This window comes from Candoia aspera, chromosome 3 (assembly GCF_035149785.1).
Source record: "Candoia aspera isolate rCanAsp1 chromosome 3, rCanAsp1.hap2, whole genome shotgun sequence".
In the NCBI taxonomy this organism is placed as follows: Eukaryota; Metazoa; Chordata; class Lepidosauria; order Squamata; family Boidae; genus Candoia; species Candoia aspera.
Genome location: NC_086155.1, coordinates 23,050,710 through 23,339,067, shown reverse-complemented (window position 1 = coordinate 23,339,067; position 288,358 = coordinate 23,050,710). Strand labels below are relative to the sequence as shown.

Sequence of the window (288,358 nt, the reverse complement as noted above, 5' to 3'; positions counted from 1 at the left end):
ATCCAAAGGTACACTTTTCAGAAATTTGGGTAGTGTCATGTGCGCCGTTTCAATGTATTTGATGCATCGTAACGTTTCGCATGTCATTAGTTGGATGCGTGTTGCATTTGTCTAGGGAGGATGGGAACGATTATATTTTGGCTTTGCTTTGGAATGTATTTGTGTTATCTACTGCGCTCAAGGTTACTTTCCCAGGCTAGCAGCTCTGACGATTGCTAGCACCTGTGCCGGGCGGGGCTGTTATGAGGGAGGCGGGATACGTTTGAAGCAAGGGTTTAAGTTTGTATTTGGCGCGCTTTTGCTCATTCTCAGCTTTCTCTGTATTTGCTGTTAGTACTCAAATAAATCAGATTTCATTTAGCATCCTCTTGTGAGTCTGAGTATTTGGGGCTGGGGCAATCATTACATAAAGCTGAGAATCTCAGTTCCTAACTCCGCTGGCCCCTGTCCAAGGAAGACAAGCGTCTAACTTGTGAGGGAGAGAGCCCGCGATGACCGAGCCCGAAATCGTGATGATGGAGGAAGGGGAACCGGACTCGACCGTGAGGCCGTCCGGCCGACCGTCCCAAGGAGGGGAGCTGTCCGCCATCAGAGAGGAGGCGAGCTCCGGGTCGGAGAGCGAAGCCGGGTGGCTGAAAACGGCCCCGGAGACCACCGTGAATTCTCCGGGTGAGCTGCTCACCTGGGATGAGACCCGAGGAGATGCCACAGCAGCGGGGGGCCCATCCTGGAGGCAGAGATACCCTTTATCCCCCAACGTGGTGCAGGTGCAGCCAACGGAGGGCTCACCCACTCCGGATCGAATCAGAGTGCTGGAGTCGAAAATGGACTCGTTGGAGGCTATTCTGAAACAGCTGAGCTTGGATGTAACCTCGATGCGAGAGCTCCGGGAAGAATCCAGCCAGAGGCATTCAACCCCTTCCTCCCAGGGGCTGACCCCGGAACGGCGACGGGTGGTGCGGAGGCGCGAAGGGGACCAGTCGGTCCAGATGGAAATCGCAGCAGCGCCCGGGCGATCGCCCCGGGGCCCCGTGGCGCTCCGAGTCAGGGAAGCACCAGCCGCTGCAGCCCCGGTGGTGGGGCGCAGCCCGGCGGGAGGCGGTATGCGAGACTTCCCTGTCAAGTTTGATGGGGACCCGACCAAACTCTCGTTCTTCCTGACTAATGCGAAAGCTTATATGGAAGAATGGGGGGGGGCTTTCCAATCGGAGAAGGCAAGAATCATCACCATTGCCACCAAACTGAAGGGGAGGGCGGCGGACTGGTATGTCCAGATGTGCCAGTCGGAAGCGCCTGAACTGGAAAATCTCGAGGAGTTCCTCTGGGCGTTGAAGCAGCACTTCGAGGACCCCTTAGCAAAGGAGAGAGCAAAGCGAGCCCTGAAGGAACTCAAGCAGGGGTTCCGATCAGTGGCCGATTATGCTTTGGAGTTTAAAGCGCTAGCTGGGAAGGTGGATGACTGGTCCCAAGCAACCATTATTGAGCTCTTCAAAGATGGCTTGAATACCGAGGTGCTGCGCTGGTCCCTGGGGAGGGACGACCCATACACGCTGTATGAGTGGATCCTGCTAGCAGGAAGGGCTGAACATGCCCAAGAGGTCTTTGCCCAGTGGAAGACCGTCAAGTCGGGGCGGGAGATGAAGCCCAGCCGCACATCGACCACCGGGGGAAAACCGGGACAGCGACCATGGGACGAGGAGCGTGAGAAGCGGTATGCCAAAGGATTGTGCCTGAGATGCGGTAAGGAGGGGCATCGAGTGGCAGCATGCCCGAAGGCAAAGGTGGAGGAACGGCCTGGAAAACCGCCGGCGAAGTCCCCTGCGTTGCCGAGGAAACAGAAAGCTGCGGTGGCTGAGACCGAGGGAGACGATGTGATGTTCTACGAAATTGAAGGGGAGACCGAAATCCCGCAACCGGCGGGAAACGCCAGCCACCTGCTCTAAAGGGCGCCGCTGGGCAGGTGGTAGAAGACGGGCGCGAGCCTCCAGCGGTGAGTGGCACTTACCGCATACTCATGGTGAAACTGAAATTGGGTTCACAAGTCAAGACGGTGGAAGTATGGGCCATGATTGATTCGGGGTGTTCCCGGTGTCTGATGCACCCCGACGTGGTGGCGGCTTTGGAGCTCCCCACTTTTCCCCTACAAAGACCCATCGCATTTACTCAATTGGATGGGTCCATGGCAGGGGGCAAACCGGTCACCCACTTTACAGGGCGGGTAGCCTTGCAACTGGGCAGTCACCAGGAAGGGTTGTCTTTTGTCGTGGCTCCCGTAGGGGGCCCATTGGTGGTGTTGGGGGTACCATGGTTGGTGCAGCAAAACCCCCAAATAAACTGGGTCTACCGGACCATCACATTTAGGGATGGGTTTTATCAAGCGGCAGAGGGGAAGGGTGCCCCAGAGGAGATGGTGGGGGTTGCGGCAGCTGCGACTCCGCCTTACCCGGCCTCTCCTCTGGAGGGCTTGCCGGCCGAGTACAGGATGTTTGCTGATGTATTCGGTGAAAAGGAAGCTGACCAGTTGCCCCCCCATCGAAAGACGGACTGTGCCATAGAACTGCTGCCCAACACTCAATTGCCTAAACCAAAAATTTATTCCATGACGCAAAAAGAACTGACTTTGTTGAGGGAATTTGTGGACAAAAATTTGGCGCGCGGATTCATTGAGCCGGCGAATTCACCCGTGGGGGCGCCGGTTCTTTTCCGCCCAAAAAAGGATGGGACATTGAGACTTTGTACGGATTTCCGCGGATTAAATGCCGTCTCAATTTCCAACAAATATCCCTTGCCATTGATAAAGGACATGTTGTCACATCTGGCCACGGGCAAGATTTTCTCTAAACTGGATTTAAGAGAAGCCTACTATCGTGTACGAATCAAGGAGGGTGATGAGTGGAAAACTGCATTCAATTGCCCGTTGGGAGCCTTCCAGTATAAGGTGTTGCCGTTTGGGTTGGCTGGGGCCCCTGGGGTATTTATGCAATTAATCAATGAAGTTTTGCATGAACATCTGTTTAAAGGTGTACTGGTGTATTTGGATGATGTATTGATTTATACGGAAACCATGAAAGAGCATGTAGCTCTGGTAAAGAAAGTCTTGTGTAAACTCAGATCTGCTGAATTGTATGCAAAGCTATCCAAATGTGCCTTTCATCAGACCCAAATTGACTACTTGGGGTATAGGATTTCTGATAAAGGTATAGAAATGGACCCTGCCAAGGTACAGGCTATCCTGGACTGGGAGAGTCCCCGTACCCGCAGGCAACTTCAAAGTTTCTTGGGGTTCAGCAACTATTACAGATTATTCATAAGGGGGTTCGCTGAGATTGCCTTGCCCCTAACGGACCTGCTTCGAACGAAAGGGGTGGGAGATACTAGGCGAGTCAAGAATCCCGGAGCGTTGTTGAGCTGGACGCCTGCTTGTCAAACGGCGTTTGAGCGGCTGAAAGCAGCTTTCGTCAAAGAGCCCATTTTACAACACCCTGATCCTTCAAAGCCTTTTGTTGTACAGGCTGATGCCTCCGATTATTCTATTGGCGCATTGTTGATGCAAAAAGACGAGGCAGGATGCCTCAAGCCCTGTGCGTATTTGTCCCGCAAGTTCTCCGAAACTGAGAGGCGTTGGCATGTTTGGGAAAAGGAGGCATTTGCAGTGAAAGCTGCATTAGAGGCTTGGCGGCATCTGTTGGAAGGGGCTAATCACCCCTTTGAGGTATGGACTGATCATAAAAACTTGGAGGCACTTAGTACCCCTCGAAAACTGAGCCCTAAACAGGTTCGTTGGGCTCAATTTTTCAACCGATTCAATTTTCAGTTCAAATTTATTCCAGGGAAAAAGAACTTCTTGGCTGATGCCTTGTCAAGGCAACCTCAAGACTCGGGGGCGGCGCCAGATGTGGTGAGCACCCTATGGTCGGCGCCCCAATTGGGCATGCAAGCTGTGACGCGTAGCCAAACGCGCGCGCAACAACCGCCCACCACAAGCGCTGCTCAGCCAAGCTCTTTGTCAATTCCCTCCCAATTGCAACAAAAGTTTTTAAAAGAATTAAAAACGGATACTTGGTTGCTTGCGAATAAAGACAATGTTACTTTTGACAGAGGCTTCGCTTGGAAGTCCGACCGCCTCTACGTTCCTGAAAGCCTCCGAAAAGACGTGTTAACACGTTCACACGATGACAAACTCGCGGGTCACTTCGGGTTTGTAAAAACCTTGCACCTCGTTCGGAGGCAATTCTGGTGGCCCACATTACGTAAAGATGTCAAAGACTACATTGCTTCCTGCACTGTTTGCGCAATGTCCAAGCGCAAGGTGGGCAAGCCCCAGGGGCTGTTGCAGCCGGTAGCAGCCCCCTCTTCCCCTTGGGAAGAAATCTCCATGGATTTTATTGTAGAGCTACCACCCAGCCAACGCAAAACGGTCATTTGGGTGGTCAAAGATTATTTCTCCAAACAAGCCCACTTTATTCCCTGCGTGTCCATTCCGTCAGCGCGTCAATTAGCCCGCCTATTCCTTGTACACGTGTACAGGCTACACGGATGTCCCTCCCGCTTAATTTCTGACAGAGGTACACAATTTACCTCTCAGTTTTGGCGGGCGTTTCTCAAGCTGTTAGGCACGAAGCAAGCCCTCTCCACGGCTTGGCATCCTCAAACGGACGGGGCCACTGAGGCGGTTAACTCCACTCTAGAGCAGTACCTGCGCGCTTTTGTGAATTATCAGCAGGACGATTGGGTAGACCTTCTACCATTTGCTGAAGTGGCTTACAACAATGCAGTGCATCAAAGCACTGGACAGACCCCGTTTCGGGTGGCTCTGGGTAAAGACTTTGTCCCTATCACTGATCTCCCACAACCTCCTGCAGGTGCGGTCACTACAGATGATTGGTCAACACAACTGGCTGACTCTTGGCCAATGATTCAAACTGCATTGGCTGATGCTCAAGCGGATTATAAATTGTATGCTGATCGGAAGCGGGCCCCCCAACCTGCATTCCAAGTGGGGGACTCAGTGTACCTTTCTACCAAGTTTATCAAGTCATCGCAACCTTCCAAGAAACTTGCACCTAAGTTTGTGGGTCCTTTCCCCATTGTAGCTCAGATCAACCCTGTGACTTTTAAACTTGATTTGCCTCATAACCTGAAACGCTTACACCCTGTTTTTCATTGCAGCTTACTCAAACCGACTATTCCTTCTGATCGCTGGCATCGGCAACCTCCACCTCCCACCCCCATCATGATTGATGGTCAACAACACTTTGAAGTTAAAGAAATTTTGGACTCTAGACGCCTTCGCAATACTTTGCAATATTTAGTTCGTTGGAAGCATTTCCCTCATCCTGAGTGGGTCGCTGCATCAGATGTAGCTTCCCCGGTCCTAGTGGCCCGTTTCCACTCCGCTTATCCCTCGAAACCAGGTCCCTAGGGGTATTTTTGGAGGGCGGTATGTCATGTGCGCCGTTTCAATGTATTTGATGCATCGTAACGTTTCGCATGTCATTAGTTGGATGCGTGTTGCATTTGTCTAGGGAGGATGGGAACGATTATATTTTGGCTTTGCTTTGGAATGTATTTGTGTTATCTACTGCGCTCAAGGTTACTTTCCCAGGCTAGCAGCTCTGACGATTGCTAGCACCTGTGCCGGGCGGGGCTGTTATGAGGGAGGCGGGATACGTTTGAAGCAAGGGTTTAAGTTTGTATTTGGCGCGCTTTTGCTCATTCTCAGCTTTCTCTGTATTTGCTGTTAGTACTCAAATAAATCAGATTTCATTTAGCATCCTCTTGTGAGTCTGAGTATTTGGGGCTGGGGCAATCATTACAGGTAGTTTGCTTATTGTACAAGCAAAGGGAATCAGAGAATGGAGTATGAGCTGTGCATCTTAGTATCCTACCAATTTTACAGCTCAGTTCATTTAAAACAAGCTTGCATGGCATATGGCTGAGAAAATGGCTTTTAAGGATGTGGTCAAAACCTACTGAAATGCTCAGGAGGAAGGTTCAATAGGATTTCCAGTTCTGTATGAGTTTCATTGCTTTCATGATTCTAGTGAAGGAAGATTATAAACAAGTATGCCAGCAAAGGGGAAATTAGTTCTCTGACAAGGACTGCAAAGAAATAACTTTTTTTTTTTGGATGAGCTTTGTTGAGACTAAATAGCTGGATAACCCTTTGGTAGAGACCATAAAGCTAAATAATTTGGCTAGAAAATGTAACTTTTGAAAAAAAAAAAAGAGCCTAAAGATATCTCCAATTTGATAATTCAAGGAAAATAACTCCACAAAGGCAAGGGGAGAGAGAGAGAGAGAGAGAGAAAGGAAGGAAGGAAGGAAGGAAGGAAGGAAGGAAGGAAGGAAGAAAGAAAGGAAGGAAGGAAAGGAAGGAGGAAAGGAAGGAGAAAAGGAAGGAGGAAAGGAAGAAACGAGGAAAGAAAGAAAGAAACAAGGAAAGAAAGAAAGAAAGAAAAAGAAAGAAAGAAAGAAAGAAAGAAAGAAAGAAAGAAAGAAAGAAAGAGAAAGAAAGAAACTAGATGGGCATTTAGAAGCAATTGAGTTCTTGGTTGGAGAACTTGAGAGCATTCCCCATCTTCTCAGCCAGAAAACTTTAAAAGCAGGGGTCATCTTTTTAAAAAGGCAGTTAATAAAGATACTGATACTTTAAAATGAATGACTCCAGGCTTTTAATGAGTTAAAGAAAGCTAAGAAAAAGGAAAATTATCCTTTCAAGTGACAGGAAGAAGTACTTAGAATGCCATGCTAATTTCAAAAAGTTCACGTCCTCTGATGAGAATGCTTCAACCATATTTTCCCTGAAAGCTTCAGATTACTCAATTAAAAGATAACTTTGTGGGCTGTCAAACTAGAGTGGCAACATGGTTTCAAGAAGGCACAGAAATGTTTCAGAATTTCTCAAACTTTTATACTTGAGCAAGGAGCATTTTGTCATCATGTTTCAGGAAAAAAACATCAGTAAACTACAAATTACAAAAAGGTCCAATAGCTGTGATCATCTTGTTCCAAGCTGCTAGATTTTTTTTCTGCCCGTGCAGTCTTCCCTAGAACAAAAGAAATGTTAGACAATGATGATGCCTCCAACACTAAAAAAATCACGCATGGAAAAGGCCATTGTGGCTCTTACTGAAGTTAGTGACTTTTAGGAATGCAAAAAGTGCAGCCACTCCTAATAGCTCCCTTTTTGTGGCCCCAGAGACCTTCCTAGAGGCCACTCCCGAGCTTATTTCATTCTTCTTGGGAGTCTAAGGGCAAAATGCTGGCCCTAAGCTTTGTAGAGACTTACAGCATCATTTCACCACTTAAGAACCTTTGAGTGAGATGGGCAGTGACTAAACTGGAAATATAAATAAATATCAATTAATTAATTAATTAAGATTGAGAGCACGGCTTCTAGTTTGGCACATAAAGCCTGGAGTGGCCCTTAGGCTGCTGGAGGTTGTACACTATCAGGTGTGCAAGAAAAACCCTATCGAGAGACACAAATGAAAGCAAACCACAAGGATTTTTTTTTTTAATGGAGTATTTGTGGGGGTTTGAATGTGGGATAATGCAGTGTAGCACCCCAGACCAGTCCACTTCCATTCATTCTGCTCTGGACCATGCAGAAATATGGGATCAGTATTCCATACTGGAATTACCTTAATGTGGTTTCACACAGCGCAAGGCACACTTTGAGAAGCAGCATTTTTTAGGTGTTTTGCACTCAGAGTCATTATTACATTCATACGGTGCATCAGTTAGACATTCTGTAACATCTTCAGGGCAGCTCTTTGGTTTTTCTGCAACAAAGAACAGTAGGAAAGAGCTGCATCCATACCATTCAATCCACCTTTTAAAGATACTTCATTTCCATAGAAGGGAGACAGCATATTTTAGAGAAAGGAAGAAGGATATTTGAGAACACAGGCAACTCCAGGGGAAGCCCAAGGGGCAGAGACAGAATGATGAAAAAAATATCATCATGCAAATAATGTGACTTATGGTCTTGCATCAGATGTCATGATATGTCAAGTCCTTTGTGGCAGGAACACTCAGGAAACAAAAACTACTTGGATTTCTGGAAAGATCTTTATTGCTAGTAGGGCTCTGTAACCAAATCTTGCCTATGAAAATATTTTTCCCCCACTACCTATACCTCGTGTAATTAAGGTGCTATTACTCTACATCTCATTCTCATGCTTCCCCTCTTCCTTATCTCTTCTCTAAGAGAAGGTACTGACTGATGATAAGGACAGGGCAAAACATCAGGCTTCTATCATACACTAGGCTATGGCTTCAGTTCAATTTTTCCAGCTGCAGAAATTGACCTCCGAGATCATGGGATGCAGAATAGATAGCTCTGGGATGGAATTCATAATTGTTGTTTGTGGATCCAACGTGTTTCTGGCATGCATCACCGGATATCCCCATTAAAAATATCCAAGTCTAAACAGATTTGGGAAGGCTATTTATAGACCATGTGAGAAAATGGATTAAATAGCACAATTATTGCTTGACAAACTATTAGGGATCAATTCAAGAGTGAGAAAAATAAAATGTTTACATAGGGCATCCCTGAAGTGGTGATCTTCCTACTTCCCACATTCACAAAAGGCAAAAATAATACTTGGACATCTGTTACAAGGTTTAGGTTTCCTAATTAGTTTTTTCCTTTTTATAAAGTATGTACAGAATCGTGAGGGGCATGCTTCTGGGCTGATCTTTCAAAGAACTTGGAGACGTCAAAGAAATATTTAAGCCTCATGAAGTACCTTGTTCTGGAGTGTGACACATTGTCCCACAACTACCCTCGCAGCATTTTTTTATTCCTGGACATTCATAATCCGTCTCACATGTATCAAAGGCTGCCCGGCAAATTGTGTATTGCACTGGACAGGCTCCAGGTTTCACTGTAACAGAAAAAAGTCCAGATATTACAGAAACAAACATGTGAAGCAGAAATGAGGTTCTTCTAGCAGCTTACAAAGAGAAATTCCTGCAGATTTTTTTTGGGGGGGGGACACATGCTTCCTTTGAAACATCCTCCTTCCCACCTGCACAAACGTTCTTGATTTTGAGATCTCAGTGACATGATTCTCCTGAAGCAATACTATATTGCATCAGGATGAAATGTGACTAATTCACATTAGTGGGTCACAAGAGCCTTACAATGGGTAAGCAGTTTTTAGAAGAGATAGACTAGTAGAAAAACCTCAAAGGTCAAACTATCCAAATATTGTCTGTATGATCTGTCGCATAACTCATTACGTTACTTGAGTACCCTAATGATTTCCCTTTTTGTTCTAGATTTCTAAAGAATACAGAATTCTTTTTTAAAACATTAAAATAGATTTGAAATGTAACTTCTCTGAGATGTTGCTTCACTGTTTTCTGAGTGAGCCAAATACATACCTAGGCCTCTACTTGTTATGTATATTGAAGAAACTGTGAGAAGATTCTCCCTGTAGAGAATTCAGGTGAACAGGGCTCTGATTCATACATATTATATCATGGTTTGCTTAATCATAGATAGTTAAGTAGACTACAATTGGCTGGATTCACAATAAACTAACCCAGAGGGTCTCAAGGAGAGAATTACAACTTGGGGGGGAGAGAGGGGCTGACCAGTTCGTTGCAGAAACATGCTGAATGGAATGCAGTGCCCTGTTACCAGAGCCCTGTCCGAAACTTGAGCATTTGGTTTGCCTTCAGAGGAGCAATAATCATGCCAGGAGGGACAAGGCTGCTATGCAAACCCTGACCTGACCTCCGCACTGCAGAAGGATGAGATGAGGAAATATGGCCAGACTGCAGAGAAAAGGGGATTTCCAAGCACTAAGCCTGAGGCTGCAAAGGCAAGATCTTTCTGTGCAGCTACTGGCTAGCCCACTTATCCATTTGCCCAGGGCCTTCCTTTTCCCTTAACTGTTGATGACACTGCTGATGCCCTTCCTTCAAGCACAGCATAACCAATCAGCCCACCTGCCCCATCTTCCAATCTCTCCAGTACCTTCCTTTCCCTACCCCAAGGACATTGGCGAAAGGGAGGTAGGGAAAGGAAGGCACAGAGAAGATTGGGGTCTGGACAGGTGGGTTGGATATGCCTTGCTTGAAAACAAATGAGCTGCCACCAGCAATGTCCTTTACTTCAAGCGTGGCACATCCAACAGTCCACCAACCCACCCTTCCCCATTATCTTCCCAGCACCTTCCTTTCCCTGCCTCTCCTTTGCTGAACATCACAGCTCATGTCCCAGGCCTTTCTTTCCTGCTTTCCTGTTGGAATACGTGAATACGCATGTTTTGATATGGACATGGATCACCCAAAACATTTTGCACAGCCCTATTCTGTATCTGCAAAAACAGTGTTCTCCCTTCTGGCTGCAATGAAAATGTAAGCAAGTGCATTGGTTACAATTCTGGGCAGAGGTTGTTTATTTCCTATGAAACAGGTTTAGTTTACAAAGTTTTAGGTTACATATTGTTTTATTTGGGATTACATTTTAATTATTAAACATAAGTGGTATTTATCTCTTGTCCAACTCTAACCCTGATGAAGTTATTAGTTTTATTCATGGGACCATCACATACATTCATTTATCATTTTAGGGGGTCACACTAAAGCTATATTCATAATTTACAAACTGCAATGGCTGGGTTTGCATGAAACCTTAAATTAAAACCAAACAACCCAGATTATGGCATGGCACAATGTATAAACCAAGGTTTCTCAACCAAGGTTCCATGGAGCCCTAGGGTTCCACGACAGGTCACTAGGGGTTCCCTGGGAGATCATGATTTATTTAAAAATTATTTCAAATTTGGGCAAATTCACATGAAAGAGGGAAGTTTCATTCTTTATTTTTAGTTTAAGAACATTGTTAATGCATATACTGTATACAGGCCTCCACATGAAACAAATATAATAATTTTGTAACTTCTGGCCTATATTTGAGCCAGAATGTGCAAGGGTCCCCCAAGTCCTGAAAAGGGTTCAAGGGTTCCTCCAGGATCAAAAGGTTGAGAAAGGCTGGTATAAACCATGAGATCTATCTGCTAGCAATTGCTATGACTTATTTCACTAATCAAAGTATAAATCCATCAAACTTGCCATCTCTGATGATGGCAGAGATGCCTCTAGTTCTCCTTGTCTGCTCCAAAATGACTAATATCACTTCTTCCAATTTTGCTGGGTATGTTTCACTTAATGACATATGTAGCAAAAGATTGTTGGGAAGCATTACAACACTCTTCTAATTCTGCAAGCTAGTTGCTGGTTCTTGGAGGGATCCGTTAAAGGCCTGTGATTTTTGTTGTTGTTGTAAAACTGGGATCTAATTATAAGAGGATTAATGAAAATGATAGGGCAGCAGGATAACCTTTCGTGACTTTTTCCTTATTATGGAGATTGCTTTCTCTAAATGAGACTTCTGAAAATGAAGAGCCTTGTGGCAATGCTGCTTACCTTCCCTTTCCCTAAGAAATTTGCTTGCTTGGTGTAGACAAAGATGCCGTTTTATTCAGTGACAGTGAGGATGGACATACACCCACAGAGCTGAGCTTTAGATTCTAGAAATTAAAAGCATGATGGAGGGAAGAAGGTGTAGCATCCTAAAAAGGCTACAGTTCAGGGTTTGAGGCTTTGTATGCAGAGCAATCCCCAGAATCTTCAAAAAGGGATGGAAAAGCTCCTATCTATAACCCTACAGAGCTGCTGCTTGTCAGTATAGTATTAGTAAACCTAAACTAGCTGGACCAATGGATTGAAAGTATGTAAGACAACTTGCAATGTTCAAAGCTCCTTGGTGAAGTTACTGGTAAGCTTTAGACATTGTGTGTGTGAAGGTGAAAAGGTCCCCTGTGCAAGCACCGAGTCATGTCTGACCCTTTGGGGGGATGCCGCTTTTGCGACGTTTTCTTGGCAGACTTTAGCGGGGTGGTTTGCCATTGCCTTCCCCAGTCGTCACCTTCCCCAGCAAGCTAACTTCTCTAGAATGCTTCCTTCCTGGCTTTGCCTTGACACTTCTCCAGATGACTGGTAGAAGTGACTGCAAGATAAACACTGGTTGAAAATTGTATTATCTATTTTTCAGGATGGCTTTCTACAGTAAGCGAGCAAGCCACCATCTCCCCATGAAGCAAGAGCTGAACTTAGTACCTTGTTCTGGCAGCAAGCAAGCTTGCCCACAAGAGCCAGGGCAGCATTTCCTTGCACCCGGACACTGGTCATCTTGCTTGCATTGATTTCCAATAGTTCTTCCATGACAGATGGCATCGGTGTATGGACAGACCCCAGGTTTCTCTTTGAAAAAATACAAGAAATGTTTTAAGGACATTTATAAGTACCCTGGAATAACTAGAAAAGCTGTGATGAGAATCTACCAGGGAACAAAGAAGGCATGAACAGAAAAAAATAAACATGTATAATCATATAACCCTAACCTGTCTAAAATTCCAAATCTTCTTGGAGAAAGTTTCATTCAAAGGATAAATATAACCCACATTTATTATCACCAAATTATACAGATATGTTTATATTGATCATAGCAGTCTAGAGCAGGGCTTCTCAACCAGGGTTCCATGGGACCCCAGGGTTCCACAAGAGGTCATTAGGGGTTCCCTGGGAGAGCACAATTTATCTGAAAAAAAATTTCAAATTTGGGCAACTTCACATTAAAGAGGTAAGTTTCATTCTTTTTAGTTTAAGAACACTGTTAATGCATATATTCAGGCCTACACATGAAACGAATATAATAATTTTGTAAGTTCTGGCCTATAACTGAGCCTGAATGTGCAGGGCTTTCCCGAGGCCTGAAAAATATTTCAAGGGTTCCTCCAGAGTTAAAAAGTTGAGAAAGGCTGGCCTGGATAAATCTTATTGCTCATACTTCAGTTCATTAAGAACACCGATGCTGCTTGTATAGTTAACACATTAAAAATTAAATGTATTAGAAGTATTAAAAGCGCATAAACCTTAAAAATAAAAACAGAAACATATAACAAATAATAAAAATTAGCCTGGAAAGTTAAAGGGCAGAATCTTCTGGCTTTGTTTATAGCCCAAAGAATCACCAGCCATTGGGAAACTGTAGCTTGTGTCCCAATAAAAAAACATGGAAGAGGGTGATTATCCACCTGACCTTTTCTATCAGCCAGAGATGGAATAGTTGAAGGAAGCTTACATTGCCCCTCCCTGACAAATAGAACTTCACTTCCTACTGACAGTTGCTTTGGGCTGGACAACTAAAGGCCATCTATCACTCATGGCAATTCTCCCCACCCCCCACTCCAATTAAGCAACAGCTTCAGGAAGACAATACGAGGCCAACCAGATCAAAAGTGAACACCACCTACATGTTCACCATGGCTTTCTGACTCTGAAGCACTGATCGCCCTTCTTTTTCTTTTTCTTCCAGTCCCCTTTGTGTGCCTTATCCTTCTCATTTTGAGCCTGGGGACAGGGGTTTTTCCCTATTCAACTGATGTGAGCCCTTTTGAAAGGCAAAATGTTCTCCGAAAAGCAGGATAAAAATGCAGCAAATCAATAAATCTCTATAACCAAAGCAGGAGAACAAAGCATTACTGTACTGTATTCTCAACTGCTAGAAAGGGAAGAGAAGAACATGATTCTTGAATCCTCATTTCTAGACAAAAATTCAGCAAAGGTCATTGGCAGAGGTTTTCTAGTCTGGCTGAAGCCCCCAAGTATTATTCCTTCACTTACCTTTGGCTGGATGTGGGACATCTGCAGTGGAGCAAGATAGTTCTACACAGAAGATTAAAAAGCCAGTGAGAAGGAAAGTGTCAGTTGATCTCATGGTGCTGTTAGAATTATGTCTTCTCTGATCTATTGCAGCTATCCAAGGTGGTTTATGATCTTTTACACATAACTTTTGGAGGAAGGAACACCAGCAGTGTCTTTCTGGAAAACCGTTAGGGTTCCTAGTGTACCAGTTTTTCGCTGGACTGGACACATGGGCCCTGATCAAGACCACAGTTAATTATTGATGTAACAGTCATTCCATCTCCCTGGGGAATCCTAGAAACTCCATTGGGGGCAATGAGGCTCTGGCAGAGAATTCTCAGAATCCTCACTAGACATTCAAAACGTTTTGGAGGAAGCCAGGATGGCAGTTTACTTTGTTTGTTTGTTTGTTTGTTTGTTCATTGTAGTTGCCCATCTCACTGCTGCAACTCTGGTTGACATACAGATATGTTATGGCCCCTTCAGAAGAGTTTTCATCCAAAGAGGATGGACCTGTTTACCCCCGTGATCCAGTAAAGCTGAATTAGGGCCAGCAAGCTCAGGTCTTAAGTCTGATCAGTATATGGAAATTAATTTATCACACTTGTGTGAGCAGAAATGACCTAATGTAGAGAATAAAAAAGCATCTGGGATGTCTTTCCCTGGAAGGAATGCCAGGTTCCAGGAAAGGCACCACAGAGGTAAAGATTTACCCCAAAGTAGTTGGTGCCCCTGAGTAGACATGTTTAAGGTTAATTGATGCTGGCTGCATTTGCACAGAGGCTTGGAGCTTGTTACATATAATCATACAATCATACTTGGCAGCAGAGTGGTGTTGAAACATTATCAGCCCTTGCCTGCTAGACCTTCTATTGACCTCCCTGTGTTAAACATTGCTACAGCTTCTGAAATATATTTTTTTGTTCCAAGTGTTTCATCTGATTGTTTTCATCACTTATGTCTTGCACATAGAATACTAGAAAGTTCCCTGCATTTAAAAAACTGAAAAATATAAAATATTAGAAGAAACACCAAGTTAAGAACTAAGCAGTAATTTTTTAAAGAAAACATAGCAAGCTATCAGCATTAATCCCAACCACTCAGAGATACATTGATCCCTCATCGTCACTCATATTTGAGTCTTGGCCCAACTGAGTGACAGAAGTCTTCTAGTCAGTCCTAGGTCAGAGTATTGTTTGCATTATTTAGTTTAATGCAGATGTGGAACACCTATAACATGGCAGGTCAAGGGCAGATCTACAAGGTAAAAAGTCGGTCAGGAAGAAAATACTGTCTGATATCATGATGCTGTTAGCAACTTACTTTCAGTTAGCCTGTTCAATCAAGAAAGGTATGTACTGTGTGTTTTTTGCACATAGCACAATGGACTAGCCCAGTAACATCTTCTTGGAAGAAAAGCAAAGCTCTGGGTTTTTACTATGCTGGGCAGGAAGGTCTTATCCAACAACACATTTAATAACTGATTTAATAATCATTCCATCTACCTGGGGAATCCTGGGCTCTGTGTAGAACTCCAAGATCTTCAGCATCCCCATAAAAATATGTTTATGACTCTTTATGATGAGAGTCAGTTTGGTGCAGTGCTTAAGGCATCAGGCTAGAAAGCGGGAGACTGTGAGTTCTAGTCCTGCCTTAGGCACAAAGGCAGCTGGGTGACCTTGGTCCAGTCACATTCTCTCAGCCCTAGGAAGGAGGCAATGGCAAACCACTTCTGAAACCTTGCCAAGAAAACTGCAGGGACTTGTCCAGGCCATCACCAGGAGTCAACACTGACTAGAAGGCACACAACCCCCACCAAAAAGACTATGAGTTCTGACCTTATATAATGCTGGACTAAATTTGTTAAGTTTATCAGAAAGGCAGGCTGCTTCCTACAGGTTACCATATAATCTACATTAAAATAACAAGATGCATTCATTTCAATTTCACTCTTCTACATACGATAGCATTCCTAAAATATTCCTTTCAGCATTTATTGATTTCAGTTTCATATGAAATCATTTCATCTCTTTTATTCTCAAATCCATTCATTCTACCAGGGTCTCTTTCCAAAACAGTTTTTTATTTGCATCAGAATTGCCCTGCATTTTCTCTTCTAACTGTTCGTTATTCTTTTTTTACTACATTATTTCCCCAACAGTATTTTTCTTTCATCCTCATTTTTGTAGCATTCTCTTCTATCCACTTTTCTTCATCCGCAGCCTCTTTCAAAGAGACATACATGCCCAAATATCCAGTTCCTTGCTCTAAAACACTCCTAAAAATAAGCAAGAGATGATCCAGAGGCAGGTTGAAAAAGTAAGATGGCAGACACAAATGCAACACTGAACCCTCCCCCACCTTTTTTTTTTTTTTTGCAACTGCCACCTTTACTTTTTTGATCCACCCCTGTGGACATCTTATATCTGACCCATTTTCGGATGGTCTGTCATCATACTGTTTGAGTGGTAATTCCATTCCAACTCCGCCCCCCAACACATTGCAGGACTCTGGATTTTGGTCCCTAGATCCAACTAATGCTGCATCAGTATTTGTAGCTGCATGCTGCAAGGCTCAGCCGAGATGACCATTGAAGTGTCATGTTCATCGTTTCAATGTTCTGTATACATCGTAACGTTTCGCATGTCACTTTTCTACCCCGTGTTTGCGGGGTGGAAATTTCCAGCCATGCCAGGCTGTAATCTTCTGACTGCAACTGTGGAATGTATGTTTGGGTTAGTGACTCTGTTCAAGGTTACTTTCTCAGGCCGATGTGGGTAACGGTTGCTAACACCTGGGAGGGGGTGGTTGCTAGGAGGGAGGGGGCGGGGCTGGTTTTGAAGCGAGGGTTTTTAGTTTGTATTTGGCGCGCTTTTGCTCATTCTCAGCTTTCTTCGTATTTGCATACTATTCTGTCAATAAATCAGTCTTCATAAAGAATCCCCTTGTGAGACTGAGTATGTCAGAATAGGCAATCATTACAGGAAGAGGTAAACCTAATAAAAGGTCTGTGCTATCGCTGCCTCTCTTTGTAGTAAGCCTCTTTCTTCCAGGGCTGAAAATGGACTTTCTTCTGGCCTGTGCTCAATTTAAGAGGGCTACATAAGTGAACATGAATTTCAATTCAGTGTAAAATTAAGCCATTACATGCACAGCTTTTCACTGAGGCTGTACTGCAAGGTCACCACAAGAGGTCAATATGTTGTTCTTCATAAAACCATTCCTTTTATAGGAACCCATTAAAGATTTCTGGATATCTGATACTGAATTTCCTAACCTTATTGGTTTGCTAACTCTGCCTTTAATATAGTACCGTATGTAGTTCATGAAATAAAATCAAAACCATTAAGACTCAATTTATTTCTGTGGATCCTTTTACATATATTTACATTGCATGACTTACTGATTTCATGCTGACTTCTAGGACCTTTGGTTATTATTTTCCCAAGACCAAATCATATAGTACTGATAAATTCTACAGCAGACATCCACATTCTGAGGCCCTGGAACATATGGAGATTTATCATGTTAGCTGCATTTAAACTGAATTAAACCAAAATTGAAACATAGTTCCTCTCTTGGCCCTGCCCACTTTGTTCTGGCTCTATGGACTTGTTGGAGTTAAGCCGGCACATTTTATTTATTTATTTATTCGATTTCTATTACTCTCAAGTCAGGTATAATCTTCAGATTGGAAAAGGGTGAGCACTTTCTTATGTTAAAGACCATGTTAACACAACACTCTTAATCAAGTCAGTTAAAGGCCAAGCATGTCATGTGAAACCTGCAACCCAACATTTCCATATCTGAATCATAGCTAAACTAAACCCAGAATGCTGCAGTAATTTACTCAGGACACCTTGTGTTATCTGAATGCAAAAGTGGAGTTTAATTTGTTATTAATGCTCCCTTCCTCTCTCTGAACATGGTGGAACCCAGAAACAAGAGTCTAGAGTGACCCTCATTTCATTTTGCTGCCCTTTATATGGAGAGGGAAGGGGCATGAAATGGCACAGAATAGGGCAAGACTCAGGTTTCTCCCATCCCATCTGCTGTGGCTCCAACTAAGGTTGAAGAACTCTGGATTTTTTGTTTGTTAAACCTAAAAAAAGAAATGTGGTGGCATGAGCAATTATGGGCATACCTTGCTACAGTGCAGGGCTTCTAGGTCCAATCCAAAGGGCTGGTTGTAACCTATAAAACCCTTCATGGTATGGGGCTGGGATGTTCAAGGAACCACCTATTTCTGATTGTTTCTACCTGCCCCATCAGATCTGGCAGTGTCAGCCCTACAAGGCAGACCAGATCAAGAATTAGATTCCACAGAAGACTAAAAACTACTTTTATTTAGACTGGTTACAGTAACATAATCTTGCAAGTCTGAATGTGCTTCCCCTCCTCCCTCTTTTATATTCATATGAATTGTGGGGATATCTGTCTGAGATGTTTTCATAATCATCTCCCATCATTTGGACTTAAGCAATGTTTCCCTTTTTGTTGCTTTGATAACTATCAGCCCTTCAAGGTAAATGCAACTTAGGAAACCAATACCATCTAAGTCAGTACTACTTTTATTGTAAAGCTATAGTAACAGAAGGGACGCGGTGGCGCTGCGGGTTAAACCGCTGAGCTGTCGATCGGAAGGTCGGCGGTTCGAAACCGCGCGGTGGGGTGAGCTCCCGTTGTTAATCCCAGCTCCTGCACACCAAGCAGTTCGAAAACATGCAAATGTGAGTAGATTAATTGGTACCGCTTCGGCGGGAAGGTAACGGCGTTCCGTGAGTCATGCTGGCCACATGACCCGGAAGTGTCCTATGGACAACGCCGGCTCCAAGGCTTAGAAACGGAGATGAGCACCGCCCCCTAGAGTCGGACTCGACTGGACTTTACGTCAAGGGAAACCTTTACCTTTACCTATAGTAACAGAATCTTGCAAGCCTGAATGCAGTTCCCCCCCGCCCCCACTTTATCTTTGTGTAAACTAGGGAGGGGTTTGTCTGAGATGTTTACTCACATTACTTTCTTGGCCTGGGCTCAGGCCCCTTTTATCTAACCATTGCCTTGGTACCAGTCTTCCTCCTGTCCTTCAAGGCCACTCCCTCTGCCCTCTACATTAATGGATTTTCCCTCTCCCCGTCAAAGTCATCCTCTTTACTCTCTACAGGCAGGTAGGCCATGCTCTGGGTCCTGTCAATTAAAGGGTGCCATCTGCTGGGGCGCAGGAAGCATACCTTCTCCAATGCAGGGTTCGCCCTTGGGAAGACCATTTCACCTGAGTGTCATGTTCACTGTTTCAATGTGCACTGTACATCGTAACATTTCACATGCCATGGCGCTGATGCACGTTTCTGTTTGGGAGGGAGCTGCTGGGAAACCTTGTGCCAAGCTCTGTATCTATGTTCATTTCAATGGAATGTGTTTGGGTTATGTGCTCTGTTCAAGGACTCTTTCGGGGGGGGTTCCGGTGAAGGAGTATGGCGGCTGGTCGAGCCTTGTAACAGCTCGGAAAAATTGATACCTACCATGTGGAGGTTGAGAGTTCTGTGGAGTTGGAGAGAGATGGGCAGACCTCGTAGGCAGCACGAGAAAAGGAGCGCTGCCGACGAAAGACTCCAGCGGCTTCGGAGCGGCAAGCGAAAGCTTTGTTTTCTATTTCAAAGTTTCACTTTTGCCGCAACAACAAAGCAGCCAGGAAGCCTGGAGGTACATCGGTAGAACCCACGTGAATAGCCTAGTCATCTAGGCAATTCTGCAGCCCCCTTCACCTCTAGTAAAAGAAACAACAACTTTTGACTACAAAAGTGAAAAGAAGAAACTTTCTAAGCGGAGGGGGGAAAAAAACTTTTCTATACTTTGGAGATCAAAAAACTTTACTGCCAGTCCTCACTCAAAAGGAACTGAATTAATTAATTAATTTCTAATGCCATATTGGACTATATTGCAGATGTTTATAAGACTATCTTAAATTGTATGCTCTGTATGTTTGGATATAAATATTATACACTGCTTTATATAGATAAATATAACATTAGGTGTAGTGATTAAGATAGGTAAACAAAGATTTTTATAAGGACAAATGAACACAAGGAGACAGAACAGGAGAGGTTCAGAAACCGGGGAAGGAGAATGGTTGAAAGCTATGTTTGAAGATTTTACACAAAAAACAATTCAAAATATTACTCAAAATTTAACGCAACTATTAGAGGAGAAAATAGATGGCTTTGAAAAATGGTTAGATCATAAGCTAGAGACTATGGACAAAAGAATAAAAGCAGATATTCAAGAGGTAAGAGAAAGAGTGGAGAAATTAGAAGTAGAGAATGATATAGAATTAGACCGATTAACTGTGTTAGAGTTAAAAGAAAAAGAACATTGTGTTAGACTTAGAGGTGTACCTGAAAAAAAGAGGCAGAAATAAAAGAAATAGTGGTTCAAATGCTTGCAAGTTTAATTGAATGGGAGGAAGAAAGGCTAGAAGAAGATATAGAAAAAATATTTAGAGTCAATTCAAAATAGGCAAAAAGCTGCTGTGAAACCTTGTACCAAGCTCTGTATCTGTGTTCATTACAATGGAATGTGTTTGGGTTATGTGCTCTGTTCAAGGACTTTTCCTGTGGACCATCAGAAGCCGTTAGGAGCACCTGGAATTGTGAACTTGAGAGAGAGAGAGAGAGAGAGAGAGAGAGAGAGAGAGAGAGAGAGAGAGAGAGAGAGAGAGACTTCCCATAGTATTATACTTCCATTTGGAAGACCTACATAAGAAGGAATATGTCTTATACTGTTTTGTATTAATGATTCAGAATTCAGGTTCCATAGGTAATAGACTATATTATGACATCCCTGTACAATCTTGTACTGCCCCCAAAGCAGTGCTCTAAGGCAAGGGTAGGAACCTGCTCTCTTCCAGTGTTATTCAACTCCCATGTGGCTATTCCTGACCAGGGATCAAATCCCTGACACCCCTGTAAGAGGTTTCAGCAAAGTTGGGATGGCTACAGGATTCACATTTCTGAGCTAACAGAAGGCTCCCAAGGATTCAAGTCTGGCTAAAAGAATGAATGGAATTAGTGCTTCCCCATGCCTCTTTTAAAAGCATTCCCCACCAATCTGAGCATCAAGCAAGCCTTGTACCTGTTTACATTTCATTCCAATGCAGAAAAAAATAGTCTTAGAAAAAGCAAGCAGGGGGGATGAGGTGAATTCAACAATTAAGAGATCAGATGATTCACTTCTTTATCAAGAGTAGTTATTATCACCTATTAAACTAGCATCTCTGTATTGCACTTGATTTGATAATGATGCAATTATCATGGCTTTTAACAAGATTAAACAGCTGGTTTATGTGTAAACCTCCAAGCTGAGCAATGTATCTTAACTAATAAAGAGTATGTTATTTGACAATTGGCAATTACTAAAAATGTTATGGAAAGGGAAAGACGCATGTGTCAGCTAGGGCAGCAAGCGTTTCCTCAAAAGATATCTTGTTGAGGCAACACATCAAAATCCATCTCACTTCTTTAAAATCATGACATCTTCATTTCCCTTATACCAAATCATGGGTCAGTGCATCTAGCCTGACATCGTCTATACTCGGGATAAGCAACTTTTTGGTGGTCAGAAGCCGCATATTTATTTATTTGTTTAAACAATTTATATAGCAACCCATCTTACAACAGTGACTCTAAGTGGCACATAGAGGGTTAAAACCAAAAACCAGTAACATAATTTACAAAAAAAATCCTTTTTATATATAATATAATGCCCATGCCCAGGGTCTAAAAATCATTCCATTTCCAGGCAGTGAAGACATGAACTGGACTAACAAGCCAAGAAGGATGGTTTAACCTTCCAACCCAAATGCCTGGGAGACCATCCAGGTCTTTAACAACTTACGGAAAGCCAACAGGGTTGGGGCCATTCGGATCTCCTGGGTGATGCTGTTCCATAGGACAGATACTGCACATAAACAGTGTAACTCCTAGGTCCCATAAGATGGCATTTCTTAAGAGAAAGGATCTAGAGCATGCCAATCCTGCAGGTTCTGGTGGGGCAAGCAAAGACAATCAAGGACTGGTAATTCTGCAAATAACCTGGCCTTATGCCATGTTGGGTTTTATAGGTAGTAAGCACCACCTTAAATTTCACCCAAAAGCCCACTAAGAGCCAGTGCAGCTCACAAAGCAGAGGGATTACTATGGTGTATTGTGGAGCACCAAAACTGCCTGTGCCACTGCACTCTAGACCAGTTGCAACTTCCAAATGCTCTTCAAGAGCAATCCCATTAGAGTGTGTTATAGTAATCCAACCAGGAGGTGACTAAGGCATGAGTTACAGTGAGTAGGGCCTTCTAGTCTAAAAAGAGGTACAACTGGTGCACGAGATGAACCTGCACAAAGGCTGCCACCTGTTCTTCAAGCAGGAGCTATAAATCCAGAAGGACCCACAGAATGTGCACCAACTTTGGGGAAGTTTATCCCCATTCAGAGATAAAGATGAAAAGTCCCTGAATCTGGGGGTGGCCCAGGGTGGACCTGTATAATTGGATACAATCAGCAGGCTGATGATATCTCACTCCGTATAATGGATGACCTCCCCCAGAGGCTTCATATAGATGTTAAATAAGAACAGGGAAAGCGGAGCCCTAAGGAACCACACAAGGCAGGGATTGAGCCTTGATCACTTCCTGCATACCAACACCGACCAGACCCACCCAAATGCTGTGTCTACCACTCCCAATCCCCTAAGCCAAAAAGTTACTATGATTGATGGTACTGAAAGCCTCAGAGAGATTAAGGAGGACCAGGATAGATGCAGTACCCCCATCCCAAGCCCATCAGAGTTCATGAACAAGTGTAATGCCATCTCAGTGCTATAACCAGGTCTGAATCCCACTGAAAGGGTCCAGATAATCTGCTTCCTCCAGGGCCCTCTGGAGTTGCAGCTTTCTCAACAACCTTCCCTAGAAAGGGAAAGTTGGAGACTGGACAAAAATTGTCTAGTTCCACTGAGTCCAGCAATGGCCTTTTGAAGACTAGGCAGATAATGCCCTCCTCAAAGAAGCATGAATTGCCACAGGTGTCCAACTACATATCACCTCCTGGAGGCCTTAACCGACCAGGAGGGACATGGATCTAAAACACTGGTACCCAAGCTCCCAGCTCCAAGGACTCTATCCACTTTGTAGGGACTACCAGGTTCAAACTCTTCTGTGGCAGATTCTGGCACTGCTGCTGGTTCCCAGGGGGAGAACGCATTCCAGACTGATAAGAGGCTTCACAGCCCGGACTCTGTTGCTGGACAGGTTAAGAGGTTCAAGGGAACTCCGCCCTAGAGCCCCTCAGGTTAGCTGAGTAGCTTTAGTCTGGCAAGATTCTATCTATAGAGTGAGAACAATAAAGACTAGAGTTGGAAATATTGGCTCAGCGTGGTTCTTGGCCTGGTTACTGACATCTTCCCAGATAATTGGGCAAGACTGCACCTCAGGCACCTCCACAGCACCTGTACGGGTAGAGTCCAACTCAAGCAACTCTATCTGACATATGCCTAGAATAATCCTTACAATGACCCTGCAAGTGCACTCCTGACCTCTTCTTATTCTGATATAGTGAACAGTGTTGGTATAAGCTCTTTCTTTTTCCTTTTCTTGTTCTTATCTCATTTCCTAATTTCTTTGATTTACCATTTCTTATTCCTTTTATATGTTTTGCATAACACCGCTTCCCCCAAAGAGGAATAGTATGGTGGGTATGCATGTATGTGTGTATAAGCCCCTGAGCTATATCCTTAAATCCATGTTTCTGGAAGGAACCTCTATGGAATTTAATGGCCCTGATGAACAAGCACTCATGCCTCATTAAATCTGTGTTTCAGCATAGCCCCAGTAGCATTCTAGGTTATTTATGTATTTCGTTCGGTGTCATTTATATGCTGCTCAGTCCCCCAAAGGAGGACAGCTCAGAGTGGGAATGAAATCATTCAAGATTACAGTGTTAAGACCATTTGCAAAGGCTGCCATCTCATCATGTTCTCCCTAGTTCTCCTGTGTCTCTTTTCCATAACCATTTTGCTGTCTGGGAGGACCCTCCAGAGCATTAGCTGAGTTAGCAGAAGAGCAATGCTGGGCAGTTCTGTGTACAACGGTTTAGGCTTTCATGCACCGTGAAATGGCATTTCATGCTTCCAAAGCCTTTAGAGGCCTCTGCTGTACATGGTAGGGGACGCTGTACCCAATTGGCACAAAAATAATTCAATGACACATAAAGGTTTAGATAGCATTTTTCTCCCTGGATGTTGAGTTTCTGAGCAATGCTGTTGTGTCATTACTTGATCTTTCTGTTTTTGTTGCTTTTTTTACAGTTGTAACTCTTAAGGTTTTATTGGTTGGTTTTGGTTTATCGTACCTCTCTTTGGGATTACTTGGAATGGAAAGTGGATGAATAATTTCTATAAATACAATAATAAATAAAAGCATTGTTTTCTAATATCAGGCTGAACATTTCTTCTAAGGTTTTTTCAACCACTTGCATTCAGCCTGACAGAAAGGCAATTGCTTTCAATCATTTTTCAAAGGAGAAGACTTTTTAGTTAAATTCTTTTGGCTAGGATGCAAGATTTACCCTACTCACCTTAGTTATAAGGTGGTTACGGGGTAGGCCTTGACTTTTATTGTTCAATCCTTTCTCCAGCAATCTGGAGCTTTCCAAGCCTCCATTACATCCCAAGGGGAGAAATTCTTCCACTGGCCTTTTTCAAATTGGGAAATGGAAGAATGCAAATCAGAAAATAACAACACCAGCACCAGGATTCCCTGCTGCTCCAAGAATGAAGTAAGCTGAAAAGGACTTCTCCAAAGATTCTGTAAAACAAAACTTCTAAAAGAATGTGAAAAGGAAATAAGAAAAGCAAACAAAAGAAGCCTACTTTTAAAGAGAAGAAAACTGTTGAGAAATTAGAAGGCAGGTTTCAGCACAATGTGAAAGCAAGGGCTGGTCTGGGTCCTCCCCACCAGAAAATCATGCATCTCAATTCTGCTTCTTAAAGGTCGCAGGCAAATTTTGCTCGAAATTAACACTGGAGCCAATTCATAATTCAGTAGAGTCAGGAGGTGGGGGTCTCCTGGGGGAGGGGGGTAAAAAAACAGTCAAGAGGGCAGATACAATTGTGCTGTAAAGCTCCACCTTTTTTTTACAGGTGTTGCACAAACAATGTATGTAGTGGTGGTTGCTGCCACTATCCTGATTTTTTTGTCCCCCTCCCCTGAAACCCCTGAGTAAAGTCCTTCACATCTTTTTAGCATGTTTCTACATTACTACATTGTTCAATAGCCAGGCCATATATTTGATTTCTCTACTACAAAAAAGCCAGGCAAATTTATGCCTCCTCTGAAAACTGTGATGTGGTCTTTCCCCACTCACATGCCCCAAAAGCAGCAGAACCCCTAGATCTGCATGTAACCTGAAAGAATGCACCTGCAGATGCAATAGTGAGATTAGCATTTATTGTGAGATTAGTATCTTAAATGCCTTACTCTGTGTACCACAATTCCCCAAGGAGAATGAAATGCCCTAAGTGCAGGACATACACAAGTTCCTTTGTCCTTCCACTGAACTATCACAAGATGTTTCACCGTTTAATAAGATTGCTATTTATTTAGAAATACAAAGATTGACCCGACTGCAAATTGCCACTGTTACAGAAGGTGATTACTGCCTTCACTGTAATCACCAGTAGTAGGTCACTGGCAGTATGCTCTTCCATCAATTTGAAAGTCATAGTTTTAAAAAGGGTAAGTAAATATAATATCTGGCATACATGCACATGGAGACTCATGGAAGCAGTATTAGGTCTCCAACTAGCTCCTATTCATAGCCATGAAACTCAAGGCTGGCCTTAGATAACCTGTTACCTCTGAAATTAAACTACCTTGCTGGATTGTTAGCATAGAAGAAAATGTCCTGATATATGCAATCCTGAGTTTTATAAATTTGCTCTTTTATAAACTTTGGGATTGATTTGGGATTGGGATTCATTTGATCTGATATTATGATTTCCAGATTCCACCCTATTATCTTGCCTACCTCCTCCTATTGCGATTCCTGCTGACCTCACCATGGCCCTCTGTCTATATAGGTTCATCTAGAGTACCATCTAGGTAGGATTGTAGGGCAGAAGTCCTAGGCTCTGTTAGGTACAGTGAGCAAAATTGCCCAAAATGTAAAGCGGAGGTGGCCTTTTTATCAACTGGCCTTGCCGAGGTGGCCTTTTTATCAACTGGCCTTGCCGGCAGCTACTTTGAAAGATGAAAGGTGTAATTTCATCACTTTTCACACCTATTTCCAATCACAAAACAGCCCTTCAGGAAAGCTGAATTGCTAAGCAGAGGGCACAATGCAAAACTGGCAGAAAACAGATTCCACAGCAAGGGATCCTCATTCCCAACACTACAGCATTTTGCCTACTCTTTTCTGCTTTATGCCTCATAAACATCTTGCAGAATGCTGTCCTCCAAACAGCATGTGCCTCACTAAATTGACTAGAAATGCAGCATATTCTGTCAAGGGCTTGCTCCAGACAGAACCACAGGGAAGTCTGCTATCACATTTGTCATCACGCTCAGCTCTGTCTCCTCTGTCTGTGCACGACTCACTTTCTCATTGCTATGCATTCCTGGAGCATCATGAAGGTAACTGACTGTGCAATTGGCTAGCACAGGAGAGGGAGAGAGACACACTCATCAAGAATGGAAATTCAGAAGGGATCCCAAGCTGTTCTCAAAGCACATTACCAAGATAGCTCCAAATCCATCTTTGCATTTTCATTGTCTTAATGAAAATCATTAAACTTTTTAGAATAATAGCTTCATCCCTTGATGTTGAACTGTCTTTGTTGTTTCTTATTCTTGTGCAGAAAAACTATCCTGCACTTTTATCCTATTAGTTCGCATTCAATCTGGAAAAAGAATTTGCTTTCCCATTTGGGTGAAATTGTCTCAGCTTGTGTTCTTGCACTTATTTTATTATGAAGTGGTCAAAAGAGTATATGAAATGTTGTTTCACTGCAATCATCTCCCCAAAACTTCTCATGCTTCAATTGAATTCCAGAGGAAGAGATTATGAGGCCATTCTTCCCATTGGGCTTCTACTAACTGACTGAAAAGTGGATAGTAACGGCAGGGGGAGGAGGGCTTCAAAGACACCCTGAAAAGATGTAAAACAGGAAAGGCACCAACAAAAGGACACTCTGCCACTTCCAACAATAAAGTCTGTCCAAAGGGAGAAATCTGAAATAAATTCTCAAGCATCTTGAGAGTATGACAAAAAACAGATCCCTCTTTTGCAGAGAGAGAAAATTTTGAGAAATTGCGATGTTGAGAAATTGCAAGGCACTTTTCAACACAGCTTTAGTTTAATTAGCTGCTGCTTAAAGAGCAGCATTTCACTAAATGTTCCAGAGGAAACACAGAAGGAAATATAGATTGGCACAACTCACATATTCCCCATCATCTGTGATTATGACTGAAATGGATAGATAAATCAGATAAAAAGCATAAAACAGAAAAGTCATCCCCATTCCTGAGAACTGACAAACAAGCACCAGCATCAATGGACATATTGAAGAAGAAATTTAAAAACTGTCAGAGGCAAAAGAAAAGAAAGTCGAAGCTAGTGATTTCTGGTTTCTGGAGATACCTGTGGTGAGGAGAAAGTGGAGTCTTCAAATAAATGATGCTAATTTCTATGGAAAAGCATGCAGCAGCATACATTAAGGAATGTATTGTTTTTCTCTTTAGGGAACCTGCTGAAAAATAAGACTGAGGGACAATAGGGTGACATCTTTCCTTTTTCTACTTTATATTTTCAGGTGCATGGGCAACAGTAAACTCATTTATTAGCCCTAAATAATGTACTTCTCCATTTGTCTTTCTTCTAATGTAGGAATTTGAAATTCATGATCAGAAGTTTGTACATGGTTCCTCAGCACCCCTTTTGCAACCACCTGAACATCCCTGGGTACAACTTCATGTAGCACAGAGTGGTAGGCGGCAGTATTGCAACCCAAACTCTCCCCACGACTCGAGTTCAATCCCAGTGGAAGCTGGATTTTCGGGTAGCTGGCTCAGGTCATCTCAGCCTTCCATCCTTCTGAGGTCAGTGAAATGAGTACCCAGCTTGCTGGGGAAGGTGACGACTGGGGGAGGCAATGGCAAACCACCCCGCTCTATAGTTTTCCATGAAAATGTCACGAAAGCGGCTTCCCCCCTAAAGGATCAGACATGACTCGGTGCTTGCACAGGGGACCTTTCACCTTTCACTAAACATCCCTGGAGTAAACCTAGGCACTTTTGTATTATCTGGAGGTTGCAAAATATATCCTAAGGGATTAAATAAACTCCTCATACCTTCCAGAAGCTTAAGACATTCATTGCACTCATTCAGAAAGCTTCCTCCCCATTGAATCAGTTTTTTGGTTGCTTGTATTGTTTTGAAGGTGTTAAGGGCCACCTCACCAGTTCTGATCATACCATGCAATCACTTATCACATCTCAAAGACTTTACTTTAAAAGAAAGCATATCTCATTAGCAATAAAATTAGCCTCCTTTGTTCTAATCAATGGACCAGTTGTTAGTGTTTCCCCTCCATTCTCAGAACTAGACTGTTGGCCACTCCTTCCTTCCATGGTATTACTAACCTTCAGATATCCACCACCATACCATCTCTGAAGGTGCTTGTTAGCACAAAGATCTGAATCTTCGTGGTTTCCTTGGAAGATCTGAGCCAGTTTGGTCTAGTGGTTAAGGCAACGGGCTAGAATCCAGGAGGCTGTGAGTTCTAGTCCCGCTTTAGGCATGAAAGCCAACTGGGTGACCTTGGGCCAGGCACTCTCTCTCAGCCCAACTCACCTGACGGGTTTGTTGTTGTGGGGAAAATAGGAGGAAGAAGGTATATTAGGTATTAGGATGTATGTTCGCTGCCTTGAGTTATTTATAAAAACATAATTAAGGTGGGATAGAAAATAAAATAGTCATGATTACCCACCTAGCTGGGGGATGGATAGATGGATGGATAAATGGATGGATAGACAGACAGACAGACAGACAGACAGATATGCCCCTTTGAGTCAGCGTTGACTCAGTGTTGATTCCTGGCAACTGCCTGGACTAGTCCCTGCAGTTTTCTTGGCAAGATTTTCAGTTCCTAGGGCTCAGAGAGAATGATCGGCCCAAGGTCACCCAGCTGGCTTTCTGCCTGAGTACAATTGGGGAAATCCTGAAAAAAGTTTTGGGATTGGAGTAACATTTCGATTACATATAATGAACGTAATGTGCATGAACATACATGTTTCTGCCTGCAGAAGGAGCTGCAGTACCTGTGTACATCAAGGATACTTTTAATTTGAGTATTTAGGTTGTAACTTTTCCAAGCAGCATGACAAAACAGGTTTCCCAGCTATAGGGACTCTTATGCAAGTTTACAGCAATCCTTTTTAGAACTTTGCACTGTATGTTCATAGATTCTGAAAGGCACCTGGACTCATAGGGACAATTGGAAATTATGTTTACGCACATACCATGTCTCCCCTATTATTTTTTAATATCCATTCCTTCTGTATGTATTAATCAATATAAGGCCATTTCACTCAATTTACACATTTATGCACAGCAAAAAACCAAAATCCACATGACCATTTATACCTGCTTCTTAAAATAATTTTTTCTCTCAAAACATACATATCAGCATGCATCTTTTTTATCTTTAAACTGCAAGAACTAGAAAAGAGAGGAAGAGATGGGCCATTATGTTTTAGAATGCACACTAGTGTGAGAGCTACAGATCAACTGAACACTTACTAGAATTAATAAATCACTTTAGAGTTGACCATGACTCTTAGTGACTTCATAGGATGTAATGGTACATGGGAATGACCTTGGGAGACAGGACGAAGAGCCACAAAGTAGATAATGGTCAGACAAGTGGCAACTGAGTCTGCAGAAGGAATGGGGGAATGGCAAATGTCTCAGAAGGCACCCTCCCTAGTTTCTTGGACTGTAAAGGTGAGGGGGGAGAGATGTACTTTCAGACTTGCAAGATTCTGTTAATGTAACCTTGCAATAAAGTTAGAACTTGTACTTCTGTGTGCACTTCTTATCTGGACTAACTTGCAAGGCTGGCATAGATATTTCCATGTAGGGATTTGGGGTGGGTGGGGCCGGAGGCATCAATTCCAGATTGATACTATTATTTTTCTCTAGTGGGTTTAGCATTTGGTTTGGTGGGGTCTAGGAAGTGGGCCTTCTCTGCAGCAGCTCCAGCCCTGTGGAACACGCTGCCCCAGGAGGTGAGGTTAGCCCCATCGCTCCTGGCCTTCCGGAGGAACCTGAAGACTTGGCTCTGCCGTCTTGCTTGGGGCGGAGAGGGGAGTAGCTCCACTTGGGGATGGCTGGCACTCTAGAGCACTCCTCACATACATGGGCTGTTTTGGATCTTGCCACTTGGACTTTATTTTTACTCTTATCTTTGTAGTTATTTATTAATGGTGTTTATATTTTTATACATTGCATTGTATTTTATATTTATTGTTTTTATTGATTCCTTTTGTTGTAAACCGCCCAGAGTCCCTCTGGTGGGAGGAATGGGTGGTGACAAATTTGATAAATAAAATAAAATAAAATAAATCTTTTAGCATTCCTTAGATCCGTGGTTGTTTGGAACAATGCTTTCATTCTTGGATGCCTCCTGAATGAGTTATCACATCTCTCCAATTAGTAACATAAGCTAATTTGATTTGTTTGCCCGATTTACAGAACAGATGCTCTTTTTATTGGTAGTAATCTAGATTAACTACATAAGAAATGAAAACACTCTACCCATAATTATTGGTATTGTTGGGTTTAAACACACAAAGATAAGACACATGACAGCTAATTAAAGTGCTGTGAGCAAATCTCACCGGAGGAGCTCTTGGAAAACACAGCCTCTTTCTCAGCGAGCCCACATCAAGCTACTGTTCCAAACCAGTGGTTTGTCAGAGACAATTATATTAAAGTCTTATCCTCAGATGCCTATTTAATATAACTGTTGTGATGAAATTAAGACCAATTACAGAGCTTCAGTCAATCACGATGCAGTAGGAGATTAGCAGCCTTTGAAACAAAGAAAATATTTCTCAGTTAATCAATCCAATTTCTGGACCAACCAGCTCTCTATCAGCTTGCATAATGTATACAATCAATCAATGTGTAAATCAGTCCCATTACTTCCAGAGTTCAGGAATCCAGGATCCCTAATATAATGTCCACAGATAGCTCCCTTGGGTTTATTGGATTCTTTACCCTCTTGATTTTTAAGGTGCATTAATTTGTTAATTAGTATCTGCTACAGAATCTATCTAAAATCTCTCTTCAATAGTGGGACCATTTCTATTACCAAGGAAAGTTACAGCAAAGGAAAAAAAAACAGTTTTAGTTCAACTCAGGGCATTCCAAATGGACTATAGTTCCCAATTAGGGAAATATGCCCTAGCCCATAAATATTTATTAAACTGCTAAAACTAAACTCCTAAATGCAGTCATTGCATTTTAAAAGATGTTGTATGTGAATGAGAGATTACTCACAAAGACCTTTTGAAATGAGGGATTTAGGGCATGCCTATGCCAAGATGTTCACAGGGGAGTGGGAAGGGGTGTGGTACCAATTACTATAAACAGTCTTTCCTTCTCTTCAGGGAATCCTGGGAACTGAAGTCATTTGAAAGGAACCAGGCATCTCTATTGAGTCACCCAGCACTTTCCATTATTGATTTTTCTGTGCCAAGCAGACCTTTTCATCTTTGCAAGCCTACTGCTGACAAATTTTTTAAAGTTATATCCTAGAGCTATTTATTTTGTCATAGTTTCTGAGGTGTTTTATATTTTAACCATTGCTATTTCAAATTGGATTTGTGAATGTTCCTAAGGTTTTATTATATTTAACTGAATTATATTGTGTTATCTTTTGCATTTATGGATACATCGTGCTGAACGCTCTGCTGTGACTCTAGGGCAATTTGTCAATTGAAAAAAATAAACTAAAATTCCTTTGGGGAGTCTACAAAAAATTAAGTATACCAGTTTGTAGTGCAAACATCCCTATTTAATTGTTAGGTATTTACTGTCATGTTGATCTTGATTCCTGGTGATTGCATGGACAAGTGGTCACCATACCCACGCCTCTCCAGTAACAATGTACAACTCTTCCAAGAACATTCCAGTAATCTCTTTGATTCAATCCAACCACCTTCTACATTTATTCACTTGTTCCCATTTGGAATGAGAGGAAATTGAATATGCACACATAACACCCCAAGCCCCTATTAACATCCCCATATTGCCAGCTCTTTAGAAAGTTAATCAAATATCCATATATTAAGACATTTTGCAAGGGAATTAATAAGGCAGATTCTCCTGGCAGTATTATAAATATATTTAGCTAAATACATTTATAAGAGCCAGTTTGGTGTAGTGGTTAAGGCATCAGGCTAGAAACTGGGAGACCAGGAGTTCCAGTCCCACTTTAGGCACAAAGCCAGCTGGGTGACCTTGGGCCTGTCACCTTCTCAGCCCTAGGAAGGAGGCAATGGCAAACCACTTCTGAAAAACCTTGTCAAGAAACTGCAGGGACTTGTCCAGGTAGTTGCCAGGAGTTAAAAACTGACTTGAAGATGCACGCGCATGCGCACACGCACACACACACTTATAACCCTCCTTCCAGGTCTTCATGCTGAAACCATGAATATCTTTTAAAGCAACTCGCACTGTTCATCTTACTTTAACTCATGAGCATTAAAGTAATGTCCGTTACTGGACCAACTTGTTAGCAGAAATGCCACATACAAAGCATTTTTCAAGATCACAAAACTGTCCACAATTCCAAGACTTGAACCTGAAACACCCACATGTTGGTTTTTGTTTGATTTTTATAAATACTTCAAGGCAGTGAACATACCATACTCTATAAAAATTTAGTTTTCTTTGCTCATATGCACTGTTTGTGATCATGTGCTGCTGGAACTGCCCAGAATTGTTTAAGATGGGCAGCCATACAAATCTTTTAAATAAAATAAATAAAAACCTACAAAAGGGAGGCAGAATTGGCCCTGAATTGATCCTGTTTACTATAAAATAATTCCAGAAAACTGATTTCCTGTACTTAATTGCACAACATATTTTTTTTTTACCCCTGTTGGATTTTAACTCCTTAATGTGCTTGAGCTCCAAGTATTATATGGGGGACATTCAAGGAGAAAACACAGTTTGCAAACCAAGATTCAATTCCAGCTACCAACAAATTCAGCAGAGCCCAGACTACGAAAAAAGAAGGAAGGAGAGAAAACGGGGAATGTGTACGGTCCTTAATTATTTAAAGGCTCAAATATACAGTATATGATGTTATTGATTAGCAAAGGTTAATGGAAGGTATAACTGAGTTGTTATTTGTATTCAACAGTATAACTTGGTTAAATCTGGAATTCTTCAGAGGAATTTAAAATCATCCTAAATTTATAGCAGACAGGCAAATTATCTGCAATCAGAGCCAGATGTATTCAACCGTGGACAAGGCGTACTCCATCATCCAAATGACTTTCCAAGTCAATAGTAGCATGGGCTCAAGCCCATTAATAACGAACAGGCAGCTTGTGTCATCCTAACAAATAAACTCAAAGATATATTGCTGCTTGCTTATTGCACTGTGTGTGCGGTCAGCAAACTTTAAGGATTGTTGCTATACGACACAAACTGAGGAGTCAGTGACCATCCGTTTTGTAAGACTTTCTCCCCCAAATTGATCTATATGAGACTATAGAATGACAAGGTGGTCTATGCCAGGGAGTCCCAAAGTCATTCAAGACTGAATGGCATTTAGGATTTTTTTAAAAAAATCATTTCACAGATAATTAAGGATGAAGCATTCTTATTGTTTCTTATTAATGGTGAGTTTGCATTCTGTTCCAGGGCTAGTTTACTTTAAATGTTTAAAACTCTAATTTGCAAACTCCGTATTAAAACATAAATATATTTCTGCATGTAGTCTTTTCTGCTGCACAAAGAATTATTTCTGACTTACGAGATGAGCACTAATGAGAAGAGTGACCTCCAAATCCGGCAAGAGTTCTCTCAGTAAAAAGGCTTATCTAGTTTTGTGCAAGCCACTCAGACCTATTTATGGCCCTCTATAGAGTATACATTCTAGCTGCCTACACATTTCCCTGAAAAATCTCCTTTCCACAGTTGCAAAAATTCAGCTAATAAAAACCAAGACACATATCCACTTGTATCTAGAGGACAAGTTGGTTGGCCACTTTTTGGTGGCTTCTCTAGGACAGGAGCAGCAGTTTGCTGGTATCGGTCACCTTCATGACTATCTCTTTTGGCAGTTGTACCCAGGGGTGCCATTCTCCTGCTTCAGCTGGAATGCCAACTGTCAGGCTATCTGCAAAGAATGGATCTTGTTTTAGTTACCTGTACTGTACTGGATACGCAGACTGGATTTCAGTGGGACTACCTTTAAAGATCATTTGGAAACTTCAGCTTACCAAATGCATCTCTCTCATTTCAAATGTCCACAGTATCAATTACATTGTACGAGTTGCATTAGTGAGAGATAGTTTAGTGTAGTGGTTAAGGCATCAGGCTAGAAACCAGGAGACTGGGAGTTCTAGTCCTGCCTTAGGCACAAAGCCAGCTGGGTGACCTTGGGCCAGTCCCTCTCTCTCAGCCCTAGGAAGGAGGCAATGGCAAAACCACTTCTGAAAAACCTTGCCAAGAAAACTGCAGTGACTTGTCCAGGCAGTCTCTGAGAATTGGACACGATTGAACAGATTAAAAAAAAAAATTGCATTAGTACATATGTATTTTCAATACCTTTCAAAGTGCTGCTATTGTTCTTTAATGTGCCTAACTAGATTGGGGTGCATAATTTGCAGGAATGTCTGCCCTTATATCAAATTTTCTGTGCTTTGAGGTCATCACTGGAAACTGCCAGTAACTTTAACTACAGTTCTATGCTTGTTGTGAGACATGAGGCCTTTTCAGATGTAGACTAATTGGGAAATACTGTTCCCATTGATGTTCTCCAGACATCATCAAACTCATGTTCAGCAGTCCCTAAAGACTAATCCATTTTCCTTGTCCTTTAATCAAGTTAGGATACTCCTGAGACCATTGTAGATGTGTACCTTGTTTTATCTAATAATTTCTAATAATTTTTGTTATTGTTCTTATTTTAGGCCTTTTAAATTGTTGCATATATTTAATAAATTAATTTTAAAAAATATATAAATAGAAAACTTTTACCAAAAGGGAAAAAAAGAAACTGTCCAAAAAGAAATTCTGAAATGTTTGGAACAGATCACAAGTTGAATATTTTACTTTAAATTAGTCTCATTAATATTAGCAACTGAAGATTTTATAAAATTTAAAAAATAGATTATTTCTTTTATGTATTATTTATGTTTGATTAAAACATTTAAATCTATCTTCAGGTATGTTTTTTTTTAACACCAAAAGGCTAATTAACATTTTTACAAAATAATTCGAAATAAAACATATCCTGTGCTACACAGAAGGTTTCCAAGAGTAACTTGGAAAAATAAGTTTCTGTATATAGACAGATAAGTTACCTAATTATCTTTAAAGAATATTGGAAATATTTCCATATTCCATTCATGGTAGCTCCTGTACTATTTGCAGTTGACTTTGCCTCTACCATGGGTTTTGGACAAGATTGGAGGAGACTGGTGCTTATAACACTTTCCATATGATGATGTAATTTCTTACCAGTTTTACAGATAGGTGTGTATAGCCTCCCTTTGTTCAATTCAATACAGATAGGCAAATTCCTTCCGCTAGATACACCTTCTTCCTTCATCCAAGTTTCATCACATGAAGCACTCCATCCAATCAGGGATGCTACTGCTATACTATCTCAAGGTTTAGCATGACTCCTCTTCATGATGTCATGTCACATTAGCACACAAAACCATCTGAGCCAGTTTGTGTATCAGTAATGACATCAGCAAATGATATTACTGATTGAAAAGTACTTTAAATGAAAACTATTAAAGAGTACTTTAAATGAAAGAGAGAGAGAGAGAGAGAATAGTCTCAACAGAGGCATGGCAAATTACAATAGATGAAAATTATTTATCTATTTAACGTATTTGTTCAGTAAGCTAGAATCTTTTGGGACTGATCTCTGTGAAAATGAGCCCTAGGGAAGGATATTTTTATTTCAAAGAAAGGAAGGTAACAATAAAGGAGGGGGAAAAATAGATTGATTGCTTAATATAAAACCAACAACGATTCCAAACAACAAAAGGTCCCAATAAGCAGGAAAGCAATGAATTTACATTTGGGTTGCATGCAAAATTGCCATGCTAAAATGTATTTTATTATAATATTCTGTTTGTATTTCTTTCCCTGCACCCTAGTTTTCAAACTAATGAATTTAACCTTGCTGTTGTTACTATTATTTTTTTAGAATAGATTGAAACTGACAGCTTATATAAATTTGGCAGGGCTGAAATGCAACTTTCAGTTTCAGTAAAGAAACTCCCTGAAAGAAATCTAACTGGAATGTCAGTCAATGCTGCCACTTTTCTCTGCTGTTCTGAATAGCGGAACTGCGTGACTACAGTTGAATTGGCTTTTATTTTAAGGTGCTGTAACATGGAACCTTGGAAGAGATCAGGAGACTGAATATCAGGAAGGTAATGTGGCACTGACTTTCCCCAAGCATATCTACTTCACTGGCAGCCAAGTCTTATGGCCTTGCCTGCTTTTCTTTCAGCTGTTAAGCATTATATATTTATTTAGAATGTACTTCTCAAGTGTCAAAATAAAGTCATTCTTTTCTGGAAGACAGCCACAAGCATTCAAGAAAAAGCATCAATGGTTCACTGTTAAAAAAATAAACAGCATGAACAAATTGAAAACATTGTACATTTAAAATGGGTGGGAAGCACACTGTTTCAGCAAACACCAACAATAAATTCTAACTTAGTCATGTGCAAGAGTTATGCAAAGCAAATGTAGTTAATTCTCTTTTCAGTTGAGCTCCACCCCTTCACAAATAAATGCTTCTGGAGTCACATGGCTGAATCGGTAATTAAATGCAATATAAATATTACCAGTTGAGCTCAGGAACACATTCTCCATTTTATCTCATGCTGTCTCAAATTAGCCCTACCTCTCTGGAACTCATCATCCAAGAAGGGGTAAAAAAAGTTTTTTAAAAATTAATTATTTTTTAAATTTATATATAATTCTATCTCAGATTACTATATCGGAGCTGCCAAATATCTGGACTACTACTAGATTATTTCCCTCCACACAGACAACCTCAGTTGTAACTTAACTGGGAAACAGTTGAAATCTTAGAACAAGGCAAATCAAAACGTATTGGAAAATCCTTAGAAGCACAGCATTCTGACCAAGCTGCTGTCAGCAGGCCTATAGACTTAAGTCTTCTCTATGGTCTTATCAAAAGACATAACCAAAGATGCAACGTCACTGCATCAGTTTAACATGTAAAACATTCCTCTCCATAACCAACATCTAGATGAAATCCTTATCAACCTAACAACCCAAAACCAACTACTAAGAAAAGAACAATAGTCCTGTCCCAGCACACAGCTATCAACCTTATTGATCACATAGGTAATATCCAACAAAGAGACACAACTTGGCCATTATCAGCCAAGTAAATAGTCTACCAACAAGGCATCAATCATGTGCAAAGCAACATCTACCAACAGGATCATCTTGTCCAAGCATGCAAAAAGCAGGAATAAAAAGGATATATAATAGCTACCAACCACCCAACCTTACATCCCCAAAACTCCTTCAATAATGTTGTTACCTAGTATAGTAACAAAATATCTGTAATAAAAAACCAATTTCCAGAAACTCCAACAATCTCAAACACATAACTATCCCAAATGTTCCTTCTACTGCTCACAATTTCATTGCCCTGGGGATGGAAGTCTAGCACAGGGATTCTCATCCTTTCTTAACTTACGTAAATCCCACACTTCCCTGTGTACCAAAATGAAAAAGTTAAATACTGTCTGCCATTGTGTCATGTGATCTCCCAGCTACTGTACTTGTAGCTAATAATCTGAGGATGGGAAAGAGCTGAGAGAAAACAGATATGGTTTTTTCACACATACAGAATCTCTCACAAGGAGAGAAAGGAAGTTGAATACAGGCTAAGGAGCTGACAGGAAGAGACTTGTGGCTACTGGGTTCAGAGAAGGAGGAAAATGTGGCTAGCAAGCAAAAATGGGATTAGGTAGTTTCAGGCTGCTGAAGAGAAAAGAGATGTAGGTTACTGGTTGATTTAAGGCAACAAATATGGGTCTGTATAGAGGGAAGAAAATGGTGCAACATGAGATCAGCCTACCCAGTGCAGATGCCCAGAAAAGGAGAAGATGATCTGAAGACCCAAGGAGAAGATTCAAGTTCTGCTAGCTGTAAGAGATTGCCAGCTAATTAAAGCCCTTGATTAACTCTATTGGGAATTTAATAATAATTAGACACTTAGCAATATCTTAAGACAGGCACGCTGATGCAGGAGCAGAAGCATTGTAATTGCAGGTAGAGAGATAAATAATCTCTGAACAGTAGATGCATTGGGTCATGAATCAATTTGCTGGATTCTATTCTCTTTGGAAAGCAGAAGGGAGAAGCAGGAGGGAGACAGAATCAAGTTTGTATGCTTAGTTGAGTGAAGCTTGCACAATTAATCTTGCATGGCTGAAAAAGAAACCACACCTTTTTCATCTTTGAAATGTTATGAATAAAAGAAAAAAATGGTCTAATCTACAAGAAGATATTATGTGCTGTGTTTTGTCTGTCTGATTCTAAGGAACCTCTCACAGCTCAAGAGGAAACAATTTGGTTCAGCTGCCCAATGGAGATGCTGACATGGGTTTTACTATTAAACATATACTGTACCTCCCAACTCCTTCATGACCATACATTTCTCCCATTCCAAGGCTGTCCAAGGAATTAGCAGGACCAAATGAAGATACCAGCAAAGCCATCCTTGCAGCCTGGTGGCTCTCAGGCCACACACATTTTGGTCTCCAGGACCATGCATCTGGTAAGACTTTTTTACAGTCTTTTTCTGTGGACACTCAATCTTCCTTCACATTATTCAAGGTAAGGTAAAGGTTTCCCTTGACGTAAAGTCCAGTCGAGTCCGACTCTAGGGGGCGGTGCTCATCTCCGTTTCTAAGCCTTGGAGCCGGCGTTGTCATAGACACTTCCGGGTCATGTGGCCAGCATGACGACTCGGAACGCCGTTACCTTCCCGCCGAAGCGGTACCTATTGATCTACTCACATTTGCATGTTTTCGAACTGCTAGGTGGGCAGGAGCTGGGATTAACAACAGGAGCTCACCCCGCTGCGCGGTTTCGAACCGCCGACCTTCCGATCAACAGCTCAGCGGTTTAACCTGCAGCGCCACCGTGTCCCTGTCACATTATTCAAAATCATTCACAAACTCCAAACCTCACAACTCATCTCAGCTAAGCTCTGGACCTCCACAGATACAACAGCTTTTCTGGATTCCACCTTTAGGGAAGACCATGGAGGTGTGAAACTGATCTGTCGTGTAAATCCATGTGTGCAAATGCCCAGAATTCAGTGTTTTCAACCTGTTGATTTGTATTAGACTATAATTCCCACAATTCCCAATCAACATAGCCAAATTTTTGGAATTGTTCAGAAAGAATTATTGAGGTGTGGACGAAGAACATAAGTACATTGTCCTCCTCTCCTAACTTCTTGCCAACCAATTCCCCACACACAGAGACCCAAAGAAATCAATGTCACTATTTTCCCTAATTACATTTTTAATATAAACCAATTGTTTCCCAAGATCAAAGTCCAAATGTGCCTCAGCTCCTGTTCTGGTATGTAGATATCACTTGCCTGATATGCCAAAAGTGAAGGCAGACTCTGAATAACCAAGCAGCAGTGTCAAGCCAATATGCCTTTCCTCTTGGGTCTCCTTTTTCTAGTATACAGCCTACTTTGCATAGCCACAAATGTTCAGACTCTAATTGATTCTGTACTCAAAACATATTGTCAAGGCACAAAGTTAATTGAAGGCAAACTGAAAGTCAAAGCTGAAGCTTATTGAAAAATGTTAAAACCACTGAAGCATTTTACACTTTCCAAATATCAAAATCAGAGTCATTTAATTAGCAGTTATTTCTTACGGGCTGATCTTTAAAGCTTTGTAAGATTTGAAGATTTAACCTCATATTCATTTTCTCTCTAGCAATTCCCAGTGGGGATAATAGAGAAAGGAGAAACAGTCCTTTAATGTCTGGGCAGAAGCATTGTTATTTCTAAGTGCAGAGATTCAGCAGTCTCCTGCCAAGCCAGGAATATGGGCAAAAAACAAAAACAAGGAGGCATAATGTGGTGTGAGAAAAACCCAGATCAAAAATATAACAAGACAGATGAAGTGGCTCCAAATTCATCCCTGTCTATATGGAGCATTAGTGGCTTTCTATGAGATCCTAAATGACGATAGGGAAACCATAAAGCACATAAATTCAGAGTCTGATTTTTTGAAAAATTATTTATTGCTTCTACTTATATCCTGACATTCTTCCAAGGATGTAGATGATATATGTGCTCCTCTCTTCTTTCTATTGTCATCCTTCCAATTTCCCTGTGAAATAGCTTGAGAATTGATGACTGGTCCAAATTCACCCAGTGACTTTTCTAAGTAGGCATCTTGGTGTCTTCCTGGCTCCAGTAATAGAACTGCAGAGTTCCTATTCTAGTCGTAGAATAAATAACTGGATATTGCAGCTTCCTGAGGGAGGTCTTTGCACATCATGGTAAAAAACCAAGGTTCAGTCATGCCTGAGTTAATGTTTTGCATAAGGCAGCCAAAATAAAGCAGGGCAAGACTTTATCCTCCAATCCAAAGGCTAGCTGATTCAGGTGGTAGAGTCCAGTGATCAATAGTGAATATTACCAAATCTTTCTTGTTCAGGTCCAGGTGGCATGGGACTAGTCCCTTATCTGGTGCATGTATGTATGTATGTATGTATATTAAATCAAACAACAATCATGGTAGGATAGATCAGCTCAGGATGTGAGATAGGAAGTTTTAACCTTTTCCACACATATGTTTCAACTGGAAATTGCTGCCAGCCTAGCTCAGAAGCCACTATACACTTCAAGAGGTTATTTATTAATATTTTATTTATTTATGTATTAATCAAATTTATCACCGCCCATCTCCCAAAAGGGACTCTGGGCGGTTCATATAGCAGAAGATTTCTGCCCAATACAAACAATGGTTGCAAGGAGGGGCACCTTTTCAAAATTAATACGTAGAATGTGAAAGGTGGAAGGTCTCCTGTGCAAGCACCGAGTCATGTCTGACCCTTTGGGGGGGACGCCACTTTCGCGACGTTTTCTTGGCAGACTGTAGCGGGGTGTTTGCCATTGCCAAGGTTACTGCTTTATTTCATTCTTCTACTCTGTGCCTAAATAAGCTTGAAATGTTAATTGTGTTACAGTTGCCAACAGTGGTGCAACTAAGAAACTTTAGATCATGGACTTAATTACCTTAATGGAGCCCCAGTGTAGATGCCAATTTTTTTTTATTTACAATGGCTTCCATATCCAGATGTGTTAGAACAAACAAAACAACAAAACAAAACACCAAATAACATCCCACTACTCTGCACAGTGATAGGATTGCTCATACAGAATACTTGAACTACATGTACTCAATCAGATATAGCATCAATCAGATATATTCAGATCAGTTTAGTCTTACTGATCTCATAATGTTCTGTCATCTTTATTGAATATATAATATCACAATCACTTACACACAACACTTTGTCTTGCTGAGCAGGGATTCATGTTGTAAATATACGTGTTATTTTAATTGAATGCTGCTAATGCAGCAATGACTATACAGTTTTAGATTTTTAAAAAAGAAGAGATGAATAGATAGCCCATAACAAGTTTTCACAAATCTAAAGAATTGGAATTTGGTGAATACTGGTGAATTTATGTCACCAGATTATTGTATGGTTGTATCATGAGCCTTTCCCAGAAGTCCTCATCTAAAAAAAAAAGTTCAAATCTGGAGAAGCTACAAATCTGGACAAATTCCCCATTGACCCTGATCTTGAGAAATTCAGCCTAGCAAAAAGGCCTTAGGAGGACAGGCTTCTTCTGTCCCTGACCTCTTCATATGACCTCCACGTCAGTTAAAACACTGTTTCCACTGCATTGAGAATCAAACAGTGGAGTATGGAAGAGTACAAAGTTGCTTGGAAGAATTTATGTGGAGTAATGGTCTACTTGGAAATTCTGGCACCTATCATCAGGTGTTACTAGTGCTGGCTGTGCTTGGATGGAGGTCAGGAACTTCAGAGACAAAAATCTCTGTTTCCGAGCACTTGGTTCTGAAGCAATATAGGTGATAATTTGCCTTAACTGCACTGTTCCTTGAACCCAGCACTTGCTACGGCTGTTTGAAGAATTTCACTCCTGTCACAAGTTTGACCTCACTTATTTATTTATTATTCACATTTCTATCACTGCCCATCTCCCCCCAAAAGGGGGACTCTGGGCAGTTTACAATAAAATTCATTTTAGCTGCCTAACGCTCCATGCCTTGCTGCAGATGATGAAACCCTTTGCATTACATCTTGACCAGGACTTCATTGTGGTCCTTGTTGTGGGACACCTGGAGCAGGGCACATTGCAGCTCCATCCTCTTGGAGCAGTATTTTCTAATTTGGAATCCCTAGGCTAGAGCAGGAGTAGGCAGTATGGTGTTTGCATACATCAATGTGCTTTCAGGTATTTCTTGTTGCCCACCAGTCTTTCTCCCCCACCCAACTTTAAAAAAGCGAATGAATAGGAAGTTAACATGCTGCAAAACACCAGTTTTTAGCGCCGTATTTATTTACAGTAATATCTCTGGGCCTCATCAAAGTTCCACTTGGATAGTACAGAGCATCCTGGTGGGGGGGTAGTCTGCCTTTTGGTGAGTGTTTTGTCATTGGCCATGCTCACAACAGTGGCCCTTTTGTGAAACTATCCATCACATGTTCTCAAAACTCCATATATCTCCCTGCTCCAAAAATTCTGGGCTAGAACCTGTGATGGAATGTGTCCATGAAGGGGGTGTGATGTGGTGGATTTCAAAGCTGCCGCTGGTTCTCAGGAAGGAGGGAGCACATTCCAAGGAGATAAGAGGACTTGCAGTCTGGAGAGCCTTGGCAGGGAGACCAAGAGACTTAGAGTAGCCCCGCCCTAGAGTCTCCTAGGTTATTTCCCCTTAGGTTAGTTAGGATAGCTGGCAAGATTCCGTCTGTATGGTGAGAGCAAATAAAGAACTGGAGTTTGGAATACACTGACTCGTCATTGTTCTTCAGCTGGCCATGACACAACCAGAGAATTCTCATTATTAAAAAAAAATAATCACAACTCTTATATAATATCAGGAAGGGAAAGAGGTAGACATCTTAATTTAGCTGGCCTTGTGGGCCTTTTGTGTTTCCCTTGGATCAGTGTCATAAGGTTTCTTACAACCATCAAAGCTGTGAAGAAAGCAGATTTTTAAAAAGGACAAGACAGACTTAATACTAGTGTACGGTTTGCACTTAAATCATTTCAGCATAGCTTTTGTTTTAAAAAAATAGAATTGAGTATGAGGAGAAAAGTTTGGAGAAAGGATTCTAATGAGTGAGTTGAGTACTTCTCAAATCAAGATTGAAATTAAATATCTGAAAGAAGATATTGAGTATTATTAGGGGCTATTCAGTAGGAAATGAAAAAGAGGAGAAAAATCAATCTTTATTATGAAAGAAAGAATTATGAGTCAGAGAAAGGAAATTACTTTATTGATGAATATTGGGAAATCAAAGCTAGGATAAATCATATAAAATACTAGTTATGATGGAGAGGACAGAAAAGGATGAATGTCCACTATATTTATAGGAATAACTAACAAAAATAACTGATATATAAATACGGTTGCACTGAGATAGTGACCAGTGTGAAGATTCCTTCCAAATAAGTAAAGGCCTCTTAATTACTATATTATGACAAAAGTTTGCAGCATTTCTATAACAGTTCAAGTGATTTTATTTTTAAAGGAAGGACATTTATAGATGATTCTGCAGTCTAACCAATGATTGATTTGGATTTCATTTGATTGCTAGTTTTTCACTCCAGCCATTTTGATTCTTAGTATTGTTCATATATATGGGGTCCATGAAGGGTTTGGGTTGATACACCAGGTGATTGAAACTGTAGAGTTTCAAGTGTCACCATTTCCAAATCAGCCCTTGGTTACTCTAGTCCAGGAGCTGCCTTAGATAATTCCTTCTCACTGACTGCAGAAGGGGAATGGAAGGAAAGAATCAGACGAAGAGATCACAAAAACCACATTGTTGCATGGCTGTAATGAGCTGCTAATAATTTCAAGTGATATCCACAGAATCAAAAGTTTTTGTCAAAATGTCCAAAAGCAGTTTCCACCATTGCAGTGCAAGCTCTGCCCCTTTTGTAAGGTAAAGGTAAAGGTTTCCCTTGACATTAAGTCCAGTCGTGTCCGACTCTAGGGGGCGGTGCTCATCTCCCTTTCAAAGCCGAAGAGCCAGCGTTTGTCCGTAGACAGTTCCATGGTCATGTGGCCGGCATGACTACACGGAATGCCGTTACCTGCCCGCCGAAGCGGTACCTATTAATCTACTCACATTTGCATGTTTTCAAACTGCTAGGTTGGCAGGAGCTGGGACTAGCAACGGAAGCTCACCCCATCACGCGGATTCGAACCGCCGACCTTCCGATCGGCAAGCTCAGCAGTTTGTGCAATACCATAGGGATGGAGTGTGTGTCATACCAGTACAATGCTGCTTTCATCATCCCCTTCCCTGATCCACCCATGGATGCCTCTAGTTCTAAGAATATCTCTCTCTCATATAAACACAGAAGATTCACACAAATGCTTCCATAGGCCAGGTAAAGACCTGGTGTTTGCAGTTCCACCATGTGCTGTTTGACTACTTTAGACTGTTTTTTGTGGCTTGATGAGTTGTGCAAGCCTAGCCCATTCATTTAATCTACTGTTCAGTGTGTTGTGTAAATCCAGAAAAAGGGTTAATTTGGTACCTTCAGAATGTTATATGAATGCAGCTGCTCTATTGTATTACAGTCTTGCGGTACAGCATTTGGTTTACTTAGAAATTAATCTCAGAGGCCGGATTGATCCCATCATGAATCATACAATTGAGGCTTACTAAAAAAAAACCCTGTTTAAACAAATCATGGCTTACCACAATGTGTAAACCAACTATTCAGTTCCAAGTGGCTTTATCTCAGGTAAGTATTTGCTCAATTGCATGTACTGGCTGTATTTCTACATATATGTACCCTAAAGCTGCAATTAACTGAGAATAATTCCCACCAAATCAATCTCTACTCCATCATTATGAGAGATACATAAGCATTTTTAGAATGGATTGTAAATAAATTTATTTTTTGACAGATTTTCTGAATAAGAGGCAATTCAATGTGATTGTGACAAACTTATGGAGGTGTCAGTTTGAAATCAAGAAATGTTATTAATTGTAAATAATACAAGAGAACTTTGCAAAGAGTTGCAGAAGAATAAAGTACTGTATCAATGGTTTATTTAACTATTTCAATACTTTCCTGCTGAACTAAGCAGTTTTTTCAGGATAATGCCCAAAATAAAAATGAGCACAAAACAATTAACAAAGTCACAAAATGTACACCAATAACCACATAAAAGCAATTCATTCCAACCAGCTATAAAACAATAGCAACAGTTACCACTATAGTTAAAAAGCACAACTATAAGTCCATTACAACCGTTTGTTTGTTTGTTAAAGAACACTCTGAAAAAAATTGACTACGTCACATTCTGATACTACTACAGTTTTGGAAATCATTCTTGTGTAAATAGAAAAGGTTGTATATATTCCTCTTTGCTATTTCTTGTGGACCATTCCCATGACTTTTTGATGAATAAAAATGGGAGGAACATGGGCCATAAGATACTGATTTTGAACTACATCAAATTAGTCTCTCCCCCAATGAAATGGCTTTTGTTGGGCAGGAGCACCCCTCCCTCTGTATATCTGATTTACTCTCAACATTACAAAATTAAGGAACTCTCCAGAACTGAATTTGAGGAGGACGTAGGAACAAATAGAAAGGTAAGAGCAAAGCTCCACTGTGAGGTATCATCATTTTTTTTGAAACTATGAACTAAATATAGGGAGCTTACAGGTCTCCAGATGTTGCTGAACTACAATGGCAAACCTCTTTCATATGAAGTCATACATGATGGGGCTGTCAGGAGCTGTAGTTCAACAAATTTGGTGGCCCACAAGTTCGCTACCTCTAGTTTAAAACAAAATTGTAGCAAGAAGGAATTCTAACATTTTATTTACACAAGAAACACAGACTGTATTGGTTCAAAAGGAAGACCACCCTGAATTTAAGACGATGCCCTTCAGAAAGCAAGGGTGGATAGAAACCATAGATGCATGCATCACTTTTATGCAAATTTGTATGCAATAATAAAACATTGATAATTATGGAATCAGTGAAATAATATGATTAAATCTGGAAAGTTAAACAGCTCAATGAATTATCTAATAGATACAGCCAGAGGAAAGACACAATATAACTTCTCATACAGTGCCTGAGGTATTTATTTCTAGAACACAGAACTATTATCATTTTTCTTGGTAACTTTCTTATCACATTTACTTGCAATGTGATGTGAATTTTTTATGATACTATTCTTACCAGTACACTGTGAAAAGCTGACTGTTGTACTTATTTTCTACCTAATAAATTTATAGCCTGGTTCTCAAGATAAAAAGCCCTCCCAAGAAAACTTTAAAAAGTTAAAATGAGAATGTCCAATAATTTAAATACAATTAAAGTAATGTCCATTTCACATAAAAATTAGTATCCACTAGCCATTACAGTAGAATATATTAATAAAGGCCTGAAAAAACAAGGAAACTTGCAGAAGTTGATTAAAGGCATATAAAACTGTAATCAAACCACCCAGAGTCCCTCTTTTGGGGGAGATGGGTGGTAACAAAATTTGAATAATAAATAAATCATGCATATTTCCTGAAGGAGAGAATCCAGTAGGTGGAACATGCCTGAAAGAAGCCCAATTCCCTGATATCTGCCAAGGATGCCAGATCTGAGAGCAGATACTGAAAGGACAATTATGGGATCCAAGTGGGTTTGAAAGGATTCAGGCAGTCCTTCAGCTAAATTTGTTGCTAATCCTTTATGTTCAAGACTTTAAAGTTCATGATCAGCATGTAAGGTTCTGCAACAATTTGAATTCAAAGGGGAATCTACACTTTCCAGAAGCTATGTCTTTTCCCAAGCTTGTGTGGTGGGAATTAAGGAGGGGCCAAAAGGTGCAACATGTGTGCCCACCATGTTCTGAGTCCCCTTTAATACTAATCACTGCAACACATTTACCTCAGCCTATAAATAGGCAGTCAGCAGATGAAATTACTGTATCATTATACTGGTATAATATGGAGAAACGGATTTAGGGATAAATGGGGTTTAAGAAGAGGGGAAAGCCAATTGTGAGGTATTGTAATACTGCATAGTGCACTTGTTGAACTCTCCAAACTCACCTTCCTAAAGGCAGTAGTGTGTTTATAATGGAATGCACTCTGACTACAGAGAGAATTCCTCTCACGTCACTTACCAACAAAATAAATATGGAATTATGACGGAGTGCATTGATTGTCCAACCCTAAAAAGATTTGCCATAGGTAAATGCTACAGAATGTAATATATCTAACTTCCTTAGATGAAGCTGAAAGCTGCATCAGAATTTGGAGGCAGTACTCAAACAGTGTGAGGAAAAGCTTATTAAATGCTCTTAATTGAACAAATATTGCCTACTGCAAAGCTTGAACCAGACATTTTGGTAGTGTAGGATCTATAGAAATTTGGAAGGATGACTGAAAAATGACAATCAGAACATTGCCATGCATTTAGTGGAGATTCTGCCAAAATGATGTCCAAAGAATCAAAGATATGCATAGATCATATGCTAGATTTTGAAGCCTATGAAACTGATAAGACAAGTATGTTACATATACAATGGCCATGCTAAAATATATTTGTGAAGAAATGAAACAAGATGTAATTTTGTCCAGACAACAAAAATATGGATCCATTAGTTTTACTGCTGAGTTATATAGAAGGCAAAAAACCAAGCTGATTTTTAATCTACTAATGGCATAAGATATACTGATAGGGAAATATGGATTCTAAATACTCAGCTCCAATGCATTAAAGGATTCATAAAGCATGGGCAATTCAACCTTATTGAAATCACATACAGTGGAAAATTTGTACAAAAGTGAACTGACTCTATTGATATATTCTGCATTTCTAAAAGTGCCAGGAAAGAGTCCCCGGTGCCTCTCTTCAGCAGCAAATGATACTCCATGTAACTTCCCCAGCTAGGACCATAAGACTTTGTTACAAGTTCTATGACTTCATTAGGCTATGCAGAGCAAAATTTGGCCTCATCTCTGGTCTGCATATACTCATGACTTTGACTCTCTTTTGAACTATGGTCATTCACTGGCATTTTCCCCCCATACATCTGTTAGGTCAAACTGAGGGGGAAATCTGACAGTGCAATTATGTATGTATGTATGTATGTATGTATGTATAAATTTATAATCCTGACATTTCTTCACACACATATAGACATATACATACACAAACAATAAAAGCAATAAATATAAATATACAATCCTGACATTTCTTCACACACATAGAGACATACACATACACACACAAACAATAAAAGCAAAAAATATAAATATACTATACTGTTCGAATTGTACAGGACTGCACAACTGAAAGGACAGTTTTAAAAAATGGTATATAGTGCAGTTGGTTTGTTACTCTCTATTAATGCTACCCTGTGGTCACAAAGAGAACTTTCATCAGGTCTCAATGAATACGCTTGCCCATTCCTAATTACATCTACCCTCTAGCATTTCTCTTACTCTCATTCATGCCATTCCCATAATGTGTTTGAGGGCATGGCCAGATGACTGCTTTAAAATGCTTTCCCCCATTCCATGAGCCAGCAGAAAAGTATGTGGGCATAAACTGCACTGACTTCCTTACTAATCCCTATTCTATCACAGGAAGAAGGTGGGCAAATCATATTCTCCTTACAAATTTAATGTCAGACAAGATAAGGAAAGCAGTTGGTCAATTTCCCTGGCTTCATTATTCCACTGCCTGCCACTAAAAAAAACAACCACCAATCACTTTCCTTAATGGGAGGGGGGTGAGGCTGGATCAATATAAACAGGCATCTGGGTTGAGGGTTTCAAGTTCCCTGAGTGACAGGTGACAAGTGCAGATCCATGCTGTAATCTATCAATCAGGCTGATTCTGAACATGTGTCTTGTGCTCTTCTGAAAGAGCACTAAATCGTGTTCAAAGATGGCCTGGCCCATAGGATGCAGGCCAGAGGAGGATTTGCCCAGAACACAAGCATTGGGGGAAATCTCTCCCACTTCATCCTGTGTCCCTCCTTACATCTCTAGCCTCTCAGCCAGGCTACCTCTGAACAGGGATTTTGTGATCTTCAAGAAGACTGCTAGACCCATGTTTGGAAATAGCCTGTCAGATCCCAAGCACCAAAGACAGGATGCTCCCTCCAGATTTACCCAGAGTTCTCCTCTGTGCCTGTAACCTTTTGACCACAGGTCTGGGGCTCTTCAGAAAGCAGAGTAGGAGCATTGGAAAAGATCCCTCCTGCTTCATCCAGTGTTCCTCTGCTGTGGCTGCATCTGTCAACCAAGCTATTTATCACCCTTCACGGTAAACTTCCTCCTGCTTTTCCTCCTTCATCACTGATGAAGCTGCAACATAGTTGCAGCATGGCAAGGTTTCAGGTCCATGATCCACTCTCCTTCCTTCCACTGTGCTTCACTTATCAATTCTGCACCTGGCATGCTGCCAGAGAGGAGGAGGAGGAAACCACATCTGGTATCTGAGGCAGTCCTCCAGAATAGTAAGCCATCTTATGCCAGTTTTGGCATGTGGAAAAGGAACCTCAAAAGTAGAAGGGGAATAGTCCTCTGCCTTGAACTTGCCCCTCTAGAGTACTGAGAAATCAGAAGACAACAAGGAAGGGTGAAGGGAAATGAAAATCAGCTTGAGAATGGATGGGGTGATATGACAAACAAAAATGGCAGATACAACACATCAGAAGCACACCAGTTTGGGGAAGGCAGGCTTTTGCCAAATGCTGACATAACAGTACAAAGATACATCTTTAATTGGCAAGTCAGTATTTGGAGCACTCTGTTAAGTACACACATTGCAAGATGTAATGATTATGGTTTTATAGAGACTTAAAGGTTTCTATAAGGTTTCTATTAAGTTTTCACCCAGCAAGGTGGTGAAGACTCCAAGGTCACCTTCTGATCTTTTCAGCATTGGAATATGGGTTGGCACAAACGACATAGAGCGAAAACCTAAAGCTTACAGTAATAGACACAGAGGTCAAAATGAAATCGCTGCAACCTCCAGATTTTCAGGTTGTACCTACATTGCCATGCTTTAGAAAGGCACTGAAGTCATTCCACAGGGCATCTGGAGCCTAATGTTTATGAATGATTGATGTAGTGCCATTGTTTTCTGTATATACTTGTATTTATTCTTGTTTTTATTGCTGCGATTTTATATATATAAATTGCAGAGAGTTGGTCAAAACCAGCTCTATCCAAATGTAACAAATGCTTACAAAAGATATTACATTGATATATACTGTACATACAGTGACCTTTGGTGATGTAGCTTTTTCCTTTGTCTTTTTCTGACTGCTATCGGCCCTGAAAACAATGAACTGTGCACCCTGGAGAAGTGCAAGGTAGAGCTGGAGGAGGTCTAGAGGTTCAGCATACCTAATTCATTAAAGTTCTTCCCATCCTTCTCTTCCCCATGGTTTCAAAGTGTTTGATGTTCATTCATATATACACAGATACATACACATGCAGATGCTCACAAACTTTTGGAGGACAGAAAGCTACTTGTTGACTCCCTTTAGTTTATTTTACATTGTGAGAATTGTATCCTGCTCTTCTTCCATGAGCTCAAGGCCACATACATAGTGCTACTTCTTCCAATTTTTCCCACAACCACTAACCTGTGAGGTAAGTTAGGCTGAGAGAAAGAGTACTGGGTCCAAAGCACCCAGTGAACTTCCATGGCTGAGGATGGGTTTGAACCCGAATGCTTCATTTTCATCCAGCACTCCACTGATGGGCAATGGCATCCATGCCTCCATAGTTCCTCTGTAGTTTTCTCACAGATTGCAGTGGCTGACCTATGCTGCTGCTGGACCTTCACCTTATCTCAGATTTCCAGGAATGCAATTTGTATCAGCTGTTCTTCTTTGTGGGATCTAGCCTCAGCTAGCTCACGTTGAGGGAGGGATCTAGCCTCAGCTAGCTCACGTTGAGGGAGAAGAGATGTTTGCCTCCAGCTTACATATGAATATTGAATGATCTTTCAAGGAAAGATCAAGACAAAGGAAACAAGCAGGTTCCCTGACTTACTAGTGCTACAAAGGAATGCTGGTGCTGGCAGCAATGAGTCCAGTCCTGACCTTGTGGCTGGTAGCCAATCAACAAAACTTGGGCTAGAGCTTATAGAGCTGATCTATATCCAGAACTGTGCAATTGTGATTGGCCTATGTGTAATTACAACAGTGATCTTCACAGCAACCAGTGCTGCCAAAGCCAGAGTGGGAATTCTTGGCAGCAAGTGACCAAGGACTACAGTTTTGGCCTTCTGGATGAAAGTACCCAGAAGAAGCTGGAGGATGCAATTGCAACTGGCCCACGCATAGTAACAGCAGATGGCACCATGGCATCTAGTACTGCCAAAGATGGAACGGGGTAGACAAAACTGGGCCCCTCACAAAGAGTGACCTACGTAATTTCAAACAGCTATGAGGGTTGCAGCTGTGTGATTCTGGTCCCTGGAACATGGACTGTTCTAAGTGGCAGTTGTAGTCCTTGCACGTGAAACAATAAAATGGTATAAACAACAGAAAATGCAGCCGAAACCTCTTTTCAGCAGAAGCAGCAAAAACTGTAATGCACCTAATGGTGATTGAACTAGGAACAAGCAGCTGAGAACTCGGCTCTTTCCCAGTTTAAAATTACCTTCTGTGCAGCATAATGGTAGCACTCTCTAAACACCTATCTAGTGCTCTTTTAAACCTGTATTTTTTTTAAAAAGAATCCAATACTCTTTCAAAAGAGTGCAAACCTGTGTATATAGGAAGCCCACCTGCAACCTGACAAGCATTCCAGAAAGAGCCAGTCAGGTCTTGCATGGACAAATGCCTCTATGGAAGCCAGTGACCAGCCTTTCTTGCAGCCCAAGGCAAAATGGCCGTGGAGGGCAGTGCCCTGCCACTGGAAAGGATGGAGGTGCCCCCAGCAGCCTATGGTGGCCAGTAAGAGCTAAGCAGATCCCAACCCCTGGCCCTCTTGTCCACCACATGGTCAATGAAGCCTCCTAGATGGTATCCTCAGCCAAAATTGTGTAGAGAAATGGGAAAACACAGGTTTAAGCTCTTCAAATGTGAGCTTTGTGAGCATATGATAGACAGACAGAGAGATAGATAGGCAGGCACATTCATGGTATGGTTAGGAGGATGTGATGATGAGCCTCTAATGGGCTCAAAAAACTAGATCAGTGTTTCTCAACCTCAGGGACTTTAAGACATGTGGACTCCAACTCCCAGAATTCCTCAGCCAGCCATGTCCACACATCTTAAAGTTGCTGAGGTTGAGAAACACTGAACTGGAGGGATGCATATACGGTACCAATTGTTCTTTCCACTATACTGAACCTTTCAACATTCGGGATGAGAATATATTTCTCCCCAGTCCTTATGATAGAACACTATATATAAGAATGGAGAATATATTCTCAAGAAGAGTGGGCACTGTTCAGCTGTAACACATATTTACCTACACAGTCAAAATGGAGATTTTTCTGCATTCCAAATAAACAGATAAATGATCAGAAATACTTATTTCAGCAATACAGATGAGCTTACTATATAATCTTCATTTCTCATCACTGTGGATATTTAAATCATCTCCCATGAAACTGTAATCTCTGTTCTCACTCTACTGACCAGTACAAGTAACATACTTGTTAATTCACTACAAAGGGGTTTTCAATGGTTTTCTTTTAAAAGCCTTAATCTGAGATTGTTCATCTAAATGCCATTTAGCTGTTCTGCTTAGGACATCTTTTCCTCAGAAGAATGATTTCCTGGAAAAATATGCAGATAATGAAATCAAATCTTGGTGATCTATTTAGAAAAATTCATTTAAAAATATCCTTTTCTTGGAGCAGAGAAACCCTGAAATCTGTATCCATCATTTGTTCCATGTAACATATGCTTTTACTTCTTGGCTTCCCTGTTGCTGATCCATCCATTCCTAATTACCATAAACAATAAATAACTTTTGCTTCATCTCACACTCACAGCCAAATGGAATCTCCCCTCTCTTCTGAAATCTCCCTCCCTCCTTGATCTTCCTCCAAGAGAGCTACATCTAAGAAAGCTAAAACACTTATCATTATGCTTGACTGCCCCAGTGTTTCAAAGCCATCTCAACTGGCTCCCAATTAGATTTGCGGGCAGCAGTATTACAACAATGGGTGTGACATTAAACTGCTTGAGCTGCATTACCCAGCCCATAATACGCCAGTCCCTAAGGGCATTATGCTGACCACACTGTAAAGCAACAGAGCCACAAACCAAGGACTGTGAGAGCAAGGGCCAGATCCATTGCTCCCTGTGCCTCTGGCTTGCTTTCGTGCAGAGGGACACATTAGTCTCCATGTAGTGACCAGAGGCAGTTTTTAAAACTATTTTAAAATGTAAATTAATTTTAAATTTTAAAATAGATAGCACGCAGATGTATTTTTAAGTTGGCAGATGACCATTCTAACAGTCAACCTGCACAAAGGCTTGGTGAGGGCAGCAGGCTGGGTACTGTCAACACGCATCTACTCTTGGGCCTGACATCCTGACACAGGAAAGCACATGCTGCCTGTGAATGGCTTTTTAAAAAAGCACATTGTGAGCGGTTCTGCAAAAGCAGTGTATTATGCTAGAGAAACCGCCCCAGTTAATGCAGCACTAACTCTTTAGACAGCAAGCCTCTTTTTTGCATGGACTCCCAGTCCCAGGATCCCAAAAGGTCCCAGTAGAAGAGAATATCTGTGGCTCAGGTTGAACTCTGGAGTCCTTGGTGCTCTCTGAGCCTGGTTGTTTGCTTGCAGACGTTTCATTACCGGACTAGGTAACATCATCAGTGCGGGTGAGTGTGGGCTTTGCTCCCTGTTTATATACAGTAGCTTGTCCTGCCAGTTTTGGTGGGGGTGTGGTTTTCTTGACCAGGGCAAGCTACTGCATATAAGCAGTCAGCAAAGCCCACACTCACCCGCACTGATGATGTTACCTAGTCGGGAAATGAAATGTCTGCAAGCAAACAACCAGGCTCAGAGAGCACCAAGGACTCCATGATCCGAAAAGGTGTTGTGAGGCAAGTACTTGAGCAAGCTGGGTTCAAGCCCACCCTCAGCCAGGGAAACTTACCTAGTGGCGTTGGGCAAGTTGTTCTCTCTCAGCCCAACCTACATTGCAAGGTTGTGGTTATGAGGAGAAAATGAAGAGAGATCTCTGAACTGCTGGAGAAAAGGCAAGCTAGATGTCTAATAAATAAAAGAACTAATTCTACAGTCTCCGGTCAAATCCCACTTCTCCCTGGTGGTCTGGTTTTTTTGAATATTAATCGTCCTCTTTTAGAGACGGGTATTTCGGCTTCTTTCCTGCTTTTCACTTTGGGCTGATCTTTTTCGCCACTTTCTTTCAGAGGAAAAGGAGAAGCGGCGCTCTCTCTCCCCGCCTCCCTGTTTGATATCTCGCAAACTTTTCCCACGACTGACCTTTCTTTGCCTCGCAGTTACCCCGCGCCCAGAGAAACGGCTTTCTCTTCGCTTCGCTCTTTGATTTCCTAGCAAGACACAAACCCAGTCATGGTTTCCTCGGAGGCTTTCCCGTCTCCTCCTCCGTGTCTTGGCTTCGGCTCCGAGGCCAGGCGGCTCGCGTAATTAATTGCCTCCCGAGGGCCCTCCACGCGCGGGAGGAACCGGAGACCCGGGACGCGGAGTCGACGCGCTTCGTCCGCCATCCCTCGTGGTTCCAGAGAGAAAGTCGTCACCCGGCAACCTCCCCAATTTGGAAAGGACGAAAAGCTGCGCGCAGGGCTCACCCCTACCTCTTCCTCCCTCCCCCTTTCTGGCGAGTAACAAAGCGAAAATCTGTAGACGGTGCTTAGACGGGGTTGCGCGGGGGAGCTGTCTCTCCGGCGGCGTAGGACGGCGTGGCCATCACATCTTCGGAAGCGACAGAGAGCGGTGGCAACACTCGGTGCGGATCCCCCGGGGTGGCTGGAGGTGGCTGGGGAGCGGCGCGTTGCTGAGTGGCGGGCGCCTCCGGCATCAAGAAGAGGGCGCATCAAGAAGAGGGCGCTGGGCAGCTGCTGCGCTAACTTACTCCTCTTCCGATCTGGATCTCGGAGGAGAGCGAAAGACCGGGCGCCTCCCAGCCGAGCCGCACGTGTCTCAGGCGGAGCGCGGTGCTGGCGGGGTGAGTTGGTGGGTGTTGCTGCGGTCCGGCATGTACGCACTTCCCTGCGTCCGGAGTCCTTGGCCAGGGCGCAGCGGCTGAAGGCACCTGCCGTGCCTAGAGGTAGGTGGCATTCGCTGGCGATAGCCGCGAAACAGACGGGAAAGGGCCCGCGAAACTCGGCCCTTGCCAGGCGCTCAGGCGAAGTTCCTCCTCCAGAAATCCGGGCAACTTTTGCCCTCTAATTCAGGAGTGTCGAAACCTCGCTCCTATCCCCACCTTCCGCTAACCCCATTTTATCGGCAGGGCTTTTACTAAAGAAGAGTGTCCCTGAGCATGTGTAGAGTGTGTTTCGGATAGTCGTGGTAGTGGCTGGCCTCCACTTATATAACCGCAGGAGAGCACGAAGTTGGAGTTCTGGAGCAGTACTGGCAGGAGCAGCTGTGTCCTGACTGAGTTGCAGTTTGTGTCAGTGTTTTACTCCAGGACTTATTCTGGATAATAAAGACTTGGGATATTAGTAAGACAAGGTAAGACACTGCAGGAAATAAACATGTGCATATGCAGGGTGTTTATTAATCCCTATACAGCAGTATTTCTCAACCTCTGCTGGTTTAAGATGTGTGGACTTCAACTCCCAGAATTCCCCAGCCAGCAATGCTGGCTGGGGAATTCTGGGAGTTGAAGTCCACACATCTTAAACCTGCAGAAGTTGAGAAACACTGCTATACAGTATACCAAGTTACAATGAGCAGCCTTTCCAGGATGGGCCATTTGGGGTACGTTTGATTTTAGAAAGTATTTCATATTCAAACATACTACCCCAAACACACATGCACACTGTTTGCTGTGGCCAGCAGCAGGTTGGATGGGAGCTCTGACAAACTTTTCCAGCACGCCTGAGGAGGACGTGGGCAGGAAGTGCAGGCCTAGCTATCAAGTCAGGCATCACGGAGATTGAGGACAGCGGGAATGTGAGTGTGGGGTTGATCTCCAGAGAGCACAGACCAACATGCTTACTTGGCAGAAGATTTACTGTGCCAAAGAATAGACAGGCTGTCATGTTATGCATCCAGAAACTGGAAAATGATGCTCTGGCATGCTTTGGCTTTCCATTTTTTAAACAAAGCAGCAGTTCTGGGCTTTAACTGGTCATTAAGCGGCAGTGGCTGATTGCCAGTTGGGAAAAACAGGATTCCAAATGGTTTTATTTTATTTGCACAACATGTTTTTCTTTGCTATTAAATTAACCCATTTTCTCTGTTCACATAACATGGGCTGGATAGATACATATACATATGCAAACACAAATTCAGAGTTAAAAATAATAGGTTTCACACATTGCACAAATGGTAAGTTCTGGATAGATGGATCCAGTTTCTTATCTCTCTCAGCTGTACTGCTAGAGGTGATTGTGGGGTATTTTTCAGCGTTAATATAACCCATAAGGTTGTTGTGAAAGATAAACAATTTCTTGAGCTCTTAGGGAAAGGTAGCATATAAATATAAAATGACTGTTGCTGAGTTTCAGGCAATCTTATTCAAATGTCACTGAAAATGTCTGTAGGACTCAATTTTCCACAGGGGTAGATTATTTGGGAAGGAGGCACTCTTTTAGCCAATGTCCCCTACATGTCAGAATCAAAATTGATTTAGAGGAAATCTGGTGCTAATTAGCTGGGGGAAATGGCACACAAATGTCTTTTTCAAGACAGAGTTTGGAGAAGCAGTGCAATAAATGGAATTTTAATGTGGCCATAGCAAGTAGAAGTTCAAGTCTTAGCTCAACCATGACCTTCACTGCACAGCCTTCCCCACTCCAGTGCCCTCCAGATGACTTGGAAATGCAGCTCCACAGGAAATTGATGGCCATGCTGACTGGGAATCTTGGAGGTCAGAGGGTGCCAAATCGAGCCCTGTAGTTAGGGCAAGTGGAGACGATCTGTTGGACCAGCTATTGCATTGATCTAAATGAGGAGGAGACAGCATGATTTCTGGCTAGACCAAAGTGTCCAAGGATGTCACCTTTGTTCTTGCCGGGCTCCTTGCCTCCTCAACATTTTTAGATCATTTTAATGAGAGAGCCAGTATGGTATAGTGGTTAAGGCATTAGGCTAGAAACCAGGAAACTCTGAGTTCTAGTCCTGCCTTAGGCATGAAGCCACCTGGGTGACCTTGGGCCAGTCATTCTCTCTCAGCCCTAGGAAGGAGGCAATGGCAAACCACTTCTGAAAAACCTTTTTAAGAAAACTGCAGGGACTTCTCTAGGCAGGAGTCAACACTGACTTGAAGATACTATATATATATTTTAAAAAATCTCTTCTAACCCCTATGGGTGCTATGTGTCTTCCTCAACTTGGGTCCTCTACCAGAGGTGTTGGAGTTTGAGGGTTCTGTGTATCTTAGCTGTTCCTAACACTTTACTCTTCTGGACAAGAGCTCTGAAGTTGTTCCTGGGATCTGTTGGAGCCACTCTCCCAGCTTAGGAGTCACAACCCCAAGTGTTCCTACCACCACTGGGACCACTTTGGCCTTCACTTTTCACATTCTCTGTAGTTCTTCCTTCAGGCGCTGGTACTTCTCCAGTTTCTCATACTCCTTCCTGGTGTTGCTGTCACTTGGCACCGCTGTACCTATCACAACGTCTGGTTGGTTGGCCAGTACTGCCTGTCTATGTCTAGAAGTCCTACAGGATCTTAGCCCTGTCATTCTCCACAACCTTCTTTGGAATCTCCCATTTGGACTTGGGAGGGTCTAGCCCATACACTGTGCAGATGTTTCTGTACACAATGCCAGTTACTTGCTTGTTCCATTCAGTGTATGCTGTTCCTGGCTACATCTTACACCCTGCCACTAAGTGTCGGACTGTCTCTGAGTTCTCTCTACACAGTCTGTACTTTGGATCCTATCTAGTGTGGTAGACGCCTGTTTCTATGGATCTGGTTCTTAGTGCCTGTTCTTGTATGGCTATGATCAGTGCCTCAGTGCTGTCTTTTAGTCCAGTTCTTTCCAGCCACTGGTAGGATTTCCCAGTGTTAGCCACCTCAGCCATTTATCGATGGTACATCCCATGCAGGGTCTTGTCTTGCCATGGCACTTCCTCTGCTTGATCTTCCTTCCATGTCTGCTGCTGCCTCAGGCATTCTCTCAGCAGATCATCTTTGGGTGCCATCTTACTGATATACTCCTGTATGCTCTGGGTTTCATCCAGGACAGTGGTTTTGACACTCACCAACCCCTCCCACTCTCTTTCCAGCTGGTGTACAGTCTCTGGGTGTTGAACTTGGGGTTGAAACCTCCATATATTGTGAGAAGCTTCTGGGTCTTCACATCAGCAGCATCCATGTCTTCCTTTGGCTAGCTCACAGAGTATCTGATGACTGGCAGGGCGTACATGCTGATGGCATGGATCTTGTTCTTCCCACTGAGCTGGCTCTTCAGGACCTGTCTTATCCTTTGGTGGTGTTTGGATGTTGCTGTCTTCCTTGCCTCCTCATTGTGATTCCCACGTGGCTGTGGGATACCAAGGTACTTGTAGGTGGTCTGGATGTCTGCAGTGTGGCCCACTGGTAGTTCCACCCCATCAGTCTTGACTACCTTCCCTCTCTATAATACACAGAGAGAGAGAGAGATTTTAAAAAACCCATAAGCCTCTAGCATCATCCTTATTGACCAGAAATGCTTTTGTCTCTCACTGCCTCTTTGCAAGCAAGCTAGACACCTAAAGATAATTACACCTAAGGTTTAAAGGGCAGTCAGCTGAATTTTACCTTCTCATACAGCCTCTATTACTTTGTCACAAGTTTGAGATTTTGCTCCAAAGCCCTACAAAACTGTGACTGCCTTACGAACAAAAAACATTCAGCAGGGTTAGCAAGGCAAAATTCTACATTTCATCCTACTCTAATATTGTATGCCATAAAATTATTTACTTCCTCCACTTTTTCTTACTCTTCACATGTACCTAATCAGGGACTGAAAGCAATAAATAATATATACAAATTTCACACTTAATGGATTTTATACTTTTGTGTCTATTTTTATGCTATTTTTAATTTATCTACTTATTCATTTAGCTATATGGATATGGATATTTTGCTGTCTTTTTATTTCCTTTTTGTACTGGCAACTGACCATGATAACATTGTGTTCTGTTCTATTGTCTGTCAAATAAACCCCATAAACATTCTTTGAATTAAAAAAAAAAGTGGATTGCTGCAGCACAGGGTTATGTTTGGAAGTGCCCAAGAGACCCCCCCCCCCCCGAAGACAAGTTGTTAAGATAGAAACAATCCAAAGAAGGTAGAGGAAATGGTAGAAAGAAATTTACCACCTCATCTTCTGGTGAAAGGGATTTTCAGTGACTGGCTGTGATTACCATAGTAGTCATTTTGTGAGAGTGCCCGCAGCTGACTCTCAAAATTCCATATGGTCCACTGCCTTTCTTTGATCTAAATCAGCCTTTGCCAGCTTAGTTCTTTCTGGATCTGTGCAGTTGCACAGCCCCTTATCCACAGCCATCACACCAACATGTAGCTGGGGTGATGGAATTTGCCATGTAAAAGGGAAGCCTAGGGCTAGAGAAATCTCAGTCTTGTGCCTTCTGTCCTCACGTGGGTGCACTTGCACATCCACCCGCACCATTTTTCTAAACATTCTATGTAGCAGACAGTCATTTTTGTACATTCAACGCAGACCACTCCAGAGAAGGATGCATAATCAGCTTTCATACGGATTCAGCTAAGAGCTCCTGTGCTCAGTTTTGTGCTGTAGTGCTGAAAGAGAAGCAGGAGAATATCTTGTACAGTTTGACTTCTCGGAAGAATGGTGGTTGCTATGATAATGGTTGCAGACCATCCATAAAGGTTATAAGGCGCAGTCTAGAGAATGCTAATATATAGATGCCAGAGCGGTGAGAAGTGTTGCAAGTTGAGAGGCAGTTTATCTGTGGTGCTGAGAGGGAAGAAGCTGAATGGGTGATGGGTGCCCTTTAGTTTGTACTTTTTGTATGAATACCATATCTGAGCTGCGAAAATGAGGATGACCACAAGATGGGAACCAAGATAGATTTTTCTGTATTTCTGTATAACAATTTATTTATTCATTTATTTGACTGCAATTTATTTGTTTGATTGTTATGAGCCGTTCAGAGTCATTTAGAGCCGGGCACATACAAGCTTCATAGATTGTCAGAGTTATGTAGCCTAGGTGTGTGCATAACCTTTTGTGACTCAGTTGCTTGTACTTTCTGTTCTAAAGAAGAAGCTAGAATGTATTCTTTTCACATTCTTTTTTCAGTTGTGGGGTAAAAGCTACTGAAGGAGATTCAAATCCCTCCATCCCCAGGCATTTCCTTGTCAAGTGGCAAGTTTTGTGGTTGTATGTTTGAAAACCTTAAGTGAGTTATGGCAGTAGCTCCAATCCTTTGTAGCTGAGCAGTAGCTATGTTAGCCTTTAAGACTATTTTTTTCAATACACTGACATATTTAATACAACCTAAACTTTTGTGGGCAACAGTCTATTTTATTGGACATGAAGATTATTATCCCAACAGAGAAGTATCTCAGTACATCCACGTATTTGGAGACTAGTTCCAAATTTTTAAACCTCTGGTGTACAACAGGGATGTCAGTCTCCAGAGCTGTCTTTGGTGTAGAAATCTCTGGAGTACCAGATGGTGTCTGATTGCAGCCTAATCTGTCCTTGAGAATGAAATTAAAGTGCAAGGAGGAAATTTTCCAGTTTTGTCCTCCTGGCCTTCCTTAACCAGATGTAAAAACAGTGTGGCCCTTGGGCCACTTGCATCCTACTAGCACTATCTTGTACTATCAGAGTGGGCATGAGCAAAAACATTGAGCTTCATTTGCATTTTAGGGGATTGAGGACTTTTAAAGGGCAAAATCATTCTTTTAAGCCTCTACGGCATCTATATTTACCTCTTAAAAGTCCTGAACCTCTCTTGAAAATAAAAAACCCTCAGTGTGCTCTACAAAACCTGTTGTGGCCTTGATGTCATAGAAGTTGCACACTTTTATGGAGTGGAATCACTACTGAAATGAGAGTACAGAAATATAGTAATCTTAGCTGGGGTTAAAGGTCAGATTTTCACAGAGCACTAATCTGTATCCCAAGGTTTATTAACCATTGTTTACACAATAAATGCTGAATAAATTATGGTTTAGAATGATGTTTGCATCTAGCCATTATTTCTAATAGCTAGGGAGACTCAGTTTTTGCTATACAGAGGCACATAAGCATATTCCTCTGGTATCTGCTGGCCAGTGAAAATGGGGATTAATACTGGAAGGATTCGCATGTACTTGAAGCCAGCCATCATTATATGATGCACTATTTTGGAAGGAAAAAAAGCTCTGCCTTCCAGTGTTCTGGTTTTGGGGTTTTGGGGTAGTTGGGAGTTAAATTTACTAGAAGAGAATGTAGCAACAGTTCTTAAACTGTTCCTCTGAACATCTTGAAGATGTTCCATAAACTGATCCCAAGATCTGATAATTTTAGAACAATTTAATTTCATTTGCCAAACATGTATTCTATCCTTGAATGAAGAGGAGATGTTAGCAGATGTTTCCTCAGACATCACGTTAATCCAGTTGAAAAAATTATCACCTAAGGTGACTTTGGATGAAAGTTCAGAGAGTGTGATTGTTTAAATGAAAAGGCATAGATGGCCTGTTACTATTTTATGCAACCTGTCTTTGTGAAAGTCGATTCCCAGCTCTCCCTACAAGATAAAATGTCACAATAAGCCGCGTGTTAAGCAAACTTTGAGACTTTCGTTACCAAATCTCACTCCAGGCATCAATGAAACAGGCTGTCACATGCAGGTTTGTACATCTCGTTATACTGTAACGGACATGTTACATTCAATATGTAATTATTTGTAAGAATTGCATACTCAATATGCAACAGTGTCTGTGGGAAGTGACAGAAATTTGTGCTGCTCTATCCCTTGGCCTCTAACATATGGAATATTACCACCTACTGTATATCTCTTGGCTCTCCTTTCTCTCCCTTCTTGTCATCTTCTACTCCTAGAGAAGAAGTGGGTGTCCTAAAGCAGTGCCTATTGGCAGCTTTAGTTGCGCGAAGGAACTTGGGAGGCAAGGCGGATATACTGCTGTCTGAGGATTCTGTTGTTCTAAGATTAACTATTTATCACATTTCAGTTAGGTTTATATCCCATCCTCCAAAGCAGCAGATTCTCATATGAGAATTACTCCTGTGCCTAAATTTAGTTCCAGAGAGTTAACTGGAAGTTCTGGACAAACCCTTCATTTTTTTAGAAAACATCATCTTCATCTTGCATGGTTTCATGAACGAACTAGAGCCAACTCTTGTCTGAGCTGTAATCTTCTCCTCAGTAATTTACTGCAATGTACTCTATGTGGAACGGTTCTTGAAGACTGTCCTGATGCTTCAGTTTTCCCAGAATGCAGCTATCATTGCTTTGACCAGAGCCAGTTGGTTAAATCAAATTATTGTGATTGGTAACCAGAGTCAAGGATAGTTTAGTTTAGTTCCAGGCTCAATTTATAGAGCTGGATTTGACCTTTAAAGATCTAAGCAGCCTGGGGACTAGAACGTCAATCATCTCCCATACGATTAGCCTTCTGAAAAATTTGCTGGATCAAAAATCCTTCTTTGTACTCTCCAGTTGTTAAAAGTACAACAGATAAAAGGACACAAAAACATCAATAAATGTCAGGTACAAATCTAGCAAATAAAACAACCTCTCTTTCAATCTCATAGGTCAGAGGTAAAACTGTTGTTGCTTTCATTTTGCTTTTACTTACTTTTAAAACACTCTTTCCTAGTACTTTCTGTACAAGTCCTGAATGCTTTGTTAAAAGAATGGTAAGCCAATCAATAACTTATACTGTATCTTCTTTCTTGCTGGTTATTTGAACTTTGAAACAAAATGTGTAAAACAGCCAACTTCTGGAGATGCTGAAAGATTTTGTTTTATTTATGTGCATACACAGTATACATTTAAGAATTTCTGGATAAACCACAAATACAGAAGCGGTATATCAGGAAATTTGTAATTATTCGGCCCCAAGTGGTTTTTCCTGCCCTCTCTTCTTTTTCATGCAAGAAAAAAGGTTAGTCAGTTCCTTGAGCTTTTCCATTAAAAAAATCTTTTCCTGAAATGATCCTTTCCAAAGTTGAAGAATCTCTTTCAATTATCCTTTTTTCCAAATTCAAATCTTACTTTTCAATGACCACTAAGTAGAACAAGTTTTTCTTGCCCTTTTTGCCTTTCCCCCCCCTTTCCCCCCCTTTTGCCTGCCTGCCTGCCTGCCTGATGCAAACATAGATGTACACATGCACTCTCAAACACACTTTCATTGTAAACAATGGGAATAAATGAATTTAGGCCAATTCTCCAACTGTTCTATATTTACGTGATATTTGTAGTGGAGAAGTATAAGGTGGGGCAGACAGCTTAGGATCCAGGGGACTGTCAACTCCACACATTTTACCAGTGGGGGACTTTCCAAGATCAGATTCCCAATCATGCAAATAAGACTTGTGGAAGCCAGCATGAAAGAGAATTCAAAACTGGATTTTCCTTTTCAGGTCTGAAGAGTGAAATCCACCCTGTCTATAACCCTGGGATGTTGTCTGAGGGATGATAAGATGGTTCCATGAGCAAATATAATCACATGTCGTTTTTATTCTATCCTTTCTCTTCCCTCGTCATCTTTTCCCTTTCTGTGTCTGACATAACTCAGCCAATTCAGGCCCTAGAGATCCGGCTTTTGGTTGATCTTTAATGCAGAGATTCTGCACTGATGGATGGCAACGTATAAATACTTGTTGATCCTAAAAAGCAAGCAGAAATGGTCTTTTTTAACTATTACAGCTTAGATAACCAAGTTAAGTTCTGCTGGATTGTCAAGGAGGCTTAGGGATGGAGGAGGTAAAAGTATGTGATTTTGGATTTATCCCTGTGCTAGTCCTATAGACAAATTGCCGTGCTTATAAGCTTGACATTATAATTGTTCTTTCAAAGTGGCTAGATTAATGTTTGCTTAAATAAGAATCACATCTGCACGTACTGCAATTGAATAAGTACTTGTATTCCTCTTGCAGAAATGGTATTAGTTTGAGATGTTTTTAAAAACAACTATTTGAGAGTCTTGGAACTGAATTTCATTTGAGGGGATCTCTTTCTTCCCATTGCATGTATTTCAGTTTCATTTTTTCTTTCATCTTAATACCACAACTGCTCCTGTAATCCAAAGGTTTTTGAAAAATCAATCCCAAACATAACAGTCTTTCAGAGAAATTGCTGCAATACCTTTTGTTAGTGTGTGTTAGTAGGGAGGGAAAAACCTTAATAAAGATTTAAGAACAAAATCCTTCATGCACCGGGTCTGGATGCTGTGTTGATTTCTATTTTTAAATGTCTACGAAGACATTGTAGAGATCCTTTTTACTATTCCATCCTGATGTCCGTAATGAGAGAGGGGAAAAGATTGGTAAAATAGAAAATATGTTCCTAAATCTAACAAAATTATGAAAAGATCGATCCACTCCCATAGAGAACATTGAAAGCTATCTAGATGTGGCTTCTGGAGGAAGAAATGGCAGACTGAAGACATCCCCATGAAAATTAAGTAGTAGCCAGATTATTGACTACTAGTGTGGCTGCACTGATTATGGTGAGAAAGTCTTTGTTAAATTTCATAGGAAAATAATCTGAATCCATAGGCTTTCTTCTGACTGGAGGATAAGGATTTCCTCAGATGTTTAATAATTAATAATATGATTAAATATGGTTGGATCTCGGTTGACACACTTCACAGAGAATTGAAGCAAGCCCAGAGTATCAGTAGCTGTGGTTCAAAGGCCTTAAACTCTGCATTACCCCACTATATACATACATGCATACATGCATACACACACATACACACACACACACAAAGAAGTTCAGTGATGAATGAGTATTGTGTATGTTTAGAAGACAAAAGCAGAAAAAAGTGGGGTGGGGAATGGTTGGAATGGGCTGTTTAAATACTTTTCGTTTGTATTTGCCTGGCTGGAATCCTGAACAAGAGTAGTTTTGTTCAACATGATACCGGGATTCCAGCTCATGTTGAGCTATATTGTTATTTGGAGATTATTCTATACTCCTATTTAAAACAAACCATGGGTTAGCATGACATATGCACCCAGCTTGTGCTGTTAATCCTTATTTGTATATATGAACAAATTCTTGGCCTGAAAGAATGTTCAGGATCATTCAAGCTGGATTTCATAAGCATCTTCTGAAAAGATGTCTGGGGTCTGCTTGGAGTGCATTTTCCTAGCTAGGGAATGAGTACCAGTTTCAAGTAGCTCTTAAGTGCCACAGAAATATTCCACTTGCCTTTTCCAAATTAAGTGGCTGTAATGCGTAACTTTGTAAACAGAAGAGCTGCTTTGTGAAGCATGAAATCTGAGACAAGATCTCAGGATAGGATGCTGTGAGGTTATTTGTCACTCAGTCCAGTAATGTATTTAGTCTGGTCAGTTGTGGTTGTCCAAAGACTCCAGCTGACATCTTCCCTCATCACTAGCCACTTGATCCTTGTAGACAGGAGACACCAGGGTTAGAAATTTAGACCTTCTCAAAGACTTTATGCTTGACTGCTAAACTACCATTACTGCTAACAATCTACTGAAGGGATCCCACTTTTATGAAGTGGAATAGATAAGCATTCTGCAGAGTTTGAAACAAATAGATAAACTCTGGAACATGCTGAAGATAACATTGGGAGCATTTCCAACTCTAGAATTAGTGATTTCTTTTCAACAGTTGGGAACCCTAACCCTACATTTCAGTTTCAGTTGTGTTTAGATTTTGCCTTTCTTTCATGGATACTTTACTATCCAGCAAATAAAAGAGCTATTTATTTGGTGTAATACTTAAGAGACCTAAGATATCTGAAGGACTGGCTTTTCCTATATGAACCTGTCAAAAACATCAAGGTGTGTATCTAAGTGTTTTAGTCAGCTGCAGGCATCATACTTAAACAAAGTAACCAGTGCAGGTAAGGAGCTTGGAGAATGATGTAGCTCTACACACCATTTTTTGCCTATCTTTTTCTGTGTTTCTGGCATGAAGTCAGAAAGCCTGTTAAAACAAAGTTCCTGATTACATAGGTTTCCCCCCACACACACACACATACAAGCAGATTCATGTACAATCCCTATGTAGAGCTTCCCATTCAATGAGGGGAAGTTGGGGACTGGGCAGACAAATATGAATAAGGTAAATTGACCCTTGTGGGTATTGCTGTACCCTGTTCAGGCAAATACAGGTGCCAGGTTTTTGTGTGTTTCTTTTAATTTTTTCCAGACATCCTCATTAATTTTTAGCACCTGGTTAAGACTGATTTTATTTATTTACATGGGCAAGTTTTAAATTTTATTTTCTGACAAATAAATTTAGGAATAGCTTTTATTGGATCAGCTTGATTTTGTTTTTATGCCAGACAGATTCCCAATGAATTTATGCCCTTAACTGCAGCTTTTACAACCTTAGTATGTTTTATTCCCTAATTCTATTCTTTGATTATTCACTTATTATTGAAAACATTGTACCCTTTGGAAATCAGGCTAAAAATCTCCTATCGGGTACCTATCAATCAACTGAATTTCAAGTCATATAGTTCCCAACCAGCATGGAAATCCTCCAGCATGGTGCCATCTGGAAATACATAGTTTCTATTCCCATAATTTACCAATTGGCATGATTAACACAGAAGTTCAGCACATCTGGAGGTCATTGAGTTAGGCAAGGATGCCCTCTATGAAAGCATCTAGATATTTCATGTCCTCTTTTCTAATATAACCTGGATCTGATTAATTGATTGGCACTGAGATGCTTATAGGCATCATTAAAAATGTGCAAGATGGGTAGTATCACAGAAGGAAAAAAATCTTTCCCGACCACTACCAACTTGGCAGAGTGCCATTGGAAAGGATAATTGAGTGTAAGAAATGGTGTGGTGACTTTGGTTTAGTTTCCTTAAAAGGTGAATCATCCTTGGCCTGCTGTAGAAATTCTGCCACCTACTCTGCTGACAAAATTGGTATTTTGCTCCATTTAGGAGCTTCTATTTTGGATACAGAGTTAGAGCTTGTGGGATATAAAGCTCCATTTTGCTCTGTTTGTTTGGATTACTTTCATTTAGTTTCACCCACTGATGAAGGCAGCATGCTTGTTATCAGCTAAAATCTACATTCATCCAGGTGTAATGATTGCCTATTCTAAACCACTCTCAGACTCATGAGCAGGAATTCAAAGATATCTGATTTATTAAAGAATAGTATGCAGGATCACAAAGAAAGCTGAGAATGATAAAAGCATGCCAAACGCAAACTAAAAACCCTCGGTAGAATCTTCCCAAGTTCACAATCCCAGGTGCTCCTAACGGCTTCTGATAGTCTGCGGGAAAAGTCCTTGAACAGAGCACATAACCCAAACACATTCCATTGTAATGAACATAGATACAGAACTTGGTACAAGGTTTCACAGCAGCTCCCTCCCAAACAGAAACGCGCGTCAGCACCATGGCATGTGAAATGTTACGATGTACAGTGCACATTGAAACAGTGAACATGACATACCACCCCCCAAAAGAAAACAAACACTAAGTAGCAGGCTTCAAAGAGTAAGCCAAGTGGAAACGGCGAATTAAATCAGGAGCATTAACATGGTGAGCAGACACCCATTCAGGATGAGGAAAGTGTTTCCATCAGACCAGATACTGGAGGGTGCCACAAAGCTTGTGAAAATCAATGACCTCCTTGACCTCAAAGTGCTGTTGGCCGTCAGTCATGATCGGAGCAGGAGGAGGAGGTTGGAGATGCCAGCGGGAGGAGTGGTGGACAGGCTTGAGCAAGCTGCAATGGAAAACAGGGTGCAAGCGTTTCAAATTGTGAGGCAGGTCCAATTTAACAGTAACTGGATTGATAAGACCAACAATAGGGAAAGGACCAATGAACTTGGGAGCAAGCTTTTTAGAGGGTTGTGGTGACTTGATAAATTTGGTAGATAGATACACCTGATCCCCAATCTTGAAGTCATGTTGCAAAGAACGATGCTTATCGGCTTGAAACTTGTAAGCAGCCTGGGCATCAGCCAAAGCCTGTTGAATCACCGGCCAGGAATCAGCCAGCTTAACAGCCCAGTCAGAGGCGGAACATGTTTGGGAAGGGGGTTGTGGCAGTTCAGGGATGGGAACAAAGTCGTAACCAGAAACCACACGAAAAGGGGTTTGCCCGGTACTTTGATGGACAGCATTGTTGTAAGCCACTTCAGCAAAAGGCAGTAACTCCACCCAATCGTCCTGATGGTAGTTAATGTATGCTCTAAGAAATTGTTCAAGGGTGGAGTTTAAAATCTCAGTAGATCCGTCAGTCTCAGGATGGGACAAGGTGGACAGCGCCTGTTTGGTGCCAATCAATTTTTAAAATGATTTCCAAAACTGGGAAATAAACTGTGTCCCGCGGTCGCTGACCAAATGGGAGGGGCTACTGTGGGGACAGTAGATGTGGATGAGAAATAGGCACGCCAATTGCAGGGCAGACGGGATGGATGCACATGGAATTAAATGGGCCTGTTTGGAGAAAAAGTCTTTTACAACCCAAATGACAGTTTTCTTACTGGAAGATCCACAATAAAATCCATAGAAATCTCGTCCCAGGGATGGGACGAGCTGGCCACAGGCTGCATAAGCCCCTGTGGTTTCCCCCCCTTATGTTTTGACATTGCACAAACAGGACAGGAAGCCACATAGTCTTTTACATCACGTCTCAAGGTAGGCCACCAGAATTGACGACGAACCAAATGCAATGTTTTAACAAAACCAAAACGCCCAGCAAGTTTATCATCACGGGAACGCTGTAAAATGTCAGCTCTTAAAGTTTCGGGTACATAAAGGCGGTGTTGCACCCATGCCAGACCATTTTCAAAAGAAAGAGTGTCTTTATTAGCTAGCAACCAAGTGTCAGATTTCAGCGCGTGGAGAAAGTCTTTCTGTAACTGTCAAGGAACTTGCACTTTCCGCTTCCCAGACTGGGCTGGGGATGGGGCTGCCTGCGCACGGGTCTGGCTCCGAGTGACAGCAACCAAGCCCAGTTGTGGTTCAATGAGAACAGTCCCAACCACATCTGCCACCTGGTCAAGGTCCTGAGGTAAATGTGACAAAGCAATGGCCAGAAAGTTTTTCTTTCCTGGAATAAATTTTAACTGGAAGTTAAAGTGACTGAAAAATTGAGCCCAGTGAATTTGTTTAGGACTGAGACGCCAGGGGGTGCGGAAGGCTTCCAAATTCCTGTGATCAGTCCAAACCTCAAAAGGGCATTTAGCGTCTTCCAGGAGGTGACACCAGGCTTCCAAAGAGGCTTTTACAACAAAAGCCTCTTTTTCCCAAACATGCCACCGGTGTTCTGCCTAATCTACCTAGAAACACCAAATTCCTGCCTGGAATTCTGGAGAGCATCGGTTATTCAGTGGCAGCAATTATGGGCTAGATGACCTAGAGTCTGACTCTGAATAAGGCAGCTTCCTGTGGTCCTCAATATGAAAACCTTTGGGTGAACCTTTTCAGCATTTTGCATCTGAGCCACTACCAAACTTTCTGGCAAAAACAGATGGATGTGTATCACCACTCCCTATCCACCAGTTTTTTCTGCTGTAATTCCATAGAGAAAACATAGAGGCATACTTTTCATTCCCTGTGTGATTATAGACACGTATCTCCTCAAAGTGGAAGAAGTTGCAGCAGGCAGAGGAATTAAGCAATGCCTTCCATTTTTCCATTCAAAATCACCTTCCCCTTCTGTTTTTGTGTAGAAAAAAAGAACTGTTGGTGTTTCCATGCAAAACACACATTTCAAATGTCAGTTTTGCTCTGTATTAAAAAATTTTTTTTTTAATTTTTAAAAAAGTGTATCAGGGGTTCTTTCTAAATTATGTGGGTGAAAGCATATTTACACTCTTAGCTGTAGAACGAATTAACTTTGTTATAACAAAGCTTAGGTAGTCTAAACAGCTAGGTAACTCTCAGGCACAAAACTATCTTTAGATGTTTTGGATAATTGCTTTCTTTCAGCTAGCTTAAGCAAAGAATCTTCTCTTTTCTCTGTTTCAGTGTTGTCTGCAGGCCAGATTAGCCGCACCTCTAGTGATCATGGTCAACAGGACATTAAACTATTGGGATTCTGATTTTGAGGATGAGGTCATCAACATCAATGTTGGGGGCCTGAGAAGGAGACTCAGTTCAAGTGCCCTCTCCAAATTTCCTGACACTCGGCTTGGGCGTTTGCTTTCCTGTGACTCTGAAGAGTCCATCCTACAGCTGTGTGATGATTATGATGTGAGTGCCAGGGAATTCTACTTTGATCGGAATCCTGGCTTCTTCCTATATGTGCTCCATTTTTACCAGACTGGCAAGCTGCATGTTATGGAGGAACTGTGTGTCTTCTCCTTTTGCCAAGAGATAGAATACTGGGGCATTAATGAATTCTTTCTGGATTCCTGCTGCAGCTATCGCTATCATGAACGGAAACTGGAGAGCCATCATCACAACTGGGATGAAGAAAGTGAGGTCAGCAGTGTGGATACATCCCCAGATGAGATCTTAGATTTCAATCATGACCTGCTTCGCTATAGTACATTGCGCTGTGGCAATCTGCGCAAGCGCCTTTGGCTCACCATGGAAAATCCAGGATACTCCATCCCAAGCAAACTCTTCAGCTTTGTGTCTATCAGTGTTGTGCTGGTTTCCATAGCCACCATGTGCATTCACAGCATGCCAGAGTACCAGCAGTTTGATGAGGAGGGCAAATTGAAGGATGACTCTGTGTTGCAAAACTTGGAGTATTTCTGCATCTCCTGGTTCACATTTGAAGTTACTGCCCGCTTGTTGTTGGCTCCAAACCTGAGGAAATTTTTCAAGCATCCCCTCAATCTGATTGACATTGTCTCAGTGCTGCCTTTCTATTTCACCCTTTGGGTAGATGTGACCATGAAGAGAGACTCAGAACTGGGAAATTTGGGTAAGGTGGTGCAAGTGTTTCGTCTCATGAGAATATTCCGGGTGCTGAAGCTGGCAAGGCATTCAACAGGCCTGAGGTCTTTAGGAGCTACCTTGAAGGTAAATGAGCTTTAGCTCATTTATTTTTATTTCATATTTTTATGTTTCTAGAAAAAAATAATCAAAGGAGTAGTCAGAAGCACTGTCCTAACAGTCAGGAACCACGCTGAGACAAGGAATAGGTCTCTAGTGTTTTATTACTGCTACATTAGACAGAAAATCCTAACAAACTGAAGAAGCGTGGGAAAAACCCAGACAGATAAACCCCAAAAGTTAAGGCGGGTCTGTTCTGTGTCTCTTTGAATGGCTGCTTAACTCCTCAGTACTATGCATGCGTTTTCCCCCCTGGATAGGGGCCCCGTCCTGCTCACCATCAGTACTCATGACAAGCACTTTTGTCTTCTTCCAATCTTAAATTTGTGTCTGATTCTAATCTGGTGAAGTTTACTCGTGCTTTTGAACATTTTAAAACTCAGTTACAATAATTGATTACTGTGTGATTATGTCCCATCAAGTCATGTTGACTCTTAGTGACCACATCGATAGATTTTCTCCATGATGATCTGTCCCTAACCTGGTCTTTGAGGTCTTCCAATGCTGCAGTCATTGCCACTGTAACTGAGTCCATCCACCTTGCTGCTGGTCATCTTCTTCTTCTCTTTCCTTCTACCTTTCCCAGCATTTGAGCCTTCTCTAAAGAGCTAGGCCTTTGCTAATGTTTTCAAAGTATGACAATTTGAGCTAGTCATTTGTGCCTTGAGTGAGAACTGTGGGTTGATTTGTTTGATGATCCATTTGTTTGTTTTCTTGGCTGTCCATGACACTCTCAGGAGTCTTCTCCAACACCAAAGTTCAAAAGCATCAATACGCTTCCTGTCCTGCTTCTTCAAAATCCAACTTTCGCTTCTATAGAGTATCACAGGGAATATCATTGCCTGCCCTATTCTGATCTTCATAAGTATAGACTCATCACAGCATCTGAGTATCTTTTCCAAGGCCTTCATGGCTGCTCTACGGAGTGCTACTCTGTGGCATATTTCTTGACTGCTTATCCCTTAGGATGGTTGATCCTAAGAGATAGCAGCTCTCTATCACTTCAGTATCTTCATTCTCAGTTCTAAAGCTGGTTGTTGTACCGGTTGGTCTTCTTTGTATTTAATGTTAGTCACTTTTTTTTCACTTTGCTCTTCGACTTTTATTACTAGACCTTGCAGATCCTTTGCGTTTTCAGCTATTAGAGTAGTGTCATCACCATAGCACAAGTTATTGAAGTTACTCATCTTCTTTCATCCATCTTCCCTTAATATATATTCAGCATATAGTTGAATAAATATGGAGAGAGTATACAGCCTTGTCTCACTCCTTTGTCAACCTCGACCAGTCTGTTTCACCATATTTTGTCCATGCTGTAGCTTCCCAATCTGTATATAGATTTCTCATGAGGACAATGAAATATTCTGGGATTCCCATTTTTCTAAGCACATTCCACAGTCTGATATGATTGACACAACTGAAGCCTTTTCTATAATCAGTGAAGCACATAGCAATTTCTTTTTGGTATTATCTAATTATCCAGCATGCATCACCAACCATATGTCATATTCCTCAGCCTTTTCTAAAGCCAGCTTGAACACCTGGCATCTCTTTTTCCACGTAGGACTCTAATCTGTGTTGGATGATCCTAAGCATTATTTTGCTAGCATGTGAAATTAAGGTTATTGTATGATAAGTTACATACTCTGTAAGGTCTCCTGTTTTTGGTACGGGTACATAGACTGACCTCTTCCAAACTGTTTGCCATTGTGTCATTGTCCAAATTTGCTGGCGGTTACCAGCAGATTAACATACTGCGGACTGAGGGTTTCCTGATGCAGAGTTATAAAACCCAAATGAGTTGGAGATCTTACCAAATAGATAAAACCATCTTCTGTTTCAGTAGTAAACCTTATTCCTATCAATAATTCCCACATATTCTCAACACCTACATTCCCTTCAGCCTTGCTTTTATCTACCTAGCATCATCTCCTTTTCAAACCCTCCCACAACAAAAGAAAAAAATAAAATAAAGATCTGTAGAGTTGTGTCTGTCCTTGCCTCTATATCATTAGAGCCAGTTTGGTCTAGTGGTTAAGGCGCTGGGCTAGAAACCAGAAGTCTGTGAGTTCTAGTCCAGCCTTAGGCATGAAAGCCGGCTGGGTCACCTTGGGCCAGTCTCTCTCCCTCAACCCAACTCACCTCACAGGGTTGCTGTTGTGAGGAAAATAGGAGGAAGGAGTATTTTGTATGTTCACCGCCTTGAGTTATTTATAAAAACAAACAATAAAGGTAGGATAGAAAATAAATAAATAAATAAATATTTGGAATTAATGTGAAATGCTCCTGTGTCCTGTACGGCTTCCAAAGGGTATCTTTGTTTGATTTATGTAATGGCAAAATTAAGCTCTTGGCATGGAATATGGGTTAACTTGGCCTGTTTTAAATGCAGTAATTACACAGGTTGAGCTCCTGTATCCTGCAGAACTCAGCGAGGGGTTTCCATTGTGGTCCTCTGCAGTTGGCTCTCTGTTTATGTTCCTTACAATAATAAAAAAAAAGATTTGGGGGAGGAAAGAGGACAGTATTGAAAAAGAAAAAGTATTGAAAAAGAAAAAAATTCTTGCAAACCTTGAACTTAAATTCCTAAAACTTAAGTTATTTGTTCAGCTTGGTTGATTGTAGCTCATTTATTTATGGGCTTGCTGCCAGGCAGCCTAAGGCTACCCTGCAAGAGCACCATCTGGCACCAGGAGTTTCAGGGCCAGCTGGATCTATGCACATGACTGGTTATTGGAGCAAGTGACTGAGATGGGTGATCTCCTATGGCACAGAGGAAATTTGAGGGACTGAAGTTTTTCTGTCTTTATTTTTACTCTTTGCTTGTAAAGTTCAGTAAGTCTAGAAGTGTCACATCAGCTGCAGAGAAGTCTAATGAATTCTGAGAGAGACTCTAGCTAGCATAGAACCAAGATATTATGAGCTAGGTTAATACACTGTATCTGGCATTCCAGAAAGTCCCAAGGGATTACCATAGTCTGGGTCTGTAAGCATCGAACACCTGGACAAAATAGCTGAAGATATTAATTATGAATGTCTTCCTTCTCACTTCAACTCCACAAGCTCTCTCTCAGCCATCCGAGATGCTCCCAACCTTGATGAAGGAAAAAATTGGTTAGACTCTTCACGTTTACTTTGTGCAAACTGCTGAGTAATGCCCACTAAAGTCTCCCAGGTAGGCCACCTTGGGTCCCTGTGCTGCAACATCGTGAAATTTCTCCCTTCTCTTAAATGCTGCGCTGAAGACTATTCATGTGACCTCATTATTACTAAAATTGGCTCCCACTGGCCTGGCTATCTAGGGGTGTTATCGGAGTTAGGCAACAACCAATTCCAATGATCATTCTAACCTGCTTAGGTCTCCTCAGGAGAAGGACACCATGAAATATCATTGAATTTACTCCTGGGAGAAAAATAAGTAGGATAGTAGGATAAAGTGACTCTTCATGGAGGAAGGGTGCCCTATTCCTCCCTCATCAGATGTCCTGGCATCCAGATGTTTTCTGCCAACTATTCTCCTTTGTGTAACCTTTGATAACCTGAACTGCCGCTTCTCTCACCCAACCATATACCTGAAATTTTTATTTATTTATTTATGTTTATTAAGAATTTTACATACAGTAAAAGTCAATTCTAAAGAAAAAGATAAAAAAGGAAAAAAAGAAAGGAAAAGGTGCAAGAAAAGAAAAACTAAATTTTTGAAATATGACTTTCGACCTTTTCTTCAACAGATAATTACAATCTTATAATCCTCCCTCACACTTAAATGTTAAACAAATCCCTTCAACCCCACATTTAGTCTACATCTTTTTAATCCTCAAACCCAACAAAAAGTCAATATATGGTTTCCAGTCCTTCAGAAGTGTTTTTGTTATTTTTTCTCTCACCACGTATACCTGCAATTCTGATTGCCTCCCTGCCCAAGAAGCTGAATGGAACACAATTTCCAACATGCATCCAGAACATAGAAGCAGGGCATCAGGCGTCAGGCAGCATACACTTCTACTTCCCATCCAAATGCCAGTTGCAGCCCCATCACCATCTAGGAAGGGAAGCTGCTCTCTCCTTCTCTAGGAGACCTCAGAATTACAGTAAATGTTCACCAAAGTGTCACAGTCAATTGTGTTCCTCTCCCTTCCTGGAGGCGGAGGGCACTCAGGCCTGTCTTTCCCAACTCACTTCCCCCACTGCAGCTGTTAAATTTTCTTAGACTAACTTTTTTAACAGTTGGTTTTTACAAACCAGATGAAATCAGCAAGACAACATCCCCAAGCCTAGCGTCTGTTTGGTAGGCTATCTAGAGCATGATATAAATGGGAAAGGGAGCAGATGGGAAGCTATGCCATCTCTGTTTAAATCATGCATGATCCATGTGTGTTCATGGGAAGTGATTAGTGCTTCTGCTTCATTTGATTTGGAGGTGGGACCTTTATTGGGGATAGTTACAGTATGGAAATCTGAGTGTCTTTCCCTATCAATCTGCTTCTCAGCCATTATCCTCATACATCAATTGTTAACAATGCTGGCTAGATGAGAGAAAGTTTCACATACCTTTTAACCTTTTTTTTTTAATTGCAGCGTGCATCAATACTTACACATGTATGTTCTCTCCTTCCTTTAATCCTTCTTTTGAACAGAAGTAGAAGAAAAGCTTTCTGTCACTCAATTCAGGAAGAGGGGTGGGTTTCCCTTTATGCTATTTATTTAAGATAGCTTTAAGCTGCTTTACATGTTTTGTAGTAGAAAACCAGGACAAAAATATTTTAAATGAATAAGTATCTCACACTAATCATACTACGTAAACAATAATCTAATGAACACCAGTTTGAGGATTGGGATAAGGAAATCCTTGAGTCAAGCTTACCTCCTAGTGAATGCATCCATTCATTTTTCTTGCAGGGTTATGGAAGCAATTTGCCATTGCTTATTTTTATTTGACTTCTCAGTCTGACAGCTCTGGTTTTCCCAGTTGGTCCCCTATCCAGTCCTTCAGAGGCTAGACGAGATCAGTTAGGAGCTGACAAAGGTTGTGCAAAATTTATGGAATAACCACCCCCATATAACTAAAACAAAATAGAAATACATGCTATTATAGTTGAAATGCAGACTGACTTGCACACAAACTGGGTAGAGTATCCATTTTTAAAACAATGTCAAGTCCTTACTTCATTCAGGTTTAAAAACATACATACATACTGTGTGTGTGTGTGTGTGTGTGTTTATAGTGGCATATAGTTATTGTGAGACCTGCAGCAGCTCAGGGCAGAGTGGAGACTTTTGCTCTTTGGCCTCAGCATTGCAGATCAGTAGGTTTGAAGGTGATCACCAGTTGTATTCAGACTGCTCTTGGGAGACTAAGAAAGGGTGAATAGAAATGTCCCATGTGTAAATATGAGGTGGTCAAGCAATACTAAGTCAAGACTTCCTCAAGTTTTAACAAAGCCCTTTTTCTTTGTGTTTTTTAGTTTTCCTAAAAAGGATGGAACACTTAGTAAACAGTCTTATAAAAAAGGATGCCATAAAAGAGGGGTGCAACTCTAATCAGGGTACATTAATTACATAAGTAAAGTGCAAATCAATGTTGTACGGTTTCAATTTAAATTCAGATGTTGGGAGAAGAAAGATTACACAAGGGAAAAGTGCTAAGGATAATAGGATGCATGTCTTCTCTTGGTTGTAACATCCCAATTATGGAATTTCCTTCCCAGGAAGAACAAGTTGGAGTTACCTTGCTGTCTTTTCAGCACTAGGCAATGTTTACACTTTGGAAAATGCATTACAACTAGTTTGAGTCTATAGTTTTTGCAAATAAACATATATAGCTGTAGATGGATAAAGCTAAACGTCATCTCATTTGTTATTCACAACTAAAGTTCAGGTAAGCAACCAAGGGCTTGCCAGATGCTTTGGGCAACTTTTAGAATCACCTTTCATATTAACTAGGTCTGATGGGAGTTGTAGTCTCAAAGGACATTGTATTGCCTACCCCTGAATTATAGGATTTAAGTCAAAGGTTTTGTGGAATATGAGGCATTGGCTAAAAGAGCTGCTTATGAGAGGCAGTATGAGATATATGAGGAAGTAAGAGAAAATAGAGTTGGGTGTTTGACTAAGAATTTATTGCCCAAACCATTGCCACATACTTTTAAAGTACTAAAACAACAAAATGCTCTTTTTGCTTTTCTCTATTCTCTCCACACACAGTGCTAAGCAATATTATGGTGTATTTGATTATAACTTAGTTTTATGTATGAACCTGGCCATTGGTGCTGATAAATCAGTGTTGGTGATGTTGCCTATAATATGGACCTAATCAATTGTGTTATAATAAATTTTCATTGAACAGATTATAGGTTAGGAGAATGAACAAATCACAATGTCTCACTTGAGGAAGGCCTAGAGTATTTTATGTTAATTGCTGCTTCTGTGTCCCAACAACATCTACCCTTATTCTAGACCAGAATCCTATTCTTTGCAGAAATGTTGCAGAGTCGACAGCCAGCTCAGATGAAGGAAGAAATAAAGATCCCTTAGTTCACACATTATGTTTTGCAAATCATAGTTTACATGTGTGAACCAGGGCACTATAACATATCCAACAAACACAGTGAAACAAACCATACCTTAGCAGGATATGTGAATGAGGCTTTCCTTCCTGCAGCAAGTGAGACAGAATCTTGAATGGGCCTAGGCAATGGTCTTGGCCGGGTTGATTGCTTATGGTCCAGCTGTAGCAGGTGGCCAAGAGGGCAGCTTTGGTTTGCTGTTAGATTTGTTTTGACTATGCAGGGCTAGGATGAGCAGCCCGCCTCCTTCCCTTACTAACAAATGGCACCGTAAGGAAATAAAAGGAGATAAACTGCTGCCTTTAATGTATCATGCTTGGCTTCATCAAATAATCCAAACAGCTTCAGCAGAGACATCAGGGGTGCCAGAGATGTCACTGGAAAGTTACACTGAGAGCAAAGCACAGGCTTCTTACTAAGAAGGTAGAGAATATGCAGCCTGCGTAGAGCATCTGCTTCCTGGGCAGCGCATTTCTTATTGCTGCCTTATGCTGTAAGAATGCTTTGGTTTATCGCTTTCCCTTCCATTTAAGCAGTCAGTGAAGTGAGAGGACGAAAGTAAATGTAATGGCTGGTCTAAAAAGTGGGAGATGTATTATTAATCAAGAAGCCTGGGACCCATTCTGTTCCAGTGTAAACTGCACACTTCAATCTGTGCCTGGTTCCTTGTTCGCAGCACTGGAATTCCTAGCCCTTAACTAGTCATATTGTTTTCCCTTCCTGCTGCTTAGCCATGTTCTCTGTTTCCTTCTCATGTATATTTTAATGAATGCATTTTGAGTTCCACATTTCTGCCTAGGTTGTGTTTCTATAGGCTGTCATTTTCTTTAGCAGCTTCATTTTGTGTCTGACTGTACTGTGTTGTCTCTTTCTATTTGTCACTCTTGCCATGCCTATAAATAGCCAGCTCTGACAGCACTTGTTCTGCTCTAGATTGAGCCTCTCTACTGTATCTGCTGGACTCCTGTATACTTCTGAAAAGAAACTTCCTTTCCCCGCCTACCATACCTGCCTAACTTTGATTGATCATCTTGGCATCTTTTGTCAGTGGCATGGGTTATATTAGCACTTCCAGCAACAGCTTGTCTTGCTCTTCCTGCTGGGCCACAGAACAGTTATTGTTAGGGGTCTGTTTTGGACAAATAGCAGTCTTTTGTCCCACTAGGTTTTCCAAGTTACAAATCCAATCAACTCTGAGCCTGGATTACTTATACACACAGTATGCTGAAGGAAATGTCTGTGTGTTAATAAAAAGCTTCCTGTTAAGATTGAAGTCTGGAGCTGAAGGGCTCATGAGAGTGGTTTGCCAGGATAATTGCAGCTTTCATCTCAAAGTGTCTCCTAACTTCCCTAACCATGTGCTTTCATAGTGGTTGTGGTTGTTGTGCTACAGGGAAAGAAAGGAAGCAGAAGAGGGACCACTTATCATCAACAAGGGAAAGAATCTCCATCAATGACAGCAGAGTTATGACAAAATATTTTTTTGTTTGGGATCACAGCAACTAAAGGAGTGCAAGAAGCTTGGCTTCTTCTTAGCTCAGGAACTGGAAGGGCTCCATTCTCTGATCCCATGTCCTGAGAACTGGCTCTGGATATTCAATCATTTTGCATAAAAGGGGTAGACCATGAGAAAGATTGCCAGATTTAATCCAGGAAAAGGGGAAGCCTAGTGGAAGGGGACAACAGTATTAGAAGTACATTTGTTTCTCAGTTATTTATCTCTTGCAAAATTATAGGTGCTAAATCTGGAATCAGTACCTTTCTTGATCTTACTTGTAGCTGTGTAGGCATCACATTGCATTCTGAAGGCACTGGATAGGCATCCCCCTGTTTTATATGTCTGCTTTAAACCTATGAAAAAAAGGCGAATGAAGGATATTTATTTGCCACTAAAAAAATCTGTCCTCTCCCTGCCAGATATAGACACCAGACAGGTGTCTATCTTGGCTGAATACAAACTGAGGTATGACTGGTGGTGCCAGTCTAGAGTTCAGCAACAGCTTTTGCCCTGAGAAGCAAATGTTGGGGAGATTATTGCCATCTCCACATTCCGCCTTTCTCATTGGGAACCAGAGAAGCACCAAAGGCATCAATCAATATCTTATCTGGAGACTCAGTTTGCATTAGACCCAGCAATGTTGGTCAGCAATATATTTTGTTTTATATTCTGAGAGATGCTAAAAAGCTCATTGATCTCAAAAGTTGCCTGATTCCTTGAGAAGAAGATTTGACATTTATTGAAACTGTAAAAATCTAACCTACCCTCATGCACTACAAGTAATTTCAAATATTACAGTTATAAAACTTGCAACTGTGTGAAAAAGTCTGTATCACAAGCTCTTCAGGGCTGAAAATAATAGGAATGGATGGAGCTTAGAAAGTAACTTCTGTCTGGAGATTGCTTACTTTTGATTTGCTGAAGCTCCATTGCATACTTATGTTTACATGGGAAGTATACCAGGAAGAATTTAATAAATATTTTTAATCATGTATTTGGAGTCACATTATAAAGATGGAACTAGACATGCTAAGAGAAATGCTGATACGAGATGTGGTATGTACAGGTCAAACTTGGTGAGAGGGATTCTTAGTCCTTATTTTGTCTGCCATTCTTCCTTGCAAATGCAATTTGAGCCAATTATAATTTATGTGTTCCTCCCACCCCTCAATTTTGGCTCTGAAATGTTGGTGGTATTGACAGTGGAATTGATGATGTAGACAAGATGTCCTTGGTTCCATTTTGTTACTATATTGGAAAAAGTAATGCAACTCAGAGTCGCTCTCTGAGTGAGATGAGCGGGGAATAAATTTGATATATAAATAAATAAAGTAAAAAACTCACTGCAGGAGTATCTGCCCTTTTGAATGCTGAAGTTTTCAGGTCTACCTGCAAGTAATCTGTTCCTCAAACTGAAATACTGCTGCCTGCCAAAGTAAACAAACACCAACAATCTCCAATACAGATGTGCTGGACTACAAGCCCCATCATTTTCAGCATGGGTTATTCTGAGGATAATAGGAATTGCAGTCCAGGCATCTGGAGGGCACTGATCCAGATGTGCTTATGCACATACCACTGAAATAAAATTGGCAAATGATTTTGGTGTAAGATAGTTTCATGCTAATTGCTTAATGAAGAAATTATTGGAAATGTGCTAAGGCAAAATATTGTTCTGTCCTAGGTTTCATTCATGGCCTTAGTCAACTGTGGTCTGATATTATAGAAACAGGAAAGGATACAACTCAAAGGGTAGAAAAACCAGCGTTGGAAGAATGGGCTTTCCTTTCATACTAAGAATTACTTAGTTATTGATCCTAACTACCTACATCCATTTTTTTTTCTTTTTTATCTTCTTTTTCAGCATAGCTACAGAGAAGTGGGAATTCTTCTCCTATACTTGGCTGTTGGGGTGTCTGTTTTCTCTGGAATAGCCTACACTGCAGAAAAGGAGGAAGACGTTGGTTTTGACACTATTCCTGCTTGCTGGTGGTGGGGGACAGTTAGCATGACGACTGTAGGTTATGGGGACGTGGTACCAGTGACCGTCGCTGGCAAGCTGGCAGCTTCTGGTTGCATCCTGGGTGGGATTTTGGTTGTGGCACTGCCAATCACTATCATCTTCAATAAGTTCTCTCATTTCTATCGCCGGCAAAAGGCCCTTGAAGCTGCTGTGCGGAATAGTGACAAGAAGGAAACAGAGGACTCTGAGAATTACCCAAGTCAAGAATCTGATGCTTTCAGTGAAGTTTACCAGAGAGATGAAGATCTCACCAGGAACATCCTTCCAGTCTATTGAATGACTCAGAACTGAAGACTTATCTAGTGTCAGAAAAAAGGCAAATTGCTAGCAAGTTGATCAACAAAACTGTTACCTATGTCATCATGGATTCCTTCATTAAAAGTGACCTGTTCCAAAAGCACATACAAGGTACCTCTTCCTGAGCCACTGCAGAATACACACTGACCTTATGCATCTGGATTTTCAATGTTTTTCCAAGCCAGTATATGTTGTAACTAATGCAAACCTCAGTCTGCCAAGGGATGCCTGGAGCGGAATGGACAAAATAGTTCAAGATTCCATCTTTATCCCAAACCTTCAAAGCAACAACACAAGGTAGATTCATCAATACAAGGATTTCTGTGTGAGTATTGTACTGACAGTAATACTCCTAGCATCCCACAGGTGTAATTTACAGGCAGGCATCCAAGTACCTGGATTGGACTGGAAATTCAAGTTTGGAATCTAACAAATAGCAAATTATACTTTAAAAACATACAGCTTTATTGCAGCTGACATTCAGTAGCTGCAGCTAATCTTCTTCACCACATATCCTGCGTCTAAATGCAACCAAATATTTTCACATTGTCTGTTAACTTTTTCATACTCAATATTGTTTTTCCCCCAGACTTTTCAATGTCCTGATTCATAATTTATCTTCAAAGATTGCCAAAGAAATGAAATACTGATGACAAATGTTGTTTGTGGCTTCCATAGAACTGAGATTATCAAAGAACTTCTAACTTGCCTTATAAATGTCTGTCTGATGGAGACCGTGGAGGCTACCAGCATAACCTAGAAAGATTTTAAATTGATCCAAAGCTGATAGAAAATAAATAGGAGAGATTGTAATGGCTGATGTGCTGAAGAAGGGTTGGAGCACAAGTCATGTTCATGTTAATTTGTTTTCTATGGTTGGTTTTGCACTCCCAAATCTGAACAAGATTTTATATAAAATCTATGCATGGTGTATAGGAAGATATAAAGTTTTCCATCCCTTTCCTTGCTCCCCCATTTCCCCCTCCCCACCTTGTTCTCATTGCCATCCAATAAAATTCTTTGACTGTAAGCTCAGGGTACAGATTAAAAGGATGTACTTCTATTACAATGTGCTAACTGGGGGATGGGGTGCTACTAAAAGTGCAATCATAGCCATTGGAAAAGAAGCAAAGAGTTGACAAACCCATACAGCAGGGTATATTTATCAGTATTATGATTTGCTTTACTGTTGAGCTTCCTGGAAACATTTGGTTGTCCACTGTGAGAAAAAAATGCTGAACTACATGAACCTTTAGTTTGACCTAACTGGTCTTGTATCCATCATGATTATAATCATGTAGAGTAAGAGTTGTTGATACTGACCATCCCAACAATAAGGCCTCTTATGTTAGGAATGGAGAACTGGTGACCTTCCAGATGTTGCTGGATTCCAATTCATTCTACTCAATCAGTTTAATGTATCCAATGAATGCTGGCATTTGTAGCCCAACATCTAGAAGGACAATTTCTATACTCTTGTTATATATCATGTCCAGCAACATATGCTCCTGTTACTAATTTGAATATTATTCTACACTAAACAAGACAACAGGTGTACTTGGTAAGTCTCAGCAGGTGGCACCACTGTCTAGCTTGTCTGGGTTCAGAAGCTAGGCAGAATCAGGCCTGATTAGTACTTGGATGGGAGATATTACCAGGCATCCTGGGCTTCTAGACCAAGCTAGACAGCCCACACAGGCTAGATAGGGGAATACAAAGATATCCTGGAAGAAAGTAATGACAAACCCTTTCATTACTATTGCCAAGATAATTAGATGGACATGTCCCAGTAATCTCCAGGAACTGAGCTCAACTCAACAGTGCCTTTTATACTTAATAAAGCGTTTTGAATTAGCACATACATTTAGTTCATTACTGGAGATGCTTCATCTCCCAGTACTCATTACTCATACTAGACATTTCTGGCCCTGGATAGTGATTGCAGAAGAAGAGAAGGAACAAGACTACCATTAAACCCATATGCAAGTACCACTGGTAGCACAAAAACTCAAGAGATCTATCATTAACAGCCATCTTCAACCTGGGGTTCTAAAAATGCTGGACTAGATACTCCTTGTCTTCCCAGCCATCTTGGTCAAAGACCACAATGACTACAAATTCGGAGAATTATAGTCCAAATCTGCAGAGGTCCAGGGTGGGAAAGCCAGTCATTAGACCAATAACCTGCCTCATACAAACTAGCAAAAATAAGGTATTTTTATTAAGATGAATTGAAATGTCACAATACAGTGGACAAAGTTTGTGCTGACCAAGTTTTTGTTCAAGGTAAATATTACAGAAGGAGGGAGGGAGGGAGGGGAGCTGTTACTGAGAGTTATAAAGCCCTACAGTCTGCCATTTGCAATAATCTTAAAATAGATTAGAGAATATGTGCTGATTTAATGAGTTTAAACTATGCCTATATGATGGGTTGGGAAAACCTTTGAATTTCACTAAAGGCAATTAGATGAAAGAAGTTTAATTTCTCTCTCTTCACAAATATGAGTCCCAGAGTTATGTAATTGTTTACTGACCAAAATAGAAACAACTTTCTCCTTTCACTTCTGATTGCTACAGGCTCCAAAGAAGCGCACATTGTCCACTGAAAATAAGTGTTTTCATTTCTGTTCAGATACTTCATATTTTGCCTCTCTGACAAGAGGTTCAAATACCTACTCTGCACATTCCCTATCTCCTTTTTGTGGCCGTTGGAGTTATCATGGCCATGATTCCTGAAAACCAAAACCAGTTTCCTGCTATTCTGAGGTGGAAAATATGTAGATGGCAAAAGGAAGTCGAAGTCTTAAAATTGACATATCACAGATAAAAGTAAAAAAACACATTCACACACACACACACTTTCTCCAAATCACCACCATCTGCTTATATCACATGCTTATTTCCTGTGGCTTTCAGTCCTTTTGGCCACCGAAAGATGGCCTCCCCTACTCTAAAGCAACTAGAAATGGAAGAGGCATACAGTAGTCCCTTGCTTAATTTTTTTTCTTATCTGTTCAATCGTGTCCAATTCTCAGAGACTGCCTGGAAAAGCACCTGCAGTTTTCTTGGCAAGGTTTTTCAGAAGTGATTTGCCATTGCCTCCTTCCTAGGGCTGAGAGACAGTGACTGGCCCAAGGTCACCCAGCTGGCTTTGTGCCCAAGGCGGGACTAGAACTCCCAGTCTCCTGGTTTCTAGCCTGATGCCTTAACCACACCACCAAACTGGCTCTCTCCTGCTTAATAGCAGCTTATATTTGGACAGATTGCTCTGATACTTCATTGTGGACATGATTTGATTTGTCAGCTTGCCTTTAGTAGCTACAGTATGTGGCTGAGAGAAGTTAAAGAAGTGTAGTTGAGTATAGTAGCTTGACAGGAGAAACCCTGTCAGGAAATACATTCTCAGTTCAAAGACTCTAACAAGTCTTTGTTCAGGATGGAGTCATACAGAAAATAGAGGGCTTGGAATAGCCAGATATTCCTTGAACCTCTGAACAATTCCTGCAGAGTACATCTGGAGTTATTACTGAGGAGGCGCTGATGGTAATTGTAGCTTGAGGATGCCTTTCTATACCCAATGCAATTTTGCCCTTGGTGCCATATGGCTTAAAAATGGTGGTAGAAATGTTTGGAGTGTCTTAGGAAAAGGAATTCAGCAAGAAAATTAAGTCAGTCTGTTGGCAGGTAAGTTTCTGTTTTGGTCCCACTGCTTTGTAATATACCAGTTTTTGTTTTTGTTTTCATATTGGATCCTTCTGTCTCTCAGGCACAGTATTTGCAGTATAATCATCCTTCAACACATCTTTAATTTAGAATTAGTCATTAGTTCAACCTATTTCTACCCAGCCACTAAAGAAAAGCCATTGTTGAACAATGTAAGAAGAACAGATTAAACCAGCGTTTCTCAACCTTGGCAACTTTAAGATGTGTGGACTTCAACTCCCAGAATTCCCCAGCCAGCCATGCTGGCTGGAGAATTCTGGGAGTTGAAGTCCACACATCTTAAAGTAGCCAAGGTTGAGAAACACTGGACTGAACTATAGAAAAATGGCAGCAACAAAATCAATGAAATTTTTGTCAGGAAGCAAAGTCTTTAGTTAAAGGTACATGACAGTAGGCCAGGCAGAGTTGCCAAGGATAGGCACAAGTGAGGGATTACACTGAAAAGTATTCACCAATGATCAGTCTAAGAGCTTTTCCCCTTGCACCTAACCATGGTATGAATGTGCCACAGCAACCTCTTTTTTCTGCCACATCCATTTAATACTGTCTTCATCTTATCCACAACTCTCATCTGAGCAGCCTTAAGTCATCCTTAGGCACTGTTCTTCAGGGCCATTTTGATTTGGACAGTAGGAGAGTCTGGTTCTGTCAAACTGGACTTTTCCTCTGTACCTACCAGCTCTGCAAACCAATCCACAACTTGGAGACCTGGATCATCCTAAACACCAGCTGACCAGCCGTGGAGGGGCATGTAATGAAGCTGGGTGTGAGGGGAGAGGCGGTTCAGTTTCTGCTGCTCCATGGTGCGGCCCTCTTCATGTGTCTCAATTGTTCAAGCTGCTCTTGAACACAGGTCTAACACTCTTCTGGAATACTGCTAAATCTGCTCATATTTTAAACGGGTTTAGCATTCTTCTGCAGTAGCACTAAATCTATGTTTAGCTCCATTTGAACATGAAAATTGGTTGGTTCACTTTGCACCTGTCCAAAATACTTGTACAAAAACTGAATTTTGATAGTTCAGCAGTCAAGCCATCTGTCAAAACAGGCGTCCTCCTCCAGCCCCACATCCATCCCAATTAGGGAAGAGTGATTTGTGGATATACTTCTGCTGGCTCATGATATTTGGTGGATGGGGAAGAAAATAAAGCTGGGTGAATCCATCAGTCCCTTTCTCTAACATGTTCTGTACACTATAAATAAAGATAGCACCATTTGCTGGCATTGTGCCTAATGCAGGAGAGGGATTGCTAGTAGGAACAAAAAAGGTTATGGCAATATAATTTTCTGCTGGCTCAGTGATGGTGAATAGCACTTTAATTCAACTATAAGGAAGAGCACTTAGTGGTGGGCTAAGGAGTAGAGTTATCAAGACGAATAACATGGTCCAGGCAAATGCCACAAAGTCCTGGTTACTATAATCCTTTCATCTTTAAAAAATAAAATAAAAATGGTGGTGTCTGTAATGTGAACAGACTATATATACGTTGTTTTTTTTAATGTCTTGTATGCTTAGGTATTCTTTTTGGAGCTTCTAGTGTATTTTGGTTCTAAAAATAGGCATAAGGTCCCACCATGAAAATAACGGCCCTAGTATGTGTATGGACTGGGGCAGAATATTGGGACTGTGAGGGCGCAAAGAGTTCCAGGCCCAATATGTGGTAAAATAAAGAATTAGGTCCATCATCAATTTCAATTTCAGTGCATCTACTCTAATTATAACTAAATCTGGACCCAGTTCCATAATGTGACTGCTTTATGTTATGCTAAATTTGCAGCAGAACCATACTAATGATGCCACCATTCAAACTGCTTCTGGAAACTTTGCTATGATAAATAAAAAAATTACATGGCTGGTCAAAAGCATGCATTAGTTTCCTTGTGCAGATTGCTTCTTCAATCTCCCAAGTCCTTAACACACCAGATTTTTCTGGTAAACATGGCTGCTTTTTTCCCAGCCTGAATTGAAGTGGGAGGGGCAAGATAACCATGGTAACATGAGTAGTGCACCCCAAAATCACTCTAACCCAAATAGCACAGTCCTCATTACTCAAGTCACATGGGATGCAGTCACAGACAACTGCATTGTATCTGCAGTGTGTGAATAAACCTGTCGCACTTGGGTGTCAAAGGGAAGTTATATAAATATAATCCAACAGAACTGTAAGTCATAACATGGTCATTATAGGTTTCCCATCAGTGATTAGAACTCACCACCACCACCACAGCAAACAAAATTATCTGGACTACCTTGGACAATTAAAATTAGAATTGCTGTGCATTGTTAATTTCTACCATTAACTAATTCTGACTTGTGCATCTAAGAGCCACTTTGCACCTTAAATACAGAGTAACCTTTGAGTTGAACTTAGTTCCTACTGACTTACAGGGGTGCATCCCACGGCAGGCATGTGCCGTCAGCTTTTTCTGGAAAGTTTTTCAGCTTACAGCCATGGGATTTCCTAATAGCTTCCCATCCAAGTCAGGGCCAACTCAACCCTGCTTAGCTTTCTAGGTCAGGCAAGATAACAAGATGCTACAATTACACTTGTGTTTCATTTAAATGTAAGTGATGAACATGATCAATGTGGTTAAAATCCTACAACTCATTTTTGGTCAAACCTAGGTTTCTTGCTGTGTAACGTGCAAAATGATGTTTGTCTTTTTCAGCTATGACAACACAGAACATAGCCACATTATCACAATACAGTCCTCTTTCAGTTTACGGAATTAGACTCTGCTTCCTTTGTTACTCATGTTTGGGCTGTTATCCTATACATAGCTGAGATAAGCATGCATAGATTTCAATGCTAATTCCATGACCATTTGCATTTTTGTAAGTCAGTATAGAGTATCTCTTCCATTATCTCCACTTTATAAATGAAACATTAGAATTTATGGCTCAACCTAGAGGTAGGGATAATGAAAAATCCTTTCTACGCAGAATCTTTTCAAAGATATTAGGATCCTCTCTGCCCACTCGAGCAAGCTCTGTCCTGAATTAAGACCCGGTTAAGTGTTGTTAGCTCTTTGAGGTAGGCCAGGTCAGGCTATTGTATTGATACAGGCTATAGTAACAGTATCTTGAAAGACTGACGGCATTTTTCCTTCTTCCCTCTTATACCAAAAACAATTAAGGCAGAGTCAGTTTAAGTTTCTCTCCAATGTTCTCTTCTTTTCCCAGGCTTAAATCATGTTTTGCTAAACTGTTCCATTCCTCCTCTGAGGGCATCTCTGTGCTTTTCTACAAGTGTTTTGTCTGGTGAACTCAAATATATTAATTAGTTCCCTTCATCAGTGAACTCTGTGGGATTTTTCTGTCTGTCTGGTTTGCTGTTCACATGGCTATGTGGTGCTGCTGAAAAGTAACTGTAGAGCTCTAGACAAATTCCAGCCAAGAGAAAGTTCAGCATTCCCTGAATGTTCCCCTACTCCCTAATATTGGTTAGCCCACTCAGGCAATCTGTCTGGTTCCTCTATGCTAGAAGGAAGTTTATTTTGGTTTTCTTCTGCGAGACATTAACCTAAGAAGACAGACCTCTTCAGCCTGTGGCCAGAAAATGTATGTATCTGGTCCCCCAAAGAAGTTGCATCTGCCACAAGGTCCCTGACAGAAAAAGAAAAGGCACCCATTGTGCCAAATTGTGCTGTTTTCTGGAGAAACCAAATACTCCTTTGTGGGATTTCTCTATATGAATCTGAAGGCAAATGGGCATGTAATATATTCATAAATATACCCAGAAGGCTCTTCACATACTTTATTTAAGGAAGCCAGAATAACCTTTTGCTATGGTATGTAGTTCAGTAGAAGACCAGGGCATGCTCTGCAAAGAGAAGGTTTGAGGTTTCATTGCTGGGATCCCCAGAAAAATCTGGGAAAGATTCGGGCCTGAAATCCAGAAGACTTGATGCCAGCCAAGGGAAATGAGAGAGAATCAGAGAGACCAATGATATGACTCGTTATATTTTTCCATTAATTTTAAATTAGACATACAACAGATGTACACACATACATTTGATGGACAACTCTGATAAAACACACCCACACCCACACATATACATGCACACGTTTCAGATTCCTTTTTAATTTTAATATGCTTAGAAATATACAGCATTTTTAAAAAAAGTTCTTATTTTCATTAACTAAAGATGTAATCCTGTGAATTCCTTCACAGATCCAGTTGATATACGTTTGGGCATTTCATTCCAATGTCTTCACAAAGAAACAAACACTAGAAGGGACGAAATTCAACTAGCATTCATCTTCTCATTTGAGAAGTTTGACTTAAAAGTGGAAGAATGTTCAGAATCTGTGTGTGTATGTGTGTGTGTGTGTGTAAATTTAGTATAAAAATTTCTCCTCACACTTAAGAACAGTGTAGGTTCTTTGCTCAGAAACTGTTTCTCCCATAACATTTCCTGGAATTAAGTTGAGAGTGAGCTCCCTTGGTCTGTTCAGGGAGTGCCATAAGGGAGACTGTCTCTCAATACAGTCCTGTGCTGCTGTGAACATGCTGCATGTTTTAATAATACAAGAAATTAAACAGCTAAAATCTCCAGCCACTCCAATGCTTTTATCAAGGAAGTCTAACACACTCTGACCCTATCCTTTGCCTGAAACAGTCTGGCAATTTCTATCTAAATGTTTAATAACATTTTTAAAAATTGGTTAAAAATATCACTAAGAACTCTGCCTTGAAATTTAGGCAGATCAATAGAGCACATTTGCCTGTGGAGATTCATCTCTATAATTTACACTTTTTCTTCTGCTATTCTTTCTGAGTGTTTCAATTAATTTTTCAATTATTTGTTAGTGTTACTCTAGCAATAAAAGGAGAGGGATTTTTTTTTGCTTTGTATGAAATTATTGTTCCTAAATCTTTACGTAAAATAATTTTTCATCCCTACATCCTTTGGTATTCTCATGATGGAAGTTGAGTGCAATGATCAATTTCTAATGCCACCTTTTCTGACCTCCAAAAGGCAGGCAAAGCAATTATACTCATTTATTTAATGTATTATCTCCTGTCTACCTATAAAAACATGATTGAGAAAGCTATCAAAACCTAAATGAATAATAAAACCATTAGAACAAAGCCATTGCAATCAAGAGAAATAGCCATTAATTTACAAAGCCAGATGGATCTAAAGTTAAAAGCAAGACTAAGGAAAGAACTTTGCTGATTGCAGAAGGCAAGCAGTCATACAGAAGCCAAGCAAACCCCACCTGAGAAGCTGTTTCATATTGTGGGTGCTACCACCACAAAGCCAAGCAAACCCCACCTGAGAAGCTGTTTCATATTGTGGGTGCTACCACCACAAATCTCCTATTATTTAAAGTCACCTCCCACCAGGATCTGGTAGTAAGGATGTCAGACAAGCCCTTTAGAACCTGCTCAGGCAGGTTCATTTGGATGGGGGCCACTTAGAGCTGTAAAGGACACAACCAAAACTTTCAGTTGAACCATGAAATAATAAAACGATTAAGCAAGAGTCAAAAAAAGCAACTGCAGAACTATATAAGGGATTATTTCCAAGTGTGATTTATGCTACCCAACACTTTAGCACATGTCAGTAGGTTTCAGCAAGTTTGCTATAATATTACAAGCAGAGTTATCAGTTGTGTTAATGTTGATGTTTTGTTTTTTTTAATCTGTTCAGTCATGTCCAAGTCTTGGAGACTGCCTGGAGAAATCCCTGCAGTTTTCTTGGCAAGGTTTTTCAGAAGTGGTTTGCCCTTGCCTTCTTCCTAGGCTGAGAGAGTGACAAGCCCAAGGTTATCCAGCTGGCTTCATGCCTAAAGGCAGGACTAGAACTCACGGTCTCCCATTTCTAGCTTGATGTCTTAACCATTACACCAAACTATGTTGCAAATCACAGGCACAATGTCTAAAATCCCAAGTTCTGAGGAGCAACAATTGAAAAAGGCCATCACCTTCCTCTCCTGCTTATGAGCTTCCAGGGTGTGGGGTGCTGTGTGATACAGAATGCTGGAATAGATGGATCCTTGGCCTATATTATCAGGGCTCTTGTAAAGTTTTTATGAACTTTGTCTTTTCAAGGTTAAGCCTCAGATCTGTCTTCCCGTTATTAAACAAAGCACAGTTTTGGTTTTTATTTTGTGATGCCACTCTCTTCCATCTGCTTTCCACCTAGCAGTGCAGCTGCAGCCCCATCTTTTTTTGCTGACAAAAGCTTCAACATTTTTGTGCATGTGTAGATCAACACAATTCATTGATTGAAAGAAGTCCCTCTTGATATATCCCTGGGGGAGCCATATAGTTACTTCACCCCAGGCTTCTGCCTTGGATTGCTCTATCTCTGAAAGAAAGCAGACATATCCTTTGCCTGGGAGAGAAAAATATTTTTCTTTTCTTCCTCTCTGGCTCAAATGCTTGAGTAAACCTGCATGAACAATAGCCATATTATCATGATTCACCAAAGCCTTGGACTGTTGTTTATAAAAGAACAGTGTTGCATAATGGCTTCTGTGATCCACTTCTAATGCAAACGCTTCCTCTTTTCAGAACAAAATAGAACTATTTCTACTGGGGCAAATTTAGATGCTCACTTAGGATGTTTTCTTTTTGCTTGGTGCTGCCCTAATTTAGAGAAGCAATGCCCACCATTTCCCTCACCCCCAGGCACTACTGATGGTGCTTAGCTTAGTAAAACAACATATTTTGCAAGCAGACAACCCCAGGTACTAACTTTGGTAACTCCTTGCAGGGTGAGGAAAGATCCCAACAATACCAATAATATAACCTGGATCAACCAACAGTCGGCTTCAACATAAGGCAGCTTCTTCTGCTTCTAAAGAATCAAAATGAGGGAGAGCCCTAAAATTAGATGTTTTAGTGCTTATGGAGCCTCTGCTGATATTGAAGCAAACCATACAATCTTTCCTAATTACTCAAGTGATCATCCCAAATGCAAACCCTGTTCACTATCAGTTCACAGTAATAATTTGATACTCCATGGTACCTAGGTGCTGCCTCATTATGTTAGTACTAGATTCTCCTCAAAATAATTTGAGGAGACAGCTTTATACATGGACTTCACCAGATGGACAACACCGAAATCAGATTGACTACATCCTTTGCAGCCAAAGGTGGCGGACATCTCTACAGTGGGTAAAAACAAGACCTGGAGCTGACTGCAGTTCAGATCACGAACTTCTTCTTGCACAATTTAGGATCAGACTAAAGAGATTAGGGAAGACCCACAGATCAGCTAGATATGAGCTCACTAATATTCCTAAGGAATATGCAGTGGAGGTGAAGAATCAATTTAAGGGACTGGACTTAGTAGATAGGGTCCCGGAAGAACTATGGACAGAGGTCTGCAACATTGTTCAGGAGGCGGCAACAAAATACATCCCAAAGAAAGAGAAAACCAAGAAGGCAAACTGGCTGTCTGCTGAGACACTAGAAGTAGCCCAGGAAAGAAGGAAAGCAAAAGGCAACAGCGATAGGGGGAGATATGCCCAATTAAATGCAAAATTCCAGAGGTTAGCCAGAAGAGATAAGGAATTACTTTTAAACAAGCAATGCGCAGAAGTGGAAGAAGACAATAGAATAGGAAGGACAAGAGACCTCTTCCAGAAAATTAGAAACATTGGAGGTAAATTCCAGGCCAAAATGGGTATGATCAAAAAGAAAGATGGCAAGGACCTAACAGAAGAAGAAGAGATCAAGAAAAGGTGGCAAGAATATACAGAAGACCTGTATAGGAAGGATAACAATATCGGGGATAGCTTTGATGGTGTGGTCAGTGAGCTAGAGCCAGACATCCTGAAGAGTGAGGTTGAATGGGCCTTAAGAAGCATTGCTAATAACAAGGCAGCAGGAGACGATGGCATCCCAGCTGAACTGTTCAAAATCTTGCAAGATGATGCTGTCAAGGTAATGCATGCTATATGCCAGCAAATTTGGAAAACACAAGAATGGCCATCAGACTGGAAAAAATCAACTTATATCCCCGTACCAAAAAAGGGAAACACTAAAGAATGTTCAAACTATCGAACAGTGGCACTCATTTCACATGCCAGTAAGGTAATGCTCAAGATCCTGCAAGGTAGACTTCAGCAATTCATGGAGCGAGAATTGCCAGATGTACAAGCTGGGTTTAGAAAAGGCAGAGGAACTAGGGACCAAATTGCCAATATCCGCTGGATAATGGAAAAAGCCAGGGAGTTTCAGAAAAACATCTATTTGTTTTATTGACTATTCTAAAGCCTTTGACTGTGTGGACCATAACAAATTGTGGCAAGTTCTTAGTGGTATGGTGATACCAAGTCATCTTGTATGCCTCCTGAAGAATCTGTATAACGACCAAGTAGCAACAGTAAGAACAGACCACGGAACAACGGATTGGTTTAAGATTGGGAAAGGAGTACACCAGGGCTGTATACTCGCACCCTACCTATTCAACTTGTATGCAGAACACATCATGCGACATGCTGGGCTTGAGGAATCCAAGGCTGGAGTTAAAATCGCTGGAAGAAACATTAACAATCTCAGATATGCAGATGATACCACTTTGATGGCTGAAAGCGAAGAGGAACTGAGGAGCCTTATGATGAAGGTGAAAGAAGAAAGTGCAAAAGCTGGCTTGCAGCTAAACCTGAAAAAAACCAAGATTATGGCAACCAGCTTGATTGATAACTGGCAAATAGAGGGAGAAAATGTAGAAGCAGTGAAAGACTTTGTATTCCTAGGTGCGAAGATTACTGCAGATGCTGACTGCAGTCAGGAAATCAGAAGACGCTTAATCCTTGGGAGAAGAGCAATGACAAATCTCAATAAGTTAAGAGCAGAGACATCACACTAACAACAAAGGTCTGCATAGTTAAAGCAATGGTGTTCCCCGTAGTAACATATGGCTGCGAGAGCTGGACCATAAGGAAGGCTGAGAGAAGGAAGATAGATGCTTTTGAACTTTGGTGTTGGAGGAAAATTCTGAGAGTGCCTTGGACTGCAAGAAGATCAAACCAGTCCATCCTCCAGGAAATAAAGCCAGACTGCTCACTTGAGGGAATGATATTAAAGACAAAACTGAAATACTTTGGCCACATGAGAAGACAGGACAGCCTGGAGAAGATGCTGATGCTAGGGAGAGTGGAGGGCAAAAGGAAGAGGGGCCGACCAAGGGCAAGGTGGATGGATGATATTCTAGAGGTGACGGACTCGTCCCTGGGGGAGCTGGGGGTGTTGACGACCGACAGGAAGCTCTGGCGTGGGCTGGTCCATGAAGTCACGAAGAGTCGGAAGCAACTAAACAAATAAACAACAAAGATTCTCCTAGAAGTATATATACCATTGCTTCTCACCTTTGGGAACTTTAAGATGTGTGGACTTCAACTCCCAGAATTCTTTAGCCAGCATGGATGGCTGGAGAATTCTGGGAATTGAAGTCCATACATCTTAAATTTCCCAAGGGTGAGAAACACTGACCTATACTATCTCCAATGCAACAATGCTGACTGCTTTGAAATCATGTAAGAACACTTCTTAAAGAAAGTCCCAAATCAATTGCCTTTCAACTCCCCAAAAATAAATGACAATGGATGTGACTTTTAACTAGATTCTTGTGCCATTCCCCTGCAATTCAGCAACAAAGGTCTATGGCAAGAAAAATATTTTCCTGCTCATCACTCCTGTCCTCTACCTGCTCAAAAGCAGGTGTATTAAATAGCCTCTTGCCTTGTTGCCTATAGCAATTAAAAATTGTCTCCAGGCAACTGGGCAGAGATACTTTTATAAACTGGGAATGAGTTGGTTCTCATATATTGTTGTCTTTGTTTTCTTCTTTATGGCTGCTGACATGCTGCAAATGACAAAAAATAGGCATATTTTTCAGCATGGTAGTAACTGGAGAAAGGGCTAGTTAAGCTACCAGAAAAATGTTGAGTGGGAAGTGGGGATGTATGATTGTTGATCAGTATCAGGGAGAAGGTTGCTCCTTCCAAGCAAAGCAGTAAAAGTTTTCCTAAATTGAACTCTTTGGAAAGAAATTATTTTGAGGAGAATTCAATTGCCTTATTTTGAATGGTATGGATGGCATGTACCTGGCATTGCTTTCTGTTTTTACTGAGTTGTGAGAAAAGCAGGCAGCTTTCATTCCTTATGTTAAATATTTACAGGCATCTCTCTTAGAGCCCCCTTTAAGGCTCTGAGAAGCCCAGGAGCAGCATGTAGATCTGAGCATCTCTCAACCCTACATTTTTTCTCTGCTCACTGTGATTTACATCATCATCATCATCATCTGTAATGAAATCAATGGCCCAATAAATGGGACTGAATGAAAAATACTGGAATAACTACCAATAGAAGAGAATATCTGTAGCTCAGGAACTGTAGAGTCCTTGGTGCTCTCTGAGCTTGGTTGTTTGCTTGCAGATGTTTCGTTGCCTGACTAGGCAACATCTTCATTGCTAGAATGGACTGGGGTTTGCTGTTTATATACAGTAGCTTGCCCTGCCAGTGTTGGTGGAGGTGTTGTTCTTTCCTTGGTAGTTCCTTGATTAGGCTGTTGTTTACTGCTTGATTGTCAAGGAACTACCAATGCAGAAAAACAGCAAATTTCAAGGGGAGGAGCTGGAATTACAATGGATCTGGTTTCTGAGGGGGCGGCGGGTGCTGGCTGGGGAATTCTGGGAGTTGAAGTCCAGGCACCTTAAAGTTGCTAATGTTGAGAAACACTGCTATATATCAGGGAACTGGCTATTGCTTAGTAACCAGAAAACACTGGAGAAAGATCCAGGACTGAATTCATTCTGGACTTCCATTTTAACTGTAATATGTGCAGCTACAAGACCTACCTTGTTGGTTAAGCAAGGGCGGACACATCTTTTTTGCGCCAAAGGCCACAACCTGAACAGGGAGAAGCTGGGATTAAAAATGGATGGGAGAAGTGGGAGGAATAAATTCAGTAAAATTTCTGAGTTTTATGTTAAACGAGGATGTTGCTACTTGGGTGGTTCTCCAAATTCATATTGTAAATTGAGGGGATGGTTCTAAATTCCACTACTAATTTGAAGATCTGCTTTTAGCAGGAACTCATGCGGAAAAGTAATTTAGTGTCCTGTGCATGGATTCTCACTGTTGGAAATTGTTTGTAGCTATGTACTTTCTGGACTTGGAGTTGAGGAGGAGAGAAGTAGCAAATGGAAGGGGGAAGGAGAGTGGTGGTGGTAGATCTTGACCATGTTCCACCCTGCCATTTTTTCCTTGCAATGCAACCTTAATACAGTATATTCAGAATCCAGCTGCGAGCCAAAGAGACCAATGCAGCTGGAGGGCAATAAGTTGTGGAAGGATGATCTACTCCTTCATTTAATGGTGGGGAGGGTCCTTTTTTTAAAATCAACTGATAGCAAATATGGAAAACTAATGTATCTGTCTCCAAGAGCTGTGAATGCTAAATGGATGGAGAAGGTGAGAAAAGTCAAAAGGAATGTAAGCATTCTTGTTCTAAGTTGCCAAAGATTGCATTAGGCTACAGTATTGATGACCAAGAGTAGCTAATGATTCTAAAACCATCCCCAAACAGGAAAAGTAAGTTAGATGCGATCAGGGTGAGCACTGCAGTTCAGAATGGATAGCCATTCTTCTTCATTACAATGATGAAAATTGCTTTGGCTTTTCTCCTTCAGAGTAAAAGCTTTGAGCTCCAAGGCTGCATTTGTATAAACAAACACAAATAGTTGCATCCTACTGAAGTCTAGACAATGGAATTAATGTGTAGATGCACATGCACAGAAAATCATGGGTCCATTATCTGTTTATTGTGCATGAATGGAAGGAAATTCCACCTGCAAGACTGCTGTTCTATTTCATGCCTAGCTAGTTTTGGGGAGAAGGGAAGCTTTTTGGTCATAATATTTAACTAATTTTAGATTGTCTAATTTTCTTTCTGTAAGTGTCCCATGGTTAGGTGGCTCATCAGTATTTTTTTATGCCTACTTTTATCAGGGAAGATTTTATAGCTCCAAATTTATTTTTCAAGCAGGTCTAGGCTTTTTTAATCTGAGATCTGGCGTGGCATCCATTGTCCTTCTAATTGTGTTAGACATTGTGGTTATAAAAGATCTATTTTGAGTCATCCCATGTGTCAGCCAGCATTCCATGTTGCCCACACAACTGTCATCTAATTGCAGATGAACAGAGTAATCATCTGTAGAATTACCTGTTTACTGTGAGGTATCTTTTCCGCTAGTTATATGGATCTTATTGATATTATCATATGTGTTCAGCACACAGCTGTGGGAGCCCCAGGGTCTTTCATAAGGCCCATGTTTTCAGTCTGAAGATCTCAGTTTTAACCGTAGCAGCACTATTAAAGAGATAGCAAGAATGGAAAGACAAAGAGAAACCAAGCATCCCAGTATTGGGTTTGATTGAGGATAGATAATCTGGTATCTGTGGGGCACCAGTGGGCATGTCAGTACCTCTTCTGGTGCCCTCCAGTCTCTCTATTCTACCTGACTTTATTTGGGGGGGGGGACTCCTAATTAAATAATAATAATTAAATGGAAACATGGTATCCAGAAAAGCAAAACCCTAGCATTAGATATCATCTTCATTTACAGATATGGATCGACATAGGTAAATGTTTTGTTTTGTAACTGGTTGGCAGAACAACCATTTTGTGAGAATGCTTATGACATGCTCTCAAACTTCAGAGGTGCCTATTGATTCCAAAAAAGGGTGTTTGATAGACTAATGGTTGACTTAGTATAAAGCTATTCAGATGCTGAACTACTATCAGTGCAGATACAGGTTTGGGCAAACATGACCATCTATGTTGTGTTACACATCCAAGACATTCTGAATTGTCTGGATGAATCTTTTGATACAAATACCCAGCCACGACCAGAACTACTAGCTATTGTATATATAATATAAATCAGAGGCATCTAATTCATCACTTAGGTCAGAGGTAGGAAGCCTTTGGTGTTGTTGAACTACACCTCCCTATCCATCATCACTGGCCATGCTTCTCAGGCTGTTAAGAATTAAGATTCTTCATCCTTATTTATGTCAACTCTGCCTCCTTTCCAGTATAATCCATTTTTCCTTCCCTGCTTTTCCTCTACCAGTATCATTTTTACTTTAACATCTCATTGCTGGTTACATCAGCTGAATGCAATAAATTATTTGTGACACCTAGGAGTGAGACAAGTAGCTTTTAAGATTCTTAAAATGACACATTTCCTAGAATATTGGGAAAAATAGGCTTTTGGGAACTATCTCATTTACAAAGTCAAGAAGGAACGTAGCTTTGTATGCCATATCGGAGTGAACTCCTATCACAGTGATAAAAAGCAGTACATTAAATAAAAGGGCAGATGAATTTGTTAAAGAGATTTGTTCCTTCTTCCGAAAAAAAAAGTTTAAATAACTGATTAATTCCTTTAGCTAGGAATTATCTCTCTGAATTGGAAGTTCTCTTTTATTGCAACTTAAGTTGTCATGTTAGCACAGATGATTAACACTGGCTATGCCAAAACAATTTTATATAGTTTATTTATTTTATATCCCATCTTTCATTCAGGAGATCAAGGCAGCACACAGAACACTCCCTCCTCCATGTAATTAGTTGTATTGTATTCTTATTTCATGTGATGCTATGAGATGTTAATGAACAATTGTATTGTTTCAAGTTCTATTCATGTGAATGCACTCATTACCAACCCCAAAGAACTTCTAGCCTTAGATTGTAATCTGTCTGAAAGATTATGGAAGTAAAAGTACTGAAATTACTATTCTTGAGCTTGGAAGAAAGGCAACAGTCATATGAAAAAGTCTTTTTTTAAAAAAATAATTAAAAAGGTGAAGTATCCAATGATCTTTAGCCATTCCTGATATGAAGCTGCTGCTCATAATGTCAGCATCCCTAAATGCCCCAAATACTCCTCAGCCAACAATGATCAGGGAATGAAGGTTCTGTGGTTAGGCTATTCCTGTAGATTAGAGCTGTATCCTTCTAAAAAGGAAGCAGTGGAACATTTAGCACAAGAACTCAATGACAGTATCTCATCCAGAACAGAAAGTTTATTTGAAGAAGTTCAAACATATAAAGAAACAATGCATTTTGCCTTTCTGATAAAGAAGTTTGAAAAGTGACTGAGGAAAACTATCCAGATCTTCACATTAGACTCCAGTCTTTCTGGTTTTCATTTTCCTGGAATAATTTTCAGCATCTATTTGAGGATTGCCTTCCTCTCAATTTCTCCTCATCTCTTGACATTTTTCTTGAAACAGCTCTAGGAAAAGGTCATTTCTCTTTCCTTTTTCTGGTTGCTCTCAAGTTGTTAAATGAAACATTAAACATCACATCTAATTTGATTCTTATATTTTAAATTGTCAAAAACAGCCAGAAAAGACTTGATCACATAGTTTTAAGTTGATGGCTTAGGTCCAGGTTTCCTCAGATGTGCCTCACATGGTTTGCAAATCCATATATTTTTAAAATGTACAGTATATGTAAATTACCATTCTTGTGGGTATCCAGCCCCAATCGTATCAGCCCCTTAGGAATCTGGTCAAAACTAGGTGTGCTAATACTGCCCTTTTTCTTGCAGTTTGGTTTTGAAGAAACAGGTCTGAAAGCAGTTGTTATATTCCAGCCTGCTCGGTCTCAGAGACATGAGTCCAATCATACTATGCTAATTCCAAGAGATAATGATGGGCATAAAAATAATAACTAGTGACACGAGTCATCTGCTCTGGGTTTACTGGTGAGCTGCATCTTGTTCATCCCTGATACAGTTTAACCGCTGAAAAAGGATGTTACAGATCTGAATATAAGAGTGCCCCCTTTCTCCCAATATGTTCTGGAATCAAAATATACTTGACATAATATGCAAGTCAAACATGTGAATGAAAGTTGTTATGCAAATAGATAGCTTAAAGTATGTACAGTAATAATTTTATGCATGGGAGATATTAAAGATTAAACTGATCCATCATGGAATCTGTTTCTCTTATTGACTTTCATGCAGCCTGTCAAAACACATAGGACATTACAAACTTGAAGGTCAACCAAAATTCCATAAAACAATGAGGAAACATTTTAATTTTTCAGAACTCTTATCAAGCTGAATATAGTCAAAATTATGAGATTTGGGGAGAAATCTGGCATGGCATTGAAGCCACAGGATGTTTAATTCAATTTCATTCTGCTAAATGATATGCCTTGAGATCCATTGAGCACCTAGTAAAGCCTGGTCCAATTGAATACTATCTTCTACTTTATGTAAGTCAACCCCCTGCTCCCAAGCAGGCTACAAATGACAGAAGTTGGGATCATACACTAAATCATATTGCAGTTTGTTTAGTTTTGGTTTAGCATGTTGTGTGAATTCAGCCATTCTGTTTGTAACAATCATTTAGTATTAAGTGTGAAAGCAGGCTGCATGCCGACTTCATGTCTTTAGTAACATGCAAGATGCTTTCACCATCCTCTCCAATTTTGCTTAACATCCAGCCTCAGATATAGCTCTGGAGCACTCCAAAGCTTCCTCATTGTTTTGTGACATTTTGTTTGGCTGGACTATTTGCAATTACATTTCAAGCTTTCCTATTGACAAATGTTCTGTTGATATCAGTTAAAAACCATTATGCATAATGCTTAAGTGTTAGAAGGATGGGAAGGACAGCCTCCTGCACTTCTCAGATGCATCTGTACATGGCCATTCTTCATTTAGGCTGCAATTTTTGCCAGCAAGTGAGTGGAAAGGGGAAGGTTTGGTGTCATGGCACTTACAAACTTCTTTCTAATAGAAGAGAATATATGTAGTTCAGGACTGAATCGGTGGGTTACTGGTGCACTCTTCACGTCCATAAATCCAGAACTAGCAAAAGTATCCATTGCAGCATTACTACACAACACACCCAACCTAATAAAATATACTAAGTTTGAAATACCCAGACTCAAGAACTCACTGATCTTTGCCTCACTACCTACTTTCAGTTTAATGGACAATTATACCAGAAAATCAGAAGAACATCCATGGATCCACTATATACTGTAGATGACATCATCATCATCATCATCAAAAAGACACGAGACAACATCTTTGAAGGAAAGAAGTTCAAAAGAGAAGAAGAAAATAACAACACACTACTCTTCCTGGATATCCTGATCAGCAGAGGAAACTGGCAAATTAGAGACCCAAGTTTATCAAAAAAAACAACACACACTAAATAAATGATTCACTAACAAACCAACAACCCAACTGCCTACAAGAGGAACTGTATAAAAACATTATTTGGACAAGCACAAACACACTGCAGTAGCCAAAAAAGTGGAAATAGACTGCCTATACAGCATCTTCCAACATAATAGATACCCACACAACCTCATCAAAAAGTGCCTGACTGCACAATCCACCGCAACACAACCATTACAACCTACAGAAAGGATAATGTTCCCATACATCAGAAACATCTCTGAGACAACCAAAGGACTACTACAACTACTCAGCATCACTGGAGCATGCAAATCAGCAAAATCCCTCCAAAACATCTTAAGAAAACCAAAAGACCAGTGCTCAAAGAAAACAAGCTCAGAGAGCTCCAAGATGCCCAAACTTCTATCTAACCCATGGTTTAGCCTAGCGTTTCTCAACCTTGGCAACTTTAAGATACTATAGGTGGACTTCAACTCTGGCTGGGGAATTCTGGGAGTTGAAGTCCACCTATCTTAAAGTTGCCAAGGCTGAGAAATGCTGGTTTAGCCTAATGGATCCCAAAGCCCTGCTCCTGATGGAACTAAAGATCAATGTTTAGCACAGCACCACACTAGCCATGTTCCCACAATTTGTTTAATGAAGTCAATTAATGACATACCATGTTGAACAAGCCTTGTAGCCTGGTCATTTTAAAAGTAGGCTTATGCTCAAACTATCTTCAGGGTGTGTAGGGTTAGTTATTAGGCAACTCACCTAATACTATCCAAATCTGAGAGATTTGCTTGTGGTTCATCTCCCATTCCAGCCTCAAAGTACAGAGACAAGAGTCTAGAATGGTATTGCAATATGGAGCTGCTCCAAATGCAGTTTGTATAAGCTTTTTCTTTTATCCCTGTAGCAGGGAAAGACACAAGGGATTCCCCATCTTCACCCCCACTCACTGTGCCATAAGCAGTACAAAGGCACAATGCTTGGCAGGGAATGACTGTATTTCTAAGCATCTGCTAGGCTGATACACAAATTATAAAAAAGCTACAACTGAGGTCAGATAGGGGAATAGAATTGAGGGTCCATAAGAGAATAACTCCAGGAATGCATCAGACTTCACAAGGAGGAAAAAAAAAAACCTCGGTACTTACAAGGAAGGGAAAGCCGTAACAGGACTATCAGAATTGTGTACTGATGGAACAAGGAAACAAATATGAAAAACAGTCTTATTTCTCAGGAGCAGGTTGGTTCTTCCAGTTCAGTGTTGAAGTCTTAAAGTTGCCAAGTTTGAAAAACACTGCTCTGGTTTATAGAGGAAGACTGCCAACCAAGATGCCTTTCCTTGAGTACCTGAGCAGGAAAACAATTGAAACTGCTGTTTAAGGAATTCTCCTTCAGCCTAATGTTAAGATTTGTTCCCCCCTCTTTGACTTAGTATTATTTTTTGTTAATATAGCAGTACAATGTGAATAGAATGCTACTGCTGGATTTTTCAGTTTCCCCTTACAAGATAGTGGATTGCAAATTTTCATTAAAGTTCCAGCAGTGAAGATTTTAGCCTCTAAAGTAGTGTCCAGGACTGATACACATTCTTTTCTTTATCTGTGGAATAAAACTCCCAGCTCCTGGTACAAATAATTCCTCTGTTGCAGCTTCTTTGATAAAACCTCCCATGTGTATAGAATAGGTGATATAGGGCAGAAAGGGAATGGTTGAGGCTGAGCCTTCCCCACCTGTCCACAATCACATGGAACTTTAAACCAACCAACCAACCAACTGAATAAAATTTGTGGTAGCCAGAATATTGCTTAAGCTATTTCCTCTCAAGAACTCTGGAGCAACCATCCCTACCTTAGATTGTCTGTTATCAAATCACTGGGTAAGTCAGACTCTGTCAGCCATGTGATGCAATCATGACCATGAGAACAGGGAAAGCATATGAAAAATTACATTGAGGCTGAGTACAGAAGGTATCTTCCAACTGAGGATGATAATATCTGGCCTAAACAGCTTAATACTGAAAGCTTCCATGCATGCGCTAGAACTCCATACAGTGTTTTAGACAGACAGTAACAAATGTATTGTTCTGGCAGGTGGTTTGCTTTAAATATTGTTTTGAATTTGCAGAGGCATACTGGGGAAGAGGGGGGTAATAATGTCAAAATGGTGGGCAAACCTGGGCTATCAAAGCCTCACCAATTTTTACATGCATCCAATATGTACCACATGTGCTAAAAAAGGGATAGGACTTTGATCACCCATTTGCACCCATTATATCTGCATCACTGCCTTCTCCCTGTGAATTTGCCTCTACTTTGTTTTGATTTCATTACTGGTTTTAATTGTGTATCACTTGGGGGAACCAGGTGAACAGAAAAGGGATTTATAAACACAACCCAATCAATAACATCTGTTCAGACAATTGTGTTCCAGTATTCTCAGTACCAGTCCATACTCCAGGAAATAAAGCCAGACTGCTCACTTGAGGGAATGATATTAGAGGCAAAACTGAAATACTTTGGCCACATAATGAGAAGACAGGACAGCCTGGAGAAGATGCTGATGCTAGGGAAAGTGGAAGGCAAAAGGAAGAGGGGTGGACCAAGGGCAAGGTGGATGGATGATATTCTAGAGGTGATGGACTCGTCCCTGGGGGAGCTGGGGGAGTTGACCTACAGAAAGCTCTGGCATAGGCTGGTCCATGAAGTCACGAAGAGTCGGAAGCGACTAAACAAACAACAAAATCCTCAGTATAACATGGACAACACCTGGGGGTACTACTCTTAAATCACCTGTGATATCTCCCCATTATTAAGAAAGCAGTTATTCAAATGCCATTTATTTCAGTGAAGGAGAATTAGGTATTATAAAAGAGAAAGAGTACTGGCCTTGAATCTTGAATGATCCAATGTACAAATAATTTCCTACTGAAAGATGGAGTGTATAAATTATCTGAATAAATTTTCTTGAGTTGCTGCCTATAGTTCTGTGTGACATCTCTTCTGGACTTCAGGAAACGGCTGAAGACCTGATTTTGTCACCATGCCTGGAGTGGGGAGAGGAAAAGCCATTCTTGGGGCTGGTTGGTTCCCTAGTCCTGCTGGAACAGGTTCCGGTCCCCTTTGGGTGGAATTAGATCTGCCATCACTTGGATTTTATTATATTTTATATGTATATTTATTGATATTATTCTGATTTTACTGTATTTTATACTGTTTTATTGTGAACTGCCCAGGGTCCCCTGAGTGGGGGGGATGGGCAGTAATAAAAATATGACAAATAAATAAATAAGATAAAGGAAGTAACCATCCACAAAATCAAATAATCAGCTTCTCTTAGAAAATAACTGTTCTCTGTGGTATTACTGAATTGCTGATATACCCAGCCATCTGAGATAGCATGGAGCAGCTGGTTGATGGATCAGAAACTGACAGTGCAAACCTATAAAAATCTACTTGAGGGCCCATGTAATTATATATAGCATCACAGCCAGAGGAACTGTAAAAAATGGTTGCTAATTTATTAATTGAAGTGAATATTTGTAGCTCAGGGTTGAACTGTGGAGTCCTTGGTGCTCTCTGAGCCTTGTTGTTTTCTTGCAGACGTTTCATTGCCAGACTAGGCAACATCTTCAGTAAACTGAGAGCAACGCCCTCTCCCTCTTCACACTGAAGATGTTGCCTAGTCTGGCAATGAAACGTCTGCAAGAAAACAACAAGGCTCAGAGAGCACCAAGGACTCCACAATTAATTAATTGATGTACATGGGTATCAAGAATTTTGCAAGCAGAGTTGGGGAAGTTTAGAGCAGAGATTAAAAACTTGCATGCGTTTTCTGGAATAAAATAGTTAAACCTGCTTCAGTCTGATTCTTTTGTTTTGGTTAAGTGGTTTCCATAAATTCCAAGTAGGCCATCACAAGCTGCTGAAGATGAGGAGAATGCTTCATTTTTTTCCCCTCCCTTGTAATGTTTAAAAGAGAATCTAGGTTTTGGGATTTGTAATGCCAAAAAAGATTACACTGTTTAAAATTGCTGGCATCCTGGAAGAAAATATCCAGTAGTTTATGATCTGCCTTTCTGTTCAAGAAGCAACTTAACCAATTGTATTTAACTACAGCCTGTGGGAACCATTCTGCTCTAACTGTAGAAAAATTAAATTTAAAAAAAAAAGCAAGCAACTGGAACAGCTGACCATGGTGCACTTTTGGCCCAATTAAAGAAATGCCTCACACATTTGTTAATATTTTCAATCTTTACCTATAATTTTTATACAGTATTGCAATTCATATGCCTAATTATTTGTGAAACTAGTATTTTAGAAACACTTTTTAAAATGATATAAGAATTAATGCTGACTAAAAATAGATTTTTAAAAATCTGGACTAGATATTTTATCCATTGGGCTCATTGACAGATAGTCTATCTTTCCCAGCTTCTGGTAAAGAATCATTTTCAATTTGAGATCTTCACCACTGATCTATAGTCCTTTGCAAATATACTGCTTACTTATGTATACTAAGAAATCAATTGTCCAATGTAGGGTTGACATGGAACCAGGAAGTAAATTGTGCAGCCTGTTTCTGGAATCTTTTAGCATTTTTACCTGCAGAAATACACAGGTGATGCCTTTAAGGGCATAGAATCAGCATTTCACTTAATAATGTTTCAGATCAAGCTTCTTTTTGAAAGGTACAAGAAAATTACCTTTTTTTTATTGACAATCCTGGTCTAGTTCTGCAGGAGATGGACCTAGCAAGAATCATAGCTTATGCATATTCTCTAACAGGGTGTAAGCAAGACTGAGAAATCATGGTATGTTTAGTAACAGTCTAGGGCAATGGTTAAATAGAGGAATTTGCCCATTTTAAAAATCTAGAAAGCATTCTCACCTTTTGGCTGTGTTTGTACAAGGTACTTATTTATGGTTTATCCAATTAACTGATAAACAGACTGCTTTTGCACAAAACACTGGACTACAATGTAGTTACTTACTTGGTTAATTTTGTTTTCTTACTGAATAAAACACTGAAGGTTTTATCCACAAAATTCAAGAAATTATAAAAATAAAAAAATATAAATTGCTGTAAAACAAAAACACAATGTTATGGTTAGGTGTGTTGTGCAAACACAGCTATTGATTCAAAGAATTTACCTTTTAGCACGCAATCCACCACAACCTCCTTCATTCCACAATCTGCTTTTCAACCAGTCTTTGACAGAATAGGTTTTTTTTAAAAGTTTGATCTGTTTGGCTCCCTGCCATAAAAAGCATAAGAGGTCGATTTCAGCATCAAATTGGAATGAAAGCACCAGTATAGCAGCTGGGTGGAAAGTTCCTGGCTATTTTCTTCTATATTTGCCCTCCTGACAAGTGTTTATCAGATGTTCTAATCCACATTGTCATAAATTTCCTTGGAGAATATATAGAAAGGTTTAATTCTCTTGTGATTGCTTTTACAAAAGCTGGAAAGAAAAAAAGTGTATTTTATTCTGAAAACTAAAAGTGGTATGATCAAGAAAGGGAGAACAACAGTGCTTCCAGAGATGTGCAGAGTATCTTTGGAGGCTCAGCTGCTTCCAAAAGTTTATCCAGCCATGTACATTATAACAGAGCCACCAGTTCTGGGCTACAAAGAGCTGGATGACCACTAGATGGCAATGGGGAGGCACCACATGAAGACATCTCTTTGCTGCCACTTAGTGGCTATCTAAGATTTTGCACCCAGGTCTGGTAGCCTTACTTCATAAAGTCCTTCCTTCAAAAGTACAAGGCAAGGCAGATAGAGAAATTAGCTCAGCAAATCAACCAAGTGACCATCCCAGCCAAATGCATATTTGAGTCTAAATTAGTGCAGAGTATAACAATTATTTTGCATCTTTTTATATAAATTCTTATTCAATTTTGTGCAAGAATTTGCTCTGAAAACTATTTGAAAAGAAATAAGAATTTTGCAGACACTTTCATAGGTAGTGGGGTAGCATTCTTGCAATTATTTAATTACAGGGCAGCCAAGAGTTGGGTATGAATATCTTGACTTTCATCTCTCCAAGAGTGCAGCTTATCTCACTTCTGACATTTCTCCCACTTCCATTGAATGCCAAAGGAAGAAAGCAGAAAGAAACTCCTTCCTGGTTCCCTCCCCACCCCACCCCACCCCACCCATTAGCAGTGCTCAGTGCTAAAGGGAATCGTGCTCATAAGAAACCATTGGATTTCTTTTTCTTCTGGAAAAATGTGGAAAAATAAGTTCCCCAATATCTCTGCTCAAATATTTGGCGGAGAATTTCAAAGACCCATTTCTGCTCAGCTCTGAGTTTCTCTGCTCGTCATTTGGACACCCCAGAGATGGGGCATCTGGGGTTCTGCAAATATTGCTGGGTTACATCTCTAACTATCCCTGATCACTGGGGCTAGTAGAGCTTGCACAGTAGGCTAAACTGTCGTTTCATTGGTGGCTCATCAGATTATGCAAATCCTGCTAGTGTGAATTAAGCAATTATCTTAATGTTGTAAACTGGAGTGCCATTAACCATGGGTTAATGCAGATGTTCTCCACCTTTTTGGGCTAGTAGGTTGGATGAAGGGGGTTGCCCAAATACAAAATGGCCACCATAAAGATCTAAATGGTTACAAAACAGCAGTCTATCAGATGCAAGATCTCCCACATGATGTTTCCTGTTTCTCTGCTTATCTTTATACTTTTTCTGAGCAAGTGAGCACCCTCACAAATGAAGCACTCAGTTCCAGACACCCATTATTTTATTTGGTAAGAAAACTTTATGGGGTCATTAAGATCTATGCTTCCCACCCTGATTTAATTGCTATACTAGGAGTAGGGGGAAAAAGTGTCTCTGCATAGAAAGAAAAATACTTGGCTTCAAGGGCATCCACAGGGTGGTCAAAAAAGTCAGGATGTGGCTGCAAGTACACAATTGAAGCTCCTCCCCTTTTTTACATGCATCATGGCTGCTATCTTGAATTTTTTTTGCCACTCCAAACACCTCTCATTAGTTTTTAACTCCAGAAAAATTACAACCCAGCCTTCACCAACCTGCCACTGATGTTGGACTTCAACTGCCATCAAACTGTAGGCAATACAGTTATTGATTATACTGGCTAGGAATAATTCTCAGCTAAGTTAATCACTGTCTTCATATCTTGTGGCCACAGGACATGCATTATCCACTTCAGAGATGGCAGTGAGGATTTTCAAGTCAGATTTTTACACAACATCATGTAGAACAATGATCTATTCCTTCAAATCTTAATGAGGATAGAGGGCAAATTTTTTAGAGTTAGAATTATCTTTTTTAAAAAATATTTAAAATAGACACATTTCTAACTTTCACTGCAGCCCAATTTCATTATAAAGTGAAGTTCTGGGAAAGATTTTTCAATAATAATAGTGTAAATTTACAAATTATGTAAAATGGAACAATCCGTGCTTTTAAAATGATGTAAATGTGATGATTCCTTTAAATTGAGCTGATACATGTACTTTTATTGACAAAAATACACAAGTGGCTTGCCACTACATTCTTCCATGGTGTTTTTTGATTTTCCAGTCAAGGTAGAGCTCTGATGTTTGCCAGTAGTCTTCCATCCAAAATAGGCATACATACCTAAGCATGATGATATCAAATTGACAAAATATGCATTGTGACATCACAATGCAAGACCTATCACATCATGGTATCACACACACCCATGTGAGGAAGAAGTTGTTATTGCAATATGACGACTCAGGTTTGTCACTTGCCGCTGCCATCTCCTCATGCCTGCCTAAGCAATTCTATCTCTGCTTTTGCAAGATCAGCTAGGGATCAGCGGGTGCGATCACACAGAAGTGGGCTTTAAAATGATACTGTTCTCTAAAATGTTATTTGGTTCCTGTAACCAGGAGAGCTATAACCAAATAATAACCAGATTTGGATATGTTGATGTAGTTTATATATTTTCCTGCCATCTGCTGCAACTGTGCCTTAGACAAGACCTTTGATTTTCATGAATTAGCAAAATTTTGCACACAATTAAGATCAAGCTTCTTCTCTACCTCTAATGGCTACAGATTAAGGCACTTTTGAAAGCACAGCTGCTGTTGAAAACTAGGCATTCTGCTACAACTTTTTAGCAGCTCAAGAACTGGAATGGAGAGTTTCCCCTGTAATGAAATAATGTGTAAGATGGAAGAATAAGCTCTCTTTAGTTAAAGAGGAGGCAATTTCAACATCTATCATGAAAATCTCAACATTAAAAAAGAGAACTCAGAAATATATCCCCTCCAGCACTGGTTTCTTTGCCCTTCTGAAAAATGGATGCTCTGCAGGCATTGTGGGAATTAAAATCTAGGTCCAGGAAATTCTCACATGACATGATTCAATGACCAGTGCCAGCCTCTTCTTTGCCCCTCGTTGTGAGTCTTCAAAGTAAGATATGAGCTCCTCCCCACTAAAGGAACAGAAAATGTCACTGGTTCCAGAGGGTCTCACTTTACAAATACAACTACCCCCCCCATTTTTTTGGAACTCATTGAAGCTGGCTGATCTCATGAGTGTTTAAGGAACTCAGAGTTCTAGTCGATCAAACATGTTTATGTAAAAGAACTAAAAAGAGTCTGCTGTAGTTTTGGCCTATGGCCAGTTAGGGTTTCTTCCTATGACTTTCATTCATGGAAGATATTAGGTCTCCAAAACTGCATCCCTTTTCTCTTTTGTTACAAGAGGCAGATAAATTAAAGCAGTCCATATTTAAGCCTTAACTTATCATACTGCTTCTAAATCATCTTCATGATATGTGACCAGGAATTGCCCAAAGGAGAATGAATAAGCTGGTAGAGGAAAGGTAGCACCCATCATCCATCCTTTGCACCAATCACAGAAACAAGCGAGTTAACCCACTTTTTAATCTTGTGTTTGGTCATAAATGACTCAGCCTGGCCCCATTCACTTCTATATTCTCACCAGTTTATAAAATTGGGAAATTGAATCAAACATTAAAAGAAAATGTTATTACCTCATCTGAAGCAGTCTGTTGTATGACCTCAACCAGAGTGATTAGTTTGATTCGAGTGTGAATCCAGAAAATGCTGAAGAAGCTGAAGTAGAGCAGTTCTATGAGGATCTGCAGCACCTACTGGACAACACGCCTAAAAGAGATGTTATTTTCATCACAGGAGACTGGAATGCTAAGGTGGGCAGTCAAATGACACCTCGAATTACAGGTAAGTATGGCCTGGGAGAACAAAACGAAGCAGGACACAGGCTGATAGAATTTTGCCAAGACAATTCACTCTGCATAACAAACACTCTCTTCCAACAACCTAAGAGACGGCTTTATACATGGACTTCACCAGATGGACAACACCGAAATCAGATTGATTACATCCTTTGCAGCCAAAGGTGGCGGACATCTGTACAGTCGGTAAAAACTAGGCCTGGAGCTGACTGTAGTTCAGACCATGAACTTCTTCTTGCACAATTTAGGATCAGACTAAAGAGATTAGGGAAGACCCACAGATCAGCTAGATATGAGCTCACGAATATTCCTCAGGAATATGCAGTGGAGGTGAAGAATAGATTTAAGGGACTGGACTTAGTAGATAGGGTCCCGGAAGAACTCTGGACAGAAGTTGGCAGCATTGTTCAGGAGGCGGCAACAAAATACATCCCAAAGAAAGAGAAAACCAAGAAGGCAAAATGGCTGTCTGCTGAGACACTAGAAGTAGCCCAAGAAAGAAGGAAAGCAAAAGGCAACAGCGATAGGGGGAGATATGCCCAATTAAATGCAAAATTCCAGAGGTTAGCCAGAAGAGATAAGGAATTATTTTTAAACAAGCAATGCGCGGAAGTGGAAGAAGACAATAGAATAGGAAGGACAAGAGACCTCTTCCAGAAAATTAGAAACATTGGAGGTAAATTCCAGGCAAAAATGGGTATGATCAAAAACAAAGATGGCAAGGACCTAACAGAAGAAGAAGAGATCAAGAAAAGGTGGCAAGAATATACAGAAGACCTGTATAGGAAGGATAACAATATCGGGGATAGCTTTGACGGTGTGGTCAGTGAGCTAGAGCCAGACATCCTGAAGAGTGAGGTTGAGTGGGCCTTAAGAAGCATTGCTAATAACAAGGCAGCAGGAGAAGACGGCATCCCAGCTGAACTGTTCAAAATCTTGCAAGATGATGCTGTCAAGGTAATGCATGCTATATGCCAGCAAATTTGGAAAACACAAGAATGGCCATCAGATTGGAAAAAATCAACTTATATCCCCATACCAAAAAAGGGAAACACTAAAGAATGTTCAAACTATCGAACAGTGGCACTCATTTCACATGCCAGTAAGGTAATGCTCAAGATCCTGCAAGGTAGACTTCAGCAGTTCATGGAGCGAGAATTGCCAGATGTACAGGCTGGGTTTAGAAAAGGCAGAGGAACTAGAGACCAAATTGCCAATATCCGCTGGATAATGGAAAAAGCCAGGGAGTTTCAGAAAAACATCTATTTCTGTTTTATTGACTATTCTAAAGCCTTTGACTGTGTGGACCATAACAAATTGTGGCAAGTTCTTAGTGGTATGGGGATACCAAGTCATCTTGTATGCCTCCTGAAGAATCTGTATAACGACCAAGTAGCAACAGTAAGAACAGACCACGGAACAACGGACTGGTTTAAGATTGGGAAAGGAGTACGGCAGGGCTGTATACTCTCACCCTACCTATTCAACTTGTATGCAGAACACATCATGCGACAAGCTGGTCTTGAGGAATCCAAGGCTGGAGTTAAAATCTCTGGAAGAAACATTAACAATCTCAGATATGCAGATGATACCACTTTGATGGCTGAAAGTGAAGAGGAACTGAGGAGCCTTATGATGAAGGTGAAAGAAGAAAGTGCAAAAGCTGGCTTGCAGCTAAACCTCAAAAAAACCAAGATTATGGCAACCAGCTTGATTGATAACTGGCAAATAGAGGGAGAAAATGTAGAAGCAGTGAAAGACTTTGTATTCCTAGGTGCAAAGATTACTGCAGATGCTGACTGCAGTCAGGAAATCAGAAGACGCTTAATCCTTGGGAGAAGAGCAATGACAAATCTCGATAAAATAGTTAAGAGCAGAGACATCACACTGACAACAAAGGCCCACATAGTTAAAGCAATGGTGTTCCCTGTAGTAACATATGGCTGCGAGAGCTGGACCATAAGGAAGGCTGAGCGAAGGAAGATCGATGCTTTTGAACTGTGGTGTTGGAGGAAAATTCTGAGAGTGCCTTGGACTGCAAGAAGATCCAACCAGTCCATCCTCCAGGAAATAAAGCCAGACTGCTCACTTGAGGGAATGATATTAAAGGCAAAACCGAAATACTTTGGCCACATAATGAGAAGACAGGACACCCTGGAGAAGATGCTGATGCTAGGGAGAGTGGAAGGCAAAAGGAAGAGGGGCCGACCAAGGGCAAGATGGATGGATGATATTCTAGAGGTGACGGACTCGTCCCTGGGGGAGCTGGGGATGTTGACGACCGACAGGAAGCTCTGGCGTGGGCTGGTCCATGAAGTCACGAAGAGTCGGAAGCGACTAAACGAATAAACAACAAAATAGTTCAGTTAACTAGAGAAGGCATGTCTTGTGAACATAGCAAAAAGGATGGGCTGGATTCAAACAGTGTTTAACCAAAACTTGTTACAGGCTGGGTTCACAAATAACACAAAGCCATAAAGTATAGTTTATCATTCAAAACAGTTGGATTCAGACAACATTCAAAACCAAAAACAAACCCATCTCATTATATTGTAATGCAATGTGTGGATTCATCAACGCAGTATTTTTTATTTCCCTGGTTTTCCTTAATTTATGTCTCAAATATCCTGTTCCCAAGCTATCAAAAATAAGCCAGCTCAAAATCTGCATTTTCATGCTCTCTTCCTATGTGAAGAGCCTTGGATGTTTCAAGGAAAGTTTTTTTTTTCCCATTCTTCCTCCTGTTCCCTTCTTCCTCCTGTTCCCTTCATTTTCAAAGAAAAAGGGAAAGAAACTTTTCCTACTCTTTCTGGAATGCCTAATATGATCTTCCAGGGATGACCTATGGAAGGCATATTAAGAGAGAAGCCTTACAATTCAGCCTTCCCAGAACAGTGCTCAAAATATATACTGATTTGCTGGCTGAGGATTATGGATATTGTACTCCAACACAACTGGAAGGTTGGGAAGGATGCTGTGAATTGTAAACCAGTGACTACAGCATTCCCATCATGTTTCCTTACCTTGGCTTCAATAGGGACAGCCATTTTCAAGTTTTCTGCTGATTCAAGATAGCACTTCAGCTCAGCTGTGGACAAACTAATATACAGTTACATTAGTACTTTGTTTCCATGGCTACTCATTTCTTTCAGTCTCTTCTATAGATTGCCAATCTTTTAAATTGCAGTTCTGGAACAGATTCCTATATGTTGCTTCTAGAACAAGAGGTGCTCATGTTGTCTTCATTATTTCACTCATGCTTTTCAGGAGTGTTTCAAGGAACTATGTTAAAAATTAAGGACTGTCCTTTTGTCTTAATACATAGTACAACCTGAATTGATAGCATTTTCAAACTAAGGTATTAAAACCTGTACTGTATATACAAGTTGCTACAAGTTGTTGTAGAAATGTTAGACTTGCTAACAGTAGACATGGCTAATGCTGGCTATAAATTCTTTGAATTTTTATCTGTTTCAGCCATACAGGATGTATCCTGGAAATAACCATTGGGTGGAGTTATATATATTTTCTTTATAGATGCTGCAGATCAGCTTACTACTAGTTATGGCAAACTAAGAATTAAGGCACCTCCTCATTAGCAGCTTGTAGTATCTTCTAGCATAACTGAGCTATCATTACAATTGAAAGTCTGTCCTCACTGCTGTTACATCGGCATGATAGTTGGATGACTCTAGAAGGGGTTGTAAGTCACTAAGGCTCAAATGGCCATATAAAAACTTTAAAAAGTTCCTTCCCCCTACTGCCCCTTTGGTGGTTTTCTTGAAGAGCTTCTCTGCATTAATTGTAGTCTCTTTAAAATTATATACTTTGCTGCCAAAGCTTGGTGGTATTGACAGGGCAGGTGCTTCATGCGTTTTACATACTTGCCCTTCTACAGTACCATTAGCATGCCATATTCCAATCACAGAAGCTGTAATCCTAGCTGTTACATTTAATGCACAACCATTTGCTGTTTTAAGGTTTGCATTATGATATTGACTAGAGTTTAAGAAAGACTTAGATTTCAAAGACAAGGAGAGAAGGTTCTCTTTGTGCCAGTTGAAACCACTAGACAAATTTGTACGTCCCCAAAGCAATGTCTTCTGGTCCCCCGTTCTTCCTCTGCCTACATTTGGAGACACGGAATGTGTAGAAGAGCTCACTGTGATAACATAGCAGCTGGCTGGCCCTCCTTTCAGACCTTGCATCTGAAGAAGACCCAAGTAGCAGAAGCCACGAACACTTGCATAGTTTATAAACTAGATGCCTCAGTAAGACATTTCAGGAACAGTATGTGAGAATCTGGCAGATCCAGATCTTAGGAACAGACTCCAACCCGTTGATCTTCACAGGAGAAAATAAGGCAACACTTTCTAATAAGCCCCATAGCCAGACTAATCATTTCACAAGGAATGGGCCAACAAGTCACTAAGATCTTCAACAGAGGTAGCTTATTATGGTAATTTCAGTATTAGCTCAGGTCTGGGGCAATGCTGTTGGAACATATTGGGGAGCAAATACACTTGCCATTTGCAGAGAGCAGCTGTCAACTGCACAGCCCTCTTCATTTTTTGTCTGACCTAGCAGAGTTGCAGTTAGAGATCATTTCAGGGGTACATTTGGCTTAGAGTATCTTCTTTCTCACTTTCATTCTGGCACACCAGCAAGGCTCCCTCCCACCCCCACCCACTTTTCTTCAGAGATACTTAGTTTCTGGCTGGTTGGTTGACTGCTCAGAGGCTGATTGACAGTATTCTTGAAATTGCCTGGCTCAAATTACGAGGAGCTGGCCTTCTTTCCAGATGTCATTGAATCCACCTTGTAGAATAAAAGGCAGCCACTCATCAAAAGATTAATTAGGATAGAATGGTCAAAATACAAGTTTCTGAAAGGGCTACTGAGATTAATGTAGAAGGCTGTACTCTTTGACCAAGGCATGAGTTGATTATCTTAGAAATACCAGGATGTTTTTCTTATCACTCATATAGCCTTAATTATTCCTATACTATTTCTGTTTTCTACCAATGATCGTCCTTTGCCGCGTTATGTTCCCCTCTGATCACATGGCTGGGTATTTCCCTTTACCACAACCCTCTCTTTGTGTGCCAGTTTAGGATTGGTTGTTGGCTTCATGCCCCTGATGAAGTAGATTATGGCCCTTGAAGGTTGTGTCATGTTGGTTAATAAAATTACAAAACCTTTTGTAATTTCACTCCTACAGCAATGCTTTGGGAAAATAGTTTAATGGAGTGGGCTATAAAAAGCAGTGAACATAGTTTTCATGGTTGTTATTTTTAACTGTTAAGCTATTATTGTTTAAATTATATTGTTTATTGTTAGTTCTATTTTGATGCATGAGATTCCATGCTTCGTGGTTGTTTTTAATCACAAAAAAAACAACAGGACAAGCCTTATAATAAATAATCTTTCAGTGGTCAGGTCTTGTACTAACCATGAGTTCTTCTACCAATTGTGCAGCACAATTTCATCCCATACTTTGTATTCCAATGATTAATATAACAGCTCTACTCCCTGAAGTTTTTCTTAACTTTCATTGTCTTTGTGAATTTTGTCCTTTGATTCTGGTGAATTACTGATCATTAGACAGTAATCATTTCCCTATCTTGCCCAGAGATAAACTTCAAGAAGTCAACAATGAGGGTTGGAGAGATTCCAGCAATATCCAGCAGTCAAATCTTGTTCACTTCTGATCTAGCTTGCCAAATACTAGCAAAATTGATTCTGCTTCAGAATTAGCATTTCCTTTGCTTTGCACTGTATCCCGTTCCTTTTCAGTTTGTATGTTTGCAAATGTATGAATTTGGAGGAAGATGTAATTGATTTTCTAGCATCCTCTTTCTTGAAGAAGATTTTGAAAAGAGTATTTTCAACCTCCTAAAACTTGGAGAAAGAAACCAAGAATATTTTTAAAAAGGATCAGCTTTGCTGTGGAATGGAATTTTACCCATAAGCATCTCACGCTGGTGTTGAAGGATTAGTAATGAGTACCCCAGTAGTAACATATGGCTGTAAGAGCTGGACCATAAGGAAGGCTGAGAGAAGGAAGATAGATGCTTTGGAACTGTGGTGTTGGAGGAAAGTTCTGAGAGTGCCTTGGACTGCAAGAAGATCAAACCAGTCCATCCTCCAGGAAATCAAGCCAGACTGCTCACTTGAGGGAATGATATTAAAGGCAAAACTGAAATACTTTGGCCACATAATGAGAGGACAGGACACCCTGGAAAAGATGATGATGCTAGGGAAAGTGGAAGGCAAAAGGAAGAGGGGCCGACCAAGGGCAAGGTGGATGGATGATATTCCAGAGGTGATGGACTCGTCCCTGGGGGAGCTGGGGTTGTTGACGACCGACAGGAAGCTCTGGCGTGGGCTGGTCCATGAAGTCATGAAGAGTCGGAATCGACTGAATGAATAAACAACAACAAAACCACTATGTATTACTATGCAAGAAGAGTACAGGGACTCTGAATCTCAGTGCATCTCTTCAGCTAAAATCTGTAATAGAACGAGACTTTGGCTGTAGAAAGATGAGATTACAAAATTCTGTATGAAATGGAAACTACCAGCCATAACACATTTATTTATAATACTACAAAACAAGTCACTTTTCTATTAAATAATATCCAAACCCATGAACTATGATAAAATTTATATGAAAAAGACATTATTTATAGATCTTAGAACTGGTCCAGCACTGAAAACAACAAACTCAAGATTGTCAGTGAATGATGATGATAGATGGCATAACTCTTGGGAAATCAGTTCCAGAGAATGCCATCATATATTTTAGCAATTAGAAAGTTTTATGTACTTCCAAATGTGCCTGGGATGCCTTTTTATGTACTGTTTAAGCTTTCTTATTTAGGGTTTTAACGTATTTTAGGGATTCTTGATTTAAGAATCCCTAAATTTGGGATTTGATATTTATAGGTATTGTTCCCTTCCAACAATAAAAGGTAAGATAAGGTTTCCCTCGAGTTGAACTTCAGTGTAGTTCTTTTGTTTTTAACAAGATGGGTGTGATTTGTCATTGTCTTCTTTGAGAATGTTGTTGTCTTCAAGTCAATCTTACCTCCTGCCTGACTTGTCCAGGCAGTTTTCTTGGCAACATTTTCAGAAGTCGTTTGCCATTGCCTCCTTGTTGTGCTAGACATCATCTAAATCAGATTTTACCCAGGAAAACAGTTTTTATGGCAGATAAAGACGATATTGTAGAATAAGCAGAATAGTTTATTTTTTTCCTATGAAACAAATTACGTTTAATATCCAAAAAAAAAAGGTTTCCTGTATTTAGCTAAATAAGATAAAAAGTTACTTTCATTCATATACAAACTAAACAATTATATACAAAATAGCCAGATCTCTAAAAAAAAGAATTTCAAATTACAGTGGTATAACTTTTATTACAAAACATTAAAGCTACTGGCTTCACATTTAGTTTCTCACAGAACTGAAACTAGAGACTGGATTTAAGACTGAAAAAGGAAAAGGTGACAGCTTACTCAGAAAGCTTCAGTTGGTACATATGATCCATGTGAATGGAATGTATATATAGTTTGAAAATACAGCTTGGATGATAGATGAAGTAATATATTCCTGTAAAGGACTCCAGAATAGGAATCAGAATCTCTTGTTGCAGCTGAAATTACTGTAAAGCATAGGCATTCTGAACATAATTTTCAATTCTTGTAGCTTTGGAAGTTGAGGAAGGAACTCAACTGCTATGATTGTTGTACTCTTTCACTCCCTTGTTTTTTCTACATTTTACCCTGAAACAGACTAGAATCTAATTATATCAGGCACAGATCTTTTCCTACTATTGCTTGAAGTGAAGAATAATCACTGACTTCCCAGTAAAGGCAAATATTTCCAACCAAAGGATCATCTTTTCAATTTACTCATGATTTTACATGCAAGAGTAACATTTTGCAGAAGCATCATGACCAAAAACAAAATTTCTTCAATTCATAAGCTATTTATTTTAACAGATTACTAAAAGAGCTTCCCACTTTATTTGTGTAGATAGAATTATACAGGAATGAGAACTCTATAGGGGAAACTGTAAGGGTAAAGGTTAAAGAGATAGATGCAAAAAGCATTTAATCAGTAAACATGGTACAGGATTCAATGGCACAGAGAGCATTAGTAAGCTGAATAACAAATGACAATGTTTCTAGTCTTCATGGCAGATTACTATTTGCCAGATTGTTTAACTAAAAGAAACCAACAAGTTTAGCTTGTATGTAGAACCTGTCTAACATGGCTTTATATAAAACATAATTACTTTGGTTTATTATTGAACACTTCCTTTTTCAGCTACGAACTTATACAAAAGGTTCGCTAATTGAAGTGGATCAATTAGCTTGGCTTTTCCCAAGATCTCTAATTCCAGGATGAGTCAATGGTATTAATGGTGTTGAGTTTTTAGAAAGAGAACTCAGTCAAAACTGTTTTACAGCCAATAGTCTTAATAACAGTATTTCCTTAATATCAATTCTGAAAAGAACATGGGCTTACTTAAAATTATCAGACTCTTCTCTGAAAAGCAAGAAGGGCCTGGCCTGACTCAACAATTTCCCACCTGACTTTGATTGATAGAAGATAGACAAAGTTGTAGAAATGAAAGTTTAAAACATCTCTTGAATTTGTGGACTAAGCAGGATCCTTCTTCCCTGCTCTGCTCTAAGGGAATACAACGTTCAGTATATAAACCCATCTGACAGTTTGCAATTTGGTGTGATGAATATGAAACAAATGTTTCCAGGTCTTGAACAGCAAGGATGTAATCATATACTTCCATTTTCATTCCTGTGGAAAATTATCAAACTGCAGTGTCATGAATTGTAGACAATCACCAGAATTATAAGTTGTAGGCATAGTCTTCCATAGACAAATATGATATTTCAACCATTCCCTTTTTATGCATCCTCTACAAGTCAAAAGAACCTATGAGGATTAATGTACCAGGCACAAGAGGCTGCTGAAAGAATAGAAGAATTTCAAGTCCCTTTTCGCATTCTGAACTATATGGACATCTTTAGAGTTTGGTTGTTACATTCCAATAGTTTCATATAGGCTGTGGGCAGAGAAGAGGAAAATATCTGTGGATACTTACAAAATATAAAGCTGCCACAGGCACATTCCACCATAAGCTTCCCTTAGTGCAAATCCAACCTTAAGATTTGCAAAAAGCATCTGTCCATGAAGGCAATTGCTTTATCACAGATGTATCATTGTGTTTTTTAACTAAAGGGTATTTTGAAATTAACTTGAGTCTCGAGATCTTTATTTAAGTCTTAACTGATTTGTTTAGTTTTCCAAATCAATGGAAAAGCTTACTCCAGCTTAAAATCAAAACTGCCATCACAAACCTTAGACAAATTCAGCTTGAAATAGCAAGCATATAAAGGTCTACAACTCCTTAACTATTTTAAATAACATTATCATCAAAAGAGATTCTAATTTTTCATGAACTGCAGGGACTGATATTCCTCTGCTACCAGAAAGTCAAAAAAAAAATAAATACTGAAGATACAAGATTAATTTCTTGTCTGACAGACATCGCTGAAAATATATTAGCATTCCTTTGCTCCTAGTAAAAACAAAAACAAAGAAAAAATGTAACACTGAAAAATAATGCTTTAAAAAGGGTATCAAAAAGTATGGAGCTCTTAGACATTTCTAGACTAGATAAAGTTCATATTCCTTTTCAAATGCTGGAGCAGGACATGTAACTTGTCAATGAACCACTTTTCTTTTTGAACTTATTTCCAAAGTCTCATTAAACTAATAGGGCAAAGATGAAGTAAGGGTTGTTTAAGACCCAGTGGTTGCTACAGATCAGAGATAATGAACAAATAAAATGACGAACTTTTTATTGGATCAATCTAGATACGTAAGGACTCTGATTTCACAAACCCTTAACAGTTCTATGAAAAAGCAAAAGTTTGAATTCCTATACTCCACCTAAGAACTTCAAGTAAGAATTATTGTTTTATCGACTTGGGTTCTTCACACAGAAATGTACTATTCATCATGACAGAATATATTGTTTGGAACTGAACTGTAAAAACTGCCTGGAAATCTGAGTACCAACCTTATTCAAGTCCATTTCCTACTGTTTCATAGATTCATAATACAAAGTTTAGCTCCCAGCTAAGTCAGGATTTCTCAAAAGCAACGTGCAATGTATCTAAAATCTATCTACCATTCATAAAAGCATGATCTGTTCATGAGGACTCCATTCAATGGCATACCTGAGTTAGAAAAGGTGCTACAGTAAATGGAAGGATCAGACACCAAATAGAAATCCACCTACACAGTAGTCGCAGAACAACAGTTTATTGTTAGGAATGATGGACATCTATTCTACTGCCAAGTTTTCCTCAGAAGTTCTGTTGGCGTCTTTTCTTTGCTTCAATAGCATCTAGAATTGGTTGCCGCTTTGACTGATACCTTTGGCGAACTTCTTCTATCTCCTGCTCCATCATGGGATCAAGTGCCCCAAGTCGTCTTTGAAGTTCGTCAACGGTCCAGTTCCTCAACTAAAGAAACACAGAAGGGGAAAAAAAAAAAGAGTGAACTTGCAGCAGAGGAAAAGCAGGAGCTGTAGAAATGGGAAGATGGAACCGAACATGGATTACACTAAGTTGTTTGCTGAGCAGTAAAGTAGAGGAGTTTTACTTTTGGTAAATAAGACTAATTGTTCAAAACTAGGTATAATGAAATTTACTGTTAGTGCAAGGAACTAATTACTGCTCCAACCTCAAACTGACTTTCCAAAAATGCACTTTAAATCATGACCTTCATAGTATCTATTGGGAATATTTCCAGTAGTTTTGAGAATATTTTTTCCCTTTGTTAATGTAAGAAATGATGCATTGCTTTGTCTTAATTCAGCAGAAAGCATCTGCATATCATGTATTGTATTAAATACTTCTCCAAGAGAAAACATTATAGTACAATGAATATCCTAAATTGTTAACTGTAATACATCCATTATTATTTATTTTGTGGAGTTTCTCTGAGTTGTGTTGCAAGGTACAATGTATCTTCCCCTCCCCTATCACTAGAAATTTCTTTGAACTTGTTAAAAATAGATAACACAAAGAATGTAAGTCATTTAGCAAGGGGACACAGCTTTTGGTCTATTGTTAAGCAAGATTATATATTATCCATACACATTAGCCAACAACCCTTTAATCGTATTAGACCAGCTAAAATGTTACGCTAATTTTGTAACATCTGCTTCAGAGAAGATGATTCTTCAACATGCAACCCTCAGGAACTGAAATAATAGAATGAAGTATAATGGAAAAGAAGAAAATATTAATTCAGTGTTGAGTGGGGTGTTTTGATTAAAAGTTCAATTGTCTCAAATCCCTAAATAGCTGCTAGATGTCCAGTTAGAATATCATCTTCTTCCAACCTTGCAGTTTTTCAACAAAAAGTACTGACTGTTTCCAAGATTAAGCCAAAGGTTCCCCATGTATATACATGCAAACTCACATAGAGGGATTGCTAGATACAAACACATGCACACACATACATGTGCAAAAAAATGCACAGCCAGTAAGGGACTTTTGCAGAAAGAATCTTGACCGACTTTTCATGATAGGAAAGAGATAACGAGTTTCTAGGTTATTTTTTTCTTTTTCAATTTGCACTGAGCCAGAAATTGCTTTAATCTTATTTCCTGAACCAAAAATAAGCCAGACTCAGGTTTGCAGATGAACAAAATAATCATGGCCAGATTTTTATCTGTTTTCTTCATTTATTTTTCCAAAATCCAGATGGACAGGACACAAAAAGAAACCTGGAGCAGGACAGGATTCTGGTTTCAGACGCAAGCTATGGTTTTAAAAAGCCAGGACTTATATACTAATAACCAGTAGTTTACACTGAAATATGTTACCAAAACTAAGTCATTATTTTTTCTACTGGTTGGATTTGCATGTCATGTTGAGCCAAAAGTAGTAAGTCACATCATTGTATGGTAATATGTCAACCAGGCCATATTCTTCTGATATATAGAGATCCATATTTCTCAGCCTGAATTCTACCAGCATTCCTGCAAAGTTCTTAGTAGAATTTTGCAGCTGTTATACATTATGTATTTGCATTGTTAAATTACTTAGGTGATTTTTATTTTGGTTTCTTCTGCTGAGAAAAGGAAGAAGGAATTGAGAAGAATATTAGATGTTATAATGTTGTATATTTTATGTTACATTATGTCCAAAGGTTCAGTACCATGTGTGCATATAATAGAAGCTGGTGTTCCCAGCCTCTCAAAACAATGATGGCATAAGTAAATGTTAAAATTGATTCTTGATGCATGGTTGAGGTGAGAGCACCTATTGATCTTTGTGGCTTTGGAACCAACACCAATGAAAACTGGCTAGAGAAGGAAGTCTATTTAATTGGAGCCACTAAAATTAACAAACACAAGGCTTCAAGGTATCAGGAGAGGATCTCACTGTATGTTTCCTTTGAAGTATCAGCCCTTCTCTAGACTTGCTCTTGCCCTAATAAGTTTTCACCCTACTGCAGAAAATGTACAGGTAGTCCTTGTTTAGCAGCCACAACTGGGACTGGCAACTCAGTCGTTAAGCAAAGTAATTGCTAAGTGAAACCACAACTGTACTTATGATCTTAACTTCAGCTTTCCTTTGCTTTCCAGATCTGCGAAGGTCATAAATGAGAGGATTGGTCGAAAAGTCACTTTTCCTCACCGTCATAAATATGAATGGTCACTAAATGAGGCAATTGGTAAACAAGGACTACCTGTATTAGGTATTGACACAGAAAGACATGCAGTTGCAAGAATTGTAATGATCAATCTGTTTGTTGAAAACATCCATTCTGTTGTTTGTGAATAAGCTGGAGAAAGGTATCAGATTATAAATTAAAGATAAATACAAGGTCAACTTTACATGGCAGATTATTTTCATATTCAGAAAATAAGGTAGAAACTCGTTTCAGTTAAAATTGCACACAATTGAGATGATTTAATGGACAATTTCTCAAAATGAAGGGTAGTACAAAAACAAAAAAAAGGCAGTCATATTTTTTTTAGAATTTTCTGGCATCTCAAATGATTTCCTTGGTCAAAATTAATATTTTCTATAAATGTTTCCTACTGTGTAAGCAAAAACATTGCCTGTATATGCTCAGAAGCTGGAAAATGACAGTAATATCACTGCTGGATCAACTTAAAACGTTTGAGATATTTGGCTGTCAAACGTAACACATTCCAAAATGTATCCAAAAATACACTGCAATCTAAAGGACAAGAGGTCCAATATCTTCTTCCTGTTTGTAGGACATGTCTATCAAACAGTACTTCTTAGTAGGAAATGAGATACAAATGCCTAGAATAAAAATATTTGGGATGGTTACTATCCTTTTCCATGTAGCTATGAGGCCGACAAGAGGAATACATTTTGTCAGGTACAAGACCCTGCCAATCTCCTCTTCATTGGCTTCAAAATCTGGGTTTGGATACGAGGTGTGTTAAGGTTACAGCAGGAAGAGAGATACGCACAGCTTCTTATGCTACCATGCTCTCTGCATGTGGTCTGTGTCTCAGTAGCACAGAGGCAAAATGTGTGTGGAATGGCAGCCTATTCCTAATAATAGTTAAGGGCATGCTATGAGAAGGGAAGGGGGCTTTCTGATGCTTAGTATCTACCCCTTTCCCACCTATGTGAGAAAGAATATTGCCTCCAAAATCATAAAATGGTATTTCCTTAATACAGAAATAAAGTCCATCCATAATAGATACCCACTGCACTTATCAGGGCCCCATTATTTTACAGTACGAAGCCAATGCTAATAAAGGTTTCAGGGTGGGGGGAACTCTGATAGTGCTTGTGGTTCATGGATTCTTCTGTATTTACTCTTGTGCTCAAAATATTGATGCAATCTGCTTTCTCTTGTGCCATTTCTTCTTGTCACTGTTAACATCAGTTCATGAATGTCCAACTCTAGTTTTTTAAAATCAGATTTTAATTGTTTATGTTCTATTTTTATTGTTAGTTACCTTGAGTGCCCTCTAGGTAAAAAGGAAGGCTCTAAACTGAATAAATGAAAATGTAATTTTTAAAAGTTTTAATTAGTATATCTGCTTGAAATAACAGAGCAATTGGGGTAAAATACAGGAATCGGAAAGATCAGGGATGACATGGAGAACCAGTGGCCCACAACCTACTTTCAAACTCCCTATGAGAGGGATCAGTTCCAATCTCTGATATCTGTCTTTCCCTGCATCCTGATCATGGGAGAAGAAAAAAGCTGGAATTGGCCAGAAAGATAATGAATGTTTCAACCCATTTGTCTTATTCTGACTGAATCCCTTGATATTGAATCCCTTGATATTGATTGATATTTTAAGTCATATCATGCTTCAGCCTAAGGTACCAAGTGTCACTCAACTGATTATCCCTGAAGAAAGTGATTATCCCAGCAGGAAAAAAAACCTGCCTGCATCTGAATTAGAAGTTCTTAAATTTAATCTGTACTATGGGCCTTTAACAACTCTCCATACATACCTACACCAGAACTCTTACTATTTACTGGCATATGTCTAGTATGAAGATCTAGACAAGATACACTTCGAGTAGTTACAAATACCACCACAGACTATGCCAAGTTTGAAAGAATAATTATTAATTATTATGCAAGTATACCCCTAGATAACAAAGTTACAGCTTTTTGCTAAAGAGATAAACTGTATAATGCTTTGTTTTGCAATTATCCTTTAGCAATATTTGTCTGCTTGAGGTTTTGATTGGTAGTTTATGTCCTTACAATAGTCTTTCATCTATTTTAATAGCATGCCAATATAGCCTTTGTGATTTACTAAATTGCAATGAAACTAAATAATGAGAATACCTGAGAGCCCAAAACAGGAACATTAGTCATAATTCATGTTCTCAAGAGCACATTGCTCAGTAACTTTAAAGTATCACAGACTGTTTTGACCCCTAGAGACCATTTTATAACTACAATATGGCTGTTTTCTCAAGATGGTATGGGAGAAGTGCAAGCATTGCCAAACTGTAATACTGTAAAACAGAAGAGCAGGAAGCTGAAGCATGGGGGGACAGGATGCAGTGAATAAAAACAGGCCTCTCCAGATACAGATTAAGTGACACTACTTCACTCCAAACACACCATTAACGTCTTCTACAGATTCAAGTTTTCAGGTCATAAATGAGGTCCTGACAGAGGGCAGACACGTTAGTCTATTTCCAGTCTCTTAATAGACACGTATTCATTCATAAGTTCATTTTGCCTGTTTCCAACCAAGAACAGCACAGAACAAAAGTGTGAGAAGTGTGAAAATTAAACGATTATCTTACAACCAGCACCGAATCTGGAAAACACAAATAAGCTGTTTATTTAACAACACAGACCAACTGTAATGCCTGAGCACCTACTCTGGCAGTCAACTTTGCTAATTATATGAGACACCGATTTGAGCTGGTTGATAAGAAAAAACCCAAAATTCTTGGTCAGGGAATAGTTTTATTAGCCCCCTCTAAGCAAGGATATAATGGAAGAGGAATAACAGGCTGAGCTAAAATTGAAATCATGAAGTCTATGTGAAGACAGAATGAAGATGGGATGAAGGAAAAGTTTCAGCTTCAAATGAATTCTTTATAGAATTTATAGAATTATAATACCAGGGGTCAGGCAAGTTTCAATGTGCCTAGGAATTCATCTTCATTGTGTATTGCCTGGGACTACAAAAACACTGCTCTCAAGCAACTTATAAGCAGGCTGTATTGTGTTTAGCCTAGCATGCAACAAAATGTTGAAGCCTTGGTATAATCTCAGCAACACAGGTGTGGAGCAAAACTTGTTGTGTAGAAAAGAAAATAACATTCATAAACAACCTGTTTTAAGTATCTGCATTTCAAGAGGGCAAATTATAGCATGGATATTTCCTTTTTCCTAATGAAAATAGGATTTGAAGCTATGATGTGGCTGAATTGGCTTGCAGAGAAGGGGCTTTTCAGCTGTGTCCCCTATTTTGTGGAAAACCCTCCACAGGGAAATTCACTAGGCATACAATTATGTTCCTTTCCAAGCCAGGTAGAAATTTTTCATTCAAAATCTTTGCAGTATTAAGAACTATCTTTAGTGCTTTTACATCTTCTGATTTTTCTCCACTTTTGGTTTTGTGTGTCAAATTACTTCTATCCTTTACTATTATTTTAAATATATCTTCATTCACATGTTTTATTATACCATTATTCGTTTGGTATTTTATGTTTTAACTTATCTGTTCAGCGTCCAGAAAATGGTTATTAAGCAACGGTTACAATCAATAATTCAATAATAACTATTCTGCAAGGACTAAAAATGGGATTGGACATGTTTTAATTATCTATGTTCTATGTAGGCTTCACCATTTAAATCTGCTTTTGAAAATTTTCAGTGATGACCTGAGATGACTTCTGACATTAGAAATGACATTTGTTCTAACATTGACAGGGACCCAAGCATCATACATAGTTATCTGCATGCTTGCAGAGGTTTTTCTAAAAACAGTAAACACATTTTCCAAAATACAAGAACTCTTTGCAACAACAGCTACTGGGGAAAAAAATGCCAGTGACTCCCAGCCCTTCACATGCTCATAAGCTTCTCTGGACCCCAAGCACTTTTCTGCTGCCAATGGGGCAGCTGGGCCAGTTTTCCATACAAATTTCACTCAACAGTTATTTACTTAACATTTGTTCTAAATAAATACCATAGCAGGTGGCAAAACATAGCTGATCTTAACTATCTTGGAAAAGCTAAGATATAGATTAGTACCTGGATGGAACATCATCAGGAAAACCCAAAGCGGTGATCCAGCCTTGGAAATTAAGAAACACCCCAGAAAGTGGTCATAGCAAGTCTCTTCCCTACTATTGCCAAGAAAACTACATGGACAACTACATGGCACCAGGAGTCTAGCTTGATTCAAGCCTTTACTATTTCTGTAGTATGAAAGCAATGCCCCCAATCTTCTCCAAACCTTTATAATAAACTGCATAATTTGTTGTTCTGAAACAACATTTAATGCACCAAACCAAAACAAGCATGGATCATAGATTTAGTTAACTAGTAGGGCTTGCTTTATGTACTGAAGATTGCAAATTCAGCGCTTAGCCTCTCCTATTCAAATGTATCAGCTTGCAGACTTAGTAAAGAGTTATCTTTATCTGCAATCCTGAATAGCCATCAGTAGCTTTTGGGAACACTGGGCTCATAATGTGGCCCACTGTAAGGAAATTTCACCTGCTTGAGAAATGTAAAATCATTTTAATCACATATTCCCAGACTTCTATGAATGAGTTGCATAGCTCTCGTCATTTGAGCCTGTTCCATCTGGATGACTAAGTGTCCTATACACAGTCTAAAGTGATTAATACTGGATTAATCTACTGAAAATGGTAAGATTATACTTCATTTCCTTTCAAAATTGAAAGAAACTGTACATAATATCCCACTAATTAACATTTTTAATTTTTCAAATTCAGGCACTGATTTCTTTTAGATGTACATTCTGGTCAGTTGTTACTCACTGCAAAATGGAGATTCTAACATCTGCTTTTTCCCCGAAGGGAAATAACCATATTTATTGATCTGGCCCCATCTGATGTTTAGCATCATTTGCTTTCCACTTTCCTTCCTTACTCTGTCTTAGCCAAGCTTGTCTGGTGTTGGAAATTTGTGCATGATTAGACTTTGCCAGTGCTGGAAAAGGAGACTATCAGGAAATTCCAAGGCTTTAGACTGGGTGGGAAATTAAAACAAACAAACAAACAAACAAACAAACAAACAAACCCAAAAGGCAGCAATAAAAACCCTTCCTGAAATACCACCAAAAAACCTCCAGGAATTCTCTAAGAAAGAAGCTAAAATCGACAGAGATTTTACTTTTACGTATGTTATCAGCTTGATGGTTGCATGAAGCAACCAATAAAAAATAATTCATTTTAGTACAGTGTGTCTGGGCCTGTAATAGTTAAATGCATATATACATCTCTCTAAAGGAGGGAGGGTTTTTTGAGGGGGAGGAAAGAGGGGAACCAAATAACCAATCTACATTATTAAGAAGAAAAGCTGCTAATGGTTACAGTATATACTTGCATATAAGCCCATCCGCGTATAAGCTGACCCTCAAATACTTAACCAAAATACCATGAAAAATGCACCACCCACAGAAAAGGTGACTCTCAAAATTTTTGTCTGTTATTTTCACAATCGGCTTATCTGTGAGTAATCCATAGATATCCATTTTCCACGGTATTTTGGTTAAAATTTTGATGGTCAGCTTCTCCACAGATGGGCTTAACTCAAGCACATATAGGATACAAGGGTACTTTAAAAAGTATTACCATATATACTTGCGGATAAGCCCATCCGTGGATAAGCCAAGTCCAATTTTGGGGCTGTATTTTGGCACCTAAAATTCTTGGCTTATTTGTGAGTATATATAGTAAATAAACAACTTAGCATGGGAGATATTTTTTAGTTATGCTGAAACATATTTATTAATGCAAAATTCATGCAATCGATCATCAAGAGCCCTGTAAGTACTTATGTACTCATCTAAATTCAGGTCAGCTTTGATTGTTATATCTGTGGGCAAAGAAATTATTTGTTTGTATTCCAGAAGCAGAATCAGGAAGAAGCCTTTCAAATTATCTAACTATCCTCTTTCAACAATGACAACAGCATCATATTTTTGACATTCCCTGTAATACAGTTACAAATTATATTCTACAACTAGCAGCTGCAAAACTAAACTGGGCTTTCTGATTTGATTTCCTTTTCAGGGCAGGGAAGCTTGTTGTTGTTGTTTATTCGTTTAGTCGCTTCCGACTCTTCGTGACTTCATGGACCAGCCCACGCCAGAGCTTCCTGTCGGTCGTCAACACCCCCAGCTCCCCCAGGGACGAGTCCGTCACCTCTAGAATATCATCCATCCATCTTGCCCTTGGTCGGCCCCTCTTCCTTTTGCCTTCCACTCTCCCTAGCATCAGCATCTTCTCCAGGCTGTCCTGTCTTCTCATTATGTGGCCGAAGTATTTCAGTTTTGCCTTTAATATCATTCCCTCAAGTGAGCAGTCTGGCTTGATTTCCTGGAGGATGGACTGGTTGGATCTTCTTGCAGTCCAAGGCACTCTCAGAATTTTCCTCCAACACCACAGTTCAAAAGCATCGATCTTCCTTCGCTCAGCCTTCCTTATGGTCCAGCTCTCGCAGCCATATGTTACTACAGGGAACACCATTGCTTTAACTATGCGGGCCTTTGTTGTCAGTGTGATGTCTCTGCTCTTAACTATTTTATCGAGATTTGTCATTGCTCTTCTTCCAAGGATTAAGCGTCTTCTGATTTCCTGACTGCAGTCAGCATCTGCAGTAATCTTTGCGCCTAGGAATACAAAGTCTTTCACTGCTTCTACATTTTCTCCCTCTATTTGCCAGTTATCAATCAAGCTGGTTGCCGTAATCTTGGTTTTTTTGAGGTTTAGCTGCAAACCAGCTTTTGCACTTTCTTCTTTCACCTTCATCATAAGGCTCCTCAGTTCCTCTTCACTTTCAGCCATCAAAGTGGTATCATCTGCATATCTGAGATTGTTAATGTTTCTTCCAGAGATTTTAACTCCAGCCTTGGATTCCTCAAGGCCAGCTTGTCGCATGATGTGTTCTGCATACAAGTTGAATAGGTAGGGTGAGAGTATACAGCCCTGCCGTACTCCTTTCCCAATCTTAAACCAGTCTGTTGTTCCGTGGTCTGTTCTTACTGTTGCTACTTGGTCGTTATACAGATTCTTCAGGAGGCATACAAGATGACTTGGTATCCCCATACCACTAAGGACTTGCCACAATTTGTTATGGTCCACACAGTCAAAGGCTTTAGAATAGTCAATAAAACAGAAATAGATGTTAAGAAACAGAACTGAAAAAGAACGCATTTACTGAAAATGTCACCCCCAAATAAAGGAAACTTAAAGCAAAGGTGCTCTGGAAAATAACCATGCATGTTAAGCAGCCTTGTTTGTGTTCTGTACAGTTTTCATGAACTGACAATGACAGTGAAGTAGGTGATGCTGCAGAGGAAAATACAGTCTAAGCAAAGGAAATGCAGTGTTAATGACCGCATGAAAAGCCCAGGTTTAAGCATGAACAACAACAAAAAGAGGCTAAAGGAAATCCATCCGTAGAACATTGAAGGTGGCTAACAAATTTTTAAAAACCCAATGTGAAAAACAAGAGTTAAAAACAAAACAAAGGACAATAAAAAATCAAATACTAAAATCATTAACATCTGTCATTCTGATTATCTACTGTTGACTCTTACAGACCACATAGATATTTCCCATGACAACTGTCATTCTGACCAAACAGGTATACCTTGACTGCTCCATTATAGGAAGAAGTGCCAAACACAAGTCCTTAAAGAGTTACAGTACACAGAAGAAGACCCTTCCCTGTGAAAACAATAAGTAGGCTTCTGAAGGCAGGGGTCTCTTCAAAAGGATCTCTCCTGCTGATACCCTTAGTATCCTAACAGGTGAAACAGGTCCCTCAGAGAGTCGGCCATAAGCCATTTTAGGGTTTTAAAATGTAATGCCAACACCTTAAATTGTGCCTTGAACTGGAAATCAGAATAGATCTTTCAACACTGGCACCCTCCAGTAAAATGCTTTCAATTCATGACTTAACTATGACATTTTAGATTTAAAAAAATCTCCTTGGAGGGGTAGTGTGGCTTTTGTGGCCTATTATCACTAATAAAAGGATGTACAGCTTGGTATTCCCAAAGCCGATATTCTCAAAAGGTTTGATGCATACACACAGAAGCAAATTCCTACTCCCCACAATTTTTTTAAATGTTCACTCTATACTGAGGAAATAGGAAAGCTTTCTAGCTGCATGTTTGCTATGAAATTGAGACTGTGCACTATGACTGATGCAGCAGGCAAGATACAAATGAGAAGCCAGTATCAGAAGAAAACTTGGTCCAGCCCATCAGCATCACAATGCACATGAGAATACAGGACGTGTCATTAACCAGGAACTCTACATCATTGACAGATCTTAGGGTTCATTATTTTAGTAAGTAAGCATTTTTAAACTCTGTAGCGTACAATCATAAACATTGGATGATGTTTGAATCTCCTAAAAACAGCAGTCACTAGAGACCAAGCAGGAAGTAGCTGCCACATCTGAACACAGAAATGATTTTAGTATCTGGCAGAAAGATGACTATAAATAGTTTGCTTAATATCAGCATATCTCCTTAGCGTGAAAAGTATTCTGATTATAAGATCACAAATGTCCTGATTCAGTAACCTTAACTACAAGAGTCCTGGAATCAATATATATAAGCTCCTTTTCAAATAAAAGAGTATGAACCTATTATCCTATTTTCTACAACCTCTTCTAGCAGAACATATGCTATGATGATAGGGAATTTTGGAAGCTGCAGTGCCAACACACTTAAATGCCACCAAGTCTGAAAAAGTTGATCAAGAGGCTACATGCTCAGTTCAAGTATTGGCAAACAGGTTCAAAAACCTGGTCAGCAGTTAGTATGAATCCAATTCAAATTTCAGTAAAAAAGACCAACAATCCTCAGCAATACACAGGCAATTTTTAAAGACACAGATAAGCAGATGTAGAACAATCTCCCTGTTCTCAGGAAACTTAAAACATTACTTTAGCTCTAACTGCTGGACAACTGCAAGCCATCATAAAGATGCATAATCTCAATTAAAAAGGCAAATGGCTATATAACTAAACAATATTGGGTGAGATTAATTATCAGGATCCACTTCCATTGGATTTCATCCTTTACAGAGAAACTGCTTTAACTATTCTGATGAATGAACTATGTCAGGAGACAGAGATGGAAGAAATAATTCTGGAATCTGTTCTTGTTAACCTCTCAGCAGCTTTTTGATATCATTAACCTTGATATTCTTCTCTATCAGTAGGGGAACTGATTAAATTCCTACCTGGAAAGCAGATTACAGGTATCTATACTAGGGTAGAATAATTGACCCCATGGCATTGTTATTGGATTCTGCAGAATTCTCTTTATGTCTCAGTTTTTAATGTATATGAAATATTTGAGTATGGTCAGAGATTATGAGTGAGGTATGTGACTGCTGGGAGACTTTGGAATCTAGCAGATCTTGATTACCTAATTTCTGAAGCTAAAAAGAAAGGCCTGGTTAGCAGTTGGATGGGAGATCACCAACTCTGGGGGTGTACTCTGAGAAGTCAAAATCAAATCCCATTAAGTGGCAATGGGAAAGCACCTACATATTGTTGCTAAAAAAACTGTATGAATATCCTCACGTAGTCAATAAGACTTGGGCTCAACTTGAGGGAATCTTTAATTTCACATATTTGGGGACTGGGTAGCTGAAGGACCATCTTCAGTTGTACAAACCTACCTGAACCTTGAGGTTGTCATCACCACCATCTCTTTGCCCTAAATCTTACCACCATCTGCCACTATGAGTATGAAGAGCAGGGAGAAATCTTTCTCATTAAATGTCACACTTATAGAAGGCTCACCTGGGGTCATTTGGGCAAAATACTAATATTTTTTCTAAGCTTTCAGAGAATAGTATAAACTGGCATTTTCATGTTTGACCTGCTTTATTGAGTGCTATGTTTTTAATGTTGGTTTTACAGAGTTGATTTCTTATTCTACATTGCTCTGATTTTTTTTAAAGATTGAACAGAAATTTTCTGAATAGGCAAGATGTCACATATTCACAAAATGGCAAATTATTATTATTTTTTAATGAACAGACCCATTAAAGTTATTTTAGCCAACAGGATCAGGTCTGAAGTATGTATGTGCATATATATTTTAGTCCTAGCATAAACTGGGAGTAAGAAGATGTGAACAGAAAGTATCATGGACTGGAGAAACTGAAAAGGAACATCAAGTGCTGTGTGGGAATTCCTGTAAATTTACAACATGGACAGCTATTAATATTTCAGAGGATCTAAAAAATAAAAATCTTAGCACAAGCACAAGTAGCACAAGCTACTTTTAATGCAGCTTAATAATTTAGGCATATTGGATGAGAAGATACTGTGAACAGCAACACGGAGTGCATTCATAACACTATGTGCATTGCATTTTGGTTCAGGATGTTGCAAAATGGTGGGGAAAATGACTGCAGTTCCCTTATCAAGGACTGGAAGACCTGAGAGATTTTAACATATGCTAAAGTTCAGCATCTTCAGCAAAGGATCGTTACCTTGTCGTGGTGCTGGAGCTTGAGCACCTCAATGATGCCATGAGCTAAACCGTGAAGGGCCACCCAAGACGGGAAGGTCATGACAGAGAGGTCAGACTAAATGCGATCCCTGGGGAAGGTAATGGCAACCCACCTCAGTATTCTTGCCGTGAAAACTAAATGGATCAGTACAACCAGAGATATGTCGGTATACCATCGGAAGATGAGACCCCCAGGTCGGAAGATGGTCAAAATGCTACTGGGGAGGAACAGAGGATGAGCTCAACTAGCCCCAGACGTGATGACGCAGCTAGCTCAAAGCCGAAAGGACGGCTAGCGGCCGACGGTGCTGGTGGTGAACGGCGAATCCGATGTTCTAAGCATCAACACACCATCGGAACCTGGAATGTAAGATCTATGAGCCAGGGCAAATTGGATGTGGTTATTGGTGAGATGTCAAGATTAAAGATAGACATTCTGGGCGTCAGTGAACTGAAATGGACTGGAATGGGCCACTTCACATCAAATGACCACCAGATCTACTACTGCGGACAAGAGGACCACAGAAGAAATGGAGTAGCCTTCATAATTAATAGTAAAGTGGCTAAAGCAGTGCTTGGATACAACCCAAAAAACGACAGAATGATCTCAATTCGAATTCAGGGCAAGCCATCTAACATCACAGTGATCCAAATATACGCCCCAACCACAAATGCTGAAGAAGCTGAAGTAGAGCAGTTCTATGAGGATCTGCAGCACCTACTGGACAACACGCCTAAAAGAGATGTTATTTTCATCACAGGAGACTGGAATGCTAAGGTGGGCAGTCAAATGACACCTCGAATTACAGGTAAGTATGGCCTGGGAGAACAAAACGAAGCAGGACACAGGCTGATAGAATTTTGCCAAGACAATTCACTCTGCATAACAAACACTCTCTTCCAACAACCTAAGAGACGGCTTTATACATGGACTTCACCAGATGGACAACACCGAAATCAGATTGATTACATCCTTTGCAGCCAAAGGTGGCGGACATCTGTACAGTCGGTAAAAACAAGGCCTGGAGCTGACTGTAGTTCAGATCACGAACTTCTTCTTGCACAATTTAGGATCAGACTAAAGAGATTAGGGAAGACCCACAGATCAGCTAGATATGAGCTCACTAATATTCCTAAGGAATATGCAGTGGAGGTGAAGAATCGATTTAAGGGACTGGACTTAGTAGATAGGGTCCCGGAAGAACTCTGGACAGAAGTTGGCAGCATTGTTCAGGAGGCGGCAACAAAATACATCCCAAAGAAAGAGAAAACCAAGAAGGCAAAATGGCTGTCTGCTGAGACACTAGAAGTAGCCCAAGAAAGAAGGAAAGCAAAAGGCAACAGTGATAGGGGGAGATATGCCCAATTAAATGCAAAATTCCAGAGGTTAGCCAGAAGAGATAAGGAATTATTTTTAAACAAGCAATGCGCGGAAGTGGAAGAAGACAATAGAATAGGAAGGACAAGAGACCTCTTCCAGAAAATTAGAAACATTGGAGGTAAATTCCAGGCCAAAATGGGTATGATCAAAAACAAAGATGGCAAGGACCTAACAGAAGAAGAAGAGATCAAGAAAAGGTGGCAAGAATATACAGAAGACCTGTATAGGAAGGATAACAATATCGGGGATAGCTTTGACGGCGTGGTCGGTGAGCTAGAGCCAGACATCCTGAAGAGTGAGGTTGAGTGGGCCTTAAGAAGCATTGCTAATAACAAGTTCTTAGTGTTATGGGGATACCAAGTCATCTTGTATGCCTCCTGAAGAATCTGTATAACGACCAAGTAGCAACAGTAAGAACAGACCACGGAACAACAGACTAGTTTAAGATTGGGAAAGGAGTACGGCAGGGCTGTATACTCTCACCCTACCTATTCAACTTGTATGCAGAACACATCATGCGACAAGCTGGCCTTGAGGAATCCAAGGCTGGAGTTAAAATCTCTGGAAGAAACATTAACAATCTCAGATATGCAGATGATACCACTTTGATGGCTGAAAGTGAAGAGGAACTGAGGAGCCTTATGATGAAGGTGAAAGAAGAAAGTGCAAAAGCTGGTTTGCAGCTAAACCTCAAAAAAACCAAGATTATGGCAACCAGCTTGATTGATAACTGGGAAATAGAGGGAGAAAATGTAGAAGCAGTGAAAGACTTTGTATTCCTAGGTGCAAAGATTACTGCAGATGCTGACTGCAGTCAGGAAATCAGAAGACGCTTAATCCTTGGGAGAAGAGCAATGACAAATCTCGATAAAATAGTTAAGAGCAGAGACATCACACTGACAACAAAGGCCCACATAGTTAAAGCAATGGTGTTCCCTGTAGTAACATATGGCTGTGAGAGCTGGACCAGAAGGAAGGCTGAGCGAAGGAAGATCGATGCTTTTGAACTGTGGTGTTGGAGGAAAATTCTGAGAGTGCCTTGGACTGCAAGAAGATCCAACCAGTCCATCCTCCAGGAAATAAAGCCAGACTGCTCACTTGAGGGAATGATATTAAAGGCAAAACTGAAATACTTTGGCCACATAATGAGAAGACAGGACACCCTGGAGAAGATGCTGATGCTAGGGAGAGTGGAAGGCAAAAGGAAGAGGAGTCGACCAAGGGCAAGATGGATGGATGATATTCTAGAGGTGACGGACTCGTCCCTGGGGGAGCTGGGGGTGTTGACGACCGACAGGAAGCTCTGGCGTGGGCTGGTCCATGAAGTCACGAAGAGTCGGAAGCGACTAAACGAATAAACAACAACAAAGTTCAGCATGAAAAATATGGGAACACATTTATCATGTGTAAAAGGATTGCCTAGAATAGTTAGTTTGGAGTAAGTGGCAGCTCTCTTTAGAAGACAAACAGCCACCTAATCAGGAATGTGGAAGCACATAATTCTTCAGACTTAACCAACCATCCTGTTATACTTAAACAAGGGAAGGGACTCCAGATACCTTGGGAAAGAAGGAAAATATTGTTTGGAGAGTTCCTTATCATGAGTTCTTTTCTAGCAGGAAACTGATTTAGTGTTTCTTCACTCATAGGAGCCCAGGGGTGGGGGTGGGGATGTATTAAATATGGACATCACCCAGATGCTAATTTGTTGTGACCAATACTCATTTCATAATGATTTAAGTTCAATCAGTCTAACAATGTTATTCCGCCCAGATTAAAAAACTGGTTTAGGAAAAGAAGTTGGAGTTTAATGAATAGTAATCAGGCTCTATGTGCTCAACCAACACAACAACCACAAAGCAGAAGGTCTACAGAGCTGTGGTCAACCCTTCTTCTCCTATATGGATGTGAGTCCTGGACTCTGTACTGAAGGCACACAAAAAACCTGGAGAAATTTCACATGCAAGCTCTCCGCTCCATCCTCGGCATTCATTGGCAAGACTGTGTCTCCAACCTGGAGGTCTTGGATTGTGTGGAGCCGACCAGCATTGAGTCCCTGATTATCAGAATTCAGATGTGGTGGGTGGGTCACATCATCAGAATGGATGACCACCATATGCCTCACCAGTTGCTCTATAGTGTACTGGAGTCTGAGAAGAGACCTCGAGGTCATCCATGCAAGGGCTACAAAGATGCTGTGAAAGAAACCCTACACCACTGTGACATTCAGCCAAGGGAACCAGAAGCTGTGGCTGCTGACAGAACCCGCTGGCAAGCCCTATGCTATAAAGCCTTCACCAGGTTTGAAGACAGGCACTTCCAAAAACTGATAGAAAACCATGAGTGACATCACATTAATAACACCCAGAGATACTACAACAGTGGACTTCCAGTGCTCCTATTGTGCTAGACTGGGACTGCAGAGCCACCTCCATGTCCACAGATGAACTGCACAACAAAGGACTACCATATGTGACCAGCACTCATTTCATAATGATTTTAAGTTCAGTCACTCTAATAAATAATGTTATTCTGCCCAGATTAAAAAATTGGTTCAGGAAAAGAAGTTGGAGTTTAATGAATAGTAATCAGGCTCTATATACTCACAACAGCACACTACCAAGTTGCAACACTGTTGTGATGATCTAACACAAAGTTAAACTGAATCCAGGTTCATGAGCAAACCTGCTTTTAGGTCAAATTTAACATAGTCTGTTGAGAGCAACGTGCAAAAGAAAAAGTCAGATGAGTAGAATGGTGTAGAGGAAATTCACATGTGAGGAAACATAGCTGACTAAGCTTTGTGAATTCTACAGTTCCGTGTAAATACAGAAAAACTGGGAATATGATATGACTGAGTAACAAAAGAAACTACATTTACAAAGTTTTTCATTCTTATACCTGCACAATTCTTTTGGAGATATGAGGTATCTGACAAAACCCCATTTGCTACAAGTGTCTACTAGAATGGGCTTTTATACTTTCCCATGATTAGATATCAGAATAATACAAAAATAAAACATGCAGACTTATTTTATGAAGTGATGGAAAAAAAACACCTGTTGTTAAATTCTTCCCGCTACAATATATTAAATTATTTTAGCTAAAGTGTACAATTCTTCTGGAGACATCAGTGTGTATAATGAAACTGATGTTAATAGTGAGCACCTGGAATGCAGTGGGAATTATGTTATTCTGGATATAGGTATGTGTTTGTGCATATGTGCGCACACACACACACACACAAACACAAATCCATCCATGCATGCATATTTGCTTCAGATTGGGAATACTTCTTTTGCAGAAACTGAAGCTGGACCATCATTTCCCAAGACTTAAATAGTTCTTAAAATATAATTTCCCAAGATCTAAGCAATTCTTTAAAATATTCTCTCCCAACCACTGAACAATTTCAAACCCATTTCTCAAAGAATAACTGGTGAAATAACACTATATCACCAAAGACATAAACTACATAGAGTAGAGAACATTGGTGCAGCAGTGGATGTAGCTTTTAAATATTTCTATACTACTGAAGAGCACAATGGTCCTAATTCCTATACTTTTCTATCTTTCATTCAGCCCAATGCTTGCCTGCTTCAGCAATATGAATATATCTACATTTGGAATTAATTGTAGTAACAATTCTCAAAGATTTTTTCCCCCAGGATTCACTGAAGCCTGATCTGCCTGATCTGGATGTATGCTCCTAGCTTCATGAACTACTCTACCTTTTCTAATTAGTTAACTGATACCAAACTAAACGTCCCTGTTTAGATATAAAATAAAAGAGTAATTTAATACAACCGTTTAGAGGGGGAAAGAATGACGAAGAAGCATGTAAATCCCACATTTGGGAATGTACATCTAAACTGGACCAAAGCTTTAGTTTGCTTCTCACAATACTTTTATGTCTACATGCAGTATAAATTTCATTTCTGCTAGCATTTTGATTTTGAGACAAGCTTACTTGAAAGAGAAGAAATGTCAGGGTGTCTCAATTGTCTTGTTTCACAAAAGCCAATTACAAACATCTCATCTACTAAATCTTTAAAGGACATCAAAAGGCCTTGATAATTTAATCTAAAAACACACAAAGGACACTGTCTGTCTTCCTTTATTCCTGTCCTGTAACTGAATTAAACAAACATCAGCATCTCAGGATCAACAGAAATGAAACACAGAGCTTCTTTGCATAGACAAATATTGTAGTTGAAGCATTAAAATATTTATAAAGTGAGAAATGTTGGCTGTTTCATGTGGGCATATTTTCACTTTAAAACAAGTACTTTTTCTGATTTTTAGATAGCAAAATACTTAAAAAGCTTGACAAAGAAGTAAATCAATTACTAAGTTCTGAAGGAATTTATGTGAACTACTTTTAATACATAAAATCCTGTAAGAGTTCAGCCTTCAAAAATTTCTGCCCTTATTTGCAGAAAAACATATGCCGCAGAGAGCCCTTGAGGAATATGTTTTGCCACCATTACTTGAATTATGTAGTTATTATTGCTATTCTATTATGCCTGTTGCTATGAATTTGCTACAAATATGCTGTATTATTTGTTTCTTTGTTTATTGTGGGATTATATTGTATTTTTGTATCCTATTGTAAGCTGCTGTGGGTCCTAAAGATTCAGTACCGTAAAAATTTGATGAATAAATAACAATAACAAACAATATATGCTTTGTGCATTTAAATTCGCTTTCTACAGACAATATTAATCATTATTTTGTTATTGGGCAATAGTGATGGATAGATATAAAACAGATTACACAGATATGGAAATGGAAGCTTTTAATAGGGAAGGGACATTCATAGGACACAGGATATTATTTACAACTTACTTAAGCCATAGAATACTTTGTAAGCTGCAGGAACTGATTCCATAGCATTCACAACTGATGAGAAATCAAATCTTGCAGTTTCAATTTACCGACACATTAACTATATTGAGCTTCTAAGAGCCTGAATCAATCCTCTGCAGTAAAAAAAAAAAAGAGAAGAAGAAGAAGAAGAATCAGGCCCATGGGACAGTTTCACTGAATTTGATTACATTAATTCATTCTGAATTACGCATGAGTAATTATGGTTATAGCCGATAGCAAAAAGAAGTCACAACTAGCCTAGCTTTCAAATTTAGACAGGTTTAAGAAAATTTATTTTCTTAAATAAAAATGTATTTAATGCACTCATTTTGAAGACCTCACATTATTTCATTTACTCCTTTTGCAATACTTTCCTGCAGTGATTCTAGAACTATATTAACTTCACAAATCCAGAGACTTGAAAAGGAGGAAGGAGTGGGTAAAAATAGCTTAGGAAAATGCATACACACACAATATTGGAATAAAAAGAGATAATCACCCTCCTTGAAGATGCTTCACAAAGGAGCAAAAGAGGCTTTATTACAAACAGCTGCAGTATGATTGCATCCTTAACCATTCTACTTCTAATTTTACATAGCATTCTGACATACTTTTGCTATTTAATTTAAACTAGAGTATTAAAATCAGCTACTCATCAAAGTTGCTATGATTCATAGAAACAGGTTACTAGCAAACAACCTTACCAGGATGTGAGATGCATTTTATTTAAAAATAAAGCTGTCCAACTCTACAACAACTCTGGAGGGTGTATAGTAAAAATAACAATAAAATACAATTTAAAATCTCCAAACTCTGTAAGAAAAACAACCATTAAAAGACAATCAAACACACAGGACTCACTACCCTCTCTAACCCAAAGCCTGGGTTACATTTTCAGGGCTCTTTTGAACATGGCCAGGGCGGGGCCAGATGTATCTGGCAGAGGGATGGTGTTCCAGAAAGCATGCTTCCTAGGTCTCATCACATGACAATGCTTAATGGATGGGACTTGGAGCATGTCAACTCTGCCTGATCATACAGGCTAGGCAGAAATCATGGAAGACAGGTGGTCTTTAGATAATCAGGCCCTATAACATGAAGGGTTTTATAAGTAATAATCAACACTTTGAATTGCACTCAGAAGCCTACTGATAACCAGTGCAGCTCACTGAGCACAGGTGTAACAGACCTACCAACAGATGTCTATAACTGCCCATGCCACTACATTTGGGACCAGCTGCAGCTTCTAAGTGGTTTTCAAGGGTAGTCCCATGTAAAGCACACTGCAATAGTCCATGAATTAAGAAAATATGGCAACAATACTGCTCTGCCATACAGCCCATCTTTTGGGGATCAAATATTAAGTCAAAACTGATTTATAAAAGCAGAATTCTAAAATCAAGTTAACCTCAGGACAATGGGGCCACTCTGCAGGAAAGCAGCTTTGGCAGCCATCATTTTTACTGGATAACTGCAAATATCCCTTTCCCCCCACCAATATTTATTTATTTATTTTTAAGAAATTTATTTATTTATTTTATTTTTATCTCGCCTTTATTATTTTTATAAATACTGTAACTCAGGGCAGTGAACATACCTAACCTAATACTCCTTCCTCCTCCTCCTTTCTCCACAACAACAACAACCTTGTGAGGTGAGTTGGGCGACTGGCCCAAGGTCACCCAGCCGGCTTTCATGCCTCAGGCAGGACTAGAACTCACAGTCTCCTGGTTTCTAGCCCAGCACCTTAACCACTAGACCAAACTGGCTCAATATTGCTCATTAACAAAATTGTAACTCATTAAAAAAAGTCACTATAGCCCACTTATTAAAGCACTGTAAAAAAAAAAAATCCTGGTCTTAAGTCACTCCGAAACCTAAAGCAAATAATTAAGGATACTTAGGAAATGGAGCAGGTCTATCAAGTTAGAACACAAAAGCAATCCATACACGAAGATTGTGAACAGAAAGTTGCAATAGAATACTGGGGTCTTGGGGAAAAAGTGTGCACAGCACAAACTGGTGAAATCTTGTAGTAACTGTAGAGTGAAAGGTAATATCCAGTCTGTAAAGCTACTTTATTGGTGGAAAAGGGGGTAGGACTAAAGTAACTTAAGATAAGACTAGGTTCATCTGAATGAGGCAAATCTCCCCGGAACAGCACCCTCAAGTTATGGCAACAAGAAATGCTCTCTTACACATTAACAAATGACTCAAAAGGTTTGGACATTAACTCAGATAAAACTCAGATTAACTCTTTACAAGAATGTTGGGTACTTGGGGGTAAAGGAAATAAAAAACTGCTTAAGAGTAGGATAGGAAAAAACAGCAATTCCCTCAGTAGGACTTCAAACTACTAATATTGCTGCTGGACAAACTTGGAATGAGGAAAAGGGCAGGATCCTCAGCTTGTATCCACACCAAAATTTCTAAAATACGAGAAATACAAGACTAAATATTTGCAATGAGGTGGGCAAACCTGTACTATTTTGTAGAGGAATGTTGCATAGCCCCTTCCACAATGGCCCTATTCCTTGGGCAGTACCATGTAAAAACTAGTGAAAAACTCAAAGCTTGTGATGCATACTCCAGATTCACTGAAGAATGTGAAAGGGAATACATGGAAGGCTTTGCTTGTAGGGAGACATGTGTTCATAAAGTATTGCAGGAAGATTTTCAGTAGTCATAGAAAATGATGCAAGGACTGCTGTTTACATATTCAGATACCACTACTATTTCACTGGCATATATTATGAGGAACTACAGACCACCATGTTTTCTTCTTCAAAGTAAGTATTGTCTAGAGCAGTGTTTCTCAACCTTAGCAACTTTGTGTGGACTTCAACTCCCAGAATTCCCCAGCCACACTGGTTTAGAGTATGTAGCCTTAAAATATTTAAAAACAATGCTAAAACTTGTGAATCCACAGGTGATAGAATATCAAGCATGAAATTGATAGACAATTTTAACTAGTTGCAGAATTTATACTAAATATTTGTAGTAGAATGCCCAAAAATGCTTGCGCAAAATTAGCAGTCATGGTAAGAGATTCTCCTATGGATTAATATTTAGTTAAAAACAGAAAGCAGTGGATAATCATAGGAATCAAACTATGGTAAGGATCTGAATTAGGACTGACATTCATAAATGTTCTGGAATTAGGCTGAGCAGTAAAATCTGATATCCTGAAATTATTTAGAGTGATTTTAAAAAATGGAAGAGTACTAAAGTTTACATCAGACTGGTGGAAAAATGGGGAAATGCAGTTCAGTGTAAGCAAATGTAAACTGCTGAACAATGAGGAAAAAGAAAAAAGAAACTTCTGACTTCCCTCATTTATTGTTAATTGGGATTGATCAGGAAAACAAATCTGGGTTTTTGGTGGATAGCTTGATAATCTACATTGCTATCATGTTTGGAATACTGTGCACATGGCCATAACAACCCAAGAAACAGGTTTAAGAGCAGGGGGGAAAAAAATACACAGGAAGAAAACTATAATGATCAGTTTCTCAGATGCCAAGGTTGCAACACTCGAGAATAAAGGGACGGCAAAATAGAATAAACTATGCAATGTGTGGAAAGTAAACAGAGAAAAGCTTTATCCTCTCTCAGTACCAACCCCAAAGTCTTCTAATGAAACTGAATGATGTAAGGCTTGGGCAATTTTGTGCCAGTGAACTTTCAAAGGAACTTGACAAATGCATAGAGGCTAAGATTATCAGAGACTACTAGTTATCAAGGCTATGTATTGCCTCCAGAACTGGAAATAATACACCTCTGACTACCATTTACTAGGGAGCGCAAAAACTGTATCCTTTTTTGCTGTTTGTAGCCTTCCATAAGCATCTAGTTGGGCAATGTGAGGACAGAACATTGGTCTAATTGGATCTCTGGTCTCATCTAGTTGTCATTTGTTTATATATGCCTTGTTACATTCAACCTTATTTCAGCCTTACAAAGCTTTTGTCAATGTAATTGATGGAAAAAAGTTGGACTCTTTACTACATTGAAAAAAAAAATCTCCAATCATGAAACTTACTGAGTTGACTTTGTCAATATTGTTTTTCATTCTGAACTATCTTGGAGAGCTATTGTGAGAAATATAACCACCAAAGCATGCTCTACTCTGACATGGCCAATACATCAAGGAAGTGAGTGGCTTGATTCCTTTTATCTTTTTATCTTAGTGATGTTATTAAATGATTTAGAAAGGAAGTAAAGAGCCATCTTTTCAAGCAAACGTCCCTGCTTACTGGTAAGAAGTTCACTGTACGACATATAGCCAGAACAAAATCACATTTCTCAAGCTTGTAGAGCACCTCAATGACACTGCTGCACAAAGACAGTAGCTAATTGGGAACTGGCTCACCAAGGTCAAGAGAGAGTGTGTTTCAAAAATACACTTGCAAACCTTGCAGTCCAATCTCGTACATATTAGTCAGACCTGTTTTTGGTGGCCTTTGCAAGTAACAAGTTTTGTATCCTTTATTATTATTTTTTAATTTATTCCTTATTTCCAATTTTTCAGAATTCTCTCATTATCTCTAAAACTCAAGAAGGATATACTGATAATCTCACTGGGCTGTGAGCTTAAATCGAATCAGTTCAGCTATTCAGACTAGATTTGTAGGAAAACAAAATATTCTTAATATAACCTTCTGTTATAAACAATGTTTAAGCCCTAAGAGTCTTTATAGTAAGTTTATTACAAACACACACGCACACACAAAACCAATGAAAAAAAGATCATATTTTTACAAATCATATCAGTTTTCAAAACTCTGAAAAGTATTAAGGAAGAGCCTATTTATGAAGTGGGGCTTCAGCTCAGTAGAAGAGGCGAAAATGATTATATTTGAAAGCAGAAATGGGAAACAATTCAAACTCTTAGCTTTCTGACTTTTTCCAATTTCAAATATCAGCAGAAAAGTTTCTAAATCTAGGAATGAAGTACCACACAACTTTGGATTTGCAATGGAATGCAGAAATTCTCTGGCGTGCATTTATATGACAATCCTCAAGTTTATCAGAGATACAATTTGAAGCAATTATATTTAGCAATACACAAAGAAATCCATCACCCTAAAAGAGAATCTACAAGGAATGGGGGAGATGGGGGCATATTACCTTATGAGGAGCCAACTTAGAACACCAATCCATTACTTCATTAAAAGAAAACCACAATGTTTATACCTGAGCTTTAGCAGACATTCTAGCAGGATCTTCTAATTCACATATAAAATATGAACGATGTGGCTTAGAAACTACAGCAGGTATCTGAAGTGCAGAAAAGTACAAAACATTCACTCTGATTTGTGCAATAAAGCCCTATTTGTATCTACGCGGTAGCAAGACTCACTGATTACAATCACTCATAAGTGATTTTAGATTTTATCCTTCATGAATCAAGTTTCCAACCCGCTTGATTAAAAGATGAAGTCTCAGAATCCAGAAGAGTGAAACAAAGAGAATAGAATCTCCATAGAAAGAGCAAGGGAAGGAGGAAAAAAACTGCAAAATTTATATGGGTAGTCCTCACTTACCGACCACTTGTTCAGTGACCATCCAAAGTTGCAACAGTGCTGAATGAGAGATACTTACAACCGGTCCTTGAAGTTCTGGCCATCCCACCACCCCTTGGCCGCGTGATCACAATCTGGGCGCTTGGCAACAGGTTTGCACTTATGACAGTTGAAGCACCCCACGGTCATGTGATCACCATTTGCGACCTTCCCTGCTGGCTTCCCACAAGCAAAGTAAAAGGGGAAGCCAGCAAGGAAGGTCGCAAGTCACTCTGGTAAGTCCCCCTGACCTCCCTGTGCTTGCGCCGACACACAGCCTCCTTCCCCTGGCCTCCCTGTGCTTGTGCAGCACCACACCCTGCTTCCTCTGGCCTCCCTGCACTTGCATGGCACTGCAGCCTCCTTCCCCCAGCTTCCCCGTGCTCACACACGGCCTGTGTTGGGCCTTCCCCCATCCCCCCACGGCACCCCCACACTCCTTACCTGGGGCTCCTGCTGCTTCCTGCTTAATGACCCACACATCTTGGGGTTACAATGGCAATTGGGGCTGCTAGGATTGTTGTTGCTAAGTGATGCAGTCACTTGACGTGCTTTATGACCGCATTACTTACAAAGGGCAATCTCAGACCCAACTGCTGTTGTAACCCAAGGACTACCTGTACAGTTTATATAACTGTATGCTATTTACAGAAATCTGTTTTTAAAAATCAGAAATTGAATTATCTTAGTATAGAATATTATTTTCTTATAGCTCTTTAATCACTATATTTAATTTTTTCACCATCTGTCAATGTTAAGATATGGTATGGTTTCCAACTTTGAATGGACTTTTCAAATGTTACAATCTCAAAACAGATTCAGATGTGTTATGAGAGTTTTGTTTCAAGATCAGAACAGCATGCATCTTTTGTTGGACTTGGGGCAAAACGTCATTGATCTGGAGCCTTCTAAATGCAGCAAATGAAACAAAACTTGTTCATTATGAACACAGCAGTGTTTAGCCACATAAACAATTAAAGGAGGATCATTTACCTCTAGGTGAAGTCAATATTATTAAACCATTTTCCTTGTTTAGAATATTAACCTATCACAAATAAAGGAGTACAAGTGATTATATTGGATGGATTTTTTCCCATTTATTTGAAAAACTAAGTGTCTAGTGCCTAGTTTGCATTTTTTTTCTTCCTGCAATCAGCCACAGGAAAAGATGAGGACAAAAAGGAAAAAAAATCTATCAGACTCAGTGAATGTCCTGTTTTTTCTTCCCCACTGCTTCTCATGTAACCATTTCACATATGCTGAGATTTGCCTGGGTGGGCGGGGAGGAGGAGACTTCCGAGACCCACTGCAGCACCAGAGAACATATAAGATGGGGAAAAAAAGGAAAATCTCTATAGCTTCATCTACTTCATCAACACTGATTTCAATGGATGGGCTTCCCCCAAACTAAATGAAGTAAGGGAGAAAGGATTTTCTAAGAAATGTATATTACCATTTTTAGCTATGCTATGCTGGCCTGAGAGTGCTGAGTTTTCCTGTGGATTGTCATTTTATGTTTTACTGTTAACTACCCAGAGTTGACTGACTGGGGCTATAAAATAAAAATTATATAAATTGTGCTTCCCCTGTGAATATGACCTCTTTGCAGTAATCAGATTTTAGAGAGAATCTCATTTGGCATCAAACCTTTCTCCCAAGTTTGATTGCTGCCAAGGGGGATTAGGAGGAGAAACATCAAGTTAAATATTTAGAAAAAAGAAAATAAAACAATTTGAGGGGTATGTGTAGAGAGAAGAGAAGCAAGATACCAAAGCATCTGTAAAACAAACAACGTCGGCACAAAAAACCGTAATACTTCATCAGGCATATTGGTCATTGTAAACCAGAGCATATTTTAATCAATCAATAAACAGTAAATCACTTGGCATCTTAAAAGGCCTCACTATCAATCATTTCCATAAAGCTTAATAGATGTTTCCTCTGTGCAACTGGTAAGACCATTAACATTCCTCGGAGCTGGTTTGAAGCACTTAATATATCAAATCTTAGAAAGTGAAATATGCTTACGGATACTGAAAGTTTTGGCTACTTGACCTTTGTTATGGCCCTATTCTGCTGTAAAAGTTTTCTACAGAAAATACACTCTGCACACAGAAGATTCCAAACTTAGTCCTATGCATCCTATGTAGTCCCTTAGCATCCTCCTGGAAAAGGCTTTAGAGCTGCTGTTGGAGAATAAACTACAGGAATACAAGAATCAATCAATGATCTGATTTAAAAATGTACATAATTTAGCCTGTACTTTAAATTATACAACATATGTTAAAACCTATAAAGCCTCAAACACTATTAAACATTTTCCACAGCCAATCTAGGCAACTGGATTGGCTAAATTTAATATTTGTTCTCTCAAATGTCAAAGCACTAAATTCTTTGCAATGAGTTCCATGACTGGTGATTGGCCCTGACCCTTCTGGCCTTTTGCAAAGCACAGAAGACCTGGATGTGCTCTACAGCATCCGGATTGGGAGGTTAGATGGCCCGTGAGATGTTATTGTTCTGCTGAGTGACCACTGCAGGCTTTTAATGCTTTGTTGATATTGGTTTTTTGCATTGTTTATAATGTGTTATTAGCTGCCCAGAGTCACATCGGCGAGATATATAAATCGATTTAGTAAATTTAAAAACTGAATAAATAAATGAATGTATAGCACATAGACAATGCTTTCAATATTTTGTAAAATGAGGGCATGAAGCTCTTTTTTACAACTGCTGCACATTCAAAAAGACCACATTGCAACTTAGTGTGCAATGTGGGCAGCATGAGGACTGCACAGAGCTTTGGATTTGGAGTACCAGCCCTATGAGGTAGACTAGATCAGGAAACTGGCTCCACAGGAAGACTAGAACTGTATTTTATTGAGATAGGCTGTAGTAACAGAATCTTGCAAGTCTGCTTAGTCAGGAAGGAACCATTCACGTCTCTTCCTAACAGTATCTCCCCAGGCTTAAAGAATGTTTCTGCCCTTGTTGTTTCTGAAATGGCTTCTGAACATGCCCTTCAAGGCCATCTCCATGGCTCTCTACACAGAAGGAGAAAATGTATTTCAGAGCATGACACTCTGCATGTCTCAGCAATTCCTCAAAGGACCTTGTAGCAGCTGTGGGTGGCAGCCATTTAGTCCTGGAGAAAGGACACCGCTGCTTAAAGCACTTGCTGACAGGTACAATATGGGTGCCTCCCTGTAATCCAAAGCAACATTTCTCCTTCGACTCTGAAGTGCTGCACTGCCACAGGCAGCACCAGACCAGTGCTGTAATTTGTGCAGTTGAGCTATTCATATGCCACTAACTCCCTAATAAGCTCCTGACTGCTTTCAACGTTTTCTACAACAAGGACAGGGAACTATTTTGAACCAGAGGCACATTTGGAATTTTGAGTATGTGTGGCAGATGCACTTAAGATGGCTGTCATGGTGGACCTGGCCAGACAGAAAAACCCATTTAACTAAAAGACAAGTTAGCCCACCCAGGATGCTCTTTTCTATCACACTAGAGGAGCCAAAGACTTTGCTACAAATAAATACAATGCTTGATGTTAGCACTCTGCAGTGTGCCAGATTCCTACTGAATACTTTTTGTTAAAAGAGGATTTAAAGTAATATGTGGCACTGAAGGTGTCTAGGATACATTAGTACTTATGGCATTTATGTAAACAGAAAATTCAGTTATAGGATAACATGCTAAAAGGATGTTTAGTATATCACAGAAAAAGAAGTATCTTTTGATTCAGGTCATAGACCTGCAATAAAAATACTTGAGTTTGCTAGCTGATGGCATCTAAATGACTTTGCTGATTTCTTGGACCTGGTCAGTACATGAATGGGAAATCTCCAGGGAACCCCAGGGCTGTAGGCTAGTAAAAAAACAATTGCGAAAAAAGGCTAGATTAACAGCAAACAAATTCTATATTGTCAAGAGAATTATATGAAAATATCCAGGAGTTTAAGTTGAATCAAGGGAGACTACTTTTTTTTTCTTGATGAAATGTAATAAAAGAACACACAGAAGCCTTTAATGTGGTTCAAGCGTTGCAAATTATGTAGAAATGAAGGCAGTTATTCTTATTGGCTTTTCCCAAAACTATTTTTTGTGAAGTTATGGTGGGGACATGAAGTGAAAAAAATGTCATTTAAAAAAACAACAACAACAATTCTATTAAGGTAATAATTGCAATCTCCAAGTTTATGTACACACAAGCAGGTTGTCTAAGAATTACTATCTAGGCCTGAATATTCATTGTAAATACTTTTTCCATGAGTATTTTGGGCAAATCTGCACTGAGTGTCACTATCCTCTTACCTTTTTTCTGACATCTCCCAATCTACAAATGAAACTGAATAGGCCACATAATCTTGAAGAAGTTTAATGCAGATTAGAAATGCAACATAAAACTTTTCTGTGTTATATAAATCTGACCAGTTTAGAAAAGATGGAAAGGGAACACTTATCAACAAAACCTTTGAATAAAAAATTAAAATAATTTGTTCAGAACTGCAACAGTATAACACTAATTGCATAACCTGATATAATGCTAGTCAAGCCTTTGCTGTTAATTTACAAATGCTTTTGATTACTGTAATCAGTAATTCTGTATACAGAACTCTTCCACCCAACACTCATCATCTACAAATTTTCATGCTAAAGTTTTGCTGTATTTCAATTCTGTTTTTGAAAGTTGAACCCTAAGTGCACATGGCACCTCTAAGAGAGGCACACAACTCTGAAGAACATGCTTAGATTTTTCACGCAAAAACTTCTCAGTAAAATCCCTGGTCTGGAAGAGCAGATGAAAAGTTTTCTGCCCAAGCGTTAATAAAAATGACAGTCTGAGCAAACAGAAATCTGATTTTGTATAGAGTAGAAGTATCAGCATAACCTAAAATATTAATGAAACTACTGTCAAAATATTTTCAACTGCAAGAATCTTGTTGTTTGTATTATGCTATCACAAGATTTCAGCTGTTTATATTTCTACATAAAGAATGGAGGATTAGTTATGGTATCTCAGAAGGCACCACAGAATACACAGAATGAAGTTCTGCAGTTCACAGAAGAAATGTATCCATGTAAAATCAAACGGGTCAAAAAGGATCACAGTATTCTTCTTCAGATTCTTAAGCACTTAGCTAGATAACACAGATCTAGTACTTCTTACAATCTATTTAGGGTACACAAAATTAGGATGATTTTCCAAGCTCTGTCAATGTCAGCGTTTATTTATTTATGGCATTCATACCTTCCTTTCAGCCACAAAGGCTCCCAGAATGGCTTACAAATCAATAAAAACGAGAGACAATCCCTGACCTCAAACTTACAATCTAAAAAGAATGGCCTGAAAGGAAAAAAAAAAAAAAGAATGGGGAAAGAAATGGAAAGCAAGTAAATTCAGGCCCAGGATCTTTTATGTTACCTAGCTCTAGTAACAAATACCTAGATTAGCTTTAAAAAAAGCCAAAGTTGTCGATCTTATGATTAGCTGAAACAGTTTAAAGAGAAGAGTCAAATATTTCTGAGCTGTCAGTTGTGCCCCAAAACAGCCTGCTTCTAATCTCTCCCTCTGCTGCAATCTGATAGGCAGGGCTGCTGAACAACTTTTGGAAGACAAAGAGAACTGGTAGTTGCCTCTGGTCCCCTTCTCTGTCTTTGCTGTGGCTTGAAGGAATGATTCAGAGAAAGATCCTATTAAAAATCCTACAAGAAACACTTGCTAAAAATCTACCTCTCAATAACAAGATGATTACTATAGCTTCATGTTCTTTGGTCTGCAGGAAAAAACTCCTCTTAATCAAAACTCGTTCATACAAGACAAATAACACTTTAACAGCCCAAGCAAATCAAGTCAATTAAATTTAGGTCCTCCTATTCTTACGTCTTTTCAAAATGTATTGTAGGACTTTACTTGCTTGTCCAGAACTTGTCCCTAAATGTGCTAGTGAGAGATCCCATAAGAACAGTGGCCACAATACTGATAGCCATTTAGCAATCAAAACTGTTATATACCATTTTCACAGTAGCTGAATTATTTACTCAGAAAATTGCCATGAAAACCAGAAAATTGCCATGTTAAACAATGTGTTGATTTTATTTGTATTCTAAATGTTTAAATTGTATGCTTTAAATAAACACTCCTTACATTTTTTAATATAATACTACAGTATTTTTTGTGTTTTTTTCAAGTTTGCCTTTGAACTGGTTATTTCTTTCTATATTAACACAAACAGAAGAAATAATAATCCTAGAACAGGCCAAGATTATTTTACTTACAAATTCATAATCACCATCCAGAGGAACTCTCCAATCTGAGGAACATCTTTCAGGTACCTGTCTTCCATAGCTGTTTCGCCGATTCTCTTTTTCCTTTTGTTCAAAATATTCGAGGAAAGATGGTCTGACAGACTGCATGGTTTCATCTCTCCCTACAAGTAAGACACATATATTTATTGACTCAAGAGAGAATGTGTTTCATGTATTGATAACCCCTTTTAAGCAAACATCACATTCAATTATGTCCATCTCGTGACTAATTCCAAGTAAATATTAAAAATCTGATTCACAAAGAACTTTGCAAACACGTCACAGCAGCCTATCAGTGAATGTGGTAAGCACTGAGAAGTAGGCTTCACTTCACTGCTGTTATCACCATAATCCTATACCAGCCTTCTTCAACCTTTTGAACGTGGAGGAACCCTTGAAATACTTTTCAGGCCTCGGGGAACCCCTGCACATTCAGGCTCAAATGTATATAATACAAAATTATTATATTCGTTTCATGGGTAGGCCTATATGTGTAATGGTTGCCTATTCTAAAACACCATCAGACTCATGAGTAGGAATTCAAAGATATCTGATTTACTAAAGAATAGTATGCAGGATCAGAGAGAAAGCTGAGAATGATGAAAGCGTGCCAAATTCAAACTAAAAACCCTCGGTGCAAATGAAATCTCTCCCCCCGTAGAATTTTCTCAAGTTCACAATCCCAGGTGCTCCTAACGGTTTCTGATGGTCTGCGGGAAAAGTCCTTGAACAGAGAAAATAACCCAAACACATTCCATTGTACTGATTTCACATACAGAGCTTGATACAAGGTCTCACAGCAGCTCCCTCCCAAACAGAAATGCACGTCAGCGCCATGGCATGTGAAACGTTACGATGTATAAACTACACTGAATCAGTGAACATGACATACTGCCCCCCCAAAATGAAGAATACATTAAGCAGCAGGCTTCAAAGGATAAGCAAGGTGGAAACGGTTAACTAAATCAGGAGTGTTAACATGGTGGGCAGACACCCATTCAGGATGAGGAAAGTGTTTCCTTCAGACCAGATACTGCAGGGTGCCTCGAAGCTTGCGAGAATCAACGATGTCCTTGACTTCAAAGTGTTGTTGGCCATCAATCATAACTGGAGCAGGAGGAGGAGGTTGAGGGTGCCAACGTGGTTAGTGGTGCACAGGCTTAAGCAAGCTGCAATGGAAAACAGGGTGCAAGCGTTTCAAATTGTGAGGCAGTTCCAATTTAACAGTAACTGGATTGACAAGATGAACAACAGGAAAAGGACCAATGAATTTGGGAGTGAGTTTTTTGGAGGGTTGAGGTGATTTGATAAATTTAGTAGCTAGATACACCTGATCCCCAACTTTGAAGTCGTGTTGTAAAGAACGATGCTTATCAGCTTGAGACTTGTAAGCAGCCTGGGCATCAGCCAAAGCTTGTTGAATTACTGGCCAGGAATCAGACAGTTTAACAGCCCAGTCAGACGCAGAACATGTTTGGGAAGGGGGCTGTGGCAGTTCAGGGATGGGAACAAAGTCGTGACCAGAAACCACACGAAAAGGGGTTTGTCCAGTACTTTGATGCACAGCATTGTTGTAAGCAACTTCAGCAAAAGGTATCAACTCCACCCAATCGTCCTGATGGTAGTTAACGTATGCTCTAAGAAACTGTTCAAGAGTGGCATTTAAAATCTCAGTAGAACCGTCAGTCTGTGGATGGGACGATGTGGACAGTGCTTGTTTAGTGCCAATCAGTTTTAAAAATGATTTCCAAAATTGGGAAGTAAACTGTATGCCGCGGTCAGAAATTAAACGGGAGGGGCTACCATGGAGGCGGTAGATGTGGTGGAGAAATAGGCGCGCTAATTGCGAGGCTGACAGGATGGATCCACATGGAATGAAATGAGCTTGTTTAGAGAAAAAATCCTTTACAACCCAAATGACAGTTTTCTTCAGACTGGGAGGTAGGTCCACAATGAAATCCATAGAAATCTCGTCCCAGGGGCGGGACGGGCTAGCCACTGGCTGTAGAAGCCCCTGTGGTTTCCCTCCTTTTCGTTTTGACATGGCACAAACTGGACAGGAAGCAACATCGTCTTTTACATCACACCTTAAGGTTGGACACCAAAATTGACAGAGAACCAAATGCAAGGTTTTGACAAAACCAAAGTGTCCAGCAAGTTTATCATCATGGGAACGCTGCAAAACATCAGCTCTTAAAGTTTCAGGCACATAAAGGCGGTGCTCCACCCATGCCAGACCGTTTTCAAAAGAAACATTGTCTCTATTAGCTAGCAACCAAGTGTCAGATTTCAGTGCCTGGAGAAAGTCCTTCTGTAACTGACAAGGAACTTGCACTTTTTGCTTCCCAGACTGGGCTGGGGGCGGGGTTGCCTGCACACAGGTCTGGCTCCGAGTGACAGCAATCAAGCCCAGTTGTGGTTCAGTGAGAACAGTCCCAACCACATCTGCCACCTGGTCAAGGTCCTGAGGTAAACATGACAAAGCATCGGCCAGAAAGTTTTTCCTTCCCAGAATAAATTTTAACTGGAAGTTAAAGCGACTGAAAAACTGAGCCCAGCGAATCTGTTTAGGGCTGAGATGTCGTGGGGTGTGGAGGGCTTCTAAATTCCTGTGATCTGTCCAAACCTCGAAAGGGCATTTAGCACTTTCAAGGAGATGGCGCCAGGTTTCTAAAGCTGCTTTTACAGCAAACGCCTCCTTTTCCCAAACATGCCAATGGTGTTCTGTTTCAGAAAATTTCCTGGATAGATAAGCGCAGGGTTTTAAGCGATTTTCTGAATCCCTTTGTAACAAAATAGCCCCAAGTGAGGAGTCAGAAGCATCAACTTGGACCACAAAGGGGCGTTCAGGATCAGGGTGCTGTAGAATAGGCTCAGCAGTGAAAAGGGTTTTTAATTTCTCAAATGCTGCCTGGCATTCAGGCGTCCAATTCAGCACTGCCCCACGGTTTTTTACTTTGCGTGTCTCCCCCAAGCCCTCGGTACGGAGTAAATCAGTGAGGGGCAGAGCAATCTCAGCGAACCCCTGGATAAATTGCCAATAGAAATTACTGAACCCTAGGAAACTTTGTAATTGCCTCCGGGTGCGGGGACGTTCCCAACTTAGAATTGCCTGAATTTTTGCAGGGTCCATTTCTATACCCTGGTCAGACACTCGATAGCCCAGACAGTCAAGCTGAGTTTTGTGAAACTCACATTTGGAAAGTTTGGCATAGAGTTTGGCACCTCTAAATTTGCGTAACACCTGTCTGAGGAGGTGTTCATTTTCCTCCTCGGTTTCAGTATAAATGAGATCATCTAAATAAACCAGGACCCCTTTAAACAAATGATCATGTAATACTTCATTAATCAATTGCATGAAGACTCCGGGCGCCCCTGCCAACCCAAAATGGAGGACTTTGTACTGAAACGATCCTAGTGGGCAATTAAAAGCAGTTTTCCACTCATCCCCAGCTTTTATGCGAATGCGGAAGTAGGCTTCGCGAAGATCGAGCTTGGAGAAAATCTTGCCCTTTGACAAATGAGCTAACATGTCCTTCATGAGGGGCAGTGTCATGAGTGAGGATAGCGAGCAGGGGGCTCCCATCCAGGCTGTAAAGCGCATGTGTAGTACTGAGGAATTAGGTGGCCATTCAAAGAGACACAGATCGGGCCTGCCTTAGTCTTTGGGGTTTATATGTCTGGGTTTTCCCACGCTTCTTCAGTTTGTTAGGATTCTCTGTTATGTAGCAGTAATAAAACACTAGAGACCTATTCCTTGTCTCAGCGTGGTTCCTGGCTGTTAAGACAGGCAGAGGGTACTTGTTGACAATAGAGACGGAATTTAACCCTCGATAGTTCGTACAGAGTCGAAGCGTGCCATCTTTCTTTTCCCGGAATAACACAGGAGCCCCAACTGGGGAATTAGCAGGTTCAATAAACCCCCTTGACAGATTTTTGTCAATGAAGTCCCGTAATGCCTCGAGCTCCTTCTGAGTCATTGGATAGATTTTTGGCTTGGGCAATTGCGCATTGGGGACCAACTCTATTGCACAGTCAGTTTTCCAGTGGCGGGGTAACTGATCTGCTTCCATCTCCCCAAATACGTCTGCAAATTCTTGGTATTGAGCAGGCAAGCCTTCTAAATGTGGCAAGTCAGGGCGGGGCGTGGCGATCGCTGCCCTTCCAACCCCCGCACGTGCAACTATCTCTGCTGTAGGAGCTTGGTAAAATCCATCTTTAAAAGTCACAGTTCTGTGCTCCCAGTTTATATAGGGGCTTCGATAGGTCAACCAGGGGATCCCCAGGATTACCAAGGGGTTGCCAGCAGGTGCTACAACGAATTTCAAAGTCTCACGGTGGCTGCCCATTTGCATTGCCACAGTTCCAGTGAAATGGGTTGCCACCGCCCCCCCCCCGCTGTTGAACCATCCAACTGTGTGAAGATCAAAGGATGCTGGAGGGGGAAACTAGGCAGTTCCAAAGCAGCAACCAGATCAGGGTGAATTAAACACCTGGAACACCCAGAGTCAACTAAAGCCCAGACCTCTGTAGTTTTTGTGTGGGAACCCAATTTCACTTTTACTGCTAAAGTGGGACAGTCAGAACTCACCATAGCATCTTTGAGCCCATCCTCTTCCACCTGCCCGCTGGCGCCCTTCATGGCAGGTGGCTGGTGTTTCCCGCCGGCTCCTTACGAGTCGTCTTCAGCCTCTCCTGAGAAGTAGATTACTTCTTCAGCGTTGGCTGTCCCTTTGGCTGCTGTCATTCGCCGCAAAGGGGGGGGGCAATTTGGCCGGTGGCTTGCCCGCTTGATCTCCAGCCTTGGCTTTTAGGCAATCAGCTGCTTGATGGCCCTCCTTTCCGCATCAGAGACACTGACCCCTCGCGTAGCACTGATCTCTCTCTTCATCCCAGGCTCTATAGCTTGGCCGGGCAGCAGTCGCAGCACTTCGGGGTCCTGTCATGATGGCGGGTGGTTTTTCAGGTTTTCTAGTTTGCATGAAGGTATGCTGAGCGTGCTCAGCCTTTCCTGCCAGACAGATCCAGTCATACAATGACTCGGGGTCATCTCTACACAATGCCCAATGCAGGATGTCCCGGTTGAGTCCCTCTCTAAAATGCTCTATTAGAGTTGACTCAGACCAGTCAGTGATTTTCCCAGCCAGAGCTTTAAACTCTAGGGCTACTGACATTTGGCCCTGGGTAAGATCCTTCAGCGCCTTCTTAGCTCTTGCCTTGGCCAGAGGATCTTCAAAATGCAGCTTTAACGCCCACATGAAATCATCGAAATAATCCAGTGCAAGGGAGTCAGCATCGGTTAATTGAACATACCAGTCAGCCGCTCGACCCTTCAACTTGGTGGCAGTGGCAGTTATTTTAGCCTCTTCGGAAGGGAAGCATGCCCCAAACTGCCTCATATAACTTTTAGCATTAGTTAAAAAGAAAGATAACTTTGTTGGAACCCCATCAAATTTGACAGAAAAATCTCTCACTCCGCCTCTGGTTGGAGTGGAACCAGCAGGCGCTTGAGTGGTTTGGCCCCAGGTTACAGTAGCTTTCCCTTTTCGGGGTGGGGATACTGATGGCCGGGCTCTGCGGGGTGGAGATTCATCCCGGAGCCGTCTCCGGCCCCGCTCCGCTGGCGGTCTGGATGGGAGGATGGGGGATGGTTGCGGGAAGCTGGGATCTCCTCCGCGTCTCCCCTGCCCCTCCAGTGACAAAGACAGGTTTTTCAACATGTACTCCATCGATTCTATTTTGGCTTCCACCACTCTTAGTCTCTCAGGGGTTCGAGAGTCCCCTCTCCTTCGCGTGCCCGGCTTCCTCTCAGTTGACACCATAGTAGATTCTTTGCCTGGGGTTAGCGGGAACCGATACTTCCAGGACGTCCCTGACATCCCTGGTTGGGGTTCCCCCACTTCATCCAAGGTGATCAACTTTGCGAGCAATTCGCTGGGTGCCGGTTGCTTTGGCTCTTCCCCGTTGTCAGATTCCTCTGCATCAGAATTGGAATTCGATTCATCCCTTGACAGGTCTCGGGATTCTGAAGGTTCTGTGGTGAGATTCAGTTCTCCGCTCTTGACCGTTGACTCGGGCATCAAGCTAGCCGTCTCGAGTCCCCCGGTCGTGGATTTTGACTCAGCCATCGTTAACTATTTTCCCTCACAAGAGACTGATCTTGGTAGGAGCTAATGGTACAACTTTGGGGATTCTCAGCTTTATGTAATGGTTGCCTATTCTAAAACACCATCAGACTCATGAGCAGGAATTCAAAGATATCTGATTTACTAAAGAATAGTATGCAGGATCAGAGAGAAAGCTGAGAATGATGAAAGCGTGCCAAATTCAAACTAAAAACCCTCGGTGCAAATGAAATCCCTCCCCCCGTAGAATTTTCTCAAGTTCACAATCCCAGGTGCTCCTAACGGTTTCTGATGGTCTGCGGGAAAAGTCCTTGAACAGAGAAAATAACCCAAACACATTCCATTGTACTGATTTCACATACAGAGCTTGGTACAAGGTCTCACAGCAGCTCCCTCCCAAACAGAAACGCGCATCAGCGCCATGGCATGTGAAACGTTACGATGTATAAACTACATTAATCAGTGAACATGACAGTATGTATCCATTAACAGTGCTCTTAAATAAAAAATAATGAAATTTACCTCTTTAATGTGAAGTTGCCTGAATTTGAAATAATTTTTTAAATAAATCGTGACCTCTCGCGGAACCCTAGGACTCCACAGAACCTTGCCCTATACTGTGCTTAATAACTTTTTGTCTTTTGCTACCACTCCACTAGATGTCTTTTTACTCATTTCTCAGAGCTCCTTGGAGAACTATGGCGCACCCTAGGATTAGTTACTGGGTAAAGGCCACTCAGGAGCAATTTCATCCAATACTCTTATACTCTATCTTATCCCCATTGCAGAAGGTCTTCAATCAGGGATGGATTTTTCAAATAGGAAATAAATGCTTGATGATTCTAGTAACAGAACTGAAATCAAATTTTATTGTTTAGAAGAAAGGCAGGAACGAGTTTAGCAAGCCTAATTTACAAACTGGAGGAAAATGAGGAATACCATTAATTGTATTCATCTCCTAAAATCACTCAGATTAGAATCATTAGGTATCAATCAATTTCTATACCTCAAAACCCATGTACTACAGTGCCCCAGGGCAGTGATTAACATGTAGAACTAGGATAGGGAGACCCTGGTTCAAGTCCATTGTCAGCCAGAGAAGTTTAGTGGTTGCCTTTCAACCAATTCCAATCTCCCACTCTAGCCTAGTCCACAGTACTGTAGCTGTGGGGGGGGGGGGGGAAACTGGAGGAGATAATGCTATATGAAGTCCAGAGCTCCTAGAAGAAGGGCAGGCTATAAATTTAACAGAAAAGGTTGGGTTTGACTTATAAACCATTAAAATATTTCAGCAACTGTTTTGCTTGAATTCTAAAGATCTTTAAAAAGACATTAATGATGTTGTCAAGGAGTTCTGTTCCAATGTCATTTTAGATAACACACTAGGAAACCGTTTTCAATTATCTCCATTTCATACAGAGAAGAGGAATCAAGTGAAGACTTTAAGAGCAGGGAAAAACAACACAGTATGTAGCTGGTGTATTAGTTTTACGGTATTCACTAGCAATAGCCCACTCTCACTATGTCATGAGACATGAAAGCTTACGCAAATAAATGCCTCACTCTGTAACTAGTTCTTAGTGTAATTAAGGCATTTTAGACATATCCTTTTAAGTGACCAATCCAGAACAGGGAAAGTATTCAAAAGTTTTAGTTTCTCAGCAGAGGCAATGGAATAGCCTTGCTTCTCTATTCTTTTTCTGCTCTGCAGCTTGAAGGAATAGCTATCAGTTAACTGAGAAAGGGCAAAAGGCAACAGACATCTTAGTGAAGGGAATGGAATGTCAAGCTTCTGTTCACTCCCATGAACATTCAATTATGAGGTACACATATATGTGACAATCCATGTATTAAACAACAGAGAACATTTTCAAAAGTTTTCAACAGATTTCTTCAAAGTATCCCAAAGAAAGCAAAAGATGTTTTCACAAAACCTTTTAATTCACAAACTACCTCATTCAATGAATTCTGAGGGAGGTCCGCATGATGCTGCCCTCCACTTGTAACCCACTCCTCTTTCCACTTAAAAGGCAAAATTGTGGCATGATATTTACGACTGGTAAACCTTGAAGTCCTCCATGTCAATGCAATTTATGCTTCATGGTTATTCAGAGGCTGCATATTAAATGCCAACTAAAACATTTAGTCCACAATTTTATATGCACTTATGTGTTATGAATGTAGTTGGGCTTCTCAATTAGCATGCATAAGACTACTCTAAAATTACTGTATCAGTTTCACTGCACAATATTCTATATTTTAATGGTTTTTCTTCTACTTTAAGGCATTCTAAAGCTCTCATGTAATAAGGCAGGCTAGAAACATAATTTCTGCAACACAAAAGGTAAACTGCATGGCAATTCAGAATGTGTACCAACTGGCAAGTGTAGCAGAAAAAAAAGTGCAATCTCTCCAATATATTTTGAAGTTTCTATAAAACTCATAAAAAGCTTTTCTAAAGCACAACACTCAAAACCATTATTCAATAGCAAATTGTAACACAAACAGTGCAAAATGTTCATCTTGGTCCAGGATAGATGCAAAAGTTTGCTGAAAACAGCCAGATCTGCACTGTCTGCTCAGAAATATAAACATTGGTTGATTTTCCCTTAATGGAAATTCCACAAAATCAGTATAACCACTAAAGAAGTATCACTCCTGGTCTTCATTAATCTTTGGGAAGATTATCTTATGAAAAGCCTTCCCAACAAATATCAATGATCATGGAGGGATCTACAAAAGATAGTACTGTCTTCAGTTATATTTTAACTACAATATTTTCACATGAAAAATATGTCCTACTATAAAGCCAATTAAAATCCCAACTGATAATGTTCTGTATTTTTGTATATTTAAAAAAAGGTGATCTGCTAAGAGGCTGGCCCATGTAACTCTAGAAGTACGCTAGCTAGTTCACTGGTTTGAAGAAAGTCAAACTGACGTTTGTACAGTTTGGTCTAGTGGTTAAGGCAATGGGTTAGAAACCAGGAGGAGACTGAGAGTTCTAGTCCTGCCTTAGGAATGAAAGCCGGCTGGGTGACTTTGGGCCAGTTGCTCTCTCTCAGTTCAGCTCAGCTCACCTCACCTCACCGGGTTGCTGCTGTGGGGAAAATAGGAGGAGGAAGGAGTATTAGGTATGTTCGCCGCCTTGGGTTATTTATAAAAATAATAAAGGCTGGATAGAAAATAAATAAATAAATAAACAAACAAACAGGTTGTACCCTACAAAACATCTCCATGTGAAAGGAATTCATGTAAAATGGCTGTCAAATACAGTATCTGCAAAATGAATCATAGGAAGACGTAAGATAAAACCATCAATACTCCCAGCTTATTTACCAAGATGATTCATATATAAATGCAGTATTGTTTTGAAGTGTGATGGATTCCTGCACGTAAAGTGCCACCTACACACATTTATGAGTTTGCTCTGCAAGATCAAATCAATGTGTCCAAATTGTTAAAATTATTTCTTTTTGAAATCATTCAGTGTTTCACATACTACAGTGTACACCTTTTGAACATTTTCATCAGAAGCTTTAAGTTGGTAATGTGAAGTGTGGTTAGACACAGGGTTTATCACAGGCAGTCCAGGAACTTGCATACAAGAAAAATGTGGATCTGAGTCCTGGAATACAAACCACTCTTTAAGCCAATACAAAGTTCACTCATAAATCCATTTTCCCCACATATATTTCCTAAAGCAAATACAAATACTGCACACATACGCACAAATCACCTTCCATCCAGAAAGCAGGTAGAAACCCTTGTTCTGTTTCTCTCCTCTTATTCCATTACCCTTTATTCCTACACCTCTCTACCGCTCACCTGATGCTGTCCAATCACTTATATTGTTCTTCAACGTCAACAAGGGTTGTTCAGCGGCCATTTCCATGACATGAGAAGGCATTGTTCAAAAATTAAATGAAAATAGTGGTAGAAATATTGGTTCTTTACTTTGCAAGCATGGGCCAGCTATTTTGCAACTTTTTTATTTAAAGTTTAAATAAAGTTTTTATCTAAAGGGAGAGACTATCCAATTCCCAGGAATAATCCAAAAATCCCAGACCTCAGCAACTAAAGAACAGGTATTTTAATATTTGCCAAGCTCCCCAGAACAAATCTTTTCTAAACAACGCTGAATTGAAGAAATAGATGTTTTATCAAATCACAAGGAATCCTGACTTGATGTAATACAGGAAAATTAGCAATGTTTTGTTCCCTGGCATCTTAGGCTGGAAGAACTAGAAAAGTCATTTACTCAAGAGCCCTCCTGCCAGATTATATATTTCTCAGATAAATAAATAAATGGGCTGCCAGATACACAGCAGTTTCATGTGGCAATAAATAAAAATTAAAATAGCACACAAATCGGAACTTTTTATTAATGTTTCATAGCTGTTCATGCCTTGGGGCATCATGCAAGATGTTATACAGACCTGCCTCATTTTAATGTAGCCCTGCCTCATTTTAATATAATTATGTAAGGACTTTAGGAAGTTTCTTGTGGATTATCTCAAGTCCTCTCCTTGTCCGGAAAGGAATTACAAAGAGCCGGTCTACTCAGTGGCTCTTCATTTCGCCATGGTCATTGGCTCCCCTTTTCGGAGCTGTCTTCAGTCCACCATTTCTACCCTGGAAGTCTTGAACAAGTTACTCCTTAGTAAGTTAAAGAACATGTAGTAGATGTTAACCAAACTGAGGTGCTGGTTTCTATATACATTTTCGGCTTCTCTGAATTTTTCAGATAAAATGTTATGGTACTTTCATATAGGCTCCAACTTCTAAATGGCATCACAGAGACGAATGGTGCCACTGCAGCATCTCATTTTGGTATATGTACTACTGGGACTAGAAATACTAGCCAATTATATTAGAAAATCCTATTTGATGGAACAGTTGTCAAATGAAGGTATTTTCATTATCACAGTTCAGGGTCCAAGATCTTTTGTTCCTACTGGAACAGAAACAGAAAATAAAGCATTTGGCTATGACAACAGCACTTTTCAGATGAAAGGTACTTAAAGGAAGTATACATAAACAGTCTAACAATAAGCCAATAACAGAGATTTAAATTTGCTGATGGAGATTCCATGACAGCCAGTCTTTATTATTCTGAATAAGGGGGGGTAGGGTATCTGTAGTCCTCAGCCTGATCCAGCCCATTTTCAAACACCATCTTGTTTTGCTTTGTTTTGGCCAGCTTCCCCTCCCATATCAAAATCAGTTGCATTATGTTCAGGTTCCAGAAAGTTACAGCACTTATGGAAGATGGACAGAGTCCTGATTCCTGTTACATACAGTAACTTCTTTCCAACATTCTGTTGAGCTGGAAAGACTAACTAGAAAGCAAAGTATGAGGAACATGGCTTCTGGAATTCTTTCTAATCCATTTATCAGCAGTGGCTATAGAAGGTATGTGTGTATTCTTCTGTATAATGAAGTTATGTTGCATCTGTGTGTGTGTCCATGTGTGTTTTTATTCCTGCTTTGTCCTGGGAAGGCCAGGAAAGGAGGGGGGCTTAGAACAGAGCGAGCATCAACATTCTGAACCACTGCCCAACCATTTCTCCCACAGGGAGACACTGGGTTTTTTTTTTTTTTATGCCACAGCTCTTAGTCCAATCCAACCCATTTCTAAATTTCATCTTTTTTTCCCTTTTTCTTTTTTTGCTGGCTTCACCTTCCTCAACCCCCTGCCACTAAAGCCGATCCTGTTCTGTTCCATTTTAGAAGAGTTACCATTCTGATGAACAGACAGATGGACCAAATCCCAACCCCCTTTACACAATTCCTTTCCAACATTCCTTACATTGGAAAAAAATAAAAAATACGCCTGATTTAATTATTTTTGTCTAAACACGGCACCACCGGCCAATCCTACAAAAATAAAAGCTGATTTCTATATGTTTATACTTAGCAAGTGCCTAGAACCTAACTGACTTTAGCATATGAAAAAGTCAAGGTCCAACATGGACAGTACAGGGGTGGGAGACCACCAGAACTCCTACACTAAAACTGCGAAGTCAAAAGAAGGCTGTGTGAGAAGTAGAAAGGAATAGTTTAATTATTACTTCTGTTATTATGGTAAAATCACTGAAGCCTCAGAACCCTCTACACCAGTGTTTCTCAACCTTGGCATCTTTAAGATGTGTTGACTTCAACTCCCAGAATTCCCCAGCCAGGCTCAGGGATTCTCCAGCTAGCTGAGGAATTCTGGGAGTTGAAGTCCACACATCTTAAAGTTGCCAAGGTTGAGAAACACTGCTCTGCATATTACAATAATCCAAACAAGAAGGAATGAGGGCATGTGTGACTGTAACCAGTGACTCCCATTCAGGAGAGGCCACAGCTGAGCAAAAAGCCTTTTGAGCCACAGCCTCCACTTGCTCTTCCAGCAAGAGCCATGACCCCAGGAAGATCTCCAGATTATAGGCCTGATGTAGCTTTGGAACATTTTCCTCAATAAATCAATAAACAACTATAACATTTTTGACTTGTTTACTTAGGCTCTCTTTATCTAGCTTTAGGACTCATGTGGAGAACAGATCATGTTTTTGGTCATAATTATGCAGAAATATTGAAATTTTGAAAGGGTTCAACAAACTTTTAAGCACCACTGTAAACAGATGCAAAACTTCAATATAGTTAAAGATCTGAAACAATGGAAATTCCAATAGAAAAAAAAAATACTTTGAATATTATACTCTGAGAGAATTGGTATTACCATTAGTACATTACTCCAGTTATGATTGCCAAAACGAACAACTCCTTTCCCCTGAAATGCTGGAAGTGCAATGAAAACAACAGATTATTCTCCTATATTTGGTGGCAATGCTGTAAAGCCCAACAGTGTTAGAAAACCATTCATTGCAAAGTGCAACAAATTTTGCAAGTCTTAATTCCATTCCATCCTGAGATATTCTTATTAGGATTTACTAAACTGTATTTTCTCAAAACATACAGAACCAAAACTGTATAGGTCGACAGCTGCAAGGATTATATTAACTTTCTATTGGAAAAGATCTTTGATTCTGCTATGGAAGAATGGTTAACTACACTGTGGGAATTTGCTTCTATTTCCAGAATGATGGTATACTTAAAAAGTAAATCTGATATAAAATTCAAGCTTATTTGGAAACCATTTTTAGAGTATAATTCTACACATGGAATTCTGCCACATCTATAATTTGGGTTTTAGATTTTATATTTTAATTTGACATATAGCCTTTATATTATCTTCAGCAGTGTTTCTCAACTTCAGCAACTTTAAGAGGTGTGGACTCCACCTCCCAGAATTCCCCAGCCAGAATTCTGGGAGTTGAAGTCCACACCTCTTAAAGTTGCTGAGGTTGAGAAATACTGATCTATAGTTATTCTCTTACTGCATTATTCATTATCTATAATTTGTCTTTTCTCCTTCAATTTTCTATTGTGTTAGCCAAATACTTCTAAAGCTCAGAGACATGTTTTGACTGGAAATTGTGTATGAAATGTTTCACAGTACTTTAAATTTTTAATTGTATATTAGAATACATTACCCATGTGGTATTTTAGATTTGTTTGGTTACCTGAGGTTTTTTTGGCTATCTGTCCCCATTTTATTGCTGATTTTTTTTTTGTAAATTATCTCTACATCTCTTCATCTATATTCTTTTAAACTTGTATCTGTACTGTATTAGTATTATATTCTTTCTTTTCTCCTTGAAGATTATATTACCTAGCTTGTAAGAGTAATTAAATAAAATGGAGGAAAAAAGGAAAGTGAACTACTATATCCCTAAAGGACAACACCCCACCAAACCACATCTCATCTGCTTTAGGTAAGAACCCAATGTAGCCTCTAAAATGTAGCCTCCAAAATGACTTGGGACAATCTCATGGTTGTCATGGTAGCTATGAAATCCTAAGCCCAAACTTATTTCCAGCTTTATTTGACTTCCCATCTCTACTTCCAATTGTCCCTTCTGCATATTCCTTTGAGGTTATATTGTGGAGATAAGTTGAAGGGAATTGTGGGAAGAGAAATAGCCTGCACGGTAGACTTTTAATTTGAAGCAACGTCTAAAGCAGTGATTCCACTTCAGCTCCCTGTTCTTAATACAGATAAGAACATAATTGTCATGAGTACTGATGGCGAGCAAGAGGGGGCCTCTATCCAGGGGGGAAAACACATGCGTAGTACTGAGGAATTAAGCAGCCATTCAAAGAGACACAGATCAGACCCGCCTTAACTTTTGGGGTTTATCTGTTTGGGTTTTCCCACGCTTCTTCAGTTTGTTAGGATTTTCAGTCTTATGTAGCAGTAATAAACACTAGAGACCTACTCCTTGTCTCAGCGTGATTCCTGACTGTTAGACAATAATGACAATTTAGAAATGCAAATTATTTTTTCTTCTACAATCCTCACAACTGGGCTGTAGATTAAAATACTAAATACAATTGTTGCAACTCTGGTTTGAGGTCTGAGCAAGGGACAGAAACCTCATTGGTCACTCCTGAAAATAACATCCAATGGGACCTGGAGTACCACCCTGCTAATCCTGTTAGATTGGCTGTCGATAGCACAGAGCTTCAATAGTATCCTTCTGACCCACCTGCAACCGTTGGGATTGAAGGAACTGTCTTACAGCAATTCTATTCCTCCCTAAGCAATGTTGATATTGATGAAGAAAGTTCATGGCCCTAGTCACTCCAGTGATGGGTTGAGCCAGGGCATGGCCTATCCCTAGTTTATTTAACATTTATATGAAGTCTCTAGCAGAAATCATCTGTTGGTCAAGGTTAAGATTATCATCACTATGCTATAAATCTCTACCCTGGGCCAAAAAAAGAGATTAAATAGATGTCCTGACCTGGTGTCTGGAGGCCGTCAGTGACCTGATGGATCAAAACAGGCTGAAGTTGAATTCCTTGCAAGACAGAGTGGCTGTTTGTTCAGAAATCTTCTGGTGCCTGAGAAGCTCCAAATTTGGCTCTGTATGAGGTTGCATTTACCCTGAAGGAGCAGGTCCATAACTTAGGACTCCGGTAGAACTTCTGTTTTGCTTAAATATTGCTTCTTTGGTTTTGACTTAACAAGTATGAAGCCAGCCATTGTGTTCATAATCAGTGGTTTATACCGTATATAAAACTAGCCAGTTGAGTTTAATTCAGTAAACCCTATTTAAACAAACTATGACTGTGTAGTGTACAAGTCAGGTCTATAATTAGAATAGAAAGGCATGCTCAGTACAAAATAACCATCTGTCATTTATTCCTACTTTTTTATGTACTCCATTTATCAGTAAAAACAATTTTGCGATAAAGTGCTAAATGGTTAGACATTCGAACAACTTCATGAGTCAAGTGTATAATATCAATAACGCTATATGATTTGAGTATTTTTAAATTTTATAACTGATCGGGTTTTTTTTAATGCATAGAGAGCCATTCTGGAGGACAGAAAGAACTAATCGGCTACCATAATAAAGCTGTCTCCTACAACAATTACTCTTATTTTCAACAGTAGGAACTGGGCATAAGACATAACAGAAAAAAAATCCTCTTATTAAAGCACCTTCAGCTCTCCCTTATAAAAAATGTGATCAATAATGCTTTGTCTACACATTTAATGTCCTGAGGCTCCTATATTTAATTATACTGTTTCGGATCTCCAATTTTACTGAGAAAATAGAGCCTTTGCTCTACATGAAAAATTACCAAGTAAAAAGTTTACTGAACTGAAGCAGTTGAGCTTGACTTTTCTAATGTAATGGTATGCGGGAATGACCTTGGGAGGCAGGAAGATCTGCATGTGGCAGGCTGAGGCAAATTCTGACCCAGCCCCTGTGGTAGTTGCAGCATGGCATTCTGTAAATTGGTTACTTGTTCATCCACTTGCTGCTGGTGTTGCAACAACGCTGCAGCTAGGTGCTTGGTGGATAGAGGTGCCCCCTGGGAATCAGAACCCATTACTAAAACTCCAGTTGAGATCTTCTGCCTCTCTTAGGAAGAAAATAAGAGTCTTGTGAGATTGATGTTAGCCCTTTGAGGTAGTACAAACAAGAAGTAACTGTGAGTACTAACTCTATCGTTATTGTAAGGTTACATTAAGAAAATCTTGTAGGACCGGAAGTATTTCTCCCATCCTCTCCTTTTACTCTCTGGAAAACTAGGAAGGGTTCCTTCTGAAATGCTTCCCCCTCCTCTCCTTCTGGGGACTGAGATATCTTTTACATAACAGTTGTCCAGTCTGTAGTTCTTCCTCCTGTCTCCCAAGGTCATTCTCACATACCATTACATCTAGTGAAACTTTAGCTAAAAGAGCCACAAAACAGAGTAAGGCTACAAAAACTGTAACACAGTCACATAACATGTATTTATTTATATGATTGGATTTGCATGATACAGTAAACCATGCCATGTTCAAACAACCATAAGTGGCAGGTTTTGCACATTATGCTAAAACAAAATAAATTGCATTGTATCTTAGCATGATGTGCAACCCACTCAGTATGTTGGCTTTGTGTGGTAAACTAAGCAATTCATCTAGAAATATAGTTGTGGTAGTTTACTACTTTACTAATCTACCTAGCTCAATATGTCTTGTCCAACCAGATAACCTCCACATATGTTTAGGAATGGCAGTTTCAATACATAATGAGGGGATACATGAGAAAGACTGATTCTACATAGTTTATGGAAGATTCCTGAAATACAATCTGCTTGAAATCCAGGGACTGTCTTAAACAAAACAAAAAACAAAACAAAACAAAACAAAACCCCTTCTAAATAAGTCTTTCCCACCTCCAAATTCAGCAACAAAAACAGCACTTTGAAACTTGCACATTGGTTACTTTTGTGATGTCACAATCTCTTCAGCCTGAATGTTCAATGTAAATATATAATGCTGATACAAAAACATATACAGGTAATCCTCACTTAACAACCATTTGTTTAGTGACAGTTCAGACTTACAACGGTGTTGAAAAAAAAATTACAACCAATTCTCACACTTATGGCCATTGCAGCGTCCCCGCGGTCACATGATCACAATTTGGGCACTTGGTAACTGGTTCACATTTATGACCGTCAAAGCATCTCATGGTCACAAGATCGCTATTTTCGATCTTCCCGGCCAGCTTCTGGCAAGCAAAAACAATGGGGAACTGCATGATTTGCTAAATGACCACATGGTTTGCTTAATGCCCACGGTGACTCACTTAATGACCGCCACAAAACCGGTCATAAAATCGGGTCAGGTTCACTTAATAACTGCTTCACTTAGCAACTGAAATTCTGGTCTCAGTTGTGGTTATTAAGCGAGGACTACCTCTATGAAGAGTAAAAAGAACATATTGAACTACATACTTAGTACAAGGGAAAGCACTAGCAAGATGGCAAAAGTTGTATATTCAACACAACCAGAAGGGAAACTGAATCAGACTACAGAGGAAAGCTGGACCAAAATGACACAGATTTCTTTGGGTATTAATTCCTGTAGGTTTGAGACACACGCAGAGCAGTTTTCACAGCCAGGCTGTAGTGCCTGCACTGAAAGGGATGAATCCTCCACTAGTTTTTCCTGTTACGCAGTAGTAATATGGTGGAAATCAAGCAATGGCAAACATTAAAAATGAAACTAAGGAACATCCTAATTTACTTCAATAAAACTTACGTTATTCTTCCAAAACATAAAACTTATTGAGAGGAAGCAAACATTTTAATTCATTCAGCCAAGTAAAAAGTATTGAATCGCCTTGCTGCCAAAACCAATAAATCAAAATTTGAAACAATGTTACTCCAAGCACTGACCTTGAAAACAAATGTACTAGAAAATACAGTATTCCACCTCTCAATCCAAGCAACAAATCAAAAATAATACAAACAAAGGTTTTCTCAGCAGGGTCCGTTCTACTTCTCAACATGCTCTCTCTATTTCAAATGTTTTTATACCAGCCTTCATCAAAACAGATTTCAGGATGGTGTAACAGAGGAGGACACAGGCTTACAGGAACTAATCAGAGCCAAATACAAAATGCCAGGGGAGAGTAGAAGATTCCCTACTATGCCCCATGACCCAAATGTTATATATTTCTGATGCATGAAACTTTCTCTGAAAGTACGTCTGGGAAAAAAAAATCACTGTTAGGCCCAAAAGGTAAAAACTGGTATGTGACTTTTATCACACAACCATTCTATGAGGAGGGGATTTATAATTACTTTTTATCATTTAACACCAGGCATGAAATATGAGCCACTCTAGGACACACACACACACAATTTTTCTTAAAACTTTTAAAAAAGAAAATACAAACAAATACAAACTAATATACAGTAAGAAAGAAAAAAAGAAAGAAATCAAAGAGAAAGCTAAAAGTGCAAGAAAAGAAAAAAAAGAAAAATAGAAAAGACATTAAAAAGATACAAAGTGGCTTCTGATATTCTTCACAGCAGTTATAGTACAATTGTATTTTAACCTCTCTATTTACAACTTTATGGAGATAGAGATAGATAGAGGTATTTTATTAAAACCTAGGATAGTAATGACCTCAACTGCATTTAAAGCACCATTTAGTTATATAGTTATATACAGTGATCACTAAAAACTCTTTCCCATGAAGAATCTTACACAAGGCTGATAAATTTTTACAGCTAAATCAATTTAATGGAATGTGAAAGGAATTATTACTGCAGAAGTCATAAGGAGAAAAACAGAGCTCTAAAAATAAATGTGTGCAGAGCAGTCCACACATTGAATAAGGCACAAGTCACCTTGCTAAAAAAATGAAATCAATTCATATTAATATGGCAAAGACATTAAACCACAAAATTGGAGTATAGACAAGTATACAAAGCTGTTTAGATAAACAAGACTTACTGTTATCACAGTTATTTTATTGCTGAGTATATAAGTAGTAATAGGGAAACTACAGACACCTCTACACAAGATCTCTGCAGTGGTTTGAGATCAGCTCCAGGGTTTCTTGTTCTCATGAGATCAGTAAAGCAAGAGAGCGAAGTCAATTTATTACATGCTTCATGTAACATACATACATATATGAAACCACAGGAAATTTAGTCTTTCCTCTGCAACTGTAGAGTTTCTGGCCAGTCTGGTCCCTGAGTCTTGCCTTACCCCATCCCTAATACCCCCTGGTGGAAACTCTTACCACATCCTGTTTCCTGGTTCCTTTCTCTTCCCCTGATATTCTTCTCTATGTTTCAGGGCCACAAAGACAATTGCAGGTCAGCGTCACACTGGCTTTCAATGGATTGGAAACAGTGATGTAGCAGTGATCACAAACAGTCTTTACATACCGTATGGAAGATTCCACTTTCAATCCACAGCATCTGTGGATATGTCCTTTTTAATTGCTTATTTGCACGCTATAACATGCTTTTCTCCACACACCCACAGGTCTCCCTGCATTTCTATGTTATGAGCTTCCTTCCTTTCTTACTTTATTTCTCAGCTTATTGCTCTTTCCACATTCCTATTAGTTTTTGTGTTTTGCTTGCTGCATCTGCTAGTGTCCCTTAAAGAAGTGGTGTTAGTGATACAGCCCAAGAAAGTATGTATTTGGATTAAAGAGGTGTCAAACAGGGTGCAACCTTGTCCCCCACCCCCCACCATCACCTCCTTAAAAGCATTATTTTCCTGGGTCTGCATCTAGAGTGTGATCCCAGGAAAAGGTGCAGTAAGGAAGCCCAGACAGATCTAGCCACCATGCCCATGCCCTCACTGAAACATCTTTGCTGCTTTGGATTTATAGATTTACCATGACAAGCAGAAAACTCAGGAAAAAAAATTCTGAAGAATATGTTACCAGAGCCGTTTCTGTCAGTGTCTCATTTATGAATCATATATTAAGGACATACAAACACATCAAATGATCCTTATGCAATGTTAGAATAACTCAATAATTCTTTTTAACATTGTCAGTAACACCAAGGAGAAAAGAAGTACTGAGAACAACTTTCTATTAATTTATCGTTTGAAGCTATGCTGGAGCGCCCCCTTTTGATTCACTGCTCTCATTGCTGTGTCTTTTAGCTTTATGTTCCATTGCATCATTTTTTCTGCTTAAGCCAGGTAATATTAACACAAAATTACAGTAGAATTCACAAGTTGATACAATCCCTATTAATTTAAATAATTAAAGTAAGAAGACTTCATACAGAATGCACACATCATATTTAGAAATAAAGTATCAAAGGTCCTATAGGCTGACAAAAATGGAAAGTTGCAAATTCTACCATGTATTGAAAGAATCAAATTGACAGAAGTTAAATAATTTAGATCAAGTGGTTTCTCTGCTCATCTAAATCCCAAACTGTTGCACTATTTGTCATTGAAATACTACAAATCCAAATAAAAGCATGGACTTAAGGGAATTAAGGAAAAAATCTATGAGATAACCATCTCTAGTCTTTGTGCTAAAACATCACTTATCACTCACACTAGCTTTTTCCTTATTTAAAGCATAAATTTAGTATTATGCTCAGTGGCAAATTCAGATAGCTGAACATCTTTTTGTTTTTTAAATGCTTTCCATCAGGCTTCACAACTCATTATGGGTTCTGCAACATTACCTAGTACACTCATACCCAACTGGATGCCCTACTTACAATCAGGTAAACATTTTAACAAAATACACTACTGTACAGTTATATAGGTCTAAAGGAAAAACTCTGCAGATAGAAGGGCATGGACTATAAAATACTAAAATACTATAGAAGAACAACTACAGAACTGAGAAACTGCAAGAGGAAACAGAAAAGACAAAAGAACAGCCATCAAAAGAGACAAATCAGCTGTTCAAATAGACTAATGAAAGTGAAGGCACCAAAACTATGCCAATACAACAACCCTAGATGATTGTAAATTCAGTTGCTTTACCAGTTTCAGTTTCTGGTGAGCATGATGGGCATCCAGTCTTTCAGAGCTAGAGAGTGGGTTGGAGAATGATCTCTGGAGCCATTTGAAAGCTTAGGCTCTTTCCTTCATTTAAATCAAAGTAAAGACAGAGTCATGGTGATCACAAATACTGGTTGTGCAATGCAAGTGAATTAGCATTTTAAAAACTTAGTGCCAAGTAGAACAAACTGAATAGAAGATTAACAATGCAGCTGCCAGTCTGTGGCATCACCTTGTCTAGGGCAAGGCTTCTAGGTGGGCCAAAATCAGGTCAGGAATTCATGAACCTCACAGCAAAACCAGAAGACAGTAGATAATCCAAAATGCAGGTTTGATATTCAAGGAGTTATGACAGCACCTAGCATAGAGTTCCAAAGCAGAGCTTATGATCACTCTAAGTTTTGCAAGTTTGGATATCAACTGCAAAGGTAAATCAAGAAATACACTAGCTGTGTCCACTTGACTCCCTGTTGCATGATTAATTTTAATGTTAATTAATTAAAATGCCTGGGGTGGGAGGGAGGGTGGGGTGGGAGGGAGAATAGTCACTCCTGGGGATGGCTAGCTCCCTAGAATGGCCCTGTTTTGCTTGCGAGTTTATAGAGAACTTATAGAGAACTTTATATAGAGAGAATATTTAGCCATCTGGTTTCCATCATATTTATATTTTATTATGTATTATATTTATTCTATAGTTTTATATTGCATTGTTTTAATTGTGTCTTATTGTAAACCACCCAGAGTCCTTCCTTGGGGGGAGATGGGCGGTGATAAATTTATTTGATTAATTAATTAATTAAATTTAGCCAAGATTTTCTCAATTAAACTGATTTTCTAGGTTCTGCTGACACATTGGTCTATAATCTAACCATGCAGATTTGGTTGACACAACTTAGTAGGCTAAAATATAATGTGCTAACTTGTGATCGCTTGTCTCTTATAAACACAATGATTATTTTTTCCTTTTGTTGTTTAGAATCAAGACTTATTAACTGAGAGCTATTGGGACCATTCTTATGCTGTCAATCATTAAGTCCTCCAGAAGAAACTTTCTCACAATAAGGCTCAACTCCCAAGTAAGCCCTTTTTCAAGAGAAGACCTTTTCTTCAAATGTGCATGTCTCTTTAAGCTTGAGCCCACAGACACTTGTGTCTCTTGAGCTTTGGACTTGTTTTTCAAACTTGGGTCTGATTATTTAGCCTCTTTTACTTCCGAACAAGAAGTGGTCCCCGGAACCCCATGGTTTTATTCCCAACATATCAAACTTCTGTAGCAAAATAGCCAAATTTCAGGAGTATTATTTTTCTCTTTCTCTTGCACCAACTCCATCCCCAAAAGAAGTGGGAATGCAAGTGGAAGGAAAGCCTCTACCATTGTGATCCTAACACACACACCCGATGCTTAAAAAACAGGATGAAATCTTATCACCAAAATTTGGCAGTATGAGGGAGGGGCAGTCGGACATATTTATGGTAGAAACTGATGAAAGCACCAGAGGCCTTCTGCTTTCTTTCTCACCCTAAAAACCTTTAAAAGCACAGCAGACTGGAAAAAAAATGTTTAGCTCTGCACCCTCTGGCGATGTTACCATGTCACCCAGACGTTTGCTGTGGACAGGTTACTTTGTAGGTCATGTTTTCTAGTGGTAGAAATATTTTTCGGAATATGAATGATATCGTAAAATAAAACATTACTTTGAATTTTCATTTCATTTTCATTTACACAATGCTATTAACAAAATTGCAATATTTTAAACAAAAAATCAGCAGATGTAACTACACAGTTTAAAAATCATTACATGCTTTTTAAACTTTACTTTGATAGTAATAAAACTCTCCATAGAGAGCTCAATCATTGGGCAAGATAAACATGAGGCTGACGGCTCTGGCTGCATTACAAGAAGCCATTTAGTTCGAAAGAAGAACAATTCTAAAATTTTCCCATGGAAAGAAATAGTCAGAAGAATCCAAAACATGTGAAAAGAAAAACCTGTAACAGCCAACAAAAAAAGCAGCAGCTAACTACATTACCTAATTAGTGCTATAATTTGAAACAGCAAACATACAAAGCAGGCTATCTGCCACTGGTGCCATGCAAATCTTTGCCTCTCCCCCTTCCAGCTAGGATAGGATATAGAATACAGGATAGTGGCAGAACCCTTTCAATTCCATCAAACCTAAAATTCATACTAATGAGAGATGGCAGCAGTAACAGCTACAAGCTGATGCTTTTCAAACCAGGTTGACAGAGGACGCTTAATATCCCAGAAAACATCTGTGTTTTAAATATAGCAGTTTGGGATGGCTGATATTTGAGAAATATAACCTGATAACCTGAAATGCCCTTCTGGGGCCATTTGCTATGCTATTGTTAAACTGATAAAAAGAACTGTAATATTTTACTGTAATAACATTATTTTTTTTACTATGCATACTTATACTGCGGATAAGATGACACTCAAACTTTTAAACAAAATGCTATGAAAAATGTACCACCTGCAGGTAAGCTGACCCACATTTTCCATGGTATTTTGGTTAAAAATTCGAGGGCCTGCTTATCCACAGATGGGCTTATCCACAAGTATATATGGGAAATACAGGTACTTTAATAAAAGTATTACCATATATACTTGTGGATAAAGCCAAGCTGATTTTGGGGGTGCATTTTGGCACAGAAAATTCTTGGTTTATCCACAAGTAAATGATTTTGTTCAACAGCTAGCACCATATTTATTAGTAGGCTGTTGCTACATAAAAAGTTCATTCACAGAGTTTTCTCCTAGACCAACTAGATCTGTGGGTCCAAGCGTGACAAGCTGTGGCTGAAGAATCTCCTCCTAAAACAAGGAAGTTCTTCTCGCCTAGCAGAAACAACCAAATTTACATGAACTGTCACCTTTATTGACAATATCTTTTAAATAGTGTTCTCTAGATTGAGTTCCTAAGCATGCTTGTCCCTGCCTTTAACCAAATAATAACAATAATATTCAAATAATAATAATAATAAAGCACTTACTCTTCATTGTCCCCTCATCTTCCTCATCATTTATGACCATTGTTCCTAATCGTGATTCTAAAGTGTCATTGTATTCTATCATGGTATTGATATCATCGCTCATTCCGCAAGCAGCTCTGATTGTACCAGTCTCTTGTCCCCTTGCTCGAACCATGGTCCTAGCATCAGGTTCATCTTCTTCCTACATTGAGAGACAAGAAATACTTCTAACTTAACTAAGACATCCCCAGATGTCTAGAATCATTTAAGGCATCAGTAGTTCTCCAATAGCCATTCAAACAGAGGTGTATTGTTTCCAAATACACTTCTAACTCATCAAATAGTAACATATTTTGTTTTTTGTTTTCTTTTGGCCACAAATGGATAGCAAAATATTCCTTGAGATTTATTCTGCTATTGGAAGGAAAGACAAGAGGATGACCACCAGAAAGGTGGATGAAATTACAGAGGCAATGAGTACACCATTGGAAGACCTGAAGGACCATGCTGGAGAGAAACATCTGTAACACAGCAACCGTATATCTGCTGAACTGGCTCCAATACACCCAAATGACCCACAGACGAAAAGCTAGGATGGCCAAAACAAAAAAGAGCGGCAAGCTTATAATGAGAGGGCAGCAAATGCTTTTTGTTGTTTCTGACCTCTTCATTAGAGGAATTAACAAAGATCAGTAAGAAGACAGCCTGCTTAGAAAATAAAACAGAAGAAAAAAGCAAACTTAGTTAGAAGATGATTTAACTCCTGGAGTAGATAATATAACTAATAGACTGCTCACAGTTCAAAGCAGGTGTCAGAGGCCTTGCCTTCTTGAGAGTGGCAACAATGCAACTAATCCAGTTTATTTGTTTATTAGATTATACCCCACCATTCCTTTAGGAGCTCAAGGCAGCATACAAAGTGCTCCTTCCTCATTTGCCTTATGGGGTAGGGCCTGGGCTTTCTAGAGTTTTGCTGGAACCTGTCAATATCTCATCACCCCCAATACACACAAAAGCCTTGGAGGGCTCAGTGATCATCTACCATCCACAGAGCAGATGGTCCTGCTATTCCTCCTCCTCATAGGACAGAGAGGAAAAAGGTGAATGCTGAGGCCAGCAGTAAAGACTGCAGCAAGTTCATCTTGCAGTTGGTTGATGCTTCACCTCCAAAGAGGTGTTTGGTTTTTTTTTTTAAGGAAGGAAACTGAAAACATTTAAGAAATTAATTACAGTGTTGTTTTTAACTTTCAATTTATGCTATATGCTGCTTGGAACTGGCTGGAACAGAGCAGTGTGGAAATATCAGTAAAAACAAATGAATATTAAACAATAGTCACCTAAAATAGTATGGAAAAAAAATTATAATGCTGCTACAGAAAGTTTAATGGCGTTTGTACTCACTGAATTTTCTTCATCATCGTGATACATGTCACGCTGTTGAGCTTGCTGAATTTTTAGTTTAATATCCATTGCCTCGTTAATCATATCTCGCAGGATGAAAACTCCTTTGGCATTTTTTACAAATGGGTGCTAGAAAACAGATATTAAAAATTATTTTTTTTTAAAAAGTTAAATGCAGTAAAAATATCAGAACCCAATTAATACGACTCCAGAGATAATGCTGGAAGCAAATCAATCTAACTTTAATGCAAGGCCGAGTCAGTCTTGTTCAACTTGTGTAATTTATACAGGAAATGAAAATCTGATGTGCTATTCTAAATACTTTGATAGCCTAGAACAGAGAGGGCCAATCTGCAGGATTCAGCCAAACACAAGCTCCCAAACACAAGCAAAATTCAGTGGCATGATTTTTCAAATTTTGGTAAAATGAAATTAAAAGCCAAAAAAGCAAAGCTTCTCATTCCCCACCCCCCACCCCAATCAAAAGCATAGAAGCAAGTTCTACTTTGTTAAGTTCCCAAAACATATGAGTGGAGGGAAGAGCTCCATATTTCCTTCCATTCCAGCAGAGCAGATACCAACCTGAAGCAACTGCGTAGCAGTGGCCCTTTGTTCTGGACACTTCACAAGACACTGTTTTACAAAATCTGTAAATTCGTCTGACCACAGTTCTGGCTTTCGAAATGTTGGTGGTGGATTTGTCGGAATCATGAAAATTGCCTGCAAATAACAAAATTGGTTTCTGCCCTCTCTCATGTTATAAAAATACATAAGCAAAAAGTAGATACACATGAAAAATGCTTACAAGAGCCTAAAGGATCAAAGCTTCCTTACCATTTTTCTGTAGGACAAGAGTGGGGCAACCAGTTGCCCACAACCCCATACGGCTATTTTTTTCTGAGTCACTCAAAGCCACCTCTCATCACAACTACTGAAAACTGATGGCACAATTTTCTGCCATATTGATGTTGGAAACAGATGAAAACTATAGTATTAATCCTGAAGTAGGTGTCCCACAAACAAAGTACTAAACTTCCTGAAGAAACCAAACCCTGCCTGTGCGTGGTGTGGGTCAACACATATTGTCATCCTTAGCCTCCCAGAAAATGTTAAAGGATAGCAATAGGAGAACACAAAGCTGAAGCTGGACATTACAGTAGCCTTCCCCAATATATCAGATGGAATGGCACCCCAACCTTTTTGAATGGCTCAGATTGGAAAAGCTGTCCTAGTGGTCTTTATCCTCCATTCAGTTTAATTAGCAACAGCACTGCAATGTTTTCAGCATGGGCTACTTTATATATTTGCATCCAAAATAACTTATCTTTGAAATTTACTGAATCCAACGTCCTGCTTAAATTGGGATGAAAATGGTAAACATTTTATTCCCTAACAGCTAACAGAAGCACATAGATGTACCACTTATACAGGCAGTCCTTGCTTAATTATGGTAATTGGGACCAGCAACTCTGTCACAAGTGACACAGTCATAAAGCGCAACATCACGTGACCACGCCAACCTATGACAGCAGTTACAGCAATCCCAGTTGCCATCATTAGGCGAATCCCACATGGTTGTAGTGTCCTGCAGTCACATGACTGCCATTTGCGACCTCCTGCCAGTTTCCCCATTACCTTTGCTTGTCGGAAGCTGGCAGTGAAAGTCGCAAGTGGCGATCACTTGGCCGCAGGATACTGCAACGTTGTAATTGCAAGCCAGTTGCTGAGCACCCGAATCATGATCATGTGACCATTAGGACGCTGCAGTAGCCACAACTACGAGGACCTGTTGTAAGCCTCTCTCGTTCAGCGCTGTTGTAACTTTGAACAGTCGCTGAATGAATGGTCAATCAATGAGGACTACCTGTACTGATGATCACAGAGGAACAGAACCAGAGACTCCAGGCAGGCCTTAAAAGCTTTTGAGTATGGTCCCTATAGCCATTCTAAAAGTGGACAGTAAACAGTAATTTTTAACACGATGGGAAAAGTTATTAAGCATATGGGGAACAGACATATTTTATTAATCACATTCAGTTTCCTCACCATGCACATGGAACTTTATTAAACTGGTGCTTACAGACTACATCTAGCAAGTAGGATTAATCAAACAAAAGCTAATGAGAACTAGGGTTCAACTTTACTAGTGCATTAAAGCTACAATTATCCCTTTTTCTTGGACTAGTTACCCAGCATTTACCCTCATTGGATGAATATCAGCATATGGAGGTTTTCCTTCAGCCATTTCAATAGCAGTGATACCCAGAGACCAGATGTCTGCCAGACAATTGTATCCAATTTCTTGGATCACTTCAGGTGCCATCCAGAATGGAGTTCCTATCACAGTGTTTCTTTTTGCCATAGTATCCTATGAAGGGAAGCAAATTTTAAGGAAGTTAGCTATTTGAAAGGAATGTGAATTAACTAACAGAAAACCTGCTAAAAACATCTCCTGATCAGGTGTTCAGCAGGATTAAAAGCATTTCAGAGATACTATAAGCTATACTATAACTACATAATGATAGATACTATAAGCTATATTAAACATCCCTGAGCCAGTTTGGTGTAGGGGTGAAGGTGCTGGCCTAGAAACCAGTTCTAGGCCTCCTAGAAACCAGTTCTAGGCCTCCCTTAAGCATGAAAGCCGGCTGGGTGACTTTGGGCCAGTCGCTCTCTCTCAACCTAACCCACTTCACAGGGCTGGTGTTGCAGGGAAAATAGGTGGCAGGAATATTAGGTATGTTTGTCGCCATAAGTTACACACACACACACACACACAAAAGTGAGGTAAATATATAAGAATAATATCCCACCTCCTAGAATTTTCAAAATATTTAATAGTAGAGATGAGCAAAACATTCTGTACAGCAGTGTTTCTCAACTTTGGGAACTTTAAGATGTATGGACTTCAACTCCCAGAATTCCCCAGCCAGCCAGCTGTACAGAACAGCTTAGTTCAGGTTGACCATGCCTGCATTGAAACGTACAGTATAGCTTTGTTCCAGGAAGGAGGAGGAGAGGCAAAAAACAAGCCAAGGACATTGGTGGCTAAGAGAGGAACGAGGCAGAAAGATCAGGAGATGAAAGGGCCAGTGGGATATGCCCTCCTGAGACTTCAGAAAGGGTGCTAGGAAGATCAGGTAAAGGATGCTGGGTAGTTCAGGAAGGGGGCTGGCAAGCTGATATGGCATTTTGTGCTGGATATGAGTGTTGCTCCCAACCCAGCATTGCAACAGAGGGGAGAGTGAGAAGAAAAATGCTGGGAAGATTAGGGATGGGCAAACTGGTGGGATATGCTAGATTGGGAGCAATGCACATCAGCCTTGTCTTACTCAACCTGTCTGGTTTTTGTTTCATCCAAAACCAAAACAACCGAGGCATTCTGGATTTCAATTCTTCTAAACTATGCCTGACCTGAAAAAGTTAGCAAAACCTCCAGAATCTGATGGTTTGTTCTGGGTTGAAAACAGTTTTTCCCACTTTGTGCACACCTGAGTCAACAGAAATGGTTTCAAATGAAAATAGATATTTCTAAAAATCCAGAGCTTACAATCTTAGAAAATCAGTTTATTTATACCAGCTAGTAGTTCTTAGGTGACCATTTCATTATTATAAAGTTTGCATCCAGAAAAAGAAAACTGTATACTCTTGCTTGGTTTATATAGTATATCACATTAAACTATAAAGTTTATTTGGGTACTGGCATTCTGTGATGTACGCATTTAGTCATTATGGTTTGTAAGCCATTGTTAATAGTTTACTATGCTCTCAACTGTGGCTTGTTAAACAAACTAAGTCTTTGCACAATATATGAAAAGGTGCATAAGCAATTTCTACACTTACAGTAAGCTGGCCGGCTACCCCAAAATCTGCAAGTTTAGCGTGGCCTTCTGTATTGAGTAATATGTTGCCAGCTTTGATGTCACGGTGTATTTTCCTCATGAAATGTAGGTATTCCAGTCCTTTCAGTGTTGATTGTATTATTGTAGCAATTTCGTCTTCCATCAACTGTAGAAGGAAACTTACTAAATGAGCAAATAGTTATTACTAACTGTTAAGACCCTAACTGTCACTTAAAATACGTATCTTCTATTAGGACAAGGGATGGAGAATGCTACAGGAGGCTGTTGCGACTTATTCATCTCCAGCATTAGTTATACAGAATAATTTTCAGTGGAACATAGACAAAATGTTCAATTTATGCACTTTCGCATCTTTTATCACTCAATAAATCAGGCTAAACTCTATAAAGTTCATCACTACTGCTAAAACTTTTATCCAAAAAACCCTCAAGCATTTATTCAGATCCTGAAGCAGCACATACCGTTTTATTTCGTAGTCGAATTATATCAGACACAGATCCGGCACCGCAATATTCCATTACTATCCAGAGGTCCGTGTTCTTAAAATAGCTGCCATAATATTTGACTACATGAGGACTAAGGAAGACAGAATGTATTACTGAATTGACTCAAGTGCACATTTTGCAAAAAAGCCAGCTAAGAATCAGCCTAAAATCCTAGGATTTGGGGAATGTTAGGATCTTAAGTAAAATCATAAACTCATAAAAAGGAAATTCCTTTCCCTGGTCTTTCAGTTGTGCATTTCCACTCCTATTTCAAAAGAGTGCATTTTTGCATGAGGCAACTCATGAAAGTAGAAGAGTTTGATTTAGCTGGCTTGCTCTGAGGACTGAGGCTGGAAAGGCAAAAATCAAGGAGCTGCAGACCTGTCAAGACCATGATGTAAACATGGGGCAGGAACCTTCCACATTCCATTCTGGGAAAAGAGCATAAAAGGTGCTTATACTATGAAAGGGCAGGAGTAGAAGACCTAGGATTTAAACCTTGGGTGTTCATTTGACTGTCTCTTTCTCTCACGCATACTTACCCCAGGCACAGCTACAGCAACTGTGTAGCTATGACTTATTAATTTGCAATAAGTTTTATTTAATGGTGTTAAGTCTTTGAAACCTCTGCTGTTATCTAGCTATTGACTAGTGGAATGACAGTTGAGTATCTGAAGAGTATCATTATCAAATCAAGCTGTGCTTTTGTGAAGTCCAGCACTTGCAATGGCTGCCCAATATTTAATAGGGAATATAGTACTCAAAGGAAATAAAATAATTCAATAGGAATCAAAGTAGTGGGAAACATTATCAAAGTTGAAAATTTATATGACTGTGGCACTGGTTACATTAGCAACAGCATTTCAAAACTTATTCCTCTAGGAATATTTTAGTTTCTTATAATAGTATATTTAACAGAGAATATTGTGCAAGATATATTTGCATTGTTTCCAGAACTCTCTATATGTTATCTTATTAACATTTAAAACATTTCTTTAAACAATGATACATGGTGAAAACATTCACCTAACAAAGAGGTTCCCCTGCTGTATTGTTCTTTAGAAATTCTTCCATTGTTTCAAAACATTAGTGACAATAAGTGAATGGTTCATGGATGTTTTACACATTCTTACAGTGGGAACGGTGAGTCCACCTGCCCCCCCACCCCCAATTCTTGCTTCCTCTGTACACTCCTGAAAATCTGCTGTAAAGCATTTGGGATGGGGGGAATTCTTGTAAGAAGGTTAGACAAAGGCAAGGAAAAATGTATTTCCTCAGTTCTTTCACTGGATCTCAATCTCTTCAGCAAATGGAATAATCTGTTATCAGCCAAGTGGGACAGCTTCACAGTTTTAATATATTTCAGACTGCTATGTTTACTCATTATTAATCTATTATAAATGCAAATGCATAATTAAACTAGGCAAACTAATTTCAGCACCATTTGATTTTTCTCTAAAATTAGACGTATTTTTAAAAAACATTTTCTGAAATTTGGAGTATTTACAAATATTCCAATAATTTTTCAATAAATCATTTCCATGTAAAAGTCCTGAACACAACAGTTAAAGCTCATTAACCATTTATTTTTTTTAAATTACTGTAGTTCAAGAAGATTGTGGGAAATTAACACAGCTCTACTATTTACAAAATTCAAAACAACCCAATGAGACCAGACTATATAAAGTAGATTAATATAGCCAAGTTAATAGAAACATCTGGTGAGCTTTTTGAATACAGACTTTCTTGATAGAGATTTAGCAGGACGGGAATGAAATAACTAAAGGGTATCATCGTTCAGAAGCAATAGAAAGGGAGGACACATTTAATTGTGTATTAAAAATATCCACATCTGCACAGATATCCAGGGTAATGACCTAGGCCATGCCGTTGAGAGCATCTTTACTAAAACAAATAGAAGAAATAAAAGCAACATAGCTGCTGATGTCTTTCTATCGTTCTTGGAAATTCTAGGAAATTCCTGACAACTTTCTCCTTTAGAGGGAAGAGGTAGGAGAAGAGAATACACTACACCTGTCTTGATCCTAACCAATTCAAAAGATTTGGTAGATGAAACGAAAGCCATGGAAACTTTGGGGGACGTTACAAGGAGTTTCTGGTATCAAGGGGAAACAAAGTTGAGTGTAACTGAGTATTATCTTGGACTTCAGATTTAATAAACTCAGATCAATGAAAAGTGGATCCCACAATAGGAAAAGCTAACAGAGAAAAGTGCTCAAAACAGATGGAAAAGTCTTAAGAAATAGAATACTAAAATCACAATCATGAATAATTCCAGCAGGAGATAAAGGAAAATAGCAGAACCACTTAATATGGCAGCACAAAAAGCTTAGCAAAAATTTTAAAAGGACACATATAGAATTAGGAATGAGGGATAGGATACAAAGGAATAGCATATACAGGTAGCCTAAATTTGCAGGTGCATCAGGAAAGTGAAAGCTCAAATGAGCCAGTCAGTGAAGGATGCCAAGAATGACAAAAAGAGCTTCTTTGGGTATGGGAAAAAGGAAGAAAAAAAACACGTAACAGCTATTCAATGAAAATGGCAAAATGCTACAAGTTAACAAAGAAAAAGCAAAACTATATAATTCCTATTTTGATTCATCTCCTAGAGAAACCTAGAGAATGGGTGATAGTCCATTCAGACAACTGTAGGAGCGTAAAATGGAATTCTGAATGCTACAGACTATTTCATCTGAAATTTTTAACTGGGAACATTCTACAGCAGATTATAAAGAGTTTGATCTGTAAGTACCTTAAAACAGTGCAATGGTTTGTCCAAAATAAATCTTGCCAGACTAAACTTATCTAGTAATTTCAATAGTAGATTGTGAAATGCTATAGACATAATGTATCTTAACTTCATATGTAAAGAGAACAAATCACTAGCTAGAGAAATAGGATGAAAATAACAGAACGAAATTTAAGAGAGACAAATGCAAAGTTCTTCCATTGTGAAATAAATCAAAGGTACAGGTATAGGTCCCCCTGGTAACAGCACACACAAGGTCTTGGACTTGTAGTTGATCACCAGATAACTATGACCCAGCAGAGTGAGATAGCTGCCAAAAAACAAATGCAATGTTAAGCTAAATCAACAGGAATCTAATTTATAAATCACAGGAAGTAATAGTTCCACTATATGTTGCATTGGTCAGACCTCCCTTTAAGTACTGTATGTAGTTCTTGGCTCCACATTTCAAGAAACATCAGAGGCAGAAAAGGAAAATAAGGAGAGTTTTATTAGAAGATACTACGGGAACTGGTTATGTTTAGCTGTGAGAAAAGTCAAGTTGTGAGGGAGATATGATAACACTTCTAAAGTATATGAAGTTTGCTAGTTACTATATTAAAAATATAGCAAAAATAAAATAAAGCTTTCCTTAGGTGAAAAAATGGTCTCCATTGTTTTCTACCATTTTGAAGCAACAAAGCACTGCAGGAATTCTATTTCTTCACTCTATCTCCATAGAAACATAGGGAGAAAAAGGACAAATCTGTCCTTTATTACACCCAGAACATAACAGAGAAACCATCTCTTTCCTCCCATCAAATTAGAGAGAAAAGTGACATAACCTCCCACATAATTTTTTTTAACAGAGTCATTTAGAAGAATAAGAAACAAGGGAACCCACACTAGTGAATGAAAATACTGAATGCTGATACTTACCTATCACACTGCTGCATTATTGATATCTCCTTAATAATCTCCTGCAAATCAGACTCAACAGGAACTTGCTTAATTGCAACAACTTGGCCTGTTTCTTTATGGATAGCTTTGAATACGCTGCCATAGGATCTGTAACAAGAAACCCAAACTTGAAACTCAGCAAGGGCAATAGTAGAAGCTTGATCATTGTGCTGGAATGCCTCATACCAAATGCTGAATCCTGAAAAATGCATCTTTCACTTCTTTCTCAGAAAGGAAGAATGTATTTCTTTTAAAAAAAAAAAAATGCAAGCACACATAAGGGTTTACCCATCAATTATAAAAGCACAAAGTGGCCAAGGGATGTCTTTCTGTTTTACATTAAAAATGACCCATATATACATCCTCAGCAATGTGAGATTTTCCTCCTATAAATTTATAGTCTGCAGCACTCCTGTACTGGTTATAGGAATATAAGAACATAAGCAGCGCCCTACTTGACTGGACCCTTGCCACTCTGGACCAGCAGTGTGTTCTCACACAGACTAGATGGTCAGGTGACCATTCAATACTGAGTAATCAAAAAGATTTGTCCAAGAAGAACTGCTAGGGTAGATCTTCACGTACACCTTTCTGTCACTGCAGACTTTCTTTGAATTACTCTGTAGGAACAGAAGCCTATGTTTGAAGATTGGGTGTTTAAGCACATTCTGCATTCCCCGTTGCATTTCTTGGAGTGATCTTCTAATAACACAATGTCATACAGCTCCATGACTATTCCCAGAAGCACTGTTGACTTAATCTAGTACAGAACTTCATCGTGCAGTAAGTGCAGGCAGAGAATTGTAAATGAGAATAGAGACTTTCTCTGCCACCTGACATATTTTCTAAAGTCAGTACAACTTCTATAGCTACATGTGAATTTCTGAGTAAATTCTCCCTTTTCCCTGTACCTTTCACTTCTTGTTGTTTTGATCCCATTCTACACAAATGCGTAAAAAAAGGAGAGCAAGACTTCGGCAGCGTTACACTGCATGTTCAAGCACTCTGCCTTGCACGATGAACTTACACTTAACACTGCTAATTTGATTACTATCAAGACATACTGTGTGCTTAAAAGTTTGTGAACCCTTCCGAATTTTCAATATTTCTGCATACATATGACCTAAAATGTGATCTGTCCAACAACTAGATAAAGAGAACCCAATTAAACAAATTAATCAAAAACATTATACCTGTTCATTGATTTATTGAGGAAAATAATCAAAAGCTCCATATTTGTGTGTGGCAAAAGTATGTGAACTCTAGAATTATCAGTTCATTTGAAGGGGAAATTAGAGTCAGGTGTTTCAATCAATAAGATGATAACCAGGTGTGAGTGTGGCAGGTCCTACCTTATTTAAAGAATAGAATTCTGGGTTTCACTATCAAAGTCTGATCTTCACAACACAGCTATGTGGAAGTGTGTCATGGCTCAAACAAAGGACATTTCTGAGGACCTCCAAAAAACAGTTGTTGATGCTCACCAGGCTGGAAAATGTTACAAAACTATTTCCAAAGAGTCTGGATTCCACCAGTCTACTGTCAGGACAACTGTGTACAAACTGAGGCAATTCAACATCACTATCACCTTCTCCAGGAGTGGTCGATCAACCAAGATCACATCAAGAGCAAGGCATGTAATACTTTGGGAGATCTCAAACAACCCCACGGTAACATTTAAGGAACTAAAGGCCTCTCTTGCATTGGTGAATGTCAGTGTTCATGAGATCACCATCAGGAAAACACTGAACAACAACGTGTGCATGCAAGGTTGCAAGGGGAAAGCCACTACTCTCCAAAAAAGAGCATTGCTGCCTGTCTACAGTTTGTGAAAGACCATGTGTGTCATGTTCCCTGTTTCAATGTTCTGTTAACATCGTAACGTTTCACATGTCAAACCGTTTCTCCGTGTATACTCAGCTTGCTCTTTGCTGGTATTTTCCGTTCGTGCTCTCTTCTTTGTTTTGGGACGTTGGAATGTATGTTTGGGTTTGCAACCCTATTCAAGGTTACTTTCCCAGGCACGTGTAACGGTTCCTAGCACCTGGGAGGGGGTGGTTGCTGACGGGTGCTTGGGGCGGGACTGGATTGAAGGCAAGGGTTTTAAGTTTGTATTTGGCGCGCTTTTGCTCATTCTCAGCTTTCTCTGTATTTGCATACTATTCCTTTAATAAATCAGTTATCTTTAAGCCCGAGCTTGTGAGACTGAGTATTTGGGATTAGGCAACCATTACATAAAGCTGAGAATCATTTATATCATCTTCCGCTAGCCCCATCCAAAGTTTGGGGCTAGCGATGATTGAACCTCAGCTTCGCGAAAGTGAAGGGAGCGAAGAAGAGCCGGACTCGACGAAGACTCTGGTAGCTCCAACTTCGAGAGCGCAAAGGGCAGCACGTCGAGAGAGGCGGGAGGTTCAATTGGATGAGCTATTGTTGGCGGTGCAGGGCGCCACAAGGGGTGAACCCCAACCCGAAGTGGAAGCAGCACCGGGGAGGGGATCTCCACAGCCATCCTGGGAACATGAAATCCCCTTATCACCGAGGGTGGTGGTGACCAATAGACCCTTAGAAGAGCCTGTCACTCCTGCCCGCATGAAAGCAATAGAGGACAAAATGGATATGATAGTGACCCTCTTAAAGGATATCCCCAGGGGCCCAGGGTCACTACAGGAAGATTGGGAAGAAGACCCCTCCCAGCTGGCTTACCCAAGACAGAGGTCCCTGTCACTCAGGGGAAGAAGTAAGACTCGGGCTTCCCGACAATTGGGAGGAAAGGAGTCGAGGGCAACCAGAGATCGGCCACCGCTGGGGGCTTGACGTGCGTTGATGTTTGCAGAGCCACCACAGCCGGTGGAGCCGGTAAGAACCTTCCCACCGTTTGGGGTGAAGTTTGATGGGGACCCTACCACGCTCTCTTTTTTCATTACGAATGCTAGACATTATATGGAGGATTGGGGCCGAAGTTTTCGTTCGGAACAGGGCAAAATTAATTTTATTGCCAACAAGCTGAAGGGGAGGGCAGCTGATTGGTACGTACAGCTATGCCAAGCAGAGGCCACGGAGTTAGAGGACTTTGATGAGTTTCTGTGGTCACTAAAACAGCACTTTGAAGACCCATTGGCTCAAGAGAGAGCGAAAAGCGCCCTGAGAAAACTTTTTCAAGGAACCCTCTCTGTCGCAGACTACGCTTTAGAATTTAAAGCCCTGGCGGGAAAGGTGGAGGATTGGTCCCAGTCGACTTTAGTGGAAATGTTCAAGCAAGGGCTGGAGACGGAAACCCTCCGTTGGGCTTTGTGTAGGGACGATCCTAAAACGTTATACGGGTGGATTCAGTTGGCGGGCAGCGCGGAAAACGCTCTACAAATGTATGCCCATAGCAAGGAACTGAGACAAACCCGAGTCGCTAAGGGGGCTCATGCCACGGGATTTCCGAGCCGCCCTAAACCAAAAAGTTGGGAGGAAGAAAGAGAACGACGATTTGCGAAAGGTCAGTGCTTGAGATGCGGAAAGGACAGGCATCGTGCCACTTCGTGCCCAAGACGCCGACCAGAGAAACGGCCAGGGAAAGCGTCAGGAAAATTGCCATCCCTGCCGCGCAAGATGAAGGCTGCCTGCGCTGAACTCCACCCTCCAGGCCTTACATTCGGGGAAGAGGAAGAGGAATTACAGTTCGACCAGCCGGCGGGAAAAGGCTTCCACCTGCCCTGAAGGGCGCCGTTGGGCAGGTGGAAGAAACCGGGCGCGACCACGATTCGGTGAGTGGGAATTTTCCTACGCTGACTGTCAAAGTAAAATTGGGCTCTAGAACCAAAACTGTCGAAGTCTGGGCCATGCTAGACTCGGGTTGTTCCCGTTCGCTGATGCATCCTGATGTTGTAGCTGCCCTAGAACTGCCCACGTTCCCTTTGCCACGGCCCATGGTCTTCACGCAATTGGATGGAACTATGGCTGGGGGGAAAGCAGTTGCCCACTCCACAGGACTGGTTGCTTTACAGATGGGCACCCATTGGGAGAAATTGCCTTTTGTCATAGCTCCAGTGGGGGGGCCTTTAGTTATTTTAGGAATGCCTTGGTTCGTTCAACAAAACCCTTTTATCAACTGGCTGCATAGAACTGTAACGTTTGCTGATGGATTTTATAAAGTACCAGAAAAGGACTTGTTAGAGGACATGGAGGGAGGACGGGTGGCTAACACTACTGTACAAACACTTCAGCCTCTAGAAGGACTGCCTAACCAATACCAGGATCTGGCTGATGTGTTTGGGGAAAAGGAAGCAGATCGCTTGCCACCTCACCGAAAAACAGACTGTGCCATTGAATTTCTCCCCAATGTAAAATTACCTCACCCAAAAATCTATCCCATGTCTCCCAAAGAGCTAACTACGCTGAGGGAATTCATTGACAAAAACCTGGCTAGGGGTTTCATTGAGCCTGCAAACTCCCCGGTGGGGGCACCTGTTCTCTTTAGACCAAAAAGGGATGGCTCTTTGAGGCTGTGTACCGATTTCCACGGGCTCAATGCAGTCTCAATATTAAATAAATATCCTTTGCCCCTTATCAAAGATATGTTATCACATCTGGCCAGAGGCAAAATCTTCTCAAAATTGGATTTAAGAGAAGCATATTTTCGCATTCGCATAAGAGAAGGGGATGAGTGGAAAACAGTGTTTAACTGTCCTCTTGGGGCTTTCCAATATAAAGTCTTGCCCTTTGGTTTATCGGGGGCACCTGGGGTTTTTATGCAACTTATCAATGAGGTCTTGCACGACCACCTGTTCAAAGGGGTACTGGTGTATTTGGATGATGTATTGATTTATACTGAAACCATGTCAGAACATATTCACTTGGTGCGTCAAGTGCTTACTAAATTGAGAAAAGCTGAGTTGTATGCTAAACTGTCCAAGTGTGCCTTCCATCAATAACAAATCGATTATCTGGGATATAGAATTTCTGCAAAGGGTATTGAGATGGACCCTACCAAAGTTGAAGCTATTCTGGCATGGGAGCCTCCCCGTACCAGGAGGCAATTACAAAGTTTCCTTGGATTCGCCAATTTCTACAGGGCATTTGCCCAAAATTTTGCAGAAATCGCCCTCCCCCTTACTGAACTGTTAAAAACTAAAGCTCAGGGGGATACGCGACGATCAAAGAACCCAGGAGCGCTCCTTAAATGGACCCCAAATTGCCAACAGGCATTCGATGCGCTCAAGCAAATCTTCACCTCCGAACCCATTTTGCAGCATCCTGACCCCACTAAGCCTTTCGTGGTGCAGGTGGATGCCTCTGATTTCTCTGTCGGAGCACTGCTACTCCAGTCAGACCAGTCTGACACTTTAAAACCCTGTGCTTACCTCTCTCGCAAGTTCACGGAAACAGAGAGACGGTGGCATGTTTGGGAAAAAGAGGCTTTTGCTGTAAAAACCGCTTTGGAAACTTGGCGCCACTTATTAGAAGGGGCTTCAAACCCCTTTGAAGTGTGGACTGACCATAAAAACTTGGAGGCATTAAGCACCAGTCGAAAACTCAGCCCCAAACAACTTCGCTGGGCTGAATTTTTCAGTCGCTTTGATTTCACCCTCAAATTTATACCAGGCAAGAAAAACTTTTTAGCTGATGCTTTATCATGCAGACCCCAAGACGCTGGCCCAGGGCCAACGGTACAGGGTACTGTATGGACAGAAAAGCAATTAAGTTTGGCAGCTGTGACACGCAGCCGGGCGCGAGCGCGACAAACTCAGCCCCAAGCCGCTCCGCCTCCCCCCCATCCACCACGCTTGCCAATTCCATCAGATTTGAAACAACAGTTGCTCTTCCACCTCAAAACTGATACTTGGTTGCAAGCAAACCTACACACTGTAACTTTCACTGACAATTTTGCCTGGCGGAACGATCGTCTCTATGTCCCTGATGCATTACGAAAGACGATCCTCCAGCGCTGCCACGACGACAAGTTGGCTGGACATTTTGGGTATCTTAAAACCCTTCACCTAGTTAGGCGTCAATTCTGGTGGCCAACTTTACTGAAGGACCTTAAAGCATATGTCACTGCATGCCCTGTGTGCGCAACAACAAAGCGCAAAACTGGCAAACCTCAAGGCCTCCTGCAACCTGTGGCGACCCCGTCCTTCCCGTGGCAGGACATATCCATGGACTTTATTGTCGACCTCCCACCAAGTCAACGAAAAACAGTCATTTGGGTTGTAAAAGACTTTTTTTCAAAACAAGCTCATTTCATCCCATGCGCCTCTATCCCCACCGCGCAACAGCTGGCACGCCTATTCCTCATGCACGTGTACCGCCTACACGTAATCCCCTCCCATTTGGTGAGTGACAGAGGCACACAATTTACGTCACAGTTTTGGCGGGCATTTTTAAAACTGCTTGGCACCAAACAAGCCCTCTCCACCTCATGGCATCCGGAGACGGATGGATCTACTGAAGCAGTTAATTCTACACTTGAACAATACTTACGAGCCTTTGTCAATTATCAACAAGACAACTGGGTGGACCTACTCCCGTTTGCTGAAGTTGCCTATAACAACGCCGTTCATCAGAGCACTGGTAAAGTTCCCTTTAAAGCTGTCTTCGGGCGTGAGTTCGTCCCGATACCCGAACTCCCGCACCCGCAGCCACTACCAGCCTCTCTCACTGACTGGGCTGAAACTCTCAAAGACTCCTGGCACAATATTCAACAAGCTCTCAGCCATGCACAAACCACCTATAAAAGACATGCTGATGCCAAACGCTCCCCCGAACCTACTTTTGCTGTGGGGGATAAAGTCTACTTATCCACAAAATTCATCAAATCGCCACAACTCTCGAAAAAACTTGGTCCTAAGTTTATTGGTCCTTTCCCCATTGTTGCACAGATTAACCCTGTTACTTTCAAACTTGATTTGCCCCATAACCTCAAGCGTTTACATCCTGTTTTCCATTGCAGCTTGCTCAAACCCTACCTGCAGTCGGACTGCTGGCATCCCCAACTGGCTCCACCACCTCCAATCATGATTGATGACCAACAGCACTTCGAGGTTACTGAAATCCTTGACTCCCGCCGCCAGCACTCCACTTTGCAGTACCTCGTCCGCTGGAAACATTTCCCTCATCCTGAATGGGTTTCTGCTCACCATGTTCGCTCACCCCACCTTGTCGCTCGTTTTCACTCTGCCTACCCGGACAAGCCGGCTCCTTAGCATTGTTCTGGGGGGGGGGGGGGGCGATATGTCATGTTCCCCGTTTCAATGTTCTGTTAACATCGTAACGTTTCACATGTCAAACCGTTTCTCCGTGTATACTCAGCTTGCTCTTTGCTGGTATTTTCCGTTCGTGCTCTCTTCTTTGTTTTGGGACTTTGGAATGTATGTTTGGGTTTGCAACCATATTCAAGGTCACTTTCCCAGGCGCGTGTAATGGTTGCTAGCACCTGGGAGGGGGTGGTTGCTGACGGGTGCTTGGGGCGGGACTGGATTGAAGGCAAGGCTTTTAAGTTTGTATTTGGCACGCTTTTGCTCATTCTCAGCTTTCTCTGTATTTGCATACTATTCCTTTAATAAATCAGTTATCTTTAAGCCCGGGCTCGTGAGACTGAGTATTTGGGATTAGGCAACCATTACAATGTGGATAAGCCAAAAGACTATTGGAAGAATGACTGTGGGTGGATGAGACCAAAATAGATGTATTTGGCTTGAATGAAAAGGGTTATGTTTGGCAAAAGGCAAGCACTGCATTCCAGCATAAGAATCTTATCCCATTGGTGAAACATGGTGGTGGCAGTATCATGGTTTGGGCCTGCTTTGCTGCCTCTGGACTGGGACAGCTTGCCATCATTAATGGAACTATGAATTCCGATTTGTTTCAGCAAATTCTACAGGAAAACGTCAGGGCATCTGGCCGTGAACTGAAACTCAAGAGAAAGTGAGTCATGCAGCAAGACGACGACCCAAAACACACAAGTTGTACAACCAAGAATGGTTAAAGCAGATGAAAGTCAATGTTTTGGAATGGCCAAGTCAAAGTCCTGACCTTAATCCTATAGAAATGTTGTGGAAAAACCCGAAGCAGGCAGCTCATGCAGGAAGCCCACCAAGATCCCTGAGCTGAAGCTGTTCTGAAAGGAAGAATGGAATAAAATTCCTCAAGGCTGATGGGCAAGATTGATCAACAGTTATTGGAAATGTTTAGCTGCAGCTATTGCTGCCCAAGAGGGGCACACCAGTTACTGAAAGTAAATGTTCACATACTTTTGCCACACACAAATATGTAGCTTTGGGTCATTTTTCTCAATAAACCAATGAGCAAGTATAATGTTTTTGACTCATTTGTTTAACTGGGTTCTCTTTATTTCATTTTAGGACTTATATGGAGAACAGATCATATTTTAGATCAAATTTGTGCAGAAATATTGAAAATTCAAAAGGGTTCACAAACTTTTAAGCACCAGTGTATATGAGAAATTTACTACTGGAAGAAGCTGTTTTAATACTCCTAATGTGGAAAGAAATACACTTGCATGAGAAACATTTTTTATTCTCAGAAAATGACTTTTGATTTAGTTTTTAGAAACTAAAACTGATACTGTATTGTAGCTATTCATCTCTGATCAATGTCTTTATTTATTGGGATACAGATTATGTACCAGTGACATTACTTAACTTTAAATGTGCCAAAGATTAATTTACTTGTTTCATTACTAGAAATTAACACGGGGTCTCCCTGTGAAATATATTTTGCATGCTTAATATTGCTTTTGGAAGAGTGCAATCTAAGTCACATATGGCATTGCTGGATATAAGAGAAAATTTCTGAATATTTACAGCATTCTCTCATTCTTTTAGCTCAGATTGGGAAAGTGAGGCTTAGCACACAGCACGGCTTCCTCAGTTGCCAGTAATGGACAACTTGAAGACACAGCAGCCCCCTTTTGGAACCCCTCTAACCACCACAGTACAGAGTTTCCTACTGCCTTGAGGCAGGAAACCTGCAGAACCTGAAAGTGGCTAAACAAACAAAACACCAGAACATTGGGGGGGTGGGGGGTAGCAAACAAAAAGGACTGAAATTTTAAGAAATGGTTTTAAATGCTACTAACAACTTGATTCACATAGAAATGTTTACTTTGCTTTAAGACAGGAACTAGAATATTTATCTTCTGATGCATGTCTGTGCACTTTCAGCCACCATGGAAATACAGAATATCTGGCATTATGGGAGTAGCAGGGGCATAATCTTTAGGCTACATATTGCAAAAATGTAGATAGGAACAAAGGCTCTGCATAGAAATGACAAAACCATTTCATGGGTCCCACTAACTGTACCCTTTTAGTTTTTTTCCCCCAGCCATGGTGGTAAAATCTTAATGGTTTCTTGGCCTGCTCAGAACAAAAGGCTGCAGAGTAATAATGATGGAATCTTTAACTGAATTCTATCTGTATACAGATAGTCCTCGAGTTACAACGGCATTTGGGACCAGAATTTCCATTGCTAAGCAATGCAGTCATAAAGCGTGACATCCCGCAACCGCATCACTTAGCAATGGCAATCCTTGCAGTCCCTGTTGCCATTGTTAAGCAAGGATCATGGGTCATTAAGCAAGCACCTCCTCGTAACTATCTACTAGCTTCCAAAAACCAAAGTCAGTGGGGAAGCCAGCTGGAAGTTGGAAGACTCAGGCAGGTCACAAGCAGGCCAGCAGGTAAGAAGCTGCTGCCAGGTGGGAGAGGGAATGAGGGGGTACACGGGTGGCCACGGAGGTGCAGTGCAAGTGTGGAGGGACTGTGCGAGGGTGCATGGGTGGGGGAGACTTATCCAAGGAACTTGTGACCTTCTCTGCCTGCTTCCCCAGTGACTTTGCTTGTGGGAAGCCAGGACAGAAGATCACAAATAGTGATCATGTGACTGCGGGGTGCTGTGACTGTCGTAAGTGCAAGCCAGTTGCCAAGTGCCCAGAACACAATCACATGACCTTGGTGGTGCTGGGACGGCCGGAACTTTGAGGACCAGTCATAAACACCATGCATTCATAACTTTGAATGGTCACTGAATGAGTGGTTGTTAACTGAGGACTTCCTGTATACATTTTGTTTGTATGAGTACCCAAATGCACACAATCATAAATATCATCAGCAAACATCATGTACTAATTTAACAAAGAAAGTCACAGCAACTAGTGTAACCAAAGTTCAAAGTAAAACAATGTTTCTCCTACATTTCAAAGCCATTTTAATATTTTAATTAGTAGTCGCCTCCACCCACCCCAATCCAGCAAGTCATGTTCCAGAATTTAGCATTCTGTTTGGCTAGGCCAGTGATCTGAACGTGGAAGAACTTTCTGTAACTCCATTACACAGAGACATCATTATCTAGTCAATTTTAGACTGGCAGCTGTTCTAATCCTCTACATGCTTAGAGGACTGGTTAAAATGACCCAATCCAGTCCTCTGGTGGAACTGGGGCTTAGGAGCACTGTCTTGCAATGGTTTGGGTACTGCCTGTTGGGAATGTGCAAAAGTTGGTGCTGGGGGACTACTCTTCAACATCTGGATCACTGATCTATGGTGTTCCACAGTCTTGTCTCTTATGCTGTCTAACATCTATACAAAATCAGCAGGGGAGGTTTGGAGCTCTGGAGAGGGACGCCATGAATTTACTGATGACACCAAGCTCAACTGCTCCCTATTAACTAACTTCAAGGAAGCAATCAGGACCCTTGAATTCCTCCTAATCTTGATAATGGACTAGATGAAGGAAAACAACCTGAAATTAAATCCAGATTAAGACAAAGTTACCATTGGTAGGAAAACGCTGCACTCTAGGACTGTGGTAAAACCTATTCTGGATGATGCTACATCACCCAGAAAGAGCACATTCACAGTTTGAGAGTGCTTCCTGAACCCCACTGTGGGTGACTTAGCAATAATTATCAATGCCTACATTATAACCTCTCTTGACTACTGCACTCCACTTTACATGGGGCTACCCTTGAAGTGTCTGGAAACTGTAATCCAAGCAAAATGTGGCAGTCCAGCCACTGATTGGTGCAAGATATATGGAATATTTTATGTCTATAATAAAAAGTCTGCACAACTCCTATCTCCTGGAGTACAAGTCACTCTGTAACTTTCTCTATTGCATTCTATAAAACAAGGTTTTGCTCTGAAATAAGCAGCCTGGTTTATTTACAACCTTCAAAATGACTTGCTGTTTCAAATACAGTTATGCTTGCCTATACATATCAGGAAATGACACCATTTCTATATACACAGCTATTATCTCTGGTAGCATTATATACACTGTGGTAAGGATGTTTATGTAAATCACTTACCCTTCTCCAAGTTTCTCTAGTACATCAAACACTTCTTCAGGCTGTTTTGTCAAACTATCTTCATCTAATTTTCTTAGCTGCCTGGAATCAAATAATTAGACATTGTGTTATCAGATTTCACTGGATAGACTTTCAGTCCTAACTCAACACCAGCGGTAAAATAGATTATAATTTGTTAACAAATTGTTCTACGAATACTGAGTGTAATCCATGCATATACAGCAATGAACCTTTTAAGGATAGGTAGAAGAGAGAGACCCAAAGTTCCCAGGCATCCTGACATTTGCATCAGCTATATCTCCTGTACTGGAAAGTATTCCAATTCATAAAATATTTTTTATCCAAAATGCACTATTAGTAACGAGACGTTTTCTACACTGTTTCCTGAAAACTAGGTATTCATTTTCTGAATGCAAAAAGACAAAAAGAATCAGCAGCATATGCAAAATGCACAATGATTTTAAAAGAGGAAATATTACTAAGACCCAGGAAATGGTGAAACACGAGAACAGGTCGGAATGATAAAGCTTTAAGATTACAGAATATAGTCTGGTTTGGAATCGAAAACAGCAAATAACTTATCCTTCCCAAGTTGCAATTTGGGTAACTGTTACAGCAACAAATTGTTCCAGCTATGCATTTTTAAACAAGCCACAATTGGCCATTTTCATATGTCATGCTAGTCGAAATGTATTAACCACATTCATACACTATAAGCAACCAGTTAATTCACTTCTAAATGTTATCGTAGCACATTTGGCAACTACATACACTAGTTCTCAAACTCTAATATTTATTTGTTTGTTTGGTAAATTTATACAGGTAGCCCTTGTTTACAGACCACAACTGAGACCAGCAACTCTGTCCCTAAGTGGGAAATCAGATTACCCCAACTGTGATTTCTGGCTCAAAACTGACAAGACTAATCAGTTTCACACCTTTGTTTGCCTCCTAACCACTCCACCACCCTTTGGAATGTACACCCCAGTACTAGGATAATTAACAAGGGAATTAATGTTTGTATTTACATTCATTGTAGAGGAAGGGATTACAAGTAAGCAAGCAGGAACACAACGGACAATACACATCAAAAGCAATGCACTGGTACTGGCAGCCGTGAGCATGCTACACAAACAACCAGATGTATTCCCCACGGTGTGCCTGCTTACTCTCTTGTAATCCCTTCCTCTCCCATCTCTCCACTCTGCAAGGTGGGGGAAGAAAAACAACAGGTCAAGCACAGGACAATGCCTGCTGACTGTAATGGTGATCATGTGACTGTGGTGATCACATGACCAAGGGACAGCATGGTTGTAACTTTGAACAGTCGGTAAGTGAGGATTACCTGTATAGCCACCCGTCTCACAAATGTGGCTCTGAGCAGCATACAAAGTTAAAAAACCACAAGAAATACTACAACATTACCAAAAAATAACAAAAATCATTTAAAAAATTGAAAAAAAGAAAACCCATTAAAAAAAAACAATCTGCAGGAAACGCACTCAGTTTCCCTATTAATACAGCCACTTTACAGGCTCTATAGCCAGGTTCCTGGATCCCTAAGTCAGATGCCAAAGCTGTGTCCTCGGGCCCTTCTGAAAGACCAGCAGGTTGGGGCAAATCTGACCTCAGAGGGAATGATATTCCAAAAGGCCGGTGCTGCAGCAGAAAAGGCTCTTATCCTGGGTCCTGTCAGATGACATTTCTTGGTAGATGGGACTCGCAACATGGCCTTCCTGCTAGACCTGATGGGATGGGTAGATGTGATTGGGGAGAGGTGGTCCCTCAAATAATTATGACCCCCTAAAATGATAATGAATAAGATTAAGTAATAACTACACACTTTTATCTACCTACCTACCTACCTACGGTTCGACCTAGTGGCTTAGCCGTCACCCAAAACTCACTCTAGGCTTTCCTCTCAACTTTGCCTGTACAAGCCCATAACAGGTTTGTGCAAGGTAGGAATGAATCCTGATAATGGTAAAACTGGTCAGCTTTTCAACACATTGTGACCACCACCCCACGCACCCGCTGCACTTGCTTGCAACTCTGTGAGTGATCACAACCCACAATTTTAGAACCCCTGATATACATTCCTTGGCTTCACTGAGTAATTGCCTCTAATAAAATATCACCAGTCAACTCACCAGCATATTATCTTATGTAAAACTGCTTCATTTTTATCATCATAAATTAGAGATTTTAGCAGAAAAATATTAACCTAATTTTTAAGTCACTTGTGCCAGTAAAGCTGCTGGAAAGTGATTGCAAAATTTCATAGTTATCAGCAATCTAAAGAAATGCAAGGATATTGTATGTAGGAAAAACAAATCAGTGTATATGGCTATAGACTAATGAGATATTTTTCAAAAACAGAGCAATGCTACAAAGCAAATAATACATCAAGTAAAACCCCAAAGCTAAAAGGTTTGAAAAATAATTGGCAATTAAAAAAAAAAGGAAACCAAAAACTGAGAATCCAAAGTGTTCAAACTCAAGTGAATGGGGGGGGGGGGCTGAGATGGTTTTCCACTATTGTGGAAAAACTAATTCGTTATACCACAAAACTAAGGAAACAGTTTTTTTTGTTGAGCATGCAAATCCAAAATTGAAAGTAACTGCAGTCTCTGATAACAGTCTGATGTTACAAAAATTCCTTCAGACCTCAATTGTCTTTAACCTGGGTTTGCTCGCCTATTGCAATGGGTAGAGTACTGTATTTGTGGTTCTCCAGACATTAAGTTGCAACTCCTATCTATCTATCCATCCATCCATCCATCCATCCATCCATCCATCCATCCGATTTAGAGGCCACTCAACTCCACAGAGCTTACGCTACAAAATAGTAAACAATAAAAAGAAAATCTCACATGTCCAGACAAACACACTCCCTATAACAGAAAACACAACTAACAGGAGCTCCAAATGTACCCTACTCCAAGGCTTGGGAGAACAGCCACGTTTTTCAGTTGTATTAACTGCAGCTTGGCCAAGTGTCTGATAAAATTTTGATTAACCCTAAATATGATAAGTAGGAAAAAAATCAATCCAAGGTTTACTGTCAGGTGTTTTATACTAATTCTCATTAAGATAGAGTCCAGACAATATAATAAAATATGATTCATCTACACCAAAAGCAGGAAGTTCTGTGTAGCTGCATCAGAGAAGGAAAACAGAGGGAAAAAACTGAAGTCCAGAAAATGATTAGGTTCATAGCACTACATCATTGTTTAGTATGGTATCTGAGGGCAGCAATAAAATGCCACTCATAATAAGCAAAGACTACTAGTACCAAGATTACTGGTTTGGAGCAGGTTATTTGGCAAATATTTCAATGCTAATAACATGTTACATCATGGTAACAAATCTGTGGCTCTTCAGATGTTGCTGATCTTAATTCCAGCAGCCTCAGTAGCATATACTGAGAGATGCTAGGAAATTACAGTTCAGAATACATGTAGTCCTCGTTCAGAGGCAACTCGGTCATTAAGCAACATGGTCGCTAAGTGCAATATCACGATTTTATGATCTTACTTCAGCTTTCTTTTGCTTTGCAGACCTGCTAAGGTTATAAATGCAAGGACTAGTCACAAAGTTACTTTTTCATCACTGTTGTAACTGCAAACTGTCGTTAAATGAGGCAGTCACTAAATGAGGACTACCTGTAATCTGGAAAATAACAGTTCCTCATTTTCAATATAATCCTTACTGACTCTTTTACAACTGTAAAGATATTCATACAAACATTATGCCTGCTTTAATTTTTATCCCACCTTTATTATTTTTATAAATAACTCAAGGTGATGAACATACCTAATACTCCATCCTCCTCCTCCTTTCTCCACAAGAACAACCCTGTGAGGTGAGTTGGGCTGAGAAAGAGTGCCCAATGTCACCCAGCCGGTTTTCATGCCTAAGGCAGGACTAGAGATCTTTTATAATTTCATACCTAAAACACACAGCTTAAAAGCAACCATATACGTTATCATGAATATCTGGTATGAATGTGTTCTTGTTAATATCAGGATGAGGTATGTGCAAGATGTTATATTAAGACTAAATACTTTAATAATAAAAGTATTTTTGAATCTAGAATGAGAAGGTTGGAAGAATCACAGTGCATTTCTGCATCTGCCATTAATTTAATTAACTGTTAATTAACATCAGACCTGTTATTATAATATAGAAAAACTTAAGCATACCTGTAATATTTATATGAAATAAGCATGCTATAAATATGCAAGATTCAGTTTGACAACTGATATTCATCTTCCTAAGAACTTCTCTATGTTTTAAGACAAAGAGGAGTCATGTTCTCAGTGATCTAGTCTCACTTGCTTTTTAAGTTTTAAATCTGGAAATATGGTTGCATGAAAAGATTTAGGTAATCTTGATCAAACTGCATTTTTCAATGAATCCCTAAATAAACAGAAATTGATACAACCTTTGCATGGTTGACAGTTAAACACAACATCTCTGTAAATTGAATGCAAAATAAGCCAACTAAAAATACTGCAGGTGCAAAACTTCCAGTTGATTCAGTGCATTATTTTATTTATTTTATTACATGAAAATCTGGAAAATAGTCCAAACTTCTGCACCTGCCATACTCTTAGCTTTCTTATTTTGCATCTGCAAATAATTACATGATGCATTCACATTTGCAGAAAGATGTTGTCTTTAATTTTGCATCATGTATAGTTGGTACCATTTAGTTTTCACGGCAAGAATACTGGGGTGGGTTTGCGACCAATATGAAGCTCTGGTGTGGGCTGGTCCATGAAGTCACAAAGTCGGAAGCGACTGAACGAATAAACAACCAATAGTTGGTACCAGCTTCTGTTCCCATAGGGACTCACGGAAATAAATCATTTGACCAGGGGTCCCTAAACTTTTGCATTCAACTGTATATTCAAAACTAAACTGCAATGTGGATTAATATATTCTTAAATTTATAATGAAGCTCACAGCATTACCTTTGATTTAAACAGGAAGATAATGTATATCTAACCATCTTTAGGTTTTCTGCCATAGTTCTATATCCTATTCTGCTTTCTGGAAAGCAACTTCCTTTCAGATAATGCAATAATTACCAATACCAAGCAGTTCTTAATAAATCTCTGGAAGTATTACCTAAACTGTTTTAGACATCTTCAGGTATCAAATAAATAGCAGTGTTCACAAAGTACTGTCCCTGACATAACTTCCATGCTAATTTTATTCCTATATTATGATCAAGCTTTCTTTAAAAAAAAAGTGAGATAAAAATCTAATAATTCAGTAAATTACATAATTTGCAATCTACATATACAGAAATACTTAATACTTTAAATGTTATAAAGTACTATTTAGGCAATTAAAACTGCACAAGAAACTGACTTTCAGTATTTCAGAGTTTTGACATTTAGAACTTCCCTTTATGCATTTTCAGTCACTGGGTACTCCTTTGTTCACTTCCCTTTACCATGTTTTTAAGAAAGCAATGAGCTTTGGTAACTAAAGAGACCAACTTCCTGCGTAGATGGTGTCTAAAATGTCCGATATGCATCAAAATGTATACATGTGAACCCATAGTAGTTACGAGTTCAGTTTGTGCTCTACCTTCTACAGAAAATGTTTCTAAAAAGACAACATATAACTTGCAAAGACTTCCAAATCCATAAAACACAACTTTCTTACTATTCACTTTCTAATCTTCTGCTGATGGGTCAACCCAAAAACTTGAAAACCAACCCTAACTTTAGGAAGACGCATGTTTTAAATGACCAGTATCCCTGCCTGAGGGAAATTTATCTCCATCTTTGGAAGCTTACTACCAGAGTAATCAATAATGGGATTTCACCCTAGGTCATCCTGACCTAAGATGACAAGTTTGTATCTTTAGATACCATGATGTAAGTTTGTCACACTAACAGTACCATTGCATTTTGGTTTTGCAACACAAAAAGAACACGCCTGTGCATTGCATTTCTACTGTTTTTTACAGTGCAATAGAACACGACTAAGAAAAACAGATACTCAAAATACACACATAAGATGACCGAGTACGGTAGCTTGGAATTTCAGGTGGAAGTTAAATCCAAAGAAGTAGTTGGACTAACGGAGACAGAAGAGGCAAACAGCTGCAAAACGCAGACGCGACTCCACCAATAGGAAGCCTGCTGTGCACCCACTTTGAGACAAAGAATTACAGAAGGACGTCTGTCCTTGAGCACAAGGTGCAAGCGAGCCCCGACCAGCGAATGCCAGCGAGGCAGTGGCGCAGAGCTTCCTCTTCAGGAAAGAGCGAAGAGGAGGCCTCTGAGGCGAGAAGAAGCGCATCCTGCGCGCAGCCCCCGTCGCCTCGGCTTGCTCTATCCTCGACGGCTATTCCACCATCCTAATCGCACGAACACGCCCTTTCCTCTACGGGCCCCCAAAGTCCGGCTCCTCACCGGCGCGGGTGGCGCAACTGCACGGTCTCCATGGCCGCAGGGGCAGCAGCCGGTGGACGGGGCTGGGATGGTGCGGAGAAGCAAAGAGAGGCGACAGTCACCGGCGCTGCATCCCGCCCGCTTTCTTGCACCTCTACCCGCTCTGACTGAAGGGGCGGCCCCGCCTCCCAAACAGCGGCAGCACTTCCGCCTCAGAGCAGCCTATCAAGGCGATGCCCGCCAGCCCCCGCAAAAGAGAAGCCAAGGCGGACCCCGCCCGCCCGGCAGCCGGGCCTGACGGAAGGCAGCGCGCGGGAGGATGGGCGGGGGATGAAATTCACCACCCGACCCACGTGGTTCGCGGGTCTCGGCGGCAAATCTCTCCGGGCTTTGGTGGGCGTGGCTGCGGGGATGCCTACGCTCCTCCTCGTTTTAGTCCTCTGTTTTTCTCAAGGGGAGACCGGTGGGCTTGAGCGTCCCCGGAGCTGAAGTAAGACGTGGCAAACACATTAACTTTGGAGGTGTTGGATTCACACATTGCATTAAAAGATGATTTACCAACTACCGTGGCGGAATTCACACCCTGTGCTATAACTTCGTTTTCTTGTTACCCTGGATGGTACCCATAGGATCAGAAAACCTGACCAGAAGTTTGCAATCATCGGCCTTGTGTGTCACACAAAGCCAACTTTGGTGGTTTATATTCCAGTGTATTGCACAAACCCAGATAATTCTGTTAAGTCAGCACATTCAAGGCCAGTAACTGGCCCAATGTACAGTATCCTAGTAAGGTACCAGACTGAGTAAACATTTGAACCTGGTTATTTTACCTATCCTTATCCAGATATATGTTAGCTATTGTACAGTGAGGATTTAACTTCTGAATAAACTCACAGAGTTACATAACATGTGATCGCAATCCTATACTTATGGCTAGGGCTACTCCTGAATATACATGATTTGGATACTGTAAGCATATGGCCTTAAGCACACTCAGTTCAGCAGAACAATCCTGATTATTTGGGAGTTACTATTTGAATTCAGTTTTGAATCCATATACTTGGAAGAAAGCTCCTTTGAATTTAGTGAATTGTGTTTCTCGTTAATTAATTCAGAGAATTATGGATAATTTATATATCATAGCATGCATCTGGCTAAACTAGAATGAAGTTACATGGTTCAAACTGAGGGCAACTGTATTATAACTCCCAAGAAAGTACTTGACATTTCAGGGTAATAAATTCCAGGTTTGAGACCTGGGTATAGCAGCATCAGGGGAGATCAAAACAGGCAAGTTGGCAATCAAAGAGGCAGGATTGCAACGCTATGTCTGCCATTTTGCCTGTTTAAGCACCCTTCCTCCCTCCCTGCAGACACCATTGTTTGGCTACCTATCAAACCACCTCTTTTCAATTGTTTCTGTCCAGTGAGACCTGGCAGGGTCCACATTCTCCAGGCCTTAGAACTGCAACAAAGTAATCTTGCAGGAACCAGGAGATGGGCCTTCTCTGGGGCCACTCCTGCCCTCTGGAGCAGCATTTCTCCAGAAGTTCATATAGCCTCAACTCTGTTGTCCTGACTTTTTCAACAGGTGACTGGTGATCCTGTTGGTGCAGTTTCTATTTCCCAACGTGGGTGGTTTTTATTTACTTATTGTTGGCTATGTTTAGCATATCTTAAACTTTTTAGTTTTGTACACTGCCTAGAATTGCTTTGGTGATTGAGATGGCCAATAAATTGCTTAACTAAATTGCCTGGGGCATAAAGCTTATTAACAACAATCTGTTAGCCAATAATGCAGGAGTGGTCAGGGTACAGTGGTTAGGAGTTGGCCCATTTTTTTGTCAGCTTGAGGAAAAACTAAGGGGCAAAATGAGTGTGTATTAACTGGGAAAATTCAGCACTGCTGGGATTTTTAAGGAATAAAATGGGTAACTTAACTCTCTGCAAAGCTTAAGGCACCCATTTTGCTTTTAAGGATGGTATATCATGAAGAGTCCTGTGCTGGGCAGGAAGTTGGACTAGAAGACCTCCAAGGCCCCTTCCAATGCTATGATTCTGATTTTTAAAAAAGAGGAGGGAAAGGGGATTCTGAAGTCCAGAAAAGGCTGTGAGGGCCACTGGGAGGCTACGTGTAGTCTGCAGGCAACTGGTGGACTATCCTTGTACTGTATGAGGCAAGGAGATCCTCCAGTGATGAGTTGGGGCTGGATGGCACAAACAAATGTATCTATACTTATATGTAAATCTAAATGCAATTAATTAAATATAGCTCATATTATTATTGTCATGTATTTAATGATCCCCCCTTCTGTTGTATTACAAATTTCAATACTGTAACAAATTTGGGTGGGACGAGTGCAATTTGTGGGCCTCTGTTGTAAGGTCCCTCAAGGCTTAAATCTTTTGTGCAGAATCTACCCTTTCGGTAGAAAAGCATTCTGCCTTGGTCCAAAACTGGCACTGTCCTAGATTCCCACCCCATGGATGCTTTATTGTATGTCTGTGCTAAACCTCTTGCTAGAAAAGGAATGGGATGACCCTCTCGACCTTTTAATAATCTTGAGTATAATAGAAATGCCACTATCTGTTGGAAGGTCATTGCAACACACACACTGACTGAATTTAACGTCTACCTTCTCTCTCTGAAGACTGAAACTTTAATTTCCCGTTCATTTCTATGTATTTTTATGCGAGATTACTGCTCATAAATTTATTCGGAGATTATTCCAGAATGAGTGCATTGGGGTTTCCTCCCACAGAAGGGGCTCAAAATACTCAATTGGCTTCACTTCCCTGTGAGGACAGTACCCGTATTCCGGGCAGGTACCTCCTCTCTCTCCCCACCCCCCAACCGACCGCCTTCCTAATCCCACGCAGGGATTGAAGTGCTGGACCTCCCCAGGCACAGGCGCCTCTAAAGGAAGAGGCGGGGCGTAGGCCGGCTTGCGCCGCCCCTAATTAAATCGAGCACGGAGGAAGGAAACGGCTCCTCGTTTCTACGCCGTCAGCCGGTGCCGGCTTTTTCAGACTTCCCTCACCCGGGGTTCATGGCTCCTGCGTCGCGGATCGCCGACCTGAAGCAAGCCGGGAACGAACAGTTCCGCAATGGGCAATACGGCCAGGCGGCTGCGCTCTACGGCCGAGCTCTGGAATTGCTGGAAGCGGCAGGTACCGGCGCGAAGCCCCGCAACGCCTCCCTCGGTGTCCGGGGCGGGAGATCTCGGTCTAGGAATCTGGGGCAGTCACCTCATTGTCACTCTTATAATACCTCCAATAGGCATAGAAAGGGTTTTACCCTCAGCCATCGGGTCGGTCCTTGCTCCGTGCCGGCTTATTCCCCAAGTCTGACTCCATTTACTTCTGTCCTGTTGTAAATGAGTTTGTGTAATATGGGTGGGAGCGGCCAGCTGGGCTTCAGAGCCACCTTCGGGTACGTTTCATGTTCGAATGATTACTTTCTCTCCTCCAGAAAAGGACAGTTAGGTTTCTTGTTGCGGGGGGGGGGGTATTTACGTCTATATGCCACATTTTAATTTGCAAAGTCATGAAGGGCCTTTACGGTCTCTCTCAGATCATCTCTGGGTAATGACTTCACCCATTTCATAGGTGGGTGAAACTGAGGAGGAGCGGTTCCCTGGCAGAGATGAGACTTGAGTCTGTTGAATCAGCGATTGAGTCCTAAAGTGTGCAGGCCTCTATCTTTAATTTTGTCAGGAACAGGCAGAAGCTTAGAGGGATACATAATTCAGAATTGGGTCTGGCCTGGGCTTAGAGTAATACCTATATTCCAAAACAGGTTCCTAGATGAATCCCAGTTTATATCAATGCTCATTCCTATTTGGGCTTAAATCCTGCCCAGACATTTAAAAGAAAAAAAAAATATTCTGTTAGTGACTAACATTTTAGGTTGTAGAGCTAGGACCAAGCTTGAGGATCATGATGTGTAAATGCACAAACAAGCCCACAAAGATGGCTTTACGACTCCATACATGTGGGCACCCAGAATATTTTAAACAGTACCTGATGGCAGAATATAAAAACTCCATCCCATTAGCTGGTTTTGAGCGTTCTGGGCTTTTTACCAGCTTCTTAGGTAGAGCAGAGGTGCTTTATGGTCCTCTGGATTAAAATGGAACAGCATTCTTTATCTCGCTACATATTCTTGGAATTGCAGCCCGTGGAGTACATAAACCAAAAGTGGCAGGTTGTGGTGGACATACATGTAGAAGAACTTTAGGTCTTCATAATTTTCTGGTCTTAAGTTGCTGGGAGCCTCTGAAACCTCCTTCATGATAAGCTTTAGACTTGTTATGTCAGCAAAGCTATCTGCTGCAGTCACAATGAGAGAGTTTTGGCCACTAGTAGGAAATGAAAGTTGTGTGTGGAGCCAGAAGTTGGATAGCTCACTGAAGCACTTTCTGTTTCTTTTCCTTTTTACTGTCCTGAACCTCTGAGCATTCATAGGAGTAGCCCACCCTTAAGTACTTTCTCTTTATTTCTGCCCACTGTGTTCCTCATGGACTTTAAGGTGAGGAACAGAAACTTATCTAACTGCCTTCAGGCTTCAGCCTCGTCTGTCTCTTTTTCTCTTATGTCTCCCTTTCTCTTAAGAGTTTTAGCCCATGGCTTTTCCTAAACATGAAAGATAGTCAGCTTCTAAATAGAAAGCAACATTTTGGAATAGTGGTACATAATGAAAGGCCTCAGATATCCAGCAAATAAATGAAAGACAGAGAAGAGTTAAAAGGCCTTTTCTGACATAAGAAACATTTTTAAGGAATGTTTCTTTATCTCTTTATAAAACTATGGATGCTTATGTTGTATATTGTGAGAAGGAATGTTAAATAACTAATATACAGGTATAACACAGTGCTTGAAGGGATTGTTGTTTATTCGTTTAGTCGCTTCCGACTCTTCGTGACTTCATGGACCAGCCCACGCCAGAGCTTCCTGTCGGTCGTCAACATCCCCAGCTCCCCCAGGGACGAGTCCGTCACCTCTAGAATATCATCCATCCATCTTGCCCTTGGTCGGCCCCTCTTCCTTTTGCCTTCCACTCTCCCTAGCATCAGCATCTTCTCCAGGGTGTCCTGTCTTCTCATTATGTGGCCAAAGTATTTCAGTTTTGCCTTTAATATCATTCCCTCAAGTGAGCAGTCTGGCTTTATTTCCTGGAGGATGGACTGGTTGGATCTTCTTGCAGTCCAAGGCACTCTCAGAATTTTCCTCCAACACCACAGTTCAAAAGCATCGATCTTCCTTCGCTCAGCCTTCCTTATGGTCCAGCTCTCGCAGCCATATGTTACTACAGGGAACACCATTGCTTTAACTATGCGGGCCTTTGTTGTCAGTGTGATGTCTCTGCTCTTAACTATTTTATCGAGATTTGTCATTGCCCTTCTTCCAAGGATTAAGCGTCTTCTGATTTCCTGACTGCAGTCAGCATCTGCAGTAATCTTTGCACCTAGGAATACAAAGTCTTTCACTGCTTCTACATTTTCTCCCTCTATTTCCCAGTTATCAATCAAGCTGGTTGCCATAATCTTGGTTTTTTTGAGGTTTAGCTGCAAACCAGCTTTTGCACTTTCTTCTTTCACCTTCATCATAAGGCTCCTCAGTTCCTCTTCACTTTCAGCCATCAAAGTGGTATCATCTGCATATCTGAGATTGTTAATGTTTCTTCCAGAGATTTTAACTCCAGCCTTGGATTCCTCAAGGCCAGCTTGTCGCATGATGTGTTCTGCATACAAGTTGAATAGGTAGGGTGAGAGTATACACCTTGAAGGGATAAATAACAGTAATTGAAGTATTTCCATAATTTTACATATAGTGTGGTCTTTTCTTTGTTTCTAATCATGTATGAATAATAGATACAAAATTTTACATGCTGTCTGTTAAAAAATAAGGCAAAAAGTTGTTAGCTCTGTCTCCCTTGACTAAATTCTATTTTAAATTGTATATGAGCATCATTTAGGTATCTACTCATATACAGTAACTATAGCACAGCAAATGTTTTATATGTATAGGAAAACTTCATTTTTGATTGCATGTATTTAGATTCTTTGGTACTTATATTCAATTATAAGGAAATTGGCAGTCCATATTGGTTATTTTAGACATGTTTATAGGAACATTCAACAGTAGTTTGAAAGCCAGTGTATTAGACTGGGTAGTATTGAGTTTTATTTTTTTATTTTCTATCCCGCCTTTATTATTTTCATAAATAACTCAAGGTGGCGGACATACCTAATACTCCTTCCTCCACCTATTTTGTTTTTTGTTGAGTGTTGAGTTTTATATCAAGTGAAACCATGGTAGAGCTTGGTAATGTCTATTCCTGCTAATATGGCCTTTTCTAGTCTTAACTGGAAATGCTGGTGTATCTGAGTGCATGTAAACTACATTTAAATGATCCTTATCAAAATTGTAAAAAAAATGAATGAATTTAGCTCAGCCACAGGAGCTAGGGAGGACCAGTTCAACTTCCAAATAAAAGGACATTATTGACAATTGGAGTTTTCACAATGTGATTCTCTTGTTGGCACAAGATAAAAATGTAATATATTCATGATAATATGTAAAGTGATAGAAAAAAAATTGTTACTTACAAGCCACACAATTCCTTTGATTTTTCCCAATTATGACCTAGGACTATTAGTGGGCTTGAAGCTTTATGAAGACAGCAAAAGATATCTCAAAGAGGAGAGTGTGCCAAACCCAACTGTACCTTACCATAAGAAAATGCTGTTCTTGTACTTAGAACATGTTCCTTATATTTTAATGCTTGTCTCTACACATAGGGGATGTGAATACAGAAGAAAAAAGTGTTCTCTATTCCAATCGTGCTGCCTGCTATTTGAAAGATGGGAACTGTAGTCTTTGCATTAAGGATTGTTCTGCGTAAGTAGCTGCTCTCCCAAGAAAAGGAGAATGAAAGGCCAGTGTATACATCGCTGTTTTTTACTTCTTGGCTGCTCAATGCTTGATGTTTCTCATAGTCTGGTTGGGACTGCCCATAAAGAAAATAACTAATCCTGCTTGTTGAGAACTGAAAAATTCTGTCCCACATCTAGCTTTTTCGTTTTGTAGAGGCTGCATACACTACTATGTATCCAGTTATCAAGAGTTTCTTGCTAGAGAAGAGAGGGGTGTAAGGCATCCTTGATGGTTAGAAGTTTATTCCTTTAACCAACCAACTATAGGAAAAGTAGGAGAGATTAAAAAACGTCTCACCATGCATCCCTAAGACAGCAGCAGCCGTAACTGCTGACAAGGAGTTAGTACTGCAGCTCTCATGTTTGGGAAATGTAGATATTTAAAAAATGGGAGTGGTGTGTTGGTTATTTAGGTGCCATCAGGTTGGACATCAACCCTGGCAGACCCACAACTAGGGTCTGTGTCACCCGGGGCAAACGTGGATTCCATGCCCATTTTGGCGCCCCCCCCCCCAGCGCGGCGCCCGGAGCGCTTGCCCACCTAGTTGCGGCCCTGAACCCTGGTGATTATTTGGACAAATGCTCACCATCTTGACCTGTCTGCGCAGCTGATTGAGTTGGACAGGTTTGGCGTTCCAATTGTTTTATAGGCGACTCAAAAGAAATTTTTTTATTGTCACAAGAATAGAAAATTAGTATTATTAAATAAATATACATTCAACATAAGTAAAGGTAATAAACAGTTCTGGGGTGGGGAGAAGTTGTAATGGAGCAGCCATTCTTATATCACAAGCACAATGTTTATATATCATACTCTGTTTTTTTCTCTTGCACTTGCAAACCTTCGTCAGAGAGAGAAGCACTAGGTAGATATTTTATCCTCTTGGGTCAGATGATTCAAGCTGTTCAGATAATTCAGCCAAATTTCAAACATTAAGCGAATTTAATTTAAATATGAAATTAGAGTAAATATTTGTAGGAATGGAAGTTGTACGTAAATAATCTTTCCAGCAATTAAATATGAACATTAACTTCTCTGCTCCCATGAATTACTGCTTTCTCCCCTGCTGCTTTAGTGCTCTGGATCTGGTCCCTTTTGGAATCAAACCTTTGCTGAGGCGTGCAGCAGCCTATGAAGCTCTTGAGCGATACCATTTAGCTTATGTGGACTACAAAACTGTATTACAGATTGATTGCACTGTACAGGCTGCACATGATGGAGTCAATAGGTAACCCCTTTCTTCTTTGTGTCTAATGAATACACAAAAGTAGCTAAATGATCTAGAAAACTGATGCCATCCAGATGAATTGGACTAAACCCCTACAGTCGGTGACTCTTGCTCATAGTAACGGGAAGTTATGGGAGCTGACATTCAAAATACTTAGAGAGCATCAAATTACCTAATCCTTCAAGTCATATTAGAGATTACTCTAGCCTCACTTAGGTAAGAAGTATATGTTGTGTACAGAAATGTGCAAAATGTTCTGCGTTGAAAGTTACAGCTTTGGAACAAAGCCTGCTATTTATTTATATATTTACTGAGTTTATATTCTGTCTTTCCTCCAGGAGCTCAGGGTGACACACATCACCCTCCCTGCACCAATTTTTCCCCTAGCACTCATGAGCTGGAACCATACCAGTATTAAGGTTCTTGCCAACAGGGAGCCCATCGGATGTGGAGGACAGGCAGTGGGGCAGACAGTAATTCTATGCTAGTGCAAGTCAGCTCTTTCTTGGGAATACTGAAAAAAACATTCTAGAAATGGCCATAATACCCAAGATAGTATTAATCAGCTGTTTGGTTTTTTTGTAAGTGACTGCCATGAAATGGCTATTATGTGACCAATAAATTTGACTAAACTTGTCAACCAAAATACCTTCCTTCACTTTTTTTCTGGCAACGGACACAAATTTGTCTACCAGTTAACATTTAAAAATAATTTTTCACACAACAAAAGTCAGATTACTTCAAGGATGGGCAGAGGATAACACACAGCCCCAGCATCCATTTCCACCCCACCCTTATGGGTTGTAAACTCCGCTCATTCCCACCAAGCATCAACCCCCAAAGGCCAACACCTCAAATACAAGCGGGGGGGGGGGGGAGTGCCATTAGCCATGATGTCATTTCACTGGATGGCCTTCTAGTCAAAAGAGGCTGTATTGCAACTTCTGACCCATAAAAGTTACCCACCTATAATCTGTCTGCATCAACGTGGACATTTGTCTGAAGACAGTAGGAAAGTATCACTCTTGGTATTCAAGTAAACACTTGACTCTTTTTAAAGAGCTAGTGCCATGTATCCTTCCCCCTGAGAAACTTACATACATATGTAGATTATTTCCCTCTGGGGATGACCCTTCATCTCTTCAAGAAGATATTGCAGCAGATAATATGCATTACAATAAGTTTATATATAGCTCTCTTCATTCAGAATGACAAAGGCTTTATTGGAAAAAGATGGTCTTCAATGGCGCCAAAAGTTACCCCCCATCCCAACTGTTCCTGTTTCTGCTCAGAGAAAGTGGGGGCCTCCTACTGGAAACCAGGAAGCTGCTCCAAGAGGCAAAGCAAGTAATTCTGTTCCTGTAACAAAGCAAGGTCAGTAGCCTCCTCATTTTGAGAGAGAGGAACAAACAGCAAAGCATCAAATTTAAGGAATCTGAATAGTAGTTGCAGATATAAATGTTTTGGATCTGTGGAAAATTGTCTAAAAAATCATGCATGCATATATAGTTCTTACTAAGTGGTAAGTGACTAAGGCATTTTTAGCTCACATATACTTTTCTAAAAGATGTTGTCCAATCACTTTCATTTTCATTGTATTGTGTTTCCAAGGAGTCACAACTGCATTTTGAAATGGCTGGGGGAGTGGAGGAAGAGAGAATCTTTTTGGGTGGAAAATGACTGATAAAAACCTTTCCAAAAACTTGCTATCAGCACACATCACATCAATAAATAAGCATGTGGTGATCTTTTCCCCCAAACATTGGAGTCATAGCAGGATATGTATTGTACCAATGCGTACCAGAATTTCCAATCAGCCTAATATGTGGAAAGCATCAGGTTAAAAAAGCTGGCAAAAGCTCTGCATTAAATTCCTGTCTTTATTCTAGGCTGCCTTGGTGAAATTGAACAAAATCACTTGAAGAAAAATGTTCAGAGGCAAGGGGATTGGGGAGAGGGAAGCTTTTGTTTAGGAATAGCTCACACACACATCAGATGAGATGAAAAGTTTCCCAGAATTTACCACTTCTGACTGTAGATGAGATGTTTGTATCACAGAATACATCTCCATATTCAGACAAACAAAATCCATCTGCATATAAAACAGAATGAGGAAAATCTATGTTAAAATTCTTAGTCATGAGTAAGTTATTTTATGTGAAAGCATTTAATTGTGTACTATTCAGCCTAGAATTTCAGATAGGAGTACAATCTAGGTACACTTTTACCATTACATTGTTATTTGATGTAAAGTCGGTCTGTGTAACATCTGCATCAAACTGAATGCAACTCAACCGACAAGCATTGTGCTCTGCTGCATATAAGAATTAACCAATCACTGCCACACAAACTTACACTCAATTTTCTTGTCTAAAGCAGGCAACCAAGATGAAGTTTTCAGGATCACAGTTAACAATGTACACAGCTGTACATTACATACATTTGCAGAGTCACATGTTTTCTTGACACGTTCAGTCCATTTTCATTCACTATTATCAGCACAATAGACTTGGTATTAGACCCTTTTTTTCTGTTTAAGATTAAGAATTTTCTGATGTTATTACATAATGTAATAAACTAGACCATTGTTTCTCAACCTTGGCAACTTTAAGATGCGTGGACTTCAATTCCCAGAATTTTTAAAGAGAATAGAGTGGCATTCTATATGAATTGATCTTAAGAATGGTAGCAAAACCTACCATTCCATGCACCACAACCAGCTTTTGGTTCACAGGATTGATTTCTAGAAAAACATTGGACCACCTTTGTAACAGATGAAGTATCACGTTCTGTAGGGGAAATGGTCCATTCCTGGAGTGGTAGGTTTTGTACATTCCAATCTTAAATACTGTCATTCAACATCCCAAGCATTCAGGACTGGATTTTCATTCCTGATATTCTCTCCTGTGACAATAAATGTGCAACGTGATGTTTTCATTTTACATTAGTTTGCTGTTTTTCTTGAATATGAATTCCAGTGCCTACAGCTGCCTCAACTGAACAAGCAAATACACTGAAACTAGAAGGAAATGAATTTGTGAAGAAGAGCAACTATAAGAAAGCTATTGAAAAATACACAGAGAGCATAAAACTTCACAAGATGGAATGCACAACTTACACTAACAGGTAATGCTTAAGTAGCCAGATCAAAAATATCTATAACTAGCTTAACTGTTAAGCAATCAGATCATGCCACTGGCTGAGCTGACATTACATGCTAAACCACAATTTGATTAATTATGGGTAACATAACACTAATTCATAAGTATTATTTTACAAATTAAAATTTTATTCCTTTTTAAATGGGTTATAAAAAGGAATTATCCTAGGATTATATGTATTAAGCCAGTACCATTAGGAGCTGCACTCTATGCAACTATTTCTCATATAGTTTGCTGCAATTTTTGGAGCTACCCAAGGTTGATTGCTGCTTAAATAATGTTCACTCATACTGGTCTTGGAGCACTATCCAGTGAAGTGAGATTTACACATCCAATGGTGTAGTGAATTCCAGTCTGAATTGAAAACAGAAATTATGGCCTCACTAAACTTTACTGAACTTGCACAGTTTAGATCACTTATTGGAGATAACAAAACATAGTTCAGGTATGTTGATATGATAAGGAACTTGAGGACTTGGGACAGCATCTCCAAACATTATTACACCCCAAGGGCAGAGAAGGAACTAATTGTTGTCTTTTTATAAAAATCATGGTTCCATCATGAATATGTTACTTACCATACCTGTAAAGTAGACCCCTATTGTCAATTGTACAATAGAAAAAACCTCTATAAACAGCTGATCACATCAAAAAAGAAGACAGACATAATGAAGGAGTGGAACTAGTTGCTAAATAACAGCTAAACTAAATCGTGCCTCCACCTTCTGAAGATGGTTAACTTTCCATTTATATGCAGAACCATCATGCTGGGAATGTCATATTTCTGTAACAAGATGGGAAGAATTTTTTTTCATATTTAGAGCCGGTAGATTCAACAACCTTCTTGGAGATATTACAAATATTTGAAAGCTGCTTGATTCACCAGGAAGATACTGGACTCTCCCACTTTAGCCACATGTTTCAGGATCAATAGTTTCCAAACTGATCAGTCAGTTGAAATCTGAAAGGCAGCTGGGACAGTTGATCCCTCCAGAATTATCTTTTTGCAACTAAATCTTTAGCACAGTACCTCAGTGGAGTGAAATTAGAATTAGATGCCTCTATTCGTAGGCATCCAAAAGTGGGGGAAGAAATGAAAATGCATGTGTGATGTCATCACAGCAATGCTGTGATCTATTTACTTGCATCAGGCCCTGTGACGCAAGTATATAATTGTAGCATACATCATCATACATTTTCATTTTGACATTATGGTGTGCCTGAGACCATTCAGACCAAGTTTCTAAGGAAAGCATTTCAAAGTGTGTTGCACCAGATGCTGGTGGGACTAGGTTATTGCCAAGCAAGGGAGATGTGGAAATGAACAGATACGCAGAAATAGCAAGGTAGAATCTTTGCAAGTGCAGTATCTGGGATCAGGCAGCCTGATATCTCATCTTACTCTTCCAAAGTATTGCAGAGTATTCATTCTTGTGTATTTTTAACATCCTTCAGCAGTTCCCAAAGACACTCAATGAAAGAATGCCCTGTTGGAGCAGGTGTAATGGAAACATGGACCTGTGTTTTCTGTACTATACTGTCTCTTCTGTGTGGCTATCCACAATATCATGATAGTCTGTCACCTTAATACAAACATTTCCAGGTGCTCTGGACAGCTTTTAATATAAGTGGTTTACTTTTAGACAAGGACTGAAATTAAATGGCAGGTAGCAAAACTATTTTCAGCCTGTTGGTACAGCCCCATCACATGAAACAAAAACCATAGGAAGATAGAAATCAGTCTCATCAGTGTATCTTACTGTATTTTATATTGAGCTTATATAACTTCTATCTCTTATTATAATTTGAAGCAATATAGTGAATATTTTTGCTATTCCGAGACTGTAATAAAGTTGACTGATTGATAGATACTACAGCTTTGCCTGATGTATGAACCAAGGCACTGTATCATAGTGTCAGGCTACTGGAGAATAGAAGGCAAAAGGAAGAGGGGCCGACCGAGGGCAAGGTGGATGGATGATATTCTAGAGGTGACGGACTCGTCCCTGGGGGAGCTGGGGGTGTTGACGACCGACAGGAAGCTCTGGCGTGGGCTGGTCCATGAAGTCACGAAGAGTCGGAAGCGACTAAACGAATAAACAACAAACTGGAGAATACTTTGTCAGTTTAAAATTATCCTGAAGGCAGAACATATTAATAAATACCTTATTCATGGAAAAAACATCTACACATGCCCTTTCATCTATAGTTCTTGCGTGAATAGACTTTATTTCAGAGTAGAATTTTCCTGTTCTACTTACATGGCATTTATCTGTCTTTCATTGTAAGTTACACAGGAAAAACATTTTTTTTCCCACTCTTTTGAAGGCAGTTTAGATCCTTAAGTTAAACTGTGGCTGTGAAAGGAAGATGACCACCTCATTTGCATTATGTAAGAATACTGAATTAGAAAGGCACTAACAACAACAACAACAACAATTAAATGGATAACAGTTTACAAAGGGTGTAATGCAGTGGTGGGAAACCTTTTGGCAGGCTGCAGTTCCATTTGTGCCCTGTGTGGGGCTGCAGGCACATTGCTGGTGACATGACAGCTTTTTTTTTCTTTTCATTTTGTAGGCTTTTAGGGGAAGTTTAAGAAATTCCCATTTTACTGTTTAAGCCTCCCCAAAATGGAAACATTCTGGGGAAATATTGTGGACCTGCAAATGGGGTACTGGGAGGCCACCTATTTAACTTAGACCCGTGGGCTGTTCATAATAGCAACGGAAGGAGGTTCTGAAGATTCCCATGCTTGATTTAGAGCATGGCTTTCTTACATTGCTCTGGTAATATAGGAATGTCCAATTTCTATCTCTGTATGATAGTATTTAAAAAAAGATCAGATGTGTACAGCTTAACAAGTTCAACTTTTTAAAACCTTGAAATGTGTAGATTTAAAATGTTCCAAGTAAAACACATACTGGTAAAATGACTTAGATTCTAAGCTAACATAAGAAAAGGATTAAATTAAGCTAAATCCAAGGTATATATATACACCAAACATAGTGTTGTAAATAGTGCTATTCTGAGAGCCAGTGTGGTAAGTAGTTAAGGTGCTGGAGTAGGAGTAGGGAGACTAGTTTCTAGTCCCCCCTTGGGCATGGAAGCTGGCTGGGAGATTTAGAGCCAGTCGCTCACTCAGTCCTAGAAGCTGAAGAACATCTGACTACCAGCCTGAACTGGATCAATATGGTACATTACAGTCATAACCGTCAATAAAGAAGCCTTCATCCTGCAGTGGAGTGATTTAGGATAGGGTTTTTCAAACTTGGCAACTTTAAGATGTGTGCATGTCAGCTCCCAGAATTCCACACATCTTAAAATTGCTAAGTTTGAAAAATACTGATTTAGGAGAAGTAGAAGGAGAAGACAGTAATAATGCTATTCTACAGGATCAAAGGTTTCAATTTTCCGAAATATTCTATTGCATTTGCAAAGAGCTAGATAATATTTTCAAGAAGCCTCTGAATATTAGTTTGAAAGTCCTCAGGCAGTGCCTGTAAAAAAACGCTAGAGAGAAAAGTGCGACAAAATTTTTAATGACCAGATGGTACCGGGATAGTTTCCTATCTTGATTAATAGGAAAACTAGAAAACATCATGCAAAATAGTAAGGGCTGAAGTATACTTGTAAAAAAATTCTGGAGAACTACTAGCTATAAAAATTGGATTAGCCAGATGTAGCACTCTACATTCTTAGAACACACATTACCATTTATATGTATGAATTGAAAGCGATCTATTGTAGCAGTTTAAATTAAAAATCTAGAGTAACATGTTGCCCAGGGTATATCTAACTGCAGTATCCTCAGCTAGTATTAATAAGTAGTAAGTCACTGTGCAAATAAATTAATACTGTTGGTTACAATTAATGCCAAATAATTACAGCCATTATAGTTGCAGGGAGATTTGGAGGACAAACTTTTCAGAAAGTGTAGATATGTTGCAAGATGTGTAAAGCCTTTTAACATCTTTAACATATCCATTGTAGAGTATAATTCAAGCCAAATCTTTTAAAATATAAATGGAACATTTGCACCACTAGTCTTTATGAGATGAATCAATAATAACTTGAATCCTAGATTGTAACCAATTGTTTTTGAAGACATTTATAGGTTGTTTTCTATATTTCAGGGCTCTTTGTTACCTGAATCTGAAGCAGTACAAAGAAGCTATTATGGATTGCTCAGAAGCCCTTAAAATAGACCCAAAGAATGTCAAGGCATTTTATAGACGAGCACAAGCATATAAAGAGCTTAAGGTAAAGTACTTTTTTTTTTGGAATTTTAGATAAGTGCACAGTCAGCATAGGACAAAAAATTTATATTGATCAGTAAGGAAATAACCCCATTAGGTTCTCTAAGATTTTTAATTAGACAATATTCCTTATGATGTAGATCACTTAACTGCATTGCATTTAAAGAGCCATCTTGCAAATTTGCAGACACTGTTTGGTTTGTAAAAGCTTTGGTTTTCATGCACTCTTAAACCTTTTGGTTCTAGTAGATACCTATTGGAGCTGCTTATCATATTTTGCTGTTTTCTTGGGTGAGTTAAAAAAATACAACTCCAAACAGTTCTTTCTTTGCTTATAAAAGTGGACAGTGCATGCAAGGTCTGGTCAATTCCTAGTAAACTAAAAGAAATAACAGTATTAAGAAGGTTGTCTATAGTTAAAACAATGTGGCTGCAACCAAATTACCAAAATATTTTAATCACTTCATTGGGTATTTTTCGCATGCAGGAATTCACAATTTTAATTGGTTTTGTTTCCCTAGGACTATAAATCCAGTAAGGCAGATATCAACAGCCTCTTGAAGATTGAACCAGAGAACAGCGCTGCTAAGAAACTACAACAAGAATTAAACAAGCTCTTAAAATAAGATACCTAAAGAGAACTTTGTGCTGTTCTGATTTCCTTGTTTAAAAAAAGATTTCCAGGATGCAGTTGCAAAATCCTTCTAGACCTGCTGATGTGATGTTCCTTTCTCTGGTTCCTTCCCTTATAAAAAGTGTTCATTCTTCCTCCTGCAGTCTTCTAAAAGTTCTGTGTTATTTTTTGAGATCTGCAGCTTTCTGGCAAATTACTTAGAAGCGGGATGATGCTGCAAGCATCTCTTCTAGAGAATTGTTTTTACTTAGAACACTATTTGTCCAATGTATTTCCAGTGTGCTTGCAGAGACAGAACTATTATAGTGGCTGATTGATTAAAGTCTTGGCATAATAAACTGGCAGTAAGACTTTCCAGAATAGATCCTGCTTTGCCTTAACTTTTATGGACTAGGCTTTGGTGGAGCATTTTGGTCTTCAGCGTGTTATGTGGAAATCTAAAAATGCTTTTGTCCTTTACCAAAGAATTTGGCATGTTGTTCTTTCTTCATTCTGTGTGTACCTTTTAGCAGTTTACCTTTTAGAGTTCTTGATTAAGCTTAATTTCATGTTCTCTGAAGTTAAATACATGTTTGGAATATGTTACGTCTTTTCCAAAGATACTTTTTCATTTTAACCTTGTAAGCTAAAGTTCATGTCATGGTGGAGGAGGGAAAAGATGATCAGTTTCAAGTGGGACAGTCTCAGGCAAAGGGGCTGCTCCTACCTGTATATTTGCCTACAGTTGCTTATCTAAAACCTAGATTCTTTCAGGCAGCAGATACAGAAAAAAAACTCCGAATGGCGATAAAAAAAACCACCTCTGTAGAGAGGAATGAGTCATGCACGTTGGACAGCTCACAGTATCTCTCGCATTCGCCATGTCTAGATGGGTCTGTTGGGCAGTTTTATTTGGCAACATCTGGGTGACTTCACATTTTCCTATCCTGCTTTAGAGAATTAGATTGTAGGAGAGAAAACACTTCTGTTTAGTATTCAGCCTACTGTGTTGATAATCTACTTGAGTGGAAGGAGAACTGAACTTCCACTTGCTATTTGGTAATATTGCTATCCAAGATTTACCAATTTGTCACCTTTTTTAAAAAAAAATCCTTACATCTTTTACAGTACCTATACAGCTGTTGCTATTCCAGTTATGCTGCCTCTGCAGCTTTTCCAAGGTGGGCCTGCAGGGACCCACTTAGGGCATTGCTACTTCTTGCCTTAGTGAGAAGAGAGCTTTGTATGCTGCCTCTTACCACAGACCTGCAGGGTAGAGACTATGCACCAAGCATTTGGAGAAGGTCCACTGTCAATTTTGCACTGTGAAGTATCATTTGTCTCTGAAAATTTTAGAGAGAGAAAGTCTTTCTTTGGGCCTTGTTGCAAGGAATAAAGCTTGATTCTTATTGTAGAGTATCTATCAAGTTATCCTGTTATTTCAAACTTTCAAAATAAACAAGCTGTTATTTTATGCAATTCGTAAAAGTGAGAGCTTTGTTAAGCATTTTACACCATGACATTCATTTTCCAGAGGAGGGGTGAGTTCAGGTTTGAAACAACCCTGAGAATATCAGTGGGCTGTTGATAGGGTAGCAGCATCACAAATGTGGATGCTGTAGATCCTCGGAACTTGCTGAACTGCAACTTTTAGCATCCCTCATCATTAGCTATGCTGGCTGGAACTACAGAGAGCTGTAGTTCAACAACTGGAGGGCCATAGCTTTTCTATCCGGTTGTAGTGTTTTAGGCTGCATTGCTTCAACAGCACTTAGATACAGGTAATCCTCGATTTACAACCACAATTGGGGCCGGAATTTCCATCATAAGTCATAAGTCGAGTCACCGTGTGACCAGACCCGATTTTACGACCATCTTTACGGCAGTTGTTAAACTAATCACCATGACCGTTAAGCGAATCCAGTTTCCCCAATGGCCGTTTCTTGCCAGAAAACAGCAAAAAACATTGCAAAACATGATTACGTGACCGGGGGGATGCTGCAACCAGTCGTAAATGTGAGCCAGTTGCCAAGTGCCCGAAATACAATCATTTGACTGCAGGGTGTGCGTGACATTTTGCGATGCTCGGAAGTGCTTTACAGGCCATAAAGCACCCAACCTGAGGCCGTCGTAACTTGGACTGTTGTTAAACGAACGGTCGTGCATCGAGGACTACCTATACATTAAAGGTATCCTTCAAATGCATCAACCAGAGCTATCAGTCCTGAGAATGTGCATGAGAGAAGGGCTGTTCCAAAACAAAAAATCCATGCACTATAATACTTACTCCTTGAGGATGTTAGTTGTAACTCAATGCCATCTAGAAAAATATAGAGGCCCCCATTCTAAAGCATGATAAATATTTAGTAAAGTGTTCTACTTGCCTCAGATTATGCTTGACCCCTTTTATTACAACCAAGTCACAACATGAGTATAGATTCAGAATGTTCCAAATCCCTTTTTTTTAGAATTACTGGGCACCTTTTCTTTTTGAAGGAAATTTGTCCTAATTTTATTCCTCCATTATCATTGTGTATTTCACTCCCAAGGAAAAAGGGATCTATACATGCCAAGCACAACTCTACCCCAAAAAATACATGTAAAAAATCCTACTAAAGTCTCATAATTTTTGCAAGATTCCAACTTTGTGGGAGGTGGGAATGGGATAGTTGATCCAGCCCTTCTTCAAGATATAATTGCTGGACCCTGTGGTCCTAGAAAATTTTCAGCCAGTCTTCCTCCCCTTTTTAGGAAAGATGGAGAAGGTGATCAGGCTGTAGCTTCAGTGGGCCTTGGAAGAAGTAAATTATTTGGACTTGTTTAAGTCGTGTTTCAGGTTTCAGTATAGCACTGACATGGCATTCATTATACTTGACATGGTGGGACTGGAGATGGTGGTGCATCTATCCTGGCCCTTCTTGACTGTCTTTAATAGCATGATATGTTTTAAAAAAATTCAGTGTATTTATTAAGTCACACAGAACACACAGAGAAGAGAGCCATTACTTGTATGGCATAAATACAGCTTAGATTCATACCCAATTTCCCGACAGGGTCAGGAATTCATCTTTAGTTTCCCTCCCTTCTTTTGGAGTAATTTGGCCAACTGGAGAGGGATTCCATACATTCCCCAAACTAAGTGAAAGCATAGGCCCAAATGGCAATATAAAATATAGCTCTAGTAATAGGAATGATGCTGCCTTACATGTCATGAAAATCAAAGTTTTAGTGAGTCTGGCTTATCACAGTATATTGGATGCCATAGGCCAAAAGACCCAGGGCTCTTCACACTAAAGGAAATAACTTGCACCTCCACAAAACCCCAATTTGCTTTTTGGGTCATCCTCAGCTGGCAAGTCAGTCAAAGCATCCTAAACCATCTCCTGGATCAAGAAGCTCTGCTCACAGTCACTCTCACCTGGATTAATACAACATGCTCTACATGGGCTGTCCTTGAGTGCAACTCAGAAGCTACATCTGATCCAGAATTCAGCAGCATGGATAGTTACGGGTGCACCCCACTACGCCCATGTAATACCACCCCTGCATAAGTTGCAGGGATTACTGGTATCCTTCTGTTGCTATTCAAGGGATAGGTTACTGCCTACAAAGCCCTTCATGGCACAGGACTAGGATATTTGAGAGACTGTCTGTCTACATTTCTCTGCTTGCCCGAGAATATCAGAGAGGGTTGGCATACTCCAGGTCCTATCTATTAAACATGGTCTTCTGGCGGGACCTAGAAAGGGTGCCTTCTCTCTCAGCGTCCCTCCTGAAGTTCAGATGGCTCCAACACTGCCAGCCTTAGAAAGGCCCCAAAGACCTGGCTCTTCCCATAGCCAGCAGGTCAGGATGTTGCATGAGTTAATACAGGTAGTTCTTGGGTTACAACTATTCCTTCAGCGACTGTTCAAAGTTATGATGGCACTGAATGAACAGTACTTACAACAGGTCCCCGTAGTTTCAGCCATTGCAGCGAGACATGGTCACATGATCACGATTTCTGACGTTCCCTGACAGCTTCCCACAAGCAAAGTCAATGGGGAAGCTGGCAGGAAGTTGGAAGTCACGATCACGTGAGGGCCTTGCTTAATGACCCATGTGGTCTTTGCTTACCGATGGCAACCAGAACTGCTGGAGCTGCCGTCGCTAAGCAATGCAATCACGTGATGTCACACCTAGTGAGGGCAATTCCAGTCCCAGTGAATTTTGATTTTGGTGCTACAGATCTGTGTGATTTTTTACATCACTGTTTTCCCTGGATTTTTATTCTTTATATTCCTTTGCTGATTTCAGTGTTGCTAGTCACCAGAGTCACATACAAGTTGACAGCCATATAAAATGAATAAAATAAATACTAAAATAAGTATTTGAAGAGTTTTGAATCCACCCACAAACAAAAAAGTTGATTGTTTCTGCCATTTCTACAGTAAATGTGAGGAGTAGCATCTAGAAAAGGAGACAAAGGTTGGTGAAGTGAAGTTTCAGCTCTTTTATCGAATCAACAGCAGGAACAAATAAAATATTATTACAGGCCCCTAGCACTGATTCAAGCTTAAGGTTACTAAAAAAGAACCAGGACTGAAAAATTAATTTCCAAAAAATCAACACAAGAGAATTGTTTTGTTTCATTTTCACCTTCCTACTGCATCATTATCATATATACCAGGCCTACTAGGATTATGTATGGGAAAAGTAACTATAATGGCTATTCAATGCAAAAAAAATAATTCAGATAGGGCTAGATTTTTGCATGAACAACTAGTTTATACAGATATTCACAAAATATGGTAGCATGAAGATTTCCACCTTGATGCCGCTCTCTTCAGTGGGGATTGTCCATTTTCACTTTTTCCTGCAAAGATACATTTAAGTTTTAAATGGAGAAGCAAAGGCTCAATTCTTTTCTTACAAAATGCTGCTGGTTTACGGGTTTTAAGAGCTTCTCTTTTAGCTTCTCTGCCTCAGCAACAACTTCTTTTTAAATCAGCAGTTGTTTCATTTCAATGTGGAAGGGAGCATTTGCATCCAATTCCTCAGTTGTAAATTAGGCTTGCCTTCCTTGATGGTCCTTCCTGCAGTCTGCGTACTTTAAATTGATTAAACCATCAACATATATTTCCTGCTAAAGCGGTGTTTCTCAGTGTCAACAACTTTAAGATGTACCGACTTCAACTCCCAGAATTCCCCAGTGGCTGGGGAATTCTGGAACTTGGAGTCCACACATCTTAACGTTGCTGAGATTGAGAAACACCGCTTTAGCAGGAAATATATGTTGATGGTAGAATCGATTTAAAGTATGCAGACTGCAGGAAGGACCATCAAGGAAGGCAAGCTGTACAGTGCAAAATAATATTCACAGTGGGGAAGGGGAAGGCAGCTAAAACAGAATATAGAGTTTGCAAAATTACAGATGGTGGGGAAATGGAAAGCTAGACTCAGCAGGTAATGCTTACTCAGCGCACCTTCATCAGGGGAGAAATGCCATTGAACTGCTTTTGTGGGTTGCTTCAGAGATCCGATGGGCTTGAAGCACAGCTACCGCTTCCTCGATCTAACAAAGGCAAAGCCAGAGACAAGATGGGAGTTTAGAACAGTCGGTTGCAGACACTGAAATGTCACTGGTTTGCATCCAAAGAATCCAGAACACATTCAGGACAAAGCCTTTAAAAGAAAACTCCACTTGCGTTTTGCTAGTAGAGTAGTAGTGCATGATTCCCCAGCCTGGAGCCCTGCTGATGCTTTGAGATTAGAACCCCCAGAATTCCTTGGCTCCAATTCCAATTCCCCTGAAAGACCCCAGGTTGGAGAAGACTATATTAATATACGCAGACAATTATTTTTGCCACTTTTGTGAACTGGACCCTGTTTAACAGAACTGGGAAGATGCCTGTACTGTATAGTCCAATTCATCTGTTTACTTGTTGGCTCCCTCTCTGCTTGGTACTGAGTCCACCTTTGCAAGCCTTCTGCTGAATAACCTTGCTATAAAACATTTTGAAAATGGGCTAATAATTAAGTACAATTCCACTCAAAGCCATTTAAATATTTCTTATTCAGTTCACTTTTTTTTTAAACAGCATATGAGCTTTTGAAATACATGGAACTCTTTTTCACACTAATAAAGATGCAGGAGAGGAAGAAAAGGATGTTTCTCAGCACAGAGAGAAAGCAGCACAAGAACTTTTCTTAACTTAAAAAAAAGTTCTTGAAAACATTGACATTAGGTTAAGGCCAGACCATGAACTAAAGTACCGTAGTCAGTCTGTCCTAGGATCAAACCTGCTTCAGCACAGGTACATGTATGTAGATACATAACAGAAAGGCTATAAAAACAAACACCTTGAAGGACAGATCCTTACCAGTTTAAATGTAATTATCAGTGGAATCCTTCCCAAACCTTTTTATCACCCCCATTATATCTGCTCTTACCCTCCAAGATTTTATCACACTTCGTCCCATTGCCTTTTTAAACAATCCAGCATTCTCACAACCTATTATGCTTTCTTCAAATCTCAGTTCTGATAATTCTTAGAACTTATCATACTTATAGTAGCACTCACATACTATGCTAAAATAGATCAGACCAGCAATGGATGCTTTATTGGTACATGCAACCACCAGATTTCTAAGTCAGAAATCTGGCAGTCAGCTGGGAAACAACTACCAGTGAGTGCTATTTTCATAATGTCATCCTTATGGGCTTTCTGGAGGTATCTGGTTGGCCACTATGGGAGACAGAACATTGGACCAGGTGTACCTTTGCTGTAACTCTTCCAGTCTCCCTATGCTCAAAAGGTTGAAACAGTAGTGAAGGTGTCCAGGAATGTATACCATACAATCAATATCTCTAGGCTGTTGATCTCTGGTCTCCTCAAACTACCATTATAACGGATTACCACTGACAAGTTAAAGAGGATATGCATTTGTGTATCCATGCCACACTTGAAGGACAATTACATAAACCCCCATCTTGTACAGTAGCACAAGGAATAATCGGGAGATATAAAAGTACAAAGCAGGTGGAAAATCAATCTGCTTGGGAAAAACTAAATTGAAAGACAGCCATGGAGATCCTACTAACCTGAGACAAATTTACCATGCAGACCAGCCTAACACAAGTAGGACAGTTCATTTCAGCTGAAAAATTTGGAATTGCAGGATTAGGGCATTTTTAAGCATGGAATCCCAGTACCTTAGACTGAAGGGATTCTGGTGACTCCAGCATAAGTAGCAGATCAGAATTATCTATCTCCAACAGCATGCCTGTAATCTTCCCAGCCAGGGAGGGGTGCCTTGCATGAATTAGAGGGTAGAGACGTTCACCTATGCGCAGCAAAAAAAGGATAAAAGCATGCATCATGAAGAACTGGGAAACCTAAATTTATCTTGTTTTATGAAATGCCCCAGCCAGAGAAACTATATTCTATTTCAGCCCCACTTCTTGGGCAACTGTCCAGGCCCACCAAGACCAAGGCCCACCAAGATCTGGGAAGTCATCACTTTAGGTTTCCTACAATTGTTGAAACATCTAGTATAAAATGATCATTGTCAGGTACTGTAGGAAATTTTAAGTGGCAGCTTCTTAACTAGCCATTATCATTGCTAGGGAATCCATATCTGGAAAGTAGGTTCATTAACATAAGAAGGAGAACCTTAGGTGGCCCACTGTTGCTTCAGTCCTAGACCTGTCTACGTTCTGTCTTTAAGCTGTTGGGTAAGACTGAGCTGGGAGGGCAGATTTCATCATCCACTGCAACCCATGGCTCTCCATAGCCACCACAGTTAGAAGATGACACAGTTAGAATGGTATGGACAACCCAACTGACAGTTTGGTGTAGTGGATAAGGTGCTGGAGTACAAACTGGAAGACTGTGAGTTCCAGTCCTCCTTTAGGCCTGAAAGCCGGCTGGGTGACCTTGGGCCAGTCACTCTTTCTCAGCCCAATTCACCTCACAGGGGTGTTGCTGTGGGGAAAAACATTACGTACACTGTCTTGAGCTGAACAAATAAAAAAGCAAGATATTAACCTAATGATATTAAAAATTCCTTGAAGACTACACTGAGTAGGTGTTTTTCTCACATTATACTTCTGTCAGCAATACTTATTTGTTACTTTTGTGGATCTCTATCTCTGCATCAAGGCCGAATGTTGCTCATTAGGTATTTTAGACTGAATGGGCTTTCAGTAAGGAAATACATGGACCAGTACATTCAGCTACTTGCTGTAAAAACCAGATAATTTAAACTGGGGTAGGTAAAATAAAATAAAATAAGGGAACATGATATTTCAGTGAGCAGCAGTGGGTGTCATTCCTATGGTTGTCACACATTTTGAGACAATAGCACAAAAAATGTGACAAGGTAGGGAACCACATTTATTCTCCCACCATCCAAAAAAAAAAAAAGATACAGATAAATTCCCCACTTTACCCTGAATCAGAAGATTACTGAAGTTAACTGAGAAGTTCAGAAATATCAACATCTATTTGGTAGGCAATTTATTCATAGGGAGTACAAGATGAAGGAGAAAAACTTTTAGATATACTCAAGAATTAAATCTGCCTGATTCTTAATCCTCAAGCCTCTTGGAGAATTCTGGCAGTGTTTTGAAAGCTGTCCTCCAGTTATGCCTGAGTATCACTTGGCTCAATGAGAAGTCAAATGCTTCCTTACTTCACTTTAATGTATGATAGTTGGGAGTTACTTTTCATGACTCATGTTTGACCCTCATGAAATGTCTTGGTGGATAAGACCTAGTGAGGATTCCTTCTCCAAACAGTGGTCAATCAGATATCCTGGGAAAATGACAAGTATGGTAACAATTACTCCTGCTATTTGCTTCCCAGCCTTTACTATTCAGAAGTGGGTCACTTCTAAGCAAAGAAGTTACATTGTTCACTCTTTTACACACCACTAGGCTAGATTAGCCTTCACCAGTCTGGTGCCCTCTAGCTGTCTGAGGACTTCTGGGACCCAACAAATCTGGACAATGCCAAATTAGGAAAGGCTGAGATAGATCAATCCTTCAAAAAAGTAAAACAGAAGGAAAGAAAAAGTGATAGTCACTTAGGTCCACGCACATCTTGTGTGAACTGGTTCTCTTTTTTATAATACCTATTGAGTGCTTTTATAAATATCCATAACAAATAATAGTTGGACAGAGATTTCATATCTCACTGTGCTTTATGTGCATTAGCTATATTTAATCTGAACTGCAAACTTCTAGGCTGTCAGTATTCCCCTAGCTCACATATTCTGGATTGTTTGGGGATGGGCAATAAAGCACAGTAAGGCCACCTACATCAGACTTTTGGGAGACACATGATTCTAACAAGATTCTCACCAAGGACTTCCAGATTTATCACATGGTTTCTTAAATGCTATGACTCACCAGCCAACCCCTTGTTTTTGCTGTCCTATTACCACATCTTAGGTGGGAGCAACTGGATGACCTAGGCTGATCTCAAAAAGTGTCTAGCTGTAGGCTAGACTGGGAAGTTGACAAAAACACCCCAGACAACAATGACAAGCCACTTCTGTATTGTTACCAAACAAACAAACAAACAAACAAAAAACCCTTACATAGACTATCCATAAAGGCATTAAAAACTGAAGTTGATTGAAGTAAGCTTTACCATTTGATTACCAAGTAAATTAAACTGGAAAACTCAAGATTTAGGATTCACCAAGGTCATGCTTCTCCCTCTTCTCTCTCCAGTACTCCTTATAACAATTGTGTTCTTTCATTCCTTTTGCTTGCTTTATTCTAAATACTATAAAGTGCACATGGGCAACATTGAACTAAGTCAGGAAGCTAGATTTTCCCCTTAGAGTATCTTGCATCTGTATTGTCCAGAAGCACTGGGGCAGAGGAGGAAAGCACCAACAACTGACTCCAGGATGTTGTTGGCCAGAAGCATATAATTCAGGGTGGGGCTGTTAGAAAGCTAAGCTTGCTGAAGATAACTGGATAATAATCCTCATCTCTTGCAATAGAAAAGAAGTAGCATCTTAAAAGATGCATCTCTCCCAGAACCTTCTCACTACAATTTGGTATATTCCGGATTATTCTTATACAAATACATGTCCTACATTCAGAGTTGTACAGCATTCATCTAACCTTCTGAAATACAGGTAGACCTCACTTAACAACCACAATTGAGACCAGAATTTCCATTGCTAAGCAAAGTGGTCATTAAGCAAATCCAACCCAATTTTACAACCTTTTTTGCAGTGGTTGTTAAGTGAATCACCATGAGCATTAAGCGGACCAAGTTGTTGTTAAGTGAATCACGTAGTTCCCCATTGATTTTGCTTGCCCAAAGCTGGCTGAGAAGGTCAAAAATGGTGATCATATGACCACAGGACACTGTGACAGTCATAAATGCGAAACGGTTGCCAAGTGCCCAAATTGTGATCACGTGACTGTGGGGGCCCTGCGACAGTTGTAAGTGTGAAGACCAGTCATAAGTCAGGTTTTCAGCACTGTCTTAAGTCCAAACCATCACTAAATGAATAGTTAGGTGACAACCACTATATATGCCCATGATTCTATATGCATAATAATTTGGCTGTGTAAGCAAAAAGCAAAGGGAAGGATATTTAAATTGGACTGCCTGTGAATGTTATACTTGTGCAAGGCCAGAATAAATACACATCCACAGTGCCTGGTAAAAGAGGAATGTGTCTATTGGTGAATGAAGGGAAATGAAGGAACTAAGAGAAAAAAATAATTTGTTTAGATGAGATTTCTTAAAAATATGCTGGAAGATTATAGATTGCCATATTTACCGAAAGAAAGGGGGAGGGTCCCAAAATAATTATTGATAAACTGGGAGGACAAAACTTGCTTGAGAGGAAGGTGCTGCTGAAAGCATGACTGACACAAGGCAGAAGAACTGGGGAAGCTGTTGCCTTTATTTCAAGGACAGGAATGAGCATTGATGTTCTGAGCTCCTCTTTTTCTCCATGAATAGAGGGTGTGTATTTACAAGGAAAGATACCTCTATCCATGGAGGTTCTCGACAGAAATGAATACTCTGGAAAATCAGAATTCTCAGTCTTGATGGATAGAGAGGGTCTCCATTCCAAACACCTACTTCTGTCATGGGGGGTGGGGGGCGGGGAGGAGGAGGAGGAGGCTACATAGGAGACTGAATAAAGTGATGCTGTGCTCACTAATAAAGAAAGTTCTCTTTCAGAAAGTACCATCGTTTGTTGGGTTTCCCCCCCCCCTCCTTTACTGACATCACTGGAAGAGCTGTAACCAAGTTCCAGTTGAAATATAATTGTACACAGTTCAGCTTCATCAGCTCTTTTAGAAGACAGTGGCTGCTTAATCAGTAGGAAGGGCTTACTGCTCCATGAAACCCAGGGCCCTAAGAGATCCCTATTGCTAGGATTAGGGAGTTGCTAGGGAAACAGGGTTTCACCAACACAAAGTGAATAGCAGATAATCCATTGCTTATTTGAATACTGGGTGAAATGGATAGTCAGAATACTTTTTCATATTGTTAATTGTCAGCAGCAACCAACACAATTGCTTCCAAGCTGTTATTTATAAGGTTAATCACCTGGTTTTCATAATTAAAAATTAGATCAAATTGGGGGAGGGGGAGATATGACATGCAATCAAGAGAACACTGCATAGAATTCGTAACAACAGTAAGGATAACAATAACAACATAAAATATTGCAACAAAATTCGTCCAAAGGCCTATGAGAATGAATATCTTCAGGTGGAACCAAAAGCCTAAAATGGTTACTGCCACCTAGAATCAAGCAAGGTGGGAAGAAATTCCACAGTTGAGATGTTGCCACCAACCTTATTTCAAGTCATTGCACTCTAACCCACCCCTACAGGTGGGACCAGGAGAAAGGCTTTTTAGCCAAACTCAAAAAATGGGTTGTTTGCTATTAGTGGCATCCACTACAATACTTAGGCCTTCAATTATTTTTGGCTTATACATTAGCTTATACATTGGCTTATACCTTGAAATGGGCTCAAAATCTTAGCAGCAGCTAAAACCTTGAGCACCTTGCTTCTTCATTCAGTACAAAGAATTAAAATGGAGTAAAATGGAGTTCTGCACAAAATATAAGCACTATACAGGTAGTCCTCGCTTACTGACCACTCATTTAGCAACTGTTTGAAGTTGCAATGGTGCTGAAAAAAGAGTTATGACCGCTCCTTGAAGTTGCGGCCTTTGCAGCATCCCCACAGTCATGTGATCATGATTCAGGTGCTTGGCTACCGGCATGCATTTACAACGGTCGCAGCATCCCGTGGTCACGTGATAGTCGTTTGCAACCTTCACAGCCAGCTTCCAACAAGCAAAGCCAATGGGGAAGCTGACAGGAGGTTGTAAATGGTGATCACGTGACATTGCACCTAACGACCACGTGGGATTCACTTAACAACCACAACTAGAACTGCCACAACTGCAGTCATAAGTTAGTGTGGTCACTTTATGTCATGTTTTATGACCACATTGCTTAGCAATGGAGTTCCTGGTCCCAGTTACCATCATTAAGTGAGGACTACCTGTACATCTGTTTTGGGGGAGCTGAACAATGTGTTCCAAGCTGACCTATGGTAACTTAGAGATATAAAACATTTGATTACAACTCTTTCCCTGAGAAAGACCTGGCTGAGGGGGAGCCTCGCGGTGCTATCTACTAGAAGAAGACACACCACCACTCACCAAGTATCTGTTTCTGTTCTTGAGGAGGGGCTGCAGCCAACATGGATGTTGTCAGTGGCTCCTGTCCATGGATATGAATGACTGGTTCTACAGCCTAGAACGCAAGAAACAGAATATATTGAGAAGAGCCCTTCTATTCTGATAGTTCCCTACGAAGAACTAATACCAACTGATGGTACTCTGTGAAGAATGTATTTATCAGAGCACTTCCTCTCTTTGCAGACTCTTATAGCAGCTTTGATATAAGCATCTTTCAGCCTCAAATCTCATCCAGTGAAAGGATTTCTTTTCGCTCCTGGCCGTATTGAAGAAATGATATAGTGCCTTTGATTTCTATGCCCCATGCAATAAACAATACATAGATTAAGTGAAATTAAAAGATGGAATGATGTAGTATAGTATCTCCTTTTCATACAGAAAGCCATAGGCCTAATCCTTAATATCTGAAAGCAGAGCTGTCTTAAAGTCTGGAAAGCTGCTGTCAATCAGTATAGCCCAAGGGTCCACACTATGTTTTGACCCCTGGACAAATATTGAAAGCATTTTGCAGGGTACTCTCAATCCTATATTTGTATTTTTTTTTTTTTTTATCATTTCAGCGGAGCCCAAACTGATCATGCTGAAAGTGGTCAGACTCTCCAAATAATTGTATTAATTAATTAATTTAAAATATGTCCATGGACATACGAGTCCCCATGGGCACAAAACTGGGCGTTCATAGAAGAGGATCAAACTGAGCGAGATGGCTAATGATCTGATTCAGTGGTTTCTAAATATGCAAGTTCTCACTGATACCTACCTGAAGACCGTTCCCAAATCAGAGTCCCAGCTCTACATATCTCATGGCTACAATTTCCCAAATTCAGCATCCCCAAAATATCCCATCTAAGAGCAGCTGGATTCTGCATCTGACTGTGTGCTTAACTGCACAGTGGAGGGGTAGTGACCTGTTGCATTGGCAGAGGTGTTACTGTGCCCAAGGGCTGGACATTCCTCACGGCTGACGAATACTTGTACTGCGAGATACCGCGTGAGAAAGTTGGAGAAGAGGGCGCCCTTGCACCAATAGTCTGGGTTCCAATGTTGGCTGGAATAAAACCAGAAATATTTTGAAGGATGGCCTTAATTGTTCCACAACATTCTGTTCAATGTAAGAAAAAAAACCAAAAACAGTACAGTTCTTCATTACACCCAAACTTGGGGAGATACAGACCTGTAATATCCTTGCCAGATCTCACAGGCATGATATGGTACAAAAGTAGAAAGATATACTCAATGACACTCTAGGAAGAAAGGCTAAATCAGATATAAACTGATTTTTTGTACTGTACTGTATTTTTGTACTCTAAACCACCCAGAGTTCCTCTTCTGTGGGGAGATGGGTGGTGGCAAAATTTGATAAACAAACCAACCAACAAATTCTTGGTGATCCTTTTGACCAGAGCAGGCTCCCCAAAAGTTACCTTTTCTACTAGTCCGCTGTCAATACATTTAGCCTTATGAAGCCCTAAATTTAATTTCTTGGGTTACACCTAATGTTAAGCCTTAATATGTCTTACTCGTTTTAGCTTTGTATGAACCCATCCCTTTTGGCTAACCCCTACAGGCTTGTTCAATAAGCCATAATTAAACAAAATCCAGCTTTAGCGTTATATAGTACTGCACTCCCAGACTATATTTTCCAATCATGCTACACAGCAACAGACTTCCAAAAATTAGGTTTTAAGTAAAGAAATAAGTAGCACATTGTAGAATTTACTATGCAGACTTTTAGGATCACTTTCCTCCCTGTTTCTGGTCAGCTGTTCAGAAACCAAGGCAAACCCCTTCCCTTGAGAGAGATATTTAAGTTGCATTCAGCTGGGTGATGAACTATCAGAACACCCAAACTTACCCACTCTCTGGCCAGTGGGTGGTACTCTGGGAACCTGAGTGGAGGCTTGTCTCATAGTGCTGATGTTGGAGAGGAGGCGCCGAGGAGGCCCGCCGGTTCTTACCATTGGAGTGGCTGCATGATAGGACGCTAGAGACAATTAAATACCTTCAGTTGGAAACCTTATTTATGGATAAGATCATAGCAGGAGTCAAAACCAGAATTCTGCTTCATTCTCATTTCTGAACTTGAAATTAAGACCACCACCCATGTGCACTACCCCACAATATTTGAATCATAGTTTGGTTGCTATTTCCAGAACATTTCTGAGTCCCGTCACCAGGCCATTAGTGCAGTGTTTCTCAACCTTGGCAACTTCAAGATGTGTGGACTTCAACTCCCAGAATTTCCCAGCCAGAATGGCTGGCTGGGGAATTCTGGGAGTTGAAGTCCACACGTCTTAAAATTGCTGAGGCTGAGAAACACTGCATTAGAGGAAGAATTTCACACATGGGCAATCTTACTTCCTTACATTCACAAACATATTTCTTGATAATAACATTGCAACTCACAAGGAGGTCTGGAGGACTGAGTATTCCAACGAGGGGCAGGGCGAACCGGGGCAACTGGGCTAGGACCGTAGAAAGTTGTTCTAGTCTGTGGCTGTGAAGGAGGAAAAGGTGGCATAGCAATATATGTAAACTAACAAGGTACTTATTTTTACATCTATCCTGCAGCAGTTTGAAATATCTGAAGGAACCAAAATGGGGATTTTATAAGTTCTGTGATTTTTATTTTTGTACCTCCAGTATTATTATAGATTGTTGCTATCCTCCACTGGGATTGTTAAATCAACAATCTGACCAGTTTTTCCCAATCTGGTGCCTCCAGATTGGGAATTTCAAGTCTAGCTCGATGACTGGTGAATTCATTAACATATTCAGGCAGGTTTCTTGGCAACAGTATAAAAACATTTTGCTATTGCTTTCTTTTTATTTCCCAGTTTAGCCTTCTATTATATGCCTAATATCCAGTGAATACCACTACTGGCTGGGGATGACTGTATGAAGCTGTTGTCAACCCGTGGCCTTCAAATGTATTGGACTGTAGATTTCAATCAGAGCTTGGTGAATGAGCAATGATGGAGCCTCTCTTCACATGCAACAATTCACTTCATTCCTTATTTGAAACAATCCATAGTTTGTTTTTCAGACTTCTCTTATAATACTAGAATCTGAGGGCATTCAAGTAAAGCTGATTGGAAGATGATTTAGGAGAGCCAAAATAATACTTCTTCACAGAGTACACAATTAACTTGTGGAATGAATGACCACAAGAATCGTGATAGCCACTAACAAAATTCTTAGTGTTACATGGTGCCAAAAAGCTAATTTTCCCCAGTTTTTTGTTCTAATATTTTAAGGGCCAGATAAATCCTTTAACTGTCTGTGAAGATTAAGGAGAATTCATTTCACTCCCCTCTCTGGCCCAAAAACAGACAAAAAATGATTGTCCTGCCCACCCTGGTGATGCCATGACATCACTGGCAGAATCTTGTGCCCCCAGGCAGGGCACAAAGGCAAAGTAGAGTCCTCAGTTTGGAAAAAATAGTCCACCCTAATCAACACTCACATGCCTGAGCTATTATTTTGCTTCTGAGGCCTGATGGCACATTTTAAAATACGAACCCTGAGTGAGAAGTGTTTTCCTATTCCTTGAGTTCCATGCTATCAAATGCTACTCGCTTTATTTAAGTATCCCTAATGGAAGTGGCATTCTTATAGGTCATACCTGTGGAATGGAGGGCAGGAAGTAGCCCGCAGGAGGCTGGAAAGAGCATAGGAGTGGACCAGGCAAGGCCCTCATAGTAGCCAGCCTCTGCATGTATTGGTTGGTGAGAATGGCTTTTCTCTCCTCTTTCCGTTGGGCAAGGGCAACATACAAAGGCTTAGTGCTGACGATGCGCCCATTCATTTCAGTCACAGCCTTTGTTGCTTCTTCTGGGGAAGAAAAACATACAAACCCAAAACCTTTGCTGTGTCCTCCCTCCGTCATCACCTGAATGGAAAATTAAAACAAAATCCACTGAGCCCATGACTCTCCAATACGCACAGACAGGGATGTCCACAGAGTATGATCAAACCAGTCAAGATGGTGGTTGAAACAGTGCAATCAAAGTTCTACCTGTGGATCACACATACAAAAAACTGGCAAAGCTTCCATTGCACTTCTGAGGCCATCATCTTGATTTGTCTGACCACTTCTTGCAGACAACCCATGCACAGAAGAAGGAAAAAGAAATGGACCAAAGAGAATGAACCAGCTGACAGCTTTTCTAAACTCTCTTGTACATACTCTGGAAAAACAAGCTTTTCAAAGGACTTTGCATGGATGAGAGTTATACAACTTCACATTTGGCATATAGGAGGTGGACTAGAGGTTAAGACACCAAAAGGTAGTGATTCCCAGCACTTCAGAGTAGAGGATGGAGCTAGGACAAAATTATTTTTCATTTGAAGTTGCCATTGCATGAAATGTAATTAAAGGTATCGTTAATACATTTGGTCTCTTGTCATGTATTTAACAGTTTTTTTTCTGTTACATTAACAGTTATAATTAAGAATTTTTGGAGATATTAAAACTCGAATTTAAATTTTTGTTTTCCATTAAAAGCTAACAGCTATATCCAACAGTATGGAACAGATTTCTCTTCCCTCTTCTCCAAGCACAAGTCCCAGATCTTTTCCAAAACATTTCCCAACTCCAGAACAGATTTGAGGATGCATGAGCTTCAGAATCTGTCTTGCTGGCAGAACAATATATACCAGGGAAATGACACTAGTTGATTCAATCCTAAATGTCCTTCTCCAGCCCTTATTATCAGCTTCATATGGATTATACTCTGCCAAACCTGTCGCATACCTTCTAACACACAGTAATCAATCTATTAAATTGGTTTAATATTATTTCAAGACTGCATAATATTTCTACCCTTCCCCCCCCAGAGAACTTGCAGAAAATTGACTCTACTGTATCAATAATCTTCTATCTATCAGTAAACCATTGTGCTATCCCTCTGTGTAACACAAGTCTGAGTGCCTTCAGACAGAAAAATGAAATTAAAATGTTGTAAATAAAAACACATCAGAATTACTGCAGAAAAGACAAGGCATAGGAAGAGGCAAATAATTATAATTACATGGAGACCAACTTAGTGTCATAAAATGAGCTTTGGTTATTGGGCGGTTTAAACATTTTAATAAATACATCAAACAAAACAAATCAAGAATGGTGACAGATTGCACTGTTCCACTCCACAAGTGAGAGCTCCTGTGATTATTCTTCCTTCCATATCATGCAGCACTCCATATTAAACAGCCACTAGGTTTTGATAAGGGACTCAGATGATCATGAAAGCAGTGATCATTCTTGTGAGTCCAAAATGCATTCTGAAAGGGTGCAACCCAGAAGTATCTTCAGTTGGGGAGAACAAGCACTAGGCCTCCACATCAAATATGCAAACATACTCAGTTATTAGAATCTGACCTTGGCACTTGTGATGGTTCCATAGGGTGAGAATTCTTTCCTCAACTGCTCATCATCAATCCCATCATCCAAGTTCTTTACATACAAGTTCACTCCCTGAAAGTAAACAAGTGCAGTCACTTTTTTCATTCACCATAAATTATATTTAGTCACAACTTTTGTAATGAATACATAAATATAAGTAACATCCATGGATTCACCATCATAAGGCTACAAGACTCCTAAGTGCCATCTAGAGCGATACCTAGTGCTTAGGATCAGCTTTCCCTGACTATTGGTCATACTGGCCAAAGATTAAAAGAGTTATAGTTGAAAATATCTAGAAGACATCCCTGGGGTGGACTGCTCTGTAGATTATCTTTCAAATTCCTCTAAGCAGACTTAACAGTGACCTATGCTAACTTCTATTGTTTGCCATTTACCCAGCACATAAATCTATATTATGGTTTATTTCTATTGAACTTGTTCTCTACTGCTAGTTATTTGTTTATAAACTACAGTTTATACATTGCTAACGAGGGTCAAAGCTGCTTATGACCAGAAGGAACAATGCAACATTCACACAGAAATGATCATAACCAACAAAACAGAATAACAGCACCCTAAGGATCAACGACAACAACCAATCCATGGCAGGGGGATCCCTGTAATTATCAATCAAATCTAGAAAATCAAATATTAATGGTTTCTGAAAAACCACTAGGATGGGAGCCAACCTAAACTTGAGAAGAATGCTGTTCCCAGGGAGGACAGCAACTAAGAAGGCTCATCCCATGGTCCCCAAAGATGGCATTTCTTAAGAAAAGAGACCTGAAAAGAGCCCACCCTTCCCGATCTTAATGAGTGGACAGAAGGCAGTCCATAGATAGCCAGGTCCTAAGCCATGTAGCCATGTCCAGGTTTTACAAAGAATAGCTGGCCAGAAAGATTCACCTAGATAGTGCAAGTAGTCCTAACTCAAGTGACCTCCAAGTTCTTCCTGCCTACTGGGCTGCAATAATCTACATATACTTTTTCATGTAACAAAGACAATGAAGGGCTAATTATCAGAAAAGGTGCTTAACTGAAGAGTTCCCCATTTGAGAAAGATGAGGAACTTATTTGAACCCCAGCTCAGCACTTTCTGAGGTAATCAGCCTGTACATTATCAAAACAGGAATATCCATTTATCCAGTTACAGATATATGAATGAGCATGACAGAATTGTGCTACTTGAAAGAGTATTTAAACTACCGTATTTGTTAGCTTCCAATTCAGTTAGTGCTTTTACATCTTTGCCTACATTTCTGGTTTTTGTGTAGGCAAAATATATAGAGTTTATATATGAAGTAAGACACACATGCAGAATAGGAAACTGGGTCCAAACTAAAATAGGGAAAATACAAGAAAATGAGGTTTGTCCACAGTTCTCAAATTCTTTTCTTGTGAAAAGGCATGCTGCTCATTAACCAAAAGGCATAAAAAGAAGAGAGACATTGCTATGCTTGCTTTATCACAACCTGACACCTGCTGTTCAGAAGCTTCATCATCTATACTCCATTCTTCATCCAGGCAGCCCCCATTCTCCATTTGCCTCCTTCTGGATAAGAGCAACACTGTAGAGCAGTGTTTCTCAAGCTTGGGAACTTTAAGATGTGTGGACTTCAACTCCCAGAATCCCACAGCTAGCATAGCTGGCTGGGGAACTCTGGGAGTTGAAGTCCATACTTCTTAAAGTTCCCAAGCTTGAGAAACACTGCTGTAGAGTGAACCAAGTTGCTAGGTTCACAGGAAAACACCCAAGGTATGGATAAACCAGCAACAGTCACTTAAAGTAAATTCATTGCATCTCTCTGTTCAACAGTTCCTAGTACTGAATCGAAAAGGGGCAGAGTGTGAGAATGGAGGGAGAATGTTACTGCAATAAAGCTCTTGATAAAATATGTAACTGTGGTGCTGAATCAAATGAGAGCAAGATATAACACAAGACGCTGAATCATAGCCAGCCACACACAGGACATTCAATACCATATAGCAGAAAAAGGCAGTTTCGTTCAATTGCCTGCTTTCAGTCTCTGTCCTGATCCCGTCTGCTTCCACCTCTGCCCCTTCCTCCAGCCCTCTTATTCTAGTAGAGGTGTGCTTTGGAGTTCAACGACAGCACCTTGGATTTCTACAAGACATCCTATGTTTACGTACCAGCCACACCTAGCCTTCACCGCATATTACCTGATATCGGCTCATTCTTTCCTGCTTGATTTGCTCAAATTTACGCTTCAGCTCACTTTGTCGCTCAATCCTCTTTTGAGCTCTGCCAACAAACACCGTTCGGCCATTGATCTCCCTTCCATCCATGTGCTCAACAGCCTGCAGTGAGAAGAGGTGACAGGCAAGGCTGTAAATTTATCTCACAGGAAGTCACCTCATACTTTATAATTTCATCCTTTATTATTTTAGCGAAGGCCTGCTTTGAGCCAAAGAATGCAATGCTTTCCTACCCAAGCCTAAAGAAGTAATTGGATAACTAGTCCAACCTGTGAAGAGATACTGGCTTTAAAAGCCTATTAACCTCTTATTATGCTCCCCAAATCTTTCCTCCCATCATTACTCTTTAACGGAGAAAGGACGTATGAGAACAAAGATCAACTTGCCTTCTGAGCATCTTGATGCTTCTCAAAATTGACAAAACCAAACCCTTTTGAGCGGCCTGTATTATCCATCATGACTTTGACACTCAAGGTCTTTCCTGGAAGTAGAACAAATACTTTTAGGCTAATACTATAACAAGGAAGGTTTTCAAGCATTGCAGAGCACAAGGGGCTCAACTCCACCCAAGGATAGTGATGGGCACATACCAATAAGTCTCACATTTGTCTATCACATTTAAACTTTTGGCTCATGTAAAATTCTATTCCAGGGAGGTATTTTTCATGTCTTCAAGAGTTCTGTCTCAATTTAAGTTTGATTTTGGTACCAAAACTCAGATTTTGCACCAGGAAGTCCAAATTTGTTTCATGGTATTTTGAGCCACCCGGAGTCACTAAAATGAGATGGCTGGCCATACCAATTAAATAATAATAATAATAATAATAATACTCTAAATCTTGGGCATCCTTTTCACTGTATATATCCTTATAATCCTAACAATGAAGTTCTCCTCTTACCAAATGCATCCCCTTGTTAGATAGCTTAAGAGAAACAGGTCTGCATATAATTACTGGGAAGGATTTTCTAACTCTGGTATTATTAGAAAGGGAGAAACATTTTTAATCTAGTTTACATGTAAACATACAGGCTTCCATAATTCTGTACCCTCCAGATATATATGGTTATCAGTTCTCATATTCCTCAGGGGGCTCATGGACAAAAGGCAAAAGGATGATGGGAGGTGATGAGCATCATATCTGAACAGCAGTGGACTGAGAAAGCTTTCTGAAATATATCCTTAAAACAGATGTAATACTGTTGTACCCTTATGGCTTAGATTATGATTTCATACTCTTAGTTTACAGTGGAGTGTTTTTGCCTGTTTGGAGGTAGGTCAGATCACAATGCTGGCAGTGTCTTCTGCTATTTGCTAAAAAAACCTGAAGCAGCATCCAAGCTGTTAGTCTGAGGCTCACAACCCTTATTTTATAAGCAGTAGTTTTAAATGCCTTCCTTACCAAATTTTGAGAATATTTCTTGCAACCTCTCATCAGTCATGTCATCTCCAAAGTTCTTGATGTAGACATTAGTGAATTCCATTGCTTTGGCTCCATATTCTGCTTCACGCTCTCGGCGGGACTTAAAGTGGCCAACAAATCTGCAGGGTCAAGACAGGAGAAATAAAGCCATCTCCTAAAAAGGTACTGAATAGACCAGGGCATGCTGGCTGGGGAATTCTGGGAGTTGAAATCCACTCATCTTAAAGTTGCTGAGGTTGAGAAACACTGGCACAGACAGAACCCCTAAAGAGACCACTTGCACTCTTGTTATTCAACGGGCAGAGCATGCAGCTGGGGCAGCTTCTTCCTTGCAGTTCTGCAAAGCCAAAGTTTGTCTTCTCGGGTGAATTTAGAAGCCAAGTAAACTTCAGAAAGAGGCAGGATTGTGTGATTTGGCACATTGGCAAAGGTATTTGCTCTAGGGGAGTCCAGAGCTTAAACAGTGATGAGATTGGGCAGTGTTTTTTAATTTACTTTTCAAATCCATATGCCAGCCTTAAAATTAATGTTTTCTAAGTGTGGCTTGCAATACCTTAAAATCAAGATTTTTTAAAGTAAAAAAAAAGATAAGTTTAAGGACTATATTTCACAGAATTTAAATTATTAATATATTAAAGGGAAGAATAAAAAACTGTTTTACTACATTAATATTTTGTGCCAAACATGTAGAATGGTTTCAAGGTGTACAATATAAGGCAATCCCAGTCACCAATGGTGTTAAACAGGGCTGTGTGCTTGCACCCACACTGTTCAGCATGACTTTTATTGCCATCCTGAATGATGCCTTTCAGGACAGTGATGCTGGAATCAGCCTCAAGTACAGAGTGAATGGGAGGTTCTTCAACCTGAGGAGCCTTCAAGTTATTACCAAAGTGAAGGAAACTGTTCTGAGAGACTTCCTCTTTGCCGATGACTATGCCCCAGAGCCAGAAATGCCAGTCAGTATGGACAAATTCTCTACAGCTCGGGACAACTTTGGATTCACCATCAATATTCAAAAGACCAAGGTCATGCACCAGTCTGCTCCTCATGCACTGTACACAGAACCCAGAATCACAATCAAAAGGCAGAAACCACAGGCAGTGGACCAGTTCAATTACCTTGGCAGCACCTTCTCCTGAGTAGTGACCAGTGATACAGAAGTCAACTGCAGAATAGCAAAGGCAAGTGCTGCTTTTGGTAGACTGTGCTCCAGTATGTGGGAACATCAAGGAATTAGCGCAGCAACAAAATTGAAGGTCTACAGAGCCGTGGTACTCACTACCCTTCTGTATGCCTGTGAAATGTGGACTGTGTATCGAAGGCATGCAAGACAGCCCAACCATTTCCACATGACTTGTCTTTACAGAATATTAGGCATCTGATGGCTAGATAAAGTACCAGACACTGAAGTTCTCTCTAGAGTAAGTCTACCATCAGTCCACATGCTGCTAATGAGAGCACAGACCTGGTTGGCAGGACACATCATCCATATGCTGGACAAGCGCATACCCCAGCAGCTCCTTTTTGGAGAACTCTCTGCTGGAAAATACTTACATGGAGGGCAGAAGAAACATTTCAAAGATACGTTAAAGGCCTCCCTGAAGTTGCTTGTCATGGACACGACCACCTGGGAAACATTGCGACAAAATCGCTCTACTTGGCATGGCCTCATCCATAAGGGCTGTCAAGGTTAGACAGTAAAGTACACTGCAGACACACAATATAAGCATGAACTGCACAAATCTAGAGTCATCAGTGCAACAACTGCAGTGTCTACACGTTTGCCCAACATGTGCCAGGACATTCTCTGCCCGAATTGGCCTGACCAGTCATCAGACACATATTTAGTTTTAATGTGACTAATGGTGTTGAAGTCCATCAACAATGATGGATGAGCAACATCAGTAAAAAAAAAAAAATCAGAACTTGAGATAAAAAAATCTAGAACAGTGTCTGCAGCATTCAAGTGAGGACCATAGTTGGCTTTTGGGTAGTAGACCCTTATTCCAGGTGACATTCTATTAAAAAGTATGTGAAACCAAGATGAAAACTACTTTTGATTTAATATTAAATTTCTGTATTATAAAATGATGTTGCTGTTACTTTCCCCCTTATATTTAATGATTCCCCTCTTTTAATATACTCTGAATTGAAATCTGATGGCAACTTGTAGAGAGAACTGGGGGCCACAACCAAGGGTTTTGGGCCACCTATAGCCTTGGACTATTTCTGATCTAAGAGATCAATCATGACCCCAATTGTGAGTTGAAAGTAAGCTTCCAGACAAAATACTATAGCAGCCACTCCAGAATACCGAAAGTGCCTTATGCCTATTGATCTATCTGGCCTGGTAGACCTGACTGACTTTACTCTGTTGCCCCTGACTGATAATCAATCTGCTAAGTTTCAAAGATTCAGACAAGGCTCTTCCCAGGAGATCCTAGGGCTGAATCTGGATCTTGTACATTCAAAGCACATATCTACCAGAAGATACAACTGTTTCCTTAAACTATGCTAGAATTGCAGGTTATTCGCATTGTAAAGGACACGCTGAAATTCATTCTCTGTACCATCTCCTCAGGCTTCTACTTACACCTTGCGATCATTTAGCAGCATTCCATTCATTGTCTCAATCGCTCTGTTTGCTGCCTCATGAGTCTCAAAATGGACAAAGCCATAACCCCTAGATCCATTCTCATCACAAACAACCTGTTAAGACATTTAAGAGCAAGGTGAGAGAAAGAAAACGAGGAAAGTCAAAACTTGGAACTGACAACCAGTCCATTGCTTGCCCTTTAGATTCCAGTCTCTGTTACAGGACCCAAGTATTATAGCTATCACCTCCATTTCCATGACTAACCTGAAGCTGCCTAAGAATGTTGGCTTTAGGTCCCATACTCTCCAACTAGTCTGGCCTGTTCATGCTGGATGGTGATTATGGACATTGAAGGCTAGCATATTTGGAGGGCATCTATTTATAGACAACTGTTCCAGGGAGAAGAGGAAGCAATATCATCTTGAATCTAAAATAAATCAGAATTGGCTGGGCTTGCAATTTAAGATTCTGTGCCCCTCAGAATCAGCTGCTTTTCTGGGGCCACTGTAGTAATTTTGACAGCCAAAGAACCATCATCTCTTGTCCCATCTTGAAAAGATGCTGGGAGAAAGTGGAGAAATAATCTAGATGCTTTGCTCAAGGGCAAAATAATTGAAAGTCTCATTCAGTTGGAAGCCACTAAATGATAACAGATTGATATTGGAGCCTGAACATTGATAAGAAAAAGTGACTCAGACATGAATATATTTTAGACTTCAGGACAAAAATGCAACATCCGTCACAAAAAAGAATGATAGAACTTCATTTCATGACTTCTGAAATGGTTGCACCTACTTTGCAAGAAAGAATATTTCCAAAAGCTGAGAATGTATCATATAAGGCTTTGTTATCAATGGAATCATCCAGATTCTTGATGAAGATGTTCCCAACACCTGATTTCCTGAGTCCTGGATCTCGCTGGGACCACATGATACGAATGGGTCGACCTTTTATGACTTCAAAATTCATGGTGTCCAAGGCCCGTTCAGCTTGAGGAGGGAAAAATAAAAGCACATTCATTTACCAATAGGCCAAACACAAACCTGGGAAAGACAAACTGTGATGCACCCAAACAGCTAACTTTTCTAATAGCTCGGCATTACCAACATATATGATCTCCAAGACAAGAGATGGAATAGGGGTATAAGAAATCAGTGGCTTCAGGAAAATATTCCTAAAAATTGTAAGTTTAAATAATTGCCACTGGGAATGTCATGCCTAATTCATCCATCTTTATATTACTTGGTTTTCAGGAGTTGTTTGCAGGTAAAATCCTAAATTTAAAATAGAGGATCAAAATGAAAACTGCGGTACAGAACTGATAACATGTAATACCTCCTTCAGTACCATATCAGTTGCATTTTTCTTTCACAAAACTAAATCACTTTTTTCTGATGAAAAGCTTAAACTGTAGGAGTTTGAATATTTCAGGCATTATTTTACTGGGAAACAAGGGCAATATCAGAAATCACAAATTTAGAGAGAGGTTGACAAGTTCAATTTATGTTCATTAACATTTACAAGATGATCCATTGCTGGTGTCTGACACCATTAAAAAAATAAAATTGATGAGGACAACTTTGTGCATTGGAAATTTACATTTGCAATTGGCAAATTATGAGTAGATGAGGTGGTCCTTGTTCCACCACTTGCTTTCTCAAAGCAATTATTATTTTTACCATTTTTAAAAAACCAAAAATGCTATTTCTGAAAGCTCTCCCATTTCTTCAGATTGAAATACATCAACTAGTGGCATCTAGATTACTAACAGTAGCAGCACAGACTGTCATCAAGAGTTGGAGAAATGAAAAAGTCACATTTAAAAAATGGATAAGCAAGTTTGATTGTTAAACTTGCTTATTTATACTATGGTTAATATAATCCTCTCATGTTTTGTGTGTTTTTTATAGTTTTTATAGTTTTAATGATTGTTTTATATGTATTTATTGTTTCTTTCAATTGAGTGTTGTACACTGCCCAGAGTCACTCCTTGTGAGATGGGCGGCTATACCAATATAATCAATAAAAATAAATAAATAAATGCAATTATGAAAAATGAGAAAGACATAAATAGGTAAATCCAAATATTCATGAACTACTTTTACCTAATATAGAACATGTAGCTATTAATAAGCATGTGTGTCATTTTCTCTTATCAAATTAAGTTCAATATCTTGATATAATGCATATATGAAACACTAGTTCAAAGTTATTAGGCATTACATTTACTTGAAAAAGCTATCACCTGGAATTTAATCCCTCGTGCTCCACCTGAAAAAGGAAAATAAGACTGAAGAGAAACCATGTCCTCTCATTGCCTTCTTAGAAAATCTAAAGCTTTTAAAGGTACATTATTTGGGGAAAAATAGTCAAAGGAAATATATTTGAGTATATATTGCATTTGCATATCAATATTATTAAAACAAAGGAAGTAGTTCTCACCATCAGCAGGCTGTTGAAAATTTATGTAGGCATAACCTAGAGATAGTCGTGTGGCAACATCTCGACAAACTCTGATGGACATGATGGGTCCAGCAGGTGAGAACTTCTCAAACAACATGGCTTCAGTCACATCTGGATGCAAGTCGCCCACATAGAGAGAAGCTAATGGATATCCTGGACCACTAGCATTCATGGCCAATCATCTAGTTTAACTTTGGAAGCAAAGCAGAATCTAGTTACTACTATGTTGCATAATGTGGACTTTTGAGATACAAAAACAACATGGGGTTGGAAGAGCCATGATAGCCTCCATGTGACTTCTGACTGAGCCATTGCCAGTGTCTGACAGCAGTGCAGTGAACAAACTCACATGGTATTGGTGAAAAAAGGTAGATTTTTTGTCTACATTCCAGTAACATATAATTGGAAGCAAAGTGTATACAGGCTCTACACACCCAAGTCTACACCAGCTTGAATCCAATCCCATTTCCACAATCCACTTTATGTTGCAATAAGACTAGGAGGGGAGCAGTGGAACTTAACTCCCTATGTCCAGAAAACAAGAAATGAGAACTTATGGCTACCAACCCGAGAGGCAAAGAGGTTGCACAAAGAATAAATGTGGCACCTGCCAAGGCCATTGGACTACTCAAAAGAATCTGAAAATGAGTTGCAAAGACTTTTGCTTCCACCTCTACCATTTCCCTTTTTAGTTCCTTATTTCAAATGTTATGCATGATTTCCTTTCTTCCATCTCCCAGGAAACTGAGAATTGGGGTTAGAGTTCACAGAAACCACCTTTGTTAATGCTATTAGACCAACTTCCATAGCTGGTATTATCTTGTTTGCTCTTTGGTATTCAAATTATTTAGAGCAGAACTCATGAGGTTTTGGCTATTTTACTCACAGAGAAACCTTTTGCTATATTTTATACATTTGTACAAAGTGACAAAGCTGATGCCAGTTTTTAAGGACCGATAAGACTCTTAGTTGCAGTAGACTGGTGTAAGGATGGAGTTGTGGAACCTCACAATCGGTGTTTCCCACCCTCAGCAATGTGTGGACTTCAACTCCCAGAATCCCCCAGCCAGTAATCTGGCTGAGGAATTCTGGGAGTTGAAGTCCACACATCTCAACATTGCTGAGATTGAGAAACAGTGCAGTAGACTAACTTGGTACTTCTTTGGAAACTATTTTATCTTCGTATCTTCTTGGTGAGGTATAATGGGCTGAGCTATTTCACCGAGCAATTATCCCAGTATTGCTAAACTGGAGTAACTATCCCAAGGTTGCTAATTTTTATGGCCAAGGAATACGCAAAGCCAGGTCACACTATTCAAAGTCCAACACTACTCTCACAAGAGGTCATTGCTGAAATGATTTCATACTGAAGGAAGCAAGCAGAAAATCTCTTCCAAAGTGAGCTCAGAGTCTTAGAACTGATTCACACACTTCTGCAGATGCATATATGAGAGAAATATATATGAAGCATCTTATATAAATTTTAATGGTAGACAGATTCATAAGGCAGGGACTCAGATGAAATTTTACTTTCGCTACAGGATATTTCAATCATAATCTCAAACTTAATATTCTGAAAGGGGAGGTTTAGCTACTTCCTCATTTCATCTTCTCTCTAGGCTCCATTTAAGCTTCCTCTACTTAATACAAAGAATTATTTTATTGCTTGTTCATTTGCAGAAAAAAAACTTGTGTAGATAAAATCTCTCTTACATATCCTCCCTTGTTCTTCTAAAGAAGGAATAATAAGACTCTCAAACTACAAACTCACAGTGCTTAGTTCTTACTGAATTGTATTTTCTGTATTTTTAAAAAGTACAAGGGTGGTGTAGAGTTTTTAAGGGAAAGACTGGCCAAGGTACTAATGCTGTGCTTCTTTAGATGGAAGATTCAATGCAGTACCAGTTATTTCCCTAATTGTTCAAAACTACATCAAATGATGCAAATGTATTTAATCTTCCTAGAAAAATTACAAGAGCACTCTGAATTTCTGGACATTGTAAAGAAGATTTTAAGTTTAAAAAACCCTCTCAAATGTATCAATAGATAAACTAATGTTTACATTATCAATAATTCTTAAACATCACTCCTTTACAATTTCTATTAACAATCCTCAATTGGTCAGGCTAGGTCGGGGCTAATAACAGAGGCCAAAACATTTGGAGGAACCCAGATTGTGGAAAGTTACACAGATGTTTAATTTGAAAGCAAAACTATGTTTAAAATGGCCTGTATTTCTGGGGAATTAATTCAGAAGGAAATCAACAAAAAACTTTTTTATAAAATGAAGACAGTTGTCTGTTTCAATTCGTTACCTATACAATCACACCAATTAGCATAATACTTCAGATTAGCCTTTCTCAATCTGGTACTCTCAATTTCCACAATTCTCAGCCCATCATAGCCAAAGGACATGATGACACAATTCTGGGAATTGTAGTCTCAGCACAGCTGGAAGGTATGAGTTTGAAGAAGACCACCTCCAACCACATCGGTCCCATTATGGCTCAAAAAGACTGGCAAGGGAGGTGGCATAGCCCTTTTAATGTTTCTCCATTTAGAAGTGTTTCACTTTCAAAGACAAGAAGGCCAGGTACTTTGCTCCTGGAATCATTACTTCAACTAAGAAAAGCACATACATGTTTTCAGTAGATGAAAACACCAACCACAACCATTCTCCTACAAAAAATGAACAAAAATAAAGGAAAGCAAATATGCACATTTGCCATATGATCACTGTTTACTTCTCCTTACCTTATTCTTCCAATAGAGCTCTAAATCCTCCCCACTCCCACAACGTATCTTCACAGCATCTCACTTAGCCTGAATGACTGAGCCAAAGTCACACAGCTGGTTTGCGCGGCCGAGGGGAGACGTTAAGCAGCCATGTGTGCAAAACACACTGAACCACATCTTAGCCAATCACATTTTAGCACAGCATGTTGTTTAAACCCAACTCATGTGGTTAGCTTATGGTTCTTGGGCTATGTGAACCCAGAAAATTAGGTTAGTGGAATAAACCATGGTTAAGTTAACCACAGGTAAGCATTTTATGCAAGCACAACCACTGCCTGTAGGGCAAGTCATAAGAAACCAGTCCACTGCAGGACAGTAGGGCACCAGTGGATTTGAACTATTCAACACAATACACCTTTGAGTTAAATAACTACTGAAACAATTCACCTGCCTATAGTACCTCTGTTCAATTTTCCTTTGAAAATTAGTTCCCCCTTCCCAACAAAATGGGATTACTCTTTGAGTAAATATGCTGGGGCTCAGATTTCTCCATCCACCCCCCAATCCCTCAGACACTCACTTATGGCTATGCAAAACCACCAGCAAAAGCTCACCTTTAGCACAGGTGCTCTCTAATGTGGATGAGGTTCACAGAATTCCATAGCCCCACCCCTTCTGCTCACAGACAGCAGGTGTGACTACCAGACAGTTCCTGTTCCCACCATTCTAACCATGCTGCTAGTCCTCTCCAGTGAACTTACAGGAGTAGGCAAAAAGCTTGTTCTCAGCAGCACAGAGATAGAAAAAAAACATTATGGTAAGACTCTAGCTTAATGTCCTCCACAAGAAGCTTCATGAACCACATGTTTATCTGTCACACCTATTGCTTAGGTAATGAGCTATTTACGTCTAAGTACACAATCTGAGTTCATATGAAGTTCTGAGAAAGCTGTCCAGGGATGAGGATCAAAACAGTCAAGATAGCAGCTGTGACTGAGCATTTGAAGCCCCACCCCCTTTTTAATATGCACTGCATGTGTGATGCACATAACAAAGAGGCAGGAGTTTGGTGGTGGTTGCCATCTTGACTTTCTTGACACTCCCCCAAGGACCTCTCTAGTGTTGGGTTTAGGGAATTGTAGTAGGACCTCAGAAATTCAGGGTCAAGTTCATTTCCAGCCATAGAAATTCATTGGGTGATTTGAGCTAATCATTCTCTCTGAAACCAATTTATCCCAGAGTGCTACCTTGAACCTATGCTACCTTGAACTCCAAGAGGAAAGGTAAGGTATAAACCTAAGAAGCCACATTTTAGTCTAACACAGTGTTTCTCAACCTTGGCAACTTTAAGATGTGTGGACTTCAACTCCCAGAATTCCCCAGCCAGCATGGCTGGCTGGGGAATTCTGGGAGTTGAAGTCCACACATCTTAAAGTTGCCAAGGTTGAGAAACACTGGTCTGACATATTAACTCCATCCTTTTGGTTAGCTAATAGTTCAGTCTACCATGAAAACTGAACTAAGTGAATTGTTCTCAAGCATATTGTTCTGAATACAGTCAATGTTACTATCTATGCCAACACTGATTTTTTTAAAAAATTCTGGTATTTGGGGACTAGACTGACGTAGTCTCGTTAAGATACACATACCTGTATTCTGGGAATAAAGAGGACAGAAAAATCCTGTAATTCACCACCTATAGGGCTGTAATGAAATGTTCTAGACCCAAGGCAATTCATTTCTGCACTTAATTTCCCCTGAAATGTTAAGAAGTATTTGGAAACTCATATTTGAATACTATATACACCCACATATATGCTAAAGTTTACAAAAAAGTTATGTTGAATAGAATCTCTATGGAAGCACAGACAAAAATACACTTCAAAAATGGTATTGGAGCTAAAACTTTTGATTTCTGTTACTCAAAGCCCTGCTTAACTGGTGAACAGAAAGTCAGGATATGCAGAGCTATCAGTCAGTAGCACTTTGCTCGAGTTGTATATGTCAATTGTCCTTGTGGACATATTTCATGGATAAATGGTTCTTAGTTTCAGGTTACAGGCATAGAGCCAGATTTTAATAGTGCTATAATGCTTCTCTTACTAAGCCTCCCAGAGCAAACTTGAGACCTGGCTTATCATCTCCCACACAGGAAACCTGCTTGATAGACCAACATTGAGAGGGTCCTGAAAACCCTGATCTTTCAGGTGTACTTAAAATTCCAATCTATCTTAACCAAGGACTACCGCTATTAGCTTAATTGTAGAGCTTTATCCCAAATTTGAGAATCAAGGTGAGTATTTCAACAACAGTCAGCAAAAATCATCAGCTTCCAAGGAAGCTTGTCTCCTTATTCAGGGGAATAGAAATGAAGACATTAAGAGAATTTATCACAGAAAGAAGAGAGACACCAAAAGGATTAGGTCCTTCTGTAGTCCATTGTGCATCCATTACAGGTAGACCTCGTTTACCGACTGCCTTGCACAGCAATCATTTGAAATTATGATGGTGCTGAAAAAGTAAGTTTACAACCAATGCCCACATTTATGGCCTTTGCGGTGTCCCTCAGTCATGTGATTGCCATTACAGTCAGTACATGTTGTCCTGTGCTTGATCTGTTGTTGTTCTTCCACCCCCCCACCTTTGCAGAGTGGAGACTGGAGAGGGATTACGAGAGAGTAAGCAGGCACACAATGGCAAATATACATTGAAACAATGCACCGGTGCTGGCAGCTGCAAGTGCACTATGCAAACAGCCCGGTGTACTCCCCATTGTATGCCTGCTTACTCTCTTGTAATCCCTTCCTCTCCAATGTGTGTAAATACAAACATTAATTCCATTCCTGCTAATTATCCCAGCGCTAGGGTGAGCATTCCAAAGGGCAGGGGAGTGGGGAAAAGGAAAGCAGTCATGGTCATGTGATTTCCCACTTAGTGACTTCACTTGACAGAGCTGCAGGTCCCAATTGTGGTCACTAAATGAGGACTACCTATAACTTTCTTGCCTCCCAAACTGATGTCTCAATGGATGGATTACCTTTCTCATACTATAGTTTTTTCAGCAAAAATAAACCAGTCAGACTTTCTTCAGGTACTGTATGTATGTGATAGTCAGATTGTTTCTGTTATAGGAAGATCAATTTTTTCCAAATTAGAGTTCCAAAATGGCATTATCTCTACCAACACCACAGTATCTCTTCCTCAAACTGATCGTTCAGATAGATATCCTCACCCTCTTCATGATTCTGGGGTCAAGACATAAAATAGTTACGTTATTTATTCCTTGATGGCTGAATCTCGGCAGCAGCCTCTTTGTATCGCACTAGGAAAAATCCACAATTATGGACTGTATTTGGACTGGGAAATAGCCAGCAGGCTCCTCTTCTGTTCTTAGAAAACATCCTAGGAAAATAGAACCTCTCTCTCACTAAACCAACTCATAAAGAAACGCCTTGCAAGGACCAACATCTGTGGAGAATGGGGTGAGATGACACATGCATCATGACATAAATGAGGTGACTTTCATATTTGCATTGGACATCATTACATAGACAGGCCATCATGACATTATTGTGGCTCGCTTGTACATCTATGCTTGGGTTGTGTGGCACATTTCCTAGAATGCGATCACTGAACTTGAATAAAGTGTAAAATAGCATAGCTCAGCCATTCCCACTAAGGTTTATCTTAGGGACTAATTTGCCTAAAGGCATTTAATCACTACTTATAGCCCAGAAACCAGGCATTCTTAATACTCTGTGATACTATGTACCACTACAACATTCTTGTGATAACCCTCCTATGAATAAAACTAATTTCATTGGGGTTCACATTGGGCAAGAAATAAATATGCCACTTGCTTTTATTAAATTTTAATCTATTTATTGCAGTTCTCAAAATTTCTACTATTGCAACCAACACTGGGAAAATCTGGAAGAGCTGTCAAAATGTGCTCCCGCCTTGCCTCTGTAAGCTTGAACCAAACGATCAAGCCACTACGGCCCTCTTTGAAATTGCTTGTGACCCTTTTGGGAGTCTCAGCAGAGTCTGAAAATCCCTTCTAGAAGCTCCTTTATACTTCTGAGCCACTATAAAATATAAAACCTTGTAACAGTCTTATTTTTGTAATAAATGTAGCTTCTGGACAAATGAGTTCATACTTCATTTCAGAAAGAATCTGAGAACGATCCATTTTGACATTTTAAAATATAAGAATCTAAAAACATTTCAGAAGTTTTTTACATTTACAAGAAATGCAAAACTACAGATGCATAGAAATCCATGTGAACTAGATTTCTAAATGAAAGTGGCAAGGAGCTAATACACAGAAACATTGAGCTAGTTCAAGAAAAGAGAACTATTATCTCACCTGAGTTGTTACAATGTTTTCTGCAGCACGTGGGTCACCTTAGAGCCCCCTTCCCAAAAAGCCCACATTGTACTATAATCCATTCCTCTATTTGTAAATGTCAATTCTAGTTCATAGATTACCTGAGCAATCTAACAGTCCTAAGTCATCCTTGTTTCCCGTCACCCATTATTTGTAAGAAACGAATCTGTGAAAAACTAATCACTTTGGTGTCAGGTATTTTCAGAACAGCTGTAACTCCAGTGATTCACAATTTTTTTCTCACAGCCACACAAAAATCGTTCTTCGTCTTCAGGCTGCTGCCGCGTCACCTAGATGCTTCAAAATGTGAAGACTGGCTTTAAGATACCCATATTGCAAGAGATTCTAGCAATATTTTAGTTGTGTCCAGATTAAAACAACTACTCAAAGTAAATATTCCATTTTATTAGATCCAATATTTATATCAAAGGGCAATTTGTTCTGAAATGAAGTTTTACAAGATGAACTTCTCTGGCTATGACGCTATTTGCTTTTTAACTCCTTTCAAAAGATGCAGACTACAGCGTACCTTAGTTTTATGCCATTTATGCTGTTAAGTACTGGTGACGTTTCCAGGAAAATTTGACAGTATAGTATATGCTATCATGTTATAAAGTACAATTTTATTCCATGTAGAAAACCCAATTTCAATATTTTGCTGACAGAGAAATAGTAATAGTTTAAATCATTTCAGACCAATAGAAAAATCAGTTCATAGACATCACCTACACATGAAGTACATCAGTTGTATAATCTAATACAATCAGTATAGTCAGGGTCCCAAAATAACATAGCCATTCCATCATACTGAATGTAGCCATAATTCTATCAAATGACCGTGATAACATAAAAAAAAAAAAATAGAGAAACTACAAACTGATAAAACTTTTTATTTTTAAATTGTTTTACACTTTCCTGATTGTGTAGGGTGAAACTAGAACTGTTTAAAAGACATACACAAATCTAGTACATCGATAACCAGGTATTTCTTTTTGCTATACTATTCTCACAACCACATGTGTGCTAGTCAATACAACCATCACAGAAGCAAACTTTAGGCAAAATACTGGTCAGTAGAAACAATGCAAAAAGAGCTACCAGATATACAGACAGGCTCGATTCCACATTCACTATTGCATTTATCAAGCGCCAAGTAAAACTGCACAATTTGTTCAGCTAGTAGAGGGGAATTTTGAAGTCAGTGCATGAATTTTTCTCTTCAGCAAACAGTTGAACAGACAGATGGACTCTATAAGCCAAGTGGAATGTCACAAGCAGAGAAACGATACTGAAAAGACCAATAAGAGGAATATTCTAATCTTTCACTGCATTATTCATGCAACTACTACTGAATTCCAATCTTTGACTGGACAAATTTGTATATAATTAAATATTATGATCTATATCTCTAAGGAAGTTATGGGGAATGTCATATATGAGCCTGATATTTGTTTTGGACCAGGAGTGGCAGATATTCATAGCAAAGAAACTATAGCAGCAATAGGCCATCAGCATCTAAGTGAGACCTGTCCTCCAGCATATTTTAACTTCTACCATTGCCAGAAATTAAACCCAATTACAAGGAACCTCTAATTTAAATTACAACAGGGGAGACACAATTTGTACCAAGAACTCAGATACTTAAAGATACAGGTTTCTTTCCTGGAAGGAATTATTTTTAACTTTTTAAAACTGGAAAAGAATTATATTTCACACAACTATTCTGCAACTAATAAAGCCATAAAAGTAGAAATCCTGGTGAAATTCCATGTTAATCCACTAGTCTGCAAGGTAAATGTATAACATACTACTAAAGAAAATGATGTTGCCCATATTACTAAGGAAAATGAGTTGATGGTAAGAGCGGTGGACTATCTGCCCAAAGGCAAGGGCCAATTTTTCTGCCACCATTAAGCATTTGGAAGTTAGGTTTTCATTTCCCCTTGGCTTTAACTGAAGTCTCAGAAAAGATTTAAAATTACATGAGCATTTGGCTAAAAAGCAGTGTGTCCAGCATTATTATTAAAAAAACAAACAAACAAGGAATGTCAAAATGAACATGCCTATTCAATTCGCAGAAGTGAGCTTCTGAACTGGAATACCACACAGTAGATTGTTCCCCTTCCATGTTGCAGTATCACAATATAATCTCTATAATTTTCTGTACAACTTTACAGCAGAATTGTACGTCAACAACTTTGATACCAGATTATAATCCTTCCAAGGAATTACATGATTTGTATCTATTCTTCCGTCATCTGAGTTTTGTAAAGTCAAATGCAATCGCAAAACCCATAATCACAGTGTTCAGTTAAAAAAATATAAACACGGTAATCATAATGCAAGTGTTCATAATAGGAAAGGTTCAGAATGCCATTGTTCAACTGATTTCCATTTGACATACACAGAACACCAACCAATTTTTTTTTTTACCCCACAGACAGTTTGCTACGTTGAGGTTGTGAAGTCGATGTACTATTCTTTTTGCTTGCCGCACAAAGGAATATAATGTGTAGGATACAGAGTGACACTGAACACATAGTGAAGCACAATAGACATTAGTTCTCGCCTTCTCCAGCTTCCCCTTCATCTCCCTGGTTTTCCGATGTCCATAGCTGAAAGAAAATACAAGCATGTTTATACTAAAAAATGTGCAGTTAATTGCACTGGTCTAGAAAGTAGATGCTGGGCAGTCTATTTTAATATTGACTCGACTTCAGCATAGCACTGAAGGGAAACAGTTAACAATGAATTAAAGACTAGAGATTATATACAGTTGAAGAAATGAGTATATAAAGCCCATTAGTAGAAAACGAAGATTTGTAGTAGATTAGACAAGACATTTGTTAAGTGTTCTAATACAGATATGCTTCCTATATCAAGCTTTATGCTCTCTCTCATAGCTTTCTAAAGATAACATTATTTTCCACAGGACTCCTACTATCCCATAAATGGTAAATAACTGTGTATTTAGAAACAGTGTTAAAGATATGAAGGTCCATAGAAATTAACTGGCACAGCCATTTTTCCCAAAGATACTTACAGTAAGATTATCTCTAAGTAACTGCATAATCAGAGTGCTATCTTTGTAGGATTCTTCATTCAGTGTGTCCAGTTCAGCTATTGCTTCATCAAATGCCTAAAACAAATTCAAGTATTATTTGACTTGCTTTTTCTGCCATCTCCAACTAAGAAACACGGGATTCACTTTTAAGGCTAATTACAGCTAGCTAAATGGGAACTACTACTCACATGGTTGAAGTTGGGGTCTAGGGAGCAGCCAGGTTTATTGCTGCTGCACCTCCCTGCCTAAGCAGTTCAACTCCATTGTTGAGCTGGCAGTGGCGGCCCCAAGACCCTGCCTTCATGTGATCTAGTGGTGGGTGCGGCTCAAGCTACTGAGGGCCAAACAGAGGTAGTTGCACACTGGTTTTTATCTTGGGACAGTTGTGATGTGATTAAAGGTGGGGGACATTACTATCAGTCCTTTGTTAAGGGTCATTGTCACTTTTTGTTTTTTGGCTTGCTGGCACTCCCCACCCCCATAGTAGGACCTATTCAGTTGGTCTGCCCCAAGTGACCAACGGACCCAGATGGGTTGAAGGGGGCACTGGGGTTTTTCCTGGGGATCTGGTAGGCAGTTCAGCCAAAGCCTTAGTCTCTGCTTGGAATGAGAGTGTGATTAGACTTTGAATCAGATTGCTCCTATGCAACCTATCCTTGTTTGTCAATCCTGTGGAGCTCCCTAGTTTCCTGAGCAGCTTTGGGAGATGAAATGACAGAATAGAGCACCACTGGAGAAAGACAAAGAGTAATCCAGACCGAGCATGTCAAAGAGCCCATTTGGGGGGTAATGTTGTGTTGAGAAGAGTAGCAAAAAGCAGTTATTTTTCTGCTCTTCGCTTACCCATAATAGCTGGACAGCAACCCTGTTTAAAGTGAGCCATTCCCTGTTGGGGAGGGATGGGTCATAGAAATATCTATAGGGCCACTGTGAGAAAACTCTAGCCATTTGATGGATAAAATTGTTCAGATGTGTTCTGAGTTAAAACTCTGACTAGGGGGTGGCTAAAATAGTTTTCTCCTGTTCCTTGGGAAGTGTCTGATCCTATGACTCCTAAGGAAGTAAATAGGATCCTTGTGACTGTTAGTCTCACCACTTGTTTATTAAATTCATGTATCTTCTGGTTAGCTAAGGCCTCTTAGGAGGAATGTGTGGTTAGATCACTGTAGTGGTAAACACATCTGTGTGAGAGAAGGTGGTTCTACCTGCCTTAAGGAGGCAGTGGTACATCCTCTCAAGAAGTCATTGTTGAACACAATAGTTCCGGGCAATTATCAATTCGTTTCAGTGAGTTTCAGGACAGGACACAGAGCCACAGAATTGACTGCACTTGCTGATGACCTTTAGAAGAACCTGGATGAGGGTGGGGTGACTGTCCTATTCCTTCTTGATCTCTCAGTAGCTTTTGATTGAAAAGCATGGAATCTTTTTCTACCGGTTATGAGGCTTGAAAGTGGGAGGCACAGTATTGCGGTGGTTCTCCTCCTTTCTCCATGGCCAGTTCCAGTCAGTGTTGACAGGTGAGGAGAGAGCCAGCTCATATCCCTTGATTTGTGGGGTGCCTCAGAGCTCAATGCTCTTACCTATCCTGTTTAACATCTATATGAAATGGCTGGGTAAGGTCATCCATTGGCATGGGGTCACGTATATCTTGACCCATGATTGACCAGTGATGCTGCCTAAGTCTTGTCCCAGTAGTTGGAGACTGTGTGGACCTGGATGAAGAGGAACAGGTTTAAACATAACCCTGACAAAACTGAATGACTATGGGTACATATTTTTCTGTGCCAGAGTTCTCCATTATTCGTTCTGAATAGGGTGGCACTTCCCCATACAGAACCAGTTTGATTTATAGGTCCTTCTGGATTTGCAGCTCCTGTTTGAAGAGCAGATGGCAGCTGTGGCCAGGAAGGCCTTCACACAGATTCATCTGGTGTGCCAAATGCACCCTTTTCTAGAAGAATCCTGCCTCACAGTCATACATGCCTTGGTCACTTTGTGTATGAATTATTGCAATGCATTCTACATGGGATTGCCCTTGAAAACCACTTGGAAGGTTCAGCTAGTCCAGAACACAGTGGTGGAAACTGCTATGGACATACCTCAATATGTCCATGTGACATTATGCTATGTCCATGCTACATGAGCTTTGGGTGCAATTCAAGATGCTGGTTACTACCTATAAATCCCTTTATGGCACTGGGCCTGGCTATCTGAGGGATTGCTTCTCTCCCATTTCTGCCTGTCCAGTAAGATCTGACACAACAGGTACATTTTGTGTCCCATTAAGTAATGTTATCAGATGAGACCTTAAACGCACACCTTCTCTGCTGCAGCACTTTCTCTTTGAAAGAGAACCCCCCCACTCCCAGTTCAGACAGCCCCAACCTTGAACAATCTGAAAACCTGGTTTTTTCCCCCAAGCTCTGGAATAGATCAGGGCATGCTCTTCTGACATGCACTGCCTGTTTTGGTTAGGTATGTTTGTTCCTCTATTACAATATCTAAAAACAAAATGAAAAGTAAATGTATCTGCTTTTAATCCATATGCTTAGTATTAGTGTTGATTAGGGTATAAATCTAAATTGTAAATTATAAAACTGGATCTAAATTAAAACCATACCTTGTTTTTGCTACTAACATTGGAATGCTTTAGAATTTAAAAGTTTGCACATTTTAGATTACTGCTGTCTAGATCCTATTTCCAGTACCCAGTTAGTTATTTTAGCTTAATTTTAATGTATTTCATTTAAATACATTAGAGGCTATAATTCTCAAATATTAATCCAACCCAAACCAACAACTTAAGTACCCAAACTGCTTAATGTGTACCTCCTAGTTCTCCCCATTCAAAATTTAGTTTTCAGTAAATTAAGTCCTTACTGTCTTTGCCAGACTACAGGCTTTCTCAGGTGAGTTTAGTATCTCATAGTAGAACACAGAGAAATTAAGTGCCAGACCAAGTCGAATGGGATGTGTTGGCTGCATCTCTTTCTTGCTGATTTCAAATGCTTCTTGATATGCCTGCTGAGAATTTGCTACTGTTGCTATGAAGAAAGATAAGTTTATTTTTAATGCCTCTTCATATGAGCAACCAAGTAAGAAACAAGTAATGAAAACCTTTAAGAACAATTAAGCTAAATGTTCTTTCACAACTATTTTGGTGCAGAAAAGCAAACAAATTTGTTATATTTTTAGTATGTCCAAAAACAAATGTTCCTGGGGAAGAGTACTTAAAATTCCAAGCCAAGTATTAGCCAGGCCCAACTTGCTTAACTGCTATGCTTTCTGCCAGGTGCTGTCACCTGTTGAGTCAACGGATACAAAATACAGCGCCAAAGTGACCTTTTATTATAAAATTAGGCCACAAATTAAAGGCAACAGTAGGGCTGCTTTGGATTACAGTCTCCACAGTCCCTAAACAGGGAGGGGACTGGGAGGCTGACTGGGATCGTAGGCCTAAAGGCCACCAGCACAGAAGGACGGGAGGGGTTTCCTTGAGAGTGGATCTCCATCTTTTGGCCCTACCCCTGCGGGCACACCCTCCGCCTCAGCTGGAATTTTTCTGGTGAGTTGCTGCTGAGAGTCAGTACTCTGCCCCTTTTTTCACACCTCTACTACTTTCCCTGCACAGAGCCGTGGCAGAAGCTCAGCTGCTTCTAGTGTCACCGGTCTTCCTGCAGGGCTTCAACCCTGAGAACCATAAAGCCTGTCCCTGCTCTCTGGATTGCTTCAAGGAACACCATTCTTCAAACGGCTGGTGAGGGGTTTAAAAGCAGACGGGGCTGGTATTGATGCATTAGAGCACATCATAAAGTACATCACAGGGCTGCACCCTGCATCAGGTAAAATCTTGCAGAAGTTTCTATTGTCTGGCAAGACCGTTTGTTCTTGTAGGCAGAGAAGGGGTGGTGCTTGTGGGGGTCAGAATCTAGCCCAGGAGACCTGCTGAATCCCAGGGGCGTTAAGTGTGTTGAGGGGAAGATAATGAAGATTTTGGTTTGGAGGGAACCAAGCAAGGCGTAACCCATGACAGGCGTCTAAACAGTGTTGCTTGCTTTTAAGATCTGAGGACTTCCCTACAGGACTGAATTAACATGGCCTAAACAACTGAATCCTTCTACAGCATGATCTTAAATTTAAAAATTGTTATCACAAGCTTAAAATCTTTTTAAAAAAGTACTGTAGTAAGATAAATGTGTCAATGAGTATGAGAAGACATAGAGATTGCATTTGGTTCTACACATGCAGAACTGAAAAGGATTTTTTAAAGGGCAAAATAGAAAAAAGTATCTACAGACTGCTGTGCTGTTTGCATAGTGGTTTTTGATCTAACAGATCCCTCCAATGGTATAAAAGACTGGGGTGGGGGAAGGTGAAGCATGGGGAATTAACCTAGGTTTCTGCCCATCTCTTAGCTGAAACATTTGAAATAGCATTACTGGAATCCAGTTCCAGTCTGAAAGGGCAGGTTAAACAGTAAAATATCAATAGCTTAGTATAACGTGTGGGGATGTTCTTTTCACTAACATATGCACAGCCCACTTCATTCCAAGATTTTAAGGTACATGAAAAATTAGATTTCTATAAATACATACAGCAAACACATTTTATTCCACACATCTGTGACTTTACAGGGTTAAGATGTGGAGAACAAGAACAACAAGTGACTCATGCTTTCTGCTTCCCACACATATTTTAACATTTGAAGTAGAACTTTCACATTTTCTCTTGTGGTCAGATCTCCAGCTCTCCTTGCACTGGGAGCACTGGTTAACTTGGAAGACATAAATGCAACCAAAAGCCACTTCTCTCCTGTATTATCAGCATGTGACAATCCTGAGTCAATTTTGCAATTTGAAATGTTGGAACAAACCTTTAAAATGTTATCTATAGTTCCTGCAGAACATCACTAAAAAACATTACCATATAAAATACATCACCTACTTTGCTTGTTGTCACCGGATGCCACCTCTGAAAGGTATCTGTAGTAATCGCCTTTCATTTTCAAATAGAAGACTTTACTTTCTGGTTGTGTGGCATTAACAATAAGGTACTTATCTAAGAGTTCCTGAAAAACATATTAACCACATAATTATGTATGCTGTTGCTTCAATTTATCACTACTTATTGCAATGAATTTCAGCAAGTAATTTTACTTATTGCAATGAATTTTAGCAAGTAATTTTCTGATGTTTTGTTTGTTCAGTATGAAGGATGACTAATAATGTCCTCAACGCAAGCTAGATCTATGCGGAGTAAATAGGTGGCTGTATTCACCAAATAAAAAATATGGGCACTCAAGTCCTGCTTACTAATGAATGGACACGCACAGATGAAACCTCTCCCTTCAAAAAATAATGAACACATCTAATAAACAGGCAAATCAAAGCAACTTTAACTACAATTGGACTAATGGTTCAAACTTAACGTTAATAAGAGAATAGCCCACCATATAAATAGTTTCGCCTATCTGCTAGTAACATTTAGTGTAATCTACCACAACAAGCACAATTAGCAGTTTTTACTGACTGAACCAGGTATCTTATTAGAAATCAAACATAAGAAAAATGACATTCATGGTAAATGTACAGTGAAGAGAGGTTATCCTACGTTAGGTTACTCTCCCCATTCATTTCACTAACCAGCCCAACCCCACTTTCAGGACCATTAGCTAATGTTCTTGAAAGTTCACTATTTAGAGGGAAAACAGAACATAAACAAAGGCAAAGCTGCAGAAGATCTGTCTCCTTTGTAAAAATATCTGGGTGGGCAGGGTCTCCTGTCCCCATTACAGAAAAAGGACCTTTGCAGTGAATTCATTGTTCCATTTTCCTACAGTGGACGAAGGCATCCAACAGTGGGGCATACCAAAGCAATCCTAAATAGTGCAAGTGTCTTAAATAAGGCCTAACTAGTGGGTGTAACTACTCTTTGCAGGACTGTTTAGGAGACTTCAAAAGAAGTGTAAATATTTAACTTCTAGTAGTTGTAGTTGCAAATTACCTGTCATGCACCTATAACTGAGTGCAGTACATAGAACAAAACCCAGCAAATAATAGTATGATACACTACAAAAATGTAAAATCACAACATAAAGAAAGCAGCCTCTGGGATAAAAGCCTATGGTATATAATAAAATCAACATGTGTACATTCAATTTTTTTTTACTTCATAAAGCCCAAGTAAAAGAAGCATGTTAGTACTTCTTTTAAAAAAAAAATAGTTTGACAAACAATGTAAAATACCACATAGCTACCTTGCACATATCTCTTAGAGGAATATTAAAAGTAATCAAGGTGGTAATGTTTCATCTAGAATTGGCCATGACCCCCTCTGGAACATGACTGACCTCCATAGACAGGGCAATAGCATAACACAGCAAGCCTAAAGGCATGGAAACTCTGTAACCAAGGGCTGTTTCTTTCAAGGACATATAGAGGTAGTCAGTGAGTCTGAATTCAGAGGTTCTGGTCTGGTAGCCTTTTATAGCCTGCACAATATCCATTTTGTGCCGTGCCTTTTCTAACACTGACTTCAGACTACAGCAAATGACAGGAGCTAATTTCAGTGAAACAAGAAATAACCTTGGACACTATGGTGTAATCCAGCCATAGGGCTGGGAGATATTCTTGAGGACAAGACTTTGACTCTTGAAAACCAGCATGTCAAGGTAATGGCTATCAGCAAGGCTTTTCTACAAGAAATGGCTCTAAAAGTTTAGACTTGGAATACACATTCCACATTTTTTTTAAAGCTAACGCTCTCCTTCAGGGCCACTGCCTTCTCAGAATTTCTACAAGGCTAGACTACTGATGACTTAGCTATATGACTTAAGTTCTGATAGAATGAACTAGAACAGTATGGATTTTAGTCCTCCAGTGTTCTGGGTGTTTTGGTGTGTCTTCCTTATTCTTATATACAATGATACAGATTACCAGTGTAACAACTTGGGCATCAACTAGGGGCACCTTGAGGGATTCCAACACTGGTTGCCCACAGAGAAGACAGACAAGTTGAAAAGTTCAGGGAAAGGGAGACTTCCAATGGGTTGGAAGCACTCAGAAAAACTTGTTGTCTGAGTCAAGTTAGAGATCTATCAGAATGGTTGGCCCTATCCCCTTGATCCCTAGGTTCTTGTGAAATTTCTTAATTGGATGAAGTCAATTTTCTGGCTGTATCTAGAATAGGATGCTATTTCTTATTTGCCACAATATTGCCTTTCCTCCTAACTAATGAAAGAAGATGCAGAGCCCACAAAATCCTCATATGGGGACAGAAAGTAATGTCCCAGTGCCAGAGTTTTCTACAGCAACTTGCATCTTCTCCACTTGCAAGAAGTTATGGTGAGTGGGTATCTGACCATGACTAAGGGAATCTGAGAGGGAAGACGTGTCAATTGTATTCTGCTCACATATGCATTCTCCCTTTATAAGCAGGGTCATTTGGTAGCATTGCTTAGCAAAAAAAAAAAAAAAGCAGTTCCCATCTTATGATATCCTCAGGTTGGCAGGCGCTAGGTATGCTGGGAAGAACTATCTCAGCATCACATTGATTGGATGTATATTCTTTCTTCTTCAGATCTTTAGGCAATGAGCAGAGGAAACTCATATTTAGCTGTATATCCCCATCAGTACATTTAAGTATACTGGGATACTCTTAACGAAGTCAGTGAATAGATTTGAATACTTTTCTGTTCTGTCCATTGCTGGAATCATCTGACTTCCTAGTGTAGAGATGAGCCAACTCTCAGCTCCAGGAGTCAGGAAGCTCATTGCAAGTTATCTTTATTGCCATGACCGCCACTGATTGCTTTTGAAGGATATCATACCTCTTGAGCCCCCACCTGATCCCTGATGTGACTATCTCAGATGCTGGAGGGGTTCTCTCCAACAGAGACAGCATTAGGCTGTCTGTGCATGCTCTGATCGTGCTAAGAGATTGAGGAAAAGACAAAGTAACTAGAAAAAGAAAGGCAAAATAAAATATACAAGATGGCAGTTTTGAAAGGTAGGCAGAAAGGACTGGAATTAGAAATGGCCACTTCTTTCTTCAGGAAAATCTGAAAGTCTGAGCCTATCTAGCAGAGTAACTGGGAGGAGTAATCCACTATCGGATGAACAGCTTATAATACACTTCTATTGATTAAGTGGATGAAACAAAGAAACAAAATTACTTGAGGGAAAAGGGGGTCATACTAAACTCCTCTGAGTAGATATCTGCCAAGTATCAAGCGGAAATCTCCAAAGGTCTTATACAGTATATATAACAATCAGTTTTTAATGCATGTAAGTGCATAAGTTACATATTAAGCCTTAAAGGATTACTTTTGGCAAACTAATTACAATTTTTTTCCTGTTGAACTATATAGATCGAACAAGGAACAAAACCTATTCTACTGACCCAACATTACAAGTACTTTTAGAGATAGTATACTTTAGGAAGTGCTATGATAAAAATTGCAACTGGACTCTTACCAGAACATCATTGCAAATGTCCTGCAACTCAGCCTCAATCTTCTCACGATATTCTCTTCCCATCTGCTGTTTTTTCTCATTCCGTTCTGTCTTCTGTTCAATGCTGGAAATGACACGCCAGGAAGAACGACGAGCACCAACCACATTTTTGTAGGCAACAGATAGTAGATTCCTTTCTTCATTGGATAGCTCATGACCCTGCTCAGTGACAGCTTTCATGGCAGCAGCCATATCATCATAGCGCTCTGCCTGTTCAGCCAGTTTGGCCTTCTGTACAAGCTCACCTTTATCCATCGTTATTCCTAAAAAGTGGGGAAAATCTAAGTAGCGTATATTGTATATTTCATAATCAGTGTCCTCCAAAGGTATAGGAAAAAATTTTTAATAGTGAAAGCAATATACTTTTAAGTCTGAGCCGAAACAATGAGAAAAGTTTGCTCATCAATAGTGTGGAAATTACACTGAGAGGTTGAGTTTCCCAGAGAAGACATAAAGTCACAAGTCTGCAATGTCAAGGCGACTGACACCTAACACCAAGTCTGAAAACTGAGAATAAAAGTGTCCATTAAGCCATGGGAAAGACAGGAAAACATACTGGATTTGTAACTCTCGTCTCATACTGACAGACAACAGTCAACTGCTTAAATCGCTTTATCCAAGTATGCAATAAAAATCCACTGACAACAGTTTCATGTTCAGTACACAGGTAGCTTCTTCTGAGCTTGAACCAGGGAACCAGACAAATAAGGATTTTTTTTAATTAAAAATCGCTACTGTTATACCGCATACTTGTTTTATCATGACCACATCTCTAAGAATTTGGTTCACTGCTTCCAACTATTTGCTAGGATCATCAGATCCAAGCACTATGCATAAAAGAAGAGATGAATGCCAGCCTGCTGTGAATTGGAATCTAACCAGCTTAAAGAAACAGAACAAGATAACTGAAAAACAGACCTAATTGATAGCAGATACCCTACAATGATAGAATAACACGTCTCCCTTCCACAACAGGGAAGGCTTATGGACCCAACTTTATATGCCAGTGACAGAGATATAGAACAGGCAGAAGTAAGAGCTGCCTGGATTTGTGTTCCAAAATATTAAGAGAAAATCAAAACCAGACTGAAACGCAGACAGCCTTATATTTTTCATATTCAGTGACCTATTCTTTGTTCCAAGTTCGTATCTGAAGCTATAGAAACAGGAAATAGAATTCCACACCAAAAAGTACATGCATATGTACAAACCTTCAAAGCATTGCCTAAGAATGAAGAGGGAATTAAGATATAACAGGTTTTCAAAATCTGGGAATACCTCAGAATGGAATGCAACATGTTTGCTGCCAATTTTAGAGTAAGGATTGCAGCTAATAGATATCCTAATTGTCCTCTCTGCTCACTTGGGAGTACAAAACCAAGACACTGTTTCTGGAAGTAGGAATCAAAAAGGTTAAACCCTGCTAGCCTTTAGAAATAATAGTTGAGGTACTTAAGGCTTACAATCCCCACTGCATTAAGGGAAACAAAGATGACTTGAATTGTTCACAGTCATGGCTGTTTATATCTTCCTATTCTGGGATAATTACTTTTCATGAATTATGTAATTCAATCAGAAGCAATCAAGTATAGAAGCAAGAAAATGAACCATTCTAACAAGGGATAGTTGCATATTTTCAAAATGGTAAATGTGACAAATTGCTAACACTGTTTTTATTGTTACTGGTTACTTTATGATTAAGTATATGCCATTCTTCCTCAATCAAAAAGTATAAACAATGTACAATATTGTACTTCATTAGGTGGTATCTAGAGTCTTTGAGAAAAGCATATGAATGACCAGAAATAGTGTTTTTTGATCAAAAGAAATGAGCTTGGAGATTTTTTTTTTAAATTGCCTAATTTCATGCCTTGCAGGAATTCCAGCACTTTATGCTTTACTGTGATAATAGGTCTGCTCCCAATATATATAATTTATAACAGAACTTGTTAAAGACTCAGGAGACAATACATTGTTTCAAAAGAGGTGGTTTATTGCTACATCAGGCTTGATGACTGAAGGAACAGTCTGATAAATGGGAAAGTGTATGGAAAGAGATTTCTGAACAAAAAGATTCAAAACTTCAAAACCATTACTTAAATTGCTTTTTCAAGAAAAGTGATCAAGGTCAGTTCCTTGGAAACTGGCAGTTGCTTAAGGGAAATACAGAATGCATTTCATATTTTAACACCTTTTAATAGATACCGAAAAGACATGAGGGAATCCATTAGCAAAATAGGAGTTTGTTCAAGATCACTAAAATTGATATTCAAAACTGATTACAGGAGCTTTTGAAGGTACATTACAGTTTCAGTTGTGGAAATACCATTCATGGATATTTTATTGGCTGGGTTGACACAATTTATTTAGCCATTATATAATTTGCTTGATTTTGGATTAGCATACTACTGTATTGTATATGAAATAGGTCAAGGTTCCAACTAAGTTGGAAGGGGCCACTAAAGTCATTAAATCCAACAACCAGGTCATTGCAGACATCCAAATTAAAGCATCCCAGACAATGCTTTCTAGCCTTTATCTGAACACATCCAATGGATCCCACTACCTCCCTGGGCAACTGGTTGTACTATTATTTTTAAATGTTATGCTGCCAAATCTTTCAGATTTACAGCAGATTACAATAGCACAGAAACACAGCATAGTAAAATGCCCAAAATAAAAAACAAAAATATTTGCAATCAAAACAAAAACAAGCTATAACACACAACACCAAATAAATAATTGGATATCAAATTGCTATTGATCTTAGAGTTTTTAACCTAACATTTTATTTGAATCTGCCTTCCCATAACTTAAATCCATTGTTCTATGTCTTACATTGACCTTGTTTGTTACCATGGTCTAATATGTTGTGCAAACACAGCCAGTCATGGCTTATTCTATAAGCTATGGGTAATCATGATTTAAAAACCCAGATTCACATTTCTGTGAACCACATCAGACATTCAGAACAGTAACAATACTTAAAACACCACAAAAAAGGAAAAGTAGTATTGAAATCTGACTCATTTAATACACTAAAATGGATTTAAGTTTTTTTAATTATGGAAAATTAGGTCCTTGTTTATTTCTAGATATTAAAAATCCAGAAAAGAAATGAATCCTAGTTTTCTTAAGAACCAATTCCAACCCAATTTAAATAATAGCAAGACAAGTATTTGTCCAACAGTCAGAGATCACCATTAGACCACAGGTGCTGGAAATCAAACAATCAACTACCAAATTCAGGAAATCTGTTTCCAGCAGAAGCAAGAGAGAAAGAGAAGAGAAAAAAAGCTGCAAAAACAACCAGCAGATTTCTGTTAATGGCAAAGATTGCTCCCTTCATATTTCAAGCACACAGTCATGCTGATGCAAGACCAACAGCAGTATTGACAGATATTGCAGATAATGTGATGCTGTCCCAACAGGCTGCACGGCTGGTGGTGACTTTTCAGGGAATGCAACAGTATATCCCTGAAGCCTATTCCAATAGTGTGGCAATTAGTCACCTTATCTTTACTGAAGAGCAAGTTCTTGCACATGTTGTGTGACCTTTATTGACCATAATCAAGTGAATAATTAACTATGGTTGATAGCTCATATCTTACAAAATTTATTTTATTTGTCATATTTTTATTACCGCCCGTCTCCCCCACTCAGGGGAGTAGTTCACAATACTTTATGTTAGATTATAGCGTTACCAGCATTAGCATCGAAAGAAACATGTCCTTTCTATATATAGTAAATTATGCTAATTGATAACTGTGTGAAGAAGTTATCAATTTTTCTAGGCAGCAGTATGGCAGTGGTTTGCTACTGTCTTCTTCTAGGATGCTTTCTGATCTCCAAGTCTAGCCTACAGCCCTAGGATTCCCTGGTAGTCTCCCATCCAAGTACTAACCAGGCCCAGCCCTGCTCAGTCTCTAAACTTGGAGAAGGCCAAGTTCTGCCATCTCCCAAGACACTCTAGAGCAGCCTTTCTCTACCTTTTGACCCTGGAGGAACCCATGAAATATTTTTCAGGCCTCTGGGAGCCCCTGCACATTCAGGCTCAAATATAGGCCAGAAGATACGAAATTATTATATTCGTTTCATGTGTAGGCCTGTATATATGCGTTAAGTGTTCTTAAACTAAAAATAAAGAATGAAACTTACCTCTTTAATGTGAAGTTGCTCAAATTTGAAATATTTTTTAAATGAATTGTGATCTCCCAGGGAACCCCTAGTGACCTCTTGCAGAACCCTAGGGCTCCACAAAACCCTGGTTGAGGAACCCTGCTCTAGATGATACTGGCTTTCATTTCAGATTACACAGTCTTCTCAGACTAAGGGAAGGTTTACCATGGGGAATACTCAATTTTGATAATTTCCAAAGGACAATTCTGGAGCAAGTGCAACCTTTTAAAACTGGTTCCTCAAATTTGCACTGGGATCTCTCATCCTCACAGATCCAATCTGCTTTATCATTCCAACCCAGCTGGGAAAGAGCTGCCCATTTGGTCTGAAGACATGTCCATGCTCTATTCTTTTTCCTAATGGGAATCCTGTATTAATAATCTGAATCTACAACAGCATGCAACGATAACCTCTTCTGTGGTGCTATGTAAGATGCAAACTCATTTCTAAAAATCACTGAATTAGAAATACAGACCAACTCAGAATGCACACGTGATAGGAACAATTCTGTTCCAGGACTACCTCGGAGCCTAGCGATGCCATTTAAACCACGGGGTTCAAGGAACCGGGATCCTACCGCTCCAGGGGGACAAAGCATAAAGGGCGGACAGAAAGGTTACGGTGGAAGAGGCCCGCCCTCCACGAAACCGCAAAGGGCCTCTGCGGGCGCAGCATGCCTCTCCCAGAAGCGGCGCCAGGAACGAAGAGCCCCGTCTCCGGTTTGTTACGCACAGGTGAGCACGCCCATGCCCGGGCAGCAGCAGCAGCAGAAGGTGACTCAGCCAGGGCGTGGCGCTCCCAAGCTAGGTGACCCCTCCCGGGAAGCCTCGCTCGAGCAGCGGAACAGGAGCAAAAGCAGCGCGGGAGGAGCAGGCGATCCCCCCTCCCCTCCGCTTCAAAGGCGGCGCTCCCGTGCCGTTAGCCGGGCAGCCTCGGGGGAAGCGTGTCGGGAGACCCCGCGGACACGTCGCTTCTGCCCCTCGGGAAGAGCCCATCCGAGAGCCCTCCAGCAGGGTCGAGCAGCCGGAACCGAGCAGGCCGCGGCTCCGCTCACCCCCTCCGTTACGTGGGGGAAGGGCAAAGAGCCGCCACCGCTCAACGGCGAGGGCGGGGGAAGCTTGGAGGGGGGAGTTTTGGCGGGACAGCGCTCACCTGACTGGGTGCGAGCGCGGCAAAACGAGAGGAGCGTTCAGGCCTCGGATCGCGGGCGAAGCAAGCGTGTCGGCGCGCAACCACCCGCTTCCCTCTTACCACACTTACACACCCTGCGGCTCCTGCGGCTACTTCCGCCGCCACGGTCACGCCTTTTCCGGCACGGACCCGCCTCTCCTTCCTCCCCGCCCCCTTTCCTTGTCCGCTAAGCCCATTGGGCGAGCCGGACCGCGGAAAGGAGTGGGCCGGCGGCAGCCGAGGAGAGGTTGCTCCGTAGTTAGGGCAACGGGTGTGTGCATTTGTGGGTCTGCGCTGGGGGCAGGCTGAGGAGGTGGGTTTCTCCACGAGGTGCATCCTCCCGCTGTGCAGGCCCGTTCTTGGCCGCCCCAGAACTCTCATTCGTTTGGCACCGCCCTTTCCTTTGTTTAGCCCAGCCCCCTCCTTCCCTGGGCCAGGTCGCCCAGGTGTGGGGTTTCCCGAAAGATGATAAAGGAAAAGCAAGGGGGAAGATGGGCGCTCTCCTGTTCGCCTTTCCCGATGGTAGCTTCTCCGCCTGCCCGGGCTTTGCAGCTGGATCTTTGCAGCCGATTCCAAGCGGGACCGAAAGGTAGTGCTTGTGGAGGTCCGGGGAGCGTTTGCCCTTCCAGAGAGAAGACCACCAGGGCGGCCACTAGAGGGCAGCAAAGGGAGACAGAAAACTGAGCCCTCGCCTCCCTCTAGCGGTCATCTGGATTTTTGCGTCCCAGATTTTGTGGCTCTAGCACAGACGCAACCTGTTCTTTCTCGCTGTTACTTCTCCCGGAGCGGCTTGGATGCCTAAACCCCAAGAACAGTTTTGCTCTCTCAAATGCAGCTGTTTCCTCTTCTACCGATTACTACATAGTATGGGGAGTCCCTTTTGGCGAGGTTTGCCTTCTGGTCCAGAGGTCCCCTGGATGGAGCTCAAAGATGACGGCCTTGCATGGGGAAGTTTCCTTCTGTGGTATCTCTGATCCAAAAGTACACTTGGTGGCTCTTATCCTTCTCAGCAGACATGTCAGCTGTAGGCCAGTCCAGGCTAAGGGCATCTAGATGGGGGAAGCAACCTGCCAATCACAGAACATTCCTCCTGGTTTCCAGTTGTGCTCTGGGTGGCTTCCACTGTTAACAATAAACAGCTATGTTCTTTGTTTCAGTTGATCCCACTAGGCAGGCTGTAGTATATAACTCACATATAACTAAGCTGAGTTTTTTAAAAATGATGGCTTAGCAAACAAGCCATAGTAAAAGTAATGCTCTCTCTTTGAAGTTAGACCCTGGTGGCAAATGGACACGGGCGTCTTTTGGGGCTATAGTACAAAGGTTTTTGCAATAGTTGCCTTCTGGAATGTTTTTCTACTTGAACCTGTGGCCTTGGGATTTCCTTGCAGTTTTCTATCCAAGTACTAAATAGGTCTGACCCTGTTTGGCTTTTCAGGGTTAGGGCTCCTTTTTTTAAAAGGACAGGATGGTGATATAATAAAAATAAAGGGTGGACTTGTTCCTTTCCCCTCTACTTTGTACCTTGCTTATGGGATAAGCAAGGATAAAAGAAGGCATTTCTCTGCATCATGTTCTTCTTCAACCCCATAGAATTCCTCTGCCCAAATCAGATTGGCTAGAAATTTTATTTTAAATGGCACATGAAATCGTTTTCTCATATTTAAACCTAAAAATGGACCACCCTTAGGAAAGAAAATGGAGCATGGCAGCTGTTGGCCTGAGTAGAAAAGGATTCCATATACCAGCTGTCCATTTCCTATTAGGCTAATGAGAAATTCCTCTTTTATGTTGTCATCTAGATTTGTGGCCTAGTTCTTAGTAATCTGGGTGGGTGATATTCATGCTTCTGAAAGATGATTGAGCCCTGATAAGCCTCCATGTTAAGGGAGTGCCCTTTCCCAAGTAAAAGCTCCTTACTCGAACAAAGCCACATATTTCCATGATAAACGTTGATGTGGGTGGAGAAAATCTATGCCTGGAAGAAATCCAGCTTGCTTAGACTTTCAGGTAGAGTCCTTTTCTTCTGCCAGTTGATTACAGCAGATCACCCTGTAAATGCAAAATAAATTGATTTCCCTCTGCCTGATTCTACTGAGCTAGGGGGAAACCTCAGTAGTGCCCTTACTTTGCCCCTGCCCAGTCTAACTAGCATAATATCATGCTTTTGTCTGGAGGAGAACAGGAAGCAATCCCTCCTCCTCAAACTGGATGCTTCAGCTGTGCTTGAGAGAAGATTGATCAATCTGCTGCAATTGGCCTACCTATTTATTAATAGCCATGAAAGTTCTTAGGACTGTCGCACTGAAAAAGGGGAGACAGGTGAAGGAAGAAGAGCTAGAATGAGCTTAGACATATAATAATGCAGCAAAGCAGGGGTGTCCACAGGAGGTAAAAAAGTCAAGATGGTGGCCACACCATGCAATCAAAGCCCCACACATTTTTTATGCACAGAGCTTTGATAGCATGGTTGTGACCACCATGTTGACTTTTGACCCCCTCCCTGCAGACACCGCTGCAGCAAAGTTGAGGGAAGCAAAGTGTTAGGGAAATACTATAGTAGGGCATCAGTAGAAGATTACACGTGGTCCTCAAGTTTGTAATTTCAGACTTGCAAGATTCTGTTAATGTAACCTTACAATAAAGTAGAATTCGCTCATCTAGCCACATTTCCTGTCTGGTTTACCTGGAAGGGCTGATACCAATTTTGCAAGTCTGAAAGTACAAATCTCCTGCCCTTGCTATTAAACTCCTGAGTAATTAGGGTGGGCCCTTTCTAAGTTTCTTTCTTGGCCATTATTCTGTTGTGGGCTCCTCCCCGTTTTATCTGATTGTTTCCTAGGCAGCATCTCTCCCTGCCCCCCCTGTCTTCCAAGGTCCCCCTCACATTCCATCATATTTCCATGGAAGACCATCCTCACCTCTCAGTCTCAGTCTGGTTGCCTGGGAGTGGATTCTTCGGCACTGTAAGTATGAGGACCTTTTAAATAAATCTTTATTCATTGTGAGTGTCTTGGTGTCTTCTTTAAGATTCAGAGTTTCTTGCAAGATGGGTGGTACAGAAATGTGAGAAATAAATAAATAAATAAATTCACCTTTTTTGGTATCCAGCCCACCAACACACTAGCCAGGAACAGCTCCCCTTGGTTGAAGGCGTTCAAGCAGAGGCTAATCAGCCATCAACTGAGGATTCCTGCACAAAGACCATTGGATTCCACAGCCTTTGAATTCTGTGCATCTGTATAATGGCCAATATCACCTCTCTGCCCATGGAATAGCATCTAACAGCAAACAGATTCCTCCTCTGCCCTCATCTCCATCCAGCGCTCACCTGATTTCAGGAGCACAGAAGTCTGTAGGAGAGATGGGCGAAAGGGGAAGTTCTGTAGCACACAGAGAAAAGAAAACTTGTACCCTTAAACTTCCTTTAATCTGAAAAAAATGGCATAAAGGCTTCCAAGTCTATACAAGCTCAAAACCCATTTTACTGAGAATACAAAAGCTCCAGTGTGCTTTGAAATGAGCAGTAGCCCAAAGAAAATACCTTGTGCGTGATGGATTATGACTCAGATTGTGCAGATAATTCAAAACTACATATTTTCATGGATAATATGCTGAACCAGGAAATTCAGATCCACCAAGAGCGAATATTTACAAAAGAATGCATGGAATTGTAGAATTTCAAGTAAATCTATCAATCCGTAAAAAAAAACCTTATATATTTTATAAAGGATGTTTTTTTGTATTCAGTACATATTTAAGGTAGCTTCAGAGGATGTTGATCTGGATACCACAACAATTTTGTGAATGGCCTCAGGTAATAGATGTCAGAGAGCAAGGGTAGAGGCCTTCAGGCGTTTCCCTCAGTTGGAGGGCAGAACTATTTTTGCCATAAAATGGCTGGACCAGTCATGTTAAGCCATTCCTTGTTGAACCGTGCAAGGGCAAATAAGCCCCAAGGATGCTCATTCAGCCTGCCAAGTTTGGCCTAGTATGATGTGCAGAATGGACAACTGTGTCCTCTGCTTCCTGAATGAGTCTGTTATTCCTGGAAGATACTATCCAATCATCAGTGTAGAGTTAAATTCACCTGCCAATACAGGTAAGGTTTTTTCCGGCAGCAAAATGTTATGGGCTGGGTCTTCTGCCTTGAGAAGATGACAATCTGTGCAGTGAAAAATTACCATGCTTGTATTCACTGGGAACCACAGTAAATGTTTCAGGACAAGTTGTAAAGCACAGTACTTGCTTGTGGTAGCATCTCTGCAGAATCGTTGCAGTCCAGCAGATGGCAGCAAAGCCTAGATGGTTGGAAAATGTTGGCTTAAAATCTCAGAAAGCTATTATAGGCGGGGGCTGTCCTGTCCTAAACATTTCTTTTTGTATTTTAATGCAGTGCTGCTAGTATCTCAAATAAGTTTTTAAAAAAACCTACAAAAATGTTCCTTTATAGAAATTGGGATATAAAACTGAAACAGCAATACTCACTGGGTATGTTACATAGTGATTGATTATGTGCCATCAAGTTGTTGTGGACTCTTTAGTGACCACATAGAGAGATTTTCTCCATGATGATCTGTCCATAACCTGGACTTCAGCTCTTCCGATGGTGCACTAATCACCACTGTAACTGACTCTATCCACCTTGCTGCTGGTCATCCTCTTCTCTTTCCTTCCATCTTTTTTTTTTCAGCATTAGAGCCTTCTCCAGAGAGCTGGGTCTTCACATAATGTGTCCAAAGTAGGATAATTTGAGGCTGGTCATTTGTGCCTTGAGTGAGAGCTCTGGGTTGATTTGTTTGATGATCTATTTGTTTGTTTTCTTGACTGTCTATGGTATTCTCAGGAGTCTTCTCCAACACCAAAGTTCAAAAGCATTAAATACTCTTCCTATCTTGCTTCTTCAAAGTCCAACTTTTTGCTTCCATAGAGTGTCACAGGAAATACCATGGCTTGCACAATTCTGATCTTTGTAGGTATAGACACATCATGGCATTTGAATATTTTTTCAAGGCCTTCATGGCTGCTCTATTGTATGTTCCTTTACTGCTGATGGTTGATCCTAAAAGGCAGAAGCTGTCCACCACTTCAATATCTTTACATAGCGAACAATCCTAATAACATGTTTTAATTTATAAAATATTAACTCCATTTTTCTTACTGAGGCCATTGTTGCAACCTCAGCAAGCACAATCATGTTCTTTGTAAGCAACAGCCAAGTGAGAATGTACCAGATCCTTTTTAATGCAAGGGTTTTTGAAAGCAAAATTACTTTGTTGACTTAACATAACCACGAATGCCATTTATGAGAGCTACAGGGACTTGATATAACGTTATAGGTGTTCCAGAGACAACCAAAGGTTTAAAGATGTGGGTTCCCTGGCTAATGGAAGAATAATATTGCTTTGGTTGAATTGAAGCACTTGATTTCTGCCTATAATGCAGTTGGCATCTGCCTATTATCTGGAAGGCAGTAGGTTCAGGATGGCTGACATCCAACATCCAACAAGATGCCCTTGTTAGTTAGCAAAACTGAGAGGTTTCTGTATCTCTCTGCTGCCTTCTCACAGTCACTTGTTTGCATGCTAGAGTTTCATCAAATCAAGAGAAAGTCAATAGGAGACTAGAGATGTGATTTGAGCAGTGGCTACTGGAAACTGGGGGCTAATTGAGAACTCCTGAGGTCACTCCCAAACTAGTGTGGGAGATACACCAACTCCACCTTTTATTCCCACTGGCATTAGGAGTAGACACAGCAGCAAAGGACTCCCTATTTACTCCTCTCCTTGATAGGAAGACTGATGCTCCTAGGCATGTAACGTCCTTAATAAACTTTACTTGCCCTTTTGGACTTGAAGCATCTGCCTCTAGATCCCTTTAATTGGTTTTGTTCTACTCACGCAGATGTGTTGTTAATTACAGATTGCAGTGAATTAACTAGAGGATTCTAATCTGATTTTTTTTTTAAAAAAAAACTACAACTTCAGCTACTTATAATTAGGCCATCTAGAAAGAAAGAATTCCCCCCTCTTGAATAGGTGTCTTTCCTCAAGTAAGGGGTTTGGTCATGAGAAGGCCTGTTTTTAGCCCAGCTGAATGCTTTTCATTTTTGACCTTAACTGTCTGCAGCTGGAGGACGCTTTGGCACCTTCCCCTAATCTTAGTGAGGCTTCTGATTTATCATAGGTTTGGATCTGGAACCTTGCCTTCAAAAGGTCTAGGACGCCCCAGATTGTGTCCAGGATGCAGCAGAACCAGTCTCTGGCCAGTTCTAATTCTGAAGACTCATCCTCGAATGTTCTTCCAGGGGAGAACATGATAGCAAATCAGCTTGTGGCTTCACACTTGGATAACATTATGTATTAAAACCTTCACTTTCCATTCACAATATGGGATGCAGCATACAAATTGATTAAAAGAAGTGTAATCTTTGCAAAGAATCCAGCTATTCTCAGGTGTCATCAACCCCACCCCCTTGTTTTAATTACCAGAAAATCCCATTAGACTGAATGAAAATGAGACTGGTAAATAATTGAAGACTAATAATCTTCCCCACTAGAAATTACTTTTCAGGTGTCAGGAGCCATATAGGAGGGAGATCTGAGATCATAACAGGAAAACCTATTTGTTGAAAGAAGGTGACTGATGATAGTGAACTTTGGATTATATGGGAAAAATTGATTGATTATGCACTTTTCCTGTTGCTAATTACTGTGTGGGGACAAGCTAATTTACTAAGAGTGTGTTAGATGCGATACTATATGAGATGAATATTTTGCAAGGCTTATGCTTATTAGTGCATTAGAGAAGCAACTATATATAATGCTTTACTAGATGAAAAAAGATTTTGCTGGATCGGACTGAAAGTCCAACTAGAGGCCAAACAGATAAGCCTCTGAGACAGTAGTCCTTAAACTGAAGGTAATTATCCCAAAGGTTGGGGTTAGGGGGTAATTTGGGCATATCCTGGGGTTAATGGAGCAATTTGTAATTGCTTGTTTGTGAGTCGAGGACCCAGTTTGAGCCTGCCACTGCGAAGATGCTTGTGTAAAACAACAGAGTGGACTTTTTTTTTTTTTGGTGGAAATAACATTATACAAGACCGGGAAAAGGAGTAATTGGGTCAAACAGTTTAAGAGCTCTGAGAAGTATATAAGCAGAGCAGAAACACAATACACCCTCAACATGTTCTCCCACAGTGTACTGCCTCTGGACCTGGTGATACAGAGACATCTGGACTATCAGCCAATGGTACATGTATCCCCCCTGACTTTAACTAATTCCTTTTTAAGCCATTTACAACACACCTCTTTGCAGTGCTTTCCATAGTTTAATTACACAATTAAACAGACGACTCCTCAACCTGATGTCCTCCAAATGCAATGAATATTAACTCTCATAATCTCCAACCAATATGGCCTTCTGAAATCCAACACATCCGGAAGACCCAAGTTTGAAGAAAGATGCATTGTCTATTGCAGTGTTTTCCAAACTTGGCAACTTTAAGATGTGTAGACTTCCAATCCCAGAATGCCCCAGCCAGTTGAAGTTGGAGCTGAAGTCCATACATCTTAAAGTTGCCAAATTTGAAAAACATTGATCTATTTAGTCCAACATTTAAAAAAATGATAGACATGTGTCTCAATATGATAGGCACATGTGTGTGCATCCTTAAAAAGAGTTACTTCCTGTTATTATTTCCTAGTGAACAATTGAGTAAACTATATAGAACATACAACATTTGCCCTTTGTGTAAAATGGTGTTATGGGGATTGAGTTAGGCTTTTAAAAAAAAATTGCATTGAGTTGGCTTTGCACTCAGCACCAGACATTCCTAAGATCATTCTTTACCAGCTATTTTTCAATTAATTTTTTTTAATTTAGCAAGCATTGCTATTCTAGAAGTGCATCTAACCGTTGGCACAGGTTATTTCATTTGTCTCATGACAGATACACATGCCAAAATCTTCCCAAGTAGTCAGATATCCTGAAGTTATTGAATATGTTGCTGCTACAATCAGCATTATTTCAGAGATCAAGGGGACTTACATTGCATTTAGTTTTGCCATGACAGTTTGAGTGGGAAGGAAGCTATAGAAATCCGACTAGTTACAATGTTATGAAAAGTTTTGCTATTTATTTGTTTTACTATCAAATAATCATACCACAACACTATTACCTATCACTAATAGTATTAAGTATCTATCAATCAATCAATCAATTTAGGCACAGTTCACTCTGTTCTCACTCATTTTTTCCCACTTGTCAAACAGAGCTGTGGAAGAATACAAATACAAACTTGCTCAATTTGTATTTCCCAAACCTAAATGCAAACCAGACTGACTTTTTCCAAATCCACACTTTCCCCATTTTTTAAATTCAGTTTGCAAGTGAAAAAAACCCGTACCAAATGGCAACATTAGGGGAAATGTTGCCATTAAAAATAATAGTAGGGAAATGAGTGTAAGAAAAATGGGTTGCATTTGTGAAAACACTGTATTGCTTCCACAAAGTTGGACCTTTTCTTCCTCTTCTTACTCATCATCCAACATCACCCTGTTCCTTACTGTAGTGATATAATTCACTACTGCATAATGCTTGAGAATGTTTCATGTGTTTTGTCTCTAGTACTGTAGAACAAAATAGTATTCCCAACAATAAGCGAGAGAGGAATTTCTTGATTTTGGCCACAGAAGCCAGGTTTTGTTGTTGTGTATTCGTTTAGTCGCTTCCGACTCTTCGTGACTTCATGGACCAGCCCACGCCAGAGCTTCCTGTCGGTCGTCAACACCCCCAGCTCCCCCAGGGACGAGTCCGTCACCTCTAGAATATCATCCATCCACCTTGCCCTTGGTCGGCCCCTCTTCCTTTTGCCCTCCACTCTCCCTAGCATCAGCATCTTCTCCAGGGTGTCCTGTCTTCTCATTATGTGGCCAAAGTATTTCAGTTTTGCCTTTAATATCATTCCCTCAAGTGAGCAGTCTGGCTTTATTTCCTGGAGGATGGACTGGATTGATCTTCTTGCAGTCCAAGGCACTCTCAGAATTTTCCTCCAACACCACAGTTCAAAAGCATCGATCTTCCTTCTCTCAGCCTTCCTTATGGTCCAGCTCTCGCAGCCATATGTTACTACAGGGAACACCATTGCTTTAACTATGCGGGCCTTTGTTGTCAGTGTGATGTCTCTGCTCTTCACTATTTTATCGAGATTTGTCATTGCTCTTCTCCCAAGGATTAAGCGTCTTCTGATTTCCTGACTGCAGTCAGCATCTGCAGTAATCTTTGCACCTAGGAATACAAAGTCTTTCACTGCTTCTACATTTTCTCCCTCTATTTGCCAGTTATCAATCAAGCTGGTTGTCATAATCTTGGTTTTTTTCAGGTTTAGCTGCAAACCAGCTTTTGCACTTTCTTCTTTCACCTTCATCATAAGGCTCCTTGTGATGGTTGCCTTATTCAAAAAAAACACAGACTCACCAGCCAGGGCTAAGTATATCTGGTTTATTAAGAATAGAATGCAGACACGGAGAAAGACGGGAATGAGCACATGGCGTGCGAGGTAGCCGGTAAATACCCGCGGTGCGGACCTGATCCTTCCCCACCCCCCATTGTCCCAAAGTCTTGACCGACGGTGAACTTGGAGTCTCGATGGGTGATCAGGGGGCAATTCCGGAGTCTCGATGGGCGATCAGGGGGATTAGCGCTGATTACCTCTGTCCTCTTCCTGTGTCCAGGAGAGGTGTGTCCCCCGTGGTAATGCAGAGATGTCAGGGAGATAGGATGATGGCTTCCCGGGTCAGGGCAACGGTATGGCTCCTTTGTCCTTTATCTGTTTTGTCTTTCAGTGCTTATGGGATTAGCACTGATTCTTTCCTCCCTCCTCCCCTTCACCGGAAAGGCATGTTCCCCGTTGTGATGTATGTTTACATCGCAACGGGGGACATGACACTCCTCAGTTCCTCTTCACTTTCAGCCATCAAAGTGGTATCATCTGCATATCTGAGATTGTTAATGTTTCTTCCAGCGATTGAGGTTTAGACTGGGAAATATACTGGTTCCTAGTTAAGCTTCTTAGCCTTTGTGGCATATTACGTTGTTTGATTTTGGTAAGATCTCTACGAAAAAAGAACTCTGGAGGAGTCAAAAACCTGCAGACTCTTTTGTATTATTTTGGTTGGCCCTAATAACACTAATGCCAACACTTGGGATTGTTGAGGAATTCATTGTTCAGTGTTGCCCAGGGCCACCAAATGTGAGAGAGCCAGTACTGTGGTGTAGTGATTAGCAAGTCTGACAGATTGATGACTCTCTGGTTACTTATCTGGCTGAGATTGTGAGATTGAAAGGAGGAAGGTGAACCTAGTTACTCTGAGCTGCTTGCAGTAGTGGGGAGATCATAATGGTGGAAAGAAGAAAGAGAGAAAAAACAGTATGGAAGTTGCAGCCAGACACTTAAGATTATATTTTCTGGATAATTTTCCCAATTGAGGTTTGAAGGGCAATATAGAAAGAAAACTACGAACTCTTCTAAAAGGCTGTGATTGCAGGATATATTGGCTGTTTTCAGAAAATTCTCCCTGCTACGCATAGTTATGATTCCCAGAGAAACATGTCTCTTTTTCTGCCTGTAGTGAAGATGAAGGTGGGTAAAAAGAGCTGTACAGTAAAACCAAATCCAATCTCAGAGGCAAAGGAAGGGCGCATGACTCACAAAGTGCTAGTGGTCACTACAAGAGGTGTCTGTGGTGTGTGAGGACACCTGCTTTTTCTACTGTGCCATAATTCCAACTCAGACATTCAGCTCTGTACTGGGGAAATATTTCTCAGGCTTCATAGGACCGCTGGTTCTTCACTGACATTTGGCATTGCTCCCCATTTTCTCATAATCTTGCTGCTCATGCCCAGAGGAGATACAATTCTGTAACAACACCAACCTCGACCTTTGTATCTGGAAAATACCTTAAGCAAATCCATAAAAACATGAACTGACACTTCTGAAATAATGCAGTATCATTCGTGAGATGACTCTGAATTTAGCACCACCCCCACCATCCCCAGCAAAGGAAGATTACAGAGAAAACAGATTTGTTTCCTTTGCTATATTCCAGAAAATCTGAAGGGCCCTATGACTTTAAAGGTAAATTATTTGGAAAAACAATTGGTTTTTATTTCAGGTAAATCTGAGTTTCATTCAAATCAGAGAGAAATCCGGATAGGGAGACTTGAGCAGTACTATGCAGAGATTAGTGTATCCTTTGAAAGAATGTTTTCTTTAAGCAGAGTCAGTAGTAATATATTACTGTATTAATATACAGTTAATACTGTATGTGTGATCAGAACAGCTGAAAGCCCAAAGATAAGAAGCCTTTTATTAATGTTTTACATGGCAGGAACATTGATCAGTGCTTCACATCTGTGCAATGTCCACCTTCCTTATCATTTAATCACATTTAGCAACAGTTTTCTACCTCATTTTTTTTCTTTCTTTTTTTTCCAGAAGCAAGAAATAAATCATTGCCCTGGACATGAGTGAGTGAGGCAACATTTATAACAGCTTGGGGGCTAATAAAACATTAATTGCATAGTTCCAAAATAGGAATAGACAGATGCTTACTCCTACTGATGAGAGATAATATATCCGGTCCAATCAGATGGGCCAAGGCAGTATTTGGGGAAAGTTCCATTCCTAATTTCTCTGGTTCCTAAAGACAAGGTGTCAAATGAATTTGGACAAAATGCATGGCTTAAGCTTAATTATCATCCCTCAGTGACTCTGAATCTGTTCAGAGCTGCATATCTTTCATCCCAGCCAACCAAATGTCCACTGCAATATTCACTTTTGCACATTAAATAAGGGAAGATATGACTTTTATATAGTAACTTGACAAATCCCAAGAATGTATTTGACAATATCTGACATTAGAAAACATAGTCCATTTTTACTCCACTGGAATAAATGTGGCCCTTTCCTCCACCTTCACAGTAACAGATGATGCAGGTCAACAATGTGACTATGGGAACAAACAGACTGAATATTGCCCACTGATGCTCTGGTTTCTGTCTTGAAACATCTAGACATGAGCTGATTTTATTCCTGTAGTCACAATAATGCTATGACAGTTGAGCTTAACATCCAACTTGCATATGCTTGGAGTATAGGAGACCTGAGCAAGCCATGATGATGTAATATGTGTCATGATGTCATCACACAGATAGTATGATGTTTATTATTTGCACCATTTGAGGACAAATTATAAATTATTATCTTGATGGACATGTTACTTGCCTATCTGCAGTTGTCCATAGCTGAGTGTCTTTTTTGTCCCCATTCATTCTTCCAAAATTGACTGAGTTTTTTGTGTTTTGCTGTAACCTGTTTTTGCCTGTTTCAGTTCAGCTTAGCTGAATGAGAAAGAAACTCAAGATTGCTCTGCCCTGATACCCTTTGGTGTAAGAGGGAGGAGAGAGAATCTCTGTCAGGCTCTCAAGATTCTGATATTATACCTTGCAACAACAGAGTTCCAGAGTCAGCTTCCTGACCTGATGTTCCTCAAAGGGCTGTTGTTAGTTCAGGAACTGAAACAGGCAAAAACACTGGTTACTTTTTATCTGACCAAATAGACCTTCAGTTTTCTAGATTCATGAAGAAAGGTATGATATGAAGGGGTAGAAGTTCAGCTGTCACGGAGGAGAGTAGGATAGGAAGGAATACTTGATGAACATCACTGTCTGTCTTTACATCAGAAAGTTATGGCCATTGAGGCAGGTAACTGTAGACTCTAGATTTAAGATCTTAAAGCAGCCCCCTCTCTTAGATGGGTATGTGAATTCAGCTACAGCACACACACAACTAACATATCCCATCTCACCATAATGTTTCCATTCTATAGTTTACAACTAATTCCACAATTTTGACAGGTTAGAGCAAAACACAAAGAAGTTTGTCAATCTTGAAAGGATGAATGGGGACAAAAAAGACTCTCAGCTATGGACATCTGCAGATAGGCAAGTAACATGTATAGATGTATATCTAAGGGCTGTTGAATACCTTCTTCAAGGCCACCTCTGTATTCCTCTACTACTACTAACTGAACTGGAAGAGACCTATATCATATTTCAGTATTCAGAAAGTGTATTTGTTAGTTTTACACGTATACAAACACATGTATGACTGATGATGTTTTACAATTGCTTGCTTTCATTTGACTGGTTTCCTTCAAGTGTCATGGAGAAAATTATGGGCTTTTTAGAGAGAAGAGCACTTTGTCTCTGCTGAGTGCAGTTCTGCTGGGTGAGAAATGTTCCCCATGATCACAAGCAATTTCCATCTCATTACTGAATTGTACATTTCCATCACATTATTTATGTTTGGAAGAAACATCAGGACTTTAGACGGATGATGTCAAATGTAAACTGATTATCTGCTTGCCCCACCACATGGCCAAATGGCTTTTGTGTATGCAGTGAGGAGAAGGGAGGAAGAGGTAGAGATAGGAAGGAGAATTCATTTACTTTGAATATTTATGTCATTTTAACTACTTTTGCAGTACATTTCCAACCATTAAAAAGTATATTAAAGAAATGTCTGAGCCACAGTAATGGGGCGGGCTACAATTTTCCTGGTTTCCTCCATTTATCCCAGGATTTGGGGGAGAGTTTAAGAGTAAAAAGGGTAAAGCTCATGTACTATATAAGAGCTAATTCTGGCAAGATCAGAAATAGCCTGAAACTAGATCACTCTGGTACCATAACAAGGACAGGTTGAAATCATTCCTTCCACTTAAAAGAGTGAAGCCTCTGGTCCATTGCACAATCTGGGCAGGAGAAAAAGGTACAAGAATCTGAGTCTTGATTTCATTCTAAATTGGGCTTTCATTTCATACCTAGCACTCACTGATATTCTTAAGAGTTTCAATATTTCTTGCAAGAAACCTAATTATCCTTGAGCATGTTCTTGAGGGCATGTCTGCATTGCTTCTAGTTTTAGTCCCTATTAAGAGAAGCATGACATCAGACAGCTGCTTTAAAATTTTGCAAGAGTGATAAACAGATCTTTACAAGGACCCTAAGTAAGACCTGACTTGAGCACCACCAAGGTATTGTGCAGTTATTTGTCTGTGGAAACCAGGTACCATGCCAGTCACGCAGCAGAAATTAAAATGGCCATAGTGGGACAGTGCCCAAAACTACTGGAGGGGAGGGGTCAACTATGATGCAAATTAAAAAAAAAAAGGTAATAAGAGTTGGGAAGATCCCAGCACATAAAGCAAGGTTTGTAGCGGAGAAGATGGAAAACATCAGTTTAAGAAAGGACCAACTAAATATAAATTCAGGCAGCTTCACAGCCATTGATTGGGGATAAGACAAAGGCAGGATCATGCCACTGGAGGAGATGCATGGATTAGCCCCCAGTTGGTATAGGATAACAGCATGGATATTCCTTGACAAGAGATTCCTGACCCTGGAAAAGGATACTGGATTTTGCATAGGAAAGTGTGAAAAGCAGGCCAGTATCAAAATTCTTGGCTGCTGAATAGATGGAATGTAAGTGCATTCATGAAGAGTTCATTTGCAAAAGCTAATCTGTCTGCTCAAAGTTTTCTCTCTCCCTCCTATTCAGGAACCTGATAAATGAGATCTGTTGTATTTTTCCGTGTGAAGAGTGAAGGGCAATGTTTCTGAACCTTGGCAACTTTAAGATGTGTGGACTTCAACCCAGAATTCCCCAGTCAGCCATTCTGGCTGGGGAATTCTGGGAGTTGAAGTGCACACATCTTAAAGTTGCCAAGGTTGAGAGACACTGGTGTAGGGGTTTTTTTAATGGTATGATTGTGACTTGGCACTAACCTGCTTGCTGATATACAGCAGGGCTGATGTCTTATTGTTACAAATCACTGTACATCTCTTCTGTCAGAAATATATAAAAATCAGTGCATGACAGACCAAAGGCTAATATTACAAATACCAAGATTAGTCTCAAGTAAGGAATAAAATCATCAGCCACCACGCTGCAATCACTTGGACTATGGTCATCACAAAAACAAACAAAAAAAGCCTTTGGCATCGGTGGGACTGGGATTGAACATTGCTCTCCATCCCGTTTTGAGATGAAGGTAGAGAAGGTGAAGGCCCATCTGGAGGGGCCTAAGGTGGTATCTACTCTACAATATTAGAAATATACATAATACAAGTACTGTACATCCAGGAGAGAGAGAGAAAGCAGGGAAGAGCCAAAAGAAAGCAGTTATGTGGGCCTCCACCCCAGGATGGCTTTGGAATTTAGACTCCTTGTGATATCAAAATACTTTCTTCTACCCCAGGTCATTGATACCCCCTAGTCACAGGGATAGTGAATGTACTGCAGATGGCTTAATATTCCAATAGCTGACAAATCCTACTTCATGAACAATCTGTCTCTGCACTTCTGCAGGTTCAGCCATTAGCACTGATTACATTGCTGGTTATTTGACTTCAGATCAGCTCACTGGCCCCTCAGTTCAGTAGCTGGCTTGAAAAAGAGACCATGCTCTTGGTGTATACACTTATTCTGTTTTTAATCCCTATACACGGATGTTGCAGCTCTTTTGCTTCAAAAACCAGAGCTGGACCAGAGGTGTCAATACTATTGCTTTGCTACAGCTTTTTTTTTTTTTTTGGTTTGTATATAAATACAAATGGCCTTTTGAAATTCTCCACCAAAATTGTGGCCAGGGAAACTAAGGACACATCCTCGCATTCTGCTCACTGTGGAATGGAGTTGCTTTACAAACTGTGTTCGAGGGATATAGCTTCATGACATCTCCTTTACTCTATCCCCAAACAGCTGCTGAGGCAACCCTGAGTCATCCTTAGTTGTTCCAGTTTGGAAGGAGTGTTTGTTTGCCTCCTTCCCGAACAAAACTTCTCATGCAGACCATCTTGAGATGTGCCTGGGGAGGATGGAGTCAGCAACACAAATCTGCTCAGCACCAATTGGCCTGGCAAATCTATTACAGAAACATCTTCTCACCTGGCCACTGTGCCTTCATGGCCATTATGTCTTTGGTTGTGTGTATGTTGTTGTGTGTTGATGTGTTTGTGTGAGACACTTACCCAGTGACCCACCCACAAAAGTGGACTGGATGATTGGAGAGGGAAAAGCCTCTTTGCTTGACCAACAATGACCTGTAGGGGACATTGACCTTAGGAAGGAAAAAGGAATGAAAGGTCTAGTGGCACAGTAGCACTGAGGGCTCTCAGGCATTTCAAACCATCTCTTTCAATCAATCAGGCAGACTTTTTTGGTGGGTGGGTATTTGACGTAGGTATATCAATCTTTTATTTCTCTGACAGGTGTATCACTCTCCCAGATTAATAGTCAATGAAACAAGTGCATAGATGCTTCCACTTAAAGGTGATGATCTGGGAGAATGATAGTCTCATCAGAAGAAGCAGACAGGAAATAATTTTCCTGCCTGTAGGTGATGCTGGGTGGGCTGGAAAAGGGTGGGAGAGAATCTACCAGTAGTTGCCCTGAAACTACCCTATGTTAAATTGTTAAGAGCATTAACACTCTCAGCCTTATGACTAAGGTAGTCTGTGGAGACTGTAGGGTTTTTTATGGTATGATTGTCAATAGATTTCCTTCCAGTTTAAGGATAGAAGAAAAATACATTGATTTGGCTGTGAGAAAGAGACCTGAGTGGGCCATTGTCCCAAATTTCTCCAAGGGAAATAACAATTTTCCAATAAGCTATTAAGGGTAGGATTTCCTCTTAGGAGTCAGAACCTTGGGAAAAGTTCCTTCATAGTATCTTCCAATGGAAATAGAGATTTTGGAAGCTAGGTAGATTGCAGACCGCTGGAGAGAAGATCACACAATGCAAGACTGGACATTCATTTATACCAGGATTTCCCAAAATGGTCAATATCGACTCCCAAGGGTTGATGGGGCTATCCAAGGGGTTGATAAATGGCTGGGGTTCAATAGGTGGTCAATTGGGGTCGATTAATCTTTTGGGGTTTCTGTAGAGTTCCATGCCAGTCCCTAGTCCTGAAGATGAGATGGCTAGCAGCGAGACAGTGTTACCCAAGGTTGGATAGTCAGCAGCCAGCGAGAGCGGCCTTGAGTTTTCTCTATTATTATAGTTGTTGTTGTTGTTGTTATTATTCATAGTACTATTAATTAAAGTAGTATTTATGAAATTATTTTCATATAATAAATGTTTGGGGGTCGATGTACAATCTAAAATTTCATGAAGGGGTTGATGAGCTGAAGAGTTTGGGGACTCCTGATCTACACACTTTG

At 40.3% G+C, this 288,358-nt stretch overlaps 5 protein-coding genes across 9 annotated transcripts; 2 read left to right on the top strand and 3 right to left on the bottom strand.

Moving 5' to 3' along the window:
* Window positions 1-70,728: 70,728 nt before the first annotated feature.
* Window positions 70,729-82,967, top strand: KCNS1 (potassium voltage-gated channel modifier subfamily S member 1). Its single transcript, XM_063300053.1, has 2 exons — window positions 70,729-71,721; window positions 81,683-82,967. Exons 1-2 carry the CDS (start codon window positions 70,756-70,758, stop codon window positions 82,115-82,117), a joined length of 1,401 nt encoding a protein of 466 aa, XP_063156123.1. The 5' UTR covers window positions 70,729-70,755; the 3' UTR covers window positions 82,118-82,967.
* A 38,659-nt stretch (window positions 82,968-121,626) lies between these two features.
* STK4 (serine/threonine kinase 4) lies at window positions 121,627-204,151 on the bottom strand. Of its 3 annotated transcripts, XR_010067536.1 has the most exons (12): window positions 203,985-204,151; window positions 197,548-197,628; window positions 186,207-186,335; window positions 182,492-182,606; window positions 182,011-182,175; window positions 180,368-180,535; window positions 178,750-178,887; window positions 178,168-178,296; window positions 176,788-176,968; window positions 152,715-152,866; window positions 140,842-140,975; window positions 121,627-121,845 (listed from the first exon to the last, which is right to left on the bottom strand). XR_010067536.1 is itself a non-coding variant. In XM_063297140.1 (11 exons), exons 1-11 carry the CDS (start codon window positions 204,014-204,016, stop codon window positions 121,687-121,689), a joined length of 1,449 nt encoding a protein of 482 aa, XP_063153210.1. In that variant the 5' UTR covers window positions 204,017-204,147; the 3' UTR covers window positions 121,627-121,686. The 3 variants fall into 3 exon arrangements, 2 of the variants coding, with proteins under 2 accessions (XP_063153210.1, XP_063153211.1); XM_063297140.1 differs by lacking the exon at window positions 140,842-140,975 and having other exon boundaries at window positions 203,985-204,147; XM_063297141.1 differs by lacking the exons at window positions 121,627-121,845; window positions 140,842-140,975; window positions 152,715-152,866 and adding an exon at window positions 163,444-163,528.
* Window positions 204,152-206,918: 2,767 nt separating this feature from the next.
* On the top strand, window positions 206,919-221,637 carry TOMM34 (translocase of outer mitochondrial membrane 34). Its single transcript, XM_063297139.1, has 7 exons — window positions 206,919-207,134; window positions 210,767-210,866; window positions 211,978-212,130; window positions 213,338-213,504; window positions 215,109-215,256; window positions 219,428-219,554; window positions 220,072-221,637. The coding sequence occupies exons 1-7, from the start codon at window positions 207,014-207,016 to the stop codon at window positions 220,174-220,176; spliced, it is 921 nt and encodes a 306-aa protein (XP_063153209.1). The 5' UTR covers window positions 206,919-207,013; the 3' UTR covers window positions 220,177-221,637.
* Window positions 221,638-224,614: 2,977 nt separating this feature from the next.
* On the bottom strand, window positions 224,615-247,312 carry PABPC1L (poly(A) binding protein cytoplasmic 1 like). Of its 2 annotated transcripts, XM_063300051.1 has the most exons (15): window positions 246,996-247,312; window positions 245,349-245,542; window positions 244,551-244,666; window positions 241,934-242,073; window positions 240,920-241,014; window positions 240,498-240,635; window positions 238,290-238,385; window positions 236,535-236,801; window positions 235,316-235,406; window positions 234,765-234,893; window positions 233,818-233,957; window positions 232,871-232,964; window positions 227,359-227,489; window positions 225,629-225,717; window positions 224,615-225,018 (listed from the first exon to the last, which is right to left on the bottom strand). In XM_063300051.1, the coding sequence occupies exons 1-14, from the start codon at window positions 247,186-247,188 to the stop codon at window positions 225,634-225,636; spliced, it is 1,908 nt and encodes a 635-aa protein (XP_063156121.1). In that variant the 5' UTR covers window positions 247,189-247,312; the 3' UTR covers window positions 224,615-225,018; window positions 225,629-225,633. The 2 variants fall into 2 exon arrangements, with proteins under 2 accessions (XP_063156121.1, XP_063156122.1); XM_063300052.1 differs by lacking the exon at window positions 224,615-225,018 and having other exon boundaries at window positions 225,628-225,717.
* Window positions 247,313-255,016: 7,704 nt separating this feature from the next.
* Window positions 255,017-271,205, bottom strand: YWHAB (tyrosine 3-monooxygenase/tryptophan 5-monooxygenase activation protein beta). Of its 2 annotated transcripts, none has more exons than XM_063297136.1 (6): window positions 271,054-271,205; window positions 265,684-265,985; window positions 262,154-262,277; window positions 260,090-260,253; window positions 257,186-257,281; window positions 255,017-256,757 (listed from the first exon to the last, which is right to left on the bottom strand). In XM_063297136.1, exons 2-6 carry the CDS (start codon window positions 265,975-265,977, stop codon window positions 256,701-256,703), a joined length of 735 nt encoding a protein of 244 aa, XP_063153206.1. In that variant the 5' UTR covers window positions 265,978-265,985; window positions 271,054-271,205; the 3' UTR covers window positions 255,017-256,700. The 2 variants fall into 2 exon arrangements, with proteins under 2 accessions (XP_063153206.1, XP_063153207.1); XM_063297137.1 differs by having other exon boundaries at window positions 271,162-271,181.
* Between the last annotated feature and the right edge of the window lie 17,153 nt (window positions 271,206-288,358).

Coding starts and splice junctions, on each gene's coding strand:
- KCNS1 (XM_063300053.1), top strand. CDS start 70,756: ATGGTCAACAGGACATTAAACTATTGGGATTCTGATTTTGAGGATGAG. Junction 71,722..81,682: donor CTTTAGGAGCTACCTTGAAG/GTAAATGAGCTT, acceptor CTTCTTTTTCAG/CATAGCTACAGAGAAGTGGG.
- STK4 (XM_063297140.1), bottom strand. CDS start 204,016: ATGGAGACCGTGCAGTTGCGCCACCCGCGCCG. Junction 182,176..182,491: donor TTCGACTACGAAATAAAACG/GTATGTGCTGCT, acceptor TTCCTTCTACAG/TTGATGGAAGACGAAATTGC. Junction 121,846..152,714: donor TGGATGGTGATTATGAATTT/GTAAGTAAAATA, acceptor GTGTTTCTTTAG/TTGAGGAACTGGACCGTTGA.
- TOMM34 (XM_063297139.1), top strand. CDS start 207,014: ATGGCTCCTGCGTCGCGGATCGCCGACCTGAAGCAAGCCGGGAACGAA. Junction 213,505..215,108: donor TGTTCCTGTAACAAAGCAAG/GTCAGTAGCCTC, acceptor TATGAATTCCAG/TGCCTACAGCTGCCTCAACT. Junction 215,257..219,427: donor TGCACAACTTACACTAACAG/GTAATGCTTAAG, acceptor TCTATATTTCAG/GGCTCTTTGTTACCTGAATC.
- PABPC1L (XM_063300051.1), bottom strand. CDS start 247,188: ATGAATGCTAGTGGTCCAGGATATCCATTAGCTTCTCTCTATGTGGGC. Junction 241,015..241,933: donor AGAAATATTCTCAAAATTTG/GTAAGGAAGGCA, acceptor TTCTACTTCCAG/GAAAGACCTTGAGTGTCAAA. Junction 238,386..240,497: donor AAAGAATGAGCCGATATCAG/GTAATATGCGGT, acceptor GTTTACTTTCAG/GGAGTGAACTTGTATGTAAA.
- YWHAB (XM_063297136.1), bottom strand. CDS start 265,977: ATGGATAAAGGTGAGCTTGTACAGAAGGCCAAACTGGCTGAACAGGCA. Junction 260,254..262,153: donor ATCCGGTGACAACAAGCAAA/GTAGGTGATGTA, acceptor CTTTCTTCATAG/CAACAGTAGCAAATTCTCAG. Junction 256,758..257,185: donor TACTTAGAGATAATCTTACT/GTAAGTATCTTT, acceptor ATTTTCTTTCAG/CTATGGACATCGGAAAACCA.